The 241,936-nt window shown below is 45.3% G+C and overlaps 1 protein-coding gene across 2 annotated transcripts; it reads left to right on the forward strand.

Moving 5' to 3' along the window:
• Positions 1–15,837: 15,837 nt before the first annotated feature.
• PIWIL4 (piwi like RNA-mediated gene silencing 4) lies at positions 15,838–230,325 on the forward strand. 2 transcript variants are annotated; one of them, XM_069759169.1, is made up of 21 exons: positions 15,838–15,927; positions 48,635–48,711; positions 59,899–59,974; positions 92,151–92,276; positions 111,569–111,783; positions 117,095–117,216; positions 118,511–118,591; positions 134,214–134,411; positions 134,577–134,688; positions 135,855–135,981; positions 145,987–146,104; positions 148,780–148,891; positions 150,062–150,246; positions 157,583–157,655; positions 163,836–164,036; positions 164,117–164,220; positions 164,585–164,655; positions 195,012–195,165; positions 200,453–200,578; positions 209,692–209,839; positions 230,006–230,325. In XM_069759169.1, exons 2-21 carry the CDS (start codon positions 48,640–48,642, stop codon positions 230,120–230,122), a joined length of 2,538 nt encoding a protein of 845 aa, XP_069615270.1. In that variant the 5' UTR covers positions 15,838–15,927; positions 48,635–48,639; the 3' UTR covers positions 230,123–230,325. The 2 variants fall into 2 exon arrangements, with proteins under 2 accessions (XP_069615270.1, XP_069615271.1); XM_069759170.1 differs by lacking the exon at positions 15,838–15,927 and adding an exon at positions 48,033–48,123.
• The last annotated feature ends 11,611 nt before the right edge of the window (positions 230,326–241,936 follow it).

Below are 241,936 nucleotides of genomic sequence, written 5' to 3' on the forward strand. Positions count from 1 at the left end.
TTCACACTTTTTTGTTAAGTATATAATTCCACATGCGTTAGTTCATAGTTTTGATGCCTTCAGTGTGAATGTACAATTTTCATAGTCATGAAAATACAGAAAAAACTTTAAATGAGAAGGTGTGTCCAAACTTTTGGTCTGTACTGTATATATATATATATATATATATATATATATATATATATATAAAGCAGGAGGTAAAGTCCTGGATGTGTCACTGAGGCACCTGTCCTCGGTGTTGTAAATCTGGGAAAAGAGTGCTCCAGTAACAGTAATTTTAGTGGACTGAATTTTGGGTCCCGGATTTAGGAGCGACCTTAAGAGCTTGGGTGGGGAAGGTCGTTCCCGTACATTCCAGTACGGGACTTGCAGGTCCCATATAAGGCAACAGGGTTGGCTCAGTTATAGTCTGTAGTGTTGGAGAGGAAAAAAGAACATTAATGGTGGACAGACTGAGGATAAGCAAAGCCTGTACTGCTCTGTGGGTGAGACTGCTTTGTTGTGCCTACCCTAAGAAATGACTGTGTTTTTGTTATTGAATGTTTTGGCTGAAGAAGCGCTGTTTATGTTATGTTTAAAGGTTATGCAGGAAAATAAATTGTAACCTATTTGACTTGGAAACCCGTACTCGTGTGGACATCAGCAGCTACCAAAGAGCAAGAAAAGGGCAATAGACCGCATTCTGGTGATTAGTGGAGGTGCCAACAATTACCTGATAGGTGATAACTTATTATAACTGGAATACCCCTTTAAAGGGGGTGTCTAACAAAAAAAACTACTGGCAGGACATGTGGTTATATGATAAAATACTCATCACCTGTTCAATCCCCTGTGGTCCCTAGTAGTCATCCAGCACTCATGTCCGTTGCAGTCAATCACTGGCCTCAGTGGTTGTTGGCCTGTTCAGCATGTGACTGATAAGGCCAGAGGAGGCTGTAGCGGGAACGTAAATGACTTATGGAGCATGATCAATGCAGAGCAGGCAGTCGGGATTCTATAGGGTTCTGTAGGGTGTTTTATAATTTTATGGCATTTCCTGCATTTATACATTTCTTTTAAATCAGAAAAAACCCTCTAAAGGCTACATCAGGTTATTACCTATACAACCAGTGGGAACCCCACTGATCACAAAACAGGGGTGACATGTCCCCTTGTTTCAATGGAGTGCTATCACTTTTTTTTTCAAAATGTAAGGAACTGATGGAGATTACACAATTGTAAAAACAAATCCTGGACAACCCCTTTAATTCACCAATATTATGTCCTAACAACCAAAGTAAATAGGGCTGTGTTGCAATACCAGGCACAACCACATCCGTACGAACGGCGCTGTGCTTGCAATAAAAGCCCCATTATTGTGCTGACGCATGAGATTCTCAAGGATCGGATCCCAACCCATTACACACTGAAGTCATGAAAAACCCTTTTTTGAGCAATGGACTGATTTGGACACCACCTTTCCATGTTGCAGATCTCACGGCTGCTCCGGCTTTAGTAACTCGTCCGTTTTCTTAGTAGCGATACAATATGTCATGTTGGAGGGTTAGTATCAGTAGCGCACACTCCATGTTCAAGAAATGTAGAGCAATTATTAAGATTTGTTAAGGAGACGTGGGCTGTCATCTCCTCAGCGCTGTACATTACCGTCCTGCCTCGGGGTATAGTAAAGCTGCAAGGTAATTATCAGGAAGCATTACTGTAATTATCCATAATACGACAATGGGCCCTATATCCCTGCATGGCTTCATCCCGTAAGTGCTGCTGACACAATGGACATAATTAGTGCTTGTCTGTCTTCCACTATATGGACAGTAGTATTAGGACTTTCCAACATTTCACCTCCAGGAGCTTTACGCACCTCCTATTCTAGGTTAACAGATATTAATATGGCGTTGGTTCCCCTCTGCAGATATGACAGATTCCGCTCTTCTCGGAAGGATTTTTACAAGATTTTGGAGGAGTTTGTGGGAATTTTTGCTCATTCATCCATTTGTAAGGTCAGACCCTGATGTTGAATAGAAGGGCCAAGGCCGAGGCCTGAAAAACTTTCCCATGGCAATATCCCCCTCCACAAAGAAGCTCCTTATAGAGTTACTGGTCTTACCATGAGGACATCATGGACATGCCCATTGGAGTCTTTATCTTCAAGGCTCCCCGCTGTCCTGCTGGCTGATTTTCCTGACTTGTCACAGAGGACTGATGGGTGTTGACGAACCCAAGCTGAGCATTTGTGCCTACATTTACATAAGCCATAAAATCTGCAGTGGCCCTTGTTCAAGAGCCAACACACTCCAGGTCTGCGCACTACCCCTTGTAAGTACAGTATATGGAAGGAGCACCTTTCACCGACTGAAAGTGCAACGTTCTCTGTGCCATCATTAGCCTGAGCTATACATCTGTGGCCTTAACCCTCTACCCAGTATTAGGTTGTAGGGTCAAACGCCGGTGAAACTCTTCGTCATACTTACACCAGGCACTGCCCCATGGGATTTTAACGCGTTATAAATTGAGTTCATATAGATGGACAAGTCTGAACAGTGTTCAGGGTGCTGTTGGCTCAGAACACAACTTAGCACCGTGAAGGCTTGGATCCAGTTAACCATGGTCCTGGCCACCTTTGGCCTTCTGTCAATCGTTTTATCCAGGATAGTCCTATGCTCTTTGTGTATTGTATGCTGTTCCACAGAAATTGTAGACCAGATATCTATATATTGGTTAATTCAGATTTTCTTGTTTCTTTATCTAAATGAGACCCCTCAAATCCACAAAGGAAAGCTTCTTTATGTATACCCCGCCTGAGGCGCTACCATTTCATTGTGAACTTTTTGCTGGCTCTAACCGAGAGAGCAAAGCCTTGAAGGCCTTTACTAAATCCCACTTTTCTTCCCCAGAACTCTATGTCCCAGTTGAATTGAACTCACTGTCTGATGATGGAACTTGTGCTGTTCTTCATGGAGGATCTGGAACCACGTGGGGTTGGCTTGCCCAATGGCATAACCACCTGGCCTACTGAGAAGACTCTTGCCTCTTGCAACAATGACCCAATATGCCCGAACCAGAACTGCAGGAACTAGTATCCAAAGTTGATGGAGAACGCCACTGAGAAGATCTAGAACGTTGATACTGCCTGCTACTTCTGGATGTTGCGGAGCGATGACGCTTGTGATCAGAGGACCTAATGGAAGATGAACTGGATGATTCTGCCAAAAAAGTAATTACGCCCATCACCAGAAAAGAGGAGAGAAAAAACAGGACTGAGGGAGGGAGAAACAGAACTTGAAAGAAGAGGCCATATAAAACCAACATGTCTCCACAATCAATGACCACTTCCCTATTTGGCTTGTGAATGATATATGTGCACAGTATAGACAGTACAGTAACAATGTCTGACACTACAAATGAGCATGAAATTTCCCAGACTGCTGCGGCTGAGTTATATAAGATGCAATTAGTATAATGGACTTGTTTGTTTTGTATTTAATCCTTATCTCAATGTTCTCTGCAGCTGCAGTAATCAAAGAGAGGCACTCTCGCAAAATCTGAGGGAGTCACCTTCCTAGTTCTGGTTTATGCCATGGTGAGGGGGTAGAGGATGGCGTTCTACTGCACGTGTAACCAAGAGAAAGACACCTGCATCTCCTGCTGAGCTTTGTGTGTTAGTCAAATGGTCAGCAAAGAGGAATTTGGCTTTATGGACTTCCTGTTCGGAATGTCATGGGGAATCGGAGTCGAGCAATGCGTGGCAGACCAGAAGAGCTCGGAGATGTCCATTATGCTAACCGGTTTATACACACACACACACACACTGAAAACGGACAAAGTTGTTCTGTAAGGGGCCGGGGCACGGAAAACGAGTCCCTTGCCCTTGGCTACCACCCCGAGGCCCGTTACACCATCATGTCCCACATTTTTCCTTCCCATTCCATGTAATTAAAAAAAAGTGCTATGACCCAGTGGTGTAGCTACGTTTAGGAACTTGGGGCACGTGCCCACCAATATGTTCAATACTGTATTTACTTACACAGTATATAGGTAAACTGTCCGCTCTAGAGACTTTGCCACTTGGAGAGAAATGACGAACGTGTGCTGAAAAATAGTGCTGTGAAATGGGAAAAATTGAACAATTCTGCCATTGACTTTTGGGTTTCGACTTTACGACGCTTTTCGTGGGGTGAAAATGATCCAGAAATATGATTTTCCAGGTCACTACAATTACAGCGATACTAAACTTACTGTATATAGGATTTTATATTTAAGTGGCTAAAAAAATCAGAACTTTCGGTTTACTTTCATTGTCATTTCAGAGTTTCATAACTTTTTTCTATGAATGGAGCCATGTGAGGGCTTGTTTTTTACGTGCTGAGACGACGTTATCATTGTTACCATTTTATTGTATATATGATGTCCTGATTGCATTCCATTGCATTTTTTGGGAGAGGGGCAGTGACTGAAATAAAACAATTCTAGTGTTTTTATTTTTTTGTTCAAGGCATTTAGTATATGGGTTAATAAGTTTTAGATTTCCATAGATTGGACTTTTATGGATGCGTCAACACCAAATATGTTCATTTTTTTTTAAATTTCCTTCTTTTTCATTTGGGAAAAGGGAGTGATTTGAAGAGGTTTTCCTGTGAAGATAAGTTCTCACTTATCCACAACATAAGAGATGATTGATGGTGGTATAACCAGTGGACACGCACCGATCGGCAGAACTGGGCAATTGTATCCCCGTTAAATTGGTGCGGCAGTGCGATGCCCCATTCATTCACTATGTCGCTGCCATGGGCTGCACCTGACCTTTTTCTGGAAGCCCCTTAGAGAATGATTGGAGCGTTGGTCGGGTATGTGCACTGTATGAAAGTCAAAAAAAGAAAAACGGCTAACAAAAGCCGCAGCCAGCTCACCAACCAGGCCATCAGATGTGGAGCACGAAAGTAAGTCCTGACCCGGGACTCCAAGCAGCAGCAGATCCAACCATGTATATACTCCAGCTCCAGATGAATGGTAAAAAACTTTTTCTTTATTGATCCAACGTAATAAAAACAGGATAATCCTTACAGATGGCAGACAGAATAAGTGATTGCGCAGAGAACGGCTACGCGTTTCGACTACAACGGGTCTTACTCATGCCTAGATAATCTCAGAAATGGTAGCTATATATATAGCACCCCAGAACCTATCACAAGCATTTCATCCGTCACATGACTAAATATACAGGTCCTGGAAGTGCATAAAAGACAAATACAGATAGTGCATATAAAAGTAAAATAACGCATACATAAATGCAAAATATAAAATTGTCAAACCTACCTATTGCCCTAATTAGCAATAATGGTAAAGTATTTTGTTTCTTTTATTCATACCCGCGGGGAAGCGAGTGTTCAGACTGTACATCCAAGACGCCTCCCTAGTAAGTAGGCGTCTTTTTATATCACCCCCGCAGCTTTGAGGAAAAACTCTCTCTATGCTGTGTACTCTAAGAGCTGCGGTGTCTCCATTATGTGTCATACCGAAGTGTTTGGATACCATTGAGATATTCCTATTAATCATGTTGTAATTTTTTGCGTCCCTGAGATGTTCGGAGACGCGTGTTTTCAACTTTCTTGATGTGCACCCTATGTATGAAATTTGGCAAATTAAACAGTCTATTTTGTAGATCACATTTTTATTGTGACAATTTATAAAACTATTAATTTTGTAACTTTTAGTTTTTTCGGTATTTTGAAAGGTGTTGCCTACACAAGAATGCGCACAGGTACTGCAAGCCGCAGTGCCGCATCTAAAGAAACCCTTGCATTCAAGCCAGGTTTTGGATCCTGATTTAAGGCCCCGTCACACATAGCGACGCTTGAGCGATTCCGACAACGATCCGACCTGTCAGGGATCGCTCAAGCGTCGCTATGTGGTCGCTGGTGAGATGTCACACAGTGCGATCTCCCCAACGACGCAGCAGCGATGCGGCGAACTGTAGCGACCTGTAGAACGATGCTATTTCATGATGATTCAATGGGACGTCCTGTCAGCGAGGTCGTTGGTAAGGTGTCAAACACAGCGATGTGTGCTACCCAGCGGGACCTCAACGATCAAAAAATGGCCCAGGCCATTCCGACATGACCAGCGATCTCACAGCAGGGGCCTGGTCGCTGCTACGTGTCACACATAGCGAGATCGCTACTGAGATCGCTGTTGCGTCACAAAACTTGTGACTCAGCAGCGATCTCGCTAGCGATCTCGCTGTGTGTGACGGGGGCTTTAGTCAGAAACGAATTCGGAGCTAGTAGATCCCCGATAGTTCGAGCCCTTCTCGCCACCACATTAACCCCATCTTTCAGAATATTCATGAGTGTATGGTCTTCATATAAAATAGGTAATCTATGATTGATGATTTTTTTGATATGATTAAACTGAGAACTGAACTGTAAACATACATGAGGTTTATCACTTAATCTCTTTTTATTAGATCCACTCATAGCACTATTTACCAAAAGATCTTCTCTGCGTTTTTTGTCCACTATATTTTTGGCCCTATTAATCGACCAATTGGGGTATTTACGGGCTTTTCATTTTTCGTTAAGTTCACTGAATTCTTTTAGTTTATCCTCATCCCTACTGCAATTACGTTTTAACCTAGTGAACTCACCCACAGGTATAGATTTTATTGTGTGGGCTGGGTGGCTACTGGTCGCATGGAGAATAGTATTTCCACTGATGGGCATTACATAGGTTTTACTAGCTATAGGTTCATCAACTATACCGTACAGATTTAAATCAAGAAAGGAAATGTTACTTTGATCAAAAACATGAGTGAACCTAATACCAAAAACATTTGTATTAATATAGTCAACAAATCCTGGTATGGCAGACACATCACCCCCCCAAATAATGAGCGTATTATCGATGTATCTGCCATACCAGGAGATGTGATCAACACCTGTGTGAGTGGGTTGACTCACTGCTGCAACCTATAGTCACGAAAATGCCAGGTTATATCAAAGACTCAAGAGAGGTGTTAAAAATACTTTCTAACTGGACTTGGAGAAAGAATTATGTCTGGCTGAGCTGTGATGTTGTGTCTTTGTACACAAATATACCTCATGATGTAGCTATGAGAGCTTTACAGTTTCATCTAACAGATTATGGACATTATTCACAGGACCTAATTAATTTTGCGTTGCAGGTTATTTTCTTCCTTATGAGACACAATGTTTTTTCATTTGGTAATGAAATATTTGTTCAAAAGTCAGGAGTTCCTATGGGGGCTAAATATTCGCCATCTTTAGCTAATTTGACAATGGCCCATTGGGAACAGCAATATTTGTATTCTCCAGACAATCCCTTTGTTGATCACATCTCCTGGTATGGCAGATACATTGATGATACACTCATTATTTGGGGGGGTGATGTGTCTGCCATACCAGGATTTGTTGACTATATTAATACAAATGATTTTGGTATTAGGTTCACTCATGTTTTTGATCAAAGTAACATTTCCTTTCTTGATTTAAATCTGTACGGTATAGTTGATGAACCTATAGCTAGTAAAACCTATGTAAAGCCCATCAGTGGAAATACTATTCTCCATGCGACCAGTAGCCACCCAGCCCACACAATAAAATCTATACCTGTGGGTGAGTTCACTAGGTTAAAACGTAATTGCAGTAGGGATGAGGATAAACTAAAAGAATTCAGTGAACTTAACGAAAAATGAAAAGCCCGTAAATACCCCAATTGGTCGATTAATAGGGCCAAAAATATAGTGGACAAAAAACGCAGAGAAGATCTTTTGGTAAATAGTGCTATGAGTGGATCTAATAAAAAGAGATTAAGTGATAAACCTCATGTATGTTTACAGTTCAGTTCTCAGTTTAATCATATCAAAAAAATTATCAATCATAGATTACCTATTTTATATGAAGACCATACACTCATGAATATTCTGAAAGATGGGGTTAATGTGGTGGCGAGAAGGGCTCGAACTATCGGGGATCTAGTAGCTCCGAATTCGTTTCTGACTAAATCAGGATCCAAAACCTGGCTTGAATGCAAGGGTTTCTTTAGATGCGGCACTGCGGCTTGCAGTACCTGTGCGCATTCTTGTGTAGGCAACACCTTTCAAAATACCGAAAAAACTAAAAGTTACAAAATTAATAGTTTTATAAATTGTCACAATAAAAATGTGATCTACAAAATAGACTGTTTAATTTGCCAAATTTCATACATAGGGTGCACATCAAGAAAGTTGAAAACACGCGTCTCCGAACATCTCAGAGACGCAAAAAATTACAACATGATTAATAGGAATATCTCAATGGTATCCAAACACTTCGGTATGACACATAATGGAGACACCGCAGCTCTTAGAGTACACGGCATAGAGAGAGTTTTTCCTCAAAGCTGCGGGGGTGATATAAAAAGACGCCTACTTACTAGGGAGGCGTCTTGGATGTACAGTCTGAACACTCGCTTCCCCGTGGGTATGAATAAAAGAAACAAAATACTTTACCATTGCATTTATGTATGCGTTATTTTACTTTTATATGCACTATCTGCTCTGGATGAAGCTGCTCCTCCTATACATAAAACAACTCGGCACAGACGGCAACAACCGTGGCACACGCTGCAAACACGTTTCCTGCAGCGGTGCTCCAGGTGCGCAGAACGTCTGTGGAGAAAATCTAATCAACCCGAAGATTTCATCCATTATAAGTTCATGCTAAAGACATACAATTCTGCCCTTCACCTCTCCAAACAAACCTACTTCAACACCCTCATCACCTCCCTGTCCAATAACCCTAAACGTCTCTTTGACACGTTCCAGTCCCTACTCAACCCAAGAGCGCAGGCCCCAACCACGGATCTCCGTGCTGACGATCTGGCCAATTACTTCAAAGAAAAAATTGACCACATTCGACAGGAAATCATCTCCCAATCTCTTCATACCATGCACTGTCCTCCCTCCCCCACTGCATCTAGTTCACTCTCTGACTTTGAAGCAGTTACAGAAGAAGAAGTAAGCAGGCTCCTTGCATCTTCGCGCCCGACCACTTGCACCAGTGACCCCATTCCGTCACATCTCCTCCAGTCCCTTTCCCCGGCTATCACCTCTCACCTAACAAAAATATTCAACCTTTCCCTCACTTCCGGTATTTTTCCCTCCTCATTTAAGCATGCCATCATACATCCATTACTTAAAAAACCATCCCTCGATCAAAACTGTGCCGCTAATTATAGACCTGTCTCTAATCTTCCCTTCATCTCTAAACTCCTCGAACGCCTGGTCCACTCCCGTCTTACCCGCTATCTCTCAGATAACTCTCTTCTCGACCCTCTTCAATCTGGCTTCCGCTCTTTACACTCTACTGAAACTGCCCTCATTAAAGTCTCTAATGACCTACTAACAGCTAAATCTAATGGTCACTACTCCATGCTAATTCTCTTGGATCTCTCTGCAGCATTTGACACTGTGGATCATCAGCTCCTCCTCACTATGCTCCGCTCCATCGGCCTCAAGGACACCGTTCTCTCCTGGTTCTCCTCCTATCTCTCTGACCGATCCTTCACTGTATGTTTTGCTGGTTCCTCCTCCTCTCACCTTCCCCTTACTGTTGGGGTTCCTCAAGGATCAGTCCTAGGCCCCCTACTCTTCTCGTTGTATACTGCCCCTATTGGACAAACAATCAGTAGATTTGGTTTCCAGTACCATCTCTATGCTGACGACACCCAATTATACACTTCTGCTCCCGATATCACACCGACCTTTTTAGAAAACACCAGTGATTGTCTTACCGCTGTCTCTAACATCATGTCCTCCCTCTATCTGAAACTAAACCTGTCAAAAACTGAACTCCTCGTGTTCTCTCCCTCTACTAACCTACCTTTGCCTGACATTGCCATCTCCGTGTGCGGTTCCACCATTACTCCAAAGCAACATGCCCGCTGCCTTGGGGTCATCCTTGATTCTGACCTTTCATTCACCCCCTACATCCGATCACTGGCTCGCTCTTCTTACCTGCATCTCAAAAACATTTCTAGAATTCGCCCTTTTCTTAATTTCGACTCTGCAAAAACTCTGACTGTTTCACTTATTCATTCTCGTCTGGACTATTGTAACTCTCTACTAATCGGTCTCCCTCTTGCAAAACTCTCCCCGCTCCAATCTGTCCTGAATGCTGCAGCCAGGATCATATTCCTCACCAACCGTTACACCGATGCCTCTACCCTGTGCCAGTCATTACACTGGCTACCCATCCACTCCAGAATCCAGTACAAAACTACTACCCTCATCCACAAAGCACTCCATGGCTCAGCACCACCCTACATCTCCTCCGCTCCGCTAATGACCTCAGGTTAGCATCCTCAATAATCAGAACCTCCCACTCCCGTCTCCAAGACTTTACACGTGCTGCGCCGATTCTTTGGAATGCACTACCTAGGTTAATACGATTAATCCCCAATCCCCACAGTTTTAAGCGTGCCCTAAAAACTCATTTGTTCAGACTGGCCTACCGCCTCAATGCATTAACCTAACGATCCCTGTGTGGCCTATTTATAATAAAAAAAAAAAAAAAAAAAGGTTCCTCGCATCATGTTCTCATACACTTTATGCAGTATTAGCCCTCTGTGTCTGTACTGCTACATACTTAGGCAGGTAACTGGTTCATGCAGCTTTACATGAACACCTGAGCCTTACACTATAGCTGGTCCGAATAACTAAAGCAATTGTTACCATCCACCTCTCGTGTCTCCCCTTTTCCCCATAGTTTGTAAGCTTGCGAGCAGGGCCCTCACTCCTCCTGGTATCTGTTTTGAACTGTATTTCTGTTATGATGTAATGTTTATTGTCTGTACAAGTCCCCTCTATAATTTGTAAAGCGCTGCGGAATATGTTGGCGCTATATAAATAAAATTATTATTATTATTATTATTATTATTATTTGTCTTTTATGCACTTCCAGGACCTGTGTATTTAGTCATGTGACGGATGAAATGCTTGTGATAGGTTCTGGGGTGCTATATATATAGCTACCATTTCTGAGATTATCTAGGCATGAGCAAGACCCGTTGTAGTCGAAACGCGTAGCCGTTCTCTGCGCAATCACTTATTCTGTCTGCCATCTGTAAGGATTATCCTGTTTTTATTACGTTGGATCAATAAAGAAAAAGTTTTTTACCATTCATCTGGAGCTGGAGTATATACATGGTTGGATCTGCTACTGTATGAAAGTGCCTCCTTCTGCTGATGGATCCCAAATCTCTACCAATCCTAAATATAGATGATAACTTATTTTCATCAAACAATTGTAAAGTTTGATATTTTTTAATATTTGACAACTATTTTTTATTTTTTCAGCCCTCCTTGGGACTAATCTTCTGACCATTTGTACTATATACTAGGATAGTGCACCACAGAAGAAGGTGATGTAGCACTGGAATGGTCGGGTCTCACAATTACATTAATGAAATGCTGATTATGGGTGCACTTATGTTCTTATACAGCAGCGATCGGTGCTAGCTCCAATTGCTGCTATTAGATAAAAGTACAACACATCCTGACGTGTGATCATGAGTCACATATTGGAATTGAGATAAAAGGATTTTCCAAGATGTTTTTTTCCTTCTTAAACTCAGGTGTACTCAGGCTTAGTTGCTTCCTTCTGCTACCCCTGGTCTGTATTGACAGGCTGCCGTCATGGGGTCAGTAGTGATGCCAAGGTAGCTGGCACAACGTAAGTGCCGACAGGGTGCAAAAATACTGAAGAACAGAGACTTGTTCATCCTGGGAATGTGAACTGAATTCCTCATGGCGCGTTCTAATTCCCATTGTCAGTAGAGTGGCCCCTACACAGGCTGATGCTGTTCCACTCAGTAGAGTCAAAATGTGGAGACAGAATCCCAAAACGCCTCCATTGATCACCAGAAGGTGGACCTGTATACTCGGTTTTCAAGTCCTTGGCCAGGAGAAGTTCCAGGAGAAGTCGAATGAAACGGCCAACCGCACATTCGCCCTGCATCTCTACTCAAAGTCAAGTCTATGAAGCTGATGAAGATGACCAAGCATAGTGGTCTTGCGCCCAATGGAGAGTCCACCCTTTAGGTGATTCCACATGAATCTAACAATTAATGGATAGATGATAATTCACATGGACAGGACTGCAGCTTTAGGCCATGTTGAGAATTTGGTCAGTATTTTACATCAGTTTTTGAAAGCCAAAGCCAGGAGTGATAAATCCAGAAGTGGTGACGTGTTTCCATTACACTTTTCCTCTGATTGTTCCTTTCCTGGCTTTAGCTTACAAATACTGAGGTAAAATACTGACCAAATACTGAATGTGTGAACATGGCCTCGGTTTTAGGCTTTCACCACATTTTATTCTAGATTTGCTTGGTTGTATAATATTTTGGGGATGTTCAGGGTTGCTCTTCAATATTTCAAAAAGTGAAACTGAGCCATCAGAAAAGCTTAGGCATGTCAGCAGTGGCGTAACTAGACTCTGATAGGCCGTGGTGCAAAATTTGGACCTGGGTCTCCCCTGTATATTTGTCAGATGTATGGGCCCTTGTAGCGTTCCAGATCCTGTGAAGACATATATGTTCGCCCTCTCATATGACAATGTCCCCCCCCGTAATGTTCCCCATCCTGTCCCCTTCCGATAATAATATCCCCATTCTGGGCCCCTTCCTGGTATTATTATTATTATAGCGCCATGCATTCCATGACGCTTTGCATGTGAGGTATAATGTCTTCCATCCTGGGCCTTTTCCTTGTATAATGTTCCCCATCCTGTCCCCTTCCGGTAATAATATCCCCCATTATGGGCCCCTTTCTGGTATAATATCTTCCATCCTGGGCCTTTTTCTGGTATTATGTTCCCCATCCTGTCCCCTTCCGGTAATAATATCCCCCATTATGGGCCCCTTCCTGGTATAATATCTTCCATCCTGTGCCTTTTTCTGGTATTATGTTCCCCATCCTGTCCCCTTCCGGTAATAATATCCCCCATTATGCGCCCCTTCCTGGTACAATGTCTTCTATCCTGGGCCTTATCCTGATATACGTCCCCCATCTTGGACCACTTCCAGTAATAAACCAGGTGACAGATTCCTTTCAGAAAGTCGCAAAAAAAAGTCACAAATTCATTCTAGTGGGTGGGGGGAAGGTAAAGTATCATAACCAAAGATGAAGATGACTCTTACCGGTGTTTGATGTTTTTTGTATTTATCCTTTAGGCACATTCTGGAAGTTTAGAAGTTGGATTTATTGTTCTATCTGTAGCACATCTGGTCCATAAAAAAAGTATCATATACTAGTCCGCGTCTCGTGATTTCTCATGTGCATAGAGATGAGGCCCCGCCGATGTGGCAGCTGCCTGGTCCCACCGCCATTATCGTGTTTATGAGATTGTGGTCATATTCATAACTCCGGACTCTTCTAGAAATTTCCATTGCCCGCCACTACTCATTTGCATGTGTTTCTGCTCAGGTAACCGGCAGAATTTTTCCCTCTTTTCTGCTGGTATCATATATACGTTGGCCGCCTGTTTATTGTGTGTGTCTGATGGATGGTCCGGCTGCGGCTGTGTTTGTTATGGAGGGGAATAGATGGAGAGATGAAGCGCGCCGTGTGCCTTTTATATGCGGAGATGAACCTCTCTGATTTACTGCCAGGAGCGTGAGTTGATTATAAAAGCCGGCTGATAAAGAGTCACGGAGACAGCTTTTATGACGGCGATGTATACGGCTCCACAAAGGGGCATGCATCACAAATGAAGGCATAAAGCAAACACGGCATTAGGAGACATTACATCAATGGGTCCCCGGGGCCCGGCCTTTCCTCACCTGATGGTTGTAGAAGCTCATAGACGCTTTACAACACGTTTATTCCTTTTCACTTTTCCTCGGCACCGTGGAAGGGGATACCACAGTGCGCCTCTACGCGTCTCTCATGTACAATCCCCCCAAAATTCTGGGTGCACGTGCACCTCACAATATGTCCGCCAGTCAACAATATTACAGGGATATGAATCTGCCCTGTGAGGAGGCAGAAGTGATTGTAAACCATTGTCACCTTCACTCACTGAGGTAACTAAAGTTCTATGGGACCCTGTGCAAAATTTGGACCTGCGCCTCACCGGCGGCGTGTTAGTCAGATGTACAAACGCCCTCCATCCTGGCCCCTTTATTTAATAACGGCCATTGTCGCGGCCTTCATCCTGTAATAACGTCCTCCGTCATGGCCCAAATCCTGTACAACAATCCCTGTCCTGGCCCCAGTCTGTAAAGGTACCTTCACACATAACGATATCGTTAACGATATCGTTGCAACGTCACGCTTTTTTGTGATGTAGCAATGATCTTGCTAACGATCTCGTTATGTGTGACAGCGACCATCGATCAGGCCCCTGCTGGGAGATCGTTGGGGAATGATCAGGACCTTTTTTTGGTCGCTGATCACCCGCTGTCATCGCTGGATCGGCGTGTGTGACGCCGATCCAGCGATGTGTTCACTTGTAACCAGGGTAAATATCGGGTTACTAAGTGCAGGGCCGCGCTTAGTAACCCGATATTTACCCTGGTTACCATTGTAAAAGTAAAAAAAAAAAAACAGTACATTCTCACATTCCGATGTCTGCCACGTCCCCCGCCGTCAGCTTTCCTGCACTGTCAGCGCCGCCGGCAGTAAAGCAGAGCACAGCGGTGACGTCACCGCTGTGCTCTGCTTTACGGCCGGCGCTGACACAGTCAGTGCGGGAAGCTGACGGCGGGGGACGTGACAGACACCGGAATGTGAGTATGTAGTGTTTTTTTTTAACTTTTACAATGGTAACCAGGGTAAATATCGGGTTACTAAGCGCGGTCCTGCACTTAGTAACCCGATGTTTACCCTGGTTACCCGGGGACTTCGGCATCGTTGAAGACAGTTTCAACGATGCCGAAGTCGTTCCCCGGATCATTGGTCGCTGGAGAGAGCTGTCTGTGTGACAGCTCCCCAGCGACCACACAACGACTTACCAACGATCAGGGCCAGGTCGTATCGCTGGTCGTGATCGTTGGTAAGTCGTTTAGTGTAACGGTACCTTAAGAATGTCCTCCGTCCTGGTCCCTTTCATGTAATAATGCCCCCCATCCTGAGCTCTTTCATGTGATAATACCCCCCAGCCATCATCTTGAGAAAGGCTCACAATCCTGAGCCGAAACGTCGCCATTTTGGGCAATTATATAGCCACATTTTTTCACCCTGAACTGTTGTGCTGCCTTCGTTTTTTTGTCTGTATATGGAGGTTTGGTCATTGCCTTGGAGGCACGGCACCCAGGAACGCTATCTGCTTATGGTGCTTTTCGTTTTTTTTTCTATTATCTATCTCATATCTATCCATCATCTACTGCATTATTTATCTATTATCTATCTATTATATGATATATATATCATATATCTATTATCTAATATCTATTAATCGATCTATCTATCTATCTTCTTTCTTTCTAGCCTTCCCATTCGGCATTCTCTGTTACAGTGCTCTGTCCACCATATTCTCGCCATGCTGCAGTACAGAGGCGCTGCTGCCAGTCCCACGTGTTGCGCGTTATTACAGAACAGCTCCTCAGCTTCAGCGCTGCTGGGAATCCCCCCAGAGCAATAAGCCCGCGCGATTACATGCAGTCACCAGCAGGGGCGCTCTCCTCCCATCCTAGCTTGTGAGTGGTAGTGTGTCTATGTTATTACATAAGGTGGCTAGCATGTATGTATGTTATTACATACAGTCACCAGCAGGGGAGCTCTCCTCCCATCTCCGGGCTGAAGTGAAGCTCAGGGGCAGTGTGTAGGAGATGACGCATGCGCAGTACACGTGCATTATATAATTTTTTGTTTTCTCTCCTGTGACTCGTGGGTTGCATCTCAAGGCGGGAAAACCGGGACGTGAGCTGACGGTGAGCGCTGCCGGTTATAGCAATGCTCTGTGTGTACCGTGTATGTCCTGTTGTGGAGCTGCAGGGCATGCTGACACTTGTAGTGCCCCTTCCTATAACACGTCGCTATATAATGGCGGTGCTTTGCTCTGCAGGGAGGTGACACTTGGATTGATGTTTTAGGTTCTGCAATTTGTGTCACTATATTGGTGCAGTGCATTGTGGGCCGCCATTAGATTTAACCCCTTCATGCCGAGGCTATTTTTCACTTTTTTTTCCCCTTTAACCCAGTGATGGATCCTGGTTTTCTGTGCCCATCTCTCGTCCTTGTGGTATTTCTGGGGCGCACACCGTGGGTTTTTTTTTTGCATTTTTTTTCTAATTGCAGGAACTGAAAAATGTCAGTTTTGTCCTTTTTTTTCGGTTTTTTTCTTTGCATCCCCTACAGTGCGGGATAAGTGAGTGTACCTGTGATTGTCATTTTTTTTTACTTTACACCATATTTTGTGTCTTCTTGATCACCTGTACTGTATGGTGCAGTGGCACAGTGTCGTCTCCTATAAAGCCCGGCCTATTGCTGTAGGTCCTGGGAGTACCAAGATGGCGGCAATGAGGGCCCGCGCTCCCACTGCAACCCAGCAGCACCCTGCCATCACTGGTGTGCGTGATGGATGCTCCAACTGATTCCTAAGCAGATCTGTGGCACGTAATTGCCCCTGTCAGAAATGGACGGCGGCATGTAATCCGTAAACAGCAGTGATCGGAGCTGGTTCGGGTCGCTGCTGTCAGCTGCAGGTCCTAGCTGTATAAGGCCGGTTTCACATGTCCTGATATTTCCAGTACTGGAGATACCTGTCTGTATGTCCGTGTGTGTAATACTTGTGGCAACCGTGTGCCGCTTCAGCACCACACGTACCGGTGACTGGGAAGCAGCAGTACAGTTAACGCTCTTCCCCGGTGCTGGGTGCTGAAGACGACTCATCAGTCTCCCCTGATCAGCGCGAGTAGCGGAGAATGAAGAGACTTATATTCAATTGATAACAACAGTGAGAGCAGGCGGCGGCTGATGGGACTACTACTCCTATCAGCCTACACCTGCTGCCACTAATAGCAGTGAGAGCAGGAGCCGCTGATGGGAGGATTCATGAGCCACCGCCTGCGCTATAAATGAAAAAACTACGTGCGTTCCCCTGTATTTTCTGAAAACCAGTCTTGCTAAGGCCAGTCTCACACGTCCAGATAATTCCGGTACCGGAAAAATCGGTACCGGAATTATCCGTGTCCGTGTGCAGGCGCGTTTCTGTGGCACATCAGTGTGGCACACGTGTGCCGCCCGTGTGCCCACTGGGTACCACACGCACCGTGCAGGAGACAGCGCTAAAGTTTAGCGCTGTCCCCTGCATCTGGTGCTGAAGCTGCGATTCATATCTTCCCTGCAGCAGCGTTTGCTGTAGAGAAGATATGAATAATCGTGTTTAAAATAAAGCTCCATGTCCCCACCCCCTCCCACCCCCTGTGCGCCCCCCCACTGTTATTAAAATACTCACCCGGCTCCCTCACTGGCTGGCGCTGCTTCCTCTCCTGGCCGCACCTTCTACTGTATGTGGGGCCGCTCATTTACAGTAATGAATATGCGGCTCCACCCCTATTGGACATGGATCTTTATTTTAAACACTATTATTCATATCTTCTCTGCAGCAAACGCTGCTGCAGGGAAGATATGAATGGCGGCTTCAGCACCAGTGGGGGGGACAGCGCTTAATGTAGCGCTGTCTCCTGCATGGCACACGGACAACGTCCGTGTGCGGTACGTGTTTTACACGGACCCATTGACTTTAATGGGTCCGTGTAATCCGTGCGCTCCCACGAACACTGACATGTCTCTGTGTTTGGCACACGGAGACACGGTCCGCAAAAAATCACTGACATCTGCACAGATGCATTGATTTCAATGTATCTACGTGTGTCAGTGGCTCCGGTACGTGAGGAAACTGTCACCTCACGTACCGGAGACACTGACGTGTGAAACCTGCCTAAAGCAGACAGCTGGGGGCTAGTATTCTCAGGCTGGTAAGGGGCCATGGATATTGGCCCGCACCCAGCCTAAATATAGCAGCCCGCAGCTTCTCAGAAAAGGCACATCTATTAGATGCACCAATTCCGGCATTTTGCCCGGCTCTTCCCAGTTGCCCTATAGCGGTGGCAAGTGGGGTTCATATTTGTGGAGTTGATGTCACCTTTGTATTGTCAGGTTACAAGTAAGGGTACCGTCACACAGTGGCATTTTGATCGCTACGACGGCACGATCCGTGACGCTCCAGCATCGCTCCAATATCGCTCCAGCGTCGTAGACTGCTGTCACACTTTGCAATGTACGACGCTGGAGCGATAATTTCATGACGTATGTGCGATGTAGAAGCCGTTGGTTACTATGCGCACATCGTATACAATATCGTGCACACCTTTGTTACATCATGCGATCATGCCGCCACAGCGGGACACTAGACGACGAAAGAAAGTTTCAAACGATCTGCTACGACGTACGATTCTCAGCGGGGTCCCTGATCGCAGGAGCGTGTCAGACACAGCGAGATCGCTGGAACGTCACGAATCGTGCCGTCGTAGCGATCAAAATGCCACTGTGTGACGGTACCCTAAGGCTTATTTCACATTTCCGTCAGGTACTCGGCTGTCGCTAAGCGTCGGCGTGACGTACCGACGGAAGTTTGTGAATTTGTGAGTGACGTGAGCAGCGGACGCAGTATTTCAACGCGTCCGCTGTCCATTATAAAGTCCCAGGGAGGAGGTGGCGGTGTTCCGGCCGGGCATGCGCAGTAAAAATGCAGGACACAACGTACAAAAAAAAACGTTCCCTTGAACGTTTTTTTGATACGAGGCCCCCCCAAATACCGACGCATCCAGTGCACGACGTATGGAACGTGTGTCCATACATCGCAATGCATCGGTAATACAAGTCTAAGTGCAAAAAACGCATCCTATGGGCAACTTTGCAGGATGCGTTTTTCCCACAGAACGAGCCATTGTGACGGATCTAAAAAGATGGAAATGTGAAAGTAGCCTAAGATATAAGACACCTATTAATTACTAATCCTATAGTTATTTGGTAAATAAATACAGTCCTTTATTACAAATAACACAAAACACTTATTTTTAAATAAAAATGGAAAACAAACCCAGTTAAACTCACCTAATGCCTAATTCCACCGAATCCCTCCTCTCCTTTAATAAAACTAAAATAAAGAGCAACAATATCCTTCACCTATCTGTCGTTCTGTCCCACGCCGTAATCGATGTCTGGGGATAAACAGTTTTCAACCTGGACGGTGCCAAGATGTGACCATCCATTCTGAGAACCACTGGTGAATGGGCCGCTGTGAGCGCAGCATCAGTGACCGGCGGTGACATCATTGTGGTTACCACCGGTCAGTGAGGCTCCGTTCTCAGCCGGCCTGAACTGCGGTGACCTCAACACTGCTGACCTCAAATGGCCGCCGCGATCTCCATCTGCGCACACGCAGCCTCCTGCGGCCATTTTCCTGAAGCTCCGGGAAGCAGAGCACTCCATCTGCGCACGCATCTGTGGCCGCCGCCACCGATAAAGCCATGATTCACCCGGTTCTGCTGCTTACCTTGGATACTGGGCCGCTGCGTTACCTCACATGTGGAAGGGACCCCGTTCACGCCATACCGCTCACTGCACCTCATCATCCCCGCACCTCTGCTGCCGCCACCGCACCTCTGCTGCCGCCACCGCACCTCTGCCGCCGCCACACAGCTGCCGGTAAGCCTGCATTCCAACTATAAGACGCACCCCCCATTTTCCTCACATTTTTTGGGGGGAAAAAGTGCGTCTTGTAGTCTGAAAAATACTGTAGTTAAATCTGCAGCAAAAATGCTGAAAGTATTGACACAATGCCGATATAAATCTGCTCCAAATCTGCAAGGAAATAATAAGCAGGGTGTGCATGAGACTTCAGGATTCTGTCACTTTGCTTCATCAGGAAACCCTTCAGGTTTTGTGGCAAATCTGTGCAGAAAAAAACTACAGCAAAAACACTACAGGGTAAGTTCACACAGGACATTTTTGCTGCGTTTATGCTAATTTAGGTGCGTTTTTTTGGTAAGTTCACACAGGACTTTTTTGCTGTGTATTTTTGCTGCGTTTTTTAATGCTAATTTTCAGCTGCTTGCTCATCCTCCTATACCAAGACATGGCTAAGGCTATGTTCACACTTTGCGGATTCCACTGCGGATTTTTCCGCAGCAGAATTCCAAAATCCGCAGTGAAAACCCGCTGCGGTTTTTACTGCGGATTTATCGCGGTTTTTACTGCGTTTTCTTCTGCGGATTTTCATCTGCAGTTTTCTATTGGAGCAGGTGAAAATCCGCAGAAAAGAAGTGACATGCTGCGGAATGTAATCCGCAGCGTTTCCGCGCGGATTTTTCTGCAGCATGTGCACAGCGTTTTTTGTTTCCCATAGGTTTACATTGTAATGTAAACTCATGGGAAACTGCTGCGGATCCGCAGCGGTCAAATCCGCTGCGGATCCGCAGCAAAATCCGCAAAGTGTGAACATAGCCTAATACCTCACTACCAGAAACTCCCTCACAATACATCACTATCAGGACACCTCACAATGGCTCTTCGCACCTCACTGCCAGAAACTCCCTCACAATACATCACTATCAGGACATCTCACAATGGCTCTTCACACCTGACTACCAGAAACTCCCTCACAATACATCACTATCAGGACACCTCACCAGGGCGGGCTCCAGGTTTTTGAGGGCCCCGGGCGAAAGAGTCTCAGTGGGCCCCCCCTTTAACACATACCCCGATTCATGATCGCATATAAACATAGCCATGTAGTATATAACACTGCCCACGTAGTATATAGCAGCCCACGTAGCATATAGCAGCCCACGTAGCATATAGCAGCCCACGTAGCATATAGCACAGCCCACGTAGTATATAGCAGCGCAGCCCACGTAGTATATAGCAGCGCAGCCCACGTAGTATATAGCAGCGCAGCCCACGTAGTATATAGCAGCGCAGCCCACATAGTATATAGCAGCGCAGCCGAGCCCACGTAGTATATAGCAGCGCAGCCCACGTAGTATATAGCAGCGCAGCCCACATAGTATATAGCAGCGCAGCCGAGCCCACGTAGTATATAGCAGCGCAGCCGAGCCCACGTAGTATATAGCAGCGCAGCCCACGTAGTATATAGCAGCGCAGCCCACGTAGTATATAGCAGCGCAGCCCACGTAGTATATAGCAGCGCAGCCCACGTAGTATATAGCAGCGCAGCCCACGTAGTATATAGCAGCGCAGCCCACGTAGTATATAGCAGCGCAGCCCACGTAGAATATAGCAGCGCAGCCCACGTAGTATATAGCAGCGCAGCCCACGTAGTATATAGCAGCGCAGCCCACATAGTATATAGCAGCGCAGCCCACGTAGTATATAGCAGCGCAGCCCACATAGTATATAGCAGCGCAGCCGAGCCCACGTAGTATATAGCAGCGCAGCCGAGCCCACGTAGTATATAGCAGCGCAGCCCACGTAGTATATAGCAGCGCAGCCCACGTAGTATATAGCAGCGCAGCCCACGTAGTATATAGCAGCGCAGCACACGTAGTATATAGCAGCGCAGCCCAATGTAGTATATAGCAGCGCAGCCCACGTAGTATATAGCAGCGCAGCCCACGTAGTATATAGCAGCGCAGCCCACGTAGTATATAGCAGCGCAGCCCACGTAGTATATAGCAGCGCCACTCACTCAGGCACTGGTAGGACTAGGAGCTTCTCCTGAATCTGCCTCATAACTTCAGCAGCACAGCCAGCCAGGGGCGGAGATCAGAGCAGAGAATGTGCTCTCTCCGCCCACAAACAATGTCACACTGGCTGCCTTCTCTTAACCCCTATGTGTGCCTGCCTGGCTGCACTCACTGAGTGAGAAGATGCTTGTGTAAGAGCTGGCACATAGGGGTTAAGAGAACGCAGCCAGCAGTGACTTTGTGGGCGGAGAGAGCACTTATCTCCTGCTCTGCTCTCCCAGCTGTATCTATGACAGCATGAGTGGGCCCCCCCCTCTCCCCAGGGCCCCAGCACTTGCCCGGTGCGTCGGGTGCTGACGCCGGCCCTGCACCTCACAATGGCTCTTCACACCTGACTACCAGAAACTCCCTCACAATACATCACTATCAGGACACCTCACAATGGCTCTTCGCACCTCACTGCCAGAAACTCGCTCACAATACATCACTATCAGGACACCTCACAATGGGTCTTCACACCTGACTACCAGAAACTCCCTCACAATACATCACTATCAGGACACCTCACAATGGCTCTTCACACCTGACTACCAGAAACTCCCTCACAATACATCACTATCAGGACACCTCACAATGGCTCTTCACACCTCACTGCCAGAAACTTCCTCACAATACATCACTATCAGGACACCTCACAATGGCTCTTCACACCTGACTACCAGAAACTCCCTCACAATACATCACTATCAGGACACCTCACAATGGCTCTTCACACCTCACTGCCAGAAACTCGCTCACAATACATCACTATCAGGACACCTCACAATGGCTCTTCACACCTGACTACCAGAAACTCCCTCACAATACATCACTATCAGGACACCTCACAATGGCTCTTCACATCTCACTGCCAGACACTCGCTCACAATACATCACTATCAGGACACCTCACAATGGCTCTTCGCACCTCACTGCCAGAAACTCCCTCACAATACATCACTATCAGGACACCTCACAATGGCTCTTCACACCTCACTGCCAGAAACTCCCTCACAATACATCACTATCAGGACACCTCACAATGGCTCTTCGCACCTCACTGCCAGAAACTCGCTCACAATACATCACTATCAGGACACCTCACAATGGGTCTTCACACCTGACTACCAGAAACTCCCTCACAATACATCACTATCAGGACACCTCACAATGGCTCTTCACACCTGACTACCAGAAACTCCCTCACAATACATCACTATCAGGACACCTCACAATGGCTCTTCACATCTCACTGCCAGACACTCGCTCACAATACATCACTATCAGGACACCTCACAATGGCTCTTCGCACCTCACTGCCAGAAACTCGCTCACAATACATCACTATCAGGACACCTCACAATGGGTCTTCCCACCTGACTACCAGAAACTCCCTCACAATACATCACTATCAGGACACCTCACAATGGGTCTTCACACCTCACTGCCAGAAACTCCCTCACAATACATCACTATCAGGACACCTCACAATGGCTCTTCACACCTGACTACCAGAAACTCCCTCACAATACATCACTATCAGGACACCTCACAATGGCTCTTCACACCTCACTGCCAGAAACTTCCTCACAATACATCACTATCAGGACACCTCACAATGGCTCTTCACACCTGACTACCAGAAACTCCCTCACAATACATCACTATCAGGACACCTCACAGTGGCTCTTCACACCTGACTACCAGAAACTCCCTCACAATACATCACTATCAGGACACCTCACAATGGCTCTTCACACCTCACTGCCAGAAACTCCCTCACAATACATCACTATCAGGACACCTCACAATGGGTCTTCACACCTGACTACCAGAAACTCCCTCACAATACATCACTATCAGGACACCTCACAATGGCTCTTCACACCTCACTGCCAGAAACTCGCTCACAATACATCACTATCAGGACACCTCACAATGGCTCTTCACACCTCACTGCCAGAAACTCCCTCACAATACATCACTATCAGGACACCTCACAATGGCTCTTCACACCTCACTGCCAGAAACTCGCTCACAATACATCACTATCAGGACACCTCACAATGGCTCTTCACACCTGACTACCAGAAACTCCCTCACAATACATCACTATCAGGACACCTCACAATGGCTCTTCACACCTCACTGCCAGAAACTCCCTCACAATACATCACTATCAGGACACCTCACAATGGCTCTTCACACCTCACTGCCAGAAACTCCCTCACAATACATCACTATCAGGACACCTCACAATGGCTCTTCACACCTGACTACCAGAAACTCCCTCACAATACATCACTATCAGGACACCTCACAATGGCTCTTCGCACCTCACTGCCAGAAACTCGCTCACAATACATCACTATCAGGACACCTCACAATGGGTCTTCACACCTGACTACCAGAAACTCCCTCACAATACATCACTATCAGGACACCTCACAATGGCTCTTCACACCTGACTACCAGAAACTCCCTCACAATACATCACTATCAGGACACCTCACAATGGCTCTTCGCACCTCACTGCCAGAAACTCGCTCACAATACATCACTATCAGGACACCTCACAATGGGTCTTCCCACCTGACTACCAGAAACTCCCTCACAATACATCACTATCAGGACACCTCACAATGGGTCTTCACACCTCACTGCCAGAAACTCCCTCACAATACATCACTATCAGGACACCTCACAATGGCTCTTCACACCTGACTACCAGAAACTCCCTCACAATACATCACTATCAGGACACCTCACAATGGCTCTTCACACCTCACTGCCAGAAACTCCCTCACAATACATCACTATCAGGACACCTCACAATGGCTCTTCACACCTGACTACCAGAAACTCCCTCACAATACATCACTATCAGGACACCTCACAATGGCTCTTCGCACCTCACTGCCAGAAACTCGCTCACAATACATCACTATCAGGACACCTCACAATGGGTCTTCACACCTGACTACCAGAAACTCCCTCACAATACATCACTATGAGGACACCTCACAATGGCTCTTCACACCTGACTACCAGAAACTCCCTCACAATACATCACTATCAGGACACCTCACAATGGCTCTTCGTACCTCACTGCCAGAAACTCCCTCACAATACATCACTATCAGGACACCTCACAATGGCTCTTCACACCTCACTGTCAGAAACTCGCTCACAATACATCACTATCAGGACACCTCACAATGGCTCTTCACACCTGACTACCAGAAACTCCCTCACAATACATCACTATCAGGACACCTCACAATGGCTCTTCACACCTCACTGCCAGAAACTCGCTCACAATACATCACTATCAGGACACCTCACAATGGCTCTTCACACCTCACTGCCAGAAACTCCCTCACAATACATCACTATCAGGACACCTCACAATGGCTCTTCACACCTCACTGCCAGAAACTCCCTCACAATACATCACTATCAGGACACCTCACAATGGCTCTTCACACCTGACTACCAGAAACTCCCTCACAATACATCACTATCAGGACACCTCACAATGGCTCTTCACACCTGACTACCAGAAACTCCCTCACAATACATCACTATCAGGACACCTCACAATGGCTCTTCACACCTGACTACCAGAAACTCCCTCACAATACATCACTATCAGGACACCTCACAATGGCTCTTCGCACCTCACTGCCAGAAACTCGCTCACAATACATCACTATCAGGACACCTCACAATGGCTCTTCACACCTCACTGCCAGAAACTCGCTCACAATACATCACTATCAGGACACCTCACAATGGCTCTTCACACCTCACTGCCAGAAACTCCCTCACAATACATCACTATCAGGACACCTCACAATGGCTCTTCGCAGCTCACTGCCAGAAACTCCCTCACAATACATCACTATCAGGACACCTCACAATAGCTCACTGTCACTATGGACACCTCACTAACCACACCCCTAAGCTCTTGGCTGTGAGATCACTTCCTGCTGGCCATGATATTCTGCACCAAAAATGCAGCAAATAATGCTACATGCGTTATTGCTGTGTTTTTGCAGCGTTTTTTCCATCACCCATTCAAGTCAATGGGTGAAAAAACGCAGCAAAAACGCAGCAAAAACACTGAAAGAAGTGACATGCCCTATGTCCAAAAAACGCAGCAAAGCAGAAAATACTGATCAAACAAAAACCCAATGTGTGTGCATGAGATTTCTGAAATCTCATAGGCTTTGCTGGTACTGTAAAAAGCAGCTGAAAATTAGCATTAAAAAAACCCAGCAAATATACGCAGCAAAAAAGTCCTGTGCGAACTTACCCTAAGGCTTTTTTCAGCGTTTTTGCTGCAGATTTCATCCATACTAAGGGTATGTGCACACGTTGTGGATTTTGCTGCAGATCTGCAGCAGTTTTCCATGCGTTGTACAATACCATGTAAACCTATGGAAAACAAAATCCGCTGTGCACATGCTGCAGAAAATACTGCGCAGAAAATTCTTTGAGCGGATTCCGCAGCGTTTTACACCTGCTCCATATTAGGAATTCACACGTGTAAAACCTCTTTTGAAATCCGCATAAAAAAATGCAGGAATTCCACTGTAAATCCACAGCTAAAACGCAGTGTGTTTTACCTGCAGTTTTTTCAAAAAAGGTGCGGAAAAATCCGTACACTAATCCGCAACATGGGCACATAGCCTAATGAGTGGGGAAAAATCTGCACCAAAAAGGCTATGTTCACACGTTGCTTTTTTGTGGTTTCTGTTAATGCGTTTTTTTTTTCTTGCGTTTTTTTCAAAATCCCAAAGTTCAGCTTTGCTTCCACCATACAAGCATGAACAATGCAAGGTGTTAGGTCACCAATGCAAGACGTGCGTGAAACCATAAATTATTTATGGAAAAAAGAACATTTATATAAAATTAATTAGTTCAATGAGATTTTTATGCCTGAAAAAATAGCGACAAAAAAGTTCATATGAGTTCAAGAAAAATTACACAGTTGCAAATGTCAAAACAGCAGGGGAGGTGAATTGGTCAGGAAATGTTACCTTAAGGTACCGTCACACATAACGATATCGTTAAGGAAATCGTTATGTGTGACAGCGACCAACGATCAGGCCCCTGCTGGGAGATCGTTGGTCGCTGAGGAAAGTCCAGCACTTTATTTCGTCGCTGGATCTCCCGCTGACATCGCTGGATCGGCGTGTGTGACGCCGATCCAGCGATGTCTTCACTGGTAACCAGGGTAAACATCGGGTTACTAAGCGCAGGGCCGCGCTTAGTAACCCGATGTTTACCCTGGTTACCAGCGTAAACGTTAAAAAAACAAACACTACATACTTACCTTCAGCTGTCTGTCCCCGGCGCTGTGCTTCTCTGCACTCCTCCTGCATCCTGTGTCAGCGCCGGCCAGCCGGAAAGCACAGCGGTGACGTCACCGCTCTGCTTTCCGGCTGACCGGCGCTGACAGTGCAGAGGAAAGCAGAGCGCCGGAGGACAGACAGCTGAAGGTAAGTATGTAGTGTTTGTTTTTTTAACGTTTACGCTGGTAACCATGGTAAACATCGGGTTACTAAGCGCGGCCCTGCGCTTAGTAACCCGATGTTTACCCTGGTTACCGGGGACCTCGGAATTGTTGGTCGCTGGAGAGCTGTCTGTGTGACAGCTCTCCAGCGACCAAACAGCGACGCTGCAGCGATCGACATCGTTGTCGGTATCGCTGCAGCGTCGCTTAGTGTGACGTACCTTAAGAAATTGGCAGAGCATTGGGCTGGTCCGGTATTGTTCAATGTCACACGTATCACTAATTTAATTAACCTGTACTAATCCTCTCTGCCATTCACAGGTGACGACGCAAAACCTTATGTTGTAAACTTGGGTAAAATTACAAAAATAAATGGTTTTCACATCCTGCAGTACGCATTTTTTTCACTAGAAACGCTGTGCAAGAACTGATTTCAACGTTTTTGCTGCATTTTTGCATTCACTGCTTTTTATGGGTGAATAAATGCTGAAAAAAGTGACATGTTACAGTCTCCAAAAATTCAGCAGTTTTCCAATTCAGTCAGGAAATTAAAAAAAACAAATGTGTTAATCAGATTTCTGAAACCTCATAGTTTTGGCTTGTTCTGTAAAAAGCAGCTTTTAATTTGCATTAAAAAAGGCAGCAAAAAAAAACAAAACGCAACGTGTGAACATAGCCTTTCAGCATTTATGCTGCAGATTTCACCTATACTAATGAGCGGGGAAAATGAATATTCACCTCTTTCCACTCCCATAGGCATGGAGTGAATATTCATTACCATATATACTCGAGTATAAGCTGAGATTTTCAGCCCACTTTTTTGGGCTGAAAGTCCCCCTCTCGGCTTATACTCGAGTCATACGCAGGGGTCGGCAGGGTAGGGGGAGCGGGGACTGTGAAATTATACTCAACTACTCCTGGCGCGGTCCCTGCAGGTCCTTGGCTTCCCGGCGCCCCAGCTTCTTCCTGCACTGAGCGGTCACATGGTACCGCTCATTACAGTAATGAATATGTGGCTCCACCTCCCATAGAGGTGGAGCCGCATATTCATTACTGTAATGAGCGGTAGCGGTGACCGCTCAGTACAGGATGAAGCTGGGGCACAGGAAGCGGGGACTGCACAGCGCCAGGACCAGGTGGAGATATCGGGGAGGGGGAGCGCTGGGCAATAGTCACCTTTCCTCGTTCCGGGTGTCGCTCTGTCTTCAGCAGTGACGCTCAGGTCAGAGGGCGCGGTGACATAGTTAGTGCGCACCCTCTGCTGAACGTCAGTGCTGAAGACGGAGCCGCACCAGAACAAGGAGCAGGTAACTATTGAAAGTGCCGGGGGCCTGAGCGACGGAGAGGTGAGTATGTGATTATTTTTTTTATCGCAGCAACAGCAAATGGGGAAAGTGTCTGTTTGGAGCATCTATGGGGCCATAAGGTTTGTGCAGCACTATATGGGGCTATAACATTTGTGCAGCACTATATGGGGCTATAACATTTGTGCAGCACTATATGGGGCCATAACATTTGTGCAGCACTATATGGGGCCATAACGTTTGTGCAGCACTGTATGGGGCCATAACGTTTGTGCAGCAATATATAGGGCCATAACGTTTGTGCAGCACTATATGGGGCCATAACATTTGTGCAGCACTGTATGGGGCCATAACGTTTGTGCAGCACTGTATGGGGCCATAACGTTTGTGCAGCACTATATGGGGCCATAACATTTGTGCAGCACTATATGGGGCAAGTGTCTGTATGGGGCCATAATTAACGTTTGTGGAGCATTACGGTATATGGGGCACGTGTCTGTATGGAGCATCTTATATGGCCATAATCAAGGTTTGTGCAGCGCTATATGGGGCAAGTGTCTGTATGGAGCATCTTATATGGCCATATTCAAGGTTTGCAGCGCTATATGGGGCAAGTGTCTGTATGGAGCATCTTATGGGGCCATAATCAGCATTTGTGCAGCATTATATTGGGCAACTGTGTCTATGGAGCATCTTATGGGGCCATTATTAACCTTTATGCAGGATTATATGGGGCATTTTTTAATATGGAGCATCTTATGGGGCCATCATGAACTGTATGGAGCATTATATGGGGCTCCTGATTCAATATGGATATTCAAAAACACTTAACCTACTGATGTCTCAATTTTACTTTACTTTTATTGGTACTTATTTTTACTTTTGACATTTACCGGTAGCTGCTGCATTTCCCACCCTAGGCTTATACTCGAGTCATTAAGTTTTCCCAGTTTTTGTGGCAAAATTAGGGGGGTCGGCTTATACTCGGGTCGGCTTATACTCGAGTATATGCGGTACCTTAATGAGCGGGGACATGTGATCGCTCGGCTGGAAGAGCTGCTGACAACTGGAATGAGATGCAGTGAGGGCGCGCAGGAAAGGTAAGTAGGATGTTGTTTTTTGTTTTTTTTTGTTTTTTTTTCTTTTGTTATAGGAACCATGTATACAAGGACAGGGAAGGAGAGCCATGCATACAGGGATGGGGAGCCATGCATGCAAGGGCAGGGATGGGAAGCCATGCATACAAGGGCAGGGATGGGGAGCCATGCATACAAGAACAAGGAGAGGGGGAGCCATGCATACAAGGACAGGGATGCAGAGCCAAGCATACAAGGACAGGGATGGGGAGCCATGCATACAAGGACAGGGATGCAGAGCCAAGCATACAAGGACAGGGATGGGGAGCCATGCATACAAGAACAAGGAGGGGGGAGCCATGCACACAAGGAAAGGGATTGGGAGCCATGCGTGCAAGGATGGGACTGGGAAGCCATGGATACAAGGATAGGGATGAGGGGACAATGCATACCCGGCTTATACGCGAGTCAATAAGTTTTCCCAGTTTTTCGTGGCAAAATTAGGCGCCTCGGCTTATACTCAAGTCGCCGTATACACGGGTATATACGGTTCTGTGTGTGCGTGTATATGTGTGTGTGTGTATATATATATATATATATATATATATATATATCTACTATATAAAGCTGAATGTGTGTGTGTGTGTGTGTGTATGTGTGTATGTCCGGGATTGGCATCTGCACCGTCGCAGCTACAGCCACAAAATTTTGCACAGTCACACGTCTGGACCCTGAGAGCGTCATAGGCTATGTTGTGAGGCGAAATTTTAACCCCGCGCGTTCCAATTCACCAAACAATTTTGCCCCTATCTACATAATGGGGAAAAAAGTGAAAGGAAAAGTGTTGGAAGCGTCGCAGCTACAGAAACAAAATTTTGCACAGTTACACGTCTGGACCCCGAGAGCGTCATAGCCTACGTTGTGAGGTGAAATTTTAACCCTGCGCTTTCCAATTCACCAAACAATTTTGCCCCTATCTACATAATGGGGAAAAAAGTGAAAGGAAAAGTGTTGGAGGCATCGCAGCTACAGCCACAAAATTTTGCACAGTCACACGTCTGGACCCCGAGAGCGTCATAGGCTATGTTGTGAGGTGAAATTTTAACTTCGCGCTTTCCAATTCACCAAACTATTTTTCCCCTATCTACATAATTGGGAAAAGTGAAAGGAAAAGTGTTGGAGGCAAATTGACAGCTGCCAGATGTGAACAAGGGGGACTTAAAGAATGAGAGCGATGACGCCAAAGAGTATATACCGATCAGTTGCTAAGGTGGGATACTCACCACACACGGGGATATGAACACACACACAAAATGCGCCACACACTACCACGTGCTTGAACACATATACCACCCTCAGCACACATTTCACCACACATACACCAACCTCGCCACATAAAAGTCGAAACACAAAAGTCGCCGCTCAAAACTCGCCACGCGCAAAACTCGCCACATGCAAAAACTAGGCTCACGCAAAACTCGCCACAAGTGCAAAACTCCCCTCATTAGAAACTCGACACACGCAAAACTTGCACACGCGGAAAAATTGCCACATGCACAAAATTTGCAACACATGCAAAAGTTGCCTCACACAAAATTTGAACATACTCAAAAGGCACCAGACATAAAACTCACCATGCGCAAAACTCGCCATGCGCAAAACTTGCTGCACACAACTTGCTGCACTAACCTGTCACATGCAACTTGACACACAAAAATTTGCTACACGCATGTTGCCACACAAAACTCATCTCACAAAAGTCGCTACATGCATGTCGCCACACACAACTCAACACGCACAACTTGACAAACGAAACTCGCCCTAAAACACACACAAGTCTGGTATTAGCCTTCAAAAATAAAAATCTGATTAATAAGCAGACAAACTACAAGAGCAACAAATGTACCATATAGGAAATACAGCAGCTGTCAGTCACATGACCTGTCTATTATGTGTATGTGTGAGCTAATATATACTGCCAGGGGGAGGGCTTCCTGTTGGCTGGGGATTTATCAGGCTGCCAATTTATCTTACAAATACTGAGGTAAAAATACTGAGCAAATAACGTGTTAACGAGGTCTAATACAGGAGATCACACAGGTATATACTATATACAGGGGAGATGACACACAGATATATACTATATACAGGAGAGATGACACACGGGTATATACTATATAGAGGAGGAGATGACATACAGGTACATAATATATACAGGAGGAGATGACATACAGGTATATACTATATACAGGAGGAGATGACACACAGGTATATACTATATACAGGAGCAGATTACCTACAGGTATATACTATATACAGGAGGAGATGACATACAGGTATATGCTATATATAGAAGATGACATACAGGTATATACTATATACAGGAGGAGATGACACACAGATATATACTATATACAGGGGAGATGACACACAGGTATATACTATATACAGGAGGAGATGACATACAGGTATATACTATATATAGAAGGAGATGACATACAGGTATATACTATATATAGGAGGAGATGACATACACGTATATACTATATATAGGAGGAGATGACATACAGGTATATACTATATATAGGAGGAGATGACATACAGGTATATACTATATACAGGAGATGACATACAGGTGTATACTATATATAAGGGAGATGACAAACATGTATATACTGAGGTGAAAATGAGAGGTGTGAGGTGAAAATGAAAAGGTGTGAGTGCAAAATGAGAGGAGTGAGGGAAAATAGTGTAGTGATCGGAAAATGACAGATGTGAGGTCGAAATGACAAGTGTTAGGGGGGAATGAGAGGAATGAGGGAGAAAATGAGAGGTGTGAGGGAGAAAATGAGAGATGTGAGGGGGAAAATTAAAGATGTGATTGGGAAAATGAGAGGCATGATGGGAAAATAAGAGAAGTGACGTGCTATAACTAACCACAGATATTTACTATGCCCAGGCAACGCCGGGCTCTTCAGCTAGTATATATATATATATATATACACACTCGAGTATAAGCCGAGATTTTTGGGCTGAAAGTGCCCCTCTCGGCTTATACTCGAGTCACGGTCGGCGGCAGGGTCGGAGGGTGAGGGGGAGAGAGGATTGTCGCATACTCACCTAGTCCCGGTGCTCCTGACGCTCCCCCTGCCTGTCACACTGTCTTCGGGTGCCGCAGCTCTTCCCCTGTACAGCGGTCATGTGGGACCGCTCATTAAACTTATGAATATGGACTCCACTCCCATAGGGGTGGAGCCGCATATTCATTCCTCTAATGAGCGGTGCCAGTGACCGCTGATAGAGGAAGAGCTGCGGCACCCGAAGACAGTGTGACAGGCAGGGGGAGCGTCAGGAGCGCCGGGACTAGGTGAGTATTTTATATTCACCTGTCCACGTTCCACCCGCCGGGCGCCGCTCCGTCTTCCCGTCCACTTGCACTGATTGTTCAAAGAAAGATGAGTAGGTTTTTTTTTTTTATTGCAGCAGCAGCAGCGTTATACAGTATATGGCACAGCTTTATATGGAGCATCTATGGGGCCATAATGAACGGTGCAGAGCATATATGGCACAGCTTTATAAGGAGCATCTATGGGGCAATAATGAACGGTGCAGAGCATATATGGCACAGCTTTATAAGGAGAATCTATGGGGCCAAACGAAACGGTGCAGAGCATTATATGTGGCACAGCTTTATATGGAGCATCTATGGGGCCAAACTGAACGGTGCAGAGCATTATATATGGCACAGCTTTATATGGAGCATCTATGGGGCCATAATGAACGGTGCAGAGCATTATATATGGCACAGCTTTATATGGAGCATCTATGGGGCCATAATGAACGGTGCAGAGCATATATGGCACAGCTTTATAAGGAGAATCTATGGGGCGATAATGAACAGTGCAGAGCATATATGGCACAGCTTTATAAGGAGAATCTATGGGGCCAAACGAAACGGTGCAGAGCATTATATATGGCACAGCTTTATATGGAGCATCTATGGGGCCATAATGAACGGTGCAGAGCATTATATATGGCACAGCTTTATATGGAGCATCTATGGGGCCATAATGAACGGTGCAGAGCATATATGGCACAACTTTATAAGGAGAATCTATGGGGCCATAATGAACGGTGCAGAGCATATATGGCACAGCTTTATAAGGAGAATCTATGGGGCCAAACGAAACGGTGCAGAGCATTATATATGGCACAGCTTTATATGGAGCATCTATGGGGCCATAATGAACGGTGCAGAGCATTATATATGGCACAGCTTTATATGGAGCATCTATGGGGCCATAATGAACGGTGCAGAGCATATATGGCACAGCTTTATAAGGAGCATCTATGGGGCAATAATGAACGGTGCAGAGCATATATGGCACAGCTTTATAAGGAGCATCTATGGGGCCATAATGAATGGTGCAGAGCATTATATATGGCACAGCTATATATGGATCATCTATGGGGCAATAATCAATGGTATGGAGCATTATATATGGCACAGCTTTATATGGAACCTCCTTTGGGGCAATAATGAACGGTATGGAGCATCTATTTTTATTTTTGAAATTCACCGGTAGCTGCTGCATTTTCCACCCTAGGCTTATACTTGAGTCAATAAGTTTTCCCAGTTTTTTGTGGCAAAATTAGGGGGGTCGGCTTATACTTGGGTCGGCTTATACTCGAGTATATACGGTACATATACTAGATGGTGGGCCATTTCTAACGTATCGGGTATTCTAGAATATGTAGGTAGTATATAGCACAGGCTACGTACTATATTGCATAGTGACGTAGTATATAACACAACCGACGTGGTATATAACAGCTACGTAGTATGTAACACAGTGTACGTAGTATATAGCAGAGCCACGTAGTATATAACATAGCCACGTAGTGTATTGCACAGGTATGTAGTATATTGGTCAGCCACGTAGTATATAACATAGCCACGTAGTATATTGTAGAGCCACGTAGCATATTGCACAGCCACGTAGTATATAACACAGTCACGTAGTGTATTGCATAGCTACGTAGTGTATTGCACAGCTTTGTAGTAACACAGCCCACGTAGTAGATAGCAATGCGGGCACTATATGCGTGGTTAAAAAAGACTTAAAATAAAAAATAAACATATACTCACCTTCCGAGGGCCCCTTGTAGTCCTGGCGCATGTGTGGGGTGCACGCGGCAGCTTCCGGTCCCAGGGTTGGTATGAGTGCAGGACCTGTGATGACGTCGCGGTCACATGACCGTGACGTCACGGCAGGTCCTTCTCGCATAGCATCCTTGGCACCGGGACCTGCCGCTTGCACTGCCGAGGACAGCGCGACATCGGAGGGTGAGAATAACCTTTTATTATTATTATTATTATTATTTGTAACATTAGATCTTTTTACTATTGATGCTGCGTAAGTAGCATCAATATTAAAAAGTTGGTCACACAGGGTTAATAGTTGTGTTAACGGAGTGCGTTACACCGTGGTCCGTTAACACTGGCATTAACCCTGTGTGAGCGCTCAGCTCTGACTGCAGGGCAGTAAAGCAGCGGCCATTTTGCTGCCAGACTATGACCGTCGCTGATTGGTCGTGGCAATGGTCGTGGGCATTTTGCCACGACCAATCAGCGACTTGGATTCCATGACAGACAGAGGCCGTGACCAATGAATATCCGTGACAGACAGAAAGACAGACAGAAAGGCGGAAGGTGAGTATATGTTTATTTTTTATTTTAAGTCTTTTTTAACCACGCATATAGTGCCCGCATTGCTATATACTACGTGGGCTGTGTTACTACATAGCTGTGCAATACACTACGTAGCTATGCAATACACTACGTGACTATGTTATATACTACGTGGCTGTGCAATATACTACGTGCCTGTGCAATATGCTACGTGGCTCTACAATATACTACTACTAATTCAATTGCCGGCTTTTGCTATCTCCTTCCCAAACCCGACATGATATGAGACATGGTTTACATACAGTAAACCATTTCATATCCCTTATTTTTTTTACATACTCCTCACTAGTAATGTTAGAAGTGTCTGTGTGCAAAATTTGGGGCTCTAGCTGTTAAAATATAGAGTTAAGTCGCGGAAAAAAACTGGCGTGGGCTCCTGCGCAATTTTCTCCGCCAGAGAGGTAAAGCCAGTGACTGAGGGCAGATATTAATAGCTTAGAGAGGGACCATGGTTATTGCCCCCCACCCCCTGCTAAAAATATCTGCCCCCAGCCACCCCAGATTAGGCACATCTGTAAGATGCGCTTATTCTGGCACTTGGCCCCTCTCTTCCCTTTCCCCTGTAGCTGTGGGATATGGAGTAATAAAGGGTTAATGTCACCTTGCTATTGTAAGGTGACATTAAGCCAGGTTAATAATGGAAAGGCGTCAATAAGACACCTATCCATTATTAATCCAATAGTAGTAAATGGTTAATAAAACACACACACATTAGGAAAAAATTATTTTAATGAAATAAAGACACAGGGTGTTGTAATAGTTTATTATACTCTCAATCCAATTGAAGTCCCTTGTCACCTGAAACAAAGTTAAAATAAAAAATCAACAAAGCACAACAGCAGCTGTCTGTGGATGGATACCATGCTTGGCATAGGTGGCTTTCCTTCATAGGATGCTGCCCTTCCCGTGGTTGTTCCTTCCCGGGGAAAGGCCTGGCTATTCACTGCTTGCGTCGAGAAACACGTGATGGTGTCTCTGCAGCTTCTTTACATGCATCTGCATATTTCCCATAAGGGATGGGGCAGTGTTCTGGAATCACTGCGTTGAGAAACACGTGATGGTGTCTCCGCGGTGTTGGATGTTTTGGTCTCCCCGAGGCCAATCATCTGTGCCTTTATAGCCTTTTTACTAGGCACTGCTCCTAATTGCCAGATTCCTACTCCACACTGATGAGGGGCAAAAACCCCGAAACAGCTGTCTGTGGATGGATACCATGCTTGGCATAGGTGGCTTTCCTTCATAGGATGCTGCCCTTCCCGTGGTTGTTCCTTCCCGGGGAAAGGCCTGGCTATTCACTGCTTGCGTCGAGAAACACGTGATGGTGTCTCCGCAGCTTCTTTACATGCATCTGCATATTTCCCATAAGGGATGGGGGCAGTGTTCTGGAATCACTGCGTTGAGAAACACGTGATGGTGTCTCCGCGGTGTTGGATGTTTTGGTCTCCCCGAGGCCAATCATCTGTGCCTTTATGAGCTGCATGTGGCGACATACATGTAGCGACTTTTGTGAGATGAGTTTTGTGTGGCGACATGCGTGTAGCAACTTTTTGTGTGTCGAGTTGCATGTGACAGGTTAGTGTAGCAAGTTGTGTGCAGCAAGTGTTGCGCATGGCGACTTTTGCGCGTGGCGAGTTTTATTTGTGGTGAGTTTTGAGTATGTGCAAGTTTTGTGTGAGGCAACTTTTGCATGTGTTGCAACTTTTGTGCATGTGGCAATTTTTCCGCGTGTGCAAGTTTTGCGTGTGGCGAGTTTTGCATGTGGCGAATTTTGCACGTGGCGACTTTTGAGTGGCGACTTTTGTGTTTCGACTTTTATGTGGCGAGGTTGGTGTATGTGTGGTGAAATGTGTGCTGAGGGTGGTATATGTGTTCAAGCACGTGGTAGTGTGTGGCGCATTTTGTGTGTGTTCATATCCCCGTGTGTGGTATCCCATGTCGGGGCCCCACCTTAGCAACTGTACGGTATATACTCTTTGGCGCCATCGCTCTTATTCTTTAAGTCGCCCTTTTTCACATCTGGCAGCTGTCAATTTGCCTCCAACACTTTTCCTTTCACTTTTCCCCATTATGTAGATAGGGGGCAAAATTGTTTAGTGAATTGGAAAGCGTGGGGTTAAAATTTCGCCTCACAATATAGCCTGTGACGCTCATGGGGTCCAGACGTGTGACTGTGTAAAATTTTGTGGCTGTAGATGCGACGGTGCAGCTACCAATCCCGGACATACACACATACAGCGGTTGGACCAAATAATGGAAACACCTGGAAACATCAACAAAAGTTAGTTTACTCTGGTGTAGGTCCACCTTTTGCGGCGATTATAGCCTCAATTCTCGGAGGTATGGATTCATACAAGGTGTGAATTGTTTCCAAAGGAATTTTAGCCCATTCTGCAGTTAAAACACCCTCCAGTTCTTTGAGCGACGATGGCGGCGGAAATCAACGTCTAACTTGAATCTCTAAAATCGACCATAAATGCTCAATAATGTTGAGGTCTGGGGATTGTAGGGGCCAGATGAGATGCTCAACTTCATTAGAATGTTCCTCGAGCCATGCTTTAACGATTCTAGCTTTATGAATTGGTGCATTATCATCCTGAAAGATGGCGTTCCCCTCCGGGAACAGTGCTTAAACCATTGGATGCACTTGGTCGCCCAAAATGCCTAAATAATCTCGGCTGTTAATTCTTCCATGAAGGGATATCATTGGCCCGGCGGATCTCCACGAAATAGCACCCCAGATCATCACAGAACCTCCGCCATGTTTTACAGTTTGGAGAAGGCAGTCTGGATGGAATGCTTCTTTCGGCTGTCTCCAAAAGTACACTCGGCCGGAGGTCGGAAATAGGGTAAACGATGATTCGTCTGGAGGTTTCTACACCACTCTAAATGCTTGGAAACATTTGTCATTGAGAGCAGCGGTTTTCTTATTGAATCTCTTCCGTGGAATCCAGATTTGTGCAGCTCCCGACGAACAGTTTTCCTGGAAACTGGGCTCTGTAGGTGTTCATTGAGCTCAGCAGTGATTTTCGGAGCCGTGGTCTTGCGATCCTCTCTCACAATTCGCTTTAGAGTCCGACGGTCTCTCTCAGTCAACTTTAACTTTCTGCCGGACCTGTGCTTTGCTGCAGACGTTTTTCCTTCTCTTTCAAACGCAGTCATTACTTTGGAGACAGTACCTCTTGACACGCCAAGCATTCGGGCACTTTATGTTACACTAGCACCTGCCATACGAGCACCAACAATTTGGCCTCTTTGAAAATCCGAGAGGTCTGCCATTGGTATCAGGTTCTCATCAATGTTCTTACAATTATGCAAAACAGTGAATTTACATACACATATCACATAACACAAATACTCAACTACAAAACATTACCATATGTCACGGATTGCATGTTTATCACATGTTCGAAGATTATGATGCCAAAACGTTGGGTGTTCTCATTATTTTGTCCAACCCCTGTACATACACACACACACACACACACACACACACATTCAGCTTTATATATTAGATAAGTTTAGTTACTTTCTGACTAAGTGAAGAATATATTTGTTTATTTTTTTACATTTCTTTAAAGAGCTTTTCCAGTAATTGGATAATTGATGAGCTATGCTTGAATAGGTCATAACTATAAGATTAATGGGGGTCCAACACTCGGCCCCCCGACCGACTGCTCCCGCAGCGTCCAGAAGCGCGCAGTGTAAAAAGCTAGAACAGCGCAGCGCCATACTCTTTACAGTGGTCAGTGTAGGGTACTGCAGCTCAGCTCCCGAGAACGGCCACTAAACAGCTCAATGCCCAGTGTACACTGTGCATATTTGTCCGCTGGAGCCACACACAGGTGATCGATGGGCTGCCCTGTGTCAGCCCGCCACAGATCTGATTTTGACGACCTATCCTGAGGATACAAGTCCTTGACCAGCCGTTCACTAAAGCAGCTTATCTTCAGCAGCAATTAACTTTATTTCTGAAAAAAAACATAAAATAAAAACATATCAAATGATGGCCGTTTGTTTCCTAGAATATATTCTGTGCCCCCCCCCCCCCCCCCCCATGTGATTGTGTATAGTTCCTGCTCCGAGAGCACGAGTATCTCCCAGAAACAGATCTGCTTTACTTCTGATAAAACTGTTCGGTGGGATGAAAATAAATGTAACTTTGATTTATTATCCTGAGTGAAATTGTCATTGCAATTTATCCTTGCGGTAAGTACATCATGAAACGGTGGAACTACATCGTTAAATCAGAGCGCCGCGGCTAGGCTCTAAAACTGTCACAGCTTGATAAGACGGGTTCAGGGTGTATAAAAAAAAAAAAGCCGTACAAGAACAACAATAAAATAATTATTGTAACACTAAACAAAACAGCCGTATGACAGCGTTGGTAATTGACTCACGGAAAATGAATTTAAACGAGTCCATGAGAGGAGAGGTGATTAGCGAAGAAAGAAACCGGTGAGTAGGGACAGTCTCAAGGGTACAGAGAGCCCCTCCGCATGCTCCTTGCCAAAGTTATATCTGGATATCAGGAGCACCTGGCACTTTTTTGGGGGAATGAAAGGGTTTTCTAGGATTTAAATAAATATCACCTAAATTTAGGGTAAGCCATCAATAAAGAGATGATGGAGGGCGACACTCGGCATCTAATTGAATGTGTGGTGCGTGCGAGCAGCGTCACTTATCTTGTGCCTCTCTGATTGTTGAGGGTGACCCCACCGATCTGACCTTGACGGCCTGTTCTAAGTAGGGGTGAGCAAAAAGACCAGATCCGAGCCCTGCTAACCTCCTCATCCCTGGGGGCCTCTTCTAATTCGTTGGCCAGGCACAACAAGAGCCGGTGTGTAGGAGAAGATTCGCAAGGCGCTGGTCTGGCACCCATGGACTATCGACGAAGCCACTGGACCAGGAACCTGCGCATGTTTTTGCTCAACTAAGTATATTAAAATCCCTGAAAATGACATCAAATTTGCTGGCCTGCCTGTAAAGTGTTTGTCCAGACATGGTACAAGCCCCCAGTCTTCAGCTGTGATCTTGAAGGAAACCACCAGCACTAGACATACTGCAACCGAGCAATCCACTGCCTAGTCTGAATGGGAAGGACTTCTGCCACAAAATTGATAATTCCCCTGTTTTAAATTATATTTTATTGGTTGGTTGCAGATTTGCAAAAAAAAAAAAAAAAAAATTGGCGTGAAAGGGCGGCATTAATAATGTGCATTTGTGTGTCATACTTTGTGTACGTTGAATGAAGGTATGGCAGATACCAGACATCCCACCATATTCTAAGAGCTTGCAAACAGGACACCCAGTTTTGTGAGATCTTCGACTTCATAGGAAGAACATCCAAAGGGGAGGCATGAAGGTATGTGTGCATCAGTGGCTTATTGAACTTCTTGCCCATTAATGGGACTTGGCAAACAGGTGCCAATCGTCATGAGTGCCGCTGATGTCAGCCACATTGAGCCCATGGTAGAGAAAGCTACAATGCCCCGTAGTGATGAATATTACATACGGTAATTCTCCACTGTATGACTGCCAAGACTATTTGGGTTCCTGACTCTAATTTTGAGTTTCAGCGCGATTCCTTTTCTTCTCCTTGGAGAAGTGACTGGCAGCCACTCACGCCACCCTCCTTATAGAAAACACATACGCCCTCTGCCAAACCAAGAGAGCTTGGATCTGTGTATACAGATCACTGAAAGCTAAACAAGGCTCAGGCAGTAATACCGTCCTGTCGGGCATTAAATACCTGTGCCATCAGGTTTTGATCATTGTACCACTATTTTTTTTTTTACTTAAAAAAAGAAAAAAGTGTTTGGATTATTATCACAAATTTGCAAAGACTGCAGCTAAAGCTAAGGGAGGGTGATGCATTGAAAGGGGATCTGTTACCCCCCAAAAACTCATATTAAACCAAATACACAGTCACATAAGGGGACTTGCATAGATTTCACAACTTTACTTTTACTTAAAAAATGTTTTATTACATGCAGTTGATTAATCCTCTGCGGACCACTCCAGACCATTAAATACGTAGCATCCACTGCGCTTCCTCTTTGCTTGATTGACAGCGGTCACTTTGAGTGCTGTCTGTATTCAATCCTACACATCTGCACTGACACTGCAGGAGACCGTGCACACAGTGTCAGCATGCACAAGCTCTTACTCCTCCTGTGTGCAGCGGCTGCTCGCTGCACACAGGAGCACACAGTAGTGAGTGGTCGCTGCATACAGGAGAGAGGGATAAGAGCACACTCGTACTGACACTGTGCGTGGGCTCTCGTGCTCCTGCAGTGTCAGTATGGATATGCAAAGCTGGGGATTTTATTTAGGCAGAATCACTATCAAGCCAAGGAGAAGTGCGGAGATTGCCTTTTGAGGAGGTGGACATGTGCTCTGAGCCTTTGGCCATGGCAAGTCTGCACCAAGGAGTGCTCATTAGCACATGTAGAAATCTGCACTACATGTGTTGTTTGTAGGGAATTGATCCTTTATTTTTTTGTCCTTAGCGCCTTAAAACATAAAGGAGTGTCCATAGGATAGGTCATCAATGTCTGATCTGTGGGGTATGACACCAGCACTCTGCTGATCAGCTGGTGGCAGTGGCATCCAGCACTGCTCCCTTGTGGAGCTACGCAGCCGAGCCCCATTAACTGTATAGTGGTCAGGTACTGCAGATCCACCACCTATTCACATCAATATGATAATTACTGCACTCAGCCATAGCCACTATCCCATTGACTGAGCTGTGCAACTCCTAACTGAGCAGTTCCGACCACCGCCAACATCGGGAGCAGCCGGTTGACCGATCAGACATTGAAGTTAAGGATAGGCCATCAGTGTTAAAGTCCTGTACAAACCTTTTAACTTACACAATGTAATTATAAAGTTAATGTTATTAAGCAAACCTATTATAAAAACATCTCACTCTCACCGATCACTAGAAGGTTGTCCCAAGACCCGGTTCCCTAGCACTGCATCATTGCCTTGAGATCCCCACTGATTGTTAGGGTGAAGGGGCTACAATCAGGGCTGTGGAGTCGGTAAGCCAAACCTCCGACTCCTCATTTTCTCAAGTTGACCCTACAAGAAGCATTTAAGAGTCTTACAATCTGAGAGCGTCACACCGTAAATTGCACGGGGTTGTCCAGTGAAACCAAGATAGCACCTTTACGCAGAATAACTTGCTGTTCGGCAGCGATCTGACCACTGGGACCCACATTGACCGGCAGGACGGAGAATTTTTAGTCCTATTATGTACGGCCGACCGCTGCTCCATTCATTCTCTATGCGGCTTCCAGAAAAGATGAGCGCAGCACTTTGCAGCCACATAGGGAATAAATAGATAATTCAGGCAAATTTGGTGAGCTTTGAACCCTGAAAATCATCTTAAAGGCTAAGTGAAAATGGAGTTTTTGGAGCAGAAACTGGCTATGTGCACAAGGTTTTTTTTTAATTTGACGGCATAGCCGCTGCAGTTTTCTTTCACAACCCGGCTTCAGAATAAAGGAGGTGACTTTTTTCCCCAAAGTGGTTCCGCCGGTGTTTGTGTTTTGTTTTATATCCATTTTTAGCTGCAGTTTAATAAGTTTTTTCAAGCAGATTCCGGACGAAATCGCCTGAAAATGACATCTTGTGAACATAACCACTGAGCAGAAACTCTCCATATCCTCCAAATCTCAAAAACGGCAAGTTTCTTCTCTAAAATCTTAGCAAAAAGACTCCGTGTGAACATAGTTTAAGAACTGATGTGACCCTTTCTTTTTCCCACACTGGGAAAAAAAAAACACACAGAAAAACCATGTCCACTCTAAGTACCTTTTCCCATTTGAGATCAATAGTAAGCGCATTTAATGTGCATGTTAAGTGTGTCCGCCGCAAAAAACACGTTAAAAAAAGCCTTTGTGGATTCATGGCAGCAATGTTCAAGAAATCCAAAAGGAATTCTGTCTGATACATCAGATATCATATTATTTCTTGGGAATATGTGATGGCGCTCACAAGGTAATTATGCAGAGCAGCCTAAAGACACGCCCCAGAGGATCCTGAGAGCCACGCCCCAGAGGATCCTGAGAGCTCTGCCCCAGAGGATCCTGAGAGCTCTGCCCCAGAGGATCCTGAGAGCCACGCCCCAGAGGACCCTGTGAGCCACGCCCCAGAGGACCCTGTGAGCCACGCCCAAGAGAATCCTGTGAGCCACGCCCCAGAGGATACTGTGAGCCACGCTCCAGAGGATCCTGTGAGCCACGCCCCAGAGGATCCTGTGAGCCACGCCCCAGAGGATACTGTGAGCACTGCCCACTAGTAAAGACCATAGAAATTTGCCCTAAGTAAAAAGGCCGGTATCTTTAGAACCATATGGTGGAACAGAAGAAAGAAGAAAAACGGAATGCTCAGGGGAACAGAAGAATGAAATAAAAGCAAAAATGGACACTTTTCACCTAGTGACAGGTCCTCTTTAATATTGTAAAATCAGAAGAATAACTGAGGATAATTTTAGGATGTGGTTCTCCTATGTCATCTGTTGTGTAGTGTGACTGCAGGTCAGGGACGCATGTCGGCGCTGATAGTCAATTATAAGCGTCCATAATAAAACAATCATAATAATGTATGGGAATGAGAGTGATGAGGACGGAGCAGGGACCATTTATGGGACCACTTCAGTGATTTGCTGGCTGTGCAGTAAGGTCCAGTAGTCGGATGTCGTCTTATTAATCAGCGCCGGGGTCCTTACAGCGTGGCTTGTAATCAGCACAAATTGCAGTATCAGCAGGCTGTCATTTGTGCGAATGATATCCGAGCGCGAGAGCGAAACATCGGGACGTCTGCATCCAATGCACACAACGCTGTGTCACTAATAAATAGGGAAACTGTCCTCCCGGCTCCCAGAAATATAGAGAATTCCCACTGCTGCGTTGTGACTGTAATTTCCCTCTAAATTGTTTTTTTTTTTTTTTTTACTTCTCCGCTTACAGCCTGGCATAGCACAAAAAATTACTTTTGTTTTTTAAACAGCTGCTGTGCGGTCAGACGGGCACGCAGTCTTATATAACCAGCCCCTTTCCTAGTTTCCTCCCCTATCATCCACATCACGCTGTCTACCTCGCTGTCCTTGGAGGACGTTTTCACTTAAATGCATGTAGTGGGGGCTAGCAACCATTCTACCTTTTATATCCATCAGTGAGTTCGTTCTGACAGCATTATGGAAGAGTTTGTAGCATGCGCACCTCCGCTCTATTGTTTGTCTATGACAACGAGCATGTGCACCTCCGCTCCATTGTTTGTCTATGACAACGAGCATGTGCACCTCTGCTCCATTGTTTGTCTACGATAACGAGCATGTGCTCCTCCGCTCCATTGTTTGTCCATGACAACGAGCATGTGCACCTCTGCTCCATTGTTTGTCTACGATAACGAGCATGTGCACCTCCGCTCCATTGTTTGTCCAGGATAACGAGCATGTGCACCTCTGCTCCATTGTTTGTCCAGGACAACGAGCATGTGCACCTCTGCTCCATTGTTTGTCCATGACAACGAGCAAGTGCACCTCTGCTCCATTGTTTGTCTACGATAACGAGCATGTGCACCTCCGCTCCATTGTTTGTCCAGGATAACGAGCATGTCCACCTCTGCTCCATTGTTTGTCCAGGACAACGAGCAAGTGCACCTCTGCTCCATTGTTTGTCTACGATAACGAGCATGTGCACCTCCGCTCCATTGTTTGTCCATGACAACGAGCATGTGCACCTCTGCTCCATTGTTTGTCTACGATAACGAGCATGTGCACCTCCGCTCCATTGTTTGTCCAGGATAACGAGCATGTGCACCTCTGCTCCATTGTTTGTCCAGGACAACGAGCATGTGCACCTCTGCTCCATTGTTTGTCCATGACAACGAGCATGTGCACCTCTGCTCCATTGTTTGTCTACGATAACGAGCATGTGCACCTCCGCTCCATTATTTGTCCAGGACAACGAGCATGTGCACCTCTGCTCCATTGTTTGTCTACGATAACGAGCATGTGCACCTCTGCTCCATTGTTTGTCCATGACCACGTGCATGTGCACCTCCACTCCATTTAAGACACGTGTTTACGGTGGCTGCATTCTGCCATTTTGGGATTGCCAGGGAGTCTCAGCGGTCAGACACCCAGTGATCAGCAAGTTATCCCCCCTATCCCAGGGATAAGTCAGAATTTGCGATTTTGGGAAAAACCACATTAATCCTAAGTGTATATTTCATTTACAGTTAGGGCCAGAAATATTTGGACAGTGACACAAGTTTTGTTATTTTAGCTGTTTACAAAAACATGTTCAGAAATACAATTATATATATAATATGGGCTGAAAGTGCACACTCTCAGCTGCAATATGATAGTTTCCACATCCAAATCGGAGAAAGGGTTTAGGAATCATAGCTCTGTAATGCATAGCGTCCTCTTTTTCAAGGGACCAAAAGTAATTGGACAATGGACTCTAAGGGCTGCAATTAACTCTGAAGGCGTCTCCCTCGTTAACCTGTAATCAATGAAGTAGTTAAAAGGTCAGGGGTGGATTCCAGGTGTGTGGTTTTGCATTTGGAAGCTGTTGCTGTGAGCAGACAACGTGCGGTCAAAGGAACTCTCAATTGAGGTGAAGCAGAACATCCTGAGGCTGAAAAAAAAGAAAAAATCCATCAGAGAGATAGCAGACATGCTTGGAGTAGCAAAATCAACAGTTGGGTACATTCTGAGAACAAAGGAATTGACTGGTGAGCTTGGGAACTCAAAAAGGCCTGGGCGTCCACGGATGACAACAGTGGTGGATGATCGCCGCATACTTAATTTGGTGAAGAAGAACCCGTTCACAACATCAACTGAAGTCCAGAACACTCTCAGTGAAGTAGGTGTATCTGTCTCTAAGTCAACAGTAAAGAGAAGACTCCATGACAGTAAATACAAAGGGTTCACATCTAGATGCAAACCATTCATCAATACCAAAAATAGACAGGCCAGAGTTAAATTTGCAGAAAAACACCTCAAGAAGCCAGCTCAGTTCTGGAAAAGTATTCTATGGACAGATGAGACAAAGATCAACCTGTACCAGAATGATGGGAAGAAAAAAGTTTGGAGAAGAAAGGGAATGGCACATGATCCAAGGCACACCACATCCTCTGTAAAACATGGTGGAGGCAACGTGATGGCATGGGCATGAATGCTTTCAATGGCACTGGGTCACTTGTGTTTATTGATGACATAAGAGCAGACAAGAGTAGCCGGATGAATTCTGAAGTGTACCGGGATATACTTTCAGCCCAGATTCAGCCAAATGCTGCAAAGTTGATTGGACGGCGCTTCATAGTACAGATGGACAATGACCCCAAGCATACAGCCAAAGCTACCCAGGAGTTCATGAGTGCCAAAAAGTGGAACATTCTGCAATGGCCAAGTCAATCTCCAGATCTAAACCCAATTGAGCATGCATTTCACTTGCTCAAATCCAGACTTAAGACGGAAAGACCCACAAACAAGCAAGACCTGAAGGCTGCGGCTGTAAAGGCCTGGCAAAGCATTAAGAAGGAGGAAACCCAGCGTTTGGAGATGTTCAAGGGTTCCAGACTTAAGGCAGTGATTGCCTCCAAAGGATTTGCAACAAAATATTGAAAATAAAAATATTTTGTTTGGGTTATGTTTATTTGTCCAATTACTTTTGACCTCCTAAAATGTGGAGTGTTTGTAAAGAAATGTGTACAATTCCTACATTTTCTATCAGATATTTTTGTTCAACCCTTCAAATTAAACGTTACAATCTGCACTTGAATTCTGTTGTAGAGGTTTCATTTCAAATCCAATGTGGTGGCATGCAGAGCCCAACTCGCGAAAATTGTGTCACTGTCCAAATATTTCTGGCCCTAACTGTATGCAAATTGCCTCTTCAGGGAAGAAGAGGACTAAAACTCTAGTGCCACCTATAGGTAGTAGCGATCCTAAAAGTCAGTATCGACTTTCTACCGCATCTTTTGTCACATGACTTGGGATAAAAGCCAAAACCAAAATCTCAATTTGCAGACACTGTGTTTCGGGGTACTGCCCCTCGTCAGTGCAAAGTGTGAGATCTGGTTTGGCTGTGTGAGAGGCGGCTAACTAGGATCCAAGGGGTAATGTTTCTCCTTGTGTATCCTGACATGCCGAGGTGAGGAGACTTTTAAGCCTTGCACTGCTCCTCTGGAAAATTAAATATGCAAATTATCTTGACATGTCGCTCTCTGCAAGGCAGGGTGGATTTGATTTAAATCTAACTGATTTAAATCCCGATTTAAATCACGATTTAAATCACTAGTCAGTAAGGCTTGATTTGAATCAGTGATTTAAATCAAAGTTTCTACCTAACTTTGTTGCATCGTTTGCATTTTGCACGCATGCCTGCCTTACCGATAGGCGAAGGAGCTTCATTAAAATATTCCCAAACTGGGTCTCTTTTACGGCCTGCTGCCATTATAAGAAAAGAATGTAATAAACCTCAGATCGTACACACAAACAGATCCAGACTTGTCTGTCTGTGGCTATGCTGCAGTATTGTGCTCAAAGTTTCACTTTCATTTTCTTGTCTGCTTGCCCTTCCTCCTCCTCACACTTAGATTCACATTCTTCTTGTGTTGTGCAGATCTATTCCACTCCAAACAATCAGAAACATATTGTCTAACTTCTCGGACTTGGCACTGAAGGGGTTGATTCTGTATTCATAGGTTTGTAGAACAATAGGATTAAGGTCTTTTTCTCAACTCTGTTCATGTTGTAACATTTTTGCCGTGAAGAAGAGGCTGGGACCTCTGCGGAGTCAAATTCAGTTTTGAGAACTGCGTAAGTAAAGCGAGCGTCTGTGATAATATAGGAGAGAAACTGCCCACTAATCCTACAGAAACCTCTGGAAGAGCATGGCATTGTGAATGTTACACATATACAGCCTTTATTCTACTGAGTTAAACAACTCAGCTTTATCTCATGATGGAAGAACCTTTGGATGGTAAAATATTTTCCTCAAAAAGCAGTTTATTGAAAAAAATCCAATTTAAATAAAAAAATCCGATTTAAATAAAAAAAATCCGATTTTTTTTTTTTTTTTTTTTTTTTAAAAATACATTGATTTTTATCCACCCTGCCAGTGCAAGGAGAAACCTTACTCCTTGGATCTCTTTCATTTATGTGATAGAATATATTTCTAGAATTTAACACATAACAGTGCTTTTTTTTTTTCAGCAAAAATGACCGGACGACCTCCGAAGAGAAAGTTTTCTGATAATGATTACAGTTCCTTTGGTGGATCACCGAGCCAGGTATGTGTCCGTATTATGAGGAATGTGTGCCCACCGTAATTAAAGAGGTTGTACCAAGCTTGGAAGTTAGTGGAAGTTATTCCCTAAGGGTATAAATTCCTAATCGTGGGGGTTCCCACTGCTGGGGGCCCCCACTGATCCCGAGTACCGAAAACCCTGTGTGAACGGAGCAGTGGTCAATCATGTGCACTTCTGCTGCATTCATGCTTAAAGATGACACATTCCCTTTGTATTTTAGGCAAAACATATATATATATATATATATATATATATATATATACATACAGTACAGACCAAAAGTTTGGACACACCTCATTCAAAGATTTTTCTGTATTTTCATGACTATGAAAATTGTACATTCACACTGAAGGCATCAAAACTATAAATTAACACATGTGGAATTATCTACTTAACAAAAAAGTGTGAAACAACTGAAATTATGTCTTATATTCTAGGTTCTTCAAAGTAGCCACCTTTTGCTTTGATGACTGCGTTGCACACTCTTGGCATTCTCTTGATGAGCTTCAAGAGGTAGTCACCGGGAATGGTTTTCACTTCACAGGTGTGCCCGGTCAGGTTTAATAAGTGGGATTTCTTGCCTTATAAATGGGGTTGGAACCATCAGTTGTGTTGTGCAGAAGTCTGATAGATACACAGCTGATAGTCCTACTGAATAGACTGTTAGAATTTGTTTTATGGCAAGAAAAAAGCAGCAAAGTAAAGAAAAACGAGTGGCCATCATTACTTTAAGAAAGTCAGTCCGAAAAATTGGGAAAACTTTGAAAGTGTCCCCAATTGCAGGTGCAAAAACCATCAAGCGCTACAAAGAAACTGGCTCACATGAGGACCGCTCCAGGAAAGGAAGACCAAGAGTCACCTCTGCTTCTGAGGATAAGTTTATCCGAGTCACCAGCCTCAGAAATCGCAGGTTAACAGCAGCACTGATTAGAGACCAGGTCAATGCCACACAGAGTTCTAGCAGCAGACACATCTCTACAACAACGGTAAGGGTATGTGTCCACGTTCAGGATTGCATCAGGATTTGGTCAGGATTGTATGCAGGTAAAATCCTGAACAAATCTGCACCTGAGGTCACTGGTAGGTCACCTGCGCTGTCCTTGCATTTTTTCTGCAATGTAAGGACATGCTGCGTTCTTAAAAGACGCGCCGCATGTTCGTTTTCGCGGGTCTGCCGCATGCGTCTTTTACTGCATAGTGGATACGGGATTTAATTAAAATCCCCTGCACTATGCTGCGGCTCAACGCTGCGTCAAAAACACAGCGTTTCCTGAACGTGGAAACATATTAAGAGGAGACTTTGTGCAGTAGGTCTTCATGGTAAAATAGCTGCTAGGAAACCACTGCTAAGGACAAGCAACAATCAGTAGAGACTTGTTTGGGCTAAAGAACACAAGGAATGGACATTAGACCAGTGGAAATCTGTGCTTTGGTCTGATGAGTCCACATTTGAGATCTTTGGTTCCAACCACCGTGTCTTTGTGCGACGCAGAAAAGGTGAACGGATGGACTCTACATGCCTGGTTCCCACCGTGAAGCATGGAGGAGGTGTGATGATGGGGGTGCTTTGCTGGTGACACTGTTGGGGATTTATTCAAAATTGAAGGCATACTGAACCAGCATGGCTACCACAGCATCTTGCAGCGGCATGCTATTCCATCCGGTTTGCGTTAAGTTGGACCATCATTTATTTTTCAACAGGACAATGACCCCAAACACACCTCCAGGCTGTGTAAGGGCTATTTGACCAAGAAGGAGAGTGATGGGGTGCTACGCCAGATGACATGGCCTCCCCAGTCACCAGACCTGAACCCAATCGAGATGGTTTGGGGTGAGCTGGACCGCAGAGCGAAGGCAAAAGGGCCAACAAGCCCTAAGCATCTCTGGGAACTCCTTCAAGATTGTTGGAAGACCATTCCCGGTGACTACCTCTTGAAGCTCATCAAGAGAATGCCAAGACTGTGCAAAGCAGTCATCAAAGCAAAAGGTGGCTACTTTGAAGAACCTAGAATATAAGACATTATTTTCAGTTGTTTCACACTTTTTTGTTAAGTATATAATTCCACATTTGTTAATTCATAGTTTTGATGCCTTCAGTGTGAATGTACAATTTTCATAGTCATGAAAATACAGAAAAATCTTTAAATGAGAAGGTGTGTCCAAACTTTTGGCCTGTACTGTATATATAAATATAGTCATTTTTTTTTTCATTTTAAGTGTAAGTTCACATGGCGTTTTGCTGCTTTTTTTATGCTAATTTTCAGCTGCTTTTTACAGTACAGCGAAGCCTGTGAGATTTCAGAAATCTCATGCACACACATTGGTTTTTTTTGTGTGATCAGTATTTTGTGCTTTGCTGCGTTTTTTTGGACATAGAGCCTGTCACTTCTTATAGCTTTTTTGCTGCGTTTTTTCAGCGTTTTTCACCCATTGGCTTGAATGGGTGTTGAAAAAACGCTGCAAAAACGCAGGTATCATTATTTACTGCGCTTTTGCTGCTGAAAATTCAAGGACATTAGCATGGACAAAGAGAAAAAAACACGCACCAAAAGCGCACCTAAACCTGCGTTTTTGACGCAGTTTCTTTCCTGCCAAGAAAATCAGGTTTTGCTGCAGAAAAAAAGCAGCCAAAACGCCCTGTGTGAACTTACCCTAAAATTTACAAAAAGTAAAAAGGGCCGATGCAAAAGTTTGGGCACTTTTGGAGATTTGTGTGTTGAGATAACTTTGACCAAGGTTTCAGACAGTGCTTGTGCACCATCATTCTCAGGAAAAGCCAGTTGATGCAAATTTCCCAGCTTTATAATAACCCAGCCTCCTCTAACCTTGTGCGAAAAAACAGCAGCCGTGGATTCTTCTAAGCAGCTGCCTAACATTCTGGCAATGGTGGAGGCCTACTTGCGCGTTTCGGACTGTATCAAGTCCTTACTCATAGGTAGATGGTCCTGGCTAAGAGGTACAACTATGAGCAAGGACTTGTTACAGTGTAAAACGCGTTGTGAATATGCTTTTATGATTCCCTTTTTATTTTATGTACAACCTTTAAATTAATCTTTTTTTCTCTTTCTAATTGGGGGACACAGACCGTGGTGTATGCTGCTGCTGTCACTAGGTTGCTGACACTAAAGGTACCTTCACACTCAGCGATGCTGCAGCGATACCGACAACGATGTCGATCGCTGCAGCGTCGCTGGAGAGCTGTCACACAGACAGCTCTCCAGCGACCAACGATCCCGAAGTCCCCTGGTAACCATGGTAAACATCGGGTTACTAAGCGCAGGGCCGCACTTAGTAACCCGATGTTTACCCTGGTTACCAGCGTAAACGTAAAAAAAACAAACACTACATACTTACCTTCCGCTGTCTGTCCCCGGCGCTCTGCTTCTCTGCACTGGCTGTGAGCACAGCGGCCGGAAAGCAGAGCGGTGACGTCACCGCTCTGCTTTCCGGCTGGCCGGCGCTCACAGCCAGTGCAGAGAAGCAGAGCGCCGGGGACAGACAGCGAAAGGTAAATATGTAGTGTTTGTTTTTTTAACGTTTACGCTGGTAACCAGGGTAAACATCTGGTTACTAAGCGCGGCCCTGCGCTTAGTAACCCAATGTTTACCCTGGTTACCAGTGAAGACATCGCTGAATCGGCGTCACACACGCCGATTCAGCGATGTCTGCAGGGAGTCCAGCGACGAAATAAAGTTCTGGACTTTCTGCAGCGACCAACGACATCACAGCAGGATCCAGATCGCTGCTGCCTGTCAAACTGAACGATATCGCTAGCCAGGACGCTGCAATGTCACGGATCGCTAGTGATATCGTTCAGTGTGAAGGTACCTTAAGTCAGTGATTTTCAACCTTTTTTGAGCCGCGGCACACTTTTTATACTTAAAAAATCCCGAGGCACACCACCAACCAAAATGGCACAAAATGGTGCGTCCAGGTTTGAGATGAAAGTCTGCAGTCATTCTATGTGACTGCAGGCTTCTGAATTCTCACAGCGCAAGCACTGCACACTTTCAGGATTCTCCCTTGCCGGTGGCCAGAGTGGACGGTCATGACAGCACAAGTATGTGATTTGGATACTTCTGGCCACATTCTAACTAGACGTGTCCGGCCTCAGTCAATTCATTTTCATTGAATGAGGCCACACATGTCTAGTCAGCACGTGACCGCATGTATGTAAATCACCAACATCAGAGAATTATGATAGCAGTGCGCACTGTGAGAATTCAGAAGTCTGCAGTCACATAGTATGACTGCAGACTCATCACAACCTTGGACATCCCCTTTAATGTTCCTAACAAATAAAAATGAGAATTAGTATCACAAAAAAAACACATTTACATCCAGGTACCTGGTAGATGACGTTGTTTGTGGAGTCGCCTCTTTCTTTTCATCTTCACCTTGTCCAGATGCCATGATGACTCTTCTCATCCACCGGCAGAGCTCGTTTCTGCAGACTTCCATCTTCTCCTGTCTTCTGCAGCACATCCCGACACAACACCCTTAAAGACAGCAGTGTTATTATAATGCTCCAGAATAACAATATCTGCCCTAGGCTGAGCCCCTGAGTAAATAATTGCCCCTCACTTTATTCCCAGCACATAATATGACCCTCGCTGTCCCTCTTATGGTACATGCCATCCACACTACCCTCTCTCTTTTCCATACTTCACACTGCCTTCTCATACGGTGTCCCTCATAGAGAGCCCAGTCTCTCTACTGTGCCCCTTCATTACACTCCTCCTACTTGGCATACTGTCTCCTCCTGGCTGTTACCCTCACACTACTCAGTATCTATTCTGTGTCCACTCACACTTTCATCCCCCCATACTGTCTGCACACATTTCTAATAGCCTCCTCCTGTACATCCCCCCCCCTGCTAACATACCCCTTTGCTCTCTCCATATTTCCTCCTCACACATTCCCCCCTCACACATTCCCCCGACTCCCCATACTGTCCTCACACATCCCATCACCGTTGCTCCCAGTACTGTCAGCACACATTTTTTCCCCTCGCTACTGTGTCCACCCCCATCTCCCCACTCACCCCCACAGAATATATCCACTGCCCTTCCGATAGAATAAATCCATCCCCTTCCACAGAATAAATGCACCCTGTCCCACACATGCTAAATAAATTCCAGCCCTCCCCCCCACGTATACACTTAATAAATCCCCCCCACACACTGAATAAATCCCCCCCACACACTTAATAAATCCCCCCACACACTTAATAAATCCCCCCACATACTCCCCATAAACCCGCCCCACGCTGAATCTTCGGTGTCTTCAGCTCCACAGCACAGGAGCACTTACCACCAAGTCTCTTCTTTCTCCTGCGCGCCTGATCGTGACGTCAGCAGCGTGATCACATGACTTGATCACGCTGCTGGCGTCGCTCTGACCCAGCGGTCAGAGCCTCAATTGTACTCGCAGCTGGTAGATGTCTGCGAGTACAATTGATCTCCGGGAGCCGGCGCGCTGCAGCTTCTCTGTGCCGGCTGTCAGCTTGACAGTCGGCACAGAGAACAGCTGACTCCCGTTCCCCGCGGCACACCCGACCATGTGTCGCGGCACACTAGTGTGCCGCGGCACACTGGTTGAAAAACACTGCCTTAAGTGATACAAAGGAAGTTCTCTCCTCCCCTGCAGTATACACCCTCCTGCTGGCTCTCAGCTAACCAATTCTTGCTTAGTGTCTGTAGGAGGCACACGGATGGGTCTGCTATTCAGACCCAAAACTCTTTATTATTTTACATTTTTGATTTATTTTTTTCCACGGACGAATGGGGAGACGGATCCTTTCAAGGTTCCGATCTCCCCGAACCATCAATAGGCGAGAACGGAGAGTGTCGCCTCCCCGTATCCTCTCCTGCGACGTGGGATGCCAAACCTGGGCTGATTCTTAGGGGCGACGGGTCCCTTCAAGGGCACCGATCTCCCCACACCCTGAACGGACGAGCACACGGAGTGTCGCCTCCACGTACCCTCTTCCCCAGCCAGGCCTAATGCCGGACAACTGGCCCTGTCCACCCGAGGGCTGAACTCCGTGGATGTACAGAGGCCCCTCTCTATGGCGTCCGAGCAGCCCCCACTGTCCCACCACTATGAAAGCGTATGGCACAAGGAGGCAGACGGTTCCTCTCTACCTCCCTAACAAAGGGATGATGGATTGAGGTTTATCCCTCTCTCCCTGCACCGTCCACGCTGCAATACCTAACCTGCAGCAGAACAGAAACCCAGTCATCCGCGGCGGCTCCATATCGGGACGTGCACCCATGGTGAGTGGATCCATCTGCAGCGGGATATCCACATGCTGACAGGCAGCCTCAGGCTTCCCTGTGGCCCACCTCCCTGAGGTAACGCTCCGGCCGGCTGCAAAAATGTAGCCCCCGGCTCCGGCCGATGTGTAGGCCGCACCCCTGGAAACTGCACCTGCACTATGGCGCCCTAAGGCGGCTCTGCCCGCTTTCTGGCGCTTCTCGCCTGGCACGGAAGCGCTCAGTTTTTTCTCGGCCACTACATCGTCCCTCACTTCTACCACTGGTATCGCTCCCGCAGACTGCAGAAATTTAGGCTCCGGCTTGGGCCTATTCATGGAAGTTCCGAGGCTCCGCCCACATCGTGCATGTGGCTCCGCCCCCTGAATTGGCGCTTCTCGCTCTCTGCGAGATTTTATCACCTCTGCAACTCCCGGTGGCCATCTTGGTCCACCCGGCTGGCTCACACAGGGGCGATGACTTTGCATTAAAGGGGCACAATGACTCTGCAACAGGTCTTAAAGGCACATGACCAGTATTCCCTGGTCTTAAAGGCATATGACCAGTATTCCCTGGTCTTAAAGGCACATGACCAGTATTCCCTGGTCTTAAAGGCACATGACCAGTATTCTCTGGTCTTAAAGGCACATGACCAGTATTCCTTGGTCTTAAAAGCACTTGACCAGTATTCCCTGGTCTTAAAGGCACATGACCAGTATTACCTGATCTTAAAGGCACATGACCAGTATTCCCTGGTCTAAAAGGCACATGACCAGTATTCCCTGGTTTAAAAGGCACCAATCTGAAGCCGGTCACCCTAAATGAGCTCAGGAGCCCTCCGCCGCTGATCCCAGTTTATCCCAGAGTACCTAGTTCCCTCGGCGGACTTCGTCACTGACCACAATCCATGGTTTCCCTGACTGACGTGATCCCTCGGTGGCTCGGAGTGCTCACAGGACCGACATACATGGTTCATCTCCTACATGGGAGCCATCGGCTAGCAGGGGCCGCAAGTATTCTAGAAACGTACAGGCATCTAGAAACGTACAGGCATCTAGAAAACGGAAGTTTTCATTTCCTGATCTCTCTCCCCAATGATTTGCTGAGAACAAGACTCTGAATATGGATCGGATATTGCCTTGGACCTGGACTTGCCAGAGCTTCAGAAAAGGATGAACTCGCCTATTTTTATCATCTCTGTACATTGACGAGGACGCCGATTCTGCTCTAGACTACGCAGTGTCCCTCATAAGGAGACTAAACTTCCTCGTAGAGCATTTGCCATTCAGTCCGGATAAGCGATTCACTGGACAGAAGCCTCTACATGGGATGCCATGCCTGGTCCGATTTTTAAGGGCGACGGGTTCTTTAAAGGGCACTGATCTCCCCACACCATCAACAGACGAGCACACGGAGTGTCGCCTACATGTATCCTCTTCTGCATCGAGGCCTAACGCCAGACAACCTGTCTTGTCCATCCGGAGACCTGAACTGTGTGGATGTACAGAGGCACCCTTTTTGGCGTCCTTGCACCCCCCTCTGCATCACCACTATTTAACAGATGATGCAAGAAGGCGGACGATCCCTCTCCACTTCCCTGTTAAGAGGATGGTGGATCGAGAGTTCCTAATTTTTAACTCTGCACCATCAAAAGAGAGCGACGATGGCAAGAGACGATGACCTGCTGGATGCAGCCGAGCATTCTGCCACTTGGCAAATTAACCAGGTAGAATCTCCTGTGGCATACCTACCAGTATCCCTGCCCGATGTATCATCAATTAAAAATACCACGGACTTTCAGATAGCAAATCTGGTTCGTTGCGGCTTCGGGTTCACCGCTCTACCCTCCCTAGCCACCGCATGGATTGCTAGAGCAATGGTCTCCTGGCTGGAGACCTTAACTGCTTTGATTCACACCAGTTACCTTTTCCTGAAGACAGTACAACTGGCCAATCAAATCTTTTGAGCGGGAGAAAAACAAAGGATCGTATGTTTCCTACAGACCCAACCAGCAGTGGAAGGGTTGTCCAGGACAGTCTAGATCTAAGGGATCTTGGTTCCAAAAAGGGGAACAAAAAGTAAGACCGATCCTGGACCTCAAACTTCTAACAACCTTTGACAAGGTCCTCCTTCTTCGGATGGAGTTCCTCCGGTTAGCCATTACTTCAACAGAAAAAGGTGGAGTTTCTGGCATCCATCAACATTCGGGATGCTTACCCTCACATTCCTATTTTTCCCCTCTTCAAAAATTCCTTCGCTTTTCCATTCGTGAACAGCATTTTCAAGTCATGACCTTGTCCTTCGGCCTTGCTACTGCACCCAGAGTGTTCGCAAGGGTCATGGCGGCTGTCATGTTCCTCTTGCACCCTAGAGGCGTGGTCATTCTGCCCTGTTTGGTCGACTGTCTAGCCGCTCTTCCAGGACTACGCTGAGTCGTCTATATCACTTGCGATACCCTCTCACCTGGGCTGGCAGCTAAACTTAGACAAATTCTCCTCATTTCCAGCCCTGCAGATATCCTTTTTGAGGATCATCCTGCACACTTCCAGAAGGATGGTAATTCTCCCTCGAGACAAGGTCATGGCCCTTCAGCAGGGAGCTCACGCACTTGATCACTCATCCCCTCATTTCATTCGATTTGCTAGGAGGGTTCTGAGGGAAAATGGTGAGGACAATGGAAGCAGTTTCCTTCGCTCCGCTCATTTTCAGCAAGTCAAACAGACTTTCAGACGGTAGTCTCTGAGCTCCTTCTTCATCCAGGGCCTTTCTCCCTGTTCAATGGTTATTAGTAACTACCAATGCCAGTCTTCTTCTCCTGATCATTGCTCTGGAGATCCGAACAGTAGTCCTACAGTAGGTCCACTGCTTTCTGGCGGGTCACACCATCCAAATTCAATTGGATAATGCCACGGCTGTGCCATACGTCAATCATCTAGCAGGTACCCACGGTCAGGCGCCATGGCCGAGGTACCTCACATTCTCTAATGGGCCGAGATCTATCATTCGGTGATCTCGGCAGTACATATCCAAGGAGTAGAACTCTAGGCGGCTAACATATTCAGCCGTCAGGGTTCCGTCTCAAGTGAGTGGGAACTTCACCCGGAAGTCTTCCATCAGATCTGCCTTCACTGGAGCTCTCCAGTTGTAGATCGGATGGCGTCCAGACTGAACGCCAATGTACTCGAGTTTGTGGTTCGGCCTCGAGATCCAAGAGCGATCGCACTGCATGCTCTGGTTCTTCCATGGTACCAGTTTCCATAACTCCCTTTCCACTACTTCCGAAAGCCTTTCGGAAGTAGAAAAGGCCACAGTGATCCTCGGGGATCCGCACTGAGCACGTCAGTTTTTTGTTTGCGGAGCTAGTGTCTTTCCGCCTTATTGCAACAAAACTCCGAGTTGGGACTTTTTCGTAGGGAGTTTTCACACGTAGTTCTTCCCTATCGCATATTGTTAGATCATTGGGACCTTAATGGTCCAGTAGACTCCTTTTGATCCGGATAGACTTTACTATCAGGGAAGGTTGCCCTTTTTTCTCTGTGATATCCTCCTCTTGACGAGTCTTTGGAGCTAGCTGCTCTGTTCTTTCAGACTTTTTCCCTTATTACCTTCAAGGCAAGGTTGTCCTCAGGCCATCCACGTCCCTTGTTACCAAGGTGGTATTGTATTACTACTGTTATGAGGGCATCGTTCTTTCCTCATCTCTTTCGGCACCAGTCCACAAAATGGAATGAGTTCCCCATATTCTGAACGAAGTGAGTGCTCTGAGTAGGTACGTCTCGAGGACGGCGTCCTTCCGAAGGTCGGATGCTTTATTTGGGCTTCCTGACCGTAAGAGGAAGGCTGCCTGATGTTTACAGGAAGGGTTTAGCCGTTTTATCGGCCATGTTAGCCTGGTGGATTCTTTTCACCATCCAGGAGTCCTTCCGTGTTAGATGTCAGCCTATCTCCCTGTCTATCAAGGGTTCTAGGCACCAGGCGTTGGCAAAGCACGCCTGCAAGCTTGTGGATTCGTCCAGTCCGCATGCATTCTTGAAGCACGATAATTCCCACACTTCCACAGATGTGAGTCTGGGCAGGCGGGCTCTGCAGGCCGCGGTGGCGCACTTGTAAGTACTGATTAGACAGGGCCTGATCTGATGTTGTTACCACCCAGGGCCTGCTTTGGGACGTCCCACGGTCTGTGTCCCCCAATGAGGCGAAGGAAAAATAGGGATTATTGTGTACTCACCGTAAAATCCTTTTCTCCGAGCCATTCATTGGGGGACACAGCTCCCACCCTATTATTAGCTTGTGCTTGTTTTATAATTTGACATGCTATACTCTCATATATATTGTGACATGCTATACGCTCATATATTGTTATTGATTTCCTACTGCTTTTGCACCGAACTGGTTAGCTGAGAGCCAGCAGGAGGGTGTATACTGCAGGGGAGGAGCTAACTTTTTTTGTATCACTTAGTGTCAGTCTCCTAGTGACAGCAGCATACACCCTACGGTCTGTGTCCCCCAATGAATGGCTCGGAGAAAAGGATTTTACGGAGAGTACACAAAAATCCCTATTTTAATAAATTGGATTTCTAACATCCTTCATTGTTGGATTACTCTTCTATGTTTTACTGCCCTACTCGAGTATACCAATCTTGAGAAATCCAACCACCTACAATCCAGATTCTTGCCAGTTTTTCTTTCGATGCTGTGGTGCGCTGACATCATGTTTTTTTTTTTTTCATTTTTATGCTAGATCAGAGGTATCGCTGATCTCAGAAGTCTAAGGCCTCATTCACACTTCAGTATTTAGCATCAGTGATTGTCTGCCAAAACCAGGATTGGAACTTCCAGACAAAAACTATAGTTGAAGGTTTGAGACCTATGCTGATTGTTTCTTTATTTTTTCTGCACCTGTTACTTCTAGAGCAACTTTGGCGATGGCAATGGAACTTCCAGGGACGGCAATAATGGCCGGAGCGATGGAGCGAGCGGCACTGTGTGTATGTATGCCCCTGGTATTACTGCAGTTTTATTCTTTGCTTGAAAATTACCGTAGTTCCAAAATACATATGAATTTGCCACGATTATGTTTTGGACCACATTGCTGGAAGTAGAACTTCTAACAACTTTAAAGGGATTCATTAGTGACCCACCCTTAGGATATATCAGTATTATCTCATCGGTGAGTGCCCCACATTGGCACTTCAGTTGTCTCATCTTGTTAGGCAGATCCATGGTGACCGGCTGAGCCGTTATGTAGCACGGACCGATGACATTGATGCTGCGGGTTGATACAGATTTTTTTCACGTATGAGAACAGTGGCCTAAATTTCATCAGTGATTTTGTTCAGAGTTTCATCAAATTTTCATCAAGAGAGTTATCCGAGTTTGGTCCGAGTTTCATTGATTTTCCTCAGATGAGAAGAAAAAAAAAACAAGTTTCTCTACCTTCTATCTGTCGGTCCATGTCTTCCAAGGTCTGTCGAATTTTTTATAGACTTGCGTTACTAATTTTGATCTTACACTCGATCAATATTTGACACGTCCTTGCGATTTTTGCCTGCTCTGAAAGAAAAAAAATGCCCCATAGACTATACTAGGGATGAGCTCTATCTGTAAAAAAAAACTTTACGCAAAAAACGGACATCTGAAGTATGGGAGAATGGATGCAGTGCTGCATTTGTAACAAAGTCCAAAAATGCTGAGCTGACAAAGTGATACGACAGAGAATGTCACAAGGTTCAAGACTAAGTAAGTGGGTGCCAACTACCTGAATACTCAGGCGGCTTCCTGCAGTCTGAATTGGCATATGAGGATTGGAGGAGAAATGTCAGAGCCAATCAGGGGAAAAGATAAAGCAGATGGGGCAGATCGCAGCACCAAGCTGGTGAGTAATAACTTCACAGTGTGCAGAGCTTGGTACACTGTACACAGCCAGCGTGCGCTACAAGCAACTGAGTAGTCGTACCGGGGGTCGGAGCCACAACAATCTGATATTGATGGACCGTCCTAAAAACAGGTTAGCTGTATCTACGTCATGGACATTGCCTTATGTATAAGTCTCATCAATCAATCAAGACAAAGTTCTGCCATTTTTGTTTTTTGCACTTTCATTTTTTTTTTCCTCCTTTACCTTTAAAAGCCATGAAAAAAATTTGGGGTTCAATACAAAAACATCGTGTATGCAACTGTGACCTGCTACACAACTTGTGAACGCTTCTCCCTAGCCAATTTCCTTTTTTTGCAGTTTCGGGGTTCCCCCTCCCCTTCTTCAAAGAGACGTTACTTTTACTTTTATATTTACACAGCTGTACCAGACTGTGAGGACTTGTTTTTTTTGCAAGACAAATTATAGCTTTGAATTACTACATTCATTTTACCTTGTCATGTCACGAAAAACAGAAACAAATATCCAAATATGATGAATTGGTGAAAAAAAGACACAATTCCGCTATTGTTCTTTGCTTTTAATTTTTTTTATTATGGCGTTCAGTAAGAATGACCTCAAAACTTGATTGTCCAGGTCATTACGATTAGGGTGATCCCAAACTTGTATATTTTTTTTTCTGAAATTTTTATAAAAATTCAGCACTTTGTAACATAGGAAAATCTTGTTTCTGCTGCCATCTTTTCAGACCCGCAACCTTTTTAACATTTTTCCTTTGATGGAGCTAAGTGATGGCGAGTTACAGTTATTAATTCTACTATTTTGGGTTATATATGACACTTGATCGGTTTATTTGGATTTTTTTTCGCGGGGTAGAAAAATAACAGATTTAACATATGCATTAAATTATTTAATATTTTCATAGCTTGAACTTTTATGGGCTCAACAATACTAAATATGCTCTTTTTATTTTTTTTAGATTTTTAACTTTTTAAAACATTTTTTTACCTATTTTTAGATCCCCTCAGGGTCAATCGTTTGATCGCTTGTTTTAAATACAGTAGCATATATCAGAAAGAACAAACTCCCATGAAGATCAGCCACCTGAGCCAGCACCATACACCCCCTCCTGTGCCAAAATGGGTGCCAACTACCTGAATACTCAGGCGGCTTACAGTGAGGGTGATGTCAAAGCCAATCCGAGGAACTGGCTGCTGACCGACACATCCAGACAGAGAATGAGTTGAGAAGTGGCGTGCATGTATGCGGTCGTCTCCCATCATTTCTATGGGAGTCAGAAAAGTACCGAACAACTGAGGGACCACCATAACTTGCAGTGGGATCCGATCTTATCTGACATTTATAGCATGAATATAAAAAAAAGTGTGACTATCCCCTTAAGCCTATTTTAAAGATTCTGGAAAATATTAGAAGCTGTTTCGCTAAGATGACAATGAGCCACAGCCCATAGCAGCCAGATACCGCATTCATTAGTGATTTGTGCTAGATCTGTCAGGACCATCCGTCGGATATATATTACTTAACTGCAGTAGTCAATAGCAGCCAGAGATGTTCCTTGTTAAATTCTCATATATAAGGGGATTTCTAGACTGTACCTGTAGCTAAGGCTGGCGTGCAGGAGTCTGCTTGTGTCAAATGCAGTGTATTATGGGGTGAACTAAGATAGGTCACCTATATACTGGACAGCCCCTTGAAGAGTTGCAAGTTTGACTACAATAAAAGCATGAACAGTTGTCGACAGTTTCTACCCAAACAATGTGTACATAAAAATCTACCGGGGCAAAGTTTGTGTACGAATAAAAGTTCAATGTTTAGTTTTATGGCAAGTCGCATTAGTCGTGTTGCAACATGACACATTTAACAATCATTAAGCGCGTTGTCACCACGTGGCATTTGTCTTTTGATGTCTTGTAACTGTGTAATACTAGCCTTTAAAGAGTAACTACATTTTCCTTTTTTTAGTAACCCTTAATTGAAGAGTTATTATTTTTTGTAATATACTTCATTACTTTATTTTGTTTCCTTCTCTTCCAAACTGCTTGACTGTGCTGTTTCAGTGCCTAGTTAGGCTCTTCTTGAAGCTGCTTTTATCTGCTGCTCAGCAAGATCTGTACAGTGTACTCATATACTATGTGTATGGGAATTACCCTGTCTGAGTAGGGAGCGGAGAGGCTCAGACAGTACAATTCCAATACGCACACTGTTTTTATATAGTGTACGGATCTTGCTGAGCAGCAGTTGAAGACAGCTCATAGAATCCCACAGTTTGCAGTATCATCTCCACAGCGATGACACGCAGATCTACCTATCTTGACCTGACCTCACCTCCTTACCAAAATCCCACAATGTCTGTCCATAATTTCATCCTTCTTTTCTGCTCGCTTTTTAAAACTGAACATGGACAAAACAGAATTCATCCTCTTTCCCCCATCCCACTCTACCCCTCCACCAGACCTATCCATCAATGTCAATGGCTGCTCACTTTCCCAGTCCCGCATACCTTGTGCCTCGGGGTGATCCTCGACTCTACCCTCTCTTTCAAGCCACATATCCAAGCCCTTGTCTCCTCCTGCCGACTCAAACTCAAAAACATTTCCCGGATCCATACATTCCTTTACCAAGAAATGGCAAAAATGCTAGTGCACGCCCTTATCATCTCCTGCCTCGACTATTGCAACCTCCTACTCTCTGACCTCCCCTCTAGCACTTTTGCACCACTCCAAACTATCCTAAACTCTGCTGCCCGACTACCTGTCTCCCTGCTATTCCCCAGCCTCTCCTCTCTGCCAAGCCCTTCACTGGCTTCCTATTATCCAGAGGCTCCAGTTCAAAGCCCTAACTATGACATACAAAGCCATCCACACCCTGTCTCCTCCACACATCTGTGACATGGTCTCCCGGTACTTACCTACTCGAAACCTTCCATCCTCTCAAGATCTCCTTTTCTACTCCTCTTTCATCTCTTCGTCCCACAACCGCATCCAAGATTTCTCCCGTGCTTCCCCCATACTCTGGAACTCTCTACCCCAACACATCAGACTTTTGCCTACCACGGAAACCTTCAAAAGGAACCTGAAGACTCACCTCTTCCGACAAGCCTACAGCCTGCAGTGATCCTCAGTCCACTGAAACGGCGCACGACCAGCTCTACCCTCTCCTAGTGTATCCTCACCCATCCCATGTAGACTGTGAGCCCTCGAGGGCAGGGTCCTCTCTCCCTCTGTATTTGTGTGTGCCTTGTATTGCTCATGTTTATTGTACTTATCTATGTATGCGCCCTTTTTTCACATGTAAAGCGCCATGGAATAAATGGCGCTATAGAAGTGAATAATAATAAAAAAAACATGAAATGGCCATTGAAACAGCACTTGCAATGTGGTGTTTGGGAGGGAAGGAAGCAAAATAATGTGGTGGATTATACTTGAAATTGCAACGTCAAGAAGTCTTGGAATTATGGAAATCGCAGGATGGGTAGACATGTTGACTACTTCTGGACTAGCCATAGACAATTGTTATGATCTGGTGGCCTAGGAGCAGCATGAGACGGACTCTGGAGAAGGTGGTCCCTGTACTGACCGCAAACCCTGAACCTAGCAGCGCAACTAGAAGTAGCCGTGGGGGGTACCTAACACTCCCTAGACCCCTCGGCACAGCCTCAGAACTAACTTCCCCTAAAGACAGAAACAGGAAACCTATCTTGCCTCAGAGAAAATCCCCAAAGGATAGACAGCCCCCCACAAATATTGACGGTGAGAGGAGAGGGAAATAACATACGCAGACATGAAATCAGAATTTAGCATAGGAGGCCATACTAGCTAAAAAGAAAGAATAGAACCGAGTACTATGCGGTCAGTAAAAAACACTAGAAAATATCCACCACAGAAAATACAAGTCACCACATCTGACTAAAGACATGGAGGGTATATCTGCATCTCCAGAGACACAGCTTGGCTGCAAAAAAAAAACCTTCACAGACAAAGCTGGACAAGACAAAAACATAAATATGCACAGAACTATAAGGTCCACAGCAGGTGGACAGCAAACACAAAGCCAGGACTTATCTTTGTAGAAAAGCACAGCAAACTTGAGAGACCAGCAGGGAAGTGAATCCTCCAAAAACAATGGACAACTGGCAGGGACTAAAGAGTCCTGCAAGGCTATATACCCCAGTCAGTTTTGAAATTAGTAGATACACCTGTCCAATCCTGCAGTCCAGGCACAACTGCATTACCCTCTACAACCACCGGAGGGAGCCCAAAAGCTGAATTCACAACAGACAATAAACTTAATTCTGTCCACACTTTACTCTGCAGTGACATTCTAAAACGTCACTGCAGGGTAAGCTGCGTGCAGGAGATTGATAGCCAGCTTCACAACTGCACAGACCAAGGCAGACTCCTCACAGAGAAGGTAAAAATGATTTATCTTGTTTGCCCTCCTGAAACAATATGTATACAGTTTAGGAATCACTGACTGTGCTTCTTTCTCTGGACCCAGTGATCATTTGACCTCTGGGAGTATGAAGAGAGCAGGAGTTACTGAGTTCTATGAGATGTGTGCAGCTCTGCAGGTCAGACAGGAAGCTGCTAACATACCAGCCCCAGTTACAAGGAACATCAGCATTAAAAAGTATGTTTTAATATATCTAAATCCCCTGTCACAGGGCTACCGCGACTAAGAGGCTTCAGAGAACCGCAGCGCTCTGGGCCTCGTTCACACACAGTGAACAGAAGCTCTTCTGAATTCTGACCTGGCTGCCTTGTGCCAGCAGTGCAGGAGTTAACCTTGTTGCTGAAGTTGCTGAGAGCTTGGTCTCTCAGCTGAATTGGATTTTGTAATCTCATCCTCTATATAGACCTAGCTTTGACTACAACTGTTGTCAGTGATCAGTTCAGCTGCCTGGCTAGGAGTGTGAAGGAGCGTGGTGTTAGGAGCTTGGAGGTTTATCTACTTAGATTGTTGTCTGCTTATTTGGTTGCATGTTAAACCTGTTTTCCCTCCTTTGTTGTTGCTACCCTTTTTCCTACTCAGTGTTTCCTCTGTGGTTGTGTGAGCTTTTGGGGTGTTTGCTATTTAAGTTACCTTGTCTGTAATCCCTGTCTATTTGTTGTTTTGCTATTTTTGTGCTGTCCTCTTTCCTGGGGGGGAGAGGGGGCCACTGATAGGGTTTACACAGGAGACAGGGATATACTGGCGGCTCAGGCCTCCTAACCATTATAGGTACCCCTGAGATAAGGGCTAATCAGGGCCCCTTTATAGAGTCAGGGGCAGGTGCGGGTCCCAGTACGCCATCCTGCCCCTATATCGCCGCTTACGGCGTGACACTCCCCCCCCCCCATCCCAATATAAAAATTAAGCTCCAAAAATTGTTTCAAGTCAAAATTATACATTTTTGTTAGAGCTGCTAAAAGCGCACATACAATATGACTCGAAAATGTGCCTGGTCAGGAAGGGTGGTTAAGAATGTCCTGGTCTTGAACTGGTTAATGATATACAAATAATGAAAAAAAGAAATAAAAGTTTAAAAACATCTCAATTTACTAAGCGTGTAGTATGAGAGCCACGTACAGAAATCCTCTCACAGCTTTGACAGCTATCAATGAGGTTATTTATGGTCATCTGAGGAAGGTTATGCTGTGCTGAATGCACATGGGCAAATCATCAAGGTGCACAGCTGGCACCTTTGCAATTGTCCACCAATGATGCCCTACATGTGGTCGATGGGAAATGCTGCAGACCTAGGTAGCACATTTGGGTCGCGCAGACTGCTCGAATTGGCATAAGCAACCTCCAACCTGTAATTGTCTTGTTGAAAAACAGCATCTGGGAAACTTTGGAGAAATTACCACACATCTCTGATTCACTGATTGGTCCATTCTGTACTGACAGTGAAATTACCGTATTTTCCGGCGTATAAGATGACTTTTTGACCCCTAAAAATTGTCCCAAAAGTCGGGGGTCGTCTTATAGGCCGGGTACGGCGTGTGCAGGGAGCGATCCTGCATGTCGGTGTGTGGTTCCCAGGGTCTGGAGGAGACTCCTTTAAGCCGTGGGATCCATATTCATGTAAAAAATAAAGAATAAAAATAAAAAACATGGATATACTCACCCTCGGACGGCCCCTGGCTCACAGCGCTGCTAGCATCTCCCTCCGTTCCTTAGGAATGCAGTGAGTGAAGGACATGCGATGACGTCGCGGTCAGGTGACCGGTCACCTGACCGCTCATGTGACCGCGACGTCATTGAAGGTCCTTCACTCACTGCATTCCCAAGGAACGGAGGCAGAGTATATCCATGTTTTTTATTTTTATTCTTTATTTTTTACATGAATATGGCTCCGAGGGCCTGAAGGAGAGTTTCCTCTCCTCCAGACCCTGGGAACCACACGCCGTATAAGATGACTAGGCGTATAAGATGACCCCCGTCTTATACGGCGGGCATATCCCAAATTCCATATTTTATATGGAAAAGTTGGGGGTCGTCTTATACTCCCAGTCGTCTTATACACCAGAAAATACAGTAGATGTCACATACTAAGGCACCAAACATAATCTGCACAATCTATCAGAAGGTATTTACACGACATTAGGCTACGAGCCAGACGCCCAGCAACAGGTGTCCATTGACCTCACACCATCTCTCTCAAAGGCCATCAAAGTACAGAGCAAGACGCAAAGGGAGCTGAAATAGAGGTCTGTCTTCAGTGATGACTTACACCTTTTTCTGTAACAAAATTATACTGTCACGGCTCTGTTGTCGGGTGGTCCGGGACCAGGGGATCCTTCCCTGCCCCTAACGCTAGGTGTGCCCTAGTTCACCCTGTTCCCCGGATTACTTCTGATGGTGAAGACACTGGGGCCACGTACCTTGCCTTAGCTCTAGAATCCGCCCTCAGTCTATACCCTTCGCCCACCCAGGGAAGAGGGGAGTACTAGTGTACTGTAGTACACCAACCAGACTGACAAGGTAATACGAACAGGGGTAACAAAAAATACCAAACATATAAGTATACATATAACAGAGGAATGCACCAGGGAGTGGAGGATGGGGTTAAACTAAAGAGAGGAAAGGCAATTATCACATACTCAAAACCTTGCAACAGTCACTGATAAATCCACTAAGCGCCTTCTCCAATAACAACCAACAACAACCTCCAGCCATGCAGCATAAGCTAACTCTGACAATGAATGCCAGCCAGGACCCAGATTATATAGGAGATGGAAGTGGCTAACAGTGCACAGCTGATAGCCTTAACACTCCAGGAGCTCTCAACAGAGCAGATTAATCCTTGCACTGCTTAAAGAAATTTACATCTTTTAATATGAAGATGAAGTGCTTCTAATCAATGCAGGAGCAGAAGAAATCAAACTCTGTGGTCTTTTAGCGCCTCTCTGTCGCGGTAAACCCGTGACGGATTCCCAGAAATTGGTCTGGAGACTAAGTGGGCTACTCCATAAGCCTTTTTCATTTACATTTTTAATTAGTCCCTTTAGGGGACTTGAAACTGCAGTTGCAGTAAAGTATCGCAGTTTATTGCGAAATTTGATGATCTCTTATGGGAGATCCCATATGGCAGACATGGGGGTCGTCAGAAGGCCCATATAAGATTAATACTAATAAAGATCTGTTATTGTTGGGGGGCCCTATTAAGAAGTCCCACTAGCCTCAAATTGTGTTTCTTCATGCAGCCGTGCATTTTGGGGCCAGCACGGTGGCTCAGTGGTTAACACTTGATACTTTGCATTGCTGGGGTCTCGATCTCACCAAGAACAACATCTACAAGGAGTTTGTATGTTCTCCACATTTGCGTAGGTTTCCTCCGGTTTCATCTCACACACCAAATACATTCTGATTTAGGTTGTGAATCCTAATGGGTACAGTAATGATGATGTCTGTAAAGCGCTGCGGAATATGATGCCTCCTATATAAGCGAGTCACATAAATATGACCCTACTGACTTGATTTCCTTTGCTAGGACTGATCACCAATAACTCTCCGGGTACGTTATGGTTCTCCTTGTGTTTTATTTATACTCAGTGTCAGAAGAGAGATACACCAGGGGAGCAGAGCCGGCAATCTTCCACTTTAGATGTAATCAGTTTGTAGTTTTGTGACATGAGTTATTTATTGAAGCTGTCAAGATCTTCACTCTGAGACGGAAGACGGATGTGTTATTTTGATGTTCTCGTGTCAGTTCGAAACTCAAAGTGAAGAAGGAACAGCTTTTTGAAAGCACATAAAATACCCGATGGTCCGAGCCTTCGTAAGAGAATGTGCGCTTAGTTTAGCATGCAGAACAACATGTAAAGGAATAAGGAGTCCGTGTTATGAAAAGTAGCTAAAAGTGCCAAATGCAAAGTGTGCCGTACACGGGGAAAGGAACAAAGGGCCACAGCTGTACATCTTGTCTATGTGTCACTCATCAGCTCCCTTGGATGAAGACTGAGCAGGATCACGCCAAGACGAGCGTCCCTTCTTTACTGCTCAGTGACAGGACTGCAGGATACGATTTGAGAAGAATACGACACATCTGCTATTAACAATTAAGGAAAGCGTTGACTGCAGAGCGGGTGGTTCAGGTGGGCTTTATGCAATCTCTGTGGTGTGTGAAGAATTGGATTTATCAGAAGTCGGTGTTTTTCAACCTTTCAGAAAATATGCAGATTTATAGAAAATGCAATAAAACACCTGTCAATATAAAAGAACACTTTGCATCCTTTTGGTACCGATGTAACTGTAAGGATCACCTTGTGAAGTAGACCCCAGGAGTGGGTGCAGCTGTTGGGATGGCACGTGGAGAGCAAGGACGTGGCACACTCGGGAATCTCGGGAACTGCAAGATGGATGAAGTGGAAGTCAGCAGGGATGGAAAAAGGTTAGCACAGTGTGCACAGAAAGTGGAGTACACCGAACTAAAGTCTTGAATCTCAACCCCCAAGTCACAGGTGTGTGTCCTAATGGGCCTTAAACAAGATCATGAAGATCACGTAACTCAACCACCCTGGGAGACCTGCTAAACCTGACATGGAGCACAACAGAGGGCTGTGGTCGAAGTGAAGGAATCAGAGCCCGGGATGCCGGGAAAGGTGTGTAACAGTAACCCACCCTGATGGAGGTTTAAAGGACACACTTTGCCTCAGTAAGGGTCAAATAGATCATTGTAGATACTTTCAGCATTCCACTTCATTTGTGCTAGGTAGATATTTGCTCCTCTGGCCCAAAATCAGCAATGCTGTACAGTGTAGTTCACACTTGCCTAGCTAAGGCTACGTTCACATTTGCGTTGCAACGCACAACGCACGCAAAAACGCATGCAAAACGAAGCAAAACGCTGCGTTTTGTGACGCATGCGTTCATTTTTATAGCGCATAAAAATGCAACAAGCAGCGTCCTCTGCGCCCTGACGCTTGCGCCCAAAAAACGCAACACAACGCATGTCCATGCGCCCCCCATGTTAAATATAGGGGCGCATGCATCGCCGCGGCTGCGCCCGACGCACCACAGATTTGAACGTAGCCTAACACCACACAGGAACCGCTTGAGCTCAAAAGGATGATCTTCGCGTTCTTATTTGCAGCTCTTTATAGAGATCAGTCTCTATTTTCCATTTCCATCAATAAAGCCTCACAAGACGAAACCAGTCACATAGCAACTGAATTTATTAATGTGCTGTTTTTAATCAATTTTAGGCAAAATTGGTTGGGCGAAACACTTGAAACTGATACCATGTGTCTCGTTTGATCAGTTTTGCCTCACCAGGCTTTCTCAAGGCCTTGAGGCAAAACTGGTTGGTGAGAAACTTTCCAACTAATTTTTACTGATTTGCTATTTTTATTTTAACATCAAAGTGTCAAAGATCTTAAATCAGGATCTATGTAGTGTACCCTTCATGGTCTAGGATAGCCTGGGTAATCCTATGATAGTGAAGGAAGTGGTTGAGTGGGGTGAAGTGCCGAGATCACTCTCGAGATCAAGCAGTTCCCTTGGGACTATGAGTGAGGCCAGTCTGCGCTATTAAAACATTCCAATTTTGGCCAAAAGTACCGAAGTAGCAATTCCCTACTCTTATACTGACGAAGTTGAATGGTGAGAGTATCTCAGAGTGTCTGGAAAAGTTTTCAGTACAGTGTGGGACATTTTACTTAGTAAAGCTTATCCATTGTGAGCTCAGCTTCACAATGCAAGGTACTATGTATAGGTTTTCCCTGCACTACCTCCATTCTGAAAATAGACTTATATACAGTATATACACTGCTCAAAAAAATAATGGGAACACTTAAACGACAGAATATAACTCCCAAGTACCGTAAATCAAAATTCCGTGAACTCAACCTGTCTACTTAGGAAACAACACTGATTGACAATCAATTTTACATGCTGTTGTGAAAATGGAATAGACAACAGATGGAAATTATTGGCAATTATCAAGACACCCTCAATAAAGGAGTGGTTATGCAGTTGGGGACCACAGACCACATCTCAGTATCAATGCTTTCTGGCTGATGTTTTAGTCACTTTTGAATGTTGATTGTGTTTTCACACTCGTTGTAGCATGAGATGGACTGTTCAACCCACAAAAGTGGCTCAGGTAGTGCAGCTCATCCAGGATGGCACATCAGTGCGAGCTGTGGCAAGAAAGTTTGCTGTGTCTGTCAGCTTAGTGTCCAGAGGCTGAAGATGCTACCAGGAGACAGACCAGTACACCAGGAGACGTGGGCCCCCTCCACATCTCCTGGTGTACTGGTCTGTCTCCTGGTAGCATCTCCAGAAGGGCAACAACCCAGCAGCAGGACGGCTACCTCCGCCTTTGTGCAAGGAAGAGCACTGCAAGAGCCCTGCAAAATGACCTCCAGCAGGCCACAGATGTGCATGTGTCTTCACAAACTGTTAGAAACCGACTCCATTAGGATGGTCTGAGTGCCCGACGTCCACAGATGGGGATTGTACTCACAGCCCAACACCGTGCAGGACGCTTGGCATTTGCCACAGAACACCAGGATTGGCAGATTCACCACTGGCGCCCTGTGCTCTTCACAGATGAAAGCAGGTTCACACTGAGCACATGTGACAGACGTGACAGAGTCTGTAGATGCCGCGGAGAGCGATCTGCTGCCTGCAACATCCTTCAATTTGACCGGTTTGGCAGTGGGTCAGTAATTGTGTGGGGTGGCATTTCTTTGGAGGGCCGCACAGCCCTACATGACAATCCACCGCCTCAGCATGAGCATGCCCAGGTGTTGTACAGTAGGGAGGTTATACAGGCACGTGGAGGCCACACACAATACTGAGCATCTTTTCCATGTCATGAGGCATTTCCGCTGAAGTTGGATCAGCCTGTAATTTGATTTTCCACTTTGATTTTGAGTATCATTCCAAATCCAGACCTCCATGGGATATTCATTTTGATTTACATTGATAATTGTTATGTTTTATTGTTCTGAACACATTCCACTATGCAATGAATAAAAATTTGCAACCGTGTGCCGCATCAGTACCACATGGACGGACGCCAGGGAAGTAGCGCTACAGTAAGCGCTGTTCCCCGGCGGCTGGTGCTGAACATGGCTGTCATCCATTCTCCCCTGCTCGGCCGGCAAGCAGCGCGACCAGGGGAGAATGAAAGAATGAGAAGCAGTGGGCACAGGCTCAGTAACTAGCGGTAATGTCACTGATTCTGTGCTCGCTGCTGGCATGAACTCCTGTGACCTCAGGACCGTGGAAGAATGCAAGTGATGAGGTCACGGCAGTTCAAGCTCTGTCACAGTGATCTCATCATTTGCATTCTCCCACGGTCCGGAGGTCACAGGAGTTCATGCCGGCAGTGAGCACAGACTCAGTGACGCCACTGCAAGTTACTGAGCCTGCGCCCGCTGCGTATCATTCATTCCCCAGTAGTTTACAGCCGGGCTGGTCGCATTATCACTTCTCCCGGTTGTAAACTGTCTATCCCCTAGATATGGATTACGGTGTGGGACTGACTGAACGCCGGACAGGTATGGGTATATTGTTGGTTTATTATTATTTTTATTTTTTTTTTACAGGGGATTGAGGGCGTCGCTTGGATTACCAGTAAAATAAAGATGGCAAAACTGTGGTGTATGATTTCATTAAAATACTTTATTCTTACTGTGTGGTGTTTATTTTGCCCTTTACTAACTATAGGATTAGTAATGGAGAGGTGTCTTATTGACACTTTTCTATTACTAAGCCGGGCTTAATGTCACCTTACAATAGAAAGGTGACATTAACCTCCCATTACCCCACTTGTCACTGCTACATGGCAAGTGGGAGGAACCGGGCAAAGCTCCAGAATTGGTGCATCTAATAGAGGTGCCTTTTCTGGGCAGCTGTGGGCTAGTGTTTTTAGGCTGGGGGCCATATTCATGAGTTGTATGCCTTGTATGCACGGATCTTTTTCTCCACTCCACACGTACCGGAGATACTGATGTGTGAAACTGGCCTTATACAGCTCCATTAATTCCACAGCGCTTTACAGACATTATCGGCATTGTACTTATTGGTGCTCACAATTTAAATTGGAGCTAATTTATTTATTGCGTTACTTTATTTTTGCTTTTTTTCACTACACATCTTTAAATAAATTCAGAGAAGTCATCTAAATTATTTGGACCCGCAGAAGACCCTTAAAAATAAACCAGGTCCAAGAGCTGATTTCTAAATTAATCTGATCCCAGGCTCATTCATTTAGAGGTCTGGTTTGATGTCTGATTAATTTAAGACACCGGACAGTAACCCTGATTTTTTCAGGCCCAGACCCCTAAATAAATTCAGACCAAATGTGTAACTGAATCGGACTCCGAAACCAAAATTGAGACGACCCTAGACCAGATCTCAAAATTGATCAAATACAAGGCTCCAAAAATTCAGATTTCAGACCAGAAAAAAAAAATTTCAGACCATTTGCGCTCAACTTTCCTCACTTCTTGGTCCTTTTCTGCTCCGGTTTCTTGGGTGGGAAAGAAAAAGAGGTGAAAGTAGTAATGAGTTAAGTAAACAGCTATACTCACTAGTTGACAGTCCTTTTGAACATAGGGGACAGTTTTAACCATGTAGCCACCCCTTTGGGTAAACCTCTGTAAAATTCTGCTCAAATTCTAAATTAGAAAGTTATAAAATGCCTCAATCTTCAGCTATAAGCAGGCACTTTCTTGGTTTTGTTCCCAAAACAGTACAGCGGCATATCACTGGTGCTAACGATGTATTTCAGTAGCAAAGACAGACCCCTTCTCTTGTCTATAAAGGGGTCTGGCTTAGCTATTGAAATGATCAGGCAGCCCCTTTAAATTTGTCAGTGATTACGGTAACTTGATTATTGGAATCTCTTAAGTGTTAGACAACAAGTGGACCTCTTGCCCAAAAATATTGCCTTAAACAACTGACCCTGAGTGCACGTACTACATGATATATGGATCGGTACTTGAGCACTTTCTTGTTTTCTGTGCCGCTCTTAACTTCTGAAATAGTTTGAGAATAATAATCAGAGGATTAAAATTCTAAACCTGGTGCTGTCCCTGACAAAAAAAAGCCAGAAAATATAACTCTTTCATCTTAGAATCTCGCAACGAGCAAAATACCACATAAATATAGATGATGTTTATTATCCTGAAGAATGTTTGAGAATGAAATTGATTTTACCTTCAGAGTGACACTATATCTTACTTCATCATACTTGGAAATGGGAGATAAATATCTCCAGGCAAACTTATACTTGGCGGACAACTTTCATAGTTCTTTTTTCAGACAGTGACCTTTTTTTCTGTTCATCTTCCTATGATACAGTACAAGCCCATTTTTCCCGCGGGACTGGATCAATGCTCAAAACCACCAGGCAAAATATTGTGTTGGGGATGCCAGTCCACCTTGCGAGAGCATATGATCAAAAATAGGCTTCCAGAAAAAGCTAAAAAGGATAAAGAAAAATGAATTTTGCCTTGGTGTAGTCCAGACCCATCATCATCATGCAGTGTTGTTGAGATATCCAAAATAGGAGAATGCACCCCTGACTCAGTGTCCCGTAGTCCTGTCCTGTCCCTAGAGGTGTTGGTACATTGGATAGTACGATTTTAAAAGGACACTTTTGCTAATATTACATATGAACTGTGACTACTGTGGTACAGACAATTTTGGCCTTCGGGATGCCGATTAAAATGGATGCACATTTAAACAATGGTGATGTGAGTTTTCTCCGATCCTGGCCATTGCTGGATGGTGGTGACTGACAATAATGGCAAAATTGGAGTGCACGCTGTTTCTGGGACACCTGCACTGGTCATACATACTTCACAATCGTATTAAACAGCTTAGGATTTTTCTTTGCTAGCAGTGCAAGGGTTAATCTGTTAAGTTTAAGCTCCTGGAGATTTCCTACTATCTCAGCTGTTCAGTGTTGGCCACTCCCCTCAGCTGTATATGCTCCACTCTGGCACTTAAGAATTCCCAGTGTTAGATCTTACTGCCTGGTTTTGGAGTTGGTGTTTGGAGATTTGGTTAGGAGATTGTTGCTTGAAGTGTGCACATTGTGATTGTGTGCACATCGTCATCCTCTCCTATTTGGTTTCTCCTTTCTTTAACTCCCCTGTGTCTCTTTCAGTTGTTTGGTGTGTGTACGTTGCATGGTTGCTATTTTAATTTATCCCTGTCCATCTTCCCTTGTTTGGCTGGTTAGTGTGATCCTTTACACTTACGTTTTCCACTATTCAGGGTGGGGAAGGGGACAGATCAGGGTTGATATAGGAGCATAGCAAGGCACGTGCGTCTTCGCCTTCAGGAGTAATCTAGGGAACAGGGATAGACTAGGGCGCCTCTAGTTCTAGGGACCTGGTTGGCGCTCATCATGTCCCAACCCCATCATGACACACGTGTTTTTGTAAGGGTGGAGGTGCTTGCTGATATATACAAAGTTTGCAAATTTATAGAATTCTATGTTTATAAAGATGTCAAGAGATGGAAATAATGGTACAGTTCCTCTAATCAATAGCGCATATATAGCCCCCATATTAGTAGTCACTGAAATAGGGGCTAGTTCTGGCACAAGTGATGCTAGGTAGGTGCCCGCTAATATGCTAAGTAAGGACCCTCTTACTTGGTACATAGGTGACCCCTGATATGTCAGGTAAGGGCTCTCTTACATGATAATGAATGGCCCTCTTACTTGTTAGGTAGGGGACCTTTGACATGCTAGGTTGGGACCCTCTTACATGGTATTAAGGTGCCCCCTAATATAATAGGTAGGTGTCCCCTGACATGGTAGGTAAGGGCCCTCTTACATGGTAGATATGGCCCTCTTGCATAGAAGATTGGTTCCCTCTTACATGGTAGTTGTGTACCCTTTTTGGTAGTTAGATAACCTCTTACATAATAGGGTCCCTCTTACATGGAAGGGAAGGCATCTAGAAGTGCTTTTACTTGGTAGGTAAGAGCCCTTTTACATAGTAGATAAGGGCCCACTTACATGATAGGTAAGGGCTCTTACATAGTAGGTAAGAGATTTTTATAAGGCATATTAGCTCCCTCTTACTTTCTAGAGGTTCTCTTAAATGATAGGTAAGGACCCTCTTACCTGATAAGTAGGGTATATAACACTCTTACTTAGTAGGTAAGGGCTCTTTTGCATGTGTAGGGATTAGCTCAGGTGAGCAATGGCAGGGCCGCAGTAATGAGGCAACACACAGGCTTCCAGTCAAAACTTCAGTGGTTTATTGTCACTTTAACCCCTTTACCCCCAAGGGTGGTTTGCACGTTAATGACCAGGCCAATTTTTACAATTCTGACCACTGTCCCTTTATGAGGTTATAACTCTAAAACGCTTCAACGGACCCCAGTGAATCTGACAATGTTTTCTCGTGACATATTGTACTTCATGACAATGGTAAAAATTCTTTGATAGTACCTGCGTTTATTTGTGAAAAAAAAACGGAAATTTGGCGAAAATTATGAAAATTTCGCAATTTTCCAACTTTGAATTTTTATGCAATTAAATCACAGAGATATGTCACACAAAATACCGTACTTAATAAGTAACATTTCCCACATGTCTACTTTACATCAGCACAATTTTGGAACCAAAATTTTTTTTTGTTAGGGAGTTATAAGGGTGAAAAGTTGACCAGCAATTTCTCATTTCTACAACATCATTTTTTTTTTTAGGGACCACATCTCATTTGAAGTCATTTTGAGGGGTCTATATGATAGAAAATACCCAAGTGTGACACCATTCTAAAAACTACACCCCTCAAGGTGCTCAAAACCACATTCAAGTTTATTAACCCTTCTGGTGCTTCACAGGAATTTTTTGACTGTTTAAATAAAAATGAACATTTAACTTTTTTTCACAAAAAATTTAATTCAGCTCCAATTTGTTTTATTTTACCAAGGGTAACAGGAGAAAATGGACCCCAAACATTGTTGTACAATTTGTCCTGAGTACGCTGATACCCCATATGTGGGGGTAAACCACTGTTTGGGCGGATGGGAGAGCTCGGAAGGGAAGGAGCGCCGTTTGACTTTTCAATGCAAAATTGACAGGAATTGAGATGGGACGCCATGTTGCGTTTGAAGAGCCACTGATGTGCCTAAACATTGAAACCCCCCACAAGTGACACCATTTTGGAAAGTAGACCCCCTAAGGAACTTATCTAGAGGTGTGGTGAGCACTTTGACCCACCCAGTGCTTCACAGAAGTTTATAATGCAGAACTGTAAAAATAAAAAATCATATTTTTTCACAAAAATTATCTTTTCGCCCCCAATTTTTTATTTTTCCAAGGGTAAGAGAAGAAATTGGACCCCAAAAGTTGTTGTACAATTTGTCCTGAGTACGCTGATACCCCATATGTGGGGGTAAACCACTGTTTGGGCGGATGGGAGAGCTCGGAAAGGAAGGAGCGCCGTTTGACTTTTCAATGCAAAATTGACAGGAATTGAGATGAGACGCCATGTTGCGTTTGCAGAGCCCCTAATGTACCTAAATAGTAGAAACCCCTCACAAGTGACACCATTTTGGAAAGTAGACCCCCTAAGGAACTTATCTAGATGTGTGGTGAGCGCTTTGACCCACCAAGGGCTTCACAGAAGTTTATAATGGAGAGCCGTAAAAACAAAATAAAAATTTTTTCCCACAAAAATTATTTTTTAGCCCCCAGTTTTGTATTTTCCCGAGGGTAACAGGAGAAATTGGACCCCAAAATTTGTTGTCCTGAGTGCGCTGATACCCCATATGTGGGGGGAACCACTGTTTGGGCGCATGGGAGGGCTCGGAAGGGAAGGAGCTCCATTTGGAATGCAGACTTAGATGGAATGGTCTGCAGGTGTCACATTGCATTTGCAGAGCCCCTAATGTACCTAAACAGTAGAAACCCCCCACAAGTGACACCATTTTGGAAACTAGACCCCCTAAGGAACTCATCTAGATGTGTTGTGAGAGCTTTGAACCCCCAAGTGTTTCACTACAGTTTGTAACGCAGAGCCGTGAAAATTAAAAAAAAATCTTTCCCCCCAAAATTATTTTTTAGCTCCCAGTTTTGTATTTTCCCGAGGGTAAGAGGAGAAATTCGACCCCAACAGTTGTCCAATTTGTCCTGAGTACGATGATACCCCATGTGTTGGGGGGAACCACCGTTTGGGCGCATGGGAGGGCTCGGAAGGGAAGGAGTGCCATTTGGAATGCAGACTTAGATGGAATGGTCTGCAGGCGTCACATTGCGTTTGCAGAACCCCTAATGTACCTAAACAGTAGAAACCCCCCACAAGTGACCCCATATTGGAAACTAGACCCCCCAGGGAACTTATCTAGATGTGTTGTGAGAACTTTGAACCCCCAAATGTTTCACTACAGTTTATAACGCAGAGCCGTAAAAATAAAAAATCTTTTTTTTCCCACAAAAATTATTTTTTAGCCCCCAGTTTTGTATTTTCCCAAGGGTAACAGGAGAAATTGGACCCCAACAGTTGATGTCCTATTTGAGTACGCTGATACCCCATATGTTGGGGTAAACCCCTGTTTGGGCACACGGGAGAGCTCGGAAGGGAGGAAGCACTGTTTTACTTTTTCAACGCAGAATTGGCTGGAATTGAGATCGGACGCCATGTCGCTTTTGGAGAGCCCCTGATGTGCCTAAACAGTGGAAACCCCCCCAATTATAACTGAAACCCTAATCCAAACACACCCCTAACCCTAATCCCAACCCTATTCCCAACTGTAAATGTAATCTAAACCCTAACTGTAACTTTATCCCCAACCCAAACTGTAGCCCTAACCCTAGCCCTAACCCTAGCCCTAGCCCTAATGGGAAAATGGAAATAAATACATTTTTTTAATTTTTCCCTAAGGGGGTGATGAAGGGGGGTTTGATTTACTTTTATATTGCTTTTTTTAGCGGATTTTTATGATTGGCAGCTGTCACACACTGAAAGACGCTTTTTATTGCAAAAAATATTTTTTGTGTTACCACATTTTGAGAGCTATAATTTTTCCATATTTTGGTCCACAGAGTCATGTGAGGTCTTGTTTTTTGCAGGACGAGTTGACGTTTTTATTGGTAACATTTTCGGGCACGTGACATTTTTTGATCGCTTTTTATTCCGATTTTTGTGAGGCAGAATGACCAAAAACCAGCTATTCATGAATTTCTTTTGGGGGAGGTGTTTATACCGTTCCGCGTTTGGTAAAATTGATAAAGCAGTTTTATTCTTCGGGTCAGTACGATTACAGCGACACCTCATTTATACCTTTTTTTATGTTTTGGCGCTTTTATACGATAAAAATTATTTTATAGAAAAAATAATTTTTTTTGCATCGCTTTATTCTCAGGACTATAACTTTTTTATTTTTTTGCTGATGATTCTGTATGGCGGCTCGTTTTTTGCGGGACAAGATGACGCTTTCAGCGGTACCATGGTTATTTATATCTGTCCTTTTGATCGCGTGTTATTCCACTTTTTGTTCGGCGGTATGATAATAAAGCGTTGTTTTTTGCCTCGTTTTTTTTTTTTTTTTCTTACGGTGTTTACTGAAGGGGTTAACTAGTGGGCCAGTCTTATAGGTCGGGCCGTTACGGAAGCGGCGATACTAAATATATGTATTTTGTATATGTATTGTATATGTATCACATCGCGTTGCTGCGGGGGGCTCAGGGAAGCCCGCAGGGAGCCCCCTCCCTGCGCGATGCTTCCCTGCACCGCCGGCACATCGCGATCATCTTTGATCGCGGTGTGCCAGGGGTTAATGTGCCGGGGGCAGTCCGTGACCGCTCCTGGCACATAGTGCCGGATGTCAGCTGCGATAGGCAGCTGACACCCGGCCGCGATCGGCCGCGCTCCCCCCGTGAGTGTCGCCGATCGCACTGGACGTACTATCCCGTCCGTGGTCATAGAGGCCCACCCCACCTCGACGGGATAGTATGTCCGATGTCAGAAAGGGGTTAAACAGTCTGAGGCAGAAAGTAAGAGAAAAAAACCAAACATGCTCCAGCTTGGAGAACCACTGGTCTCAGACTCTCCCTTACACGGGACAGGCTTAACTAAGCGGTTGCCAGGTCAGCGGCTTCCGCCAGGTGCCATTCCCAGGGCTGCTAACAGTCGTGTCACCAACCTTTGTGACATGTGTGGGAGAGAAAACAGTTCAGGCTCCTTCCAGCCTAGTTCCATCCCCAGAATAACATGTGCCAAACAAAAGAAACTCCATTACATAGTCTATAGCCACACCCACAGGTGAGGTATCCATCACATGGGCTGATCACATGATCGTGACATCACTGCAGGTCCTCAACCTTAGGGAAATAACAGGCCAAAACTTATCCTGCTGGGAGAAACATATCTTCCGTCCAGCACTACACCTTTTAGTGCACCACACATGGTATATAAAGTCCCACTTACATTGTAAGGGCCTCTTAAATGGTAGGTAAGAGCCCTCTTAACCCCTTAGGGACAGAGCCAATTTTATACTTAAAGGGAACCTGTCACCGTCCTCAGGTGTTTGTAACTAAAAGAGCCACCTTGTGCAGCACTAATGCTGCATTCGGACAAGGTGGCTCTTTTAGTTATACTCCATGCACACACTGAAATAAACGCTTATAAAATGTGCCCCCTCATACCGTGAAATCGTCCTGGGGCGGGTCTTTCCCCCTTAATCAGACGCAGCACAGCCGTCACTCTGGGCCTGTGCGCACCGGGCGCCGCCTCCTCTTCCTTCATTAACGTCCCCGGCGCCTGCGCTGTAAGTATTTTTTTCCGGGCATGCGCAGTTGCGCTGCCCTTCAAACTTACAGCGCAGGCGCCAGGGACACTGATGAAGCAAGAGGAGGCGGTGCCCGGAGTGACGGCTGTGCTGCGTCTGATTAGGGGGGAAAGACCCGCCCTCAGGACTATTTCACGGTATGAGGGGGCACATTTTATAAGCGTTTATTTCAGTGTGTGCAGGGAGCATAACTAAAAGAGCCACCTTGTCAGAATGAAGCATTAGTGCTGCACAAGGTGACTCTTTTGGTTACAAACACCTGAGGGGGGGTGACAGGCGAATTTTTACAATTCTGACCACTGTCACGTTATGAGGTTATAGCTCTGAAAAACGCTCCAACGAATCCTACTGATTATTTTTTCGTGACATATTGAACGTCATGTTAGTGGTAACATTTCTTCAATAAGACTTGCGTTTATTTGTGAAAAAAATGGAAATTTGGCAAACATTTTTGCAGTTTTCAAACTTTTAATTTTTGTGCCCTTAAATCAGAGAGTCATATCTCACAAAACAGTTAATAAATAACATTTCCTACATGTCTACTTTACATCACCACAATTTTGGAAGCTTAATTTTTTTTTTATTATAAGGATTAAAAGTTGACCAGCGATTTCTCATTTTTCCAACAAAATTTACAAAACCATTTTTTTAGGGACCGCATCACATTTGAAGTGAGTTTGGGGGGTCAATATGACAGAAAATACCCAAAAGTGACACCATTCTAAAAACTGCACCCCACAAGGTGCTGAAAACCACAGTCAAAAAGTTTATTAACCCTTCAAGTGCTTCACGAGAACTAAAGCAATGTAGAAGGAAAAAAATAGAACATTTTACTTTTTTCACAAAAATTGTACTTTAGAACCAAACTTTTAAAATTTTTACAAGGGTATCATGAGAACATGGACCACAAAATTTGTTGTCCAAATTCTCCTGAGTACGCCGATACCCCATGTGTGGGAGGAAGCCACAGTTTTTGGCATGGCTCAGAAGGGAGGGAGCACTGTTTGACTTTTTGAACGCAAAATTGTCTGGAATCCAAGGCGGGCGCCATTTTGCGTTTGAAGATCACCTGATGTACGTAAATAGTGGAAACCCCTCCAATTCTAACTCCAACCCTAAGACAGCCCTAACCCTAACTCCAACACCACCTTAACCCCAACACCTCAACCGTATCCCCAACACAACCCTAACCCCAACACAACCCCAATCCCAACACCACCCTTCCACCCCAACCCTAACCCCAACATCACAACCGTAAGCCCAACACCACAACCGTAACTCTAACCCCAACCTTAGCCCCAACCCTAACCCTAATGGAAAAAAATACTTTTTTAAATTTTATTATTTTTACCTAACTAAGGGGTAACATAGTAACATAGTTAGTAAGGCCGAAAAAAGACATTTGTCCATCCAGTTCAGCCTATATTCCATCATAATAAATACCCAGATCTACGTCCTTCTACAGAACCTAATAATTGTATGATACAATATTGTTCTGCTCCAGGAAGACATCCAGGCCTCTCTTGAACCCCTCGACTGAGTTCGCCATCACCACCTCCTCAGGCAAGCAATTCCAGATTCTCACTGCCCTAACAGTAAAGAATCCTCTTCTATGTTGGTGGAAAAACCTTCTCTCCTCCAGACGCAAAGAATGCCCCCTTGTGCCCGTCACCTTCCTTGGTATAAACAGATCCTCAGCGAGATATTTGTATTGTCCCCTTATATACTTATACATGGTTATTAGATCGCCCCTCAGTCGTCTTTTTTCTAGACTAAATAATCCTAATTTCGCTAATCTATCTGGGTATTGTAGTTCTCCCATCCCCTTTATTAATTTTGTTGCCCTCCTTTGTACTCTCTCTAGTTCCATTATATCCTTCCTGAACACCGGTGCCCAAAACTGGACACAGTACTCCATGTGCGGTCTAACTAGGGATTTGTACAGAGGCAGTATAATGCTCTCATCATGTGTATCCAGACCTCTTTTAATGCACCCCATGATCCTGTTTGCCTTGGCAGCTGCTGCCTGGCACTGGCTGCTCCAGGTAAGTTTATCATTAACTAGGATCCCCAAGTCCTTCTCCCTGTCAGATTTACCCAGTGGTTTCCCGTTCAGTGTGTAATGGTGATATTGATTCCCTCTTCCCATGTGTATAACCTTACATTTATCATTGTTAAACCTCATCTGCCACCTTTCAGCCCAAGTTTCCAACTTATCCAGATCCATCTGTAGCAGAATACTATCTTCTCTTGTATTAACTGCTTTACATAGTTTTGTATCATCTGCAAATATCGATATTTTACTGTGTAAACCTTCTACCAGATCATTAATGAATATGTTGAAGAGAACAGGTCCCAATACTGACCCCTGCGGTACCCCACTGGTCACAGCGACCCAGTTAGAGACTATACCATTTATAACCACCCTCTGTTTTCTATCACTAAGCCAGTTACTAACCCATTTTCCCCCAGACCAAGCATTCTCATTTTGTGTACCAACCTCTTGTGCGGCACGGTATCAAACGCTTTGGAAAAATCGAGATATACCACGTCCAATGACTCACCGTGGTCCAGTCTATAGCTTACCTCTTCATAAAAACTGATTAGATTGGTTAGATTGGTTAGATTGGTGATAAAGGGGGGGTTCTGTGATAGGGTCTATCACAGTAATCAAAAGGAACCAATAGGAAAAATCTCCTATTGTTGCCGGGTGCCGGCCAGCAGATCTCAGAAGACGCCAGGGGACAGAGCCAAAGGGTCTGGGGACGCCGGAGGTTCCTGGGGGGGGGGAAGTTGCCGTTATTTGGTGAATAGTGGCGTTCTCATCACTGGGGATAGTAAAAACCAACCCGAATCATGTTCTCCAGGATCTCAGCTACCACCAGTAGACGAGACCCTGGAGATTTTCCGATGCTGGGGGGGGGGCTATACCCTTATTTCTCAGCGCTATTAAAAAGCGGCGCTGAGCAATAAGTACCCTTAACTGCTGCCGTTAAGAGGTTAATTGGTAGATTTAGTAGTTAACCCCTTAATCCCATATGACGTACTATCCCGTCCAGGTGACCTGGGACTTAATTCCCATGGACGGGATAGTACGTCATATGCGATCGGCCGCGCTCACGGGGGGAGCGCGGCCGATCGCGGCCGGGTGTCAGCTGCCTATCGCAGCTGACATCCGGCACTATGTGCCAGGAGCGGTCACGGACCGCTCCCGGCACATTAACCCCCGGCACACCGCGATCAAAGATGATCGCGGTGTGCCGGCGGTGCAGGGAAGCATCGCGCAGGGAGGGGGCTCCCTGCGGGCTTCCCTGAGACGATCGGTACACGGTGATGTGCTCACCGTGTACCGAGCGTCTTCTCCCTGCAGTCCCCGGATCCAAAATGGCCGCCGGGCTGCATCCGGGTCCTGCAGGGAGCACTTCCGGGTCAGGATCAGGCTGCAGCTGCAGCTCTAATCCTGCCCGGCTGTATGTCAGATCACCGATCTGATAGAGTGCTGTGCACACTGTCAGATCGGTGATCTGTGATGTCCCCCCCTGGGACAAAGTGAAAAAGTAAAAAAAAAAATTTCCACACTTGTAAAAAAAAAAATAAAAAAAAAATTCCTAAATAAAGCAGAAAAAAAAAAATATTATTCCCATAAATACATTTCTTTACATAAAAAAAAAACAATAAAAGTACACATATTTAGTATCGCCTCATCCGTAACGACCCGACCTATAAAACTGGCCCACTAGTTAACCCCTTCAGTGAACACCGTAAGAAAAAAAAAAAAAAAACGAGCCAAAAAACAACGCTTTATTATCATAACGCTGAACAAAGAGTGGAATAACACGCGATCAAAAAGACAGATATAAATAACCATGTTACCTCTGAAAACGTCATCTTGTCCCGCAAAAAACGAGCCGCCATATAGCATCATAACCAAAAAAATAAAAAAGTTATAGTCCTCTGAATAAAGCGATGCCAAAATAATTATTTTTTCTATAAAATAGCTTTTATCGTATAAAAGCGCCAAAACATAAAAAAAATGATATAAATGAGGTGTCGCTGTAATCGTACTGACCCGAAGAATAAAACTGCTTCATCAATTTTACCAAACGTGGAACGGTATAAACGCCTCCCCCAAAAGAAATTCATGAATAGCTGGTTTTTGGTCATTCTGCCTCACAAAAAAATCGGAATAAAAAGCGATCAAAAACTGTCACGTGTCCGAAAATGTAACCGATAAAAACGTCAACTCGTCCCGCAAAAAACAAGACCTCACATGACTCTGTGGACCAAAATATGGAAAAATTATAGGTCTCAAAATGTGGAGACGCAAAAACTTTTTTGCTATAAAAAGCGTCTTTTAGTGTGTGACGGCTGCCAATCATAAAAATCCGCTAAAAAACTCGCTATAAAAGTAAATCAAACCCCCCTTCATCACCCCCTTAGTTAGGCTAGGTTCACATTGCGTTAATGGGTTAACGCTAACGGACAGCGTTGCACGGCGAAAATGTCACAATTAACGCCGTGCAACGGGTCCGTTAGCACAACCATTGACAGCAATGTGATTTTCAGGTGTAGCGCATCGCTAGAGCGTGCCATTTTCGGCTCGCGCTAGCAAGGTGCCATTCTTTTGTGGCGCGCCTCAGACGCTGCTTGCAGCGTCCGCGGCGCGCCCGAGGTCCGATCCCCGATCTTCCAGAGCGGGGACGTTAACGCGACCACTAAACACGACACCTAAAAAGACATTGTGTTAGCGCAATCCGCTAGTGCTAAACGGATTTCCCTAACGCAATGTGAACCTAGCCTTAGGGAAAAATAATAAAATTAAAAAAAATGTATTTATTTCCATTTTCCGGTTAGGGTTAGGGTTAGGGCTAGGGTTGGGGCTAGGGTTAGGGTTTGGATTACATTTACGGTTGGGATTAGGGTTGGGATTAGAATTAGGGGTGTGTCTGGGTTAGGTGTGTGGTTAGGGTTACAGTTGGGATTAGGGTTAGTGGTGCGTTTGGATTAGGGTTTCATTTATAATTGGGGGGTTTCCACTGTTTAGACACATCAGGGGCTCTCCAAACGCGACATGGCATCCGATCTCAATTCCAGCCAATTCTGCATTGAAAAAGTAAAACAGTGCTCCTTCACTTCCGAGCTCTCCCGTGCGCCCAAACAGGGGTTTACCCCAACATATGGGGTATCAGCGTACTCGAGACAAATTGGACAACAACTTTTTGGGTCCAAGTTCTCTTGTTATCCTTGGGAAAATAAAAATTTGGGGGGCTAAAAATCATTTTTGTGGGAAAAAAAAGGATTTTTATTTTCACGGCTCTGCGTTGTAAACTGTAGTGAAACACTTGGGGGTTCAAAGTTTTCACAACACATCTAGATAAGTTCCATGGGAGGTCTAGTTTCCAATATGGGGTCACTTGTGGGTGGTTTCTACTGTTTGGGTACATCAGGGGCTCTGCAAATGCAACGTGACGCCTGCAGACCAATCCATCTAAGTCTGCATTCCAAATGGCGCTCCTTCCCTTCCGAGCTCTGCCATGAGCCCAAACAGTGGTTCCCCCCCACATATGGGGTATCAGCGTACTCAGGACAAATTGAACAACAACTTTTGGGGTCCAATTTATTCTGTTACCCTTGTAAAAATACAAAGCTGGGGGCTAAAAAATCATTTTTGTGAAAAAAAAAAAGAATTTTTATTTTCACGGGTCTGCGTTATAAACTGTAGTGAAACACTTAGGGGTTCAAAGTTCTCACAACACATCTAGATAAGTTCCATGGGAGGTCTAGTTTCTAATATGGGGTCACTTGTGGGGGGTTTGTACTGTTTGGGTACATCAGGGGCTCTGCAAATGCAACGTGACTCCTGCAGACCAATCCATCTAAGTCTGCATTCCAAATGGCGCTCCTTCCCTTCCGAGCTCTGCCATGCGCCCAAACAGTGGTTCCCCCCCACATATGGGGTATCAGCGTACTCAGGACAAATTGGACAACAACTTTTGGGGTCCAATTTATTATGTTACCCTTGTGAAAATACAAAACTGGGGGCTAAAAAATTTTTGAGAAAAAAAAATAAATTTATTTTAACGGCTCTGCGTTATAAACTGTAGTGAAACACTTGGGGGTTCAAAGCTCTCAAAACACATCTAGATAAGTTCCTTAGAGGGTCTAGTTTCCAAAATGGTGTCACTTGTGGGGGTTTTTAATGTTTAGGCACATCAGGGGCTCTCCAAACCAACATGGCGTCCCATCTTAATTCCAGTCAATTTTGCATTGAAAAGTCAAATGGCGCTCCTTCCCTTCCGAGCTCTGCTATGCACCCAAAAAGTGGTTTACCCCCACATATGGGGTATCGTCGCACTCAGGACAAATTGCAGAACAACTTTTGTGGTCTAATTTCTTCTCTTACCCTTGGGAAAATAAAAAATTGGGGGCGAAAAGATCATTTTTGTGAAAAAATAAGATTTTTTATTTTTACGGCTCTGCATTATAAACTTCTGTGAAGCACTTGTTGGGTCAAAGTGCTCACCACACATCTAGATAAGTTCCTTAAGGGGTCTACTTTTCAAAATGGTGTCACTTGTGAGGGGTTCCAATGTTTAGGCACATCAGGGGCTCTCCAAACGCAACATGGCGTCCCATCTCAATTCCAGTCAATTTTGCATTGAAAAGTCAAATGGCGCTCCTTTCCTTCCGAGCTCTGCCATGCGCCCAAACAGTGGTTTACCCCCACATATGGGGTATCGTCGCACTCAGGACAAATTGCACAACAACTTTTGTGGTCTAATTTCTTCTCTTACCCTTGGGAAAATAAAAAATTGGTGGCGAAAAGATTATTTTTGTGAAAAAATATGATTTTTTATTTTTACGGCTCTGCATTATAAACTTCTGTGAAGCACTTGTTGGGTCAAAGTGCTCACCACACCTCTAGATAAGTTCCTTAAGGGGTCTACTTTCCAAAATGGTGTCACTTGTGGGGATTTCAATGTTTAGGCACATCAGGGGCTCTCCAAACGCAACATGGCATCCCATCTCAATTCCAGTCAATTTTGCATTGAAAAGTAAAATGGCGCTCCTTCCCTTCCGAGCTCTGCCATACGCCCAAACAATGGTTTACACCCATATACGGGGTATCAGCGTACTCAGGACAAATTGGCCAACAATTTTTGAGGTTCAATTTCTTCTCTTACTCTTGGGAAAATAAAAAATTGGGGGCGAAAAGATCATTTTTGTGAAAAAATATTTTTTATTTTTACGGCTCTGCATTATAAACTTCTGTGAAGCAATTGGTGGGTCAAAGTGGTCACCACACATCTAGATAAGTTCCTTAGGGTGTCTACTTTCCAAAATGGTGTCACTTGTGGGGGGTTTCAATGTTTAGGCACATCAGTGGCTCTCCAAACGCAACATGGTGTCCCATCTCAATTCCTGTCAATTTTGCATTTAAAAGTCAAATGGCGCTCCTTCCCTTCCGAGCTCTGCCATGCGCCCAAACAGTGGTTTACCCCCACATATGGGGTATCAGCGTACTCAGTACAGATTGTACAACAATGTTTGGCATCCATTTTATCCTGTTACCCTTGGTAAAATAAAACAAATTGGAGCTGAAATAAATTTTGTGTGAAAAAAAGTTAAATATTCATTTTTATTTAAACATTCCAAAAATTCCTGTGAAACCCCTGAAGGGTTAATAAACTTCTTGAATGTGGTTTTGAGCACCTTGAGGGGTGCAGTTTTTAGAATGGTGTCACACTTGGGTATTTTCTATCATATAGACCCCTCAAAATGACATCAAATGAGATGTGGTCCCTAAAAAAAAATGGTGTTGTAAAAATGAGAAATTGCTGGTCAACTTTGAACCCTTATAACTCCCTAACAAAAAAAAATTTTGGTTCCAAAATTGTGCTGATGTAAAGGAGACATGTGGGAAATGTTACTTATTAAGTATTTTGCGTGACATATCTCTGTGATTTAAGGGCATAAAAATTTAAAGTTGGAAAATTGCGAAATTTTCAAAATTTTCGCCAAATTTCCGTTTTTTTCACAAATAAACGCAAGTTATATCGAATAAATGTTACTACTAAAATGAAGTACAATATGTCACGAGAAAACAATGTCAGAATCGCCAAGATCCGTTGAAGCGTTCCAGAGTTATAACCTCATAAAGGGACAGTGGTCAGAATTGTAAAAATTGGCCCGGTCATTAACGTGCAAACCACCCTCGGGGCTTAAGGGGTTAAGGGCTCTTTTACAAGGTATTTTAGGGCCTTACTATCTTACATAGTAGCTATCTTAAATATTTTGCATTTTTCATGTCACCTCCGTCTATATGTTTATTTTTCTATTTATAAGTATGTTTTACGGGATTTTGTCTCATGTATTTATGCTATTAGGATTATTTATGTGTCTTCATAAACTTAATTTTTTTTAAATAAAAATTGATTTATACTTTTTTTCTATGTGTCTTGTGGGCTATCACTTTATTATCTACTTTTTTTGTATTGAGGGTCATATATAAACTAGCAAAAAATATAAAAATATATTATATTTCTTAAGGTGCCCAAGGAAAACCAAAATGTCTGGAAAGGCAAATTGCGTCTCCCTGTTCCCATTTTATTGTTTTTATTTCTGGAGACTTGTCTACACAGCAATACATCCATTCATCTCTGTATGGCAGCTCCTCTCTGGGTTATATTTTTCCTCATCCTGAGGACTTTTTCTTTTTTGAAGGAAGACTCGAGCGACCATAAATAAGTCCTGTCAGGGAACGGGGGGGCTTGCCATAGGTATAATATGCTCTTCACTGATTAATATTGCCCCGAGTGATGTTGCGCTTCACATGCCGAAGGAGAGACTGTTCTTCAGGTCTGCAGGTTCATTTTTTAAGACCGTCCTCTTGTTTATGTTGTCTGAGCGAAATCTGTCTCCAGACGGTTCACTCCGATGGCGCGACCGCTTACTAGTCTGTGGATGAGCTGCAAACAGACAGAAACAAATTAGGTAGCGGCTCTGTCTCCAATTGTTTTTCCTCCTTTGCAGGTCAATTACCAAGCCGAGGGATGGAAAACCTCGGCACTTGCTTAGCCTTTTGCGCCCCTGCTTGGCATATAGACGAGGAAAGGAATGGTGGAAAAGAAAATGAACAATTTGTAATATGGAAATGTTGGGAACGTGGTTTTCAAGCAGAAGAAGCTGCAGGAATTGCATCTTTTTGCTACCGTTTTGTAAATCTGAACCTTTTTTTTTTTGGCCTTTTCTGAGCTTTTTTCAACATTTTTTTTTACATTTTTCCAGCATTTTTGTAGCTTCCTTTTGTCTTTTGTTAGTATTTTCCAGACTTTTTTTAGGAGCACTTTTTTTTTTTAAAGTAAAATTGTTGACAAAAATGATATGTATTGTAAAGTGCAGAGCGTCATTAGTGCGGAAAGAATGGTCCGGTCAGGTCTATTAGATGTTTGGTGTCTTTGGAAACTTTACCCTGCTAAAAGCCGTGTCATGTTTACAACATACTAGGTATCTGTCTGCATTCATTAAATATACAGTTGCTTGCGAAATGTCCCCTTGGCATTTTTCACGTTTTGCTACCTCACAACCTGGAATTTCACAGTTTTTTTTTTTGAGGGTCTGCATCAGTTCATGTAGAGAACATGCCTACAACTGTGAACATTTGGTGTTCTTTTTATTTGGAAACAAACAACCATCCATCTTTCCCTCAATTCGGACCATTTTCCCTGTCCCTACTGCTGAAAAACATCACCATAGCATGATGATGCCACCACTATGTTTCACTGAAGGGATGGTGGGATGATGCGTTGTGTTGGTCTGGCGCCAGATGTAGTTTTTACCTTGGTTGCCAAAAAGTTACATTTTTGTCTCTTCTGACCAACACCTTCCTCCATACATTCGGGGATTCTCCCACATGTATTTTGGCATACTCAAAGCGAGCCTTACAATTTATGTGTATAAGTAAAGACCTTTTTATGCTCACTCTTCCATAAAGACCACCTATGGAGTGTACGAATTATTGTGATCGTATGGACAGATACTCCAGTCTCTGCTTGGGAACTCTGCAGAAACTGATGCCACCACCATGTTTCATTGAGGGGATGGTGTTCTTGGGATGATGCGTTGTGTTGGTCTGGCGCCAGACGTAGTTTTTTACCTTGGTTGCCAAAAAGTTACATTTTTGTCTCATCTGACCAACACCTTCCTCCATACATTCGGGGAGTGTCCCACATGTATTTTGGCATACTCAAAACAAGCCTTACAATTTATGTCTATAAGTAAAGACTTTTTTATGCCCACTCTTCCATAAAGACCACCTATGTAGTGTACGACTTATTGTGATCGTATGGACACATACTCCAGTCTCTGCAGTTCCTTCAGGGTTACCTTTTGGTCTCAGTGCTGCCTCTGTGATTCATGCCATCCTTGCCTGGACTGAGAGTTTTCATAATGGATATTGTGGTGCCCCAGGGGATCATCTGAGACTGGGATTTTTTGTATAACCTAACCCTGACTTGGACTTCTCAACAACTGTGTCCCTGACTTTTTTGGAGATCTCCTTGGTCTTCATGGTGTTTGTTTAGTGTTGCCTCTTGCTTAATGGTGTTGCAGTCTCTGTGTCCTTTCAGAAAAAGTAAAGTGCATATACTGACAGTCCAGATAACCCTTAGATTGCACACAGGGGGGCTTCCTTTCACCAAGGCTAGGAGTTATGAAGGTAATTGCTTGCACCAGAAATTTTTAGGGGCTTCATAGCAAAATGAGTGAATACATATGCAAATGATAATTTTTAGTTATTTGATTACATAAATTTAATTTATGCCAATATTTTTCTCATTCCATTTCACCAACTTAACAAAATAGGTGAGGAAGTGAATACTTTCGCAAGCCACTGTATAGGTATGGGAATTAATGGAATTTTTTTTAAGGGGCTAAAGACTGAATATTTTCATGGCAGCCTATCGAGTCTCAGTTAATTTATTTTTTCTTCTTCTCTTCCCTCTACGTTGTTTTAGGTAAAGTGTCAGCCGGAGAAGGACGATATGTACTTGCAGAGAGGGGACGGCGAGTTGCACGTTACCTGCAAGATTTGGGAATTAACTCCAGGCAGACCATGGCTCATGTTAAGGATCATAAAGCAGGTATCTTCTCACTGTTCACTTGTACTACAAATTCTTCTTAGAAATAGACAAGCCGAATCAAGAATTTGCATGTTTTTTATTTTTTGTTTTGTTTGTTTATTTGATGATCTGTTCTTGATCTTCTTCTGCAAGATGCCAATGAAGAGTTGCAACATGTCACTGGAATGGGAGCAGGTGCAGCAATTCTGCCAGTCTTCTCCTTACAGATTTCCAAAGCAATTTTTTTTTTGAGGGTCTAAATAGTGGCCTCTCATTGCCAAGAGTGGGAGGGAGTGGAGTGACATAAGACATTAGTGCAGGATCTTAAAGAAAGGACCAAAAAGGAGGAAAAAGCACAGAACATGAGGTCATAATTAGGAACAACACATAAATGAAAATCACTAATGGTGGCTGGTGGTATATACCAGGGCACAGCATGGAGGCAATGTTAGATATGACCCCACCCCCGACAAAGGATCAATTCTGAAACGCGCGTCGGTGTGTGGTCCACATTCAGAGTCCTGGACCTCCCTGGTAGCATACCTCTTATTCTTGCTTATTAGTAGACCTTCTGCCCTGGTAGATGTTTCATGTGATCCTTTTTTTACCATTATAACTTGGCCTCCATGCTGTGAACTGGTATATACCTGGAACCATCATCATTAGTGATTTGCGTGCATAGGTTCTTCATCTCTGCCATCTTTAACACTTCTAGCACACTTGCCTTTACATTGTACTTACGTGGCATAGACGAAGTTATGTGCACGCAATCCTATGTTTTATCAAGCATTTATCATGAAGTTTTTACGACATCTTCAGACATCTTAGGATTTTCATTTTTTAATAGGTAATGGTCTGTATATCTGATTAACTGGATTATTCCCTTCTTTTTCTCCAACCAGGATTTGTGTGTCGTCTGTAACCAATGAGACACATAGAGGTCTGCATAGGAGCTGTATGCACAGAACGGCAAAATATATATATATTTTTTAATAAATGCTATGTGCAAAGTTTCTTCATTTTTTTTTTATTTGATTCATTGACACAATAGACAAGGCATTTCAATAGCGCAGATAGCTTGTAAGCATCAGTACGGCTGAATCTAGAGCAGAGGCGTTCACGTGATGAGCACCAGGATTTAGCAGGTCACATTGACTTATGATCTTGTGTTGTCAGCGACAATTTCAATATCTCAATTCATTGGGTTTAATTCCAGCAGATTTAATATATGTAGCGTTAAATTGGAAGAGCTCTCTGGATTTTGTCATCCTGCAGGGTGGAAGGAGTGCATGACTTTTTTTTGTTCAGGTTGCTGTATAAAATCTCCTCCGGCGAACGCATAACTGAATTCTTAGTAATCATGTATAAAGCAGCAGAATAAACACTCGCTTCCCGCGGTTTGTACTTTATGCAGCCCAGAACCCCGCTGCTTTACCCAATAGTTCTGCCGTGCCACTGGCCTGTCTATAGGTTATCTGAAATAATGACTGTCAGGACTATTTATTTTCCATCTTAGTGAACCGAATATTTAGTTTTACCATGCAAAGCTTTTACATGGAAAGTGCCATCTACACAGAGCGAAAAAGCTTTTTTGCACCAAGTAGACGGTATCTGTCAGGTCGTGGGCTGGTTTCAACGAACAGAAGTCCTCTGGTTCTAGTTTCTGGTTATTGAGTTACCAACGAGCAAGTTGACTTGTTAGAAGCAGGAAAAAAAGGGGAAGCGTAAGTATCCGGGTGACTATGACAAAGAACACATTGTAAGATCTTCCAAAACTTTTGGGTTGCCTACAAAAAGTGTCCCAACTGGTGAGCCAGGTAGAAGTCTAGCAGCCAGTAGGGATGAGCAGTTTGGTGTGAGAAGCTCTGGATCAATGCGGTCCTCGGTGGAAGCCGATCTTCTGCCCAAAGCATCCTGGGCACCCCTGACACTCATGTAATGGCCCCATAAGCCCATTATGGAGACAAGACCTCAATGCATCAGATCTGTTTTGGTGGCATAAAGTGGTGCTACATACTATTATGTATGTGGTTTAAGGTTATGGCTGTGCAGACTTCCCTTTGTCTGGACCCCAGTGCAACTACTTTGCTTCCACATGTCAAGGTTGTGGGTGTCTGATCCGTTACACCCCTTCTGTAAAGGTCTACTTCTTAAAGGGAATTCCCAAGCTAATTTTTTCTATGAAATAAACATAGTGAACCTTTTGTAATGTGCCCGCAAAGCCACACATATACACCCATGGATAAAAAATTGTTGGTTGCCTTCTGGTAAAGTAAACAAAACCCACAATGGTCACTGAAATAATATGAAACTGACAAAAGTAATTTTCGGTTTGAAAATGTCCTGGACAACAATCTAGAAAAGATTGAAATGAATTTTACCTTAGGGACATGTTAAACTAAGGTGCATCCTGTAATCCGCATCACAGGTGTCTACAAACTTGTACGTATAGGGTGAAAAGTAGTCACTGTGCTGTTTGGTGTCATGGTGTGTGCCGCACTGAACATGGAGCTAAGAAAGCTAAGATGAGAGTTGTCTCAGGAAATCAGAAAAAAAATTATTGACAAACTTGTTAGAGGTAAAGGGTAGAAGACATCTCCATACAGCCTGATGTTCCTGTTTATTATTTAGAAGATTAAGGTCTATGGGACTGTAGCCAACCTCCCTGGACATGGCTGCGGAAGAGGAAGATTCTTGACAAATTGAAGAGACGGATGATATGAATGGAACCAAAGATTCCAGAACAACTTCCAAATAGAACTCCAAGGTCAGGGTACATCAGTGTAAGATTACACCATCCTTCGCTGTCTTGGCCAAAGTGGACTTCATGGAAGACGACCAAGGAGGAAATCACTGTGGAAAGGAAACTGTAAAAAAAGGGAGACTTAAATTTTCCAAAGGTCATATTAATAGCCCTACAAAGCTTCTGGGAGAATGTCCTTCTGGACAAATGATACAAAGCTGCAGCTTTTTTGGCAAGTCACATCCGCTCTATGTTCACAAATGTAAAAATGAAACTTATCACTAAAAGAACATTGTACCTACTGTGAAACATGGAGGAGGCTGGGTTATGTATTGGGGCTGCTTTACTGCAGAATTTAATCTTGGCTCGATTGAACCACAGGACATCATTGTGCCGAGATCTCAATCTGCATCACTACCAGTGCCATTTTAGTAGTTTATTTAGTAGTTTATTTACCAGTGCCGGGAGATCAATATGCGCAAGTGCTGCCCGCAGTAAGACCGGCACCAGCATGAATTTTCAAATAGGAGGCAGGTCACTTCCAGTGCAGTGGCCTGACATAGAGACACCAGATAAATCGTATTCTGCGCACACTCTTGGAGCATGAATGCAAATAAAACTTTTGATTGTGATAGTGTTTGCACCTTAGATGAACAAGCGTATATATTTTCCTTTATTTACTGTAGGTGACCAAAATCGAATAACGTTTTGACTCTACCAAGTCATTTTTCATGTATCTGTGGTACAAGAAGGTGAGCGTGGATAAGCTGTGATACAGGTGTGAGGACAGCAACAGCAGATGTGTGCACGGACTCTACAAAGTGCCGTATTGCATGCGCATACTTATGCTGCGACTACGTGAAAAATAATGTAATCAGTATATCAGCGCCAATATGTCCATGGCTTTACTTTAACATGCAAAATATTGCTGACAGCTGCTCTTTAGGGGGCTATACAAGTCATGGTGTTTTTGTGTATTTTTCTGTTACAAATTATGACAACTCGACGCCAAGACTTTAAATATTTGCGCAGTCCATTACATTGCTGATAAATTATACATACAGAAAGCTAAGCATGGAAAGGGAGTCACCTCCTCAGCAGTGATTCAGTCCCCTTGTAATTAAAAATTGATGGTTAATAAAACGGGCAAAATGCATTATCACTATTAATATTTGATTGTTTGTAAACATTTCTCGTCTTTCCTTAAGACGTGGGAAAATTGGATAAACACAAGCATAATACGAGCGTCTGTAATACGAAGAACCCTGAGTGTTTCTGTGAATAGAAAGGGCTATGTAAAAATATAGGGAATGTAGCGCTGTGGATCACAATCGCTGGATAGTCATAACACTATAAAAATTCTGAATGAGTTTCAATGTGTAAGCGTTGTTTCCATAAGCTGGATAACAGCTACACTGCTCAGTACTACTGAATAATTCTTTGAAAAAGAACATATTGTTCGAAACGCGTAGCCTGCTGCTACTCATTTTCCTGTGAACCATGTTTTTGGACTTTGCATTTTACCTTCAATAAATTTGGTTATTTTTGGAAGCTGGATTTTTTCCTTTTTTTCTTTTTTCTTGCTGAATAATGCCCGCCATGTTGTTGCTGCTACTGAACATGTGCTACTTAGCGACACGAGAGCAGGAATTTCTCACGTCTGTGAGTGCTATGTAAAGGAGCTATAGCAGCCAGTATTAGAAACTTTTCAGGTCAGATTCAAGGGTTACTCCAAGGCAGTGGACTTGCGGTACAGGGGAAAGCGTGATTGATATTATTTATTGAGATAGATTAGGTAGTGGAGGTATTTGAGAAGGAGGAAAGATGATGAGTTTTGTTTCGTCCACATTGAGCTTTCGGGAGCGTTATGAGAAGAAGGGCGATATGGCTGTTAGACACTAGGATTCTGGTCGGCCAGAGAGGTACTGTAGATCTGAGTGTCATCAATGTATAGGCGATACTGGAAACCATGTGACTTGATGAGTGGCCTCTGGTCAAAGGTATAGATTGAGAAAAGTAGGGGTCCCAGGATAGAGCCTTGAGGGACATAGGCAGAGAGCGGGCGTGATAAGGAGGCAGAATGAGAGTGGGAGACGCTAAATGTGTGACTAGAAAGGTATGAGGAGATCCAAGAGACGGCAAGGTCTTTGACACCAAGGGAAGAGAGGATCTGTAGTAGGAGGGAAGCAGAGGATAGGTCTAGAAGGAGGAGTGTAAAAAATTGTTAGCTTTTTCAGTAAGTCGTAATTTTGCTTAGTGGAGTTTCGATGGAGTGGTGGGGATGGAAGCCCAATTGTAGGTTGTCAAAGATTGAGTTATATGAGAGGTGGGAGGAAAGTTCAGCATGGACAAGGCTCTATCTCACCCTAGTGCTAGTATAACATCAGTACTAGTGATGAGCGAGTGTACTCGTTGCTCGGGTTTTCCCCAGCACGCTCGGGTGATCTCCGAGTATTTATGACTGCTCAGAGATTTAGTTTTCATCGTCTCAGCTGAATGATTTACAGCTACTAGCCAGCCTGAGTACATGTGGGGATTACCTAGCAACCAGGCAACCCCCACATGTACTCAGCCTGGCTAGTAGCTGTAAATCATTCAGCTGCCGCGATGAAAACTAAATCTCTGAGCACTAACAAATACTCGGAGAACAACGGAGCAACGTGTATACTTGCTCATCACTTATCAGTACCACTGAGTAATGTCCTCCAAGCTGCTGCTGTTTCTGCAGGGTGTGCTGCAGAGAGATAGGAGAGCTATCTTAACAGCCGCGAAACATGTAGCTGCGGGGATTTGAACATATTACTCGAGCACGCCGAAGATGCTTGGATGACATCCGACCATACTCAGATAACTCAATATTTGAGCACGCTCGCTCATCACTAGTCAGGACTGAATATTTCATTGTATGCGCCTCAGCGCTCAGTAGTGAACACTGAGTAATGTGGTTCTCTGGCCCGAGTAATGTGGTTCTCTGGCCCGAGTAATGTGGTTCTCTGGAATCTGGCCGGGGTCGGATAAAAGGTCATTGAGGGCCATAAATGCCCTGCTAACTAAGGTTCCTCACCCTTGCCCTAGGGCATGTGCACATTAAACAGTACTTAGCTGAGTGGGCACCATCCAACTATGATAACATAAGGGGATCACCAACTGCATACCATATATAAATGCAACTAAAACAAAAAAAAGGTGTATGCAGAAAAATTGGGATCACCACAACAATTATAGGCATATAAAAACCATCTTTTTTTGGGAACAATACAAAAAAAACATTAAAAACACTTAAAACCCACGACAAAACTTGGGGTAATGGGTCCACATAAATGATAGGTAAAGTACCAGCAAAGAAAAACACATCACTATACAGCCACTTTACAGTAGAGTAAATATTAGCACAGGTAGATCTCTTATATCAGTCAAGGACTAATACATACAATCCTAATATATACAAATCCTGATGACATATACAGACACACTCATTGACATTGCTGACCTTGAGGGAGACGCGTTTCAGCGTCGATACGCGTGGGTCTTAGCACTCACACAGCCCAGTAGATTTGATGAGTCTGGTATGACTTAACAGCAGGTCAAACCAATTTTGATAGGCTAGGTGAGATCTTTCTTGCTGGGGGACTTTACCTGGTAGAACAAACATTATTTTTTTCCTCTCTTGCTAGCACTTGCTGTTGTTAATGTAGGGCGCACTGGTGTGTACTTACCTGCCAATGAGTGTGTCTGGATACAAGGTACGTTGTTCTTGAGCAGGGCCCGTCTGTTGTTTGTGTCCGCACAAGGACACGTTATTCATAGACTCTTTATATAATATATTGCCTTCTTCGACTTAAAACAATTCTAATCCCAGCGATGGGTAGGTAACAATTTAGCGAGGCGACTTGTGAGCTCCAGCCGTAGTTATAATTATACATCCTTATCAGAAACAAACACGAAAAGTGGAATTATCTCTTCATTAATATTTATGGCATTGCAGGAATACTCCTTATTACGGAAGAAAAGTCTCCGTGCCGTTATTAAAACAAAATATCTGTAGCTGCAGGTCGACCTTCTAAATCTTCATTAACGCGCTGTTATATTTTAATAGGTGTATGACTTAATGAGGCTGAATCAAATCTCTCCCATGGAAAATTATGCCGTGGTTAACGCGGCTCCTAACAAGAGCATGAGCTGAATAAAGAAGTATACAGGACCGTCAATGGCTTGATTAATTCAAGTCAAACTCTAATAATGTGGAAAAGTACCAGTCTTTGTTCTCTTGTGGTCATTGTGACACCTGGCTGCCCGTGCCATATAATCTCTCTTCATTGGGCATTGTTGTGATGTCAGTCTGTCTACCCAAGGTGGAATGGATGTACAATACAAGAAAAATGTCGCCAACAGTAACAATCCCTCCAAGAATATCACTTCTCAACCCTACGTCTTCCTCTCAAGGCTCAGAAGAATGTTCTGCAATTTAGAAGGAGCAGGTCTGGTCTCCCCTCGTTAGATACAGTCAGGATTCCTAGGGAGAAGACAGAAGTGGTTTATTCCTGCTTCTGTCTTCTGTATTGCTGGCTAAGTAGTGCTTTGTAAGCACTACGCAGCAAACAGAAGGATGGGCGACGCTGACGCTTCTGTAGGAGCAGGCGATCACATAAGGCAGCTGGCTGTTTTCCCCTGTAGCTGGAGTTCCTATGGCTGCCCTATTACAATGGGGAAAAAATGAACACTTAAGGCTCCTTTCACACCAGCGTCGGAATCTCCCCGTCGCAATGCGTCGGGGAGAGATTCCGACGCTAGCGTTTGCTGCATTGCACAATGGAAGCAGCGGATTCATTTTTCCGGCGCATCCGCTGCCCCATTGTAAGGTGCGGGGATGTGGGGGCGGAGTCCGTCGGGAGAAAAAAACGTTACATGTAGGGTTTTTTCTCCCGACGGTCCGCCAAAGCACGACGCATCCGTCGCAAGACGGATGCGAAGTGTGCCAATCCATCGCAAATGCGTCGTCAATAGAAGTCTATGGGGAAAAAACGCATCCTGCAAGCACTTTTGCAGGATGCGTTTTTTCTGCAAAACGACGCATTGTGACGGATTTAAAAAAACGCTACTGTGAAAGTAGCCTAAAGAAAAAAAATGTGTTCCCCAGAGCAAAATTATGTATGTGTGGTATGTGTGTGTACACTGTGTTTCAAATTATTATGCAAATTATATTTTCCTCGGATTTTCCTAAATGGTCGGTGCAAATGACAGTCAGTCTAATAAAAGTCATCACCCGTTGAATTATACATCAAATTTTATTATAGAAACCTCCCAATGATAACAGTATAATCTCCAAAATGAATAAAAACTCAAAATGCACTGTACCAAATTATTAGAGACAGTAGAATTTCTAAACATTTGATCTGTTTTAAAGAACTGAAAAGTCTCATTTGTGGAATTTGCAGCATTAGGAGGTCACATTCACTGAACATAAAAGCTATTTAACTCCAAAACATCCTAACAGGCCAAGTTACATGTTAACATAGGAACCCTTCTTTGATTTCTCCTTCACAATTCTTGCATCCATTGAACTTGCATCCATTGAGTTTTTGGAGAGTTTCTGCTTGTATTTCTTTGCATGAAGTCAGAATAGCCTCCCAGAGCTGCTGTTTTGATGTGAACTGCCTCCCACCCTCATAGATCTTTTGCTTGATGCTACTCCAAAGGTTCTCTGTATGGTTGAGGTCAGGGGAAGATGGTGGCCACACCATGAGGTTATCTCCTTTTATGCCTTTTAAGCTTTAAACATGCCACAATCACACCTATCCTCAAAAAGCCCTCTCTTGACCCATCCTCTGTATCTAGCTATCGCCCTATATCACTTCTCCCCTTTGCCTCAAAACTACTGGAACAACATGTCCATATTGAACTGTCCTCCCATCTATCTTCCTGCTCCTCCTTCGACCGCTTTCAATCAGGCTTCCGGTCACACCACTCCACTGAAACTGCCCTAACTAAGGTCACCAATGACCTATTAACCGCCAAGAGCAAGCGACACTACTCTGTCCTCCTCCTCCTGGACCTGTCCTCTGCCTTTGACACAGTGGACCATTCCCTGCTGCTGCAGACCCTCTCATCCCTTGGCATCACAGAATTGGCCCTATCCTGGATCTCATCATACCTAACTGACCGTACATTCAGCGTCTCCCACTCACACACCACCTCCTCACCTCGCCCCCTATCTGTCAGAGTCCCGCAAGGTTCAGTTCTAGGACCCCTGCTCTTCTCCATCTACACCTTTGGCCTGGGACAGCTCATAGAATCTCACGGCTTTCAGTATCATCTCTATGCTGACGACACACAGATCTACATCTCTGGACCAGATATCACCTCCCTACTAACCAGAATCCCTCAATGTCTGTCTGCTATTTCATCCTTCTTCTCCACTAGATTTCTAAAACTTAACATGGACAAAACAGAATTCATCATCTTTCCCCCATCTCACGCGATCTCCCCAACGAACCTATCCATTACAGTAAACGGCTGCCCACTCTCCCCAGTCCCACAAGCCCGCTGTCTCGGAGTAATCCTTGACACTGATCTCTCCTTTAAACCACATATCCAAACCCTTTCCACTTCCTGCCGCCTCCAACTCAAAAATATTTCACGGATCCGCACATTCCTAAACCAAGAATCTGCAAAAACCCTAGTCCATGCCCTCATCATCTCCCGCCTTGACTACTGTAACCTCCTGCTCTGTGGCCTCCCCTCTAACACTCTTGCACCCCTCCAATCTATTCTAAACTCTGCTGCCCGACTAATCCACCTATCCCCCCGCTATTCCCCGGCCTCTCCCCTCTGTCAATCCCTGCACTGGCTCCCCATCACCCAGAGACTCCAGTACAAAAGCCTAACCATGACATATAAAGCCATCCACAACCTGTCTCCTCCATACATCTGTGACCTCGTCTCCCGGTACTTTCCTGCACGCAACCTCCGATCCTCACAAGATCTCCTTCTCTACTCCCCTATTATCTCCTCTTCCCACAATCGCATACAAGATTTCTCTCGTGCATCCCCCCTACTCTGGAATGCTCTACCACAACATATCAGACTCTCGCCTACCATCGAAACCTTCAAAAAGAACCTGAAGACCCACCTCTTCCGACAAGCCTACAACCTGCAGTAACCACCGATTGACCAAACCGCTGCACGGCCAGCTCTACCCTCACCTACTGTATCCTCACCCATCCCTTGCAGATTGTGAGCCCTCGCGGGCAGGGTCCTCTCTCCTCCTGTACCAGTTGTGACTTGTATTTTTCAAGATTATTGTACTTGTTTTATTATGTATACCCCTCCTCACATGTAAAGCGCCATGGAATAAATGGCGTTATAATAATAAATAATAATAATAATAATAATGCCCATAGCAGCCAATGACTCAGAGGTATTCTTTGCAGCATGAGATGGTGCATTGTCAGCATGAAGATGATTTTGCTCCTGAAGGCACGTTTCTGCTTTTTAGACCATGGAAGAAAGTTGTCAGTCAGAAACTCTATATACTTTGCAGAGGTCATTTTCAAACCTTCAGGAACCTTAAAGCGTCCTACCAGCTGTTTCCCATGATTCTGGCCCAAAACAAGACTTCACTACCTCCTTGCTGACATCACAGCCTTGTTGGGACATGGTGGCCAACCACAAACCATCCACTACTCCATCCATCTGGACCATCCAGGGTTGCTTGACATTCATCAGTAAACAAGACTGTTTGGAAATTAGTCTTCATGGATGTCTGGGCCCACTGCAACCATTTCTGCTTGTGAACACTGTTTAGGGATGGCCGAATAGTAGGTTTATGCACCACAGCAAGCCTTTGAAGGATCCTACACCTTGAGGTTCGGGGGACTCCAGAGGCACCAGCAGCTTCAAATAACTGTTTGCTGCTTTGTAATGGTATTTTGGCATCTGCTCTCTTAATCCAATGAATTTGTCTGGCAGAAACCTTCCTCATTATGCCTTTATCTGCATGAACTCTGTCTGTGCTCTGTTTCAGTCACAAATCTCTTCACAGTATGATGATCACTCTTAAGTTTTCATGAAATATCTAATGTTTTCATACCTTGTCCAAGGCATTGCACTATTTAATGCTTTTCAGCAGCAGAGAGATCCTTTTTAGTTCCCATATTGCTTGAAACCTGTGGCCTGCTTAATAATGTGGAATATCATTTTTAAGTAGGTTACTTTAATTAGAATCACCTGGAAAATTAATTATCACATGTGTTTAAAATTGATTTCAGTGATCCAATGAGCCCTGAGATACAATACCATCTATGAGTTTATTTGAAAAACACAACAATTAAATCTTTATGACACTTATATCCAATATGCATAATAATTTGGAACACGGTGTATATATACTAGATGGTGGCCCGATTCTAACGCATGGGGTATTCTAGAATATGTATTTATGTATGTATATAGCAGCCACATAGTATATAGCACAGGCCACGTAGTATATAGGAGCCATGTAGTATATAGCAAATACTACGTGGCCTGTGCTATATACTATGTGGCTGCTATATACATATTGTAGAATACTCGAAGCGTTAATACAGGCCACACAATATATAACAGTGGCCACGCAGTATATAACACAGCCAAGTACTATATAACACAGCCCACGCAATATATAGCAGCCACGCAGTATATAACACAGGCAACGTAGTACTGTATATAACACAGGCCGCGCAGTATATAACACTGGCCACGTAATATATAGCACAGCCCACTCAGTATATAGCAGCCATGTAGTATATAACACTGCCCACGCAGTATATAGCAGCCACGTAGTATATAACACTGCCCACGCAGTATATATCAGTGACCACGTAATATATAGCACAGCCCACGCAGTATAGAACACAGCCCACATAGTATGTAACACTGCCTATGTAGCGGTATCTAACACAGCGCACGTAGTATACAGCAGTGTGGGCACCATATCCCTGTTAAAAAAATTATTAAAATAAAAAATAGTTATATACTCACCCGCGGGGATCCAGCGTAGCTCCAGCAAACCTCTGGCGAAACGCGCGGCTGTCGCCATCTTCCGTTCCCAGGATGCATTGAAAAATTACCCAGATGACTTAGCGGTCTCGTGAGACCGCTAAGTCTTCTGGGTAATTTCGCAATGCATCGCCGGGAACAGAAGATGGCGGCAGGCGCGAGCGCATCGTCGGATGACGGAGGGTGAGAATAGCAGTTTTTTGGTTTTTTCATTATTTTTAACATTAGATCTTTTTACTATTGATGCCGCATAGGCAGCATCAATTGTAAAAAGTTGGGGACACACAGGGTTAATAGCAGTCCGTTACCGCCGGCATTAACCATGTGTGAGCGGTGACTGGAGGGGAGTATGCGGGCGCCGGGCACTGACTGCGGGGAGTAAGGAGCGGCCATTTTCTTCCGGACTGTGCCCGTCGCTGATTGGTCGTGGCTGTTTTGCCACGACCAATCAGCGACTTGGATTTCCATGACAGACAGAGGCCGCGACCAATGAATATCCATGACAGAAAGAAGGAAAGACAGAAAGACGGAAGTGACCCTTAGACAATTATATAGTAGATTTTGTAGAGATCTGTACTCGCTTTATAGCTGTACTCCGCTTATTAAAACTGCATAAACTGCTCTGGATAGGCAAAACAAGCGAATAGCCTTTTCCGGCACAAATTGAAAAGCAAACAGAAAAATGAACAGTCCATATAGTACTTGCGGGTCCGCCCACACAGATCAGTGTCTTTAGCAACACACACTGGAGGTCTCCTCACCTCCAGCCACAGACACTAAATGAGACATTTGGCCTCCAATTTATTTGCCAAACCACGCCCCTGTGGTTGGGATATGTGAGCGGTCATTCCCACGCATCTCTTATCACCGCTCATCAAACCCGGCCCTGGAATAGCCAAATAACTCTCAGCGCTATACGTGCTGGAGCATACCTCCGAGTTCACCTCACCGCAGCTAATAGCTGCGATGACACATATCTTCCCTCAAGGACTTGTCCGGCAGCCATCTTACAATGTATTGATAGATAGATAGATAGATAGATAGATCGAAAGGTACAATGCTCAGAAAAATAAAGGCAACACTAAAATACCACAGCCGAGATATCACTGAATGAAATATTCCAATTGCAAATCTTTATTCATTACATAGTGGAATGCGTTTAGAACAATAAAAATGATCAATGTAAATCACAACTAATATCCCATGGAGGTCTATTTGGAATGATACTGAAAATCAAAGTGGAAAGTCAAGATAGAGGCTGATCAAACTTCAGTGGAAATGCCTCAGGACAAGGAAATGATGCTCAGTAATATGTGTGGCCTCCACGTGCCTGTATGACCTTCCTACAACGCCTGGGAATTCTCCTGATGAGAAGGCAGATGTTCTCCTGAGGGATCTCCTCCCAGACCTGGATTAAAGTATCAGTCAACTCCTGGATAGTTGGTGGAGCAACGTGACCTGGAATGAGGCATGATGTCTCAGATGTGCTTGATTGGATTCAGGTCTGGGGAGCGGGCAGGACAGATCATAGCATCAATGCCTTCATGCAGGAACTGCTGACACACTTCAGCCACATGAAACCTAGCATTCAAATGCATCAAAAGACACCCAGAGACCACTGCACCTGCATATGGTCTCACAATGGATCTGAGGATCTCATCCCGGTAGCAGTCAGGGTTCCTCTGGGCTAGCACCTGGAGGGCTGTGCCACCCTCCGAAGAAATGCCTCCCCACACCATTACTGACTGACTGCCAAACCGGTCATGCTGAAGGATGTTGCAGGCAGCAGAACATTCTCCACGGCGTCTCCAGACTCTCTTGTCTGTCACATGTGCTCAGTGTGAACTTGTTCTGATCCATGAAGAGCACAGGGCGCCAATGTCTCATCTACCTCTCTTAGTGTTCTGTGGCAAATGCCAATCGCCCCTCACAGTGTTGGACTGTGAGCTCAACACCCACTTGTGGACGTCGAGCCCTCATACCACCCTCATGGAGTCTGTTTCTGACAGTTTGAGCCGACACATGGATGGAAGTGGCCTGCTGGAGGTCGTTTTGCAGGGCTCTGGCACTGCTTCTCCTGTTTCTCCTTGCACAAAGGAGGAGGGAGCTGTCCTGTTGCTGGGTTGTTGCTCTGCTACAACTGTCTCCTGGCATCTGCTCCATGCTCTGGACACTGTGCTGACAGACACAGCTACCCTTCTTGCCATAGCTCTCATTGATGTGCCATACTGGATGAGCAACTTCTGTGGGTTGTAGACACCACATCATGCTACTGTACAGTATCTCTAGGGGTGGGATCAATGATAAAATGTAAAAGTGACCAAACAACTGACAAAAAGGATGAGAAGAGATAAATGGCCTGTGGTCACCCCCTGCAGAACCATTCCTTTATACAGGTTGTCTTTCTAATTGCCTCTCATTTATACCTATTTGTTGTGAATTCTGTGGCAGAGCTCCCTCCTGTGGTCACAATTGGTACTTCGGCTGATTCTCTCTATGAGCTTCCGTTGGTGGAGGAGAGTGGTACTGCGGCTTCTGAGTTTCCTTCCTCAGGTGATGTGGTGAAGTCGTTAGGTGCTGCTCTATTTAACTCCACCTAGTGCTTTGATCCTGGCCTCCAGTCAATGTTCTAGTATAGGACTTGCTTCCTCCTGGATCGTTCCTGTGGCCTGCTGCTCTGCATAGCTAAGTTCCGCTTTTGTTATTTTTGTTTGCTGTTTTTTTCTGTCCAGCTTGCTTGTTTGGTTTTTTCTTGCTTGCTGGTAGCTCTGGGACGCAGAGGGTGTACCTCCGTAGCGTTAGTCGGTACGGAGGGTCTTTTTGCCCCCTTTGCGTGGTTATTTGTAGGGTTTTGTGTTGACCGCAAAGTTACCTTTCCTATCCTCGCTCTGTTCAGAAAGTCGGGCCTCACTTTGCTGAATCTATTTCATCTCTACGTTTGTCTTTTCATCTTATCTCACAGTCATTATATGTGGGGGCTGCCTTTTCCTTTGGGGTATTTCTCTGAGGCAAGGTAGGCTTATTTTCTATCTTCAAGCTAGCTAGTTTCTCAGGCTGTGCCGAGTTGCATAGGGAGCGTTAGGCGCAATCCACGGCTGCTTCTAGTGTGGTTGGAGAGGATTAGGGATTGCAGTCAGCAGAGTTCCCACGTCTCAGAGCTCGTTCTATGTTTTTGGGTTACTGTCAGGTCACTGTATGTGCTCTGACTTCTATGTCCATTGTGGTACTGAATTACCTGATCATAACACCTATTGTCTATTCTATTTGCACAACAGCAGGAGAAATGGATTCACAATCATTGTTGCCTCATAGCTGGACAGGTTGATTTCACAGAAGTTTGATTGACTTGGAGTTACATTATGTTGTTTAAGTGTTCCCTCTACTTATTTTAAGCATTGTATATACGTATACATACAGTCATGGCCAGAAGAGTTGGGTCCCTTGAAATTGTTCCAGAAAATGAAGTATTTCTTCCAGAAAATTATTGCAATTACACGTTTTGTTATATAGATGTTTATTTTTTGTGTCTATTGAAACAACACAAAAAAAAACCAGAGAAAAAAAGGCAAACTGTACAATTTAACACACAACCTCAAAATTGGGCCAGAGAAAATTGTTGGCACTCTCAGCTTAATATTTGGTTGTACACCCTTTGGAATAAATAACTGCAATCAATCGTTTCCTATTGCCATCACCATCATCTTAAACCTCAACTGGAAGTTCAAACCACTTATCTTTTGCAAACTGTACCAAGTCTCTCATAGTTGAAGGGTGCCTTCTCTCAACGGAAATTTTAAAATCTCTCCACAAGTGTTCAATTGGATTTAGATGCGGACTGCTTTGTTTCCATGCATTTCTGGGTTCTTCCTGAAGTATGTTTGTGGTAATTGTACTTCCAGAAGAGCCATGATGGAAACCTATCTTTTTGACACTGGGCACTACATTGTGGCCCAAAATCCTTTGGTAATCTTCAGATTTCATGATGCCTTGCACACAGTCAAGGCACCTTGTGCCAGAGGCGGCAAATCAAGCTCAAAACATCATTGAACCTCCACCACATTTGACTGTAGGTACTGTGTTCTTTTCTTTGCAGGCATCAGTCTGTTTTCAGTAAACAGTAGAATGATGTGCTTTACCAAAAAGCTTTATCTTGGTCTCATCTGTCCACTTTGGCAAACTGCAATCTGGCTTTTTATGTCAATATGTCATCAATGGGGTCCTCCTTGGTCTCCTGCCATAGCGTTTCATTTCATTCAAATGTTGACAGATAGTTCTCGCTGACACTGATGCACTCTGAGCCTACAAGACAGCTTAAATTTTCTTCAACTTGATTGACACTGCTTATTCACCATCAGGACTATATTGTGAAGCAACTTTGCATCATATTTTCTCTGTCCAGGGAGATTAGCTACAGTGCCATGTGTTGTAAACGTGTTAATTTATTATGTTGTGCACAGTGGACAAAGGAACATCAAGATCTCTGGAGATGGACTTGTAACCTTGAGATTGTTGATGTTGTTCAACAATTTTGATTCTCAAGTCCTCAGACCGTTCTCTTCTTTCTGTTCTCCCTGCTTAATGTGGCACACACAGACTCACAATGCAAAGACTGAGTCAGCTATATGCCTATACCTGTTACTTGCCACATGCTTAAAAATAAGTTTTTAATCCACAATTTTGGAAAGGTGCCAACAATTTTGTCCGGCTTATTTTTGAGGTTTTGCGTGAAATTATGTCTAGTTTTCCTTTTTTTTTCTGTGTTTTTTTTTTGTGTACAAAGGAAATAAACATGTGAATAAACAAAATGTGTAATTGCAGTTATTTTCTGGAAAAATATTTCATTTTCTGGAACAATTTCAAGGGTACCAACACTTTCAGCCATGATTGTTTATAAAAGATGAGGCAGCAGAAGCTAAAGCAAAAAATAGATGATAGGTTACTGGGCTGTAGCCTGCAGGCTGGAACCTATCATCCACTTTTTGTTTTCGCTTCTGCTGCCTCATCCACACAGCTGTAATATCCTAAAGAATTCATTAAACAACTTTTTTTATTATTATTATTATTATTATTATTATTATTATGGGAAACTTTAAAAAAAAAAAAAAAAAAAACGAACGGATCCAAAAATCTTTTTTTTCCTCAATATTTGTGTCTCAAGAAAAAAAAAAAAGAAACAACACAATAAATTATATGTCCTGCAAAGCAGTGCTAAGAAATAATACATTTTGACACACATAAAATAAAGTCTCAGACTGCCACGTCTGTGAAATTATAAATAAAACAAAAAAAAAACCCTTACGGCTGAATAAAGCAACGAGACGGAAAAAAAATAAATAAAACGATCAGTCGTTGGGGTCTTTTGAGACCTGTTCATTATGGAGTTAACATTCTATTATAAGCTTTAGTTTTAAATGTTGTGTTTTTGAGGCTTTGATTTTTGTGTTTTTTTTTCTTCAAATTTCACTAGAGGTAATTGGGGGGTCCCGTAATTTATATGATCTGTAGTGAGTATGATGGTCAGAGACATCCTCTGACCATATACTTTGTCTGATCCATTGTATACACATGAAATTGTATGGACAGTCCGGCTGTATCCTCGTGAATAAATAATGGGGGTTCCATCACGGGTGGTTGGGGGGCACAGGTGACTCGTCTCCTTCTGCTGATTATTTATTTATTGTCCTTTGTCTGCCATCCGAGCGCAGTTGCGGTGAGCCATGGATTTCGGTGGAGACCAGACAGATAAAGGTTAGGCGTTGTTCCAGACATAGGAATAAATCATATCCTTCACTCATTATTAGGAAAAAAAACGCTACCACTGACTGGAAAATTGGACAGCTTGATGAGGACATTCTGATATAAGATGTCTGCTTACTGTATGTACAAGTAGCATATTATTATTATTATGTGTTTTTAAAACATCTTCGATTCCATGGTGCTGTACATGTTAAAAGTACACCTAAAAAAATACATAAATTACAATGAACAAACTAATAGTGATAGACTGGTACAGAGGAGAGAGTACCCTGCCCTCGAGGGCTTACAGTCTACAGGGTAATATGTAGAGCATGGTAGCTCGAGGGTTGGAGCAGCTCCTGGGGTAGTGAGATGGGCATTGCAGGCTGTAGCTTTCCCGATGAGTTTTCAGGTTTCGTCTGAAAGTTCAGAGTGTGGAAGACAAGAGGACAAGTCATGGAATGCCAGAGGATTGGGGAAGTTTTGGAGGCAAATTGATGAGAGTGGAGGAGAGGAGTAGACATAGTGAATCAGAAAAACTACCTCCAATAAGAAACGTATATTTGCCAGTGCGAGTCGGCAGCGGATGTATGGGGCAGAGTGAGAGCTCCCCACATCCGGAAGATAATAATAATTGTGTCTTACAGCCACGACCTGCCTCCAACAATTTAACTTTTGTTAGGTTGTTTAATCTTGTGTTGTGTCAGTATGGGGGTTCGTCGTTCTATATTCGCCGATCGGTTCACCCATGACGTGATCATAGGTTAATGATGGGGTTTTTTGACAACTGGGGGGTCATCTGAAGCCCTCTATGTTTGTCATTACGGAGCTCCCTGTGGTTGGGCTTCAAAGGAGACCCTGATTTTCACTATATACAGCAATGCTGTGGTGCTGCTGTATATAGCATAAGAGATCAGACGATCGCATGTTCCCTAAGGGGACTGAACAAGAGCAGTAAAAAAAAAAAACGTTGAAAAAAAAATATGAAAGTTCAATTCTCCTCTCTTCCCCCATGAAAAATAAAGATGATGACAAAAAAAATACGCACATGGTATCGCCACGTTCTTAAAAGTCCAATCTGTCAAAATATAAAAATAATTAATCCTATCGGTGAACACCGTAGATAAAACAAAATTCAAGAATGCCAAAATGACATGTTTTTGGTCGATGCAATATCACAAAAAAATTCTGTAACAAGCAATCAAAACGTCATATCTATCCCAAAATAGTATCAATAAAAATGTTGTCTCGTCCCGCAGAAAATAAGCCATCACACAGCTCCATCGACCGAAAAGAGAAAACGTTACGGGTCTCAGAAAATGGCGACACAACCCCAACATTTTTTTTTTTAACTTCTGATTTATTTTTTTACAACTAAATAATAATAATAATAATAATAATAAAAAAAACTGGACATGTTTTGTATCGACATAATTGCTTTGATGAGCAGCATCCTATTGCAAGTTCTTTTTTACCACAAAATGTACACTGTAAAAACAATTCCCCAAAAAACGTCAAAATTGCAGGGGTGTCGGGGGGAGATCACTATTTCTCTCCACATGGAATTTTTCCCTCCATCTTCATGTACATTATATGGTAAAATCAATGGTGTCATTCAAGAGTACAACTCGTCTCTCAAAAAAAATAAGCTTACATAAGAACTTGTGTACCTGGGAAGAAGGTGAGAAATAAAACGAAAACGCAAAAAAACGAAAATTGGCCGTGTCATGAAGGGGTTAAGGAAATCAGAATCAACTTAAACGAATTATTTTTTTTTATATATATTTGTCATTTTTAGGAACGAGTGGAGAACCTGTAAATCTTGTGACCAACTTATTTGGCTTGGGACTGCCGGCCGAGTGGCACTTGTACCAGTACCATGTGGATTTTAACCCTTCCATTGCCTCAATAAGATTGAAGGCTGCTTTGCTGTACAGTCACGGGGATATCATTGGATCTGGCCGCGCTTTCCATGGTGACATACTTTTCCTCTCAAGGAAACTTGCAAACAAGGTAAAAAAAATGATTGCATCATAGTATAGTAATTGTACTATGTCTATACAAGAGTCTTCACGTCCCCAAAGAAAGTAGAACCTCAGCACCAATTAGTTTTTGCCCACAAGCATGCAATGGTGCTCGCTATTTAAGGGCTGTGATCCCATCATCCTTTGTATCCTACAGAATTGCTGGTTGTGTAGCAATTACACAAATTCATGCAAAAAAAAAAAACTCTTACAAAATACTAGGAGCACTATAAAAAATAGCTGCAAAAATGTCACAAAAAATTGAAAATTGAATAATTAGTTCCTACAAAAGTCCTAAATTTCTGCTCATCTAAAATCTCTTAGGCTACTTTCACACTAGCGTCGGGCTCGGCCCGTCGCAGGGCGTCGGGCCGAGGTTACCGACGCTAGCGTTGTTTGCGCCACACAACGGGTGCAGCAGATGCAGATTTTCATCGCATCCGCTGCCCCATTGTGAGGTGCGGGGAGGTGGGGGAGGAGTTCCAGCCGCGCATGCGCGGTCGGAAAAAGCAGTCCGTCGGCAGCAAAAAACGTTACATGTAGCGTTTTTTGCTCCCGGCGGTCCACCACAACACGGCGCAACCGTCGCACGACGGTTGCGACGTGTGGCAACGCGTCGCTAATGTTAATCTATGGGGCAAAAACGCATCCTGCAGACAACTTTGCAGGATGCGTTTTTTCCCATAAACGACGCATTGCGACGTATTGCAAAAAACGCTAGTGTGAAAGTAGCCTTACCAGATTTTCAGTGTAGCTGGTCCTGTGTAGGAGCAGAGCGTCCACAAAGAGCTCTGCAACAGATGGAATTGTGAAATTAGAGTTGTGCAACACTATCACAGAGTGTGTAATGAAAAAACCTCAGACAACCAACTTTTGTATTCATGCCTTTCCCAGGGAGCATCGATTTGGATAAATGTTGGATTACGGCTTAACACTTGTAATTTATGCCTCGTAAATAAATTATGTGATGCTCTATAATCCAGTGTATCCAATAGTGTAAAACCATTACCAAATTATTTGTCTAAAAAGCAATTGGCATATTCACGCATTTAGAATACGTAAAGATACGTAAAGATATTGCCCTTTGAAGAAGCCAAAAAGGCGAAACCCTGGGATGGGCAGGATGCTGAGTGTATGGTTTTTGGTTTTTCGTAATTAGATTATGTTGATGCGCTGACTAGCCTGTGCTCTTCTGGGAGAATGCTAATTGAATTTTAGAATAGCAATGTGTTAATGGTTTTACACTCTGTTTAGGCTATTCTGATTTACAGAGAGTCAAACAGTTTATTTGGAGATGAACATTCGAGAACACCCTCCCAAGTGTAAAGCTGTAATTGTAACACCGTAATCCACTGTGCCATGTCTGTCCCATCTTTGTCCACTTCATTTCGTGGGCTCAGCAGGGTGACAATATGGTAGCCCTGTTTTACTCCTGGGACTTGTGGTTATGCCCAGCCTGGAATGTAGGAGATTAATTCTTGGCTAGTTAGTGTTTCTTGCTGATGTCAGCCCTGGGTGAGGCTTTTTTACTATTTAAACTCCTGAAAGACGGTTTCCAGTGCCAGTTATAGTGCATACAACTCTGGTTTTCTGCTGTCTGTTTGCTCCTGTTTTGCCTGTATTTACCTTGTTCTGACCTCGACCTATTATCTGATGAATCTCCTGCCCCATTATTCTTCCTCACTTTTTGACCTGTTTCCAACCTCTCATGACAACTCTCCTGCTGCCAGCTTGCTCCATCAGCCAGCAGTCGACTCCTTAGCTCCAACTCATGGACCCCTGTACAGAGATTAAAGGGCAGGTCATCCCCTAGGATCTGGCAGACGGAGTGGTCTCCTCTAAGCTTGTCTGCAGAAGCCCTATTAACATCTGACAGGTTTTCAAGGCAAAAAAAGACAAATTAAGGAAACAAATATGTGCAATATTTTGGACTTTTATAGGGACTATTTATTACATTTTTTGAAATATTTTTGCATCTATTTGTTATTGTGCTGTGATTACTTTACAATCAAAGTATTTTAGCTGAACACCAGCAAATCTCCAGTATAGCGAGGATGATGGGATTACTACCCTTAGCAGTATTCAGAATTAATAGAAGGACTGACAGGACATAGTATTAATACAGAAGCCAGTGACCTTTACTTTTTGTTTTTTATTAAATAATTTTACTGTAATAGTGTTCGGTGGTCCTAAAGTCCCAGGAAGAGGAAGTTTTTAAAAAACAGGTTATACTGAATCTTTTCTCACAAAACCATCTAGCAATGTCCTCAGCTGCTCCTCCTGCTTTATGTCATGGTAGCCACAAAAACCTCATTGACATATTATTGTCGGCAAATAGGGCTATAGTTAGCCCATCCAAATAGAAAGATAGAGAGGTACCCACTCTAGAATATGTATATACAAGGAGAAGCAGGAGCTTTTAGGTACAGTAAGTAAAATGCCATATTTTATTGAAAGTTCACATAAACCATTAAATACACAAATCACCATCAAAAGAACACATATAAGGTGTGTTCCTGCATATATCTATGTCATGGTGCCTGCAGATTGGACTGCATTTGCATGGTGACAAGCTGCTTTTAAAGGGTATGTATGCAGGTGCAAGCAATAGTTTTGTTTGACCATTTAATTACTATCTACGTAGTCTCATTCTGTAGAAATGTATTACACCCTGGTTCTTGTTAGCTGATGGCTGAGCCTTGTAAAGGTATCTGTGCTCACAGCAATGGTATTCACAAGATATGTCATCTTTATTTCTGTAGCTCCTGCATAGACCACTTCTGCTTACTCCTGGCCAAGTAACACACCATGAGATCAATATAAAACGAGATTAACAAAGAGCGGACCCTCTACAGGAGAGAGGTCCCTGCACATAAGAGCTCACACTCTTTATTAGAGCCCATAAGAGCTAGTAGTTCGTTAGCTTGACTACTTTCAGAACTGCCCTAGAAGAATTGTTCACACAAAACCCCAAAAATGGTCTAGACAAAATTGTTGGCACCCTCAGCTTAATATTTGGTTGCTCACCCTTTGGAATAAATACCTGCAATCTATCACTTCCTATAACCATCAACAAGCTTCTTACACCTCTCAGCTGGAATTTTGGACTATTCTTCTTTCATATGTTTTTTGTAGTATATATATAGTGATAGTTAGTTTTTTCTATCCCTGTGTCTTACATCACATCTGAGGGGAGGGCCTGTGTTGCTGTATTATTGGTATCACATATCTCTACAAGTTATTTTCAGCCATCTGGCCTTCTGTTTCTTTACCTATCTCTTATAGGGAAAAGGTAGGAGACCAGGGATAGCCGTCGTACGAGCAAGGGCGCCATTCTCGACATCTCTTAGGGTGCCAACCTCCGCATCTAGGTAGTATCAACTTGTAGGTATATATACATTTTTCTAGCCTGGAGGGATATTTTCACTTATATTAATACACCCTTACAGTTGCTACTTGATATTACTAATTGTTTTATCACATATTCATTAGGTTATCTGCATTTAGTCGTGTGGGGCATTCTACCAGTATATATTAAGGTTTTTTGTAGGGGACTTTATTCTTATCCCCTTAATAGGACTGTACGTATTAGATAGGGGTTTTTTGTAAGTTTTTTATGCTTACTTTTTCATTTTTTGTTATCTAATAAAGTATATATTTTTTATGGGGGTTTTTTCTAGCTGTTAAACATTGTTATTTTCCCTTAGTTCATTTGTTAGCCTAGTAAGTCGTTTACTATTCTTCTTTCTCAAACTTCTCCTGGTCTCTCATTTTTTGAAGGCGCCTTCTCCCAACAGAAATTTTAAGCTCCCTCCACAGGTGATCAATTTAATTTAGATCCAGACTCACTGCTGGCCACTTCAGAACTCTCCGTAGCTTTGTTTCCATACATTTCTGGGTGCTTCTTGAAGTATGTTTGTGGTCATTGTCCTTCGAGAAGACCCTTAGGATGGAAACCCATCTTTCTGACACTGGGCACTACATTGTGACCCAAAATCTTTTGGTAACGATCAGATTTCATAATGCCTTTCACACAGCCCCAAAACATCTTTGAACTTCCGCTATATTTGACTGTAGGTACTGTGTTCTTTTCTTTGTAGGACTTATTCCGTTTTCAATGAACAGTAGAATGATGTGCTTGGACTCCTCTGTCCGTAAGACACTTTCCCAGAAGGATTTTGGCTTACGTACATTTTGCCAAACTGCAATCTAGCTTTTTTATGTCTCTGTGTCAGCAGTGAAGTCCTCCTGGGTCTTCTGCCATAGCATTTCATTTGATTCAAATGTGGACGGATATTTCACGTTGACACCGATGCTCCCTGAGCCTTCAGGACAGCTTGAGTTTCCTTGAAACTTCACTGGGGCTGCTTATCCACCATCTGGACTATCCTGTGTTGCAACCTTTCATCAATTTTTCTCTGGCGTCCACATCTTGGGAGATTGCCAGGGGTTGTAAATTTCTTGATTATGTTGCACACCGTGGACAAAGGAACATCAAGATCTCTGGAGATGGACTTGTAACCTTGAGATTGTTGATATTTTTCAACAATTCTTGTTCTCAAGTCCTCAGACAGTTCTCTTCTCCTCTTTCTGTTCTCCATGCTTAGTGTATCACACACAGACACACAATGCAAAGATTGAATCAACTTCTCCCCTTTTTATCTGGTTTCAGGTGTGGTTTTCATATTGCCCACACCTGTTACTTGCCACATGTAATTTTGAATGAGCAACACATGCTTGAAACAAAGTTGTTTATCCATAATTTTGACAAGGTGCCCAGCAATTTTGTCTGGCCCATTTTTTGGAGTTTTGTGTGAAATTATGTCCAAGTTTCCTTTTTTTCCCTCTGTTTTTTTATTTTGTTCCAATACACACAAAGGAAATAAACATGTGTATAACAAAACATGTGTAATTGCAATAATTTTTCTGGGAGAAATACTTCATTTTCGTCAACAATTCCAAGGGTGCCAAGACTTTCGGCAATGACTATCTTGTTATGTGATGCTTTGTGTGCACATCTGTGTATTGTTGGAGAATCAGACATTTGTTACAGCAGCCAGTAATGGCTTCCCTCTAAGTGATGGAAATAGCTTGTTATCACTTGTAGTGCCGTGTAGTTGGTGATAATGATGTTAGTGACTACAATCTCTCCCCATATACCCAGCTTGGCCTGGCCATGAGTTACACAGTTAGCAGTTCAGCTGCTTTCACCCTTGTGCTATTTAATAATAAAACTAGCCTTAGTAATTTGTATAAAGTGTAATCATTGGTGAAGCTGGAGGGATATTTTTCGTTTTTAGGTAACAGAACTGACAAGTACAACCAGAAACGGGGAGGTTGTGAAGATCACGGTGACCCTCACAAGCACTCTGATGCCTGGATCCCCCGTCTATATCCAGTTCTTTAGCATCCTGTTTAAAAAGTAAGTACAGGAAGGGATTATTAACTGGTTCAGGACATAAGACGTATATTTGCGTCATATGTCGTGTACCTGACTTCCATCGATGAGTCTGCACCTTTCCCTGAACATGATGGCTGGTTTAATCAATCATCATGTGCCCTTAACAGTCGCGGGTTGATCGATGCTCCGCCTACGGCTGTTAACTTGTTAAATCCTACAGTCAATCACTGACAGCGAGATTTAAAACACGCTGGCATATTATTCCGAGTGCCCATCGAAACCCCCGTCACATGATCGGGGGATGCTGATAGGTTGTTATGATGACTGCCGAGTGTGTGCAGAAGACCCCTGTGCCTGTCATTACAATACTGCTGTGAACGTCGGTTCGTGGCCGGCATTCATAGGAGAATGTGATTTTAGCTATACATAGCAGAGCTGAAGCCCTGTTATGTGTAGCACAGGCGATCGGGTGAATGATCTCTACAGAGGAAGAGACCGACTTGTAAAATTTCAGGATATATATATATATATATATATATATATATATATATATATATATATATTTTTTTTTTTTTTTATTTATTTTTTTTTTTTTTATAAAAGGTAGTGAAATAGAAAGTAACATTTAAAAAATGCACATAAACCTTCCTATATTGGACAGAATTTACACTCCTTGGTTTACAATGAGGAAGGTTTCTGTAAGAGTCACAGATATCTACACGGCCAAATGTAATAAAATGTAATATACGGTTAGCGCCCCTTTACCTTTGGACATCTCTGTTGTCTCTGTACATCTCTTCCTCATTTCTAGTATTCCACGTACATTTTTATCAAAACACAGCAGAAACTGTAACGTCTCTGACACTTCATCTTGTGTCACATCCTCAACAACCTCACGATCTCGGCGGCTTCGTGCACGGCAATTTGTCTTTGTATATAGCAAATAATTGAACCCTACGAAGCGCTTTACTCTCCGGGGAAATAGAAAACGCAGGAAATGCTGAATTTATAGGCAGCCATAAAAAGATGCTGCTGTCTATAGGCTTCAACCTGTGCATCCTACGTATTCTTGTGTGCATCTCTTCCCTATTGTCACACACAATGGCGACATATTGTATAAATATACTGTATTAATATTCCAGACTTCGAAACACGATTATGAAAAAATAAACCCCCAAAAAAAGACATTTACACTGTTTTGTGTGACCATGTTCTATGGGCAAATAGAACATTTTATACATTTTTTTCTTATGATTTATATTGTTCTATTTTATGTTGTAGAATTTATATTTATATATTTTACTTTTATTTTTAGGGTGTTTAAACATCTGAATATGTACCAAGTGGGACACAACTACTTCAGCCCATCAGATCCCATAAATATTCCTCAGCACAAGTAAGGGAAATTGTGATTTTTATTATAAAGCTGTTTTTTTATTCATACACATGTAGTATTGATCCCTTAAAGGGATTCTCTAAGAATGTAATAAAATGGCCCTCCGTTATGTGACTCAAACAGTAGCCTGTCTTAGTGATGTGCCAGGATGAGTTGCAGTCTAAAGAAACACAGCCCTTGAGCACTGTGTCTCAACTCACAGAGCAGGTGTATCATAAGCACACATACTGGTGAGGTAACATAGTAACATAGTTACCGTATATACTCGACTATAAGCTGACCCGAGTATAAGCCGACCCCCCTAATTTTGCCACAAAAAACTGGGAAAACTTAATGACTCGAGTATAAGCCTAGGGTGGGAAATGCAGCAGCTACCGGTAAATGTCAAAAGTAAAAATAGATACCAGTAAAAGTAAAATTAATTGATATATCAGTAGGTTAAGTGTTATTGAATATCCATATTGAATCAGGAGCCCCATATAATGCTCCATACAGTTTGATGGGCCCCATAAGATGCTCCATATTAAAATATGCCCATATAATCCTGCATAAAGGTTAATAGTGGCCCCATAAGATGCTCCATAGACACATTTGCCCTATATAGTGCTGCACAAGCGTTATGGCCCCATAAGATCATCCATACAGTCACTTGCCCCTTATAGTGCTGCACAAATGTTATGGTTCCATAAGATGCTCCATACAGACACTTGCCCCATATGCTTTTGCTGCGATAAAAAAAAAAAAAATCACATACTCACCTCTCGTCGCTCAGACCCCCGGCACTTTCAATATTCACCGCTCCTTGTTCCGGTGCGGCTCCGTCTTCAGCACTGACATTCACGCAGAGGGCGCGCACTGACAATGTCACCGCGCCCTCTGACCTGAGTGTCACAGCCAGAGGACGTTGAAGACGGAATGAGGAGCGGTGATTATCACGCAGTGCTGCGCTCCCCTCCCCGTATACTCACCTACTCCTGGCGCGGTCCCTGCACGTCCCTGCTTCTTCCAGCGCTGCTTGTATTGGAGGTGGAGCCGCATATTCATTACTGTAATGAGCGGTACCATGTGACCGCTCAGTACAGGAAGAAGCTGCAGCGCTGGAAAAAGCAGGGACGTGTAGGGACCGCGCCAGGAGTAGGTGAGTATAATTAGACAGCCCCTGCTCCCCCTCCCCTGCCGACCGCTGGGTATGACTTGAGTATAAGCCGAGAGGGAGACTTTCAGCCCCAACAAATGGGCTGAAAATCTCGGCTTATACTCGAGTATATACGGTATTAAGGTTGAAGGAAGACTTTAAGTCCATCTAGTTCAACCCATAGCCTAACCTAACATGCCCTAACATGTTGATCCAGAGGAAGGCAAAAAAAAACCCATGTGGCAAAGAGTAAGCTCCACACTGGGGAAAAAAATTCCTTCCTGACTCCACATACGGCAATCAGACTAGTTCCCTGGATCAACGCCCTATCAAGGAATCTAGTGTATATACCCTGTAAAATTATACTTTTCAAGAAAGGTATCCAGTCCCCTCTTAAATTTAAGTAATGAATCACTCATTACAACATCATACGGCAGAGAGTTCCATAGTCTCACTGCTCTTACAGTAAAGAATCCGCGTCTGTTATTATGCCTTAACCTTCTTTCCTCCAGACGTAGAGGATGCCCCCTTGTCCCTGTTTCAGGTCTATGATTAAAAAGATCATCAGAAAGGTCTTTATACTGTCCCCTCATATATTTATACATTAAAATAAGATCACCCCTTAGCCTTCATTTTTCCAAACTAAATAGCCCCAAGTGTAATAACCTATCTTGGTATTGCAGACCCCCCAGTCCTCTAATAACCTTGGTCGCTCTTCTCTGCACCCGCTCTAGTTCAGCTATGTCTTTCTTATACACCGGAGACCAGAACTGTGCACAGTATTCTAAGTGTGGCCGAACCAGTATCCATCTTCTCTGATACTATCCTGAAACCGTTCCGGCCGTACCTGAACCAGAAACCACACTGGCATTATCTGAAAATGAAACTGCTCTTGTGGCACGGGAACGTGATATTGCTACAGTGGTCCCTGAACCAGAAACCGCTTTGGTGCTGCGTGACCGTGAAACCACTCCGGCGGTATGTGAACCCGCATCTGCGGTACCAGAATTTTGATACCGCTCCTGCGGTATCTGAACCTGAAATCCTTCTGGTGGTACCTGAACCCGCGGTACCAGAATCCTGAAACCGCTCTGGCAGTATCTGCTCCGGTTCCAGAGTCTGTACCTTCTGAACAAGCATCTACATCAGTACCATCTGTATCCGATCCTGCCTCGGACTCCAATTCCGTTTTTACTATTCTTACACTTGGGGCCAGCTGCTGCTGAAAAGGGGACTGCCCTCGGAGTGGTACATGACGGTTCTTGTCCTGTCACTGACCTTCTACGACAGATACACTATGTGTGCTTATGGTACAGCTCTTCTGTCAGTTGAGACACAGGTCTCTGGAGCTGCGTTTCTTCAGACTGCAGCCCATTGTGACAAGACCAGCTGCTGTGTGAATTATTTGACATGGGTCATTTTATTACATTCTTGGAAAATCTCTTTAAAGAGGACTGGTCACCAGATCAAAAGTGTCTTGTTTTTGCTTTTATTTTATTCCCATTGCTACCATGATTATTATTATTATTTTTTTTTTTTCATTCCGTCTTATCGTTCCCAATATACAGGCCTTTTTAATTAGTGCTACTTTTTATGTTATTTAGTAAGGGGGTATGACTCACATTGTTATCTGGGGGTGTGCTTAAGCATTATCATCATGTGAGCAACGCGCCATTGGTAAAATCCATAAAAATCAGCATTAAATTAAAAAAGCCCATATCACTGGAACCGTATCGTGGATTTAAAAAAAAAACAAAAACCAGAATACTCAGGGAAGAAGAGGGAATAAATTAAAAGGAAAAACTGGCGACAGTTCCTCTTTAATAGGTGTAGCTACAACTTACTATGTCACACCTTGGCCCTTTGGAAAGGTGGCCTTGTATGGAGTGCAGCAGCACTATGCAAGCAGTGTCCGCACCGCGGCATGTTAATCAGGTGTACCAATAACACATCTGTGCACAGTCTGTGCAGAACTGTAAGGGCTTGATTTTTTGCTGCAAAAAAATAGAAACAACATTTTTCTATATACCCTATAGCAGTGTCTGCAAAAAAAATTCCAAAGAAATCAGATAATCTATTCCTCAATCAGTAATGCCATTTCATAATGACATATTTCTAGTTCTGGCTCATCGTTTTATGATCTGAGACCCCACTAATCCTGAGAATAAAGGGTACCTGCGCTCATTCTGACCTGCATCCCCATCAAGCTTTCTCAGCTCTGAGGTTCAGACATGAGGTTTATTATTTTCTACCAATTTGCTAACTCTTATTAAAATAAGAAAATGCCTGTGTTATCAGAAAATGACAACATATTTTCATCTTATATGGTTAAATGCTTGATATTTTTTTTTTCTGTTTTCAACATATGAATTAAGAAAAAAAAATCAGAAGTATGGCCACTAGACCTTATACTAGACCAAAACTTCATTTTCTGTACAGAAGACTTTAACAGTCTCTTTATCATTACAGACAGAATCACATCATTCACAATAGGTTTTCTCACAGCTCACCTCCTCCACTTTTACAATGACCAATAACACAGGATCCACCATTCACAATAGGTGATGTCGCAGCTCACCTCCTCCTCCTGTACAATGACTGATAACACCTCTATATACAGTAGATAACACAGGATCCACCATTCACAATAGGTGATGTCACAGCTCACCTCGTCCTCCTGTACAATGACTGATAACACCTCTATATACAGTAGATCACAGGATCCACCATTCACAATAGGTGATGTCACAGCTCACCTCCTCCTCCTGTACAATGACTGATAACACCTCTATATACAGTAGATTACACAGAATCCACCATTCACAATAGGTGATGTCGCAACTCACCTCCTCCTGAACAATGACTGATAACACCTCTGTATACAGTAGATAGCACAGGAACCACCATTCACAATAGGTGATGTCACAGCTCACCTCCTCCTGTACAATGCCTGATAACACCTCTATATACAGTAAATAACACTGGATCCACCATTCACAATAGGTGATGTCACAGCTCACCTCCTCCTCCTGTACAATGACTGATAACACCTCTATATACAGTAAATAACACGGGATCCACCATTCACAATAGGTGATGTCGCAACTCACCTCCTCCTGAACAATGACTGATAACACCTCTGTATACAGTAGATAGCACAGGATCCACCATTCACAATAGGTGATGTCACAACTCATCCCCTCCTCCTATATAATGACTGATAACACCTCTATATACAGAAAATAACAGGATTCACAATAGATGATATCACAGGTCACCTCCTCCCACTTCCTTCACAACATCCTTTGCCTATATTAGAGCATGCTTAGGACACTTCTATCACGCTTCTGATGGAAGCAAAACGGTGCACAGCAAGACAGATGAGAAAGGGAGCTCTGCCACTACAGAAGGAAACAAGAGGCACCCCTGATTCTTGCCCTGCGCAACTCTGAGCTCCCCTAACATCTCTGGATGGGTTCTTTCACCCCATGTGATGATTACGTTCCTATCTCTGTCTTACCCTGAGTATCACCCTGGATACTGAGTAGGATAGCAGGATCGCTAGTCCTGCTCTAATGTAAAGATACAGAGGTGAAAGGGATAAAGGACAACCACAATCATACAAAAGTACTCACAAAAGAAATGGAATAAAGGAGACGGGGAGGCTAACCAAATGGGAGTATGGATATGAAGACACACACAAACTAACTTCACACATATTTCTCCTGATACAACTCCAAATGCCTGCTCCAAACTCGGCACACTCCTCCAACTCCAAACCAGGTAGTTGTAAGCTATCACTGGCAAGATCAGAAGCAAGGAGGAGGGTTCTTATACCTGCTGGGAGTAAGGAAGTCAGAACAGCTGATACAACCTAAGGCCGAGAACTCCAGGAGTCCAACTAAGAAGTTTAACCCTTGGAGCACCAGAGCAAAGAAAGCCAGATCTGCTAATAGGACAGTGAAGCCGCAGGTGCATGTGTCACCAGACGCTGCGATCTTCTACCCCCACTGTGTCGCGGTATCCCTGTAACAACTTCTATACAAAAAGGAGGCAGTATTTTGGTGCTAATTTCTATTTAAGAACTGGAAGTAGGATTCAGACATTCGGCCTATTGGAGAGTTTGAAAATTGCAAGTTTTTTTTTTTTAAATTTATTTCTTTAGTATAGTGATATAAAAATAATACATCTGACTTTTGCACAGGACTGGGTAAATATTAGCGTAAAATGCTTGTCCTAAAGATCATCTGATCACACACCTCAGTAGTTGTACAAATAGATTTTGTAGAAAATGCGAAGGAAAATTTTGAATTATTCCTAAGGCCTCTTTCACACATCCTGATATTTCTGGTGCTGGAAAAACCAGTATCTGTGTACGTGTGTTTTATACGTGTGGCAACCGTGTGCTGCATCAGTATCACATGTACCGGCGCCTGAGAAAAGCCAGCGTAGTTCACGCTCACGCTGATAAGCTAATTTTGCACAGAAGGATTGTTGAGTAGGACACTATGGATTCTTACTTCGGACAGTTGAGGGATATTGTTGCTTTTTTTTATTTTTGTTTGTTTACAGGGGACAATGGCTTTGGGGGATTGGGTGATACGGTGAATATAATGTGATTTGTTATTTTATTGTTAATTTTACACTTGAATACAATTCTCAACTTTCTCTATCGCCTCTCATTGGGGGACACAGGAACTATGGGGTGTATGCTGCTGCCACTAGGAGGCTGACACTATGCACAAAAAAAGTTAGCTCCTCCTCTGCAGTGTACACCCCACCGACTGGCATTATGCACTCCAGTTTAGCTTAGTGTCAGTAGGAGGTGGACACGGGTCTTTCATTAGACCTTTATCTACCTCAATGTACGTCGTTTTCTTTCAGGTTTTCTGGAGGGATTCAGGGTGAACAGTCACACCTGTAGTCCCACAATATGGACTATGAGTACGGCGTGTACTGCCACCCCGTATCCTCATAGATCCCTCAGCAGGACCATGATCCTAGCACACAAGCGTGCTTAGAAGTCCGGTCCTGGCTCCGTCCCCCACCCACCAGAGCCTGTCGGTTGCGGAGACGAGGACGTCCATCAGCTCCTCTGGACGTCTCATTCCTCTTCAGGTTAGTATCGGCGTGGGAAGTTTGAGGTGAGTATTTCCCCATCCCATCCCAGATCTTTCAAGGGGGGGTCTTGCTAGGGGCTCCCAGAATACCTGGTCATCGCTCGCACCCAGATTGCAGCAGCACGGCCCGGGATTGCTGTATTGCGCAGTGGCCTTCGCAGGCAGGCACGTTTCTTCTTCCCATGCGGCAGCTGCGGCCCCTCTGCCTTCTATCCGGTGCGGGGCCTTTACAGGCCGCCGCGCCGCTTCCTAGCCCTGGCGCCGCGGTTTTTAATGGCGGCCGCACCACCTTCTCCTGTGAGACAGCCCTGACAGGCTGTTGTGCCGCTTCTTCCTCGTGGTTTTAATGGGGCCTCACTACCTTCTCCAGCGCGACTGCCCTGAAAGGCTGCCCCGTCGCTTCTCCCTGCGGCACACTGCTCTGACGCCGCAGGTTTCATGGCGGCCACTCTATCCTCTCCAGCGTGACAGCCTTAGCAGGCTGCCGTGCCGTTTTTCTAACTGCGACGCACTGCTCCGGCGCCGCAGCTTTTTCCTTCGACGGTCGCCGGCTTCCAATTTAGGCCCCGGCTTCGGCCCGGGCCTACTTTTGGTGCCGCGCTCTGCCCACTTCCGCTTTCATCGGGCGGGCTTTCTCCCACCTGACAATCTCTGTCTTGCACTCTCCGCCCACCGGCGCCATCTCGGCTGACTCCGCCCCTTCCTCTACGCCGCTGCTTGGCGCCACACATCGCGCTCCGCACTTTCCAGAGCGCACATTCTTGACCTGCGCCCTTTCAGCGGTCACCATCTGCGCGGATTGCAGCAGGAGTTCTACTTCTCTCCGGAGATCCACCCGCAAGCCGGACAGCTTCCTCCACCTGGTATCCGTTTTCTCACCTGCCGTGAGTAGCTCTGCACTGCAGACTGACACCTCCCTCTGCTCCCCTGTCCCCTAACCCTCTGGCATTTCTTCAGGGACCTCTTCAAAATGTCTACCTCTAAAGGGGGCCGCTCTCATCCTCCTACTTCTTCCTCTTCTGTCTTAGTCAAGTACTTTGCATGTTCGTCCTGTAACTGCAAACTTCCCTCAGGTCAGTCCTCTCCGCTCTGTCAGGCCTGCAGCAACCCGATTGTTCCCACCGCCCAGGTTCCCCCGGCCGATCTGCCCGAAAGTGATACCCCCATCCCAGGCTGGGCCTCCTCTCTGTCACAATCGGTGGCAGATCTAACATGGATGTCTCAAACTCTGGTGTCCGTGCTGGATCGATTACCTCTGCAGACCCCCGCAGTGGCCAGCGGGTCGCAGGAGCCTCTGTCCGAGCCCTCCATGATAAGCCGCAAAAGGTCCAGTCAGGAACGATGGTCTGAGTCCTCTTCCCGCTCCATCTCGCCACACGGCCCTCCTCTGCAGTCGGCGTCCTCCCGATCCTCCTCCCCTGAGTCTGGTGAGGCGTTCTCTGATGCGCCCTCGGAGGATATTTCGGAGTTGGATTCTAACCAAATCGCCACCATGAGGGATATGGTCCAGAATCTCATTGGAGCTATAAACCAAACCTGTGGCATCAAGGAACCCGCAAATCAGGCGGTTTCGTTTAGACGGGCTAAACCTCCTTCCAAGTTTTTCGCTCCTCATCCTGAGTTCGAGGAAATCATGAACAGAGAAAGAGAGAACCCGACTAGACGTTTTCAGAGGGGAAAACGCCTTGGTGTTTTATATCCTTTTTCTCCAGAACTTACCGCCAATTGGACGGTCTCTCCCTCGGTGGATCCCCCTGTTTCAAGGCTGTCCACCAACACGGTGCTTCCATTGTCTGGCGGAGCATCTCTGAAGGATTCTAATGATAGAGTTATAGAATCCTTTGCGAAGTCAGCCTTTGAAACGGCTGCAGCTGCTCTATGCCCAGCCTTTGCTTCCACTTGGGTTTCGAAATCCATATCCAAATAGGCCAAATAACTCCATCGAGATATCCTGGACGGGGCGCCACCCGGACAGCTGGCGGAACTTGCCAACCAGATTTCTCACGCGGGTGAATACCTGGTCTCTGCCTTTCTGGATGCCGCGTCTTGTGCGGCTCAGGCGTCCAGCAATGCTGTTATCATCCGCCGGACCGTTTGGCTCAAGGCCTGGCAGGCGGACTTATCTTCCAAAAAGTCTCTTACCAGTCTGCCCTTTCAAGGCTCACGTCTCTTTGGTTCCAAGCTGGACCAAATCATTAAGGGCGCCACCGGGGGTACAAATTCTCTTCTCTCCCAGGCTAAACCTCGTCGCCCTCCTCCTAGACGGCAATTTCGGTCGTTTCGGCCTTTTCGACGCTTCGTGGCGTCACACTCCTTTTCTCAGCAGCAACAGAGGCCACAGGCACGTCAAGAGAAGAAGACGGTATCCTTTAGGCCCACTCTGTCCTGGCATCCTCACTACTCCCAGGGTAGATCCTCCAGGTCCAGGACTGGAAGATCCACCTCGGCATGACTCTCTGCAAGACCCCAGCCCACCTCCCAGGCTGGGCGGCCGTCTCCTCTTCTTCAGGGTAATCTGGATCTCCTCAGTAGAGGACGCATGGGTTAGGGAAGTTGTATCCTGGGGATACAAGTTAGAGTTCGTTTCACGACCCCTTGATTGTTTCCTCGAATCCCGACCTCCAAGAGATCCCGCTCTAGTTCCCGGTTTCTTCGCAGCCATCGGTTCTCTCCTCAAAGCCGGGGTAATCGTTCCCGTCCCAGAGAAAGAACGGTTCACAGGTTTCTATTCAAACCTTTTTGTGGTACCGAAAAAAGACCGCAAGGTCCGCCCCATTCTGGACCTCAAATTGCTGAACAAGAAAGTTTGTCTGCAGCACTTCAGGATAGAATCCCTTCGTTAAGTAATTGCTTCCATGGAGGCTCAGGAATTTCTGTGTTCCATAGATATTCAGGACGCCTACCTCCATGTCCCGATATTCCCCGGACATCATTGATTCTTGCGCTTTGCGGTGCTCCAGGAACATTTTCAGTTTGTCGCCCTGCCGTTCGGTCTTGCAACCGCCCCAAGAGTTTTCACGAAGATCATGGCGGCGCTGATGGCCATCTTGAGGGTGAGAGGCCTGGTTCTGTTTCCATACCTCGACGACATCCTCATCAAGGTTCCGTCCTTTTCGCAGGCTCACGAAAGTCTGTCCATCGTTCTCGACACCCTAGCCCGTTTCGGGTGGCTGGTCAACCGGAAGAAGTCCTGCCTTATTCCTTCTCAGCGCATCATCTTTCTGGGCATGATCTTCGACACTCGTCAACCAAAGTCTTCCTTCCCGAAGACAAGAGATCCATCCTTCGTCGGGACATACGCTTGCTCCAGGGTCCTCGGCCTCCTTACTTCCGATCGGCCATGAAGGTTCTGGGGAGGATGGTAGCAACATTAGAAGCGAATCCCTTTGCCCAATTTCATTCGCGACCCCTTCAGCAAGCCATTCTGTCTCGGTGGGACAGGTCTGTCTTCTCCCTGGATCGTCCGATCCGACTCTCTTCTCGGGTCAAATGGTCTCTCAACTGGTGGCTGACGTCTCCTCTCATCTCCCAGGGCAGGTCCTTCCTTCCAGTTCACTGGCAAGTGGTGACGACGGACGCCAGCCTGCTCGGCTGGGGTGCGGTTTTTCGCCACCTGACAGTTCAGGGCCGTTGGTCGGCGCAGGAGTCAACTCTGCCGATCAATGTCCTCGAGATTCGGGCCATCTTTCTGTCCCTCTGCCACTGGGAAAGGATACTCAGGGCCCTACCAATCTGAATCCAGACGGACAACACCACGGCCGTGGCATATGTCAACCATCAGGGGGGGACCCGGAGCTCCTTGGCCCTGGCCGAGGTATCCAAGATCCCCCTCTGGGCAGAGGCAACGGTTCCGATGATATCCGCGTGCATATCCCCGGCGTGGACAATTGGGCCGCCGACTTCCTCAGCCGCGAGGGCCTCGCGGCAGGGGAATGGTCCTTGCATCCGGAGGTCTTCCATCAGATTTGTCTTCGATAGGGGACTCCAGACATGGACCTCACGGCGTCTCGAATGAACAGGAAGGTTCCGCAGTTCGTCTCCAGGTCTCGCGATCCTCTTGCAGTGGGCGTTGACGCTCTGGCCATTCCTTGGTCACAGTTCGTGCTACCCTACCTGTTCCCACCCCTTCCATTACTTCCCAAACTGTTGAAAAAGATCAAAGCGGAAGGGGTGCCGGTCGTTCTGATCGCCCTGGATTGGCCCAGGAGAGCTTGGTTCGCGGAGCTCGTCAACCTTCTCGCGGACGCTCCCTGGCGCCTTCCAGACAGGCCCGATCTGCTGTCTCAGGGTCCAATCTGCCACCCAAATTCTCGGTCGCTCAGTTTAACGGCGTGGCTGTTGATACCGCAGTTCTAAGAGCGTCCGGCCTTTCAGACCGGGTGATTCACACCATGATCCAGGCTCGGAAGCCTTCGTCTTCCAGGATCTACTATCGTACCTGGAAAGCTTACTTTCGTTGGTGCGAGTCCAACCGCGTTTCATCTATGTCCTTTTCCCTGCCTTCCTTCTTGGCCTTCCTTCAGGCAGGACTGGATTCGGGCCTGGCTCTTAGTTCCCTGAAGGGCCAGGTCTCTGTGCTTTCCATCCTTTTTCATAAGACGCTATCTTCTCGGCCACAGGTTAAGACCTTCCTTCAAGGAGTAGCCCATGCTGTCCCTCGGTACAGGGCCCCTGTGGATTCATGGGATTTAAACCTGGTACTGGACGTTCTGAGGGTTTCCCCTTTTGAGCCTCTCAGGGAGATTCCCCTGTCAGTTCTATCTTGGAAGGTGGCCTTTCTTGTGGCCATCATTTCTATCTGCCGCGTTTCCGAGTTGGCGGTCCTGCATTGCCGACCTCTGTTCTTGGTCATTCACCAGGACAAGGTGGTCCTCAGGCCTCCGCCTTCCTTCCTTCCTAAGGTGGTTTCCACCTTCCACCTCAACGAGGACATCGTTCTACCTTCCTTTTGTCCAGCTCCGACTCATCCTCTGGAGCGATCGTTGAACAAGCTGGACCTCGTCAGGGCAGTGAGGATCTACCTGGCTAGAACGTCCGCTTTCCGGAAGACGGATTCTCTTTTCGTCATTCCTGATGGCACGCGCAGAGGCCTACCGTCTTCTAAGGCGTCTATTGCTCGCTGGATCAGAACGGCAATTCTGGAGGCTTACCGGGTCAAGAACAGAGTGCCCCCTCCTGGGATTAAGGCTCACTCTACCCGGGCAGGCGGCGCCTCCTGGGCTCTGCACCACAGGGCTTCCGCCCTACAGCTTTGCAAAGCGGCAACCTGGTCTTCCATCCACACGTTCGCCAAATTTTACAAGGTCCATACCTACGCTTCGGCGGACGCCAGCCTAGGCAGAAGGATCTTGCAGGCGGCAGTGGCGAGTCCTCTGACCTGATGGAAGTCTGTTTTTCCCACCACAGGGACTGCTTTGGGACGTCCCATGGTTCCTGGGTCCCCAATGAGAGGCGATAGAGAAAACAAGATTTTTGGTTGCTTACCGTAAAATCTGTTTCTCGGAGCCTCCATTGGGGGACACAGCACCCTCCCAATGTTTCTCAGTTTCTGTTGTTGTATGTTCTATGACTGTTCTCACGTTTACAGTTTTCATGTTGGTAGGTTATGATTTCAACCTTGCTGTTTTTTTCTCCTGCTTTTCCACTAACTGAAGTGCATAATGCCAGTCGGTGGGGTGTACACTGCGGCCGCCATGAAACCTGCGGTGCCAGAGCAGTGCGCCGCAGGGAGAAGCGGCGGGGCAGCCTTTCAGGGCAGTCGCGCTGGAGAAGGTAGTGCGGCCCCATTAAAACCACGAGGAAGAAGCGGCACAACAGCCTGTCAGGGCTGTCTCACAGAAGGTGGTGCGGCCGCCATTAAAAACCGCGGCACCGGGGCTAGGAAGCGGCACGGCGGCCTGTAAAGGCCCCGCATCGGATAGAAGGCAGAGGGGCCGCAGCTGCCGCATGGGAAGAAGAAACGTGCCTGCCTGCGAAGGCCACTGCGCAATACAGCAATCCCGGGCCGTGCTGCTGCAATCTGGGTGCGAGCGATGACCAGGTATTCTGGGAGCCCCTAGCAAGACCCCCCTTGAAAGATCTGGGATGGGATGGGGAAATACTCACCTCAAACCTCCCACGCCGATACTAACCTGAAGAGGAATGAAACGTCCAGAGGAGCTGATGGACGTCCTCGTCTCCGCAACCGACAGGCTCTGGTGGGTGGGGGACGGAGCCAGGACCGGACTTCTAAGCACGCTTGTGTGCTAGGATCATGGTCTTGCTGAGGGATCTATGAGGATACGGGGTGGCAGTACACGCCGTACTCATAGTCCATATTGTGGGACTACAGGTGTGACTGTTCACCCTGAATCCCTCCGGAAAACCTGAAAGAAAACGACGTACATTGAGGTAGATAAGGGTCTAATGAAAGACCCGTATCCACCTCCTACTGACACTAAGCTAAACTGAAGTGCATAATGCCAGTCGGTGGGGTGTACACTGCAGAGGAGGAGCTAACTTTTTTGGTGCATAGTGTCAGCCTCCTAGTGGCAGCAGCATACACCCCATGGTTCCTGTGTCCCCCAATAGAGGCTCCGAGAAACAGATTTTACGGTAAGCAACGAAAAATCCTGTTTTGTCCCCTGATCGCAGGCAGAGCATGGGACAATGACGAGCGACGCCTTCAGCACCCAGCATCGGAAGACAGCGCTATCAATACCGCTGATTCCCAGGCGCCAGTACGTGTCACACTGATGACACACGGTTGTCATTAGTGTACAGGACATTTAGCGGCGTGTGCTGCTGCTAACAAATGGTCATGTCAGCGTGTCTTGCCCACGGACCCATGGTCCCTGGAAACACATTGAAATGTGCGCAGACCCATTCACTTTAATGCCTCTATGTTTGTAAGTGTCTCCTGTACATGTGGAAACTGTCACACCTACCGGAAACACTGGCGGGTGAAAGAGCCCTAGAGAAGCAAAAAGAAGTTAAAAAAATAAAAAGTGAATCCATGAAGATGAGTTCATTTTAGCCAAGCATTTCATAATTCAGTTAAGTTATTTCTAATTTATACCACAGAAGGACAAAAGTATGTGAACCCTTAAGATCATTTCTCATTTCAAGACCATGGGTATTAGGCCATGTTCATACGTTTAGTATTTGGTCAGTATGTTACATCAGTATTTATAAGCCAAAACCAGGAGTGGGTGATAAATACAGAAGTGGTGATGTGTTTCTATCATACTTTTCCTCTGATTGTCCCACTCCTGGGTTTTGCTTACAAATACTGAGGTAAAATACTGACCAAATACTGCTAGTGTGAACGTTGCCTTAAAATGAACCTTCAGTCATCTTCCTCCTCATATGAAATAGCCATTATTGTGTGTGCTTTTGTACTTATCTAGTCTACTACGCTATAGTGTCCCACTAAAGTATGGACACCGCCTGAATGGAGGCCAACGGGAGTCCAAAATTTCATATTTTGGACTCAGTTTGCCTGTGAAGTCAATGGCTTTGTCGGTAGAATGTGTGAATTCGTTTTTTTTTTTTTTTTTTATTCAAATGAAAGATCCCGACCGAATTTTGAGCAATGACATAGACGTCTTAGGGACCCGATCTTAATCTAAAAATTAAAAACTGACTATTGTAGAAGCCCTCCTCCTCCTTCAATCAAAGTTTTTATCCTCTTAAATATATTGCACTCATCATATTCTACAGCGCTCTGCACTTACAATTGCTCTTTTTACTTTTCTACCCAGGTAATTCTTTCTTTTCCATTAGGTCTATGACATCACGTGATTGTAATCTGACTAGCGGAATCCTTATAAGCTCTATGTAGAAACAGGAGGTCAATTTTCCTTGTATGAGTCATCATTGTAAAAGCCTATGACTTACAGTAGAAGGGAGTAGCTTGGTCAGGAGTTGAACAGATGCATGACTCATGCAGGGGAAATAGTCTTCCTGTTTCTGCATATAACATAGAAAAGAGAAGAATTAGCTGGGTAGAAAGACAACATGAGCAATTGTAAGCACACAGTTCTGTATGATATGGTGAGTGCAATATATTAGGAGGATAAAAACATTGCTAGGAGGAGGAGGAAGGCTTCTTTAACCCCTTTCTGACATTAGACGTACTATCAGGTTGAGGTGGTATGGGCCCCTATGACAACCGATGGGATAGTACGTCTAACGCGATCAACCACGCTCACGGGGGGAGCGCGGCTGGGTGCCAGCTGACTATCACAGCTGACATCCGGCACTATGTGCCAGGAGTGGTCACGGACCATTCCATCAAAATCTGCATTCCAAAATGCGACTTCTTCCCTTCCGAGCTCTGCCATGCGCCCAAACAGTAGTTTTCTCCCACATATGGGGTATTGGCGTACTCACGACAAATTGTACAACAACTTTTGCCGTCCAATTTCTCCTGATACCCTTGGTAAAATAAGACAAATTGGATCAGAAGTAATTTTTTTGTGAAAAAAAAAGTTAAATGTTCATTTTTTTTTAAACATTCCAAAAAATCCTGTGAATGTGGTTTTGAGCACCTTGAGGGGTGCAGTTTTTAGAATGGTGTCACACTTGGGTATTTTCTATCATATAGACCCCTCAAAGTGACTTCAAATGTGATGTGGTCTATAAAAAAAAATGGTGTTGTAAAAATGAGAAATTGCTGGTTAACTTTTAACGCTTATAACTCCCTAACAAAATGTTGGTTCCACAATTGTGCTGATGTAAAGTAGACATGCGGGAAATGTTACTTATTAAGTATTTTGTGTGACATATTTCTGTGATTTAAGGGCATGTAAATTCAAAGTTGGAAAATTGCGAAATTTTCAAAATTTTCGCCAAATTTCCGTTTTTTTTTCACAAATAAACTCAAGTATTGTCAATGAAATTTTATCACTATCATGAGGTACAATATGTCGCGAGAAAACATTGTCAGAATCACCGGGATCTATGGAAGTGTTCCAGAGTTGTAACCTCATAAAGGGACAGTGGTCAGAATTGTAAAAATTGGCCCTGTCATTAACGTGTCAACCACCCTTGGGGGTAAAGGGGTTAATGCCATTTACCTGCAGGCTGGACACTTAAGTCACTGTAGCCCTCTGCCCATGGGTAGATAGAAATAGAAGGTGTGTCTGATAAAGTCCTGTGATTACAGCAGCATGGGCACAGATGCAAGTAGTGTTTGCTCTCATTTTGGTGTTAAAAATTGGTGAAATCAAGAATGTGATATTGAAAGCTGTAACAGATTTATCGTCCAGCATGTTCCACTGTGTGAACTTTTTTATGTATTTTTTTTAATACTGTCTAGTCTACTTTTAGGCTGTCGCTGCCTGTACATTCAGATATTAAAAGTCTAACCTGTCCTTCTTCATAGGCTGTCCCTGTGGAAAGGATTCTCTACAGTAGTCTCATTCCTTGAGAAACAGCTGACCCTGAGCGTGGACGTGAGCCACAAAGTCCTGCGCAACGAGACCGTGCTGGAGTCCATGATTGAGCTGTTCTCCAGGGTCCCCAAAGAGAGGTTCACCGAAGTCTGCGAGAAAGAGTTTGTGGGGATGGTCGTGTTAACCAGGTACTGATCATAAAAATTATTTTTCCTTTTTTTTTTTTATTTTTTTTTTTTAATTTCTTTATTTTTTAAACTTTCAATTTTGCACTTGCACTTTGCACTCATCATTTTGGGGGCAGTTCTTTTTTGTCTGTGTTTGGGGGAAAAAAAGTATTTTTTTTAAACTAGGTACAACAATAAGACCTACAGAGTGGACGATATGGATTGGTCTACCAAACCCACAGACAGGTTCCCGAAAAAGGACGGCACTCAGATTTCCTACGTGGAGTATTATAAACAGGTATTCAGGATGCCATGAATATGGCTGCCTTGTAAGTACTGATAGATGTAGGACACGTCAGGGTGCGGCTCTTCTCTACCGCGGGGGACGATGTTAGAGCAGTTTAGATAACAGACAAAGGGGAGGGTACAGCACTGCGCTGGGGCGGGACCAAAGCAAGAAGCACTGTGACTGTAGGTTCACGGCACTGGACACAGATCCCTGCCGGTCAGCGTTAGGTCTTCCATCTTCCCTGCCCAGTTGCACAGGTCATTAATTTGCAAAGCCGACTCTTACTATCAGTCATTAATTACTGTATCACCTTTGCACAGAATTTTATCTTTATTGTTCATTTGCTTCCTAAGTGCAAAGTTAATCACTTTCTAAAGACTTTTCATTAAAACATTTTCTTCCATTTTGTTCCTGCAGAGAGCCCATAAATCCTTTTCTTAGCCGAGCAATCTGCAAAAATATTAACGATCTGTCAGATCTCCTGATTTCTGTATCTGATCTTCCCCTCCCCTCAGTGTTAGACATAGCAGCTGCGAGGGATGTTGCGCACAGATCTCCATGATGTGGACAAGGGAGAAAGCAGGTATAGTCTCGGGGAGGGCAGATAAAAATAGGCCCTAAAACACTTGAAGAGAAAATGAGTGCAGGATAGAAGCTGTGCTGATACATAAGTAAGGACAGCAGGGATCACATCCAGCATGTATTACTGAGAGAGACACCTCCCACAAGATAAAAATCTGAAAAAATGAATAAAGATTTAGTAATATTTTATTAGCTTAATGTAATCAGTAAAATACATACAAAAAATGTTTTGTCGTGTCGTAGGTGGTGTCCGTAGCCTTTATTCACTAACTTATATTGGAGTGTTGAGACAATAGTTTTTACATTGCATTTTGCCTGATAAAGTTTTAATGTTTCCAATGACTTAGCAGAGGGAAAGTTTATTTGTTGTAGGACAAGTTGTATTTTGTTAGACTCACCATTTTGTGGCACCTATAAGATATTGGGGAAAAATGTTTTTACGTTTATTTTGGGGTAGGATGTAGAAAAAAACATAGCTCTGACAATTTGGGGAGATTTTCTTTTACAGCTTTGACTGTATTTTACGTTTTGTTAGTCTGTTTTATGAGTTTATTATACAGTAATCTGTCAGACTTTTGTCTCTTTTATTCCAGCAATACAATGTGGAGCTTACTGACTTATCCCAGCCCATGCTGGTGAGCACCTTGAAGGTGAAGAAGGGCGAGGGGTGCGACGTTCCCCGGGTTGTTCACCTTCTCCCAGAACTATGCTATCTGACTGGTAAGGGGCATCATTTATAACTCAGGCGACCTCTATATAAAATTGTATCGGCCGAACTACAGAGGTACATAGAAGCGAAAAGGCTCTTCTAGATTATCCTGTAGTTGTACAGTCCTGTAACTTGCAGAAACAGCTCCACACCTATCCATGGTGGTGTCAGGTATTGCAGCTCATCTTCAGTAAAGGAAATGGGGCTGTGCTGCAATACCAGACATGGCCTGCAGACAGGTGTGGCGCTGTTTATTGAAGAAAGCAAGTATTTTGGTAATACACACACAATAAAAGCCTTATGACGGGAGGTGGACTTTTGCTTTTTCACATTTTTAGATGGCATTCAGTCACATAGAGATAATAGGCCGATCTTCACAACCTACAGCTGTCCATAGATGTGCGACAGCTGTCAGCCCTAATGTGCATTCAGTGGAGCAAGATGAGATAAGCGGCCGATAGACCCATGGCGCCGCTTATCCCGGTGAAAACAAAAGGGCCCGTCCGGCTTCCTTTCACTACATCCCTGATCCGCGCCCCGCAGACATCGGATCGTTATCAGATCCCATTGATAAAACTGCGGCCGGCGGCTAACAGGAGGTAATTATCCTGCCCCTCGGTGAAAGCAGATCTCAGCCAGGGACGAGTGAAAAGGGAAATTGTTGGCAGCGGCTCATCACAAGCCGTGTATTCTGCCTGACATTCACACTCCACCAGCGCACAGATCCTGGCAGCGGGCATGTGGGCTGCGGAGCATCGCTCCTGAATGCAGCATTGTTCTGCACTGCTCAGACGCGGGTGACGCGCTGCTCCGCCAAAAGATGGGTATGTCATTAAATATTTATCTATAGCTCATAAAAGGAGATGCATCCGGCGCTACGCCAGCAGCGCTGTCAGACACCCACTTTACAGCTTCACTTATTTGTCAGCAGCGTGCATCTGATTAACATGTTGGGTGCCAAACACAACGGCGCAGAGTTTCTTTCCTGCAAAAGGGTTGTCTCTTTTTAACTCTTTTTAGCCTGTAGGCTCAGTGATGGATAAAAATCACAAACTGAGATTTGCACACCCTCCCCGGATCCATCACTGCTTCGTCAATGTAGCTGCCGCACTCAGTGATCGTCTGCAGCGGTTACAAGTGCACCACTGTAGCCGATCAACAAAGACCAAAGCAGCGGTGGAGAGCTAGCGCTGGACCCGAGCTGAGCCTATAGGCTAAGGATAGTTGAAGCAAAACAACACTGGAAAGTAAATTTGCACAATCGTGTAAAGGAGTCATCCCACAAGTAACATTTATCACCTACCCAGAGGATCAATAATTAATGTGTGATCATTGAGGGTCCTTTGATAAGATGCCCCCCACCAATCCCCAGGACAGGGGACCCAAAGTCTCTTGTATGCATGCAATTAACTCCTTCCCAAAATCCAACATACATGTACAAGCACATGTCAGGAGCTCAGCCTGCTCCATGCACGGCAGGTGCCCGCTGTGCTATACCGTCATGGCCGAAAGTGTTGGCACCCTGGAAATTGTTAAGTAGTTAGTATTTCTCCCAGAAAATTATTGCAATTACACATGTTTTGTTATACACGTGTTCCCTGAAAAAAGGGAAATTGGACATAATTTCACACAACACTCCCAAAATGAGTTGGACAAAATAGTTGGCATAAATAACTGCAATCAGTCGCTTCTTATAACCATCTACAAGCTTCTTAAACCGCTCAGATCAATTTGTACCACTCTTCTTTTGCAAACTGCACCAGGTCTCTCATATGTGAAGGCTGCCTTCTCCCAACAGCAATTTTAAGATCTCTCCTCAGATGTTCAATGGGATTTAGATCCGGACTCATTGCTGCCACTTCACGACTTTCCAGTGCTTTGTTTCCATACATTTCTTGACGTATGATTGGTGTCATTGTCCTTCTAGAAGACGCATGATCTAGGACGAAAACCCATCTTCTTGACACTGGGCACTACATTGTGATCCAAAATCCTTTGGTAATTTTCAGATTTCATGATGCCTTGCACACAGTCAAGGCACCCAGAGGCAGAAAAACAATCCCAAAGCATCATTCAACCTCCACCATATTTGACTGTAGGTGGTGTGTTCCTTTCTTTGTATGCCTCATTCTGTTTTCGGTAAACGGTAGAAAGATGTGCTTTACCATAAAGCTCTATCTTGGTCTCATCTGTCCACCAGATGCTTTTCCAGAAGGATTTTGGCTCACTAATGTACATATTGGTAAACTGCAGTCTAGCTTTTTATGTCTCTGTGTCCGGGTCTCCTGCCATAGCATTTCATTGAAATGTGGATGGATGGATAGTTCGCGCTGACACTGATGCACCTTGAGCATGCAGGACAGGTTGAAATTTGGAACTTGATTGAGGCTGATATTGCGAAAGCTGGACTATCCTGCGTTGCAACCTCTCATCAATTTTTCTCTGCCATCCATATGCAGGGAGATTAGCTACAGTGCCAGGGGTTGTAAACTTCTTGATTATGTTGCGCACAGTGGACAAAGAAACATCAAGATCTCTTGAGATGGACTTGTAACCTTGAGATTGTTGATATTGTTCAACAATTTTGGTTCTCAAGTCCTCAGACAGTTCTCTTCTCCTATTTCTGTTCTCCATGTTTAGTGTGGCACACACAGACACACAAAGATTGAGTCAGCTTATCCCCTTGTTATCTGGTTTCAGGTGTGATTTTTATATTGTGCACACCTTTTATTTGCTAAAGGTGAGTCTTAACGAGCATGATGGAAAGTTGTTTATCAACAATTTTGTCCTGACCATTTTTGGGGTTGTATGTCAATTTATATCCGATTTACTTTTTTTTCCTCTGTTTTTTTTTTATGTTGTTCCAAAATACACAAAGGAAATAAACATGTGGGTGAACAAAAATTTTTGGGAGCAATATTTCATTTTCTGGAACAATTTCAAGGGTGCCAATACTTTTGTCCATGACTGTACATCCAGCATCTGTTTCTGACAGCAGCGATCGGAGCTAGCTTTTATCACTTCTGTTTAATCACTTTAATTTCGCTGTGAATTTCTGACAGTGACATTTAAGTGTCGCAATCACGTCATGTCCAGCGCCACCATACACAGAGCGGGCTCCATACACACACACTCTGCATCCACCATACACAGAGCGGGCTCCATACACACACCCTGCATCCACCATACACAACGCGGGCTCCATACACACACACCCTGCATCCACCATACACAGAGCGGGCTCCATACACACACACCCTGCATCCACCATACACAGAGCGTGCTCCATACACACACCCTGCATCCACCATACACAGAGCGGGCTCCATACACACACCCTGCATCCACCATACACAACGCGGGCTCCATACACACACACCCTGCATCCACCATACACAGAGCGGGCTCCATACACACACACCCTGCATCCACCATACACAGAGCGTGCTCCATACACACACACTCTGCATCCACCATACACAGAGCGGGCTCCATACACACACCCTGCATCCACCATACACAACGCGGGCTCCATACACACACACCCTGCATCCACCATACACAGAGCGGGCTCCATACACACACACCCTGCATCCACCATACACAGAGCGTGCTCCATACACACACCCTGCATCCACCATACACAGAGCGGGCTCCATACACACACCCTGCATCCACCATACACAGCGCGGGCTCCATACACACACACCCTGCATCCACCATACACAGAGCGTGCTCCATACACACACACTCTGCATCCACCATACACAGAGCGGGCTCCATACACACACACCCTGCATCCACCATACACAGAGCGGGCTCCATACACACACACCCTGCATCCACCATACACAGAGCGTGCTCCATACGCACACCCTGCATCCACCATACACAGAGCGGGCTCCATACACACACACCCTGCATCCACCATACACAGAGCGGGCTCCATACACACACACCCTGCATCCACCATACACAGAGCGTGCTCCATACACACACCCTGCATCCACCATACACAGAGCGGGCTCCATACACACACACTCTGCATCCACCATACACAGAGCGGGCTCCATACACACACACCCTGCATCCACCATACACAACGCGGGCTCCATACACACACAACCTGCATCCACCATACACAGAGCGGGCTCCATACACACACACCCTGCATCCACCATACACAGAGCGTGCTCCATACACACACCCTGCATCCACCATACACAGAGCGGGCTCCATACACACACCCTGCATCCACCATACACAACGCGGGCTCCATACACACACACCCTGCATCCACCATACACAGAGCGGGCTCCATACACACACACCCTGCATCCACCATACACAGAGCGTGCTCCATACGCACACCCTGCATCCACCATACACAGAGCGGGCTCCATACACACACCCTGCATCCACCATACACAGCGCGGGCTCCATACACACACACCCTGCATCCACCATACACAGCGCGGGCTCCATACACACACACCCTGCATCCACCATACACAGAGCGGGCTCCATACACACACCCTGCATTCACCTGTTATGACCTGGTGGTTAAGAGGCCACACTGAAATGACCTGGTGGCTAAAACACAACATGGAACGAGCTCTGAGAAGGTGGTATCTCTACTGACCGCAGTCCCTAATCCTAACAACACAACTAGAAATAGCCGTGGGATGTTCCTGACTCTCCCTAGACACCTCGTCGCAGCCTCAGATATAACTACACCTAAAGAAGGAAATAGAAAGCTATCTTGCCTCAGAGAAACCCCAAAAAGGAAAGATAGCCCCCCACAAATATTGACTGTGAAAGGAGAGGGAAATGACGAACACAGAAATGAAATTAGATTTCAGCAAAGGGGAGGCCAATACTAAACTAGATAGACAGAGAGCAAAGGATACTGTGCGGTCAGTATTAAAAACCTCAAAATCCACGCAGAGTTTACAAAAATGAACTCCACACCGACTCACGGTGTGGAGGGGCAAATTTGCTTTCCCAGAGCTTCCAGCTAGCCTGAATAAGACATAGTGACAAGCTGGACAAAAGAGACAAAATGCAAAGCAATAGAGTCCAAACAAATGGACAAACAAACTAGCAAAACTTATCTTTTGCAGACAAGGACTGGCCATATGAGAAATCCAAGTGAAGAATCAAATCCAACCAAGAACATTGACAACAGGCAAGGACTAAAGCCCAGAGCAGGTTTAAATAACAAACCCAGGCAAGGCGATTAGTGAAGGCAGCTGCTACAACTACCTAACGGAGCAGCAGTTCCACTTGAAACCACCAGAGGGAGCCCAAGGGCAGAATTGCAAAAATACCATTAGCAACCACAGGAGGGAGCTCCAGAACGGAGCTCACAACATTCACCATACACAGAGCGGGCTCCATACACACACACCCTGCATCCACCATACACAGCGCGGGCTCCATACACACACCCTGCATCCACCATACACAGAGCGGGCTCCATACACACACACCCTGCATCCACCATACACACAACGGGCTCCATACACACACACCCTGCATCCACCATACACAGAGCAGGCTCCATACACACACCCTGCATCCACCATACACAGAGCAGGCTCCATACACACACACCCTGCATCCACCATACACAGCGCGGGCTCCATACACACACCCTGCATCCACCATACAAAGAGCGAGCTCCATACACACACACTCTGCATCCACCATACACAGAGCGGGCTCCATACACACACACCCTGCATCCACCATACACAGAGCGGGCTCCATACACACACACCCTGCATCCACCATACACAGAGCCGGCTTCATACACACACACCCTGCATCCACCATACACAGAGCGGGCTCCATACACACACCCTGCATCCACCATACACAGAGCGGGCTCCATACACACACCCTGCATCCACCATACACAGAGCATGCTCCATACACACACCCTGCATCCACCATAAACAGCACGGGCTCCATACACACACACCCTGCATCCACCATACACAGAGCGGGCTCCATACACACACCCTGCATCCACCATACACAGCGCGGGCTCCATACACACACACCCTGCATCCACCATACACAGAGCGGGCTCCATACACACACACCCTGCATCCACCATACACAGCGCGGGCTCCATACACACACACCCTGCATCCACCATACACAGAGCGGGCTCCATACACACACACCCTGCATCCACCATACACAGAGCGGGCTCCATACACACACACCCTGCATCCACCAAACACAGCGCAGGCTCCATACACACACACCCTGCATCCACCATACACAGCGCGGGCTCCATACACACACACCCTGCATCCACCATACACAGAGCGGGCTCCATACACACACACCCTGCATCCACCATACACAGCGCGGGCTCCATACACACACCCTGCATCCACCATTCAAAGAGCGAGCTCCATACACACACACTCTGCATCCACCATACACAGAGCCGGCTTCATACACACACACCCTGCATCCACCATACACAGAGCGGGCTCCATACACACACCCTGCATCCACCATACACAGAGCATGCTCCATACACACACCCTGCATCCACCATAAACAGCACGGGCTCCATACACACACACCCTGCATCCACCATACACAGAGCGGGCTCCATACACACACCCTGCATCCACCATACACAGCGCGGGCTCCATACACACACACCTTCATCTACCATACACAGAGCAGGCTCCATACACACACACCCTGCATCCACCATACACAGCGCAGGCTCCATACACACACACCCTGCATCCACCATACACAGAGCGGGCTCCATACACACACACCCTGCATCCACCATACACAGCGCGGGCTCCATACACACACACCCTGCATCCACCATACACAGAGCGGGCTCCATACACACACACCCTGCATCCACCATACACAGAGCGGGCTCCATACACACACACCCTGCATCCACCAAACACAGCGCAGGCTCCATACACACACACCATGCATCCACATTACACACAGCAGGCTCCATACACACACACCCTGCATCCACCATACACAGAGCGGGCTCCATACACACACACCCTGCATCCACCATACACAGAGCGGGCTCCATACACACACACCCTGCATCCACCATACACAGAGCGGGCTCCATACACACACACCCTGCATCCACCATACACAGAGCGGGCTCCATACACACACATACCCTGCATCCACCATACACAGAGCGGGCTCCATACACACACACCCTGCATCCACCATACACAGCGCAGGCTCCATACACACACCCTGCATCCACCATACACAGAGCGGGCTTCATACACACACACCCTGCATCCACCATACACAGAGCGGGCTCCATACACACACACCCTGCATCCACCATACACAGAGCGGGCTCCATACGCACACACACCCTGCATCCACCATACACAGAGCGGGCTCCATACACACACACCCTGCATCCACCATACACAGCGCAGGCTCCATACACACACCCTGCATCCACCATACACAGAGCGGGCTCCATACACACACACCCTGCATCCACCATACACAGCGCAGGCTCCATACACACACCCTGCATCCACCATACACACAGCGTGCTCCATACACACACACCCTTCATCCACCATACACAGAGCGGGCTCCATACACACACACCCTGCGTCCACCATACACAGAGCGGGCACCATACACACACACTCTGCATCCACCATACACAGCGCAGGCTCCATACACACACACCATGCATCCACATTACACACAGCGGGCTCCATACACACACACCCTGCATCCACCATACACAGAGCGGGCTCCATACACACACACCCTGCATCCACCATACACAGAGCGGGCTCCATACACACACACCCTGCATCCACCATACACAGCGCGGGCTCCATACACACACACCCTGCATCCACCATACACAGAGCGGGCTCCATACACACACACCCTGCATCCACCATACACAGAGCGGGCTCCATACACACACACCCTGCATCCACCATACACAGCGCAGGCTCCATACACACACACCCTGCATCCACCATACAAAGCGCGGGCTCCATACACACACCCTGCATCCACCATACACAGCGCAGGCTCCATACACACACACCTTCATCTACCATACACAGAGCGGGCTCCATACACACACACACCCTGCATCCACCATACACAGCGCGGGCTCCATACACACACACACCCTGCATCTACCATACACAGAGCGGGCTCCATACACACACACCCTGCATCCACCATACACAGAGCGGGCTCCATACACACACACCCTGCATCCACCATACACAGCGCAGGCTCCATACACACACACCTTCATCTACCATACACAGAGCGGGCTCCATACACACACACCCTGCATCCACCATACACAGAGCGGGCTCCATACACACACACCCTGCATCCACCATACACAGCGCAGGCTCCATACACACACCCTGCATCCACCATACACAGAGCGGGCTCCATACACACACACCCTGCATCCACCATACACAGCGCAGGCTCCATACACACACCCTGCATCCACCATACACACAGCGTGCTCCATACACACACACCCTTCATCCACCATACACAGAGCGGGCTCCATACACACACACCCTGCATCCACCATACACAGAGCGGGCACCATACACACACACTCTGCATCCACCATACACAGCGCAGGCTCCATACACACACACCATGCATCCACATTACACACAGCGGGCTCCATACACACACACCCTGCATCCACCATACACAGAGCGGGCTCCATACACACACACCCTGCATCCACCATACACAGAGCGGGCTCCATACACACACACCCTGCATCCACCATACACAGCGCGGGCTCCATACACACACACCCTGCATCCACCATACACAGAGCGGGCTCCATACACACACACCCTGCATCCACCATACACAGAGCGGGCTCCATACACACACACCCTGCATCCACCATACACAGCGCAGGCTCCATACACACACACCCTGCATCCACCATACACAGCGCAGGCTCCATACACACACACCCTGCATCCACCATACACAGCGCGGGCTCCATACACACACCCTGCATCCACCATACACAGCGCAGGCTCCATACACACACCCTGCATCCACCATACACAGCGCAGGCTCCATACACACACACCTTCATCTACCATACACAGAGCGGGCTCCATACACACACACACCCTGCATCCACCATACACAGCGCGGGCTCCATACACACACACACCCTGCATCTACCATACACAGAGCGGGCTCCATACACACACACCCTGCATCCACCATACACAGAGCGGGCTCCATACACACACACCCTGCATCCACCATACACAGCGCAGGCTCCATATACACACACCTTCATCTACCATACACAGAGCGGGCTCCATACACACACACCCTGCATCCACCATACACAGAGCGGGCTCCATACACACACACCCTGCATCCACCATACACAGCGCGGGCTCCATACACACACACTCTGCATCCACCATACACAGCGCGGGCTCCATACACACACACCCTGCATCCACCATACACAGCGCGGGCTCCATACACACACACCCTGCATCCACCATACACAGAGCGGGCTCCATACACACACACACACCCTGCATCCACATTACACAGAGCGGACTCCATACACACACACCCTGCATCCACCAAACACACAGCGTGTTCCATACACACACCATGCATCCACCGTACATGAAGCGGGATCATGCACACACACTCTGCATCCACCGTACACACACACACCCGCCTCCATACACACACACCTGACAGAATAAGTCTGCAGCGTGCGGATGGCTAGGTGATGTTTACTTGATGGTTTCCCCTAGTAGACGAGGGGATGAGTGTGATAAAAGATGGCTTTCATATGTCTTTATACAGCATCGTTTTCTGTTCCCTGGGCGCAGGCTTACCGTATATGTGTCAGACATTGCCTTGCACACCTTGTTTATGGTGCCAATTTCTTCCCGTTTCTGCACTATCACTAGGACTGTCGAGCCGCGCACTTTCGGACATCCGCCTGATGAGAGACCTGTCGGCGGAAACACAATTAAACCCGGAGCTCCGGCAGAGGAGGCTGCAGAGTCTGGCAGAAAACATCCAGGAGTAATTCATTCAACTTGTTTTTGACTTGTTTCCATTACAGGAATCCCATAAAAGAATGACCTGCGATAAACTATTGAGCGAGGCTTAGTAATCACGTGTATCCCTCATCTATGGCCGGGGAGGATGAGGAAGGGGAATATTGCGCTAAGTAAATCATTTCCTATTGATTAAGTGTATACAGAGAGGATTCCTGCCAGCGCTTCTCTGTATGGGCATTAAAAATGTAAAGGGTATGAAGATCCGGGACTTTGTACCAAAGGGAAACTTGTATTTTATCTCCCGTATTATGCTAAGTAAGGCATCTAAATCCAGATCTATGTAATTGCGGCCATTTTGGGGTCCATGCGACTTTTTCATTTCTTTCTATTCCATTTTTGGGGAGAGACAAAGTGACCAAAAAACAGCAATTCTACCATTTATGGTGTTAATATTGATATCCATTAGTTTCTGGCAAATCTGCATGCAGCAACAGCAAACATGTACACTTTTCAATTTCACACAAAACCCCCAAAATAGGCCGGACAAAATTGTTGGCACCCTCAACTTAAAATTTGGCGGCACACCTCTTGGAATAAATCACTGCAATCATTCGCTTCCTATAACCGTTAACAAGCTTCTTCCATCTCCTCCGGAAGCCGTGCCGGCTGTGATGTACCAGTTTGTGTGGATTGGTGGCTTTCCCACTACTGGGAACCCAGTTGTTCCCTGTGAGTTGAGTCTTTCAGCTCCTTTCCAGCTTCTCCTGTCTGCCACTGGGAAATGCAGCGTGGTGCAACCATCAAGTGATGGCGTCTACAAGCCATGGGAAAAATTAGAATAAAATTTTGTCTTAAGGTACTGTCACACTAGACGATATCGCTAGCGATCCGTGACGTTGCAGCGTCCTCGCTAGCGATATCGTCCAGTGTGACAGGCAGCAGCGATCAGGCCCCTGCTGGGAGATCGCTGGTCGGGGAAGAAAGTCCAGAACTTTATTTCGTCGCTGGACTCCCCGTAGACATCGCTGAATCGGCGTGTGTGACACCGATTCAGCGATGTCTTTGCTGGTAACCAGGGTAAACATCGGGTAACTAAGCGCAGGGCCGCGCTTAGTAACCCGATGTTTACCCTGGTTACCATCCTAATAGTAAAAAAACAAACACTACATACTTAAGGTACCGTCACACATAGCGACGCTGCAGCGATACCGACAACGATCCGGATCGCTGCAGCGTCGCTGTTTGGTCGCTGGAGAGCTGTCACACAGACAGCTCTCCAGCGACCAACGATCCCGAGGTCCCCGGTAACCAGGGTAAACATCGGGTAACTAAGCGCAGGGCCGCGCTTAGTAACCCGATGTTTACCCTGGTTACCATCCTAAAAAGTAAAAAACAAACGCTACATACTTACCTACAGCCGTCTGTCCTCGGCGCTCTGCTTCTCTGGTCTGGCTGTGAGCGCCGGGCAGCCAGAAAGCAGAGCGGTGACGTCACCGCTCTGCTTTCTGGCTGCCCGGCGCTCACAGCCAAAGCAGGAGGAGTGCAGAGCACAGCGCTGGAGGACAGACAGCTGTAGGTAAGTATGTAGTGTTTGTTTTTTTACTATTAGGATGGTAACCAGGGTAAACATCGGGTTACTAAGCGCGGCCCTGCGCTTAGTTACCCGATGTTTACCCTGGTTACCAGCAAAGACATCGCTGAATCGGTGTCACACACGCCGATTCAGCGATGTCTACGGGGAGTCCAGCGACGAAATAAAGTTCTGGACTTTCTTCCCCGACCAGCGATCTCCCAGCAGGGGCCTGATCGCTGCTGCCTGTCACACTGGACGATATCGCTAGCGAGGACGCTGCAACGTCACGGATCGCTAGCGATATCGTCTAGTGTGACAGTACCTTTACCTACAGCTGTCTGTCCTCCAGCGCTGTGCTCTGCACTCCTCCTGCTTTGGCTGTGAGCGCCGGGCAGCCAGAAAGCAGAGCGGTGACGTCACCGCTCTGCTTTCTGGCTGCCCGGCGCTCACAGCCAGACCAGAGAAGCAGAGCGCCGAGGACAGACGGCTGTAGGTAAGTATGTAGCGTTTGTTTTTTACTTTTTAGGATGGTAACCAGGGTAAACATCGGGTTACTAAGCGCGGCCCTGCGCTTAGTTACCCGATGTTTACCCTGGTTACCGGGGACCTCGGGATCGTTGGTCGCTGGAGAGCTGTCTGTGTGACAGCTCTCCAGCGACCAAACAGCGACGCTGCAGCGATCCGGATCGTTGTCGGTATCGCTGCAGCGTCGCTATGTGTGACGGTACCTTTAGAGTCCAGCCACGTTTTCTGATCCTGGACACTCCTGGTGTCTTCTTGTCATCGGCCGCCATAAATAAATGTATTTGTTCCGATAACATTTCTTGCCATTCATCTGATGGGTAATATGACAGCCGGTGACGGCATCTCATGATGGCATGTCCCTGAGACATTCCCCTCGCTCATGTATCTGTTTATTCAGTGGATTTATTGGCTGCCCCAAGTGAGAAGGATGCCCGCCGCCGCACTTAGCAAACCTCTTATGAGTTGGCACCGGAGCAGCATGTATATTTAATGATATGAGCAGATCCTGTTTCTTGCCACCATCCTATACTTTGGTTTTGCCAGAAAGGAAGGCTGGTCGGTGACAGATCTGATTGATCCTTTTTATATCTTTGCCACAGAAGTCGGGAGGCGAGCTCCGAACTGGCCAAATGGGGTGTGACACTGGATAGACAACTGCCCGTCACCGGACGCGTGGTGCCCACCGAAAAGATCTGCTTGAGGGACAATTTTGTAAGTGGCAGAAAACCTAAACATAAAATGTAAAACCTTTACTCACACACCTCTGTGATGCACGCTGGTCAGGAAAGAATTCCGAAAGCCCTGCCATTATCCGTTGCCTCCACCTTTTGCTTATTCTACCCTCGCCCGGGTATTTTGTGCGCTTTCATAAAAAACATTGCGCACTTACTAAAATGGTTTTCACGTATAATTGATCAATTCGATTTGCGCGGCCAAGGTCCCATATCCAGTCCGGATTTCCATCTCAGCCGGTCTTCACTTTTTTGCGCCCGGCATCCTTGGCTCCACTGACACTTATTAGGACCCATCATGGCCAAGTAAGCGCCAGATCTGCCCCAATCCAATAATTGTCACCTATCCAGTAAGTAGATAATTTGCAGAACGGAATACCGCTTTAATCTTTCAGAGCTATGATCAAAATGACCATGAAAATAAGCTACAATATATATATTTTTTTCATATATTCATATATTTGCCTATATAAAACCTTCAAGAAAATGCCATATATCAGTTTGGAGCATTTTGCAAGTAGTTGAGGTTTGCGCTGAACATCAAGTCCACCCCCCCCACCCCCCACCCCCCTCACAAAAAAATGCCCTGTTTTAAATAGATATTTCCCTTTAAATGAAAAGAAAACCACCCGGTAAGTATTTGGCGATATGTACAAGCCACAACAAATATAAAGGTCCAACAAGACCCCACTGAATTATTGTCAGGTTCCTCTGAGTGTCCTTTAGGGCTCGTTCAGACAAATGTGTCTTTGGACCATGTGCACATCAGATATATATATGAAGAAACAAGTGATTCTTCACACCGATAGTTTGTTCTTGTGGGAAAGAAAAAGCTTGGCATGCTCTAGTCTGGTCCATTGTATGTAACAGAAAGCAGCAGGGGTGGACACGGCACAGAAGAGTGCGCTGCACATGGAGTCAATCCCAACCGTAATTTGCAGACATGACTGGCCTTACTTTTCATATGGATGTCTAAACTTGGCCTTATTTTCACTACAAGAATTGTCCTGCGTGTATTGTGGCCCTCAAAAGTGCAAAAAAACCCAGAACGAACCCCTGATGGAGATGTGGACGAGGCGTAATAGCCGTTTATGGAAGTGAAAATATTCTCTTAAGTTCTTTTAATATTTCTGAGATATTCCTCTTCCAGTGCCAACCCGACTCTGCTGCCGACTGGTCCCGGAATACCAAGAATGGGAGAATGATCTACGCCAAGCCTCTGTCCAACTGGATTATGCTGTTCGGTCACCGCAACGCAGATGTGGCTGAAAAGCTGACCCACTGTCTGATAAGAGTGGGTGAAGGGATGGGCTTCCCTATCGACTACCCCAAAATGTAAGACATATTTTAGACTTACCGTATATCCTCGTGTATAAGCCGACCCCCCTAATTTTGCAACAAAAAACTGGGAAAACTTTTTGACTCGAGTATAAGCCTAGGGTGGGAAATGGAGCAGCTACCGGTAAATGTCAAAAATAAAAATAGATACCAATAAAAATAAAATTAATTGAGACATCAGTAAGTTAAGTGTTTTTGAATATCCATATTGAATCAGGAGCCCCATATAATGCTCCATAAAGTTTATGATGGCCCCATAAGATGCTCCATATTAAAATATGCCCCATATAATGTTCCATACAGTTCATGATGGGCCCCATAAGATGCTCCATACAAAATACGCCCCATATAATGCTCCATACAGGTCATTATGGCTCCATAAGATGCTCCATATTAAAATATGCCCCATATAATGCTGCACAAATGCTGATTATGGACCCATAAGATGCTCCATACGGATATTTTGCCCATATAATGCTGCACAAATACTGATTATGGCCCCATAAGATGCTCCATATAACAATGTGCCACATATAATGCTCCATACAGTTCATTATCCCAATAGATGCTCCATATAACAATGTGCCCTATATAATGCTCCATACAGTTCATTATGGCCCCATAAGATGCTCCATATAACAATGTGCCCCATATAGTGCTCCATACAGTTCATTATGGCCCCATAAGATGCTCCATATAACAATGTGCCACATATAATGCTCCATACAGTTCATTATCCCAATAGATGCTCCATATAACAATGTGCCCTATATAATGCTCCATACAGTTCATTATGGCCCCATAAGATGCTCCATATAACAATGTGCCACATATAATGCTCCATACAGTTCATTATGGCCCCATAGATGCTCCATATAACAATGTTCCACATATAATGCTGCATTAAAAAAAATCACATACTCACCTCTCGTCACTGCTCCTCAGCGTCCCGTCTCTCCGCACTGACTGTTCAGGCAGAGGGCGGCGCGCACACTAATACGTCATCGCGCCCTCTGACCTGAACAGTCACTGCAGAGGATGCGGAAGACAGGGCAGCGGTGGAACGAGGAAAGGTGAATATGACATACTCACCTGCTCCCAGTGCCGGCAGCTTCTTCCTCTGTTCAGCGATCACGTGGCACCGCTCATTACAGTAATGAATATGCGGCTCCATCCCTATGGGAGTGGAGTCCATATTCATTACTTTAATGAGCGGTACCACGTGACCGCTGAACAGGGGAAGAAGCTGCCGGAGACCATGGGACATGCAGGGACCGCGTCAGGAATGCCAGGAGCAGGTGAGAATGTGACCGTCGTCGCTCCCCGTCACCCGCCGACCATGACTTGAGTATAAGCCGAGAGGGGCACTTTCAGTCCATTTTTTTAGGCTGAAAATCTCGGCTTATACTCGATTATACACGGTATATATGTGTTTTTAACTCGATACGTTTTGTTTTGTCTTTTATCAAAAGTTCATACATCTTATGGCATGGCGTCTGTGGCATCACAATGATTTCATGATTTTTGTTATCCTGTACTGATCCTAAGTTACCCTGTGCATTATACTCCAGAGCTGCACTCACTATTCTGCTGGTGCAGTCACTGTGTACATACATTATATTACTGATCCTGTACTGATCCTGAGTTACATCCTGTATTATACCCCCAGAGCTGCACTCACTATTCTGCTGGTGCAGTCACTGTGTATTTGTTGTCAGCCATTTGCTCCCTTTCCTTTCTCAGACACGTGTGACATATACTGTAGCAGCTAAAAGCAGATATCTGTGAATGTGGTGGATATTTTTTGGTAGCTGACGTGTGCTGGACTCGTTCATGCTGATGCCATCATCGTAGCCCCTCACAGGCCAGATCCCACCAGAGATCAATTGTCCATTTGTCATTTTAATTTGTGACATTGTCATAGAAAATAAAAGCCTTCCCAGACCAGCCATGGAGACGTGTAGGTGATGCTCCCTGTGTGGCTGCGGTGGTTTGTTGCCCTCCCTGAAGACAGCCCTGATTGAACGCTGATGTGAATTCATGCTGCCTAAAAGCTAACAGGAAAGTAGCAGAATTCAGAGTACAGCTCCGGATATGACTGCTTACAGTTTCATTACCTTTAGCCTAGTTTTCCTGCTTCCATTTACTGGATAGATTTCTTAGGCTTTGTGGTTTCCTCTTGTATATTTAGCAGTAGCTTTGGTAAGAGCGATATCAATCCTCCCGTATTGTTCTGTATACAAAGAGGCGCTGCATCGCCGAGCCTGAGCTATTAGACAAAAGGCCGGGAGTTAAATCCGCTCTGATTTGGGAAGTTTGCAGCAACCCTTCTTTCGACTGCATTTTTTTTCTTGTCTGAAGTCTTTTCATCGGCACAAATGAAGTGACACATGAGGGATTAATGAGAGCGATTTGTTTACATCTTCTTCTTCTTGAAGCCAGTTGTGCTCCGGAACATGGGTGAGCGGAGAGCCCCAGCGCAGGAGATGAGACTTTAGTGTAACGGAATAATAAACGCTGGATTTTTTAGCAATTTGCATATTAGGGGCAGCGGGAGGAATGGGAATAATAGAGATAGTTGAGGAGCTGACTTTGTTCTTCACGTGTTTGTCATATTTCGGGTAGGTTTTTCTCGTGTTACACACATACTGCTATGGGCAAACATTGTAGTGTAGATGTAAGGAGGCAAACCGGGCTGGAACCTGGTAGCCACAGTCCCGTGGGTCTCTTTATAAGCCTCCCATGTAGCCCAATTATTGCCAGTATTGGACTGGCACCTCCAAATGGAGTCGCCTCTTGTTGCACCTTTCAGATTCATTATTGTATCGTAGCCTGGACACATCAGAGGTTCTCCGATCGCCAGAGAAAGCCAGAGGCACTACGTTATAGTTACAATACTTCTTTTGACATGTACAGTGCCCAAGTGATAGTCACAGTTCCCCAGTAACAGTCACCGTGCGCCAGTAACAGTCACTGTGCCCCAGTAACAGCCACGGTGCCCCAGTAATAGTCACATTGCTTCAGTAACAGTCACAGTTCCCCAGTAACTGTCACATTGCCCCAGTAACAGTCACAGTTCCCCAGTAACTGTCACAGTGGCCCAGTAACAGTCACCGTGTGCCAGTAACAGTCACCGTGCGCCTGTAACAGTCACAGTGTCCCAGTAACAGCCACGGTGCCCCAGTAATGGTCACAGTGCCCCAGTAACAGTCACTGTGCCCCAGTAACAGCCGCGATGCCCCAGTAATAGTCACAGTTCCCCAGTAACAGTCACAGTTCCCCAGTAACAGCCGCGGTGACCCAGTAGTAGCCACAGTTCCCCAGTATCCGCCACAGTGCCCCAGTAATAGCTACAGTTCCCCAGTAAGAGCCACTGTGCCCCGGTAAACAGCCACGGTGCCCCAGTAACAGCCACGGTTCCCAAGTAATAGTCACAGTGCCCCAGTAACAGTCACAGTGCCCCAGTAACAGTCACAGTGCCCCAGTAACAGCCATGGTGCCCCAGTAACAGCCGCGGTGTCCCAGTAACAGCCACAGTGCCCCAGTAACAGTCACAGTGCCCCAGTAACAGTCACAGTTCCCCAGTAACAGCCGCGGTGACCCAGTAGTAGCCACAGTTCCCCAGTATCCGCCACAGTGCCCCAGTAATAGCTACAGTTCCCCAGTAAGAGCCACTGTGCCCCGGTAAACAGCCACGGTGCCCCAGTAACAGCCACGGGTCCCCAGTAACAATCACAGTGCCCCAGTAACAGTCACAGTTCCCCAGTAACAGCCACAGTTCCCCAGTAATAGCCACAGTTCCCCAGTAAAAGCCACTGTGCCCCAGTAACAGCCACGGTTCCCAAGTAATAGTCACAGTGCCCCAGTAACAGTCACAGTGCCCCAGTAACAGTCACAGTGCCCCAGTAACAGCCATGGTGCCCCAGTAACAGCCGCGGTGTCCCAGTAACAGCCACAGTGTCCCAATAACAGCCACAGTGTCCCAGTAACAGCCACAGTGCCCCAGTAACAGCCGCGGTGCCCCAGTAACAGCCGCGGTGCCACAGGAACAGCTGCGGTGCCCCAGTAACAGCCGCGGTGCCCCAGTAGAAGCGACAGTGCCCCAATAACAGTCACAGAGCCTCAGCCACAGTGCCCAAGTAACAGCCACAGTGCCTCACTAACAGACCAGTTGCCCCAGTAATAGCCCCAGTGTCCTGATGACAGCTGCAGTCCCTGCCACCCTGGAGCAGGTTTACTAATCTCTCATATATAGACAGCAGAAAGTTCTCAATGACTTGCGCTGGATAATGAATTTGCTGCCTCATAAGACACTTGTCTAACTTTACCCGACCTCTAGCAAAATTTTGATGCGCATTGCTGCATCTTAAAGGGTCATTCCTAGTAGTAGTGGATAACTTATTCCTAGCAACCCAACGATCCCCAAAAATGGTGCTCTTAATTGTCTGTCTGAATGGAGCGGTGAACGAACATGTATGTGCACCACCGCTCCATTTATTCTGTAAGTGACAGCAGGAGATAGCGGCGCTCAACTTTCTATGGCAGTTCCATAAAAATATAATGGAGTGGTGGTGCTCAGACCAGGCATATGGGGCTCTGCAGATCGGTGGGAGTACCAGTGGAGCTGCGTTTGTCTGGTCGCCACTCCGTTCAGATTGGGCTCTCGGAATCGGTAGCAGCAATTATATTGTTAAAATTTCCCCGACGTGCATCGAGGAGAGTGCACAGTTTGCAGGGAACATTGGCCTCTATTACCTGCCACAGCATTCCCATTACTCCAGGCACTTCCCTTCTGTCTGCTCTTGACTTCCAAAATAGAATCTCCTATGCAGACCTTTGTGTCTCCGTGGTAACAGACTACAAACAAACTCAGTGTGTCAAGATTCTTCCACTCAGTCTGACTTGGACGCAGTGAGTGACAGCTCAGTCGTCCAATCTAGTGCAGTGTGGTGAGCTATCAGTATTTTGATAGACAGTTCAGCTGTCCAGTATAAGACTGGGAGGTGCTGAGCTTTCTTCAGGTGTTTCCTATTCTAACTGATTACCCAGCTACTTAGGTAAGTGGTCAGACCCAAATCTCTGCCAGTCGTAGCATTTGCTCTGTGGTGCATGTTTGCCTTGTATTCCTGTGCTCTCTTTGTTGATCTATTGCTGCCTGGCTTTAGACCACGTTCTGACCATCTGTTTGCCTAGCCCCTTTGTTCTGATCCGCTATCTTCCTGTTATTCTGACCTCGGACCGTGACCTGACTACGCCTTTGCTTTTCTCCTTCAGTTGATGACATACTCTCTTGGTGTCTGACCCTGGAACGTTTGACTTCCCATCCTCACGGTTTGTCTGTGAGTAGTAATTAGCCTCACATTACAATTGGCCATGTAGCTTTTTTTCCCCACCAATGGATCCAGTTCGTACACTGTGCGATAAGGTGTCGAATCTGACACAAATGGTCCAAGATCTGGCCAGAGAGCACCAGAAGCTAGAATCTTCACAGTCCCAGCTGCAGGGTCTGTTTTCTTCGCATATTTCTCTGCTACCAACTGTAGCTATGACTTCTGAAGTGCAGTTAATCTCTCCCGAACCAGTAGTGGCACTTACTGATAAATTTTCGTGGAAGAAAGCCAGTTTAGGGTATTCAGGGATAGTTGTAGACTATTTTTTACCTTACAACCCCGGTCTTCAGGGGATGAGTTTCTGAGGGTGGCAATAATCATGTTCCTTCTGCGAGTGGGCCCTCAGACTTGGGCATTTTCTGTGTCCCTCACAAGCCTCAGAACAGTCGTTTGTTGACGCCTTCGGGATTATCTATGTCAAGTCTGACAGAGTCCAGGTCACAGAGGCAAAGATCATGAACCTGACACAGGGGAGCAGCACCGCTGAAGACTATAATTCCAGCAATGGTTTCACTGCCCGTATTGTAAAGAATCAATAGTTTCAGCTCTCCTACAGTAAATATTAAATAAAGTAAATTAGGTAAAGAGTAAATAATTCATAGTGTCTGTGCACGTACAGTAGAGAATCCATTGTCACTGTGCTATTACAGTAAAGAATCCATAGTCTCATTGCTCGTACAGTAAAGAATCCACAGTCTCACTGCTCTTCCAGTAAAGAATCCATAGTCTCACTGCCCGTATTGTAAAGAATCCAGAGTCTCACTGCCCGTATTGTAAAGAATCCATAGTCTCACTGCTCTTCCAGTAAAGAATCCATAGTCTCACTGTCCGTATAGTAAAGAATCCATAGTCTCACTGCCCGTATTGTAAAGAATCCAGAGTCTCACTGCTCTTCCAGTAAAGAATCCATAGTCTCACTGTCCGTATAGTAAAGAATCCATAGTCTCACTGCCCATATAGTAAAGAATCCGTAGTCTCACTGCCCGTATTGTAAAGAATCCATAGTCTCACTGCTCTTCCAGTAAAGAATCCATAGTCTCACTGCCCGTATTGTAAAGAATCCAGAGTCTCACTGTCCGTATAGTAAAGAATCCATAGTCTCACTACCCGTATTGTAAAGAATCCATAGTCTCACTGCCCGTATTGTAAAGAATCCATAGTCTCACTGTCCGCATTGTAAAGAATCCATAGTCTCACTGCTTGTACAGTAAAGAATCCAGTCTCACTGCTTGTACAGTAAAGAATCCATAGTCTCACTGCTTGTACAGTAAAGAATCCATAGTCTCACTGCTTGTACAGTAAAGAATCCATAGTCTCACTGCCCGTATTGTAAAAAATCCATAATTTCAGCTCTCATACAATAAAGAAACCATGGTCTGTGCTCATAGAGTAAATGATTCATAGTGTCTGTGCTCGTACAGTAGATAATCCATTGTCACTGTGCTATTACAGTAAAGAATCCATAGTCTCACGAGCATATATGGTAAAGAAACCATAGTCTCAGTGCTTGTGTAGTAAAAAATCCATGGTTTCACTGCTCGTACAGTAAAGAATCCATAGTATCAGTGCTTATGCTTTAAAGAATCGCTGCCTGTGATGATTGCTACACCTTCTATCCACTAGATGTAGAGGATGCCCACTTATTTTTGTTGCTGGCATAGATGTAAAAAGATTCTTATACAGATCTGTGTACCGTCCCTTCACATATCTGTACACTGTAATAAGATCACCCCTAAGCATTCGTTTTTCCAAACTAAATAACCCCCTGTTAGCAATGAGCGAACGGTCTTGGATAAAGTCTTATCTGAGCATGCTTAGATCTGAGGCCCCACACCTGTTAGGCAGCCACAACACATGCAGGATGGTCGCTGTAATAGCTGCATGTTCTTGTAGGTAAAAGGAAAAGATTTCTTTATATCACATGATATATTTTTGTCTTCCAGATTACAAGTAGATGACAGCTCCGCTTCATTCCTGCGTGCACTGCAGCACAATGTGAATCCAGATCTTCAGCTGGTACGTGCTAGATTTTATGAAGGAAAATTGTAGTTATGCTCTGTAACTCTTCATTCCTGTTAACTTGAATGTTTCTTTTTCTTTTTTTTCCTTATTGTGAGCATTTTGCCAGCACTACAGGTGCTGTATCTTCCTTTCTGTGAAAAAAATTGTGTAGTTCCACTCAGGCTTTGTAACTCGTTATCCATTTCTATTAAGCCGAAGGTTCCTTTTTTGTCAGCGTTGTACCAGCACTACAGGTGCTGGATCTTCCTTTCTGAAAAATGTATAGTTCAACCTCAGGCTCTGTAACTTGCTTATCCATTCCTGTTAAATGGATGGATCATTTTTGTGAGCATTGTGCCAGCACTACAGGTGCTGCATCTTACTTTCTAAAAAAAAAAAAATTGTCTAGTTCCCCTCATGATCTGTAACTCACAACACATTCCTATTAAGTGGAAGGTTCCTTTTTGTTAGCATTTTGCCAGCACTACAGGTGCTGGATCTTCCTTTCCTTTATTTCCCAGCATACATTTTGTTCCTGACATTGTCCAGTGGCTTGCATGCCCTAAACTGAAAGCCCGCCTCATTGTTAATGTCAGTCTAAAGGTACCGTCACACTAAGCGACGCTGCAGCGATACCGACAACGATGTCGATCGCTGCAGCGTCGCTGTTTGGTCGCTGGAGAGCTGTCACACAGACCGCTCTCCAGCGACCAGCGATGCCAGTAACCAGGGTAAACATCGGGTTACTAAGCGCAGGGCCGCGCTTAGTAACCCGATGTTTACCCTGGTTACCATCATAAAAGTAAAAAAAAAAACCAGTACATACTTACCTTCGCTGTCTGTCCTCGGCGTTTTGCTTCCTGCACTGACTGTGAGCACAGCGGCCGGAAAGCAGAGCGGTGACGTCACCGCTCTGCTTTCCGGCTGACCGGCGCTCACAGCCAGTGCAGGAGGAGTGCAGAGAAGCAGAGCGCCGGGGACAGACAGCGGTAGGTAAGTATGTAGTGTTTGTTTTTTTACTTTTACGATGGTAACCAGGGTAAACATCGGGTTACTAAGCGCGGCCCTGCGCTTAGTAACCCGATATTTACCCTGGTTACCAGTGAAGACATCGCTGGATCGGTGTCACACACGCCGATCCAGCGATGTCAGCGGGAGATCCAGCGACAAAATAAAGTTCTGGACTTTCCTCAGCAACCAACGATCTCCCAGCAGGGGCCTGATCGTTGGTCGCTGTCACACAGAACGATATCCTTAACGATATCGTTGCTACGTCACAAAAAGCAACGATATCGTTAACGATATCGTTATGTGTGAAGGTACCTTAAGTGAGATCAAGTTGTCTTAAAGTACAATGAGTATTTCAAGAAGCGCATCCTGTAACAATTGTATCCTCTAATCCTTTCTAAATAACAATTTAAAGTGCTTCTTTATAAAAAATAAAATTGTTCTTTATTGCCCAAGAGTCCAGCGCACTCGCACAGAAAACTTTCTACCATTGATTGGCTGCAGCGGTGACCTTCCGTCTGAGCCAGAAGGTACATTCTCCCAGGGTACAGAACCCTTTTAAGGATTTATTCAGCTCTCATTGAGCTCATTAAAAAATCTGTATGTTGTAAACTCCTCATAAACAGTGGCAGGCAACCTGAATGTTATCATTTCAAGGGGTTGCCCGGTGGAAAGCTATCCTCAGGAGGGAGTCCGCCCCACGTGATCAGCACCAATCGGCAGAGCGGAGCTCCAGTGTGCTTGGGGCCGCCGGAAAGCCAAATGCAGAATTCGGCCACTCTGCTAGGAATGAATGGAGCAGCGATCGAGACTGTGCACAGGGACAATTAACTCTTTCCATTCCTGTACTGGTATTGTATGAATGGATTTAGGATAATATTTTGTGAATAATTCAAAGAAAAATACAGAAGAGTGTTTGGTGGTCAGAGACGGGCTGATGTGGTTGTGGGTTTAAACTGAACTTTCCCTCTTGTAGGTACTGTGATTACTTTTGGTCCCGGATGCCGTTCCTGGTATATATATATATATGAGGCTTTCGTCTGCCACCACGATAACATATCACGTTCTATTAAATCCTTATTAAAATTCCTGATGAGTAGGTAACACGTTCTCCGCGCCGCTCATAGCAATTAAATGAGCTGGGTGTCCTCTCTGCTCACAGTGATTTGTTTAATTGCGATTGTATGCAGAGGATAAGAGATTCCCTTGGGGAAGCGCTATCTCAGCTCCGTGCAAACATAAGAGTCAGTCCCCGGTATCCAGTCTCGGGCTTGAAAGATACCGCTTTTATGTCGGAGTGCTTAGTGTCTGAAAGAGACGCGGGTCTACATGCGAGACACAGCGAGAAGACAACTTTATCTGTCCGTGCAGAAGCATTCTGATGGAAAGCAGACATTCTACCAGCGAGTTCTATTTCATTAACTCCCGAATGACCATCACAACGCCTTTTAACGGTGGTCCTTAACGGACCTCATTCTACAGCATCGCCTTTTTTTATGGCAAGGCGTCGGTATAAGATCACGCTACTGATAGCGCTGACCCAACTGGTGACTGACAGCCAGGTATGGAGGAATCCTGTGAAAAGACAGGAAGAAGCTGGGCTATGCTTTCCTCCAACTCACGCCTATCCTTTCCCTCGTGATTTTGTGAGAGGAGACTGAAACCTTCTGGTAGAATTGTTCCAATGTGAAAAAAAACGTCCCCTGTAAAATATAAATAAGAGCAGGCACATTCCAATAAATGTTACTTATTTATGCTATTTTTCTAACCCTAACTAGTAAGGGTGAGGTTAGGGCTAAGGTTAGGGTTAGAATAATAAAATATTTACATAAAACACAAAAAGTACTAAAAAATATATCTCATGAAAATATATCACTTTTTATTTTTAACCCTTATGTAGGATTTCAGGAGAAAAAAAAAATAGAGAAGGAAATAGTAAGTTGTGTTAATAGCGTGTTTTAGAAATGTTTCTCCTAAATTTATGCTACGGCCTACGATGTAATTTCAGGCCATATCCCTTTTTTTTGAAACACCAAGTTTCACACTGTTTATACATTTGCAATGTCCACTATGTAACAAAAAAGCACCTTCCTTCCTCCGGATCCAGCTCTTTTGTGAGCAATGCCTGCTCCATTTAGAAGTCAATGGAATGATATTTCTCTGATTACGCTTTCATTTAGTCAGTTGACCGCTGCAGCCAATCACTGGGTGACCCAGCCCTTTTGACTTCTCAGTAGAGCTAGCATCCCTTCCGAAGCTAGCGCTGAACTCCGGAGCAGCCTACCTTGAAGACACTGGGACACTGGGAGTTGAATATACCGCAGTTCTTTATTTTAAGTGCATCCACGCCTGCAAAAAAAATTAAAAAAACTCCTCTAAAAATGTTTTGGAAGGAGAGAGCAACTTTGATTTTTCTATTTATTGCTGTAACACAGACCTGGTAAAATGAATCCAGCTCTATATTTATTTATTTTACTATATAGGTCAGTAGTGAAGCTCCATCCCCTAAGGTGGTCTGTAGCTGAAAATGGAGGGGAAAAAAATTATCTCTTTTCTAGATTTAGTGAAAGAATCAATTTCTGGTGCTTGGCTTTCTATACCCTTTTCTCACCCCTAAAGAGGACCTGTCAATTGCTCAAAAAATGAGTTAAATACCCTTTAAATATCCTTGAGCACCACTGGTTCTGCTGCTTTTTTTCTGTTTTATTCTATGTCACTCCATTGCAGAGTTATTCACATTTGATTCTTCTGCAGTGCACTATGTGAAATCTCTGCTTGCAGTCCAACTGGCTGTTTCTTCAGAGTCTTCTCTGGGGGCGTCTTCTCTGCCAATCACAGCTCAGAATTGTCTGAGAGTGATACACTGCTACATCAGATTCTGAGATGTGATTGGTAGCGTCTGAGAAAGAGGAGTGAAAGCGCACGCCCCCAGAGAAGACTCTCAAGAAATGCACAAGCAGAGATTTCACATACTGTGCTGTGAAAATTCTAGGTTCTTTGTTCCTTTAAGCAGCACGGAAGTGTTGGCACCTTTCATCTTTATGTATCTTCCTTTGGCTTTCTAACAATCCATTAGCCTGGTTTAGATTAGAAAACACTTCCTTAGTGAAGACAGTGAGATGTATGTATGTTTTGTTCCGGATGATTATAGCTGCTTCATAGCAATACGTAATAATATCCTGGCAGATAATCTTCTGCATATTAATCCAAAGGCGAAAGGAACGCCATTTAAGAAAGAAAAGAAAAAACAATTTTCATTGTCGGCATCATTACAAAAGAGGCACTGATTAAGAAGAGGATAAATCAGCTTGGCGGCCCTCTCATAACAACGCCGCGCTAATGCGGCATAATTAGACGAACAGTCGGAATCCAAACTCCTGTCTTTCTGAATGTCAATGTTTTAAGTAATAAATCCACAAAGGTTTAATTACAGAGGAATTAATTCCGGGTTTCATCTTGCGCGCTTCGGTTGTTGAAACGATGGCGGCACCCAGTTTATGAGGCGAATATTCATGAGTAGCCATCATCGTGTCGGCTTCTTGAGCACGGCAGATGCTGTGTATGCTACGGTTTATATATTATCGCCGGTCAGGGTGCCTTCAAGTGAATCTCCACTGTTTATAAAAAAAAAAATGATTTTTAGCGTCTTGCCAAGACTAGGACCACCCTCTGAGCACGTGCCAGCTCATTTGCATGATGAAATTGATTGTTTCGCTTTCATGCAGAGAAAATCGGAAAATCATCTGTTGATTAAAACAGATTTTTGTGTTAGCTCTTGTTTGTGGACAATTTTCTAACATATATATATATATATATATATATAAAATTAAATTAAATTATATAGGTATATATATATATCACAACATGCATTTCAAAGATAAATAATAAATGGAAATTTCACACTGTCTTTTATAGACTCTAACTTCGTGTTGTTTCAGAAAATGCACATGTACATTAGCCACAATGAGCAGATCTTTTGTATTGAAGCATCTCATGAGCGTGTGCAAAGATCATTGTGATAGGAGGGAGAGGAGGTGAGCTGCGATATCACCTATTATGATTGGTGGATTATGTGTTATCAGCCGTGTATAGTAATCCTGCCCAAGATTAAAAGGAAATCTCATGCTAAAAAGACAGGTAGTATAAGTATAAAAAAAAATCTGCAGTGGCCAGTGTGAAAAATGTAAGATTACTAGCTTTATTTTTAAATAAGAGAGAAAAAAATGCCCAAAAATACATAGTGCAAAGTCTGATTTAAACACTCGATCATTTTCTGATATTCACGTCCCTTTAATAAATCGATCTTCAACCATCTAAGTCAGTGTTCCCCAAGTTTGGTCCTCAAGAGCCACCAACAGGTCATGTTTTCAGGATTTCCTTAGTATTGCACAGGTGATAATTGCATCATCTGGACAGGCAAGCATTCACTGACCTGTGCAATACTAAGGAAATCCTGAAAACATGACCTGTTGGTGGCTCTTGAGGACCAAACTTGGGGAACACTGATCTAAGTATATTTGAAGCCTCCAGCCAGGCTCTGTAGATACTTTACCAGACATAAACCATCTGATAACCAATGATAAAAGTTTCCTCCACTTGCGTAAGCTTAGGAGCTCAGTGTACTGTGTGATTAATTAGATTTTTGTGTACACAGTATGGAGCTCCTAAGCATCTGTTCTCTGCTTGTGCAGCTCCAAGTTCAGAGCTCAGTGTGTACTATGTGATTAATGGGATTTTCTGTGTACACACTATGGAGCTTCTAAGCATCTGTTCTCTGCTTGTGCAGCTCCAAGTTCAGAGCTCAGTGTGTACTATGTGATTAATGGGATTTTCTGTGTACACACTATGGAGCTTCTAAGCATCTGTTCTCTGCTTGTGCAGCTCCAAGTTCAGAGCTCAGTGTGTACTATGTGATTAATGGGATTTTCTGTGTACACACTATGGAGCTTCTAAGCATCTGTTCTCTGCTTGTGCAGCTCCAAGTTCAGAGCTCAGTGGGCTTTCCCTGGGAACTTACGCCTCCTTACTCGGTTCTCTAGTCTGAGTCTCCTCCCCAGAATTTCCAACATTTTTTTGCCGCTTGATTTTTCTGTTATCACCTTCAAGATCGTGTAACTCCGTACAGGTGTAACACCCCTCCTTGTGAGAAGGATATTTGTATGTTCGCTCCCCTTTTATTCCCTGCAGGTGTTATGCATTCTGCCCTCCCAATCGAAAGACAACTACGACTCCATAAAGAAGTATCTCACCCTGGAGAAGCCGGTTCCAAGCCAGTGTGTAAAGAGCCATACTCTGAACCGGCAGAACATGCTAATGAGCATCGCCAGCAAAATCGCCATGCAGATCATCTGTAAAACCGGAGGAGAACTGTGGGCCGTGGAGATTCCCGTGAGTTTCTAACCTCCCTTCCCCGCAGCGAGAGGACGTTACTGTGTGATCGTCACTAAATGCCGCTTATGTCCCCGCAGCTCAAATCTCTTATGGTGATCGGGATCAATGTCAACAAAGACGCCATCAATAAGCTTCAGTCAGTCGTGGGCTTTGTGGCCAGCACAAACGCACGAATGACCAAGTAAGTATGTACCATAGAACCACTCAATAAAGCACGATGGTGACCCCCTTCCCCCACAGTGATCATACATTTTGCACCTATCCTGTGGACAGATATCCTTTATGGGACAACCCCTTTAAGTACAGGTAATGCACTTGCTTATAAGTGCCAAAAACTTTGTTTTTTAACTTGTGCAGTACAAAACTTTACTTTTTTTTTCTTAATCTTAAATTTTGGTAGTTGGCAGAATATCAATATTTTTGCCAGTTTGTTGTTTTCTGCACTTCGGGCCTTTTTATTATCACAGGTTATGCCGATGCTTACTTCGAGAAGTTTGCGAAATTTCCTCCCGTTTTATCTTTTCCTTTTTTTTTTTCTTTTGCAGATGGTTTTCGCAGTGTATAATTCAGAAAACATCAACAGATTTTGCTGATTGCTTGAAAATGTGCATGAAAGGTAATTTAGCCGCCGGTCCCGGGGCTGCTCAGATTGGCAGATCGCTCTCGCTTTGTATTAATCAGACTTGAAATATCAGACAGAAAAATAGACAGCAAAAACATGTTTACAATTCATTTGCATAATGTCTTCTGTGTGCGGAGACGGGTACAGGCCCCACAAACACAGAGATTCTACTACAGGCACATTCTGGTTAATTATAACTAATGCTCCGATAAAGCCAGGGAAGACGATTCTGGAATGACAAGATGGTTGTGGTTTTTTCCCACAGTTTTTCACCTTTGTTGTAGGAAAGCAACCACCTCTGCCTTATTTTCACAAATTTGAGATCAGACTTGTCTTTGGTTTTAATGTAACCAGCTGCAGCAGGAGCCTCCCCCCACTGCTCTGACTTCAGTCATTTGAAAAATGGAGAAGACCGAGAGGAAAATGACCCATGAATTTGTTGCAAGATTCCAACAAGACTATTTGTTTATAAGCTGCAAATAATTTGCAGATTAACAATTACCGTCAGAAAGTTTTTCTAGGTTTAGTGTTCCTTCAAAGTAGATCTAGTATTGAAAGATAGGAGACAAAAAAAGCGCAAATAGGGTCTTATCCCCAGGATTGTTTCTGATCAATTGTGAGAGAACTGCTCACCTGGTGGTACACAGTACAAGCGTGTAGTTTGTCAGCTGCTGCAGATCCACAGGTCGGCGCTGCGACCTCTCAGAACCGTTATAATAGATGAAATGTGGATTACATCCGCGCTGCTGCGACAAATAATAGATCCAGATATACTTGTAAGATGTTCGGGTGGTTTATTCAACGCGTTTCGAAGCTCATGGCTTCTTCTTCAGGAAGTTTCCACACAGAGATAACCTCTATTATTTGTCGCAGCAGCGCGGATGTAATCCACATTTCATCTATTATAACGGTTCAAAGTAGATCTGGCAAGTCTCCTACCCGAGGGCAACAGGATAGAGAGGGAGGCACGGGGCTTGGGGATTTATCGTTTTCTAACACTTGATTCATGTATGTTAACCACTCTTTACCTACTACAACGGCGAAAGCCTGTGAGTCCTGCTCCTCCAACCCTCCCATAGCGAGAAAATGTGAGTCCTGCTCCTCCAACCCTCCCTTAGAGAGATGTGAGTCCTGCTCCTCCAACCCTCCCATAGAGAAAACCTGTGAGTCCTGCTCCTCCAACCCTCCCATAGCGAGAAAATGTGAGTCCTGCTCCTCCAACCCTCCCTTAGAGAGATGTGAGTCCTGCTCCTCCAACCCTCCCATAGAGAAAACCTGTGAGTCCTGCTCCTCCAACCCTCCCATAGCGAGAAAATGTGAGTCCTGCTCCTCCAACCCTCCCATAGAGAGAAAATATGAATCCTGCTCCTCCAACCCTCCCATAGAGAAAACATGTGAGTCCTGCTCCTCCAACCCTCCCATAGAGAGAAGATGTGAGTCCTGCTCCTCCAACCCTCCCATAGAGAGAAAATGTGAGTCCTGCTCCTCCACCCCTCCCATAGAGAAAACCTGTGAGTCCTGCTCCTCCAACGCTCCCATAGAGAGAACATGTGAGTCCTGCTCCTCCAACCTTCCCATAGAGAAAACATGTGAGTCCTGCTCCTCCAACCCTCCCATAGAGAAAGCCTGTGAGTAGAGTTGAGCGATCTTGACCTTTTTAGAGTCGAGCCGGGTTTCGCGAAACCCGACTATCTCAAAAGTCGGGTCGAGTGAAATCGGCCGATTATGACGTAAAGTCGGGATCGACCGAAACACGAAACCCAAAGCAAGTCAATGGGGCAGCATAGTCGGCAGTGAGTGGGGGCCAGGAAAACACCTAGAGTGCCCATTTTAATGTCAAAACCATCCATTCTTCTTAATGAAGCTTGTCAAGCGTAATTTACCTTATAATAATTGGAAGGCATTTTAAATTGGGGGTCATTTGGCTAAAGTTGTGTGGGGTAGGGCTGGTTCAAGTAATTAGTGGGCCCAGGAAATCTGGACCACATCACGGCAGTGGAGCAGGGAGAGGTAAGTATTTCAACTTTGCAAGTGCTGTGATCCTGAGCAAGCAGGGGGGGCCCACTTGTTGGCATTGGCACTGGCACAGGGCCCCTCAAAGTACAGCGGTGTGTTTGCACGGCGGGGGCGCCTCCCACCGGCAGCAACACTTTTGCGTACTATGAGAGGCCCTGTGCCAGTGACGTCGCCAACTAGTATTCCTCCCCCCACCTGATGAAGGAACCTGCACTTTCATCTGCACCTTCCTCTTTGTCCCCGTGTAAGGTGGTATGGTATGCGGGAAGAGCAACCTGACTTTCAGCAGGGTCACAATGTTGTTGTGTAGCGTGCACGGGGAATGTTGCGTTATGGGTCAATGTACCAGCAGACTCATCTATCACTGGCTGGGCAATGGGCACGATGAAGTGGAAACACAGATATAGGCCCAAAGAATAAAGTGGGCTAAATGCAGTTCAAAATTGGTAACACAGGAATAACCAGGGGGCATTGCAGTGGAGGACAACTGGAATGAGAGGCTGACACAGAGAGTAGGGCCAAATCAGTAAGTAGTCGAAATGCAGTTCAAAATTGGCAACCGTAGTAAACAGGCGGCACAGCTTTGTTCAGTGGAGGAGAACAGCAAGGAGTGGCAGACACCGATAGTAGGCCCCAACCCAACTAGTAGGCCAAATGCAGTCTAACATTAACAACTACTTAACGAGAGCCTGAAAATGGAATTTCAGGACAGGAAACCAGGAGAACAGCAAGGAGTGGCAGACACCGATAGTAGGCCCCAAACCAACTAGTACGCCAAATGCAGTTGTTCCATTTAACCACAATTTAATGAGAGCCTGAAGATAGAAGCTCAGGAAAGGCAACCTGGGGAACACCTTGGAGTGTAACACACCATCTCTCTCCACCCCATACCCATTTTGTAGGCCTAATGCAGTGTACTTTTCTACAACTACTAAACGAGAGTCGGAAGACCGAAGCAATGGCAAGGAAACCTGGGGAACACCTTGGAGTGTAACACACCATCTCTCTACAGTGGAACACACCATCTCTCTCCACCCCATAGCCAATTTGGAGGCCTAATGCAGTGTAGTTTCCAACAACTACTAAACGAGAGCCGGAAGATCGAAGCTCAGGAAAGGCAACCTGGGGAACACCTTGGAGTGGAACACACCATCTCTCTCCACCCCATACCCAATTTGTAGGCCTAATGCAGTGTAGTTTCCAAGAACTACTAAACGAGAGCCGGAAGATCGAAGCTCAGGAAAGGCAACCTGGGGAACACCTTGGAGTGGAACACAACGTCTCTCTACACCACGGAAGGGCTGATTCTTAGGAAGGAAGGCTGTTGGAAATAAGCATTGCGCGTCCGAGGGTGATTATATTCTTATTAGGTATATACTCACCCTCGGACGCGCCCTGCTTTTTTATTTGGAATGAATGTTTATTTGCAATGTGGTGTTGACTTTCTCTATTATTTTGGTAATTAATGATTTTATTATTTTCATTGTTTTGCATCTTCTCGGCAATAATATAAAGAAGACGCGACAGGACAACACTCGGTGGATGCCATATCTGTGTTTTCAATTTAAAAAACCTTTCAGTTAACTACTTGCAGGAGAAAGTAATTGTAGCTGGTGGCCATTTTTAGTACTGTACCAGATTTTAGTTGTGTGTTTGTTTTTAATGTTAAAATGTCTGCATTTGATATCTCTCCAGTATTTTCTTTTTTATAAGCAAAATACTTATTTTTATATTTTCTGATGTTGGTTACAGGGGTACACGGGCAGCAGTGGTGTGATCAGTGGAGGCCTAGTGGAAGGAGTGACCGCAGACAGGCATCGAAGGCCTAAAATAATAACACATGGCTGTAGGCAATTTAAAATTGGTTCCAGGGGTACACGGGCAGCAGTGGTGTGGTCAGTGTAGTAGTAGTTGAAAGAATGGACCGCAGACAGGCATCGAAGGCCTAAAATAAAAAAATTGGGCTGGCTGTAGGCAATTTTAAGTTGGTTCCAGGGGTACACGGGCAGCAGTGGTGTGGTCAGTGGAGGCCTAGTGGAAGGAGTGACCACAGACAGGCATCGAAGGCCTAAAATAATAACACATGGCTGTAGGCAATTTTAAATTGGTTCCAGGGGTACACGGGCAGCAGTGGTGTGGTCAGTGGAGGCCTAGTGGAAGGAGTGACCACAGACAGGCATCGAAGGCCTAAAATAATAACACATGGCTGTAGGCAATTTTAAATTGGTTCCAGGGGTACACGGGCAGCAGTGCCCTGGTCAGTGTAGTAGTAGTTGAAAGAATGGACCGCAGACAGGCATCGAAGGCCTAAAATAATAACACATGGCTGTAGGCAATTTTAAATTGGTTCCAGGGGTACACGGGCAGCAGTGGTGTGGTCAGTGGAGGCCTAGTGGAAGGAGTGACCGCAGACAGGCATCGAAGGCCTAAAATAATAACACATGGCTGTAGGCAATTTTAAATTGGTTCCAGGGGTACACGGGCAGCAGTGGTGTGGTCAGTGGAGGCCTAGTGGAAGGAGTGACCGCAGACAGGCATCGAAGGCCTAAAATAATAACACATGGCTGTAGGCAATTTTAAATTGGTTCCAGGGGTACACGGGCAGCAGTGGTGTGGTCAGAGGAGGCCTAGTGGAAGGAGTCACAGCAGACAGGCATCGAAGGCCTAAAATAATAACACATGGCTGTAGGCAATTTTAAATTGGTTCCAGGGGTACACGGGCAGCAGTGGTGTGGTCAGTGGAGGCCTAGTGGAAGGAGTGACCGCAGACAGGCATCGAAGGCCTAAAATAATAACACATGGCTGTAGGCAATTTTAAATTGGTTCCAGGGGTACACGGGCAGCAGTGCCCTGGTCAGTGTAGTAGTAGTTGAAAGAATGGACCGCAGACAGGCATCGAAGGCCTAAAATAAAAAAATTGGGCTGGCTGTAGGCAATTTTAAATTGGTTCCAGGGGTACACGGGCAGCAGTGGTGTGGTCAGTGGAGGCCTAGTGGAAGGAGTGACCGCAGACAGGCATCGAAGGCCTAAAATAATAACACATGGCTGTAGGCAATTTTAAATTGGTTCCAGGGGTACACGGGCAGCAGTGGTGTGGTCAGTGGAGGCCTAGTGGAAGGAGTGACCACAGACAGGCATCGAAGGCCTAACATAACAAAAATGTCAATACAATGGTATTGTCAGTGGCAGGCATTGAAGGATGTCAGCGCATAGACTAAACATTGGTGGAGCTGTGAGATAATTTTGCAAGTGGTAGAGCACTGTTTGAGCTGGGGTGGGGGGAAACTGTCTTGTGGCCGGCGGTACAGGCCCAGGGCCCCTCATATTACAACGGTGTGTCTGACGTTGGGTGCGCACCACCACCGCCAGAGACACTTTATTGTACTAGGAGGGACCCAGTGGCAGTGCCGTCGACCAAAAGCGGGCTCACCCACCTCTTCAGACAAACTGCACTCTCACGGGTGCTGTCGCCAAGTGTCGATACCACGGCCCCGTGTGGGGAGTTTGGCCATTTAGTGAGGTGTAAACATGTCGTATGCTGGACAATCAGGTGCAGAAAATTACGAGATTGGAAAAGGCATTCAGAATAGTCCACAGGCAAGACCTTTTCATAGGAAAGCTAGGTGTCAGCCGGGCAAGGTGGGGCAAAAGATTTCGAAATCCAGTTGTGGTTCATTTTAATGAAGGTTAGATCATCTACATTTTGGGTAGCCAGACGAGTCCTTTTTTCTGTTAGTATTGAACCTGCAGCACTGAATACTCTTTCTGATAGGACACTAGCTGCCGGGCAAGCAAGCTCCTGCAATGCATATTCTGCCAATTCTGGCCAGGTGTCTAATTTTGATGCCCAGTAATCAAATGGGAATGACGGTTGAGGGAGAACATCGATAAGGGATGAAAAATAGTTTGTAACTATACTGGACAAATGTTGTCTCCTGTCACTTTGAATTGATGCTGCAGTACCTGTCCTGTCTGCGGTCATAGCAAAATCACTCCACAACCTGGTCAGAAAACCCCTCTGGCCAACGCCACTTCTGATTTCTGCCCCTCTAACTCCTCTGGTCTGCTGGCCCCTGCAGCTCGTGTGAGAACGATCACGGGCGCTGTGTGCAGGGAATGCCTGAATCAAACGGTCAACAAGAGTTGATTGTTTGGTTGCTAATATTAGTTCCAAGTTCTCATGTGGCATTATATTTTGCAATTTGCCTTTATAGCGAGGATCAAGGAGGCAGGCCAACCAGTAATCGTCATCATTCATAATTTTAGTTATGCGTGTGTCCCTTTTGAGGATACGTAAGGCATAATCCGCCATGTGGGCCAAAGTTCCAGTTCTCAAATCTGCGGTTGTGCTTGGTTGAGGGGCAGTTTCAGGCAAATCAACGTCACTTGTGTCCCTCAAAAAACCAGAACCCGGCCTTGCCGCGCCACCAATTTCCAGTGGCCCCGGAAAAGCTTCCTCATTAAAAATATAATCATCCCCATCATCCTCCTCGTCCTCCTCCTCCTCTTCGCCCGCTACCTCGTCCTGTACACTGCCCTGGCCAGACAATGGCTGACTGTCATCAAGGCTTTCCTCTTCCTCAGCTGCAGACGCCTGATCCTTTATGTGCGTCAAACTTTGCATCAGCAGACGCATTAGGGGGATGCTCATGCTTATTATGGCGTTGTCTGCACTAACCAGCCGTGTGCATTCCTCAAAACACTGAAGGACTTGACACATGTCTTGAATCTTCGACCACTGCACACCTGACAACTCCATGTCTGCCATCCTACTGCCTGCCCGTGTATGTGTATCCTCCCACAAAAACATAACAGCCCGCCTCTGTTCACACAGTCTCTGAAGCATGTGCAGTGTTGAGTTCCACCTTGTTGCAACGTCTATGATTAGGCGATGCTGGGGAAGGTTCAAAGAACGCTGATAGGTCTGCATACGGCTGGAGTGTACGGGCGAACGGCGGATATGTGAGCAAAGTCCACGCACTTTGAGGAGCAGGTCGGATAACCCCGGATAACTTTTCAGGAAGCACTGCACCACCAGGTTTAAGGTGTGAGCCAGGCAAGGAATGTGTTTCAGTTGGGAAAGGGAGATGGCAGCCATGAAATTCCTTCCGTTATCACTCACTACCTTGCCTGCCTCAAGATCTACAGTGCCCAGCCACGACTGCGTTTCTTTCTGCAAGAACTCGGACAGAACTTCCGCGGTGTGTCTGTTGTCGCCCAAACACTTCATAGCCAATACAGCCTGCTGACGTTTGCCAGTAGCTGCCCCATAATGGGAGACCTGGTGTGCAACAGTGGCAGCTGCGGATGGAGTGGTTGTGCGACTGCGGTCTGTGGACGAGCTCTCGCTTCTGCAGGAGGACGAAGAGGAGGAGGAGGGGGTGCGAACGGCTACAGTCAATTGTTTCCTAGACCGTGGGCTAGGCAGAACTGTCCCAAACTTGCTGTCCCCTGTGGACCCTGCATCCACCACATTTACCCAGTGTGCCGTGATGGACACGTAACGTCCCTGGCCATGCCTACTGGTCCATGCATCTGTTGTCAGGTGCACCTTTGTGCTCACAGATTGCCTGAGTGCATGGACGATGCGCTCTTTAACATGCTGGTGGAGGGCTGGGATGGCTTTTCTGGAAAAAAAGTGTCGACTGGGTAGCTCGTAGCGTGGTACAGCGTAGTCCATCAGGGCTTTGAAAGCTTCGCTTTCAACTAACCGGTAGGGCATCATCTCTAACGAGATTAGTCTAGCTATGTGTGCGTTCAAACCCTGTGTACGCGGATGCGAGGCTAAGTACTTCCTTTTTCTAACCATAGTCTCATGTAGGGTGAGCTGGACTGGAGAGCTGGAGATCGTGGAACTAGCGGGGGTGCCGGTGGACATGGCAGACTGAGAGACGGTGGGAGATGGTATTGTTGCCACCGGTGCCCTAGATGCAGTGTTTCCTACTACGAAACTGGTGATTCCCTGACCCTGACGGCTTTGGCCTGGCAAAGAAACCTGCACAGATACTGCAGGTGGTGCGGAAAATGGTGGCCCTACACTGCCGGAAGGGATGTTGCGTTGCTGACTAGCTTCATTGGCCGAGGGTGCTACAACCTTAAGGGACGTTTGGTAGTTAGTCCAGGCTTGCAAATGCATGGTGGTTAAATGTCTATGCATGCAACTTATATTGAGACTTTTCAGATTCTGTCCTCTGCTTAAGGTAGTTGAACATTTTTGACAGATGACTTTGCGCTGATCAATTGGATGTTGTTTAAAAAAATGCCAGACTGCACTCTTTCTAGCATCGGATACCTTTTCAGGCATTGCAGACTGAGCTTTAACCGGATGGCCACGCTGTCCTCCAACAGGTTTTAGCTTTGCCACGCGTTTTGGGCAAGATACGGGCCCGGCAGATGGAACCTGTTGCGATGTTGATGCCTGCTGTGGCCCCTCCTCCTCCGCTTCAGAACTGCTGCCGCCTGCACCCTGTTCCCCCAATGGCTGCCAATCGGGGTCAAGAACTGGGTCATCTATTACCTCTTCTTGTAGCTCGTGTGCAACTTCGTCTGTGTCACCGTGTCGGTCGGTGGTATAGCGTTCGTGATGGGGCAACATAGTCTCATCAGGGTCTGATTCTTGATCAGCACCCTGCGAGGGCAATGTTGTGGTCTGAGTCAAAGGACCAGGATAGTAGTCTGGCTGTGGCTGTGCATCAGTGCACTCCATGTCAGATTCAACTTGTAATGGGCATGGACTGTTAACTGCTTCACTTTCTAAGCCAGGGACGGTATGTGTAAAGAGCTCCATGGAGTAACCCGTTGTGTCGCCTGCTGCATTCTTCTCTGTTGTTGTTTTTGCTGAAGAGGACAAGGAAACGACTTGTCCCTGACCGTGAACATCCACTAACGACGCGCTGCTTTGACATTTACCAGTTTCACGAGAGGAGGCAAAAGAGCTAGAGGCTGAGTCAGCAAGATAAGCCAAAACTTGCTCTTGCTGCTCCGGCTTTAAAAGCGGTTTTCCTACTCCCAGAAAAGGGAGCGTTCGAGGCCTTGTGTAGCCAGACGACGAACCTGGCTCCACAGCTCCAGACTTAGGTGCAATATTTTTTTTCCCACGACCAGCTGATGCTCCACCACTACCACTACCCTCATTACCAGCTGACAATGAACGCCCCCGGCCACGACCTCTTCCACCAGACTTCCTCATTGTTTTAAAAACGTTACCAAACGAACGGTATTTGTTGCTGTCACACAACTTACACGGTGAGCTATAACTTCAGTATGATTTAGCTACCCCTTTACAGGTGGGTGAGACCACAACGAAAATCAGCCACAATGTTACACACTCTGTTGTTGTTGGCAACAAATGAGATGGCACACACGCAGGACTGTCACTGAAGCGCAAATGTAAATATTTATCTCCCACTGATTTGTGTTTGTTTTTTTTAAAAGGGAGACTTCAGAAAAAAAAAAAATTAAAAAAAAATTATTTTTTACAGAAGAATTTATAAAACAAATAAAATGAAATGATTGTTTCAGGGAGAATTTAGGAAAAAAAAAAAAAAAAAAGGCTTTGTAGGGCCCACTGAGTGAGAGAGGACGCACACAGGAGTCAGGAGTGGCACACAAGCCCAGAGGCCAATATTAATCTCCCACCGATTGATTTAGTGATTTTTTTTGGTAGATTTTGGAACCCAAATCAAGCAAAAAAATTAATAGGCTTTCTATGGCCCACAATTGGGGAGAGAGAGAGAGATGGCACACCCAGGAGTCAAGACTGGCACACAAGCAGAAGGGGCAATATGAATCTCCCACAGATTTTTTTTTTTTTTTTTTTTTTTTCAGGGAGACTTGAGAGAAAAAAAAATACAAAAAAAATGATTTTTTTCAGGAATAATTTAGAAACCAAAGAAAATAAAATGATTGTTTCAGGGAGAATTTAGAAAACAAATAAAACAAAAAATAGGCTTTCTAGGGCCCACTGAGTGACAGATGACGCACACAGGAGTCAGGAGTGGCACACAAGCCCAGAGGCCAATATTAATCTCCCACTGATTGATTTAGTGATTTTTTTTTGGTAGATTTTGGAACCCAAATCAAGCAAAAAAATTAATAGGCTTTCTATGGCCCACAATTGGGGAGAGAGAGAGAGATGGCACACCCAGGAGTCAAGACTGGCACACAAGCAGAAGGGGCAATATTAATCTCCCACTGATTTTTTTTTTTTTTTTTTTTCAGGGAGACTTGAGAGAAAAAAAAATACAAAAAAAATGATTTTTTTCAGGAATAATTTAGAAACCAAAGAAAATAAAATGGTTGTTTCAGGGAGAATTTAGAAAACAAATAAAACAAAAAATAGGCTTTCTAGGGCCCACTGAGTGACAGATGACGCACACAGGAGTCAGGAGTGGCACACAAGCCCAGAGGCCAATATTAATCTCCCACTGATTGATTTAGTGATTTTTTTTGGTAGATTTTGGAACCCAAATCAAGCAAAAAAATTAATAGGCTTTCTATGGCCCACAATTGGGGAGAGAGAGAGAGATGGCACACCCAGGAGTCAAGACTGGCACACAAGCAGAAGGGGCAATATGAATCTCCCACAGATTTTTTTTTTTTTTTTTTTTTCAGGGAGACTTGAGAGAAAAAAAAATACAAAAAAAATGATTTTTTTCAGGAATAATTTAGAAACCAAAGAAAATAAAATGATTGTTTCAGGGAGAATTTAGAAAACAAATAAAACAAAAAATAGGCTTTCTAGGGCCCACTGAGTGACAGATGACGCACACAGGAGTCAGGAGTGGCACACAAGCCCAGAGGCCAATATTAATCTCCCACTGATTGATTTAATGATTTTTTCAGGTAGAATTTAGAACCCAAATCAAGCAAAAAAATTAATAGGCTTTCTATGGCCCACTGAGTGAGAGATGGCACACACAGGAGTAAGGAGTGGCACACAAGCCCTGAGGCCAATATTTTTCTCCCACTGATTGATTGATTGATTTTTTCAGGTAGAATTAGGAACCCAAATCAACCAAAAAAATAAATAGGCTTTCTATGGCCCACTATTTGTGAGAGAGATGGCACGCTCAGGACTGGCACACAAGCCCAGAGGCCAATATTAATCTCCCATTTTTTTTTTTTCCAGGGAAAATTTATAAACCCAATAAAAAAAATAATAATAAATAGGCTTTCTATGGCCCACTATCTGAGAGAGAGAGATGGCACGCTTAGGACTGGCACACAAGCCCAAAGGCCAATATTAATCTCCCACTGATTGATTGATTGATTTTTTCAGGTAGAATTATGAACCCAAATCAACCAAAAAAATAAATAGGCTTTCTATGGCCCACTATTTGTGAGAGAGATGGCACGCTCAGGACTGGCACACAAGCCCAGAGGCCAATATTAATCTCCCACTTTTTTTTTTTTTCCAGGGAAAATTTATAAACCCAATAAAATAATAAAAAAATAGGCTTTCTATGGCCCACTATCTGAGAGAGAGAGAGAGATGGCACGCTTAGGACTGGCACACAAGCCCAAAGGCCAATATTAATCTCCCACTGATTGATTTATTGATTTTTTCAGGTAGAATTTAGAACCCAAATCAAGCAAAAAATTAATAGGCTTTCTATGGCCCACTGAGTGAGAGATGGCACACACAGGAGTAAGGAGTGGCACACAAGCCCTGAGGCCAATATTTTTCTCCCACTGATTGATGTTGTGATTTTTTCTGGTAGATTTTGGAACCCAAATCAAGCAAAAAAATAAATAGGCTTTCTATGGCCCACTGAGTGAGAGATGACACAGACAGAGATGGCACTCTAGCAGAAATGTCAATCTTAATCTCCCACAAAAAAAAAAAAAAAAAGGAACTGTCCTTCAATTACTATCTCCCTGCAGTAATCTCAGCCAGGTATGGCAGGCAGCAATAAGGAGTGGACTGATGCACAAATTAAATAAAAAGTGTGGACAAACAAACAAGATAGCTGTGCAGAAAGGAAGGAACAAGAGGATTTGTGCTTTGAAAAAAGCAGTTGGTTTGCACAGCGGCGTACACACAGCAATGCAGCTATCAGGGAGCCTTCTAGGGCAGCCCAATGAGCTACAGCGCTGAGGGTAAAAAAAAAAAGGAGCTTCCACTGTCCCTGCACACCGAAGGTGGTGTTGGGCAGTGGAAATCGCTACAGCACAAGCGGTTTTGTGGTTAATGGACCCTGCCTAACGCTATCCCTGCTTCTGACGAAGCGGCAGCAACCTCTCCCTAAGCTCAGATCAGCAGCAGTAACATGGCGGTCGGCGGGAACTCCCCTTTATAGCCCCTGTGACACCGCAGACAGCAAGCCAATCACTGCAATGCCCTTCTCTAAGATGGTGGGGACCAGGACCTATGTCATCACGCTGCCCACACTCTGCGTTTACCTTCATTGGCTGAGAAATGGTGCTTTTCGCGTCATTGAAACGCGACTTTGGCGCGAAAGTCGCGTACCGCATGGCCGACCACGCACAGGGGTCGGATCAGGTTTCATGAAACTCGACTTCTCCAAAAGTCGGCGACTTTTGAAAATGTTCGACCCGTTTCGCTCAACCCTACCTGTGAGTACTGCTCCTCCAACCCTCCCATAGAGAGAAAATGTGAATCCTGCTCCTCCAACCCTCCCATAGCAAGAAAATGTGAGTCCTGCTCCTCCAACCCTCCCGTAGAGAAAACCTGTGAGTCCTGCTCCTCCAACCCTCCCATAGAGAGAAAATGTGAATCCTGCTCCTCCAAACCTCCCATAGAGAGAACATGTGAGTCCTGCTCCTCCAACCCTCCCATAGTAAAAACATGTGAGTCCTTTTCCTCCAATCCTCCCATAGAGAAAACATGTGAGTCCTTCTCCTCCAACCCTCCCATAGAGAGAACATGTGAGTCCTTCTCCTCCAACCCTCCCATCGAGAAAACATGTGAGTCCTGCTCCTCCAACCCTCCCATAGAGAAAACATGTGAGTCCTGCTCCTCCAACCCTCCCATAGAGAGAACATGTGAGTCCTGCTCCTCCAACCCTCCCATAGTAAAAATATGTGAGTCCTTTTCCTCCAATCCTCCCATAGAGAAAACATGTGATTCCTGCTCCTCCAACCCTCCCATAGAAAGAACATGTGAGTCCTGCTCCTCCAACCCTCCCATAGAGAGAACATGTGAGTCCTACTCCTCCAACCCTCCCATAGAGAGAACATGTGAGTCCTGCTCCTCCAACCCTCCCATAGAGAGAACATGTGAGTCCTACTCCTCCAACCCTCCCATAGAGAGAACATGTGAGTCCTACTCCTCCAACCCTCCCATAGAGAGAACATGTGAGTCCTGCTCCTCCAACCCTACCATAGAGAGAACATGTGAGTCCTACTCCTCCAACCCTCCCATAGAGAGAACATGTGAGTCCTGCTCCTCCAACCCTCCCATAGAGAAAACAGGTGAGTCCTGCTCCTCCAACCCTTCCATAGAGAAAACATGTGAGCCCTGCTCCTCCAACCCTCCCATAGAGAAAACAGGTGAGTCCTGCTCCTCCAACCCTCCCATAGAGAAAACATGTGAGTCCTGCTCCTCCAACCCTCCCATAGAGAGAGCCTGTGAGTCCTGCTCCTCCAACCCTCCCATAGAGAAAACATGTGAGTCCTGCTCATCCAACCCTCCCATAGAGAAAACATGTGAGTCCTGCTCCTCCCACCTTCCAATAGAGAAAACACGTGATACGATACGATACGATACACTTTATTGATCCCGTGGGAAATTATGGTATCACAGCAGCACAACTTAAATCATAAAAATCATAAAGGAATTACATAGTTGACATGACAGTTTGTTGACAGAAGAACATTATACATTAGAATAGGACATACACAACGAGTGAACTGAAATGTAGAGAAATAAGTAGACTAAAACAAAACAAAACTATTGCTGCTGCAATGGGCTGCCACTAGCACGGCGCCTTATTGTCCTCATCCAGCAGAGAGCAGACACGTCTGCTCTCCTTGGTGTCCTGCTCAATGAGTCCAGGACGTGAGTCCTGCTCCTCCAACCCTCCAATAGAGAAAACATGTGAGTCCTTCTCCAATCCTCCCATAGAGAGAAATTGTGAGTCCTGCTCCTCCAACCCTCCCATAGAGAGAAATTGTGAGTCCTGCTCCTCCAACCCTCCCATAGAGAAAACATGTGAGTCCTGCTCCTCCAACCCTCCCATAGAGAAAACATGTGAGCCCTGCTCCTCCAACCCTCCCATAGAGAGAACATGTGAGTCCTGCTCCTCCAACCCTCCCATAGAGAAAACATGTGAGCCCTGCTCCTCCAACCCTCCCATAGAGAGAACATGTGAGTCCTGCTCCTCCAACCCTCCCATAGAGAGAACATGTGAGTCCTGCTCCTCCAACCCTCCCATAGAGAAAATTTGTGAGTCCTGCTCCACCTACCTTCCCATAGAGAAAACATGTGAGTCCTACTCCTTCAACCCTCCCATAGAGAAAACATGTGAGTCCTGCTTCTCCAACCCTCCCATTGAGAAAACATGTGAGTCCTGCTCCTCCCACCTTCCCATAGAGAAAACATGTGAGTCCTGCTCCTCCAACCCTCCCATAGAGAAAACATGTGAGTCCTGCTCCTCCCACCTTCCCATAGAGAAAACATGTGAGCCCTGCTCCTCCAACCCTCCCATAGAGAGAACATGTGAGTCCTACTCCTCCAACCCTCCCATAGAGAAAACATGTGAGTCCTGCTCCTCCAACCCTCCCATAGAGAAAACATGTGAGTCCTGCTCCTCCAACCCTCCCATAGAGAAAACATGTGAGTCCTGCTCCTCCAACCCTCCCATAGAGAAAACATGTGAGTCCTGCTCCTCCCACCTTCCCATAGAGAAAACATGTGAGCCCTGCTCCTCCAACCCTCCCATAGAGAAAACATGTGAGTCCTGCTCCTCCAACCCTCCCATAGAGAAAACATGTGAGTCCTGCTCCTCCAACCCTCCCATAGAGAAAACATGTGAGTCCTGCTCCTCCAACCCTCCCATAGAGAAAACATGTGAGTCCTGCTCCTCCAACCCTCCCATAGAGAAAACATGTGAGTCCTGCTCCTCCAACCCTCCCATAGAGAAAACATGTGAGTCCTGCTCCTCCCACCTTCCCATAGAGAAAACATGTGAGCCCTGCTCCTCCAACCCTCCCATAGAGAAAACATGTGAGTCCTGCTCCTCCAACCCTCCCATAGAGAAAACATGTGAGTCCTGCTCCTCCCACCTTCCCATAGAGAAAACATGTGAGCCCTGCTCCTCCAACCCTCCCATAGAGAAAACATGTGAGCCCTGCTCCTCCAACCCTCCCATAGAGAGAACATGTGAGTCCTGCTCCTCCAACCCTCCCATAGAGAGAACATGTGAGTCCTGCTCCTCCAACCCTCCCATAGAGAAAAATTGTGAGTCCTGCTCCACCTACCTTCCCATAGAGAAAACATGTGAGTCCTGCTCTTCCAACCCTCCCAAAGAGAAAATATGTGAGCCCTGCTCCTCCAACCCTCCCATAGAGAAAACATGTGAGTCCTGCTTCTCCCACCTTCCCATAGAGAAAACATGTGAGCCCTGCTTTGCAACCCTCCCATAGAGAAAGCCTGTGAGTCCTGCTCCTTCAACCTTCCCATAAAGAAAGCCTGTGAGTCCTGCTTTCCAACCCTCTTATAAAGAAAGTCTGTAAGTCCTAATTCTCCAACCCTCCAATAGGTAAAGCCTGCTAGTCTTGATTATCCAACTCTCTGATAGAGAAAACTTGTGAGTCCTAATTATCCAACCCTCCGATAAAGCTTGTGAGTCTTGATTCTCCAACCCTCTCATAGAGAAACCTTGTGAGTCCTGCTGATCCCACCCTCTTGTTAAAGGGAACCTGTCAGCAGTTTTGACCTATATAAGATACGGCCACAGCCTTTCAAGGCTTATATACAGGATTCTATAATGTATATAAGCGTTCTATGCCGTATATAAGCCCCCGACCTGGAAGAACTGAAAAAAAAAGTTTTATTATACTCACCTGCGGTGCCGTCCGGTCCGATGGGTGTCGTTGGTCCTGGCCCATCGCCTCCCATCTTCTTATGATCACCCCCTCCTGCTTGCTTCTTGTGGATGACGCGACCCTGCCCTGTTGAGGGCAGACCAAAGTACTGCAGTGCACAAGTGCCGGGGCTCTTTGACCTTTTCCAGCACCTGCGCACTGCAGTACTTCGGTCTGCCCTCAACAGGGCAGATAAGTACGCCTGCGCAGGAGCGCGATGGCGGGGAACCTGTGTGGATGATGCAGGGTTGTGTCATCCACAAGAAGCAAGCAGGAGGGCGGTGATCATAAGAAGATGGGAGGCGTTGGACTAGGACCAGTGGCACTCATCGGTCCGGACCACCCCGCAGGTGGGTATAGTAAAACTTATTTTTCAGTTCTTCCAGGACTCACAGGCTTTCTCTATAAATGTGTGGATATAGAGGACTCACAGACTTTCTCTATAGATGAGTGGCGAAGGAGGACTCACAGGCTTTCTCTATGGATGAGTGGCGAAGGAGGACTCACAGGCTTTCTCTATAGATGTGTGAATAAGGAGGAATCACAGGCTTTCTCTATAGATGAGTGGATAAGGAGGACTCACAGGCTTTCTCTATAAATGTGTGGATATGGAGGACTCATGGCCTTTCTCTATAGATGTGTGGATAAGGAGGACTCACAGGATTTCTCTGTAGGTTAGTGGGAAAGGAGGACTCACAGGCTTTCTATTGGTTAGTGGGAGAGAAGAACTCACATGATTTCTCTGTAGGTTAGTGGGGAAGGAGGACTCACAGGCTTTCTCTCTGGGTGAGTGCAGATTGAGGACTCACAGGCTTTCTGTTTAGGTGAGTAGGGAAGGAGAACTCGCAGGCTTTTTCTATAGGTTAGTGTGGAAGGAGGATTCACAGGCATTCTCTGTAGGTTAGTGTGGAAGGAGGATTCACAGGCATTCTCTGTAGGTTAGTGTGGAAGGAGGACTCGCAGGCTTTCTCTAGTTGAGTGTGGAAGGAGGACTCTCAGGCTTTTTCTATAGGTTAGTGTGGAAGGAGGGCTCGCAGGCTTTTTCTATAGGTTAGTGTGGATGGAGGACTCGCAGGCGTTCTCTGTAGGTGAGTGTGGAAGGAGGACTCACAGGCTTTTTCTATAGGTTAGTGTGGAAGGAGGACTCGCAGGCTTTCTGTGTGAGTGTGGAAGGAGGACTTGCAGGCTTTCTCTATAGGTTAGTGTGGAAGGAGGACTCGCAGGCTTTCTGTGTGAGTGTGGAAGGAGGACTCGCAGGCTTTCTGTGTGAGTGTGGAAGGAGGACTCGCAGGCTTTTTCTATAGGTTAGTGTGGAAGGAGGACTCGCAGGCTTTTTCTATAGGTTAGTGTGGATGGAAGGTGTGGATGGAGGACTCGCAGGCTTTCTCTGTAGGTGAGTGTGGAAGGAGGACTCGCAGGCTTTTTGTATAGGTTAGTGTGGAAGGAGGACTCACATGCTTTCTCTGTAGATGAGTGTGGAAGGAGGACTCGCAGGCTTTCTGTGTGAGTGTGGAAGGAGGACTTGCAGGCTTTCTCTATAGGTTAGTGTGGAAGGAGGACTCGCAGGCTTTCTGTGTGAGTGTGGAAGGAGGACTCGCAGGCTTTTTCTATAGGTGAGTGTGGAACGAGGACTTGCAGGCTTTTTCTATAGGTTAGTGTGGAAGGAGGACTCGCAGGCTTTCTCTAGTTGAGTGTGGAAGGAGGACTCTCAGGCTTTTTCTATAGGTTAGTGTGGAAGGAGGACTCGCAGGCTTTTTCTATAGGTTAGTGTGGAAGGAGGACTCGCAGGCTTTCTCTGTAGGTTAGTGTGGAAGGAGGACTCGCAGGCTTTCTCTGTAGGTTAGTGTGGAAGGAGGACTCGCAGGCTTTCTCTAGTTGAGTGTGGAAGGAGGACTCTCAGGCTTTTTCTATAGGTTAGTGTGGAAGGAGGACTCGCAGGCTTTTTCTATAGGTGAGTGTGGAATGAGGACTCGCAGGCTTTCTCTAGTTGAGTGTGGAAGGAGGACTCTCAGGCTTTTTCTATAGGTTAGTGTGGAAGGAGGACTCGCAGGCTTTTTCTATAGGTTAGTGTGGAAGGAGGACTCGCAGGCTTTTTCTATAGGTGAGTGTGGAAGGAGGACTCGCAGGCTTTCTCTGTAGGTGAGTGTGGAAGGAGGACTTGCAGGCTTTTTCTATAGGTTAGTGTGGAAGGAGGACTCGCAGGCTTTCTCTAGTTGAGTGTGGAAGGAGGACTCTCAGGCTTTTTCTATAGGTTAGTGTGGAAGGAGGACTCGCAGGCTTTTTCTATAGGTTAGTGTGGAAGGAGGACTCGCAGGCTTTCTCTGTAGGTTAGTGTGGAAGGAGGACTCGCAGGCTTTCTCTGTAGGTTAGTGTGGAAGGAGGACTCGCAGGCTTTCTCTAGTTGAGTGTGGAAGGAGGACTCTCAGGCTTTTTCTGTAGGTTAGTGTGGAAGGAGGACTCGCAGGCTTTTTCTATAGGTGAGTGTGGAAGGAGGACTCGCAGGCTTTCTCTGTAGGTGAGTATGGAAGGAGGACTTGCAGGCTTTTTCTATAGGTTAGTGTGGAAGGAGGACTCGCAGGCTTTCTCTAGTTGAGTGTGGAAGGAGGACTCGCAGGCTTTTTCTATAGGTGAGTGTGGAAGGAGGACTTGCAGGCTTTCTCTGTAGGTGAGTGTGGAAGGAGGACTCGCAGGCTTTCTCTCTAGGTTAGTGTAGAAGGAGGACTTGCAGGCTTTTTCTATAGGTTAGTGTGGAAGGAGGTCGCAGGCTTTCTCTAGTTGAGTGTGGAAGGAGGACTCGCAGGCTTTTTCTATAGGTTAGTGTGGAAGGAGGACTCGCAGGCTTTTTCTATAGGTGAGTGTGGAAGGAGGACTCGCAGGCTTTCTCTGTAGGTGAGTGTGGAAGGAGGACTTGCAGGCTTTTTCTATAGGTTAGTGTGGAAGGAGGACTCGCAGGCTTTCTCTAGTTGAGTGTGGAAGGAGGACTCTCAGGCTTTTTCTATAGGTTAGTGTGGAAGGAGGACTCGCAGGCTTTTTCTATAGGTTAGTGTGGAAGGAGGACTCGCAGGCTTTTTCTATAGGTGAGTGTGGAAGGAGGACTCTCAGGCTTTTTCTATAGGTTAGTGTGGAAGGAGGACTCGCAGGCTTTTTCTATAGGTTAGTGTGGAAGGAGGACTCGCAGGCTTTCTGTGTGAGTGTGGAAGGAGGACTTGCAGGCTTTTTCTATAGGTTAGTGTGGAAGGAGGACTCGCAGGCTTTTTCTATAGGTTAGTGTGGAAGGAGGACTTGCAGGCTTTTTCTATAGGTTAGTGTAGAAGGAGGACTCATAGGCTTTCTCTGTATGTTGGGGGAAACGGGCCTCACAGGCTTTTTCTGTGGCTTCTGGCTGTAGTGAACAGTTGTTTTACGTGAAGCACCTGAATCCCACTACAGAAATCTGCTTATCCCGGAGTTCATCATCTCAGAGTTCCAATTTGAATAGAGTATTGTTGTGAATATGACTCTGACAATCAGGGATAATAAGTAGGAAGATATAGGGACGTGGTGTCCTTTTATTAAGTGACAATCGTGTGTACACAGATCTTACGACCTCACAAAGCCGCCGACATCATGAGCGATGTACCTCATTAGCGGCATTCTGTGCCACTCAGTTTTCTCCATAGTTGGACTGTTACAAGCGCTGGCAGACCGCTATTATCTGTGGATGATGATAAGAAGTGGAAAATATACTGCTGTCTGAAGGACTTGGCTGCGCCGGCTCCTCATAGAGAGCGCTCGCTGATAAGGCTTTGTGTCATTCAGTATGGAGGTTGTAAGTCCTTCTGGACGTTATCAGACCCTGACCTCAGTGGACAATGCCTACAATGAGAACATGGAATATAACGTGGCGTAGGATTGCGGTCCCTGTATAATGTTCTGCAGACACCTCCTGATCGTGACATGTACAAACAAGAACAATGCAAATAGCTGAACGCATCTGATATATCAAGGGATTTCTCCAAATTTAGCACAAAATGCCACTTTTATTGACCCCTTGATGACACGTCTTTTACTCAGTAGAGTCCCTCTGGCTGTTATGACCTGCTATAAATGTGATATATAGCCAGCGGCTGTAATCACCTCCAGGAACTAATATACTTAGATTTGCTTCAACCATCTTCTTCAAATCCCACCAAAGATTTTCTATGGAGAGTAAGTGAGGCGAACGTGATGGCCACGCCAGAAGCCTTGATGGACTGCGATGTATGCGTGGGACCATTGTCCTGTTGATATTTTTAGTATACCATTGTACTAGTGACTCAGACTTTTGTGCTTCACAAAAGACTTTTCAGCAGTCTTATTATCATCACAGACAGGACTACTATAAAAGGTTAAAACACAGCTAAAAAAAGACCCTCCTACTATTTTTACAATTCAATATCAATAAAAAGGGGGGCTTCCTATAATTCTCAGCTGCAGCAGACAGATGTCTACAACCAGTAGAGTCAGATACTCAGATCCAAAGGAATTTTAAGTGATTCCCTAAGTGGATGTTTATAACATAAACATGAAGTTAACATTCCAATATAACATTCCCATGTCTGTATCCAGTGACATCTGACATTTCCAATCCTCAAAAGGAACTTCCCAGGCATAATGCCAATCACATGTGAAAGGGAATTATCATACATATTGCACACTAGATGGTGGCCCGATTCTAACGCATCGGGTATTCTAGAACAGGGGTCCCCAACTCCAGTCCTCAAGGCCCACCAACATGTCATGTTTTCAGGATTTCCTTAGTCTTGCCCAGGTAATAATTGCATCACTTGTGCAATGCAAAGGAAATCGTGAAAACATGACCTGTTGGTGGGCCTTGAGGACTGGAGTTGGGGACCCCTGTTCTAGAATATGTATGTAGTTTATTTATGAAGATTATAGAATAATACAATAAATGCACAGAATTCGGCTGGCCGGGCGCGACCAATTAGCGAAGCGTGGCTCAAATCTCGTGCCAATTTGCGGCCGGAGTGCGACTGTTGCTGATTGTTCGCGGCCGGCCACGTAGTATATAGCACAGCCACATAGTATATAACACAGCTCACATAGTATGTAACAGCCCACATAGTATATAACACAGCCCACGTAGTATATAACACAGCCCACGTAGTATGTAGCACAGCCCACGTAGTATATTGCATAGCCACGTAGTATATTGCACAGCCACGTAGTATATTGCACAGCCCACGTAGTATATTGCACAGCCCACGTAGTATATTGCACAGCCCATGTAGTATATTGCACACCCCACGTGTATAGCACAGCCACGTAGTATATTGCACAGCCATGTAGTATATTGCACAGCCCACGTAGTATATTGCACAGCCGACGCAGTATATAACACAGCCCACGCAGTATATAGCACAGCCCACACAGTATATTACAGCCACGTAATATATTACACAGCCCACATAGTATATTGCACAGCCGACGTAGTATATAGCACAGCGACGTAGTATATAACACAGCCCATACAGTATATAACACAGCCCACGTAGTCCCGCATAGTATATAGCACAGCCAAGTAGTATATTGCACAGCCACGAAGTATATTGCACAGCCACGTAGTATATAGCACAGCCACGTAGTATATTGCACAGCCGACGCAGTATATTGCAGAGCCGACACAGTATATAACACAGCCCCACGCAGTATATAGCTCAGCCACGTTGTATATTACACAACCCACGTAGTATATAGTACAGCCACATATTATATTGCACAGCCGACGCAGTATATAACACAGCCCACGCAGTATATAACACTGCCCACGTAGTACAGTATATAACACGGCCCACGCAGTATATAATAATCTTTATAATAATCTTTATTTTTATATAGCGCTAACATATTCCGCAGTGCTTTACAGGTTGCACACATTATCATCACTGTCCCCGTTGGGGCTCACAATCTAGGTTCCCTATCAGTATGTCTTTGGATTGTGGGAGGAAACCGGAGTACCCGGAGGAAACCCACGCAAACACGCGAGAACATACATAGCAATGTGGGCATCATATCCCTGTTAAAAAAAAAGAATTAAAATAAAAAATAGTTATATACTCACTCTCCGACGGCCGGACTGTGCGCTTCGCTGATTGGTCGCGGCCTCGGGCCGCGACCAATCAGCGACGCAGGATTTCCGTGACACAAACAGACGGTTTTGGCCACCGGTGCTCAGGAAGGATATAATGGAACTAGAGAGAGTACAAAGGAGGGCAACAAAATTAATAAAGGGGATGGGAGAACTACAATACCCAGATAGATTAGCGAAATTAGGATTATTTAGTCTAGAAAAAAGACGACTGAGGGGCGATCTAATAACCATGTATAAGTATATAAGGGAACAATACAAATATCTCGCTGAGGATCTGTTTATACCAAGGAAGGTGACGGGCACAAGGGGGCATTCTTTGCGTCTGGAGGAGAGACGGTTTTTCCACCAACATAGAAGAGGATTCTTTACTGTTAGGGCAGTGAGAATCTGGAATTGCTTGCCTGAGGAGGTGGTGATGGCGAACTCAGTCGAGGGGTTCAAGAGAAGCCTGGATGTCTTCCTGGATCAGAACAATATTGTATCATACAATTATTAGGTTCTGTAGAAGGACGTAGATCTGGGGATTTATTATGATGGAATATAGGCTGAACTGGATGGACAAATGTCTTTTTTCGGCCTTACTAACTATGTTACTATGGAAGTGACCCTTAGACAATTATATAGTAGACTAGATGCTGGCCCGATTCTAACGCATCGGGTATTCTAGAATATGTATGTATGTATATAGCATCCACATAGTATGTAGCACAGCCCACGTAACAGACAGCCACGTAGTATATAGCACAGCCATGTAGTATATAGGAGCCACGTAGTATATAGCAGCCACGTAGTATATAACACAGCCCACGTAGTATATAGCACAGCCACGTAGTATATAGCACAGCCACATAGTATATAGGACAATGAATGAGAATGAGGTTTTGGGGGTGCTTCACTGCTAAGTGGGGCTCTGCAGAAAATTAGATCCAGGTAGTAGAGAAAATTTTTAGTATATAGCACAGCCACGTAGTATATAACACAGACTACATGATATATAGCAGCCACGTAGTATATAATACAGCCATGTAGTATCTAGCAGCCACGTAGTATATAGCACAGCCACGTAGTATATAACACAGCCCACGCAGTATATAGCACAGCCCACGCAGTATATAACACAGCCCACGTAACACAGACAGCCACGTAGTATATAGCATAGCCACTTAGTATATAATACTGCCCACGTAGTATATAGCACATCCGCGTAGTATATAACACAGCCCACATAATATATAACACAGTTAACAAACACTGACATGTTGGAAACACACTAGAAGTAGTGATCCTGGACCCAGGACCTATAAATGAGAACTCCAAACAACTAGAATTAACCTACAAAAGAACCAGGAGTATATACTCTCAGTAGTATAGATTCAGTAATCAGTAGAGCCCAAATGCTTCCGATATAGTATCAAAATATCTTTATTGTGCAAAGCTCACTTACAATAAATAACCACTATCTGCCAGAATACAAAAAACATGACGAAGATGAGACAGACAGGAACACAATAAAATATAACAAATCAGCCGCTCGGGGTGTCTCCATATTTGTTAAAGCCTAGAGCAAATGTGAATTGTAAACAGAGAGCTTCCCCCAGTCCTAATAATTCTATCTATCAAAAGGGAGCTCTTACCAGCAACTGCTGGTCTTAAGGTACCGTCACACTAAGCGACGCTGCAGCGATACCGACAACGATCCGGATCGCTGCAGCGTCGCTGTTTGGTCGCTGGAGAGCTGTCACACAGACCGCTCTCCAGCGACCAACGATCCCGAGGTCCCCGGTAACCAGGGTAAACATCGGGTTACTAAGCGCAGGGCCGCGCTTAGTAACCCGATGTTTACCCTGGTTACCATCCTAAAAGTACAAAAACAACCGCTACATACTTACCTACCGCTGTCTGTCCTCGGCGCTCTGCTTCTCTGGTCTGGCTGTGAGCGCCGGGCAGCCGGAAAGCAGAGCGGTGACGTCACCGCTCTGCTTTCCGGCCGCTGTGCTCACAGCCAGACCAGAGAAGCAGAGCGCCGAGGACAGACAGCGGTAGGTAAGTATGTAGTGGTTGTTTTTTTTACTTTAACGATGGTAACCAGGGTAAACATCGGGTTACTAAGCGCGGCCCTGCGCTTAGTAACCCGATGTTTACCCTGGTTACCAGCGAAGACATCGCTGAATCGGTGTCACACACGCCGATTCAGCGATGTCTGCGGGGAGTCCAGCGACGAAACAAAGTTCTGGACTTTCTGCCCCGACCAACGACATCACAGCAGGGGCCTGATCGCTGCTGCCTGTCACACTGGACGATATCGCTAGCCAGGACGCTGCAACGTCACGGATCGCTAGCGATATCGTCTAGTGTGACGGTACCTTTAGTACACATAGAAAGTACATAAGATCGCTCAATGGCTAAAACATGGCATGTGCTTACCCATGTGGGAGAGAGACCACTGCAGGCTGAGTATACAAACCCCGACTCGCGTTTCGCGTAGTTGGCTTCCTCGGGGGGCCGTATATTACACCCTACAATGCCCAGTATATATACTAAATAAGATAATGCCTATAGCTCCGCGCCCGGTGTGGCGCATGCGCAGTGCTCCCCCAGTGCCAAACGTCACATCCGGCCATCCGGGCCAGGGCGCGGGTCAAGGAAAACACTTCCTGTGACGTCAGATACCCGCGCCCGGTCCTAGGGATGCCTTCAGCAACGCAAGCATGTCTGGAGACACACCCCGCAGGCGCACGGCGCGGCAACCGTCTTAAGTCCTGGACGGGTTATGGGCAGCAATACTGAGCATTGCGGTCACTGCGTAAACCTTGCGGTATGTGACCAATAGTATATTAAACATATAAAAGTACATAAAAACAAGGGAGGGAAGACAAGAGATAAGGGAGGGATAAAGACATTTCCGAAAAGGCAAACGGAGCAAGAATTGAGGATATTCGTGGTACTGGGGATATCTTCGTGTTATCCATTCCAAAGCGTATAAGTCCACGAATGTCTTTCCATATGCTCCATAAGACATATCATTTCCAAAGGGAGGTGTCACTTAATATCCCTCCATATTGGCCCACACAATATATGATGGAGGTCGCAATGGAGAACATATAATTCTTCAGACCCTTATGTCACTATACAATATTAAAAACAAAAAAATTAAGAAAAAGATTAAAACACATACAGCAATAATACAGGGAAAACCAGTGATGTGGTACAAGATATAGCCAAATCCATATAACCAAAAATAGATATGGCTAAGTCATGAAGGAAGCACAACCGTCCAAAAAAGGCTAAAGAAATGGGGCAAAGGACAATTTTTCATTGAGTCCGTGCGGAGACATCGAGCCTAATGTCACGATCCACCGACACTCCATCTGCGCCAAAATTCGTTTCTGGTCACCCCCTCTGATGCCGCAGTGCACCTTGTCTATCCCACAAACTTTAAAGGATGTGGGGTCAGAGCCATGGTGCAGTCTGAAGTGTCGGGGGATCGTCTTCAGTTCAGTATCTTCGTCTGCATGTTTAGCAGCAATGATGTCCCGCACGTGCTCACGAGTCCTTACCCCGAGCTCACGAGATGTGAGCCCAATATAAATCAAATTGCAGGCACACCGTGCATAGTACACCACATGAGTGGTGTTGCAAGTGATGTAGTTGGTAATACGGTATTCTTTATCACCACTTGCTGATAGGAAGAATGTTGCTCTCTCAAAGTTACGACAAGCTGCACAGGAGCCAAATGGAAAAAAAGCCCCATTTTTGTTTACCCGTCCCAAAAGGGGTAGGAGGCTTTGCCACATAGTGGCTTCTCGTCAGGATGTCCTTTAGATTCCTACCCCGCCTTGTTGTCAAAAGGGGATAGTATGGGATAAGACGTCCCAAAGTGGGCTCCGTCTTGAGGATAGGCCAGTGCTTAGATAGAATATTGCGAATGGACCCCCATTGGTCATTAAATGTGGTAATGATGCGAACAGGCTGTTCTTTCTTAGCACCAGTTTTTGTGGTGCAGAGAAGTTGTTCCCTTGGTACATGCTTTGCACGTTGGTAGCCTTGTTTGATATCCCTGTTACTGTACCCCCTCTCCCGGAATCTGCTGGATAGGTCACGTGCCTGGGCCTCAAACATTCCATCCAATGAACAAATCCTCTTCATACGCAGAAACTGTCCAATTGGGACAGCCCGTATGGTTGAGGAAATATGCGTGCTTGATGCATGTAGTAATGCATTGACCGAAGTCTCTTTGCGGAAGACGTCGGTCTGCAGCTTCCCTAAGTCATCAACCAGAATCTTAATGTCCAAAAAATCAATTATTTTGGAAGCGATGTTATACGTTAATTTGATATTATATTGGTTCTGATTGAGTTCATGGATGAAATGATGAAGCCCAGACTCATCACCCTGCCAAATCGTAAGGACATCGTCAATGTACCGATACCAGCACTGCGCCTGGAAGGCGGCGCATGCGCCATCCCCGAAAACCTCCCTCTCCCAATAGCCGAGAAAGAGGTTTGAGTAGGATGGCGCACACGCCTCGCCCATCGCAGTGCCGCATTGTTGTAAGAAAAACCGATCTTTAAAAGTAAAGAAGTTGTGTCTCAGTACAAAATCCAGCAGTTCCAGGACGAGAGAGCACAGAGCAGGATCTAGGTTGCTCGATTCTAAGTAGAATTTGGCGGCCCTAATGCCATCCGCGTCACCAATACTTGTGTAAAGTGATTCCACATCAATTGTGGCAAGTAGCATATCCGATTCCATCACCACACCAACCAATTTCCTCAGGACGTCTGTTGTGTCCCTGATATAGGAGGGAGGTGTCTCAACCAACGGATGCAAATAGTATTCGATGAATTTACAGGCTGGATCACAGAGCCCCCCTATGCCAGAAACTATCAGACGCCCTGGGGGAGTAATGGGGTCCTTATGTACCTTAGGTAAAAGGTACAAAGTTGGTATCACTGGAGTTTTTACACATAATCCTTCAAAGACTTTTTTGGGAATAATGCCCTGTTGGAATGCCCTTTCTAATATTTCATATAGTAATCTTAAGAATGCTACCACTGGGTTCCTGGGTAGCAAAGCATATCCCTCCTTATCCCTAAGTTGGCGAAAGGCCTCCCTCTCATACATATCCGCCGGCCAGATGACCACGTTCCCCTCCTTATCCGCTGGCTTAATAACTACATCCTGCATAGATCTTAATTCTTTCAAGGCTTGCCGCTGGGACTTGGTGAAATTGTCCCTCCCTCTATTCTGTGAGATGGCCTTGAAGTTGGCCAGCACCAGTTTATTGAAAATCTCAATTTGTGGGCACAGAGAAAAAGGGGGGAACGTGAAAGACCTAGGCACAACGGTAGTAGGAAAGGTACCTTGAGTAGGAGTCCTGCTTTCATTTTCGAGTTCTTCCAAGATGGCCAATATTTCTCGGTCCATAGTAGTATCCAGACCGTCCGCATCAGTTGGCCTTACGTGAAGTTTGCGGAGTATGACTTTGCGCAAAAAAAGTTGTAAGTCCTTCATGGCTGTGAAATAATTAAAATTGTTAGTTGGAACGAATGTTAAACCCAATCTCAAAACCTCCTCCTGGGATCTAGATAAAACATGCCCTGAGAGGTTAATTACCTCCAAGCTTGTAGTTGTTTTGGACTTTTTCTCCAGCGATTGTGGAGGGGTCAGTTTCATTTTATTATATGTTGACCCTTTCTTGAAGGCATGTTTACCAATCCCCAGGCGTATGTTCTGTTGGGCTATGGAATGACTGCCCATGGGCGCCTCTTCATCCATTGATGAAGCCGAGGAGAAGGAATTACGATGGGGTCTGACCGTTGTTATAATATATAACACAATCCACGTAGTATATAATACAGCCCACGTAGTATATAACACAGCCCACGTAGTATATAACACAGGCACCTAGTATATAACACTGCCCACGCAGTATATAACACTGCTCACATACTATATAACACTGCCCACGTAGTATATAACACAGCCCACGCAGTATATAACACTGCCCACGCAGTATATAGCACAGCCCACGCAGTATATAACGCTGCCCACGTAGTATATCACACAGCCCACGCAGTATATAACACTGCCCACACAGTATATAGCACAGCCCACGCAGTATATAGCACAGCCCACGCAGTATATAACAGCCCACGTAGTATATAACAGTGCCCACGTAGTATATAACACAGCCCACGTAGTATATAACACAGCCCACGCAGTATATAACACTGCCCACGCAGTATATAACACTGCCCACGTAATATATAACACAGCCCACGCAGTATATAACACAGCCCACGTAGTATATAACACTGCCCACGTAGTATATAACACTGCCCACGTAGTATATAACACAGCCCACGTAGTATATAACACAGCCCACGTAGTATATAACACAGCCTATGCAGTATATAACACTGTCCACGTAGGATATAACACAGCCCACGCAGGATATAACACAGCCCATGTAGTATATAACACTGCCCACGTAGTATATAACACTGCCCACGTATATAACACAGCCCACGTAGTATATAACACTGCCCACGTAGTATATAACACAGCCCACGTAGTATATAACACTGCCCACGCAGTATATAACACTGCCCACGTAGTATATAACAGCCCACGCAGTATATAACACTGCCCACGTAGTATATAACACAGCCCACGCAGTATATAACACTGCCCACGTAGTATATAACACTGCCCACGTAGTATATAACACTGCCCACGTAATATAGCACAGCCCACGTAGTATATAACACAGCCCACGTAGTATGTAGCAGCCACGCAGTATATAACAGAGCCCAAGTACTATGTAGCAGTGTGGGCACCATATCCCTGTTAAAAAAAAAATATATTAAAATAAAAAATAGTTATATACTCACCCTCCAGCGGCCCCCGGATACAGGCGAGGCATTTAGCGATGCTCCTCGCGACGATCTGGTCCCAAGAATGCATTGCTGTCTCGCGAGATGATGACGTAGTGGTCTCGAGAGAGCGCTACGTCATCATCTCGCGAGACCACAGTGCATGGCCCGGAGCGTCGTGAGGAGCGGGAAAGGCCTCGGAAGGTGAGTATATCACGATTTTTTATTGTTTTTTATTATTTTTAACATTAGATCTTTTTACTATTGATGCTGCACAGGCTGCATCAATAGTAAAAAGTTCGTCACACAGTGTTAATAGCAGCGTTAACAGACTGCGTTACACCGCGTTATGCCGCGGTGTAACGCAGTCGGTTTAACGGACTGCTACAACGCTGTGTGGGTGGCGGGCGCTGACTGGGGGAGTATGGAGGGGGCGCTGAGTGCAAGGGAGTAGGGAGCGGCCATTTCGCGGCCGGACTGTGCCCGTCGCTGATTGGTCGCGGCCAGCTGGCCGCAACCAATCAGCGACTTGGGATTTCCGTGACCGACAGACAGAAAGACAGACAGAAAGATGGAAGTGACCCTTAGACAATTATATAGTAGATATACACTGCTTAAAAAAAAGTATATAAATGATACAGTGCGTTTATGTTGCGATATACATTTCCAGCCCCAACACGTTACAAGGGTTCATCAGGGGACAGGTTTATGAACAACATAGCAGCCTTCATAGTCTAGAATGCATTCCACACTGTGAAGGCTGCTATGTTGTTGGGAGTGGGAATGTTTCCTGTAGTTCTTGACCAAGTTTGCACACACTGCAGCAGAGATTTTGGCCCACTCCTCCATACAGATCTTCTCCAGATCTTTCAGGTTTCGGGACTGTTGCTGGGCAACATTGAATTTCAGCTCCCTCTAAAGATTTTCTGTTGGGTTTAGATCTGACGACTAGCTAGGACACTCTAGGACCTTTGAAATGTTTCTTACAAAGCCACTCATTAGTTGCCGTGGCTGTGTTTTTCGGGTCACTGTCAAGCTGGAAGACCCAGCCACGACCCATCTTCAAGGTTCTCACTGAGGGAATGAGGTTGTTAGCCAAAATCTCACAATACATGACCCCATCCATCCTCCCTTCAATAGGGTACAGTCGTCCTGCCCCCTTTTCAGAAAAGCACTCCCAAAGTATGATGTTTCCCCCACCATGCATCACTGTTGGGATGGTGTTCTTGGGTTTGTACTCATCCTTCTTCATCCTTATATTATAATTGTGTTCTCTCTAGGTGCTATTGAAAAGTGGCAGAAAACTAATAACGACTTGCCAAATCGCATAATCATCTACCGGGATGGTGTTGGAGATGGACAGCTACAGATGTTGTTTGACTATGAGATCCCTCAACTGCTCTCTTTATTTAAAGAGCCCCCAGCTACATACAAGTATGGTGGCAAAATTTAAAGGGGACTATCACCAGGTCAAAAGTGGGCAGTTTTTGCTCTTATTTTATTCACGCTGATGTCCTGATTCTACAGGTTGTTTTTTTTATACTTTTTCAGAGATATGGTCCTGTTTATTTAGTTCTCATTTTTATGGTCTTCATAAAGGGGTGTGGCTCACAGGGTAATAACACAGAACATAAAGACACGCCCACAGAAATCCCATGAGCCACGACCCCCAGCAAAGACCGGTCAAACTAAATAAAGTTACCTGTGGAACCGTATGATGGATTAAAAAAAAAAAATGCTTAGTATTGAAATGAGCGGGAATACACGTATAGTAAAACTGGACTCTTTTCACCTGGTGACAGGTCCTCTTTAATGTGCAATGATGTACAGTGTTGCTTGTTCTCAGCTTTATCTTTGACCCTCCATATTACAGGAGAAGGTTCTGCATTTCTGTGTATGGTGGTTTCTGACTGGTCAAGCGCAATTTTTTTATATTTATGCCATGCTACTATAAAGAGGACATGTGACTTGTTAAAAAAAAATCGAGTCAAATACTTTGTAAGAATTTCGAGTTCCCCTGATTATAACGCTGTTTTCCATTTTGAGCAGCGTCACTCCACTTTCACACCTCTTTAAAAAAGATATGGCCATCACAGCTCTGCAACTAATCTAGCAGTCTCAGATGCTGCTGAGCTGTGATTCGCAGCTTCTTACAGAGAGGGGTGAAAGTGCACGCCCCTCAGAGAAAACTGGAGAAACTCCCAGTTGAGCTACAATCAGAGATTTCACATGCTGTGCTCCAGAAGATACAAACGTGAATATCTCCGTAGAGGATTGACACAGCTCCAAATTGAAAAGAACAGCAGAATCAGGGGAGCTCGGGGATTTTTACAAGATATTTCAGTTGCAGGTCCTCCTTAAAGGGGTTATACCCATATTAAATAGTGATGTTATACCATCACTTTTGTGATCTGTGATCATCTGAACTCTGAGATTGTATTGATTCTGAGAATGAACTGGGGAATGTTTATTTTACTTTTAAATGTCACCATTTGCTTTAGTAGTGAAATAAAACTTGGGAAATAAATCCAAGTGTGGTGAAGTGGTTGAAAAAATAGCAATTCCACCATTGTGTTTGGGTTTTGTTTTTGTTTTGCTCATTATGCAGTAATAACCTAGGGACATGGTTCTTCAGGTCAGTGCATTTACAGAGATATTTGTATAGGTTTTCTAGTTATTTTAGTGGCTTAAAAAAAATCCGAATTTTGTAAAAGTAAAAAAAAATTGGTTTCCCTTTTCCGAGACTCATAACTTTAAAAAAAAAAAATTCTTGTCGATAAAGCTGTATGAGGACTTGTTTTTTGCTTGCCGAGCTGCAGCTTTAGGCTGTGTGCACACGATGCGGATTTAGTGTGGATCCGCAGCGTTTTTTTCCGCGCAGAAACACTGCAGTTCCGCATAGTGACTTACAGTACAATGTAAATCAATAGAAAAAAAAATATGCTGCACTAATGGTGTGGAAAAATCCGCATGAAAACTGCTGCGGATCAAAAGAAGTAGCATGTCACTTCTTTTGTGCGGAACTGCAGCATTTCTGAGCCCTTCCATTATAGACAACTGCAGGGGTAAAAAACGCAGAAAATCCGCAACAAAAACACAGAAAATCCGCATAAAAAACAAATCAAATCCACGCCTGCGTTTTCTGCCAGGAGGTGTGGATTTTGTGCACCCCAATCCGCAACGTGTGCACATAGCCTCAGAGGTGTCATTTTGCGATAAATAGGAAATTTTGATCACTTTTTATTGCAATTTTGGGCAGATTTGTGGCAACATAAAAATGTCAGTTTTGACAATTAAGTTTGTTTTTTTCTTTACAATGTTTACCTAATGCATTAGATCATTTTATATCTTGATAGATCATACTTTTATGAATGCACATTTATTTTATTTATTCTTTTATTTCTTCATTACTAACGGGAAAAGGGAGGTGTTTAAAATTATATATATATATATATATATATATATATATATATATATATATATAGCTCTGGTAAAAATTAAGAGACCACTGCAAAATGTTCAGTTTGTCTGATTTTTCTCTTTATAGGTATATTTTTGAGTAAAAATGTAAATTGTTCTCTTATTCTATGAACTTCTGACATGTCTCCGAATTTCCAAGCAATACATTTTGTATTTTCTTTCTGAAAAGGAGAAATGGTCAAAATTAGATAAAATAACTAGTGCTTTCAGACGTCAAATAATGCAAAGAAAACAAGTTCATAATCCTTTAGAAACAACAATACTAATGTTTTAACTCAGGAAGAGTTCAGAAATCAATATTTTGTGGAATAACCATGATTTTTAATCCCAGCTTTCATGCGTCTTGGCATGCTTTCCACCAGTCTTTCACACTGCTCCTGGCGCAAAAATGTAAGCAGTTCTTCTTTGTTTGATGGCTTGTGACTATCCATCATCCTCTTGATTACATTCCAGAGGTTTTCAGTGGTTTCAGGTCTGGAGATTGGGCTGCCCATGACAGGGTTTTGATGTGGCGGTCTCTTAATATTTGCCAGAGCTGTATATGTTTTTACTTTTGTCTTTTACTTTACTCTGTAATTTTTTTAGTTCCCATACAGGCCTCAATTGCTTGTATTATATACTTAAGTACTTTATTATTGCGGTATGTACCCAAAATCACTGGGTTTCACAGGAGTACCAACATAGCAGTGAAAATGGCCTTCAGCGGACCCATGGCTGACATGGCAACCTGTCACACAGGGGTGATGGGCACCTGAATAGATGTGGCACCAGGATGCATGACTTGCTGCTATCAGTGGTTGGCTTAAAGGGGTATTATTATTATTATTATTTATTGTTATAGCACCATTTATTCCATGGCGCTTTACATGTGAGAAGGGGTATACATAATAAAAACAAGTACAATAATCTTAAACAATACAAGTCTTAACTGGTACAGGAGGAGAGAGGACCCTGCCCGCGAGGGCTCACAATCTACAAGGGATGGGTGAGGATACAGTAGGCGAGGGTAGAGCTGGTCGTGCAGCGGTTTGGTCGATCGGTGGTTACTGCAGGTTATAAGCTTGTCGGCAGAGGTAGGTCTTCAGGCTCTTTTTGAAGGTTTCGATGGTAGGTGAGAGTCTGATATGTTGTGGTAGAGGGTTCCAGAGTAGGGGTGATGCGCGAGAGAAATCTTGTATGCGGTTGTGGGAAGAGGAGATAAGAGGGGAGTAGAGAAGGAGATCTTGTGAGGATCGGAGGTTGCGTGCAGGAAAGTACCGGGAGACGAGGTCACAGATGTATGGAGGAGACAGGTTGTGGATGGCTTTGTATGTCATGGTTAGGGTTTTGTAGTGGAGTCTCTGGGCAATGGGGAGCCAGTGAAGGGATTGACAGAGGGGAGAGGCCGGGGAATAGCGGGGGGACAGGTGGATTAGTCGGGCAGCAGAGTTTAGAATAGATTGGAGGGGTGCGAGAGTGTTAGAGGGGAGGCCACAGAGCAGGAGGTTACAGTAGTCAAGGCGAGGGATGATGAGGGCATGGACTAGGGTTTTTGCAGATTCTTGGTTGAGGAATGAACGGATTCGTGAAATATTTTTGAGTTGAAGTCGGCAGGAAGTGGAAAGGGCTTGTATATGTGGTTTGAAGGAGAGATCAGCGTCAAGGAATACCCCGAGGCAGCGAGCTTGTGGGACTGGGGAGAGTGGGCAGCCATTTACTGATAGGTTCGTTGGGGGGGTCGTGTGAGATGGGGAAAGACAATGAATTCTGTTTTGTCCATGTTAAGTTTCAGAAATCTAGCGGAGAAGAAGGATGAAATAGTGGACAGACATTGAGGGATTCTGGTTAGTAGGGAGGTGATATCTGGTCCAGAGATGTAGATCTGTGTGTCATCAGCATAGAGGTGATACTGAAGGCCGTGAGAGTCTATGAGCTGTCCCAGGCCAAAGGTGTAAATGGAGAAGAGCAGGGGCCCTAGGACTGAACCTTGTGGGACTCTGACAGATAGGGGGCGAGGTGAGGAGGTGGTGTGTGAATGGGAGACGCTGAATGTTCGGTCAGTTAGGTATGATGAGATCCAGGATAGGGCCAAGTCTGTGATGCCAAGGGATGAGAGGGTCTGTAATAATAGGGAATGGTCCACTGTGTCAAAGGCAGCCGACAGGTCCAGGAGGAGGAGGACAGAGTAGTGTCGCTTGCTCTTGGCGGTTAAGAGGTCATTGGTGACCTTAGTTAGGGCAGTTTCAGTGGAGTGGTGTGGCCCGAAGCCAGATTGTAAGCGGTCGAAGAGGGAGCAAGAAGATAGATGGGAGGACAGTTCAAGATGGACGTGTTGTTCCAGTAGCTTGGAGGCATAGGGGAGAAGTGATATAGGGCGATAGCTAGATACAGAGGATGGGTCAAGAGAGGGCTTTTTGAGGATAGGTGTGATGGAGGCATGTTTAAAGCTTGAGGGGAAAACACCAGTTGTTAGTGATAGGTTGAAGAGATGGGTTAGGGTTGGGATGAAGACTGTGGTTAGGTTTGGGATGAAGTGGGATGGGATCGGGTCAAGTGCACAGGTGGTGAGATGTGATCTTGAGAGTAGAGTGGAGAGGCGATCTTCTGTAATGGTGGAGAAGTTGGTTTTGGAGGTGGAGGGCTGGGAAGTCGGGAGTAAGGGCTCTGGGTATGCCCATATCCAAGATCATATCCCAATATGTAGCAGTAAGAATAATTATAATATTATCAACTCCCTCGAATTACAAATCTAGTACAGTTTTAACTGATTTGCTATGCCTCTTTCCTCATGTGCAGGCATTGCAGGACCTTAGGTATCCGTGGTTACGACCACTAATATAGTGACTGTTAGGTAATTGCTAGTGCTCATAACCGTGGATATAGAAGGCCCTACAATGCCTGCGCATGAGGAAAGAGACACTGTAAATCAGAAAAACTATACTACATTTCTAGTTGGAGGTATTTGCTAATATTATTATTATTACACCTACTACATATTGGGATAGGATCTTGGAGATGAGACTACCCCTTTAAAAGGGTAATCCCCTGTTGGGTCCCAGCGGCGGTTTGGGTAAGCCCTTTTAACACTCTCCTACCATATGCATCTAATGTTGGAAGGGAGTTTTTTTGCCAGTTGCCTTCTGTGTTACACAGCTGACTACTGCCTCAATCCCGGAAGTGTAACCCCTGTGATATGTCTGTGTCATCAGTCATATTCTTATCATCATCTGTGAGAATCCCTTTAATTATATGTCTACCTTAGCCCTAAGGTAACAGTGGTTGTGGTGAGGAAGAGATGTACCACCCGGTTCTTCACTCAGTCTCAGCGAGGATTTCAGAACCCACCTTTGGGAACCATTATTGATAGTGAAGTGACAAGACCAGAATGGTAAGTAACCAGTCTGTAAACCATTAATGTGATTAAACATCCAAAAAAGCGAAAAAGAAGCAATGTAACCATAAAATAATGAAATTTTATTACATATAAATAAATACAAAATATTAAAGTTCATAAAAAAATGGGACAGGAAAAATATGCAAAAGAAATGGTAACCACCATAAGGCAAAAAATACCATATAGAAAAAAAGTAGATGTAATAAATCTATACAAGTATACTAATTGATGCGCAGTATAAAATAGTGCTAGACATAAATGTAAAGTACAGTGCGCATGAATAAAAAATGGCAAACAGGCATGCTAAATAATTTTACCAAATATGGTCCTCATAGAGTATATAGAGTGTAATGAAAAGGTATAGAGATCACACTTTTCCCCGGACGAAGCTAAACGCGAAACGCGCGTCGGGTTCGCTGTCATCACCACCATTAGGTAAATCTCCTGGCTGCAATGGCTACGTTCACATTAGCGTCGCGTCGTTGTTGCGTCGGCGACGCACGGAAAAACGCGTGCGTCGTTTTTTGACGAAATCGGACGCACAGAAAATGCAACTTGTAGCGTTTTCTTGCGTCCGACGCTAGCGTCTAAAACGACGCACGTGTCGGAAAACGCGTGCAAAAAGACGCACGCGTCCCCTATGTTAAACATAGGGGCGCGTCGCCGCTGCGTCGCCGACGCAACAGCGACGCACATTAGCGTAACGCTAATGTGAACGTAGCCTATCCGCTATATCCTGCACCCTTCATGTATATGAGTTTATATTGAGATAAGTTTTTTGCCTTTACTAGATCCCCTCTTGTTTCTGCTTAATGATACACGCCTTTAGTTATTTGGCCTCACTATGAGTATGGTTCTGGTACTGCATGTACTATGTTGCAAGCATGATTTTTGCTGCATAACTAGCTATTAGACTATTATTTGCAATTAGGCTGGTCTTACTCTGCTTGGGATTATATTCCCAACACATAGGATTCTATCTGCAGTATTTTACTTATTCATTTTTTTCTACTTTAGAGGATCTCTATACCTTTTCATTACACTCTATATACTCTATGAGGACAATATTTGGTAAAATTATTTAGCATGCCTGTTTGCCATTTTTTGTATAAATCAGGTTTATTGAAGCAAATAAACAATACAAACAATGGTACAGTGCTGAAACAGTTATTAAACTCAACGGGGTACAACCCGTAGATCGTACAAATAAAGAAAGTCTCAGCAAATATTAAATGTAGTTGGCCACTGCCAACGATAACACTTTCAAGTTAGCAATGATACTCTTCATAGTTGAAACATATAAACAGCATCAAAGGCAATCAAGCATTACTAGATATATTTAATCGTTTATATTAGTATAGAATGTCACTAGATATAAGAAGTAAGCAGAAGTAGAAAGAATTAAAGAAACGGAAATAGGAGGAAAGAAAGAAGAGAAAAAGAAAGGAAAAAAAAAAAAAAGGGGGGGGGGGGAGGAAAGCGGGTGAAGGTAAGAGGGTACGCTAGGTATGAGGAATGTGGCACCCCTCCCGGGCCGACCTCAGGCCCCATGTAGTGGAAAGAAGAACATTGAGTCACCAACATTGGCTTTAGGCCACGACAGCAGGCCAGAGGATAGGGGTAACGACCATTACGCGAACGCTCCCATATCGGCTCCAGATATGAATTAGGACCTGGACAACCATATGTCCAACTCCGGGGTCTCCCTGAATACAATCCATGAAGCCCAAGTGTTAAAAAATTTCGCCGAATCCCCCATGGATTCACTTATCAATTGTTCCATTCTGTAAATGTTGTTAAGCTCCGCAATAAAATCGGAGCCTGAGGGGTAACGATCCTGCTTCCAGTATCTAGGAATCAAATTCCTGGCAGCCGTAAGAAAATGTCTGAGAAGACTCCTCTTAAAACCAGATATCGACATGTCACAGAGAGACAAGAGGGCTAGTTCCACTGTGGGTTGTATTTTGCGAAAGGATAATTTGTTATGGAGATCGAAAACTAGCATCCAGAATTTCTTTATGGGTGGACATTCCCACCAGATATGGACATAAGTCCCTTTTTCTGATGTGCATCTCCAACAGATATCCGGTATCACCGGGAACATAGCGTGAACCTGGCAGGGGCATCTATACCACCTCGACAGAACCTTGTAACTCCTCTCCTGTGACACAGCCGACAGCGAAGTCCTAAAGGTGAACAGAAAAATCTTATCTCTTTCCTCTTGGGACAATGAAATCCCCAAGTCACTCTCCCATCTTGAGAAAAACGTTGGGAAGTCATGTGTTGGGGTCTGACTCTCCTGGAAAAGATGATATAAGAGGGACACCTTACGAGACGGGGGCTCCTCAGCGAGACAAATTTTCTCGAAAGGAGTTAACAACCCCATGGACTTATTAAGTTTAAATGATGTGCCTATGAAGCTCTTTAGCTGTTCGTAAAAGAACCAAGAGCCCTCAGGAGGTTCCCCCCCCCCCTGGTATATTTCGTGTAGGGACTTAATACCTGTCTGATTTATGAAGTCAAATATAATGGGTCTTGAAGCTCTGTTTTTACTCAGGAAATTTTCCCTACGGAGACCTGCGGGGAAGTGAGGATTGTTGTAAATTGGGGTTAGTGGACCCAGGGCTGTAGAGGTTATAGTATTTCTGCCACTCTGTCGTACAAGTAGAAGCATGTTCCTAGTCATGAATGGAAGGTTCGACCTCAACCCCCCCCCCTCCCGTGTTCCATAGTATCGTCTGAGGATCCCCGCCAACGAGATCACCCTCCAGGCCCACCCATTTCTTGTTGTTACTGCTGTGGTATAGGTCTAAAATGCAAGTACCTAATGAGGCACGACTATATACTAGGAAGTCTGGTAGGCCAATTCCCCCCCTCTTCTTGGACCTGCTTAATACAAAATGTGATATTCTTGATCTAGCATGAGACCAGACCAATCGGATGACCACTTTCTTGAGTCGCGAGAAGAAGGACGCGGGAAGATATAACGGGATTGTCTGGAAATAATATAAAAGGCGAGGCAATAAGTCCATTTTAATTACATTAACTCTACCAAACCAAGACAGTTGAAGTTTATGCCACTTCTCTAAGTCCAGCTCCGCTTTTTGCAACGCCTTTTTAAAGTTTGCATCGTACAAACCAGATGTTTTGGCTGTTATTCTGATCCCCAGATATGGAAGTGAATCGAAGCGCCAACCAAACGGGAAAGAGGCTCGCAGCCCACTCACCTCAGATGGTGGTAGGGATATGTTTAAGGCCATGGATTTATGGGAATTAATTTTGAAATTGCTTAGGTGACCGAATTTCGATAATTCTAAAATGATATTGGGTATGCTAGTTATGGGGGAGGTAACATATAAGAGGATATCATCGGCAAAAAGCGCCAACTTGTGTTCCTCTGATCTTAATTTAACTCCTCTTATGGAGGGGTTATTGCGTATGGCGGTGGCCAGGTATTCCATTGACAGGATATATAGGAGAGGGGAGAGCGGGCACCCCTGCCTCGTACCATTCCGTATCTCGAACGTGTCTGAAAGGGTGCCATTCACCTTCACCTGGGCGTTAGGGGAGGTATATAAGGCCTTTATTCTGTGCATCATATTTTCTCCCAGACCAATCCCCGCCAGGGCCCGTAACATAAACTCCCAGTGTACCCTGTCGAAGGCCTTCTCAGCATCGATCGACAGGATACACATGGGATCACCCCCCTCCCGTCCCGCCCCGTCTATTAAAGAGATGGTCCTAATGGTATTATCACGCGCCTCCCTGCCTGGGACAAAACCAACCTGGTCTTGGTTAATCACGTTTGGAAGGAGAGGGCTCAATCTATTTGCAATCATCTTCGCGTAGATTTTAATGTCTAAATTTATAAGAGATATTGGACGATAATTATTACGTAACGAGGGGTCTTTATCTGGTTTTGGTATGACCGTGATATGAGCAGCCAAAGCCTGAGGGGGAAAGGAACCACCCGAGGAGACCGAATTACACACTTCAAGAAAAATCGGGCTCAATAATGAGGAGAATGATTTATAGAAACCGGCTGAGTACCCGTCTGGACCTGGACTTTTCCCTTGTTTCAGGCCTTTGATAGTCTCCAAAACCTCCTCCAGTGTAAACTCACTCTCTAGGCCCAGAATCTCGTCCTCCGGTAGAAGGGGTATATTGTTTTGCTGTAAATACATATTAATTTTGTTATGGAGAGCGGATGTGGACAGATCTTTGTAGTGGCCATCTATGTTGTATAAGTCTTTGTAGTAATCACTGAAGCTCGAGATGATATCTCTAGTATTATGTAACTTTTCCCCTTTCCCATTTTTAATAAAGGGAATAAATGTATTTGGGCCACGTGGGTTAATGTATCTAGCTAAGATCTTGCCGCTTTTGTTTCCATATTGGTAGAAGCGATTTCGGAGCCTTTCCCTGAGGTAGCGTGACTTTTGGTCCAGTAAGGTGAGCAACTTTTGTCTGGTTGTGGACAAGTGTGCGAATGTAACCTCATTGAGATCTCTTTTGTGTTGCGTTTCTAATTTATGAATTTGGTCTGAGAGTTTAATTATTTCTGCGACCCTCTCCCTCTTCAAGCGCGCGCCATGTGAAATAAGAACCACGTGAAATAAGTATCACGCTTTTCAGGGCCTCCCATTTCATAGGAGAAGATGTGGTGTCCCCCCCATGGTCCGCTACAAAATTGGATATTGTCTTTTCCACATCGGTTTTGCATTGGGCATCCTGGAGCAAGTTCTCATTCAGGCGCCACGAGAAGCCCGGTTTTGTATTAGAATGGAACAGAATTGAAAGAAATATCGGGGCATGGTCCGACCACAAAATCGAACCCACCTCTGCTTCCACTGGGAGATCCAGCAGGTTGTGTGAGATAAAAAAGTAATCAATTCTGCTGTAGGTGTTATGCACTTGTGAGAAAAAACTGTAGTCCTTTGTACCCGGGTGAAGTACCCTCCATATGTCAACTAGTCTCATGTCGCGCATTTGTTTCCTAATCCGAGCAATTGAAGAAAGCGAGTATGAAGTCTTACCCGAAGAGACGTCTACCGCCGGATTCATGGGAATGTTGAAATCGCCCCCCAGTATCACAGGAGAGGAGCCAGCAAATTCCCCGAGGCGCCTCCCACACTCCGCACTGAAGCTCTGCTGACCTTGATTCGGAAAATAGACATTAGCCAAGACCAATTGACGTGCATCACAGGAAATTTTTAAAAACACATATCTACCATCTGGGTCTATAGAGGAACTCAGCACTTCCGGCACAAAGTTTTTATGGAAAGCTATCGAGACCCCCTTAGATTTGGCATGCGGATTGGAACTGTACCATTTGGGGTAGTATTTTGAAACGCAGAGGGGGACAGCCCCAGTTTTAAAATGCGTCTCCTGGAGCATCAGGACTGAAACCTGCTGTTTATGACTTGTGTATAGGACCTGTCTCCTTTTTTCAGGAATATTTAGCCCCTTTACATTAAAGGAGCAAAACTTTAATTTACCCATAATCTGAATGCGCCGCTGTGCAGCAAATTTTTATTGATCCGCCCGGAAGGAGTACCCGCATGGAGAGGAAGTATTTAGAAAGGGGAAGAAAAGGAAAGGGAGTAGAGAAAAAAAGAAGAGAAACAAAGAAAAAACAAAACATCTATAATTGCTCTAAAGCCAGAGCTTTGTAGCTCTAACTACAGTAAGACAAGTTTTGGTAGTATACTACCTGAGAACCCAACCAAAGGGAAGGAAGCCCAAGGAGGAACCATGACCCCCCACCCCCCACCCCCACCCAAGAAAACATAAGAAATATCTTTTGGACACATGTCAAAACATCAAATTAAATATGTCATATAAAGTAACAAGGCAATTAATTGTCAGTGCAGGAACCTAAGTGTGAAGTCAAGTCTGAATATGAATCATGGAAAATGTAAGCACAGGCCTGCTTGTACAGGCGAATCCTCCAAAAAGGTAAAGAGAAAGAGGCGAGGGATAGGAAGAGAGGGTGGGAGAGGTAGGGAAAAAGGGTGGTGAGGGGGTGGGGAAGGGAGTAGAGGTGGAAGAAGGGAAGGGAAAGGAATACCTAGGAGAGGAGGAAGGGAAGGGTCTGGAGGGAAAGCCCCAGCTACGGGCCTATGACTTCTCACAATCTGCAACACCTGCACCTAAAACACAGAACATGAGAATAAAGTGCAAACATAATAAAACTAAGCAATAAATGCCAGACTATCATAACCGACATAACAGAAATACAAAAAAAGAGAAAAACCAGACTATAAAAGCCTTCAAACGAAACCCACTCCATCAGTAGGCCGAGCCCGCCTTTCTGTACCACCAAACCAGGATGCTAAGTTCTCAAGGCGGGTCAGATGGCACCCGCTTGTTGTCTCGTTTTTTGGTTTGTTAAACCTTGAGCCATTTTGGTGGAGCTTCAGGGAGTGTTGGGCTCACGGGCCACTCAGGAAGATTTACCATAGGAAGTTCAAAGGTGCCCAGGAAAGTAGTTAAGTCACAAAGCCTTAGAAAAGAAGCCGACTTGCCTCCCTTAGAGGCCGTTAATTGGAACGGGAACCCCCATCTATATGGGATGTCTCTTCTCTTAAGTTCGGCCAGTAATGGTTTTAGAGCTCTGCGCAGTAATAAAGTACGTCTAGATAGATCAGAAAGGATTAAGATTGGGTGATCCCCAAATCTGATGACTTCTTTTTTTCCTGGCAGCCGTCATTATGGCTTCTTTGATTCTATAGTAGTGAATTCTACATATAACATCACGTGGTCGAGAATCGGAAGTAGGTTTAGGACCCAAAGCGCGATGGATCCTATCGAACTCGATAGAGCCACCATCCTTATCGTCCAGCAGGTCTAAAAAGATATTTTGTACTGTACGGTCCAAATGAGAAAAACCGACAGATTCTGGGAGGCCTCGTATACGAATGTTATTCCGTCTATTGCGGTTTTCGAGGTCCTCCATTCCAGATGAGATATCTTCTAGTTTGAGAGTATGATCTATTAAGAGGTCCCTATGGGCCTGCAGTTCTCGAAAGATATTTTCTGTTTGCCATTTTTTATTCATGCGCACTGTACTTTACATTTATGTCTAGCACTATTTTATACTGCGCATCAATTAGTATACTTGCATAGATTTATTACATCTACTTTTTTTCTATATGGTATTTTTTGCCTTATGGTGGTTACCATTTCTTTTGCATATTTTTTCTGTCCCATTTTTTTATGAACTTTAATATTTTGTATTTATTTATATGTAAAAAAATTTCATTATTTTATGGTTACATTGCTTCTTTTTCGCTTTTTTGGATGTTTATACTAATTTGGAGCATTGCCACATAACTAGGCAGGTATTTCTCCTATTTTTTGATACATTAATGTGATTACTGCATTAAGAGCAGCCAATAAATAAAAGCGGAGGGGTGACATGAGTAGTGATGGGATCAGCCGTATGAGTAGTGATGTGTGTGAACATGTGAGTAATGAAGTGCTTTTATGAACAGCAGTGTGAGTGTTCATAAGAGTAGATAGATAGTATAGATATCCTGTAGATATTTAATGTCACAATCCCCCTACATATAATAAACTAGCACTCTTTAGTGCCTGTCATGTGGCATTTAAGGCTGTTTAACGTTATTTAACCTGATAAATGAATATATTATTTAAAAAAAATAAGACGCGGGATTCCAACCCATTTTTTTATAACCAGCCAAGGTAAAGCAGACAGCTGTGAGCTGATATTATCAGGCTGGGAAGGTCCTTGGATGTTGGGTCCTTCCCAGCCTAACAATACCAGCCCGCGGCCTCCCCAGAAATGGACAATCATGAGATGAACCAATTCTGGCATTTCGCCCCATGTTTTCCAGATTGTCCTGGTCAGGTGACAATCTGGGTAATAGTTTATGGGGACACACGCACTCATTCACCCATTTATTATTAAAAAATAATCCCGCAGCTCCGACGTAATGATTGATTTTTCCCCGACGTCCACCCATTCAGTCAGGGAACTATGGAACATCCATCTTGAGAATGACACATCATTTTTTTGCTGTCAGTCACATTACGGCGAAGTTTGAAAAAAAAAAAACGGATCCGGCAAAAGTTGCCGCCGGCTCCGTTTTATTCTCATAGACTTGTATTAGCGACGGATGGCCTCACGTTTCATCCGTTTTTCACCTGATCCTTTGAAAATTGTTTATCGGGCGGCCGGAGAAAATGGACATAGTAACGTTTTTTGTGTCCGTCGAAAAAACGGACAGCGACGAATCCATCGCCGTCCGTTGTTTGCTAGAATGGAAGCCTATGGATTCCGTTTTTTTTAACTGAGCATGCTCCTATTTTTTTTAGGATCCAATTAGCTGGATCAGCTACTCGGATCCGTCGCATCAGTTTTTCACAATCTGCGACGGATCCGTTTTTTTCAAAATTCGATGGTTTGAGCATCTTGTAACCACTTCTGGTTTATAATATCACCAAGAGGTTAAATGTAGTGACCGCGTCCATTCTTGTGGTGTTTTCCGCTCAGAAGATGTTCTGTACAAAAACAATTAGCGGTTTCTTAATTATTCAATGGAGTGAAAAAAAGCACCCGAAACTACAGAAATACCAACATTAGAAAAACCATGGGAAAATCCTCCAAAAAATGGTGCTGGTGGGCCAAACTGTTGTAGAAACGACACATAGGACGATTCAGGCAAAAAAAAAAAAACTCCAGCGTTTGTCGGGTTCAAGACGTTGTGCGCACAAAACATCAGGATTTCCGGAGCAGAAATTGAGCAGAACTTCCCAAGTTTTTGAGGAGGATTTGTAGAGTTTCTTCTCAAAAACCTCTTTATAAAAAACTGCATGTGCTTGTTTACATGCTGCCTTTTTGCTGCTTCATTTCCATTTTCTTGGGTAAATGCTGCACTTTACTTTACCGATCTCTGACGTACGTTAGTTATTTTTTCCCTACAGATTTGGACCATCAAAGATGCTTTGCTTGTTTTTGTAAATCTGCAGTTTGTCGATTCTTTCAGCGTTTTTGCTGTGCTTTTCACCCATTCAAATGCGTAAGAAATAAAAAACGTATCGAAATTGATTATTCATTATTATTTATGACTCCTTTCCCGTAGGTATGACTTCTTCCTGATAAGTCAGAACGCCCGGCAAGGAAGCGTGAATCCCACCCATTACAATGTGCTGTATGACACCAACTGCCTGAGACCCGACCACCTGCAGCGGCTCACCTATAAGCTGTGCCACCTGTACTACAACTGGCCGGTGAGTGCAGACCGCTGCTAGCCTCTGATCCATTAATGGGGGCATTCCGGACCCCCCACTATTGGCCGGTAAGTGCAGACCGCTGCTAGCCTCTGATCCATTAATGGGGGCACTCCAGACCCCCCAATATTGGCCGGTGAGTGCAGACCGCTTCTAGCCTCTGATCCATTAATGGGGGTCACTCTGGACCCCCCGCTATTGGCCGGTGAGTGCAGACCGCTTCTAGCCTCTGATCCATTAATGGGGGTCACTCTGGACCCCCCGCTATTGGCCGGTGAGTGCAGACCGCTTCTAGTCTCTGATCCATTAATGGGGGTCACTCTGGACCCCCCGCTATTGGCCAGTGAGTGCAGACCGCTTCTAGTCTCTGATCCATTAATGGGGGTCACTCTGGACCCCCCGCTATTGGCCAGTGAGTGCAGACCACTTCTAGTCTCTGATCCATTAATGGGGGGAACTCCGGACCCCCCAATATTGGCCGGTGAGTGCAGACCGCTTCTAGCCTCTGATCCATTAATGGGGGGCACTCCGGACCCCCCAATATTGGCCGGCGAGTGCAGACCACTTCTAGCCTCTGATCCATTAATGGGGGGCACTCCAGACCCCCCGCTATTACCCTGAGAGCAGCTTTTGCTTTCCTCGTAATAGGTTTCAGACAAGATAGAAATATTTTCTCTCTCTGTGCTTTTCTGCACCCGTTAATTCTGCACGGATTATTCCAGACCTCGTAGGGATTTTATTTGCAAGATACCAGTACATTGGAGATTTAGCCGAAATTATCCAGCAGCAGAGTCAGGCGCGATATCTGTGCTACAGCGACCTCTGCTGGTGGATGGTGACATGTGCACTAATACTCCGCTCTAAAAACTGAAGGGAACACGTAAATTGCACATCACATCTTCATCAATGAAAGGTTCACGCAGATGGTCGGTGACTGGCATCTAGGAACTGCCCACACACGTGGCCCACAGGAGCCCGGGCATCATCCTGCACCAGTGTAACGTCTGACAATGGATCTGAGGATTTTACCTAACAATAAAGGAACTGCTGGCTATCACAGGAAGGTTGAAGCGGATCTTCCAAGGATATTCCCAGTGACCCACAACCAAGTCTGCTTTGTTATGGCAGCATAAAATGCACCATGACGTCTCTGAACTCATCTGTGAAAAGAACCAGGGTGGTAATGGCGGACCTATTAATTCTGGTGTTCTCATGTGAATGCCAGTCTAGCTGCACCGTGCTACACTGAGAGCACACACCTAGGAGTCCCCTGCATTATGTGCACACACCTAGGAGTCCCCTGCATTATGTGCTCACACCTAGGAGTCCCCTGCATTATGTGCTCACACCTAGGAGTCCCCTGCATTATGTGCTCACACCTAGGAGTCCTCTGCATTATGAGCTCACACCTAGGAGTCCCCTGCATTATGTGCACACACCTAGGAGTCCCCTGCATTATGTGCACACACCTCGGAGTCCTCTGTATTATGTGCTCACACCTAGGAGTCCTCTGCATTATGTGCACACACCTAGGAGTCCTCTGCATTATGTGCTCACACCTAGGAGTCCTCTGTATTATGTGCTCACACCTAGGAGTCCTCTGTATTATGTGCACACACCTAGGAGTCCTCTGCATTATGTGCACACACCTCGGAGTCCTCTGTATTATGTGCACACACCTAGGAGTCCCCTGCATTATGTGCTCACACCTAGGAGTCCCCTGCATTATGTGCTCACACCTAGGAGTCCTCTGCATTATGTGCTCACACCTAGGAGTCCCCTGCATTATGTGCACACACCTAGGAGTCCCCTGCATTATGTGCACACACCTCGGAGTCCTCTGTATTATGTGCTCACACCTAGGAGTCCCCTGCATTATGTGCACACACCTCGGAGTCCTCTGTATTATGTGCACACACCTAGGAGTCCTCTGCATTATGTGCACACACCTAGGAGTCCTCTGTATTATGTGCTCACACCTAGGAGTCCCCTGCATTATGTGCACACACCTAGGAGTCCCCTGCATTATGTGCTCACACCTAGGAGTCCCCTGCATTATGTGCTCACACCTAGGAGTCCCCTGCATTATGTGCTCACACCTAGGAGTCCTCTGCATTATGTGCTCACACCTAGGAGTCCCCTGCATTATGTGCACACACCTAGGAGTCCCCTGCATTATGTGCACACACCTCGGAGTCCCCTGCATTATGTGCACACACCTAGGAGTCCCCTGCATTATGTGCACACACCTAGGAGTCCCCTGCATTATGTGCTCACACCTAGGAGTCCTCTGCATTATGTGCACACACCTCGGAGTCCCCTGCATTATGTGCACACACCTAGGAGTCCTCTGTATTATGTGCTCACACCTAGGAGTCCTCTGCATTATGTGCACACACCTCGGAGTCCTCTGCATTATGTGCTCACACCTAGGAGTCCTCTGCATTATGTGCACACACCTAGGAGTCCTCTGCATTATGTGCTCACACCTAGGAGTCCCCTGCATTATGTGCACACACCTAGGAGTCCCCTGCATTATGTGCTCACACCTAGGAGTCCCCTGCATTATGTGCTCACACCTCAGAGTCCTCTGCATTATGTGCTCACACCTAGGAGTCCCCTGCATTATGTGCACACACCTCAGAGTCCTCTGCATTATGTGCTCACACCTAGGAGTCCCCTGCATTATGTGCACACACCTAGGAGTCCCCTGCATTATGTGCACACACCTAGGAGTCCCCTGCATTATGTGCTCACACCTAGGAGTCCTCTGCATTATGTGCACACACCTCGGAGTCCTCTGCATTATGTGCACACACCTAGGAGTCCCCTGCATTATGTGCACACACCTAGGAGTCCCCTGCATTATGTGCTCACACCTAGGAGTCCTCTGCATTATGTGCTCACACCTAGGAGTCCCCTGCATTATGTGCACACACCTCGGAGTCCCCTGCATTATGTGCACACACCTAGGAGTCCTCTGTATTATGTGCTCACACCTAGGAGTCCTCTGCATTATGTGCACACACCTCGGAGTCCTCTGCATTATGTGCTCACACCTAGGAGTCCCCTGCATTATGTGCACACACCTAGGAGTCCCCTGCATTATGTGCACACACCTCGGAGTCCCCTGCATTATGTGCACACACCTAGGAGTCCCCTGCATTATGTGCACACACCTAGGAGTCCCCTGCATTATGTGCTCACACCTAGGAGTCCTCTGCATTATGTGCACACACCTCGGAGTCCTCTGCATTATGTGCTCACACCTCAGAGTCCTCTGCATTATGTGCACACACCTAGGAGTCCTCTGTATTATGTGCTCACACCTAGGAGTCCTCTGCATTATGTGCACACACCTAGGAGTCCTCTGCATTATGTGCTCACACCTAGGAGTCCCCTGCATTATGTGCACACACCTAGGAGTCCCCTGCATTATGTGCACACACCTCGGAGTCCCCTGCATTATGTGCACACACCTAGGAGTCCCCTGCATTATGTGCACACACCTAGGAGTCCCCTGCATTATGTGCTCACACCTAGGAGTCCTCTGCATTATGTGCACACACCTCGGAGTCCCCTGCATTATGTGCACACACCTAGGAGTCCTCTGTATTATGTGCTCACACCTAGGAGTCCTCTGCATTATGTGCACACACCTCGGAGTCCTCTGCATTATGTGCTCACACCTAGGAGTCATCTGCATTATGTGCACACACCTAGGAGTCCTCTGCATTATGTGCTCACACCTAGGAGTCCCCTGCATTATGTGCACACACCTAGGAGTCCCCTGCATTATGTGCTCACACCTAGGAGTCCCCTGCATTATGTGCTCACACCTAGGAGTCCCCTGCATTATGTGCACACACCTAGGAGTCCCCTGCATTATGTGCACACACCTAGGAGTCCCCTGCATTATGTGCTCACACCTAGGAGTCCTCTGCATTATGTGCACACACCTCGGAGTCCTCTGCATTATGTGCACACACCTAGGAGTCCCCTGCATTATGTGCACACACCTAGGAGTCCCCTGCATTATGTGCTCACACCTAGGAGTCCTCTGCATTATGTGCACACACCTCGGAGTCCCCTGCATTATGTGCACACACCTAGGAGTCCTCTGTATTATGTGCTCACACCTAGGAGTCCTCTGCATTATGTGCACACACCTCGGAGTCCTCTGCATTATGTGCTCACACCTAGGAGTCCCCTGCATTATGTGCACACACCTAGGAGTCCCCTGCATTATGTGCACACACCTCGGAGTCCCCTGCATTATGTGCACACACCCAGGAGTCCCCTGCATTATGTGCACACACCTAGGAGTCCCCTGCATTATGTGCTCACACCTAGGAGTCCTCTGCATTATGTGCACACACCTAGGAGTCCTCTGCATTATGTGCTCACACCTAGGAGTCCTCTGCATTATGTGCACACACCTCGGAGTCCCCTGCATTATGTGCACACACCTAGGAGTCCTCTGCATTATGTGCACACACCTCGGAGTCCTCTGCATTATGTGCTCACACCTAGGAGTCCCCTGCATTATGTGCACACACCTAGGAGTCCCCTGCATTATGTGCACACACCTAGGAGTCCCCTGCATTATGTGCTCACACCTAGGAGTCCTCTGCATTATGTGCTCACACCTAGGAGTCCTCTGCATTATGTGCACACACCTAGGAGTCCTCTGCATTATGTGCACACACCTAGGAGTCCCCTGCATTATGTGCACACACCTAGGAATCCTCTACATTATGTGCACACACCTAGGAGTCCTCTGCATTATGTGCACACACCTAGGAGTCCTCTGCATTATGTGCACACACCTAGGAGTCCTCTGCATTATGTGCTCACACCTAGGAGTCCTCTGCATTATGTGCTCACACCTAGGAGTCCTCTGCATTATGTGCACACACCTAGGAGTCCTCTGCATTATGTGCTCACACCTAGGAGTCCTCTGCATTATGTGCACACACCTAGGAGTCCTCTGCATTATGTGCTCACACCTAGGAGTTCTCTACATTACGTGCACACACCTAGGAGTCCTCTGCATTATGTGCTCACACCTAGGAGTCCTCTGCATTATGTGCACACACCTAGGAGTCCTCTGCATTATGTGCTCACACCTAGGAGTCCTCTGCATTATGTGCTCACACCTAGGAGTCCTCTGCATTATGTGCTCACACCTAGGAGTCCTCTGCATTATGTGCTCACACCTAGGAGTCCTCTGCATTATGTGCACACACCTAGGAGTCCTCTGCATTATGTGCTCACACCTAGGAGTCCTCTGCATTATGTGCTCACACCTAGGAGTCCTCTGCATTATGTGCTCACACCTAGGAGTCCTCTGCATTATGTGCACACACCTAGGAGTCCTCTGCATTATGTGCTCACACCTAGGAGTCCTCTGCATTATGTGCTCACACCTAGGAGTCCTCTGCATTATGTGCTCACACCTAGGAGTCCTCTGCATTATGTGCACACACCTAGGAGTCCTCTGCATTATGTGCTCACACCTCGGAGTCCTCTGCATTATGTGCTCACACCTCAGAGTCCTCTGTATTATGGGCTCACACTTCGGAGTCCTCTGCATTATGTGCACACACCTAGGAGTCCTCTGTATTATGGGCTCACACCTCGGAGTCCTCTGCATTATGGGCTCACTCCTAGGAGTCCTTTGCATTATGGGCTCACACCTCGGAGTCCTCAGCATTATGGGCTCACACCTCAGAGTCCTCTGCATTATGTGCACACACCTAGGAGTCCTCTGCATTATGTGCACACACCTAGGAGTCCTCTGCATTATGTGCACACACCTAGGAGTCCTCTGCATTATGTGCACACACCTAGGAGTCCTCTGCATTATGTGCTCACACCTCAGAGTCCTCTGCATTGTGTGCTCACACCTCAGAGTCCTCTGTATTATGGGCTCACACCTCGGAGTCCTCTGCATTATGGGCTCACACCTAGGAGTCCTCTGTATTATGGGCTCACACCTCGGAGTCCTCTGTATTATGGGCTCACACCTCGGAGTCCTCTGCATTATGGGCTCACACCTAGGAGTCCTCTGCATTATGGGCACACACCTAGGAGTCCTCTGCATTATGTGCTCACACCTCTATATACAGTAGATAACACAGGATCCACCATTCACAATAGGTGATGTCACAGCTCACCTCCTCCTCCTGTACAATGACTGATAACACCTCTATATACAGTAGATCACACAGGATCCACCATTCACAATAGGTGATGTCACAGCTCACCTCCTCCTTCTGTACAATTACTGATAACACCTCTATATACAGTAGATCACACAGGATCCACCATTCACAATAGGTGATGTCACAGCTCACCTCCTCCTCTGTACAATGACTGATAACACCTCTATATACAGTAGATCTCACCGGATCCACCATTCACAATAGGTGATGTCACAGCTCACCTCCTCCTCTGTACAATGACTGTTAATACCTCTATATACAGTAGATAATACAGGATCCACCATTCACAATAGGTGATGTCACAGCTCACTTCCTCCTGTACTAGACTGATAACACCTCTATATACAGTAGATAACACATGATCCACCATTCACAGTAGGTGATGTCACAGCTCACCTCCTCCCCCTCCTGTACAATGACTGATAAAACCTCTATATACAGTAGATAACACAGGATCCACCATTCACAATAGGTGATGTCACAGCTCACCTCCTCCTCCTGTACAATGACTGATATCGTCTCTATATACAGTTGATCACACAGGTGTTGTGAATTCTGCTCTTTGGCTCCCTCCTGTGGTTATTAGTGGTATGGCTGCTTCTTGTATTTAGCTTCAACAGCTGTTTTCACTGATCGTCTTTCTGGCTCGGCTATATTAGTGTGGCCTTATCCCTCATTCAATGCCAGTTGGCAATTGTTCCTGCCTGGAGTCATTTCTCTTAGGACTTTCCTGACACTCTGACCAGTTCATCAAAGCTAAGTCCTTGCTTGTCCTTTTGCGGTTCTCTTGTTGTGGACTTTGTTGTTCAGCACTTTCTTTGTTTTTGTTCATTTGTCCAGCTTTTCAGTATGGATCTATTCAGTTAAGCTGGAAGCTCTGGGCAGCAGAGTTTGCCCTCCACACCTTTAGTCAGGTGTGGAGATTTTTGCATTTCTCTGCGGTGGACTTTTTCTAGTTTTTTTTACTGACCGCACAGCATTCTGTTCTGTACTATTTCTATTTAGCTAGAAGTGGCCTCCTGTGCTAAATCTTGTTTCATACTACTTATGTCATTTCCTTCTCCTCTCACAATCATTATTTGTGGGGGGCTAATCTATCCTTTGGGGATTTTCTCTGAGGCAAGATAGTTTTCCTGCTTCTATCTTTAGGGGTAGTTAGCTCTTAGGCTGTGATGAGATGCCTAGGCCTAGTTAGGAGCATTCCACGGCTACTTCTAGTGTTGTGTTGAGCTTAGGGACTGCGGTCAGTATAGTTGCCACCTGCTCAGAGCTAGACGCATGTTGCTCCCTAATCACCAGATCATAACAGTACAACTGGCCAAAAATGAGCTGAATGCCTCTCAAAAGAAGGAAGAGAAAAAGAGTTCTGAGCCATTTTTTTTTCTTTATTTTGTTTTGTCTTTTTCCTTCCTCTTGATCTCTGGGTGATTCGGGATTTGGATGCAGGCATGGATGTTCAGGGTTTGTTTTCTCGTGTGGATCAGCTTGCTGCAAGAGTACAGAGTATTCAAGATTATGTGGTTCAGACTCCGGCCTTAGAGCCTAGAATTCCTACTCCGGATTTGTTTTACGGGGATAGATCTAAGTTTTTGAACTTTAAAAATAACTGCAAATTGTTTTTTGCTCTGAAACCACGTTCCTCTGGTGACCCCGTTCAGCAAGTAAAGATAGTAATTTCTCTGCAGCGTGGCGACCCTCAGGACTGGGCATTCTCACTTGAGTCAGGGAATCCGGCATTGCTTAATGTAGATGCATTTTTTCAATCGCTCGGATTATTGTATGACGAATCTAACTCTGTAGAGCATGCTGAGAAAACACTGTTGGCCCTGTGTCAGGGTCAGGAAGCGGCAGAATTATACTGCCAGAAATTTAGAAAATGGTCTGTGCTCACTAAATGGAATGAGGACGCTCTGGCAGCAATTTTCAGAAAGGGTCTTTCTGAAGCCCTTAAAGATGTTATGGTGGGGTTTCCCACGCCTGTTGGTTTGAGCGAATCTATGTCTCTGGCCATTCAGATTGATCGGTGCCTCAGCGAACGCAAAGTGGTGCACCATTTGGCAGTGTCCTCTGAGCAGAGTCCTGAGTCCATGCAATGTGATAGGATTTTGACTAGAGCGGAACAGAGGAGATACAGACGTCAGAATGGGCTGTGTTTTTACTGTGGTGATTCTGTTCATACTATTTCTGATTGCCCTAAGTGTATTAAGAGAGTTGCTAGATCTGTTACCATTAGTACTGTGCAGCCTAAGCTTCTCCTGTCTGTGACCCTGATTTGCTCATTGTCATCTTTTTCTGTCATGGCATTTGTGGATTCAGGCGCTGCTCTGAACTTAATGGACTTAGAATTCGCTAGGCGCTGTGGTTTTTCTTTGCAGCCTTTGCAGAGTCCCATACCCTTGAGGGGTATTGATGCTACACCATTGGCCAAGAATAAACCTCAGTACTGGACACAGATGACTATGTACACGGCTCCTGCACATCAGGAAGATTGCCGTTTTCTGGTGTTGCATAATTTACATGATGTTGTTGTACCGGGTTTTCCATGGTTACAAGTACATAATCTGGTGCTGGATTGGAAATCAATGTCTGTGACTAGTTGGGGTTGTCAAGGAGTACATAGTGACGTTCCTTTAATGTCAATTTCCTCTTCCCCCTCTTCTGATGTTCCTGAATTTTTGTTAGATTTCCAGGATATATTCGATGAGCCCAAGTCCAGTTCCCTTCCACCACACAGGGACTGTGATTGTGCTATTGACTTGATTCCTGGCTGTAAGTTCCCTAAGGGCCGACTTTTTAATCTGTCTGTGCCAGAGCATGCCGCCATGCGGAGCTATGTTAAGGAGTCTTTAGAGAAGGGACATATTCGTCCGTCTTCGTCACCATTGGGAGCGGGATTCTTTTTTGTTGCCAAGAAGGATGGCTCCTTAAGACCCTGTATTGATTATCGCCTTCTTAATAAGATCACGGTCAAATTCCAATATCCTTTACCTTTGCTCTCTGATTTGTCTGCTAGGATTAAGGGGGCTAGTTGGTTTACCAAGATTGACCTTCGAGGGGCATATAATCTTGTTCGTATTAAACAGGGTGACGAATGGAAGACTGCATTTAATACGCCCGAAGGCCATTTTGAATACCTTGTGATGCCATTTGGGCTCTCTAATGCTCCATCTGTGTTCCAGTCTTTCATGCATGATATTTTCCGCAATTATCTTGACAAATTCCTGATTGTGTATTTGGATGATATTTTGATTTTTTCCGATGATTGGGAGTCTCATGTGAAGCAGGTCAGGATGGTATTCCAGATCCTTCGTGATAATGCTCTATTTGTGAAGGGGTCTAAGTGCCTATTTGGAGTTCAGAAGGTCTCTTTTTGGGGTTTATTTTTTATCCTTCGTCTATAGAAATGGATCCTGTTAAGGTACAAGCCATTCATGACTGGATTCAACCCACATCTGTGAAGAGCCTTCAGAAATTTTTGGGCTTTGCTAATTTTTATCGCCGTTTCATTGCCAACTTCTCTAGTGTGGTTAAACCCCTGACCGATTTGACGAAGAAAGGCGCTGATGTGACTAATTGGTCCTCTGAGGCTGTTTCTGCCTTTCAGGAGCTTAAACGCCAATTTACTTCTGCCCCTGTGTTGCGTCAACCGGATGTTTCTCTTCCTTTTCAGGTTGAGGTTGACGCTTCTGAGATTGGGGCAGGGGCCGTTTTGTCACAGAGGAATTCTGATGGTTCCTTGATGAAGCCATGTGCCTTCTTTTCCCGAAAGTTTTCGCCTGCGGAACGCAATTATGATGTCGGCAATCGGGAGTTGTTGGCTATGAAGTGGGCATTTGAGGAGTGGCGACATTGGCTTGAGGGAGCCAAGCACTGCATTGTGGTCTTGACCGATCATAAGAATTTGATTTACCTTGAGTCGGCCAAGCGGCTGAACCCTAGACAGGCTCGGTGGTCCCTGTTTTTCTCCCGTTTTGATTTTGTGGTCTCATATCTTCCAGGATCTAAGAATGTTAAGGCGGATGCCCTCTCTAGGAGTTTTTTGCCGGATTCTCCTGGAGTCCTTGAGCCGGTTGGCATTCTTAAGGAAGGGGTGATTCTTTCTGCCATCTCCCCTGATTTGCGGCGGGTGCTTCAGGAATTTCAGGCTGATAGGCCTGACCGCTGTCCTGTGGGGAAGCTGTTTGTTCCTGATAGATGGACGAGTAAGGTGATTTCTGAGGTCCATTGTTCAGTGTTGGCTGGTCATCCTGGGATTTTTGGTACCAGAGATTTGGTTGCTAGGTCCTTTTGGTGGCCTTCCTTGTCGCGTGATATCCGTGCTTTTGTGCAGTCCTGTGGGACTTGCGCCCGAGCCAAGCCTTGCTGTTCCCGCGCTAGTGGGTTGCTTTTGCCTTTGCCCGTCCCGGAGAGGCCTTGGACCCATATTTCCATGGATTTTATTTCGGATCTTCCTGTGTCCCAGAGGATGTCTGTTATCTGTGTGGTTTGTGACCGGTTCTCTAAAATGGTCCATTTGGTACCTTTGCCTAAATTGCCTTCCTCCTCTGATTTGGTTCCATTGTTTTTTCAGCATGTGGTTCGTTAGCATGGCATTCCGGAGAATATTGTGTCTGACAGAGGTTCCCAGTTTGTTTCCAGGTTTTGGCGGGCCTTTTGTGCTAGGATGGGTATTGATTTGTCTTTTTCTTCGGCGTTCCATCCTCAGACCAATGGCCAAACTGAGCGAACTAATCAGACCTTGGAAACCTATTTGAGATGCTTTGTGTCTGCTGATCAGGATGATTGGGTGACTTTCTTGCCGTTGGCCGAGTTTGCCCTTAATAATCGGGCCAGTTCGGCTACTTTGGTTTTGCCTTTCTTTTGTAATTTTGGTTTCCATCCTCGTTTTTCTTCAGGGCAGGTTGAGCCTTCTGATAGTCCTGGTGTTGATTCTGTGATGGACAGGTTACAGCGGATTTGGGCTCATGTGGTAGACAATTTGACGTTGTCCCAGGAAAAGGCTCAGCGTTTTGCTAACCGCCGTCGGTGTGTTGGTCCTCGGCTTCGTGTGGGGGATTTGGTTTGGTTGTCCTCTCGTCATGTTCCTATGAAGGTTTCTTCCCCTAAGTTCAAGCCTCGGTTTATTGGTCCTTATAAGATTTCTGAGATTATCCTGTGTCTTTTCGTTTGGCCCTTCCAGCCTCTTTTGCCATCCACAATGTTTTGCATAGATCTTTGTTGCGGAGATATGTGGTTCCCGTTGTTCCATCTGTTGATCCTCCTGCCCCGGTGTTGGTTGAGGGGGAGTTGGAATATGTGGTTGAGAAAATTTTGGATTCTCGTTTTTCGAGGCGGAAGCTTCAGTATCTTGTCAAGTGGAAGGGTTATGGCCAGGAGGATAATTCTTGGGTTGTTGCCTCCGATGTTCATGCCGCCGATTTGGTTCGTGCTTTTCATTTGGCTCATCCTGATCGGCCTGGGGGCTCTGGTGAGGGTTCGGTGACCCCTCCTTAAGGGGGGGTACTGTTGTGAATTCTGCTCTTTGGCTCCCTCCTGTGGTTATTAGTGGTATGGCTGCTTCTTGGATTTAGCTTCAGCAGCTGTTTTCACTGATCGTCTTTCTGGCTCGGCTATATTAGTCTGGCCTTATCCCTCATTCAATGCCAGTTGGCAATTGTTCCTGACTGGAGTCATTGCTCTTAGGACTTTCCTGACACTCTGACCAGTTCATCAAAGCTAAAGGTACCTTCACACATAACGATATCGTTAACGATATCGTTGCTTTTTGTGACGTAGCAACGATATCGTTAAGGAAATCGTTATGTGTGACAGCGACCAACGATCAGGCCCCTGCTGGGAGATCGTTGGTCGCTGAACAAAGTCCAGAACTTTATTTCGTCGCTGGATCTCCCTTGGACATCGCTGGATCGGCGTGTGTGACACCGATCCAGCGATGTCTTCACTGGTGACCAGGGTAAACATCGGGTTACTAAGCGCAGGGCCGCGCTTAGTAACCCGATGTTTACCCTGGTTACCAGCGTAAAAGTAAAAAAAAAAAAAAACACTAATAATAATAATAATAATAATTTTTATTTATATAGCGCCAACATATTCCGCAGCGCTTTACAAATTATAGAGGGGACTTGTACAGACAATAGACATTACAGCATAACAGAAATACAGTTCAAAACAGATACCAGGAGGAATGAGGGCCCTGCTCGCAAGCTTACAAACTATGAGGAAAAGGGGAGACACGAGAGGTGGATGGTAACAATTGCTTTAGTTATTCGGACCGGCCATAGTGTAAGGCTCGGGTGTTCATGTAAAGCTGCATGAACCAGTTAACTGCCTAAGTATGTAGCAGTACAGACACAGAGGGCTATTAACTGCATAAAGTGAATGAGAACATAATGCGAGGAACCTGATTTTTTTTTTTTTTTTTTTTTTTTTTTATAAATAGGCCACACAGGGATCGTTAGGTAAATGCATTGAGGCGGTAGGCCAGTCTGAACAAATGAGTTTTTAGGGTACGCTTAAAACTGTGGGGATTGGGGATTAATCGTATTAACCTAGGTAGTGCATTCCAAAGAATCGGCGCAGCACGTGTAAAGTCTTGGAGACGGGAGTGGGAGGTTCTGATTATTGAGGATGCTAACCTGAGGTCATTAGTGGAGCGGAGGGCACGGGTAGGGTGGTAGACTGATACCAGGGAGGAGATGTAGGGTGGTGCTGAGCCATGGAGTGCTTTGTGGATGAGGGTAGTAGTTTTGTACTTGATTCTGGAGTGGATGGGTAGCCAGTGTAATGACTGGCACAAGGTAGAGGCATCGGTGTAACGGTTGGTGAGGAATATGATCCTGGCAGCAGCATTCAGGACAGATTGGAGCGGGGAAAGTTTGGTAAGAGGGAGGCCGATTAGTAGAGAGTTACAATAGTCCAGACGAGAATGAATAAGTGAAACAGTAAGAGTTTTTGCAGAGTCGAAAGTAAGAAAAGGGCAAATTCTAGAAATGTTTTTGAGATGCAGGTAAGAAGAGCGAGCCAGTGATCGGATGTGGGGGGTGAATGAAAGGTCAGAATCAAGGATGACCCCAAGGCAGCGGGCATGTTGCTTTGGAGTAATGGTGGAACCGCACACGGAGATGGCAATGTCAGGCAAAGGTAGGTTAGTAGAGGGAGGAAACACGAGGAGTTCAGTTTTTGACAGGTTAAGTTTCAGATAGAGGGAGGACATGATGTTAGAGACAGCGGTAAGACAATCACTGGTGTTTTCTAAAAAGGTCGGTGTGATATCAGGAGAAGAAGTGTATAATTGGGTGTCGTCAGCATAGAGATGGTACTGGAAACCAAATCTACTGATTGTTTGTCCAATAGGGGCAGTAACACTAACACTACATACTTACCTACCGCTGTCTGTCCCCGGCGCTGTGCTCTGCACTCCTCCTGTACTGGCTGTGAGCGTCGGTCAGCCGGAAAGCAGAGCGGTGACGTCACCGCTCTGCTTTGCGGCCGCTGTGCTCACAGCCAGTACAGGAGGAGTGCAGAGAAGCAGAGCGCCGGGGACAGACAGCGGTAGGTAAGTATGTAGTGTTTGTTTTTTTTTACTTTTACGCTGGTAACCAGGGTAAACATCGGGTTACTAAGCGCGGCCCTGCGCTTAGTAACCCGATGTTTACCCTGGTTACCGGGGACCTCGGGATCGTTGGTCGCTGGAGAGCTGTCTGTGTGACAGCTCTCCAGCGACCAAACAGCGACGCTGCAGCGATCCGGATCGTTGACGGTATCGCTGCAGCGTCGCTTAATGTGAAGGGGCCTTAAGTCCTTGCTTGTCCCTTTGCGGTTCTCTTGTTGTGGACTTTGTTGTTCAGCACTTTCTTTGTTTTTGTTCATTTGTCCAGCTTTTCAGTATGGATCTATTCAGTTAAGCTGGAAGCTCTGGGCAGCAGAGTTTGCCCTCCACACCTTTAGTCAGGTGTGGAGATTTTTGCATTTCTCTGCGGTGGACTTTTTCTAGTTTTTTTTACTGACCGCACAGCGTTCTGTTCTGTACTATTTCTATTTAGCTAGTAGTGGCCTCCTGTGCTAAATCTTGTTTCATACTACGTATGTCATTTCCTTCTCCTCTCACAGTCATTATTTGTGGGGGGCTAATCTATCCTTTGGGGATTTTCTCTGAGGCAAGATAGTTTTCCTGCTTCTATCTTTAGGGGTAGTTAGCTCTTAGGCTGTGACGAGATGCCTAGGCCTAGTTAGGAGCATTCCACGGCTACTTCTAGTGTTGTGTTGAGCTTAGGGACTGCGGTCAGTATAGTTGCCACCTGCTCAGAGCTAGACGCATGTTGCTCCCTAATCACCAGATCATAACAACAGGATCCACCATTCACAATAGGTGATGTCACAGCTCCCCTCCTCCTCCTGTACAATGACTGATAACACCTCTATATACAGTAGATCACACAGGATCCACCATTCACAATTGGTGATGTCACCGCTCACCTCCTCCTGTACAATGACTGATAACACCTCTATATACAGTAGATAACACAGGATCCACCATTCACAATAGGTGATGTCACAGCTCACCTCCTCCTCCTGTACAATGACTGATACCACCTGTTATGACCTGGTGGTAAGGACAATAATGGATCTGGTGGTTAAGAGCACACGGAATGACCTGATAGTTACAAATAATATAGGACGAGCTCTGAGGCGTGGGAACTCTGCTGACCGCAATCCCTAATCCTATCACACACACTAGAAATAGCCGTGGATTGCTCCTAACGCTCCCTATGCAACTCGACACAGCCTAAGGAACTAGCTAGCCCTGAAGATAGAAAAATAAGCCTACCTTGCCTCAGAGAAATTCCCCAAAGGAAAAGGCAGCCCCCCACATATAATGACTGTGAGTAAAGATGAAAATACAAACACAGAGATGAAATAGATTTAGCAAAGTGAGGCCCGACTTACTGAACAGACTGAGGATAGGAAAGGTAACTTTGCGGTCAGCACAAAAAAACTACAAAAAGACCACGCAGAGGGCGCAAAAGACCCTCCGCACCGACTCACGGTGCGGAGGCGCTCCCTCTGCGTCCCAGAGCTTCCAGCAAGCAAGACAAAAAATCAAAATAGCAAGCTGGACAGAAAAATAGCAAACTAAAGAAAAACAAGCAGGAACTTAGCTTCTGCTGGGAAAACAGGTCACAAGAACGATCCAGGAGTGAACTAGACCAATACTGGAACATTGACAGGTTGCATGGAGCAATGATCTAAGTGGAGTTAAATAGAGCAGCCAGCTAACGAATTAACCTCGTCACCTGTGGAAGGAAGCTCAGAAGCCGCAGCCCCACTCACAACCAACAGAGGCAGCCCATGGACAGAACCAGCCGAAGTACCATTCATGACCACAGGAGGGAGCTTGACAACAGAATTCACAACACCACCTCTATATACAGTAGATAGCACAGGATCCACCATTCACAATAGGTGATGTCACAGCTCACCTCCTCCTCCTGTACAATGACTGATATCATCTCTATATACAGTTGATCACACAGGATCCACCATTCACCATAGGTGATGTCACAGCTCCCCTCCTCCTCCTGTACAATGACTGATAACACCTCTATATACAGTAGATCACACAGGATCCACCAATCACAATAGGTGATGTCACCGCTCACCTCCTCCTCCTGTACAATGACTGATAACACCTCTATATACAGTAGATCACACAGGATCCACCATTCACAATAGGTGATGTCACAGCTCACCTCCTCCTCCTGTACAATGACTGATAACACCTCTATATACAGTAGATAACACAGGATCCACCATTCACAATAGGTGATATCACAGCTCACCTCCTCCTCCTGTACAATGACTGATAACACCTCTGTATACAGTAGATCCACCATTCACAATAGATGATGTCACAGCTCACCTCCTCCTGTACAATGACTGATAACACCTCTATATACAGTAGATCACACAGGATCCACCATTCACAATAGGTGATGTCACAGCTCACCTCCTCCTGTACAATGACTGATAACACCTCTATATACAGTAGATCACACAGGATCCACCATTCACAATTGGTGATGTCACAGCTCACCTCCTCCTCCTGTACAATGTCTGATAACACCTTTATATACCGTAGGTAACACAGGATCCACCATTCACAATAGGTGATGTCACAGCTCACCTCCTCCTCTGTACAATGACTGATAACACCTCTATATACAGTAGATATCACCGGATCCACCATTCACAATAGGTGATGTCACAGCTCACCTCCTCCTCTGTACAATGACTGATAATACCTCTATATACAGTAGATAACACAGGATCCACCATTCACAATAGGTGATGTCACAGCTCACTTTCTTCCCCTTCTTAGTGACCTTTCCTCTGATTAGACCATACTTTATTCCAATGCATTAGAGTGAGTCTATATATTGCTGCTGTACATGTATCCAACGAGAAGCAGGAGTTTACTAATATTAGGCCTTGAACAGCTCAAGGAAAACACAGTCACTGAATCCAATAAAAAATATATCTTTATTAATACATAGTCTAAAAGTACATACAGCAAACCAGACAATTAGTACAGGTAAAACCAGCAGATGACAATAGCCATGCCACAAACAGCATGTAGAGCAGTCACCCAAGGTACGGTGACCCCTGCAGAGGAACAAAACCCATCAATCAGCACAGCACAGCACCCATCGCCTCATAATGATTTTCACCACTTATACAATTATCAGTAGTGCCACATAAAAGAGGGGATTCTTTAGCTAGTAGCAATAATAGTCCATAAGACAGTGTAGCGAGGCATACAAACACAATGGGCCACCATGCATATTACCTGCCGTGATGAGTCCGGACCAACGCAGAGGACACCGGGACACCCCGACGCGCGTTTCGGTGGCTATACCTTCCTCAGGGGGCGCACGGTGTCATATGGGCATATAAGATCGGTCTTTGCCCATATGACACCGTGCGCCCCCTGAGGAAGGTATAGCCACCGAAACGCGCGTCGGGGTGTCCCGGTGTCCTCTGCGTTGGTCCGGACTCATCACGGCAGGTAATATGCATGGTGGCCCATTGTGTTTGTATGCCTCGCTACACTGTCTTATGGACTATTATTGCTACTAGCTAAAGAATCCCCTCTTTTATGTGGCACTACTGATAATTGTATTAGTGGTGAAAATCATTATGAGGCGATGGGTGCTGTGCTGTGCTGATTGATGGGTTTTGTTCCTCTGCAGGGGTCACCGTACCTTGGGTGACTGCTCTACATGCTGTTTGTGGCATGGCTATTGTCATCTGCTGGTTTTACCTGCACTAATTGTCTGGTTTGCTGTATGTACTTTTAGACTATGTATTAATAAAGATATATTTTTTATTGGATTCATTGACTGTGTTTTCCTTGAGCTGTTCTAGTATATTGGCAGTTATCCATATTGTCCATGCATGGTGGGTGCATATTGAGTGACTTCTACTTTTCATCTATATGTTTACTAATTCTTTGCACCACCAATGTTGCTTATTGGAATATTTTTGTAATATTAGGCCTAGTGGCCTAGGTGAAAGTTGCAATTTTTGCTTTTTAATGTAGGTAGTAATATGAAAAATAAAAATACCAACTATTTAAAAAAAAACGAAACCTAAAGACCTGATTAAAACAATAGGTCATTTTTTTATGTGTAACAATTTCAGAAAAATGTTAGTCAACATAAATTGCAAAGACTTTGAACATCCCACCATCTATAGCACGTAATGTGTCAGTGGCTTCGTTTGTCAACGCGTTTCAAAGTATAGAAGCTTCTTCAGGAGACCCATGATAGAGATACTTTCAGCAGAAGTCGGTATAAGTAGACACAGATAATACCCTGTTTGTTCTTTGTGGCTTTCCAGTACTTCTTTTTTTTAGATTATTGGATGCTCGTGATCTGTGAGCCCCCAGGCATGAATGGGACTTACAAAAATATTTAGAATTGAGAGTCCTCAGTGGTTGATACCTTTTAATGGCTAACTGAAAAGATGGTAACAAATTGCAAGCTTTCGAGACTACACAGGTCTTTTATCTACTGGCTAACACGGTACCGAGATATATATCTTTCCTGTAGGACATACAAATCACTGCATGGGCTGAGGAATACTTCCAGGAACCTGTGACCACTGTTCATCATGCGATCCACAAATGCAAGTGAAAGCGGAGATGAATCCATATATCAGCACAACCCCGACACGCTGCCGTCCATTCTGGGCCAAAGCTCATTTATAAAGGGCTGAGGCAACGTGAAAAACTGTTCTGTGGTCGAATGAGTCAAAATGTGAAATTCTTTATGGAAACCCCAGACGCCGTGTCCTGAGGACTCATGAGAAGAGGGACCATCCAGCTTGTTTTCAGCGCACAGTTCCTCCAACTCTGATGGTTGGGGCGGCATTATTGCCTATGAAATGGGCAGATTACACATGAGAGGCGCCATCAATGCTGAGTATAATATAGAGGCGTTAGAACAACATCTGCTCCATCCAGACAGCGTCAATATCAGGGAAGATCTTGTATAATTCAGCAAGACAAAGCTACACACACACTGCATCCATCACAGCAGCACAGCTCCGCAGAGGAAGAGTGCAAAATGTTCAGTACTCAGAGACACGGCCGAGGTGAGGAGGCTGAGCCCGACCACCACTGACCAAGACACAAGTACAAGGTGTTCTGTGCTCCAAGACACGGCAGAGGTGAATAGTCTGAGCCCGACCACCACAGAGCAAGAAACAGAAGTGCAAGGTGCTAAGTGCTCAGAGACACGGCCGAGGTGAGGAGGCTGAGCCCGACCACCACTGAGCAAGACACAGAAGTACAAGGTGTTCAGTGCTGAGCAACACGGCTGAGGTGAAGAGGCCGAGCCCGTGAAATATCTAAAGACAGGTTTTATGGACTGGTGAAATGAGAGTGACTCCTCGTGGGTTAGATGGATCGGTCTGTGACCGGAAAAGAGCTCCGCTTCCACTCAGACAACAACAAGGTGGACCTGCAGACTGCTATGGGCTTGCTTTGTTAAAGATGAGCTATTTGGACATTTTTGGGTTGAAATGAAGTCCCCAAACCTACTCCCAGTTTATAGAAGACTGTTTCTTAAAGCAGTGATACAAGAAAAAGTCTGAACCCTTAAAAAAAACAACTGGATTTCTATGCAGGACGATGCTCCATCTTAGAATCGAAGTCTCCACTGAAAGAATAATGAGCCCAGCCCCTTCCTCACCCGGACTAAACCTACTGAGAACTTTCGGCCCTTATACGAGAGAACCCCCTCTCTGATCAGTGTCTGGGGCTGGGGTTGGTGCTGCCCAAATAGTGGCGGGTGTCGCACTTCCACAGATCTTATATTTATGTTGGCAATGCTTTCTTTCAGCTGGTGACTTGACATTATTTTGTCCCGGGACCGCTGCAGCCAGTCAGTAGTATTCCAGCATATATAGCATAAGCAATTAAACAAATGTAGGTCCTCTAGAGGGACTAAAAAATAAAGTAAAAAAAAGCTGAGAAAAACTGGTGGTAAGATGCTAAAAAGAAAAAAAATAATCGCAAAATTTAGGCACAACTCCTGAATTGCGTCTAAATTTTGAAACTTTTCAGTAAATATATTTATTGAAAATTTTAATGAAATTTTAAACAGGAAAAACAATAAAACGAATCATTACAATGTCCAGAGCTAGACTTTCAAAGCTTTTACAACAGAATTCTGGTTTGAAAGCTTCGAGTAATCGGACAATTGATCCTTAATTTTAAGGAGAATTGTGGAGACAGAAAAATAGCAATTCTCGTGTTTCAATTTTTCATTTTAATTTCTTTATTTTTCAATTAGGAAAAGTAGATTGAACCATTTATTTACTTTTAGGTATTTTTTATTATTTGTGTTTTTATGGTGTATTTGTTATTCCTTCACAGGGCGTGATCCGCGTTCCCGCTCCATGCCAGTATGCCCAAAAGCTCACCTTCCTTGTCGGACAGAGCATCCACCGGGAGCCGAGAATTGAGCTTTCAAACACCTTGTTTTACCTATAAGTTGATGTTTTATACAATATCCCAGTAATGGCGGTAGAGATATGACATGGAAGAATCTGCCCGCCAGGTTTATGCATGGAAGTTTTCTGGTGTCTCTATCTGAGGCTCTGATTTTCACTTTTGACAATCGTTACATAGGTATATAGGAAGTTTTTTTTAACATTTTGATAAAAGTTTTTTATTAAAGTTTTACTTGCATTTTACTGACTGGTGTGAATATTATATATTGCTGCTCACCTCTGCTGGATACAGCGCAGGTCACTTTACCTGCGACCAGGCTCATCTGCACATCGGGCACCATGTCAACCCTACAGATGTCCGTGATGTTGCGGTCTTGGCCCATATAGCTCAGCCCTCTCCTATTCAGTGCCATATCAGATCATTCCACTGTATCACTGGACCATTTTTGTGACATTGGACTCTGTTACATACCCTTATGTAACTGCAATAATACTGGGCCAATTTTGGATATTAGATTCTCTTAAAACTTAGTTCTGATTATCCTCTGAGTTAACTATGCTACACAACTGCGCCAGTTTTGTAGTGGACTCTCTAACAAACTAAGCTCTGCCACGTTGCTGAGTCAACTTTACGGTACCGATGTGAAAGCTTTGTGTTGAATTCTGCTGCAGAATCATTGTTGCGTTAATGTTGCTATTTCGCTGGGCGTGTTACGCCTTTCTTAGCGCGTTTATTCGTGTTCCTCATTTCTGAGTCTGCCTTGCTCCTTTGTTACGCCAGTTGTCCTAACCCAACAGCTTCCGTTGCTCTACTGGACCACCCTACTGTACCAGCACCACCTGTCCGTGCTGCATTACAACTGCTCATTTAGACCAAAAGCTTCAAGGATCCACCTCACCAGATGAAACAACCTCTTAGAAAACCGGTATGGGCTCATAAGAGTCTAAATGCTTGAGCCATCGCTATGGCATATGACTAGCCAACAGGGCCGCCTCTGCAATGAGGCAAAATGAGCAACTCGCTTAAGGCGTCGGTCTCAGGTGTCTCTTGAGGGGCAGCATTTTGCTTCCTCCTATAAGTGGGAATCGGCCAGTTCTTCAAACCAGTTAAACTGGCTGCCAGATCAGAAAAGTAGTAAAACATTGGAACTCTTTTTTTCTGCATTCAGTTTTCAGACCTGGACACACTTGAAGATTCAAGCACCGGGACTGGGGTAGAGGAGCGCTATTCGGCTCGCTGGTCCAGGGTGCAGCAGTGTAATGAGTATACCTCATCACCTGCTGCCATCACTGCTGCGCTGCAGAGGTGGAGGAGGGTAAGTGCTCCGTAGTGGACGAGGAGGATAGTGTGATAGCACGTATAATGAGGGAGCAGTGTAGAGAATAGTGTGGAGAGGTGGCTGCATAGGGGGATAGAATGGAGAGGGGGCAGCCTGGAAAAAAAGTATGAAGATGTAGCTTGGAGAGACAGTATAAAGAGGGGGCAGCATAGGGGATTGTATTGAGAAGTGGCAGTGTGGGGACCAGTATGGAGCGGAAGCTGTGTGGAAGGACAATATAGAGAGGGGGGAAGCATGGGAGGACAGTATGGAGAATGACAGCATGGGAATCATAGAAGATGGCGACAGTTTGAAGGGCCGGCAGGTTCGGAGGGAGTACATAGTGGAGGCCATAGTTCTTAAGAAAGGACATTGAGGCAGTTTTAATTTATAAAGAGAGATGGTGTGGCGGTTGTAGTTCAGAACTGGGAATGGTGTGGAGGCCATGTACCATGAATGGGATAGAGTTGGGGGGGGTTCAGATTTTGTGCAGGGGACACAGGGTTTATTATTCAGGGTCACAGCGTAATTGTCATGCCCGTGGACTTTACAGTCACAACTGCCCCGTTCTCCGATACCTCTCCGCTCCGGCACACCGGCGTCTGGCTGGTCGGGGGTTGTGGCACGTCACTCCCGTCTGTCGATCTCACGGCCGGTGGTAGTTCTGCGCAGGAGCCTTAGGCCACGGCCGAGCGCTCTGCCGTCTCCTTAGCTGTACGGCGTCTGACCCGGAAGTCCTCCTTGCTCCAATCAGGATTCTTCTCCAGGTATATCAGGCCGCCCTCCCTTAGTGGAGGCGCCTAATTATTGTGTGTGTACTTGCTCAGTGTGCTCACGCTAAGGCCCTCTCAGCTCTTCCTATTTGTCCTACTGTGTTCTCTATCAGTCCTGCAGCTCCCTGCTGTCTCAGGCTTCCCTTGTTCCTGGGATCCCTGTCTCCTGCTCTGTCCAGGGATCTCTCGGCTCCTGGGTTCCACTCTTAGGTCCCTATCTCCCTCCTGGTTCCTTGTCATTTCCCTCTCGGCTTCCCTCCTTCTGCATCTCTGAACCTACTCAGCCCTCTTAGAACCCTGTCCCCCTGCTACCTGCTGACAGCTGTCCAGTCTGCCGTATCCCTCCTTCTGCATCTCAGAACCTGCTCAGCCCTCTTAGGACCCTGTCCCCCTGCTACCTACTGACGGCTGTCCTGCCTGCCTTATTCGTGTTAGTCCTCTGCTTTCCTGTGAGCCGCCCCTCTCGGTACCAGCCGTCTCGGTGTCTGACTCCTTCAGTCCTGCCTCTAACGATCCCTGTATAGAGGTCTGGTCACCTGGTTCGCTCACCCGAGGGAGGTTCACCTCAACCCAGAGGGTCCACTCTTGGAAGCTCGCCTCTCCTAGGCGTCACAGTATAATCAGGCCATGAACCCCGTTGGTGCCTCTGGCTCCGCTCAGAAGGAGTTAGTGTTTCTACGAGAAAATCAGACTCGCATCATGTCTTTTATGAAAACCTTGGACTCCCATCTCTGCTTTACAGGCTGCAGATCCTGTAAATGCCTCCCAGTTATCCAGTCTCCAGCAGGAGCTTGTTCAGCAGTGCGACACGCAGGCTCACATATTGACGTATATGGCTTCCGTGGACGACCGCCTGCTTTCCTTACAGTCAGCCGCCTCGTCGCAGGCGTCGTCTCGCGTCTCTGATTTTGGTCCTCCCAATCTCGGAAACCACCCCAATCGCAGAGGTATAGTGGAGGTCCTAAGTTGTGCAGGGGTTTTCTAAATCCATGTTGCCTACACTTTGAATTATTACCCCAGCAATACTCCACTGATAGGGCAAAAGTAGCTTTCACCGTGTCTCATCTGGAGGGTGAGGCTCTGTCTTGGATAAACCCCCTCTGGGAATGGGACGATCCTTTAGTCTCTAATCTTCTGGCCTTTTTAGATGCCTTTCGTAGAGTTTTTGACGAACCAGGTCAGGAAGCTTCTCTTACCGAGTCTCTCTTTAATTTCCACCAGGGTGCACTTACGGTCGGACAGTAGGCTATTCGCTTTCATGCTATCTTCTGAGTTGGGGTGAAATAATGAGGCACTGGTAGGGGCTTTCTGGTGGGGTCTCTCAGGCAAAATTAAGTATGAGCTAACAGGTTGGGATACTCCGGCCTCTTTGGAGGATCTCATTTCATTAGCCACTCGAATAGATTTACGTTTCCAGGAACGTTCCCGAGAGTCAGCTATGGAGAGGAGGTCCTTTAGATCACCTCCCGCAGTGAATTGGCCCCCCAGTCCACGATCAACCACGGCACTACTATGTCCACTGCAGAACCTATGCAGGTGGATCAGCTCAAGGTGGCTGAGCTCCGTCGTAAGGAGAGACGTGCGTTGGGCCAATGCTACTATTGTCTTCTCATTTCCTCCGTGCTTGCCCTGAGAGACCGGGAAACTCGTCCACCTAGGCCAGGTAAGAGAGGCTTCCCTAGATGCACCTAATTCCTCTCTACCCCTTACTATGTCCGTCCGTCTTCTCAAAGGATTGGATTCGGGCTCGGCGGGCAACTTTATTTGGCTTGAAGAGGTGAACAAGTATCAGATTCTGGTAGTAACTCTGAAAAATCCTCGTTTGATTGCTTCGGTGGTTGGCAAACCCCTGCAAGAATAAGTCACCATGGTTACAGCGGAGGTGCTGATGCAAATTGGAGCCTTACCTCAGGAAAGGATTGCCTTTTACGTCTTGCCCAACCTTTCTCATGCACCACTTCTTGGTCTTTCCTGGCTCAGGTCACACGAGCCAGATCTCGATTAGCGCTCTGGTGAAGTTCTTCGCTGGGGTCACTCTTGTCACAAGCAATGTCTGTTGCCTGTTACACGGCCCGGCTCTTCACGTTCTTCCTACGATCTTCCTGGGCTTCCAACTGCTTACCAGTCGTTTACGGATGTCTTTGATAAGAAGGAGGCGGAGACTCTTCCGCATCGGCCATATGATTGCCCAATCGAGTTAACCCCTGGGACCTCCCCTCCTAGAGGAAGGATCTACCAGCTGTCTCCTCCAGAGACCTCGGCCATGTCCGATACATCCGGGAGAATTTGGCCAAAGGTTTCATATGGAAGTCCTCTTCTGCGGGGGCAGGTTTTTTCTCTGTCCAGAAAAAAGATGGATCCCTCCAACCGTGTATTGACTACAGAGGTTTGAACGACATCAGGGTCAAGAACAGGTATCCTCTGCCCCTCATTCCTGAGCTCTTTGACCGTCTGAGAGGAGCCCGGGTCTTTACTAAATTGGATCTCCATGGTGCTTACAATCTGATCCATATACGCGCAGGAGATGAGTGGAAGACCGCTTTTAATACACGGGACGGCCATTATGAATATTTGGTCATGCTCTTTGGACTGTGCAATGCTCCAGCGGTGTTTCAGGAGTTTGTTAATGAAATCTTCCAGGATCTCCTATACTCTTGTCTCGTGGTATATTTGGATAACATTCTCATCTTCTCGCTGGATCTTTCCTTCCATAGAAAAAGTGTTTGCCTTGTATTACAACGTCTACGGGAGAATCTCCTCTATGCCAAATTTGAAAAATGTCTGTTCGAACAAACCTCCTTGCCTTTTTTGGGATATATTATCTCCGACCCGGGTTTGAGAATGGATCCTGAGAAATTGCCATTTGAGAATGGCCATGTCCTGTAGGAGTCAGGTCCATCCAGCGGTTTCTAGGCTTCGCAAACTACTGCAAGCAATTTATCCCTCATTTTTCCTCGGTGTCCAAGCCTATCTCCGCTTTTTCCCGTAAGGCAGTTAAGCCCAATACCTGGACTTCGGAGGCCGAAGATGCCTTTCAAATTCTGAAGCAAACCATTGCAACTGCCCCAGTCCGACATCAGCCTAAGATCAGCAGGCCCTTCATCCTCGAAGAGAACGCCTCCTCCAGCCCACGCTGGGTAGGTACTTTCTCAGAAGACATCATCTGGTCATCTAGTTCCCTGTTGGCTTTTCTCTAAATCGTTTTCCCCATCTGAATGCAATTACTCGATTGGAGACCTTGAATTGTTGGCCATAAAATTGGCTCTGGAGGAGTGGTGATATCTTCTGGAAGCGGCCATTCATCCCTTCATAATCTAAACCGACCACAAAAACCTGGCCTATATCCAGTCAGCCCAAAGACTCAATTCCAGGCAGGCCAGATGGTCCCTGTTTTTTGCCCGCTTTGACTTCAAACTTCACTTCCGACCCGGCAATAAGAACACCAAGGATGTTGCACTGTCCAGGTCCCTTCAGTCAGCTGAGGCGGAGGAGGTTCCTTTGCACATTATTGAGCCTGCTAAGATCATCACTGTGGCTTCTGTAAATCTTGTTGTTCCTCCTCCGGGCAAGACCTTTTGTTTCTGAAGGGGGGAGAGTAGAGGTCTTACGTTGGGGACACTCCTCCAAAATTGCTGGGCACGTCGGGATTAAAAAGACTCTCGCTCTCATCTTTCGCTATTATTTGTAGCCATCCCTCCATCAAGATGTGTCAGACGTTGTTACCTCCTGCATCTCCTGTGCTAAGAACAAGGTTGCAAGACGATTACCTTCCAGTCCTCTCCATCCTTTGCCCACTCCCGCGGTTCCTTGGCAACATATAGCCATGGACTTTATCTCAGACTTGCCTCGTTCCTCTGGCTGTTCGGCTATCCTGGTGGTGGTGGACCAATTCTCCAAAATGACTTATTTTGTTCCTCTGCCTGGACTACCATCAGCTCCTGAGTTAGCCAAGATTTTTATCAAATTTTCAGACTCCATGGATTCCCTCTGCGTATCGTGTCAGATCGAGGAGTTCAGTTTACTTCCCGGTTTTGGAATGCACTCTGTAAACTCATGGGAGTGTCTTTGGTTTTTTCTTCTGCTTATCCACAGACCAACGGGCAAGTGGAACGAACTAATCAGGTTTTGACATCTTACCTATGTCACTTTTCCAACGCTCATCAAGACGATTAGGTAGGGTTTCTTCCCTGGGCAGAGTTTGCATATAACAACCATCCTAACGAGTCTTCCAAGTCGCCTTTTTTTGTTGTCTCTGGACGACATCCTGATGTATCTCTCCCCGTGACCGCAGTCTTGGGCGTGCCCGCAGCTGACGACCCATCTTTACAGTTCTCTAAAATTTGGAAGGAGACCAAGGAGGCTCTCGAAAAGGCTGGAGGTCGGATGAAAAGGCATGCAGACAAGAGGCAGAGAGACCTTCCACCATATCGACCTGGCGATAAGGTTTGGCTCTTGTCTAAATATATCCGACTAAAGATTCCGTCATACAAACTGGGTCCTCGGTACATTGGTCCCTTCGAGATCCTTGGACGTATCAACGATATGGCTTATAAATTGAAGTTGCCTACTTCGCGCCGGATCCCTAATGCTTTCCATGTCTCCCTCCTCAAACCTGTGGTACTTAATCGGTATCATTCTGTACCCACCCCGGTCTCTCAGCCAGTTGGAGCCGACAATGTCTTTGAGGTAAAGGATATATTGGCCATGAAGAGAGTCAGGGGGAAAACTTTCTTATTGATTGGAAGGGTTTTGGGCCAGAAGAGAGATCGTGGGAGCCTCGGGAGAATGTTGATTCTCCTCATATTCTGGGGAGATTTCTGGCCAACCTCAGGAGGGGGAGGCCTGAGGAGGGGGGTACTATCATGCCCGCGGACTTTATGGTCACAACCGCTCAGTTCTCCGATACTTACCTCTCCGCTCTAGCACCTCAGCGTCTGGCTGGTCGGATGTCGCGTCACGTCACTCCCGCGCTGTCGATCTCCCGGCCGGCAGCAGTTCTGCGCAGGCGCCTTAGGCCGCGACTGAGCGCTCTGCCGGCTCCTTAGCTGTACCGCGTCTGACCCGGAAGTCCTCCCTGCTCCAATCGGGATTCTTCTCCAGGTATATCAGGCCACCCTCCCTTAGTGGAGGCGCCTGATTATTGTGTGTGTACTCGCTCCTTGTGCTCACGCTAAGGCCCTCTCAGCTCTACCTATTTGTCCTGCTGTGTTCTCTATCAGTCCTGCAGCTCCCCACTGTCTCAGGTTTCCCTTGTTCCTGGGATCCCTGCCTCCTGGTCTGTCCAGAGATCTCTCGGCTCCTTGGTCCCTATCTCCCTCCTAGTTCCTTGTCCTCTCCCTCTCGGGTTCCCTCCTTCTGCATCTCTGAACCTGCTCAGCCCTCTTAGGACCCTGCTGACAGCTGTCCTGTCTGCTGTATCCCTCCTTCTGCATCTCAGAACCTTCCCAGGCTTCTTAGGACCCTGTCCCCTGCTACCTACTGATGGCTGTCCTGCCTGCCGTATTCATGTTAGTCCTCTGCTTTCCTGTGAGCCGTCCCTCTCGGTACCAGCCGTCTCGTACCAGACTCCTTCGGGTCTGCCCCTAACGATCCCTGTATAGGGGTCGGGTCACCTGGTTCGCTCACCCGAGGGAGGTTCAGCACCGCAACCCAGAAGGTCCACTCTTGGAAGCTCGCCTATCCTAGGCGTCACAGTAATGCAGATATTTTTATTCAGGAGCATTATAATCAAACTGTTGTTTTTAAGGCCACTGTGTCTGAATGTGCTGCAGAAGACCAGAGACGAGTGAAGTTACAAAGACAAATTGTGAAGGTGAAAAGTCATCATGGCGTCTGGACCAGATGAAGATGAAAAGAATGATAACTCCAATCAGAAGATGTCACAGATAAGGTTCCCCAATGTTAATGTTCATTTGTGACAGTTCCTGGGCCTGGCCTAATAAGTAATGTGTTTTTCCTGTATAGTCCACAGTCTGATGATGGCTGGTGACAACAACTCCCAGTATCTCCTTGCTAGTGTTAAGGACATACTGGGAGTTCTTCGCTCATGCAATAGAAGTATAATGGTTGCAGTCAGTCATCAAATTGCTGTTGATCCCTGTACTATGCTTGGTGCTGCATTCACGTACTGTTGTATTTATGTGCAGATGGTGATTTTGCTGCTCTATTGATGCACTAATGTTGATTCTGTTGCTGTATTCATGTTCTGATGATGGTTCTGGCGCTGTATTCATTTACTGATGGTGATTCTGGTGCTGTTTTCATGTGCTGATGATAATGGTGTGATATTCATGTAATGATGTTGGTTCTGCTGTTTTCATGTATTGATGCTGGTTCTGGTGCTATATTTATGTGCCGATGGTGGTTCTTGTGATGTATTTATGTACTGATGGTTGTTTTGGGCTATTTTGCATGTAATGATGATGGCTCTGGTGCTACATTCATGTACTGATGATGGTTGTGGTGCTGCATTTTTCTACTGATGATGGTAATGTATTAATGTAATGATGGCGGTTCTGGTGATGTAATAATTTACTGACGGTGGTTGTTGTGCTGTTTTACTTTGCTGATGGTGTTTCTGGTTATGTACTCGTAATGTAATGATGATTTTGGTGATGTATTCATGTACTGAATATAGATCTGGTGCTGTATTCCTGTACTGATGGTGATAGTATTGGTGATGTATTCATGCTCTTATGGTGGTTCTTGTGCTGTATTTATTTACTATTGATTACCGGTGCTGTATTTATGTACTAATGGTGGTTCTGGTGCTGTATTCATATTTATGTATTGATGATAGACCTGGTGTTACAATTCTGTAGTGGTGATGGATCTGGTAATGTATTAATTTACTGATAGTGGATCTGGTGATATTTTTCTTTACTTATGATGATTCTGGTGATGTATTCCTGTTATGATGGTGCTCCTGGTGAAGTTTTCATGGACTGATGGTGATGGTGGTTCTGTTGATGTGCTCCTGTACTGATGATAGTTCTAGTGATGTATTAATGTACTGATGATGGTTTAGGTGCTGCATTCACGTAATTTTGTTGGGTTTGATTTTGTTCACATGTAGCTATCCATGACTTGTCAGATAACATTCTGCATGAATTTTATTAATAAAGTAGTGTGCCGTCTTACATGTTGAAGGAAACTTGTCAGTAGGTTTTTATACCACAAACTAATATAATCTATCTTACGTTTCCGTAACGCTGACTAAATCTGTATGAGTTGAACCTGCATCTGATCGCTTTTACTATATTCTGCAATGCTTTAGTATTGTTATATACAGTTAGGGCCAGAAATATTTGGACAGTGACACAAGTTTTGTTATTTTAGCTGTTTACAAAAACATGTTCAGAAATACAATTATATATATAATATGGGCTGAAAGTGCACACTCCCAGCTGCAATATGATAGTTTCCACATCCAAATCGGAGAAAGGGTTTAGGAATCATAGCTCTGTAATGCATAGCGTCCTCTTTTTCAAGGGACCAAAAGTAATTGGACAATGGACTCTAAGGGCTGCAATTAACTCTGAAGGCGTCTCCCTCGTTAACCTGTAATCAATGAAGTAGTTAAAAGGTCAGGGGTGGATTCCAGGTGTGTGGTTTTGCATTTGGAAGCTGTTGCTGTGAGCAGACAACATGCGGTCAAAGGAACTCTCAATTGAGGTGAAGCAGAACATCCTGAGGCTGAAAAAAAAGAAAAAATCCATCAGAGAGATAGCAGACATGCTTGGAGTAGCAAAATCAACAGTTGGGTACATTCTGAGAAAAAAGGAATTGACTGGTGAGCTTGGGAACTCAAAAAGGCCTGGGCGTCCACGGATGACAACAGTGGTGGATGATCGCCGCATACTTAATTTGGTGAAGAAGAAACCGTTCACAACATCAACTGAAGTCCAGAACACTCTCAGTGAAGTAGGTGTATCTGTCTCTAAGTCAACAGTAAAGAGAAGACTCCATGACAGTAAATACAAAGGGTTCACATCTAGATGCAAACCATTCATCAATACCAAAAATAGACAGGCCAGAGTTAAATTTGCAGAAAAACACCTCAAGAAGCCAGCTCAGTTCTGGAAAAGTATTCTATGGACAGATGAGACAAAGATCAACCTGTACCAGAATGATGGGAAGAAAAAAGTTTGGAGAAGAAAGGGAACGGCACATGATCCAAGGCACACCACATCCTCTGTAAAACATGGTGGAGGCAACGTGATGGCATGGGCATGCATGGCTTTCAATGGCACTGGGTCACTTGTGTTTATTGATGACATAAGAGCAGACAAGAGTAGCCGGATGAATTCTGAAGTGTACCGGGATATACTTTCAGCCCAGATTCAGCCAAATGCTGCAAAGTTGATTGGACGGCGCTTCATAGTACAGATGGACAATGACCCCAAGCATACATCCAAAGCTACCCAGGAGTTCATGAGTGCCAAAAAGTGGCACATTCTGCAATGGCCAAGTCAATCTCCAGATCTAAACCCAATTGAGCATGCATTTCACTTGCTCAATTCCAGACTTAAGACGGAAAGACCCACAAACAAGCAAGACCTGAAGGCTGCGGCTGTAAAGGCCTGGCAAAGCATTAAGAAGGAGGAAACCCAGCGTTTGGTGATGTCCATGGGTTCCAGACTTAAGGCAGTGATTGCCTCCAAAGGATTTGCAACAAAATATTGAAAATAAAAATATTTTGTTTGGGTTATGTTTATTTGTCCAATTACTTTTGACCTCCTAAAATGTGGAGTGTTTGTAAAGAAATGTGTACAATTCCTACATTTTCTATCAGATATTTTTGTTCAACCCTTCAAATTAAACGTTACAATCTGCACTTGAATTCTGTTGTAGAGGTTTCATTTCAAATCCAATGTGGTGGCATGCAGAGCCCAACTCACGAAAATTGTGTCACTGTCCAAATATTTCTGGCCCTAACTGTATAGTAAAGATCATTGTCTCCTTTGAAGGCAAGCCTCAGGCTGGGTTTCAACTGTGCATTGTGATGGCAGACAATGGTGCAAACCCCCAGCTACCATAGCACCACATTGGTGACCCCCAGTTATATCTGGAAGGGGTTAAAGATTACCACATCTGTATTTATTAGGAACATTAAGCCTTTGTATACGAATGACCCGTCACTGCCATTTTGACTTCCCCATGCCATAGAATAAACTTCATGGGGGACCGTGATTTGTCCTACAGAGTATAAAACTGGAATATTGTAGTATATGTATCAACGATCAGAAGATCACAGGTTCAGGTCCCCTAAGTGGACTAAAAAAAAGTTAAATTTCTTTTTAGAAGTTATATAAAGAATAGTTGAAATATTCCCTTCTCCCTGGATAAAAATGAAGTACAGTAATTGACAAAAAAATAAACATATTTGTTATTGCCCCACCTGTAAACATCCGGTCTAACAAAATAATCAAAAAATGAAATGAATTAACTCATACGGTAAAGAGAAAAAAAAATCAAAATGCCAGAATTTTGGTTCTTTGGTTACCTCACCCAAAAATGCAATAAAAATAGAACAAAATGTTGGATGTACCCCAAATTGGAATCAATAAAACCATCAGCAAAAAAATTCAGCTTCATGGACAGAAAAATAAACGTTACAGGTCTCAAAAAATGGCATCACTAACCACGAATTTTTAACTTTTCTTTACCAAAAAAAATGAAAATTATCACCGTAATCATACTGACCTGGAGAATCATTTTCACAGGTGAATTTTTTACAAGATTGATGATTGATCAATATTT

This window comes from Ranitomeya imitator, chromosome 3, assembly GCF_032444005.1.
Source record: "Ranitomeya imitator isolate aRanImi1 chromosome 3, aRanImi1.pri, whole genome shotgun sequence".
In the NCBI taxonomy this organism is placed as follows: domain Eukaryota; kingdom Metazoa; phylum Chordata; class Amphibia; order Anura; family Dendrobatidae; genus Ranitomeya; species Ranitomeya imitator.

Excerpts from the sequence above, each read along its gene's own strand:
- PIWIL4 (XM_069759169.1), top strand. The coding sequence starts at position 48,640 with ATGACCGGACGACCTCCGAAGAGAAAGTTTTCTGATAATGATTACAGT. Across the intron at positions 135,982-145,986 it reads AGAACTATGCTATCTGACTG|GACTGTCGAGCCGCGCACTT; the intron begins GTAAGGGGCATC and ends CACTATCACTAG. Across the intron at positions 164,221-164,584 it reads ACAAACGCACGAATGACCAA|ATGGTTTTCGCAGTGTATAA; the intron begins GTAAGTATGTAC and ends TTTCTTTTGCAG.